The sequence below is a fragment of the Macrosteles quadrilineatus genome, unplaced genomic scaffold (genome assembly GCF_028750875.1).
Source record: "Macrosteles quadrilineatus isolate MER2022 unplaced genomic scaffold, UCM_ALF_1.0 Scaffold_11__1_contigs__length_5352618, whole genome shotgun sequence".
Taxonomy (NCBI): Eukaryota; Metazoa; Arthropoda; class Insecta; order Hemiptera; family Cicadellidae; genus Macrosteles; species Macrosteles quadrilineatus.
Genome location: NW_026542604.1, coordinates 314,938 through 559,248, shown reverse-complemented (window position 1 = coordinate 559,248; position 244,311 = coordinate 314,938). Strand labels below are relative to the sequence as shown.

General features: G+C 35.2%; 3 protein-coding genes across 4 annotated transcripts; 2 read left to right on the top strand and 1 right to left on the bottom strand.

Moving 5' to 3' along the window:
- Window positions 1–815: 815 nt before the first annotated feature.
- LOC129004841 (transcription factor AP-2-epsilon-like) lies at window positions 816–115,180 on the bottom strand. 2 transcript variants are annotated; one of them, XM_054433498.1, is made up of 10 exons: window positions 115,057–115,180; window positions 97,622–97,700; window positions 43,445–43,834; window positions 39,659–39,808; window positions 27,583–27,634; window positions 20,275–20,431; window positions 17,951–18,069; window positions 1,796–1,940; window positions 1,330–1,501; window positions 816–1,121 (listed from the first exon to the last, which is right to left on the bottom strand). In XM_054433498.1, exons 2-10 carry the CDS (start codon window positions 97,679–97,681, stop codon window positions 981–983), a joined length of 1,386 nt encoding a protein of 461 aa, XP_054289473.1. In that variant the 5' UTR covers window positions 97,682–97,700; window positions 115,057–115,180; the 3' UTR covers window positions 816–980. The 2 variants fall into 2 exon arrangements, with proteins under 2 accessions (XP_054289473.1, XP_054289472.1); XM_054433497.1 differs by lacking the exons at window positions 97,622–97,700; window positions 115,057–115,180 and adding an exon at window positions 73,715–74,372.
- Window positions 115,181–155,821: 40,641 nt separating this feature from the next.
- On the top strand, window positions 155,822–164,560 carry LOC129004787 (dynein regulatory complex protein 11-like). Its single transcript, XM_054433424.1, has 14 exons — window positions 155,822–155,975; window positions 156,523–156,675; window positions 158,349–158,488; window positions 158,729–158,964; window positions 159,305–159,377; window positions 159,712–159,876; window positions 160,333–160,614; window positions 161,098–161,342; window positions 161,558–161,858; window positions 162,169–162,419; window positions 162,677–162,907; window positions 163,340–163,546; window positions 163,739–163,969; window positions 164,294–164,560. Exons 1-14 carry the CDS (start codon window positions 155,830–155,832, stop codon window positions 164,480–164,482), a joined length of 2,850 nt encoding a protein of 949 aa, XP_054289399.1. The 5' UTR covers window positions 155,822–155,829; the 3' UTR covers window positions 164,483–164,560.
- Window positions 164,561–220,406: 55,846 nt separating this feature from the next.
- On the top strand, window positions 220,407–222,256 carry LOC129004724 (uncharacterized). Its single transcript, XM_054433306.1, has 2 exons — window positions 220,407–220,544; window positions 221,941–222,256. Exons 1-2 carry the CDS (start codon window positions 220,407–220,409, stop codon window positions 222,214–222,216), a joined length of 414 nt encoding a protein of 137 aa, XP_054289281.1. The 3' UTR covers window positions 222,217–222,256.
- The last annotated feature ends 22,055 nt before the right edge of the window (window positions 222,257–244,311 follow it).

Sequence of the window (244,311 nt, the reverse complement as noted above, 5' to 3'; positions counted from 1 at the left end):
TTAATTTGTACAAACACATAGTTTGTTTTTATAGTTATTTACAAAGTAACAACATTAATCTATGGCACATAGTTTGTCATTTCACCTCATTGTTAAAGGGGAATATAGCTCATAGTACACAGTATAGTAACTTCAGCATCTCAATGCTCCCTTTTTGAATATCTACATATTTGAATAAAATAGAACATTTTTGAAGGAAACATTTTAATAAATACTAAATTAATTGCAAAGTATTTGTCTCTAATTATTTTTTGTACCCCTTTATGAAACCTTCTCAAAACCAACACAGGTATAGCACTCTAGTTGATATGATTTATATAAAGATTTGAGGAAATAATGTCTCATACAACTGGATGCTTTGGGAAAAACTCAAGTTTAAAGAATATTTTGATTAATTTCCTTTGATTTTATCTGCAAGCTTTAAAACTTCAAAATGATTCTGGCTGCTATTTTCAACATTTAAGTTTAAACTGTAAAAAATTTTGGTTGTTGGAGATTTTGAACACTACAATATTTTCCGAACTCCTAATAAACTTTTTTGACATATTGAACTGAATAATCAATTAACTTTTTGGTCATCAACCTATATTGAATCTGCTGCATGTCAAATTTTGAGTACAATACAGTGCATTTAATGTTAAAATAATTATACTATTATGTAAGTTAACTCATAGTTGAACTTAAATAACACTCAAGTAACTTTATATAGGACTTAGATAAAAAACTGATTCGGGAAGGTTGTTAAAGCCAGGTTCATCAAAATTTCTGTCTATTACCCAAATACAACTTGATAGTAAATCATGATTTTGGTTTGATTCCTACTAAGTAACCAGTCATATCCCTGAAGTTTCTTGCTTGATGCAACTCTGTTGGATCCGCAGCTAGCCTTCGACCTGTCAGTTGTAGGGCCAGGAGTGCCGAATGGCCGTGATAGGGGTGGGAGCGGGCGGAGGGGCCTCAGGGGCCCGTCGGAACCAGCCTCACTTTTTCATCTCAGACCCCAAGTCTTTAGGCTTGGTATCTGACAGTACAGGACCTCCTTGTTGAGAAGACGTCACTGAAAGACTGTTGCCAGATGGGTAAACCTTCTCCAAGTGTTTCAGCGACTCTGAGAGAAAGTTCTGAAAAAAAGAATCTTATTAATAAACTTCAAAAAAAGATTAGGTTAGAAAATTTGTGGAATTGTCTTGGTAGTCCTTCTTTTAATCTGCTCAATGTTCCCTTGATTTTATGTTCCAGCTTAAACTCCTTGACTGAAATTTCTGATTGCTGATTGCTGGATATTATTTTCTTTACAATATGAAGATCACACTCTAACATATGGTTTACCTGTATAGCAGTGAGGGCTGCTACGATGGCTGGACTACCGAAGCCGTGCGAGATGAGTGAGAAATGAGTGAGATGTCGTTGTATGCTCGGCTCCAGGATATGCTGTGGCCGAGTGTTACAGAGAGGAGATCTGTCTTGGTTGAGAAGATCCATCAACTCCTTGGTTACTTGTCTGAAAAAATATGACAACTTTATCAATTTTGTATGTAGTTGAGACGAGACATATATATTTTTAAAGTTGGAATTGTGTAGTTGAAAACACCTATAAAATATTTGTGAATGAATAAGCCAGGAATCATATCCATTCCTTTCGCTCTAGGCTAACTGCACTGCTATGAAACTTAAATATTATGGATGCATTTACGCATCCAAGTGGGTAAAGAACTATATGGAAACCATACACACATTTCAGTAAAACTTTTGTAAATATTTAAAACTTAGAGTCAATATTTTTTGTTAGTCTCACTTGGTAGCGTGGATGAGTTCCTTCCGCCTGTATGTCTCTGTTGGATCGTTCGTGTGTTGGCGACAAAGGTATTCAGCTACTTGTCTGGCAGGAAACTCCGTCTCGCAGACATAGCCAAAGTCTCTGGCCAAGTGTATCGCCTCACCTGAAAAAAGGTAGATATTAGAGACAAAGAACATCATTAGATACATTGATACATATGCTTTTATAGCTTTAACAACACGATTCACTGCGAAACATGCATAGGCCTCCCTCAACACAAAATCATTAATGTTGTAGCATAAATATGATTAGTAGTACAAAGTTTCTTCCCTAATTTTCGCTAAGCACAAAGTTGATGACTTTTTGCTATACTCAGAGTTTTATACATTCTTTATGAAAAAAGCTTCATTATATCATTATTATATAATTTTGTCAGTCTGAACAATTACATAGATGTTCGTCAATTTAGAAAGAGTACCATTCTGTGTTAAAACCTCAAACCTCTAAGCCTTCAAGCATAACTTCTTTGATTGGAAAGTGTAGAAAAGATAAGTCTCTTGACGGTTTGAGTACTTTACTGTTACACTAGATACTTCAAGTTCAAAATAGCCTCATAATTTGGTTTGCCTAAAAAGTAGAACCTCTATCAGAGGTATCTTTAAGGAAGAGTAAACATTGTTCCCTAGACAGTTTTTTTTAGAGATTTTACTAAATAGATGTGTTTTCGGCAACCAGCAACTTTTTTGCTTTATTCAAGAACCTAACTGACACGACAACTCCTCTATTTCATCATGAGTTCCCCGTAGACTCCATTGCACTACTGAGGCTAATCTACAACTCTCTTCAGCCTCCACTACAACTACTGATCCCAAATCAAGAAGGCATTGGTCGCGAAATCTCTTCGGTGCCTGCAAGACTGGCCATTCATGCTTGTCGCTTCTTGATTGCAAACACATTGTTGTGTTTTAATCCAGATACAGAATGGCGATAGGTGGCGGATCGGTTGCGTAACACTGTACACAACAGACGCTTTGTTTATCATGTGACAATAGATCCGGTAGCTCTTTGTGCCTTTTGTACCGGCGCCACCTTCTACTGAGGGAGTTATTAAAAATCTAGACAACGGCTGATTAATTTACAACAGCCAATGGAGATAAAAAGATGAGTGGAGAAAATGAATAAATGGTATTTTGATTGCGTTCTCATTGTGGGTCGGCAGCGGTTTTGTTTTTGACGAGCCCCGGGCTCAGTGACCCAGCATCGGACATGACTTGACTTGCGCTTCTGGGGGAGCCACCAGAGGGACGTTTCGTACCAAGGCAAGTGTCAATGGTCTACGAGGCTTTAGAGTTAAGTATTGATATGTCACAAAGATGTCATGGTAATTATTTGTACCATTAACTTTGAACAGTGCAAGTAGTAGTCTATTAACCTATTGTACAATCATAAGCCTGTATTAATATATCGTGTTAGTGAAATTTAAGTGCTCTTATAGGCTAACAAATTTCACACACACACACTAAATGTTACATTTGACGATTTGTGCTTTAGCCTTCGGTTACAATGCCAGAGGAAAAAAAATCCAAACAGCAAAATGCCCTTCGCAATGATCTATACGAGACAGAGACAAATATAACAAAGTTTTAAACTAATACTCGAGTTAACTAGATGTATTACTGTAATAACTACCCAGATTATTTTCATGCCTAGTTTGACACAACCAGTTAGCAGAAGCAATAAATATGTAAAATGTGAGAAATGTCCATTCATGAGACTGAATTGAATTGCCAACGCCGTTATCCAATTCATCAACGTGTCTTTAGAAGCAAAAAAGGCAATCATAAAAACACGCAAGGGCAAAAAATACGCAAGTAGAATTTCATCGCGACCGGTCTCGGCTCGTTAAGGCGAATCAAAACCCGGGAAACTGCTGTAATTGTGGAGGGGCCGTTTTAGAAATTAATTAAATTCTAAATTACAAGGTGATTTAAACCAGTTGGGGCCGAAGTAGCGTCCGTTAGACAAGATCGGGTCGCTGGACATCGTGGTGGCTGTGGACTGACTGTGACGAAATCGTAAAGGCTGGGGTTTTAACATAGGCCTATTGTTGAATAATGTCTAAGGAAATGTGAAATCGGGAAGGCCGTAGACGTATTACGATTTTTACAAACTGATGTTTCTAAGTACAAAACTACTTTGTATTGGCTAACATTTTACCTATGGATTAGATTAAAATTATACGACGCTAATAAACCTAAGTGCGTATTTAAGGTGAAGTACAGTGGAGGAAAATTGTTAAATGAATACAGTTTCTTTAGGCTATTCATGGCCATTTCTTAAGTCAGGGTCTTAAAAAACAAGGGCAAGGGCAGCTGGGGCCGATTTGAACAATCAAATTGATTTATAGTGTGCAGAGGCATATACATCTGAGAAGTGTAACAAGGGCTGAAAGACTCAAGGGTCGTAAGAGAATATTTAATTTTTAAAATTTAAACCCATCCCATAGTACTCGTATATACAGATTTCATTTAGGAATTTCATACAATAAAAACGAGACACTCACACCCCAACAAAAATTCAAACATATCGTCGACTTTTATATTTAAGTATTCATCCCATCTATACGGACCAGCTGGATCAAATTATTTATTCAAATAGAAAAAGCTGATTGTGTGTCTCACAGAGTGTGGTATTGCAGTTGAAATTGTATTTTCTGCCATGTTTAATACTAAGCTAGGTGGGTAATGTGGCATGAAATTCGCTATAGTCTACAACAAGTTGTTGTTTCAGTGTAGTTTTGTTAAAAATATAATCAACTCTCATATCACACCATTGAGAAACGTCCACCGAAAAAAGTGCAGTACCAATTATCGAAACAACTTCGAACCAGAACCGTACACGAGATCAAATCCACAAATCACATCTGCGGACGATCTAACTCACCGAAATTATTTACCGCCGAAATAAAAACGTCATCCAGCGTAGTGGTTAGACCTAAGCCCAATCCTTTTCGAGGTCCAAGGGGCAATTAAAACGGCAGAACAGTTCTAATAATTAGAGTGAGTTCGGTAGCTGGGTCTACGGGTGCAAACGGCTTCCATTTGTCTACCGTCGGGCAGCGGTAGAGGCGGACAGACCGCGGCTGACGAATACGAACCTCCGGTAATGAAGTAGAAAACAAATTAGTCAACAGTAAATTATACATCTTTCATCTTTGTTTGTTGTGTTTGCCTTTGTGTTTTGATTAGAAGTTAGCGTTTTCAATCGTTAGTGTTACAGCGATTGAAAAAAGTGCATTCCAATTGGCTTAATGATATTATGTATTTATCAACAAGTAATTCATATACAGTATTGCTTGCGTAAGGGGTAATTTCTGTATTAATGATTGATACCACCCTAACCTTGAAAGATCGAACAGCAGTTACTAATGTGAGATACATTTCCGGGTCCACAATGTCAAAACGACTATTTAAACATTTGTAGGTTTTGGCGTTGAATTTAGGTATTTGGATTGAACGATGGTAAACTTACGATACAAGAATACCACTTTTTACGCATCACACAAGTTACGAGAAATTTGTTTTAGGATGGCTTTATCCATAAACGCTACGAATAAAAGAGGAGTTTTATATTACAATAAGTGTAACAATGCGACATTTATTGTGTCGTGATCGATAATCATGCAAATCATTACAAGTGTAATGTAAAGGGATTTTTCCTTAATGGGAAATTGTTTTTATAACTGGTAATTTTTGTAGAAAAAGTGAGCTTAAAAATCTAAATATAAAAACACTGTAAAAGAATTAATGAAGTAAAAGATATGACCAAGTTATATATGCTTGATATTTACAATTGAGGTCCACCATTTTAAGTTAAAATGTACGTAAAAGATGTATTATCGGACCTCTACTGAGAAATATTTTTTGAGATTTTTTTCCGTCATAAAATGTGCAGCAACAAATCAGAAACATGAAATTTCGCGGCCCTGAGACCTTGAATGAGGTTTCTCAACCTTCTTGCTTTGCTTGAGACATGACTTGAGACATAAGGTAGTCGGGGCTGTAAGACAGGCTACAATTTCATCCTCTTTCCTCAACTGTCCGCCCCTCGCTTACCGGCTACTGGACTCTTGACTACTGGACATTTGAACTTCATCCCATTCCCCACTTCTGAAGACTGCCCGCTCCGGTCATTACCTCTTCCTAACAAGTTATTTATGTTGAGGAATAACTTAACTTGTGTGGAAGACAATTCGTTAATCAGACTGATCAAAAATTAGTTTGTTTGTCTTTTGGAATTTGGAGTTCAAAGATGTTCTTCGGTGTCAAGAACGGTGAAGAACTACGGTTTACTTTTTGGACTAACAGTTAATTAACGAGAATTACTATAGTAATTTTGAAATATACTGTTTTTGAAAAGAGTTCAGTAAATTCACTATAGATTACGATGAACATTTTCTCAATCAGTATCATCAGAGATGTAGTCGCAATATGGCTGATTTCAACCAAAATATAAATGAAAAACTAGTCGACTAGTGTGTAGATGTATTAGACGCCGAATGTAGTTTTTTTCAATTACTGAAGGCCGTTTGAAATGAAGAGCTGAGTCCAGTTTTGAATTCACCAAAAATAGATCTCAACGGTGGAGTATGTTCATATGAGTTAGAAGATGGTGGAATAGGGGAATCAAAATGTTACCAATCACCTGATAGATCAAAATACAAATCGAAAGACTGGAAATCCGAAGAACTTCTACCAATGTAGCAAAGATATTATCCATCATCCATTTTCAATATCATCTAAGACGCGACCTTCTCACTCGAACTCTCTAGAGGGCTATCATGACCGCTTTCTCGGAAGATGGTCTTCAGGAAATGCTTTTCACAACAAAGACCATGGTTGTACCCCGGAGCCGCGTGCAGTTGAATGGATGCAATCACCCGCTCGTGACTTGAACACGGTAATATACCCGAGACCCGGCTGTCCGCACCGCATCGACGGTCAATGAAGATCGATTTGTACCATTCATCCTGCAGAATCGATTACTGTATCGATTAGTACGATCAATTCGCAATTGTAAATGGGCTTGCCGAGACGTGTGCGCTACTCGGAAAGGGGTTTGAGGGGAACAATTTACCGGGTAATTGCGTTAGATCGCAAAATGGAGAGATTTTGCTAATGAGATTTTACTAATGAGTAATTTGTAAATTCAATCGTTGCATATCTTTTGATAATACCAGAGGTGTCAACTTTGACGTTTAATTAAATTCGTGTGATTTAACTTTAAAATTAATTGCTTAAGCAATATTTAAAGTTTATATTAGCATATATTACTCACACCCAAACTTTTGGCCACCCAAAATATCCTATCTCAGATTCGTAGAAGACAAGACAAAGTTCAGCTACATTGCTGTGGGAACATGAACATTCTTCAAATCCTGAACTTAGAACTAAAAAATCCCTCGAGAATCAATTAGAAGTTTCAAATATTGACAGTTCTGTACGACTGTTACTCTTGTGTAAGCCACAGATTGCATAATAACTTCTTATTCTTTCTGTCAACGCCAAACTCTACCTATTACATTGATAGCACAAGTTTTATATGGTGAAGATATATTGCTTAACATTACCACAGGGAAATCACAAATTTTACAGATAAGAAGAATAGCAAAAATAAAATACTATCTCATGGATCGTTTGGTGTACCATGAGAACCACCCCTCCCCCGAGGAAGATGAAGATAATCTGACCCATAGATACAACTCATTGCCATACTCTATCTTCGACTTAAGACGAAGCTAAACCGAAACCGCATATCACCTGACACCTTTCTACAAATGTGCAAATCGTTTCGTCTAAGCACCTATTCTCACGCCAACGAGAATCACGCTCGACCCGGAAGCCGTGGATGGCCGACTCGCAATCCCGACTAACCACTATACTCGACCAACACGTGTAGGCCAAACAATCTTCTACCGTTAATCATTTGCGTTTTGTTGAAATAAAATAAAGGGGATCAGCGCGGCGTAATGGTAGAGTTGAAACCGCACCGATTTGGAACCAGGTGTGATGAGGAGTGGCTGATCCGGTGGGACCATAACGATATCCAGTCAAGCAGCTCTGGAGCTGTCTGGAGGATGTAAATGTTGCTGGGTCATTGTAAACAATATGTGGAACTTAACACTCCTTAAACGTTGTAAACATTAATCTCTCCGTAACTCCTTGATTGAGTTCAATGCTATCGAATAGAGACGAGTATATCGAGGTTGCTGCCATTCACAAGCAAACGTAGGACGTGACAAAATATAAACACAAATTGTGAGTCAGAAAAGTATTTTGACCGTGCCTTGTTTCTCTTCGGTTGATTTTGTTCGTGTGATTTTAACCTAAATATGAGTAAACAAGTGTAGAATGAAGTGAGATGCGTTACTCGCTATGATCAGTTGCTTCTTTAGCCAATACAAATGATCATAAAAATCCCAATGATCAAGAATAACTCGACACCTGTACAAGGAATGCGAATAAAAAGCATCCATGTAGTTTCAAAGTTTCAAACCAAACGCATAAACTACTTGGAAAACAAGCATTCTAAAACAAATCTTCCAAACGGAAAAGGGGATGAGAGATATATTGAATTGGAAATATTCATAAATCATTGGATCAAGCTTATTTGATCAAGATGAACAACTTTTATCAGTTAAAATTTCTTAGAGAGTGTAGGCCTAATAACCCAAAATGAGTTTTCAAAAGCACTTTTAGCAATTCAAAACACAGAAAGTCTGCAAATCCACGTCCATTAGACCTTCCGGGGGGTCCCTTTGTCATCCGGGTTACGCACAGCAACGTTTTCGCCCGCAATCGCAGTGGAAGTAGCAGAGGGGGGGGGGGCAAAGCGGCAATCTCGGGGACATCTTAATAACGAAAGTTTAACCCGTGTTTAATTTCTTTTCTGATTGGGACCCAGCGTCCATGTCATTTGGCCGCAATGATAGGCTCCCGGATATCAATTGGGATCTGTAATGTATTCATTCACTACCCGGTGTTTAAGACCGCACAATGGTAATGGGCCCACCACGGAGACCAATTAAAAACGACGTGATCTACGGGACGCGAGCGCGCGTGCTTCATTTTGCGAAAATTGAAATAGTTTGGTGGCAATCGCCACGCGCGGACGTGCAGGCTTCCGCAGGGTTGCGTTCTGGGACCGCTTTTCTTCTGGAGTTTTGGAACTATTTTGAATTAGGTCTTTATGAGCGCTCAGTTTCTCCGGTTTGAGTGCGTTGCTGATTGAGTTATTTTGGGCACTCTGAATCAGCTACAGGATTAATTTCCTCTAGGATCTCGTGTTGGATGTTCTTGGGTAGCAATGGCTGCGGTTACTTACGAACGGTTATTTTCTGGCGATTACTTGAGTCATGATAACTTTTAATGACAAAAAACTGCTAGTCAATCACCATTTAGCCATAAATACATATACCTATTTGAATTTAGGTTATTGTAAGCACCTTTTCCATTTTTAAAGTTAAATGTAATTAATTTCCAAACTCTTGTCCAACAACATAGTTTACCCCAGATGCTACCAAAATATCCCCAATTGGGACAAAATCCCAAGAGAATTCAAGACCGCACACATCGTAAACTGTAACACTGCGTTTACTGCTGAGTGCTGAACAGGTCTGGGTGAATGAACTAATCCAGTTTGGCTAAAAGCAGTACGTTGTCGCGGGACACGGGGCTGTTTAATGAATGTCATTAACGGGTATAAACAGCGATGAAGCAACGATCAGGTGTTATTTTACACGTACGTGGACACACACACGCACTAACACACACAAACACGCATAATGTGTCTGAATCTGTACATCGGCCCGTTAACACACATACACACCATACCTATACTATACTTGTGTGGCCGTGGGTTTTAAACCAAACTGTGTGGACATCAAGGCACCGCATTAAAAAATATCATAGGATCTTTCTAACCTCAAATTGAAGATGAATGTAAGAACACTGCTTGTTTATTGGTCTAAATGTAGTAAAAAACAACAATTACGATCAGTGTATTAAACTCTTACTTATGAACATACTTCAGCTAATCTCACTAAACATTTAATTACATTAATTGTATAAATCTTGCTGTCGGATAATAAAGAGAATCGAATTAATTTAACGACACGCTTATTCTGTTCGACGATTCTGCTAAAGTAACATAAATAAAAACGTACTTGAAAACAAGACTAACGTTGAAAACTACAATTACTCTGTAATCCTATCCTATGAATTTAGAAATCCGTGCCCAACTCTGTACGCATTGATTTAATAACAGTGCTTGAGTATGAGTGTAAATAGGGCGAGTAGAGTGAGTAGTAGAAGTGGATTATTGACTAACAGATTATAAATATTCAAACAGCTGGCCTTGCAAGACAAATTACAGGGGATTAGAAATATGCTGCACATTTAAGTTTGATTGCTTATATTCCTAGCATGTATAAGGACTTTATATTAGTTAAATGATCGATGTAACCATTGGAATTATTTGCGTTTGGAATCTAGTCTAAATGAAATGTGGATTGCATAGATCCCTAAACAAACCTAAAGTATAGAGAGTTGCGGAAAAAATTAAATAAGTGTATTAAAACAGGGGAAAACATCAATGTTACGTGATATTTATATTGAAATTGTATACTTTAAAACCATTACTTCAAATCCAAACGCCCTAAAAAGTTTCACGCTATAAAACTTTACTCAAAATCAACGGATTTCCAACTCAACTAACATCACAATCATAATTTCAAATCTTAGCGAATCCACGAAATAAACTATTTCTCTCGTATTGAGGCGGTTTCTTAACTAAGATAAGATTAGAAAGGTGTGAACTTAATTAGGGTGGCAGGTATAATAGAGGAAGAAAGCGCGCTCGATATATCTGAATAACTGTACAGGGGTATTTCTGTCGACAGCGACTGACAATGTATTTGAAACAGCGATGTTAGAGAAATCACAACTGCTACAAGTACGCGAAGTTTAATGAAAGTACACGGTCTATCGTATTCGTGGTTTCTTTTGGCAATAAATGAATTACTAGGCCCAAACGTGTGGTCCTAAAAGAATACAAGGTCCATTCATAATGTTTGGGTGAAATACTGTTTGAACATTTATTAGGTTCTTTAGAACATACTGAAGGAAAGAAATTTGAAGTCAAACCTATCGAATACCCCGGTAAATAAAAAGATTGTTTTTTAACCTTTGATGATAGATTATTGCATTAAGACTTCTAGTCCAGGCGCTAAACGGGTTGAGTATGCACTGAAAGTCTGACAAAATTTGACTTTTGATTATTGTTGGGGACATCTAGTAGATGAACAAAATCGATGATGTCGCATTTCTAAGGTGGTCACAACTCGGTGGGGAGGGGGGGAAGTTGCGCGGGTCATCGGTTTACGTTTCCGCGTCTAACTCACAAACGGTTAATGATAGAAAGGTGAATTAAGCGTCTATCTACGCCTAAATATATTGTATTTTAAAAAGGTTATTACAACCTTTCTTCTATCTCTTATACTTTAGGCGCTAATCAACATTTATTGCAAAAAATAAAATTTAAAAATACTTAAAAATGAAATATCGGAAATATTGCGCTTGTTTAGGGCATGTTAAAACTATTTATGGTTAGAAAAACTAACAAGTAGTACAACAACACCAAGTTTAAAGAAATCCGCGCAAAAACAACAGAGCTACGTTGATTTCAGTAAGAGTAAACGTGGAAAATTCGTAGTAGTACCGAGGCGCGCATGGACGGTACGTAGCCCACAGTCGATATAGGTTTGATGTTGTATGTAACTATGGGAAAGCTGAATTTTTCTATGCTGTTAGACCATGTTGAGATGAGCATTTTCCCAAAAGTCCCCACTCCTACCCCTTTGTGCTTTCCTCTACCCCCCCCCCCTTTAGATAAATTTACAGTCTCTTAGAAATTAAGCTATAACTTTAAAACGGGTAAGGATAATAACGCAATCTTTTATTAATCATTTTGCGTTACGATATTCTACAAAAGGTGTTTACCATGGTATCCTAAATATTCATAGTTAAAAAATATCATAAACATAAAAAAATATTGTTTACGGATTAATTTATGAAACTTTTCTTTGTAGTTTTATACGAGGTCGCACAACAAAATGTTTGATACAAAATTTGGGGTGCATAGTTTACATTTTAAAATGATACATAGTTATTAACAGTTTGTTTGCATATAGTAGTTATAGATAGTACAGTATATTGATTTTACAGGACTCAGGCTTTTTTGTGCACCGCAACAATGAAAAAATTACGTACCTATATTATGGTTTTTGTATTTGAATTTGCCGCTTTATATAGATTATATTAACGTTATGTAGCTCATTCAGTACATATACAGACTGTAGTGGATACATATGAATGAATATCGTGCATTTGCTGCTGTACACCAGAGCCTCATTTTATTATACAGGGTGTCTCACCTAAAGTGAACCAATAGATAACTTTTTTATTATGAGATATAGAGTTAACTTCTTATGGGACACTACCCTTTATTTTAAGATTTTTTTTTAGTAGTTTCGAATTTTAAAAATATGTTCGCCATTTTCCAATATGGCTGACAACTTTGTTAGTCCTATGGAATACCCTGTATTTTATGATTGTTTTAGAATGTAAACGCACAACTTTTAAACATTTTTATTCTTGACATTTTTCTCTAAAGCTACTTGTTTAGGAGTTACATCGAAAAAGAAATGGTTTGTGAGTACATCCTGCATCCTCACAGCTCATAAACGTAAGTTTAAGAGCAGAAATACAAAGAATAAACAAGTTTTCAAATCATATCTACATTTAAAAAAAAACCATAAAATAAATTGTTCCAATATCAAAGTAAGCTAGCATTTTTGAAAATGGTGGCCATTTTTAAAACAACAAAATCAGTATTTTTTAACGTATTTTATATATTTTTTTGAACGAGGACTTATATGTGACTTATTTATTCTTTGCACTTTCTCCCTCAACTTACTCGTTTATGAGCTACAGGATGCCGAATGTACACCACAAGCCTTTCTTTTAGATAGAACACGCTGTAACTCCTAAATGGGGTAGGTTTAGAGAAAAAATGTCACGAATAAGAAAATAGCTTTTAAATTGTAAAAGAATACTCAAATACAGCGTATTCCATAAGAAATAACAAAGTTGTTGGCCATATTGGAAAATTGTGGATATATATTTTTTATTCGTAACCATCCCTAAAAACATTTTTACAATTATTAAAAGGGGTCGTCTAATAAAAAGTTAACACTATATGGAAAATAAAATTTGTGTATGTTCACTATGTAATCTCAACCGGGATGAAACGTGTACCCTTTTATAGCAGAATCTCCAATTTAAAAAAAGATACGTCAATTTTGGTCTAACAAGTTATATTTAAATGAATATGAGTTTTTTTGAATTTTTAAATGGCAAAGATTGGCGGGCACTTGGAAATTATCTTAAAGAGGCGTGGAGTAAAGGGTGGGAATTGATAATGGAGTATAATTATTAAATTAAGGAATTGAGATATCGATACAAAAATTGAAAAAATCTATGTAATTTAAAAAAAATTATAAAGTATTGTTTGTTAAGTATCTATCAAAGTAAATTATAAAAGTAACAGGTTTGTTTTATGAATTATTAACTGTTTGTAGGAAAAATTCAGATTCTCAGTAGGCTACATTTAAATTTTATTATTCATTCAATTGTTATCTGATCTTTATTAGTATGTAGTGCTATTTGTTTATGTTCTGTAGTGGAAATCAGTTTATTTTATGAATAACTGTATGTGATTCATGGTATTTTTTTAAACGGTTTTAAAATATTTTAAAATCAGTGTGTCTTACACAAAACAGACGGTCTTTGACCATTGTTCTTTGCATTTAAATAAAAAACACTGTATTGATTTTTATTACAATGAACACATTTTCTTCTTCTTCATCATCTATCTTCTTCATCATTTATTCATCTAATAATTCTTTTTGTAGATTATCGTAACGCAAAATGATTAATAAAAGATTGCGTTATTATCCTTACCCGTTTTAAGGTTATAGCTTAATTTCTAAGAGACTTTAAATTTATCTAAAAGGGGGGGGGTAGAGGAAAGCACAAAGGGGTAGGAGTGGGGACTTTTGGGAAAATTCTCATCTCAACATGGTCTAACAGCATAGAAAAATTTAGCTTTCCCATAGTTACATACAACATCAAACCTATATCGACTGTGGGCTACGTACCGTCCATGCGCGCCTCGGTACTACGAATTTTCCACGTTTACTCTTACTGAAATCAACGTAGCTCTGTTGTTTTTGCACGGATTTCTTTAAACTTGGTGTTGTTGTACTACTTGTTAGTTTTTCTAACCATAAATAGTTTTAACATGCCCTAAACAAGCGCAATATTTCCGATATTTCATTTTTAAGTATTTTTAAATTTTATTTTTTGCAATAAATGTTGATTAGCGCCTAAAGTATAAGAGATAGAAGAAAGGTTGTAATAACCTTTTTAAAATACAATATATTTAGGCGTAGATAGACGCTTAATTCACCTTTCTATCATTAACCGTTTGTGAGTTAGACGCGGAAACGTAAACCGATGACCCGCGCAACTTCCCCCCCTCCCCCCCGAGTTGTGACCACCTTAGAAATGCGACATCATCGATTTTGTTCATCTACTAGATGTCCCCAACAATAATCAAAAGTCAAATTTTGTCAGACTTTCAGTGCATACTCAACCCGTTTAGCGCCTGGACTATTCAACTCTTTTTGTTACGTAAAGAGTACCACATTCTAACATTATGGATTTTAGGTACGCACTGAAATGCTTCTTATAAAGATTTATTTGAAAATCAAACTACCAGGATTCGTGGTTATGAATTCTTATACTATTAAATGCAGGTTGAGTCTTCTTACTGCTCAGCTAGATATTCGAAGGAAATACCAAGAGTTAATAACGTGTTAGGAAACAATATGTTAAAACATGCGAACATATTAAATAATTTCATCAGAAAAGCTCCCATATTTCGCCAAACTCTCAATGCCCCGCGGAGGTTATCAAAATGAAGTTTAACAAAATAACATTTTGCTGTTTAGAAGGCCAAACTTTGTTAAATCATCTCATATGCACATTTTACATCATAATTTGTATAAGGGATCGTATTTTATAGAGTTTTGGGGATTTTATTTTACCTCCTTCTGAGAAAGTATTTGAATTTACTCTGAATAAATTGTAATATATTTTATCTTCAAATACTTGTAAAAACTGAGACAAAACTTGTGACGGGGTGGAAAGTCTGACCAATAAATAAGGATAAATAGAGAAAACTATATATCTTATTGGATTAAACCTCAAGATGGGGCCGTTGCTCAATAGTTAAAATTCCTTGCGAACCTGTTGTGTGTTAAATAGCGTCGTAAACCATATAACGGTCAAGTTGAGAGTGGAGTGTTCAGATGTCGTTCTAAAGATGTTAAAGCATCGTTGAGAGCAGTCCTTAATTAACAACTAGCTTTAGAATAACCGTAGTCAAAGTTGTTGTATATCTATTATAGATTAATTTATGTCTTAGCTTAAGGATTGATTGAAATTTATTATGATTAGTGTCAAATTAATGGAGGCTCCCAAATGGGCTTGTATAAACTGCACTTCCCTGCAAATGATTGAAGTTAGGTTAGGTTAAAACGTATTTAGCACAATTCTTATTCACATTGAGCCGATGTAAAATAACTGTCTACTAATTAAATTGTGTGGAAAAGCGTGAGGTCTCAAAATTAAGTAGAATTTTTTTTCCTGGAGCTCAATAGGTAAAGAAACTAATAACTAGAGGAAATTAATAAGGCAAGAACTGTAAATAACTAAACTAGCCGTAAAAGAGTTTTAAAGTGGCTTGGATAGCATTATTTTCATGTTGTGTCAGTAAAATTGCGTATGTTGTTTAGGAAAATGATGTACTCATGGATATAACTTAAGGAATCCTCGTAAACTCTATTGTTGAGGAAAATCACATCATAAGTACACTCAGAAAAGTTCAAAATATCGCAGTACAGTAGTAGTTACTGTCTAAATTGGAAATTAGGTAAGAACTGAAGGAGTAATAAGTTAATGACAGGCTGAAGTTGCGAAAAAGCCAAGAGAAGCACCAACGAGGGAATGTTGCGAGATTTGTTTGTCGTCGCTAATGAAGTAAACAACATAACACCATCGACTACTCTTGCACATCAACACAGATATGTCAATATTAGATAAATCAGCACATCTTACACCAACTATGAAAATGTATATTCCTTTGTAAACCTAAGCACTGTACTAACCAATTTGTTGTATTTTAGTTTTTTTTTTTTAGAGCGACATACCATGTTCCTATTTACTTTTCAAGAGATATAAGAAAAAGTGAGGTTATGTTCATTAGGATGGATTTTAATAACTCAAAATGTACTTCGTAAAACCATAGATAAAACAAACTACCTTAGTAGATTTCTCATCCTTATGGAAAAAACTGAAGACACAAGCTGAAGCCAATTTTGTGTTAGTTCTGTCCGGTGCACTGTAGAGGTCGTGTTTCGTTTACAATTTGTTTCTTGTTATATCACCTTTAAAGCCGGTTTAACCAAATAAAACTCTATAATCATAACCATAATTATAATCATAAACAATAACTCGTAGCCTAGTTATATAATCAAACAGTAAAGCACTAATCATTAAATTAATTCTAAAATAATAAAAAAAGTTTTGTCGACACTAAAGCCCAGTGTCACCGGACATGAACTAGACACGAAAAAGAGCTTCAAAATTTGCAATGGGATGAGAAGTCTACTTAGGTTTGGTTAGTCTATGGTAAAACCATAGAGAGTGGGATAATGTATTACTGTTCTTTGGCGGGTTGTGATTGTGTCAATAAAATCATGCTTGATACGAATTTCACATAAATAAAAATGAATGGAAATTGGACAAGTATATACCCCTCAAAGAAATTGGTATACAATCCCAATGTAACCGGGCATGAAACAGACATAACAAAGGCTCTAAATTTTAAAATATGATGAATACTGTATCCAAAGTCAATGTCACCACTTTAAATATTGTTACTACTGCTTGTTTTTGTTTATAAATGCCTATTTTTATTCGTTGAAATGATTCCAAATTTATTTAATTACGGTAACAAAGTCAAGTCCCGTGTATAAACCAGAAAGAGGTAACCTTTAAATTGTCTTAAGCTGATTCACAAGAATGATAAATATCCATAACATTTCTATCCTAAAAAATTATAGTCTCCAAAAGTCAATAGATTGATCCCATACTCTATACCTGTCATCATGATTTCTCACCCATCACGCAACTTTCATAATTATGTAAGTTAATTTTTTACATAGTAAGTTACATGAAATTCACCAACTACAAGTTCCACTTTTACCAACTTACAGTATTTATCTTAATAGTGGATATTATAATTGCGTGTGCTGGCAATGCGACTGTCCGCGCACGCAATACAAGTTGCGCAGTTCGGCGCGGGGAGGCGCAGCCGCAGCCGATCCAAAAATTATCAGTAAATGCAAATTAGTCCTGACGGAATTATACGCTTCGGCACGCTCGAATCTGAGGAATAACGGAGGCTGCAACTGGTCATCTAACTGATAGACATTCCGATTGGAGACAAGATTGTGACAATTTGGATTTTGTTCTGTAGGAATAATTTTGTACTCTCAATTAATAATATCAAACGTTACGCGCCATAATAGGGCTTAAGGCCTTTAAAGGTAAACATTCATTTATGCGAATGTCTTTTAAAATAGAATAAAATTAATACAGTTCAGCTTTTATTCAAAAAGGATAAAAAAATATTATTCATCATTGCATTTTCCTTTGAAATATTCAACTGTAAATTGACGTTCGACGAGATGCAAAGTCGGTAAAGCGGGGTTTTAAGGTTTTACTTTAAACGTTTTTCAAAAATTTACTTGGCCATAGTTGTCAGTGATTAGTATATATATTCAATGTCCATCGTTTAATCCTTCCTCCACCTGTCTTCGCCTTAGAATACACGCAGTATTAAAACCACCCCTTCTTGATTTTAGCTTAGTTCAATCATAAACAACTCCAACACACTATTCACTACAGTTGCAGTACAAATGCCTACCTTCAACTAGTGACGTCAGCAATGTAACATTTGCAGCTTTTCTTCTCCCCGCAGGCAGGTTGAGACCGATCTTCTCTAGCTTTTCCCTCAGCAGCCGTCCGCCATTTTTCGATTTCGCTCTGAAATAAAGGAACAAAATATTGAATATTTGAAGAGATGTGTTTAAGGATCCAATATAATTAGACGTTCTAATGTGTGTATGAATAAATGAATTATGTCAACAACAGTTTTGACAAAAATTGCTCTTGATAAGTTTTGGTAGTGGCAAGTCGTAAAGAAACGGGACCTTCAAATAAATGGGGTTTATCAGCGTGCTAGGTATACAAAAGAGCCTGCCATCAATTAAAAAAGAATGACAAGGGCCCGAAACTAATTTAATCACATAGAGTATTGTTTATTCTCGATCAAGAAACGTTTATCGATCTCATTAGTCAGGTTTAATTATGGGAATATACATGACTTTTGGAGATTACATTGCTTTATCACCGATTATAAAAAGTTCGAAAACTGTTAATAAAGTAGTTTCCACAGTATAAAATCCGAGTGGCTTAGAATAAAATAGGGGCGGTTTCTTATTTACATTGTCTATATCTTTCTTATGGAAACCTAAAGGTAGTCTTGCAGTAAGTCTCCAAGCATACTGCAAGCATATCCGAACTCGGCTGCAGTAAGTCTTGCAGCCTACAGTTTTCATCCGAATAAATACGTCATTTATGCTCACAATAAAACAATTGCATTAAAACCAGTATATCATTAGCGATTCTCAAACTACACGCATAATATTTAAAGAACATTAATCTTTTCCAATTAAAACAAAAGACGGTCGTTTGGAGGGAGTATAAGCTGGAACGCGGGAGTCAAATGACCTGATTATTGTAAGCCGGTGTAATGGTAGCAGAGCGGGAGCGAGAAGGTGAAATCTCGCGGGCAATTATAGAAACAAGGAGTAACCGGCACGTTCCGCGGGTAACTGCCGCGTTTTGGCGCCAAAAGTCACGCGCCTCTCCGACATTGGTGATTATACTCGATCGTCTTACAAATTAAAAACAGCGCGAGCAAATGATTTTGAAACTAGTACAATTTAGTCATGAAGGGTCCCTGCTCAGAAATGAATCTCTAATGACGTGTTTTTGTTCAATTGTTTTGTGTTTTGAGTAAACTGTTCAGAAACACGTATTTGGGCGGATTTTTATTCTACTTTTTTAGTTCGTAAAAAAATATTATAGCATTAAAGTAGACACAAATACTGCAATATTTTTGTACAAGGCTTAATGGCCTTTGGTTCTACCAATTCATCGGGCTTGTTAAGTATAAACCACAGTTTATAAATTCCGAAACATGTCTTATATAGATTTGAATGACATCCACCTTGATCATGTACCTCTCATTGACAGTGTCGAAACTTACTTATTACGTATAGATAATTTTAATATATTGTTATAAAGAGTCAAATATGGCGTAATATGTCATTTATCCTTAACTGTATGATCTGTGAAGTAAGGCCATATTGCTAGAATAGTGTTAAATGTACCGCATTAGTTTTGCGATAAATAAACATGTACGAGTAAATAGGTATTTATAAAGGGGTCTCAATATGCCTAACATGACAAATCTTCCCGAACATAAGTTACAACCGGATCCACATCTTGTTTGGACATTCTTTGATGTACGTCAATAAAATGTAGGCTACATACCCTCTAGTAAAAAACACGACCGGCGGAGAAAAAATGAAATGATATACCAACTTTCAGAAAGACAATAATTCGTATAACTAATCCACGCTAAGGATCAATTAGTAGTGTTATAGTCCAAAAATGTATAACAACCGTTGTACTTACAGTCGTAAATACTTTCAATTTGTCATCACACCCGTAGCTATTCAGATACCTTTTACAATAGCCAAAATGTCAAAACCATAAACCATATACTAAATTTTGAAAAAGGCGAGCAGAACAGCGATCGGTCGGTAGTTAGCGAGTTCATTTTTCTCGCAAGCCGCACCGTGTAGTTTGATAGACCACAAACCCGATGTGTGCTCTGAGGTGAAGTATGATTGGTTCGTGACGGACCAAAGGTTACTCGCAACATATGCAACGGATCAAACGAGACTGGTTGTCTTCACGTCTTTGTCTCGTTGAAAACGAGGGGTGATCGATAAAACTCTCCCCGTACAGTTGCGAAAGTATGTGTGTCCTTAACGTGATATTCCTCTGTGGGAGGACACGTTTGATTGTAATGTCGATTTTTAATGATACTGAAATCACTATAGGTATGGTTTCGAAATCCTAAAAAATTAAAGAATAAACATTTTCCAAATTACAAACCTCCTGAGGACTCCGCCGAGGAGGGAGGCGTTGAGACACTCTGGAGGTGACAACCTCCTCTGGACTTCGCCCACCGTGACCTTGTACTTGGAGGTGGAGGAGAGCAGCGAGAGCCTTCCTGGGACGCTGCAGAACACGTCCGACGGCGAAGACACCCCTGGAACAACAAGAGTTTGTTGGATAAAATGAAGAGGAGATAGTATTACAAAACTACTTAATTTCTACTTTGTGAATCTCCAAAGTCCAAGTGTTCACAGCAGATTGCAGGATCTTCATCTTCGGGAGATGGTCAAGTTTTTAATGAGATTTTACATATTACACCCTTCGTTTTTGGGACATGACCAACTTGATGAACCCGCGATAGTTAGTGTTGTGGACGAAGTAAAAAAATGATGATCATCAATTACATTATTTCTACGAAGAGAATCTCCTACATCAGAATTTCCAGAGTAAACTAAACTATCTTCGTCTTCGGAAATTGTGTGTTGAATTTGAGAGTATTTGTTCTGTATATGAAATAAAAAGATATAGTGATGAGCATTAAAATCATAATTTATATAAAATAGTTAGTTTTCAAGGTAAGATTTTTCGGGGTGAATTATTATCAAACCACTTGTACCTTCGGCTTCTAGGAGACAAATTGTTAAATCTGCTGGCGTTACTGTTGTCGTTAAAAAAGAGGAGGCATTTTGTTTTTAAGTTAATGATATAATTTGGATCTGTATGGGGAGATTCAAACTCGAGATTTTTAGAGTAACTTTACTTTACTACATAGACTGCCAAACATTTTTAGTCCAACTTCCAAACCGGTAAAACGTATTTTCCCTAAATAACAGCTATTTCCAAAACACTAATTTAGCTACAACGGGATGTTCCAAATTTGGCAATTTTGAAAAGCGTTCGCAAATCGGTCGAAGTAGAGCGCGTTGTAATCGCAATCATAATGAGGCGATTAGTAGTAATGTGAACTGACGGAGTACGCATCTTGCTGCACAAGGGCGTCCGTAATGGCGGCCAGTAATTCTAATTACTTAATGATAGGTTGGGAAACTGGAGGTATGTTTCCCTCGATAGTTTCATTAGTCCACAAGTGTCAGAATGTCTTCATAATATCCCGTTACCTGTGCTACACTTGTCTATTTAGTAAAACAGGTATTAAACGCCGTGTCCTTGATTGCACTACACGCAAACCGTTCATGGACGTTTTTAAATTATTGAAAATAATAGCGGTAAATAAATTAATGTGAAGTGATTTTTATGGTGGGTGGAAAAAATTAAGTTCACGCAAACCAAGGAGCTCGTTGTCCTTTTTCGGACCTAAGAATGTAGAGCTGAACCCCCGAAGTCTCTCGTCCCTTCGTCTACCATCTGATCTCTTACGACACTTATGTTGGTATATCCCAGTCTTCGGGTGGCAACCGTGTAGATAGTTTCGGACGCAATGTAGCTGTATATTCTCCAAGGAACAGTCACAGGACCCAACTGTTCCTGAGCATTGTGCTTTCAATAAATGATTTCAAAATGAGTAACAAAGTAACATAGATAATGTCACACTTCATTCTACACTCAAGCTTCACTCATATTTGGGCTAAAATACGCAACTAGGTGGCATCCCCACCTGTTGATGATAATGATACTGTAATAATGAATCTATAATAAAGAATAATGGGTGATACTAATGAATAAAATAAAAAAAACTTTTCGTTACAGAAACATATGAAATATTAATACTAAATTCTTTGTGATATACTATAAACATAAACATCTAGACCTTCTAATTGAATTTTCTGTAATAAAATTATGTCTAGACCAAGATGAGTCTAGACTTGAGCAAGGAAAGTAGATCACTCCACGTCAATCAATAGGTTTGAAAGGATATCAAAATGAAAAATGTTTGGCCCAATCAATATCAAGGGGTGATGGGGGACCTTATCACAAAAGTAGAGCAGGAATTTGAGGGGATTCAGAAGGGGTGGGCGAAGCTATTGTGTTATATCAGAAATACAACTTGGTAGTGAGAATGTTATTTGGTATAAAACTGTCGACATGTTTTAGAGTATCAAAGTTGGCAAATTAAAATAACCGTGTTCTTCCAAATAAACATTTAGCCTGTGATAAGTAATTGTCCCTACCTTTTAATAAGTAAAAAAATATTCTAAAGGTAACAACTAAGCTGTAACGTAAAAAATATAAAATAATTAATCCTTGGGTAAAATAGTTTATGACGGACCGAATTTAGATTAAGGAGATATCGATAGTACCAAATTGTCGGAGTGAAGATTTTTTATCATTCCGAATAATTAAATTCCATATTTTGTTGATCACTATAATTTAATATCACTAAAAATAATTAGTAATCTAACAGTAGCAGTTTCCGTTATTTCTTTGTATTACAGACTCTGAATCAAGATCCTTAAACTACAAAGTGTTCTGTGTCAAAATTATATTTCCTCCTTTAGTTTGAACATGATAGATTATGTAACATGGGATGCAGTGTACCCATACTCAAAGGAATGGAATACTCGTAGTCAATTGCATTCAATTTAAATAACACCTAACTTTTCCTAGAGTTCATCATCAACTTCTAACCCACATTACCTTGCCCTAAATAACGTACAGGTACTGACAACTTCCAAACACCTCGCAAACCGTGGACAATGCCTAGTAAAACCTCCAAGGCGAGGTCCGCCCCTAAACACAGTTCGGCTAATTTTACCCCCCCCCCCCCCCCCGTGGGGTACGTTGTCATGCTAATGCTACGCCGGCTGTACCCCGGGACCAACGATGACTTTATGACGGAATAATACACTACGACCCTCCTCTAGCACTCGTGAGTACTGGGAAAATATAAAAAATTAAATTAGGGTGGATTTGTACATATTCGAACACAATAGGTTACTTTTGTAATATGAAACGGAATACACGTAAATTTGATTGCCATAGATGACCATATGAGTGTGATTCTTTGACAACATACAAGAGTGTTAACTTTGAACGCTTCACATGGTTTTATACAATTTTTTGGCTTCAAGCTTTCAAAATCGAAGGTTGATGCAAAATAGATGAATGGTCTGGTAGGGGATTGATTTGCTTAAGGTAAATTTAAATATTAAAAGGCTCTATTAAACCATATAGGATTACTTCCTCTCTAAATTCATGAACTAATTGTGTGGAGCGAGCGAAGGGAGCGAAACTCTTATATACTACACTCCTGCTTTTTGTTTTACAAAAGGTCCTCCTGAACGGGTCAAGCGATTAGCACGAAATTTAGCGTCCTTATAGTAAGATCTGAAATGATACAAATTGGACTTGGCTTTCTTCTGTGTGCATTTAAACTTTAAAGATATTATAACAAGGTCCTTAAGGGATAATTGATTTCCATGACAGTGAAGCAAGGTAACAAAAAAGGGTAAACAAAGGCGTCGTAACATATGGTAATTATAAGCAATTTATACCAGTACACTACACATACAAAACAAAAGGAAAGCACAATCGGATTAATAACGTTGAGCATAGGTTAATATAATACTTATTAGTTATTAGAGCATAATATGCTCTAAATGTACCATTGACTTTAAATGCCAAAAAGATATCACCTTTTGGATACTGTAAGTAGACACCTAATTCACGTGAACAAGATTGAGCTTTGAATTTGGATACTGCAAGTAGACAATAAACATCCCATTGACGTAAACCAGATGTACCATTGACTTTGGGCATAGATTAAACATGCTTTGGGTACTGCTAATGGTCGTCCCTTTTATGTGATTCCAAGCCTATTCGGAACGATCGGGTCGTAGATAGATTTCTCAAAGTATTGGATGAATAAGCTTGCTCCGCTCAATATTGCAAGCAGTGGACTGCGTTGTAAACCTAGTTACACTCTTGTTGAGTGCATTATTTATTACTCTAGATCGCAGCTAGACCTACATGGATTTTGGAAAAGCCGACCATGTTTTATTGGCGTTAGATAAATCCTAGACTTCTCATCCCATTGTAAAATTTGAAGCTTGTTTTTCAAGTCTAGTTCATGTTGGTGACACTGGGCGTCAATGACGACAAAATTTTGTGAACTATTTCAGGTTATTTTATGATTTGTTCTTTACTGATTGGTTATATAACACGGGGACGAGATATTGTTGAGATTAGATAATTTTATCTGGGTAAAAGAGTTTTTGCATAACTCAAATAACAAGAAACAAATTGTAAACAAAAACACGATCCTAGCGGCACCAGATGGAACTAACATTAAAATTCAGCTAGTCCATAAAGGGTTAAATTTCTAGGTATCACATATGTATGTTTAATCTATGATAGAACAATTATATAACTAAATGAGATATATTTGCTTCACTGTTGGATGGAATATATTTTAAAATTCTACAGTTTCTTAGGACGACCTCTCCAACAATTTCTTACGAATATTATGAAGATAAAGGAGTTTATGAGGCAAGCAAACGGTTGTTCCGTAAATTTCGTAACTTTTCAAAGTTTATGAGTTTTACTTACTTACTGTATTGCTAAAGGTATAAAAAATAGAAGAAAATACTGTAATACTTTAGAATGCGGACTACTCGTTTGCACTATCAAACGGCAGGGGTTCTCTGCGTACAACGTTATATTAATTTGTACAACCCTTAGTATAGGAATATAGAATAAATAAAGTTAACAGCATTGTTTAGTATATGGTAGGAATATTGGTTTAACTGTTATGGGAGGGGATAGTTTTATAACGTAAAGAAGGCAAGCTTTGATATTTAGGATACTATACTGCAAAAATGTATGATTAAGGTTTTTAGATCTATCTAAGAGAGTTAGCTTTTATTTCCATAAATTATTATTCACGACAACAATATTAACTACATGCGTGAATAGATAAATAAAACTAACCATCGATATTGCTAATTATACACACTTATCAACATAAACAAATTATTTTACATTACATACTCTTTGTCGCAGTCATCATAAGTGGATACGTAAACCTAGAAAAATATATGAAACATTTCCTTATTTCACACCCAAAATACAATTGAAAGAAATTAATTTTTGAAACGTTTCGAATCCGAGTGATAAACGGGGGAAACGCCGATTGAACCGGAAACGTCGTGGGGTGAAACGCAAAACACATGCAAGGAGCAACAATCTACGAAAGTTCCGGGGAATAATTGGGGAGGAAATGAGGGGTGGAGGGGGGAAGTGTGGTGAAGATGCAGACACGAAGTTTAAACTTCGAAGTTTGGTGGTTTCATTGAAAGAGAGGTTCGTATGTGACGAGCCAAGATTATTCGATAGTTCAGGAATGTATATGCTTATTTTTCAATATGGGTTTATTGATATTTTACAAAATAATACAAATCTCTTTTGCTTTCTTGATTTTTTTTTATTTCCCGGAGGTAGCGGCTGCGAAGAAGCCGAAACCAGCAAAAGCTGTTTCAACAGATTTTGAGGTTAGGTTTAACTCTGAATTTTCACTATTTCAGAGATCTTGGCATTAAACAGAAGAGAAGTAAAACGTGACAATATGAACTTGTATATTACAAGAATACACAGATTCAAATAAAATCAAGTGACAACGTTGAGGCAGACCAGAACTTTGCTTTAGGACTACTGCAGACTAATTATGCCACTACTGAAGTGACGGCTCACTTAAATAAATAATTATGGCATTACTAAAGTTATTTAGGGGGGTTTTAGGGGCATTTGACATCAATGCCTCAGTTTTCACACTACATGGTTGAAAACATTTTCGCAACTACGCACTAGCTGTTACTTTCAATTAATGATAAAAACAGGCATATTTAATGGAAATGTTATGTGGGTTTTGTCCGAAGTTTCATTGAGTGCTGCAAAGCTCGTGTAAACAGAATAATAAAATTGAAATTAAGTAACAATTTTGAGCACTTTTCTTCAAAGAAATTGTTCTGGAATACAGTATTGCATAATTGACAATAAACATCAACAATGGAAATAGTTTTTGATCTTTATTCAAACGTGGACTAATTTATTGCAAATAATTGAGTTAATACCGACTTTGAGACAAAAGAGTTAAATTTTTAACATTTCTAATGGAATAGAGAATACTTGAATTAAAAAATCTAGAGCTATCGACATTTTTAACCCTCGTGACAATGTGAGCCCTTAGGCGGCCATCAAAGTGGCTCTATCCGCATTAGAGAGCATGCGGGTGTAAGAAGCAGATGGGGCAGTATCCACGGAGGGAGGGGGGTTAAGGGCAATGAGACATAAGTAGCCAATGATTCAGAGGCGACCCGCCGCGTCCGCCATTTCCAGATAAAACGCAAATCACACTTTCAATTTGGTCATGAACCAATGAGGGTTGCCCCGAGGCGGCTCCGATACAAATCAATTTCAACGGCTGATGAAATCCTAATTTGGCCCTTTTAATGGGGGTAAAGAGCGTGTGATTATAGGGCTTGTTAATGGCTTAATGCGCACAAGGGCGGAGGGTAACACCTCCGTGGGTCGTGGATGAACCGCCTGGCTAGTTCCGTAGAGGTTCTCTAGAATCTACAGCATGGCAACAGCTATCTACCACACGGACCTAAGTGCTCTACAGCCTATACAGTCCACTACCTAGCCGCTAGAAATATGCCTGAACTACTATAGCGAAAATTGGGATTTTAATAAGTGAAAAGACTTTCCATGTAATGAACAAATTTTAAGCAAAAAAAGTGGTGCAATCTGTTGAGATGGTCACCAACTAATGACAATATTCTGTGTTAAGTGATAACTCAATAAGCAGTTTGCTACGATACTGCATTGGTTTTAATTAATATTCAACCCAATACAACGGTAAAATCTGGTGAGATGGTCCTGAACTTCGTCTTATTTTCTGGCTTCAAAATTTCATATCACATGGGAGGTCTATTCTGTGTAAAGTCAATGATAAGTGGCACTGGCATAAGTAACAGCTGATCTTAGTAAATATAGTAAACAAAGCTACTCTTGTCGTCTCACTCCATTATTAAACCACCCTGATTGATTGAATGGAGGGTTTTCACTTAAAACTCTAAAGAGTCTAAAGAATGAGCTTGTAATTGGAAAAAGAAGTAGAGTCCATCTGCATGAGCAAGCTGTACAAGTGTTAGCAAAACGGGAGTGCCGATGGAGACCTGTGGGGGTGTGTGCGTTTGAAGGGACTTGACCTGGTCTCCATCGGCACTTCCGTTTTGCTAACACTATATACGATTAGTCAATGGAAAACTGATGTATTGAAATTGAGTCTTGAGAATGTATTTTTACAAACAAACTAAGGCTAGTATTTGGTGGAGTCAAAATACTTACTTTTGAGGAGAGGCAGGTCACTAATAAAGCCCGTGTCGTCGACGTTGGTGTTCTGAAAAAAAAATACATTTTAGTAAATTTGCATTTACTTGTCAGGAATTGCATTGCTATACGTGCAAGACCCCAATTAATTGTAAATTTTAGCCTTGTAATTTGTGTGGTCTTATGGTATGGTCTTGACGGCCATTATGGAATGACATCATCATAGCAACCTTTATCCAAAGATACTATAAAGGCTATAATCCAGGCACGTGATCATGGGTATTTTCATTTGCTACAAACGAAGAACGTCACAGATATTCCCATCCAAATCTTCTATAATACGGATACAGTTTTCATTAGCTAAGCCCGTCAAGACCTTGTAAACGTCCTTACATGTCTCATAGGATTCCCTAAATCGTCATTGCTCAACAATTGAGTTGGTGAAAGTTTAGTGGTTATTAATATAACGCTGGAGAAAATGTGTGCAAACATTTCAGCAGATATTGAAGTGTACCTTCGTGAATCACCATTAGGTCTAGGATTTTTGATCTATTTGAAAGATACTTTGTTGACTCTTAAACTAATTGTTTAGATTGGAGATTACTTTTATATTTTTGACGGTTAAGGATGACTCCAATTTTCAACACAGTCTACAATCATTTTACGCACCGCAAATTAAGGAAATGTATTTAATTTTCATGTATACTGGAAATTATTTATTATAGTAAGTTAAAAAAAAAAAAATTGATGAATATTTGATGTTTTTCTATCCAAGCATTAACTACAGTAGCCAAAATAGCCGTATTCAATAACGAATATCTTCACTTGCGATTATTAAAAAAAATATAAACTTACAATAAATTTATACATATGAAATAAACAAATACACATTTATTAAAGTAACTAAACATAACAAATGTATGACTCAAAGAGAGGCATAGACGTTCTGAGCTTCCGAGCAACTTAATAGTTATGTATAAATTGAGACCACAAAAACCAAATCCGAGGCCACAATCACCTCTGTAATGATCCTTATTTCTAACCTACAAAATCATTTCTTTTACGTTTTGTATTTCAATCTGAGATCGATTGTAATATTGTACTCTATGTATTTTGAAGGAGATAGATCGATTAAGTATAAATCTTCTAGAACCCGGGACTACGACTCTTCTCATCATCAGTATCGATATATCGAATTGCCTAATCGACAGAATTGGTAATCGAATAACGGGAAACACCAAACACGACGGGGACATTTTTTACCTGTATCGATATATCGAATAATCATCCAACCGACAATCATACTTAACATACATGGCGTATCCATAACACCACATAAACGACACATTCGATTGCTTGTATCGAATATCGACTGATCGACATCTTGGCACCCGGGAGTCGCCTAAAACAAAACCGTGGCCCAACTCTTCTGATTGCCAGTAGACCCAATTATTGGGTACAAAAGGGTTTTGTTCGTTCAAATTACCTAATCTAAGACCGGACCTTTCACCGCGCAGCCGCCTCGACGCTTCTGTGTGGCAGAGAACGAGATACGTTTCGAGATGTATAAGATGTGAAATTATTGTGAAGGATGTGTTTTTGAACACCTTCTAATTTTTGGTTGAACTGTCTGTTCAATCGTGTAGAATGTTAGACATACACATTTTTGTAAGTTGTATTTCTCAAAGAAAACAGTTGATTTTGTCGACAAAATTACACTACATTATGTTTAAAAAATATAATATAATGATTTCTCTTATGTCTTTGCCTGAACTTCGCACCTGGTATATTTTTGCCGTCAAAAGCGTCGTCAAATCAAATGCAACGTCATGAGCCTAATCATAGAACGTCTCACTTCAGAGATAGGGCAAACTACCTTGCAGTCAATGGGAATGAATGACGCGAATGACACAAAAACTGTAATAGAGTATTTTGTTTAGGAAATTTCGAAATCTAAAAGTGTAATATATCTGTTATTGTTTGATTAGAATGTGATTAAGGTTATTCATAAAAGTAAACAACCAAAATTTAGTTTTCTTACGAGAAAATTTGACTTTATAATGTAATTAAGAAATGGAGAGTTTATTGAAATATAAACCCACCCTCCTTCAGCATTACTACTAAGTTAGATATTCTTCAATAGTTTTGGGAACGTTAGGTTGGATCAGATATCATAATGGAGTAATAAAAGTACTAGGTGGCGTTCGCAGAGGCATCCACAAAATTGAGCGGAGTCATCAAGGGTTCATATTATATTGTTTTTGTCTTACTGCAGTAAAAACAGTATTTTTTCATGCATGCGCTGCGGGTCTAAAGTAGCATTTTTAATATTTAGGGAGTAAAAATCGTGTTTAGCCTCTATGGAGTAAAAATCAGCTGTTGTCAACTCAGTTGTAAATTTCGATTGTAAACGATTGCATGTATCGAAAATATGTATCGATTTGTGCTTCGTAATCATTTTAACATATTACAGTCTACAGTCTCTTCCCGTAGCATTTTAGCATTGCAGATACATTAATGCATTCCCAAACTCAACACTGCTCACCTTTACTACTTCCTTCACCACACCCTACGTCGTGGACCTGTTTCCCTCTCTTCCCATAGCATTTTAGGATTGCAGATACATTAATGTAATTGCCAAAGACAGTTCCCACACTCTGCGCTGTTAGCCTTACTACTTCCTTCACCATTTACTACGTCATTGGCCTGTTTCCTTCCTTTCTCATAGCATTTAAGTATTACAAATTCATTTATCCATCTGCTCAAACGGTTCCCCCACTCTGCACTGCCAGCCTTTACTACTTCCTTCACCACTTACGTCGTGGACCTGTATTCATCGCTTTCCATAGCATTTTAGTATTTTAGATACGTTAATCTAATTGCAACAAACATCCCCACTGTCCGTAATGCTAGACTTTACTACTTCTTTCACAATTTCCTATGTCTTGGGCATGCTTCCATCCCTTCTCATAGCATTTCAGCATTGCAGATACATTAAAACTGCTACAAACGGTTTCCAGTTCCCACACTCCACACTGCTCACCTTACTACTTCTTTCACCTGTTCCTACGTCGCGGATCTGTTTCCCTCTCTTCCCATAGCATTTTAAGATTGCAGATACCTGAATCTAATCGTCATAAACAGATCCCACACTCCGAACAGCTCGCCTTTACTACTTCCTTCGCCACTTCCCACATCGCGGACCCCTCCCTTTCCGTAGCATTTTAGGAATATAGAGACCTTAATCTAATCGTCATAAACAGTTTCCATACTCCAGACTGTTCACCTTTACTACTTCCTTAACCTCTTCATACATCACGAACCTCAAGCTAGTGTCGTCATTTGATTATAGTACCTGGGGACCGAGCTTTGCTCGGGGAAAATCATTAGTTCACTCTGAAAGCACCGTAGTATTGGAGATACATAAATTCACACATCTACATCCTACACAATTTCCTACGTCATGGATCTGTTTCCCTCCATTCCATTGCATTTAAAGATTGCAGATACCTTAATCTAATCGTCATAAACAGTTCCCACACTCCGGACTACTCGCCTTGACTACTTCCTTCACCACTTCCTACGTCGCGGACCTGTTTCCCTCCCTTCCCATAGCATTTTAGGATTGCAAATACCTTAATCTAATCGTCATAAACAGTTCCCACACTCCGGACAGCTCACCTTGACTACTTCCTTCATCACTTCCTACGTTGCGGACCTGTTTTCCTCCCTTCCCGTAGCATTTTAGGTTTACATTACATTTACATTTACATTTGTTGTCATGAGAGCCGAAGCCCCCTGACTGCTTACCCGGTACCTATCCTTCAGGACATACCCGGGCCCCATGATGTAGGCCGAAGCTTACGCATCAACCTTTAGCACATCATGGGCGGATGACTTAAGGTCATCAGGCTCGCCGGCTGCCGAAGCAGCCCCTCCGGAAAGAGGGATGCCCCTCAATCCTAACCAGGGATTCCGGCTGCTTGTTTAAGCGTCACTCCACCTGGGTTCCACTAGGTCGGAACCTAGAGGTCCATAGTAGAGCACCCGACGCATTTAGTGCAAGCAACACTCGGGACCTATCTAATCCCTGACAGGCAGAACCCGCCATCAATAGCCAGGAGGAAGGGGACCATCAGCACGCTGACGGGGGGAACCCCAACCTCCCATTTACACCGCTGCCCGATCGAGGCCTTACCCATTGCTGGGAAACCAGAGATAACCAGAGCGATAGATCCCCAGATACCCCTGGCGGGCTCGGACCCAGCACCCGATCTACTTCGTTTGCCCGTCAGACCCAACATCACTGCCAGGCCATCAGGGTTTCCCAAAAGGAGGCAGGTATAGAAGTGGGACCCACCCGGATGAACCTATCCACCAGAGGTGGCGACACCCTTGACTCAATTGAGGTTCCGGGAAGAACCCCCCACACTCAAGATAACCATACCGTCCGTGCTCAGAGACAGGGATTGGTTTGCATAAGTACCTACAAACCGTTGCCCTCACACTGCGGAAAGTTACGTTGCCCTTGAGTGTCCCCGTGAGCTGCGGGTACTTGCCCGCATTTTAGGTTTGCTGATACCATAATCTAATTGTCATAAACATTTCAAACAATCCGGACAACTCGCCTAGACTACTTCCTTCACCACTTCCTACGTCGCGGACCTATTTTCCTCCCTTTCCATAGCATTTTAGAATTGCAAATACCTTAATCTAATCGTCATAAACAGTCCCCACACTCCGGACAGCTCACCTTGACTACTTCCTTCATCACTTCCTACGTCGCGGACCTGTTTTCCTCCCTTCCCGTAGCATTTTAGGTTTGCTGATACCTTAATCTAATTGTCATAAACATTTCCAACACTACGGACAACTCGCCTAGACTACTTCCTTCACCACTTCCTACGTCGCGGACCTATTTTCCTCCCTTTCCATAGCATTTTAGGATTGCAAATACCTTAATCTAATCATCATAAACAGTTCCCACGCTCCAGACAGCTCGCCTTGACTACTTCCTTCACCACTTCTTACGTCACGGACCTGTTTCCCTCCCTTCCCATAGCATTTTAGGATTGCCCATACCCTTATCTAATCGCCATAAACAGTTCCCTCACTCCTGTCAGCTCGCCTTGACTACTTCCTTCACCACTTCCTACGTCGCGGACCTCTTTCCGTCCCTTCCCATAGCATTTTAGGATTGCCCATACCCTTATCTTATCGTCATAAACAGTTCCAACACTCCGGACAGCTCGCTTTGACTACTTCCTTCACCACTTCCTACGTCACGGGCCTGTTTCCCTCCCTTTCCCATAGCATTTTTGATTGCCCATACCCTTATCTAATCGTCATAATAGTTCCAACACTCCGGACAGCTCGCCTTGACTACTTCCTTCACCACTTCCTACGTCGCGGACCTGTTTCCCTCCCTTCCTATTGCACATAAAGATTGCAGATACCTTATTCTAATCGTCATAAAAAGTTCCCGCACTCCGGACTACTCGCCTTGACTACTTCCTTCACCACTTCCTACGTTGCGGACCTGTTTTCCTCCCTTCCCATAGCATTTTAGGATTGCAGATACCCTAATCTTATCGTCATAAACAGTCCCCACACTCCGGACTGCTCGCATTTACTACTTCCTTCATCACTTCCTACGTCACGGACCTGTTTCCCTCTATTCCCATAGCATTTTATGATTGCCGATTGCCTATACTACTTCCTACGTCACGGACCTGTTTCCTTCCCTTCCCATAGCATTTTAGGATTGCAGATACCTTAATGTATTCGTCATAAACATATCCTAGACTTCGCACTGCTACCCTTGACTGCAATGTATCGAGTAATCTTAAGTATAATCTTTGCTCAATATTAACAAGTGATGTTTTTCCTTTTGTACTGTATTTGTAATTTCCTAGTATACTGTGGGTAGTTGGCTTATTATGAGCACATGCTAAAACTTCAAATCTTTTGTTTACTTTTTACTTGTTATTTAATTCAGCCAACATGGTTACCTAGCAACCCATAAGACTAATGTTAAAAAAATGTGATTTTCAGTTTCATTTTTCTACGGATTCCTGAGAGACTTTTTTAACGCCATATAGATGTTGGCACTCACCGATATGGTCTTTATCACCATGCAAAATTTGAAAACGATTGATTCAGCCGTCTAGGAGGAGTTTGCGTATTACGAAATGCATAAAAGTCGACGTATAAGAGCTTCGCTCGCTTCGCTCGCTCCGCTCAATAAAAAACCATCTCATAACCACTATCAAGTGTCGAAATGCAGACACCAACCAACACATAATCAATAGGTAAACAGTCCATTAATTTATGCACAGTTATTAAACCGAACGTATTGCACTCTGACTGAATATCTGCTTACAGGAACACAAAATTACGTAATGGCTTGTTAACAAACTGATGACAAATAACATTAGCATAGCTAACAGACCGTGGTGCCCGTGCGGGCACGCGAACCGGGCATAAACTAGGTGTCGAACCTCCGTGGGCAATTAAAGAAACAAACTGCCCGGAAAATGGTGGCTTAGCGCCGAGCCGGGCAGTTTGTAGTTGAAATGTGATCAGGCAGCTGTATCCACATGAGTCCTTACAGTAGAGATTGAGCTATATACCGTGGTTTTGGGTTTATTGTTGTATCGTCGACATTTTAAGGTGTATACATTTTGTTTGTTGTCTTGAGATTTAAGAGGCTTGTGAATGAAGTTGAATCTTAATTGTTTATATAATTATTATAGTGAGAATATGTCTTATATCTTATAGATATTGAAACATAAGGAAATATTTTTTTTTATTTTGGAAAACATATTACTGTAGAGCATTGATTGATGAAAATAAATCGATTTACTGTACTACGAATAAAAAGGCTCAGTAAATTATTGTGAAACCTTGATTAATCTTTTAATTCGACTTGAATAAACATCTTTGATTACAAAGCAAAGCATATGGGCATGTAATAGAGTCTTTAGGCAATCTTACATTTTCCTTATGAATAAAATAAGGACTTTCAAAACACATTGTGCAAGACATCCTACCGACCGGTTCGTCATTGCTGAAGCACCCTTTACATAGGGTGTTCCAGACAAAACTTCTATCCTATCTCTACTTTTTGTGTGTTACCCCTGCGGCTGGATAAAATATTTAACTAAAAATGTAATGCATATGATTTTTTCTAGAAACATCGACGTTTCGTATTTGCCGCTTGCACAGGTCGTACTCAGGGCTGCGGTATCACTTTGAAGAAGTGCGTCCACCGACACCGACCCACCGCAGCGGAAACCATCTCTCTAATTGTGATTACTCTTCTATTCCGGGGATTTGAAAATCCCATCTGTGTGTAGCGTAAATTATTTTCATTCATGGGGACAGAGCTCAATGAACTACGTACGGAGGAAATGAGCGGTTGTTTCTATCTCTTGCGACAGATGATGGTTTGAGAATAAAATTGCTTGATTGCATGGATTATTTTTGTGTTTTTCTGCCGTCGCTGTTAAATAATATGATTTGTTGTAACACTGATTGAAACTTGAAATTTGTTGAATTTTTATGTTTAACTCGACTGAATCCTGATTTACTTTGTGTAATATTACCAATGTGTTTTTGGACAAAGAGAAATCTCCTAAATTACTTCATATAACGCTGTTTTTTTTTTTTTTTGTTCCAGACGAAAACAAAGGTATACTTATAAAACAATCACCTAAAAATTACAACCTTCAAATAGAACCAATACCGAGTTTACTTCAAGGCGAATATCTTACACCACTAACACTACTTGAGACTCATCTAAACTAGATGGCCCTAGTTTAATCCTACAAACATAACTATATCCAGCTCAACGTCAACTCTTAATCCCATATGGTCCTTATATCCCCATATTCTCGAGCACAATACGAGCACACACGCAGCTTCCAACCCAGAATGTTGTTTTTCTCCATTTGTTCCTCTACGAAACTAAATTTTAACTGACAAAGGCTTAAATCCGAGGTGACAAAAGAGTTGCAGCATGACTCTTTATTGAGTTATTGTAATTACAGTGTTGACTCCAGGGGTCTTGTTTGGCGGGGGCCCCTCTTTGTCCCCGTGTTTGGGGCCCGCCCCCGAGCCTTCTGGGGGCTAATCAGGGCCCGATTCAATTTTTGACTCCGTCCCCGGTAAGCCCGTCACACCTCGGCATTATCCGTGTAATTTGATGCAAATACAACGCAACAAGGCTAATAATAGCAAGGTGTGAACGGTAGTTCAAAGTAGCTGTGGGAATGCAAGACAAGAGAACCCCCACTGGTTCAGTAGAATTTTGTAAGGAATAATTTTACCTACATGTTTCTAAGGTCGTGTCAAGATATTATTCGGTAAGCTTTTGTTACAGAGTAATAGAAAAGCCGTGCACCACATTACTGTATTTCACTTAGAAACACAAACATAAACATATTTATTGGAGGAATTGATCTTTTATGAAGAAAAAATATAAAGGTAATTAATTGTCTTAGAGTTTGGGATTCTAAGGGACTTTCTTAGTAAAAATACCCTAGTCGCAAAAGGTTACAAGACAAATGCAAATCATACTTAAAATTTCATCATAATAGATCGCGTTGGTGTTGACGAAGGCTAAAATAAGAACGCAACTACAAATGACACGTCTACCTACTCTTAGTTGAATTAAGTAAGAAAATAAGCTAAGCTCGGTACGTTAACAACATTTTATAAGCTTTGAACACAAAGATGTACATTTTGTTACCGTTAAAGAAATTCAATTCCAACGACCTCTTCACATAATCACCTCAAACCACACCAAGATTAAATAAGTTATAAAAATCACCTAATCAAAAGGATACCACAGACTGTCAATTCCATATTCTCGCATTTGATAAAATAATCAAAGAAATGAAATACGTATAAAAACCGATGCGATTATGGCGAACCGAGGTGTGAATGGGAGTCGTTTGTTACGGAGTTCCCCAAGGCTGTCCTGTCGGGCCGCAACTCTTCACTGCACCGCTAATAGTGACCGCAACAGTGTGAATTGCACCGCAACCATCTGCTGGAAAAATTAAAACTGTCCGAACCAACTCTGTGTACATCGTGAGAAATATCTGACAAGATACGTGCGACTTGCAGTCGTAGAGGACAGGGGAACAAGTCAATTGAATCTAGAAGAACTTATTACGATTTAAAACTTAAGTCCTTATAACCACTGTTTGTTGCAGGCCGAAGTTTTACTCCTGGTATAATTCATTAAATTGCTCTTAAATCTTAAAATTTTGATTTTAAGTTTTCGAAATTTTCGAACACTTTGTGTGACATAAACAAACCCTGATGTTAATGACAATTAGGGTAACTTTCGAATTGGATTTAGCTGAGCTGTCACTACAGTCTGGTAAATACTGTAAATATTTATGGACAATGTCTTAGGTGTAAGTTCAATGGCAAAATCCTTTTGGAAGTCTAATCATTTAAGATCGAATCACTGTGATATATTTTTTACTTGATAAATAATTATAATCGCTACCATATAGGAGCAATAAAGTTACATTGCCTATTCTCAAATTAGCAGTCACTACTTTTATATAAAAAAAATTAATAATACGTGAAATATTAAAAACCAGAGTACCCTGAAATTTATATTTTACTAAGATTTTAGAAAAAAATAATTTCTGCCACGTAGTTGGTACAGTACTTTTTAATGTTTTTACTAAGGCTGAAAAAAACATTACTAAGGGTAAACAAAAATCATTCTTGTTTAAACTTATTGGAATTACGAGCACCACAGAGAACCCTGTTTTGCTTCAATTAACATAACATAATTTTAAATTGAAAAATACAAATTCCTTCCACTTAATCATAAACTAAATTGGCAACCCTAATCAACTTCCCAACCAAAGCGTAAGAGCTTACGAACATATAAAGCATCAACGTTTGCGATCGTATTTCAAAGATTTGTGATCGTCTGAGAAGCGTTCACATTAGGGCTATTTATGGGCTATCTGAGGGTTTAATATCAGAAGGGAGGTATTGAGCCCTTCAGCGAGCCCTGAGGTCCTTCCTGCAGCTAATGTACTGCCTTCATAACCTTCAGCCTTCATTGTGCCACAAACGTGGACGAAATATGGTTTATGGTGTGCGTGTTGCAAACTACGTTGAACGTAGCCATGGAGGCGACCAATGCGGTACACGTAATCGTAGTTTTAGTTGAATTAATCCTACCTAGGAATTTTTGTTTCTTTTAGCTACAGAATGGGCAAGTTCGTAGTCTTCAAATTATCAGTTTATTCCTCACATGGTTTGAGTGGCTTAAGTATTTTGCTAGTCCTCTAGAAAAAGGTGAAATTGTATCCTTTGATAACTGTTATAATTTTAGCAGTGGGTGATTATTACTGCAACGCCTTTAAGTACTAATGTTTAACATCACTGTCCTACAATTTTGAACAATTTTACAACAAAAAGTTGTAAGCACTCAGCAACTACCGTAGATACATAAATTAGCAAACAGTAACATGGACTACCGCATTAATGATGCATTGTTTTGAAATGTCTTTATACTTCGATTGTTTACAGAAATTAAACGAAACTCTAAAAAAAAATATAGCTCGAGGTACAAAGGCCTGTTTGGGGAATCACAGGCGAATCACAATAACTTAAATCAAGAAAGACTAAAGATTTCTTTTAGCCCTGAAAAAATGTATATTTTATTAAATACAAATTGGCATCACGCATTCAGTTAATGTATAAATCAAACTAGAGTTGAATAAGAAAAATAACTAATTCACCATCTAATGATATTTTTTATCGATTTTAACAATTAAAACATTATTAAGACATGATGACATTAAGAATAATGTCGACTAAACAATCGATTTGGCAGAGACTTTAAAATTTGTAAATGAAAACGGCCACCTCGTCTCCAACACAACTACTGACGGTGTCGCAAGCGGTGACAGATTTTTTAATCAGTTTTCTCGGACGATCAAAGACAAAGTGTTCGGATATTAAAAAGTGTCAATAAAAATTCACGATCGCAACGGCAAGCGTACAAACATCGGAACTTATTTAATAAAATAGCCGCAGACGAAACAAAACAGAACAAACTGACCTCAAACACGGGCGAGTTTAATTTGTACGTTTTTGAGCCGACTGTCAAAAGGGCAGTTCGGGGTGGGGCTGCGGCTACTTTGTTAGACTCTCCGTCTTTCATTGCTCGACTATTGTTTATTATTTTTTTAATATCGCCGATCTGCCCTTTGGTGACGACTGACGACCCTTTGGCAGATGTTTTTTTCTACAGACCGATTTGAGCGAAATTACAGCCCTTCCGGTGTGGAGAAAATTTACAAGGGCAATTTTGACGATTGCTGATGCTGGCTGGAAGGTTGTTATGATGTATTGCAGAAGGCAACTAGCGGGGGTATATACTAAAAGAGTTATTGTCATTCCTACCTATATGTAGCACGATTTTTGTTTCATAACTTCTTTTGAACATTTATATACCTCTGGTCATATCAAACAACTTTACTACGACAAGTCTCATACAATATAGTGAAAGTTATATGAACGTGGTGGTCATGTTATTTTATTTTTAATTGCCTTGGGAAAATGTTGGTAAATGTTAGTTCTACGAGAACTATTAATTATAATTCGTAGACCTACCTCTCTGTAGAAAGGTTTTAGTTTGGTTACCTCTTTTGAACTACCTGTCGCAACTTCTAGTTCTACTGCCCTCTAGCAATCACTAACACTAATTTATTCCAATGTAGAATAAACGGAATCCAACTGATTAGACTGAATAGTGATTGACTTGATTTTTTTAATTCAAAAAGGGATTGGCAACATTGCAACCACGCGTCCAAGTCAAGTGCGTAAAAGCTATCAAACGAAGCAAGAGCCGTTTTAAGACAAGGATGAACTAAATGTTAAACTACGGAACCTGAACGGGAACCCAATATATCACTTTTGGATTCACTTCAAGCTGGAGATCCGGAAAGGTTGATACGTGGAATCGGCCTTTAAGAACCTCCATACATTTACTGCCTTTTTATGGACAAGATCAAAGCTTTCTAATATAGATGAGATATAAGAATATTACCTGGCCATCGTCGACGGCTGCGGACAGCGCGTTGTGAAGGACTAGAGGATCGTCTATCCCAGGATGGGATTGGCCCAGGACATCCGACCTGCGGACGCCGTACTCGGTCCGTCTCTGCCCGTCGTACGGAAACGAGGCGTGCATATTCGTCTGTAACATACAACATACTAAGGTCAAACATCTGTTAAAGATAAACCATACACAATCATGTTTGTACAATTTGTGTAAAGTTGAATTTCGAAAAGGTCCCTTTTTCCTGGACACACTGTCTCCGGTTACCTCCCGCTATCTCCGCGTCCCCATATCTCCGTGTACCGCTATCTCCGAATTTCAGAGTGACCCCTATAATCCTTGGTTACTTCCTGCTTTTAGACTTTCCAAACCTAACCTAACCTAACTTAACTTAACTTAACCTAACCTAACCTAACCTAACCTAACCTAACCTAACCTGACCTAACCTAACCTAACCCACGGGTTAAATTGTCATCAAATCTTCCATCCACGGGGCTTCGCAGCCGTGGATGCAATGACAGCTAACAACGCAGTCAGTGACTGGATTATAAGGGTCACTCAAGAATTCGGAGATAGCGGGACAGATTTGGGTTCGGAGATATCGGAACGCGGAGATAGTGGGAGCACACGCTGTCTCCTACCTCTTTCATAGCAATCACTAATTGACAGATTTGGAACTACAGATTCATACATCAATCTCTTAAGGTTCTCTGGAGATTAAAAAATTTAGGATAGATTAAACCTCCATTTTATGTTTTATCCTCGTGAACATTGTGAAATGTATGTATAATGTGTGTAAACTGATACAATAGTCCCAATTCAACATGTGCCCTCACCTAATTTTCTATTTAGAATTCCCCACACAAACCACTAAATGACTGATTTTTAATGTTTGTAGTTTCATAAAATTATACAATTCCATGGGTAAAATGTTAAGGGTGGTTTATTAGCTGGAAAAACTTAGTTCTTAGCCATACAATTACCGATAGTGTGTTTTATTCTACAACACAATTTGTTGTATTTGTTGAATTTGTAGCATTTATTGTATTCTACGACAAATGCTACGTCATTCCTTGAAAATTTAAAACACACGAAACTAAAGTTTTAAAACACTAGTAAGGCTATAATACATCAATTTTTTTTTAATCCTAACAAAAATCAATCTTCATAACTTATACACAGATGCAGACATTTCCGATTCAAAATTATGTACAAAATATGCCAATAACGTAAAATTAAAAGAAGAAAATTTAATTACTCAAATACATCGGCCGCATAAGGGACCGTTATTATCAGAGGGGTCAGGGGGGAGGGGACGGTCAGTAAAGGGGCAGTGACTTACAAGGCAATGAGCTTTTTGAAAATCCTTGCCGATGCGTCTTTAATAGCAAAAGTTGCCTTCATTTAGACTATGTGAGAATTCTCGCTGTTATGTCAGGAATGTTTTCTGCCGAATATTTTGCCTCCCCCTTGTGCGCGAGCAATATTTTGCATTGTTTCTTTGCTACCCCTCCCCCTCCAAAAGCCTGGGGGCTGCGACTGTGACGTAGAACTGCCGAAAATGCGTCAACTACCAGGGTTCTCTGGGTTATTGGGACAGTGATTTTTGGCTGTGAATTGCCAAATATTATACTAATTCTTAAAAGATTGACTTTATTTGATTTTTATATATATATCACTATTTAATTTACGTGATTTACTCAATTGGCGTTTTGGTATATCTTGGGAATCGGTCCAAAGATCAGGTCCTCTTGCTTACTAACATCATTAATTGATAGCACAATAACCAACGATATTAGGCTATGAAATAATATTTAGAAAAACTATGATCATTTCTTAAAATGAATTACAATACTGTAAACCCATAGTAGTTGTAATACCGTAGTTTATTATAAGATTTTATCTGATAAACAATGCTTGTTAAATATTAGCTAATTGGTTGATTTTATTATTATTTGGGTGTGTTGCTATTCTAATGTTTGCGTTTTTGCTTCGTTGCGAAGGAACGAGTTCCATCGCCAACATATCCACATAATTCTGAGGGGAAATAGGAAAGCTAATACCTTTATGATTCTTTTCAAGCAATTCTTAGTCTTAATTATAATGAAGATATTAATATAGATTATAACGAGAGATTATTTAGAGTTTTTAAATTTAAACGTGGTTAAAAAAGGGAATGATATAAGAAGCAACATTTTAATAATAAGTTTGCCGTACTTTGCCACAGTTATTGCATAAACTATCATTACAAAAACACGCGGTTGGACAACGTCTTCAATACAATATGTTTTATTTCCCTGAGTTAGCTATACTTTTTAATGTTTTAAGAAGTTAAATGCCACCATGGCTATATTCAAGATTCTAATATTCTAAGTTTATTCTTATTCCGATAGGGTAAACAAAAACTAAAATAAAAATTAAACAGTTGGACATATCTCAAAATCCTCAAAAAGTAGACGATTTATAAATGGTAAGTTTAGTTGTCATAAAAAACAAAGACCCAAAAATATCTTGCAAAGTTCGCAGAGGTTTAAGAGTATTTTAAAGTACTTGGAACAATTTTCCTCAACATTAAATAAAAGAGTAAGCTCAATTATAACAAAACATATTAACAGAAAATTTCTAAATAAAATCATAGTTTAGTCCGATATAGAATGAATATAAAATGTCTTATAAATTGTTGCATGTATTTTGTAAAACTCGTTCATTTAATTGCGCAAACAAAATTCTGTTAATCAGTGAATCGTGCAACTTCTAACTTGGCAAACTTTGCTGATTTACGTCAGTTATAAAGCCAAATAATTGAAAATTATACATTTTACCTCTATTAAAATAATGTGCAATGCTGTTAAATATGTAAAACACACATTGATATGTCAGCAATTCAGAATCTCTTGAATGTACCGGTACAGTATTAATTAATTTACTACATCCACTCCTGCAGGCGATGACACAACGTGTATATAAATTACCAAACATCAAAGGAATTCAAGACAACTTTGTTAAAACCGTGTGATAGAAATATTCAGAAAGAATGCGCAAACAGTTCACTGTGCTGTGTGTGTTTAATTTATGAAGTGGCTTAAAGAAGGGATATTTATTACAAAATACAAGTCCTCAAATGTTGTTCATGTAAAAATTCTTTATTTTAACTCTAATTAGTTGGATATTAATTGAATGATAAAACCAGATCCTGATCCTAATAAGAAAAACAGTAAATGTTTGTGGTCAGAATCAGTTTTACTGTTTTAAATGTTTAAAATCTTGATTTTTTTTAAATTGTGAAAACCCAACAATATTAAGAACGACACAACATTACAGTAAGTTGTTTCTGCAAAAATTACAAGCATGTCAGCATGTCAAGTGTAAAGAAAGCAAACAAACATCTACTCAAGTGGTTAGAATTTGAATAGGGTCAAGCATGTTATATTTCATATAAGCTTTAAGGTTCTTCTATAAATGTTTAGGAATAATTCATATTCTCTGTATCAATAAAGACGTAGGCACTGTAACCTTCCACAATGCACATCTAACAACCTAACGAAATTGAACACGTTAGGAATCGACAGGTTAAGTTTAGCCTTAATATAAAGAAGTGTCTACTACAAACTCCAGGACTTATTTCAAACATGACTTATTTATTCAGGAGTAGTTTGTATCTTTATGCCTATGTATCTTTCGCTGTCACATCCATGATTCTAAGTAGGACATTACAGACACAAGTACCAGAACTAAAATAATATTTAAATTTGAGTATCTTCTAAGTCCACTCACCACATGCAGGTCAGAGTCCGACCTCCTGAGGACGTCGTGGCGGCCGGCGGCGGCAGTCAGCTGATTGTAGTGGTGGGCAGCCGCCTGGGCCGTCTGATGAAGGGTGTTCAGGGTCTGACTGTAAGGGTCGGCGAGGTAGTCCATGGCGGCGGGCGACCCGGTGGCGGAGGGTTGATGCTGGTGGTGGTGGGATGGCGGGAACGGCGGCGGGAAGTAAGGAGGTTGGAAGTCCGTGTGTTGGTGAGGCCCGGACATGGAGTTGGAGGGTGTGGAGTTGGTGGGAGTGTTGCGGTGGTGGTGGTGATGATGGTGCGAAGGGCTGAAGGGCGAAGACCCTCCACCTCCGCCAGACCCGATGGACGCGATGGTCCCATGGCCCGTCAGCCGATCCTGCAACAGAAGAAGAGGTTGTAGAAGTCGAACGAATCATGTACCTTTACAAGGCATGTCAATGGTTTGATTGTTTGAGGTTTTACCTAAGCAATCTTGACACCTAGAAGCATCAGTCCAAAATTTGATAAAGATAAGGGTATGGCAAACATATAATCAGTAGTAGGTGGTTCTAAAACGTTTTTACACCGCGTTTCAGGGTGCATCCATCCATCATCCAAGGATATATGAACGCTGATTTGAAAATATATCTAACGATTGCTCTGTTGAATTGTAGATTACCTTATACGTAGATAGACTATTGTAACACAACCCAAACGTTGGTAACTGTTTCTGTCATCGCTACGGCACCATCATCAATGAATTTTACAATACATTTTGAACAAAGAATTTGATTTTGATACAGTATTTAGACTTCTGAAAATCCCTGAATATAGACTTTGAGTTGGCTAAGGCATTCTAGAGAAACACATGTCGACGAATAAAGCCTTCGGCATCAAAGTTCCCCTCGCTCTTACCTAAAAAAACACCTTGTCCCTCAAGTTAAACCCTTGGATGGTTACCCGAAATAATAGATAGATAGCAAATACGTTTAGTTTCATTATTGTAACAAACAGATTTCATAATTAGGACGTGCCATGTGCCAAAAGATGCATTTGCACTATCAATTGTTCTTCTAGAAAATCAAATGTTGACCTTAAACAAGTTGTTTAGGTTTTGAGTTGCAATAATATAATTCAAAGAATTATCCCCTTTATGTGTTGTGTTGTAAGTGAATTTAGGACTTCCTAAAACTACTTCCTTGATTGGAAAATAATACTTTCTGTGGATGCAACGTGTCTAGAAGATTGTCGGAACCTCGACTTTCACGTGAACGATCTTAATTAATCCTCCTACACAAGAAAACTTACTCAAACAATATTTCTGCTAAGTTGATCGAAACACCTAATTAAAGACTCAGTCCAATCAATCATACAATCTTACAAATCAGGTTGTAATCTATTCGGTACTTCAGTATTAAACGGAGGCCACATTTTGTCAGCGCGCTGCGGCGGTTATGTTAGGTTGGGTTATCGTAAATATTATGTGTGTAGGACTTTCCTCGCTTCGTTATGAATCGAACGATACTTTCTATTATGATAACCCAACCTAACATAACCGCCGCAGCGCGCTGACAAAATGTGGCCTCCGTTTAATACTGAAGTACCATCTATTCTGCTAAACGAATGCGCTGCAAGTTGTCAAACGTCCAAGTTAGGAAAAACATAACGTAAACCCCATCCCAGTATATACCTATTGTTAAAAATCTAATGGGGATTTTATGTGATTCAAAACGGGAAAGGTTGTTATCAAAACAATCAACATTGTGGAGAGCAAGTCGAAGATGTTTACTGGGAAGATGCAGGTGAAACAACACCGGCCCGAGAACCGACCCTTGAGGTATCCCGTGTTGATGTGCCACTGTACAGCCAACCAGATCAATTACCTTAAGCGTTTCGAAACCAATCAGGGCTATTAACGTGGGCTGTGATTGTTGCATCTTACTCCGTAAATATCATCAGGGTTTTAACTAAACGTTGGACAGTCATAATCGAACAAACCTTTGGTTAAAAGCCCAACTTGACCCTTGACCAACAATGATTTTAGCGATCATTGCGGGTTTCGGGCATGAACGGAAAGTGGTAGAATTTAATTTAGCTAAGCAAATTTTGCTCGGTAATGTAATGGATGATTTTCATCCGGATACATGAAAATGCAAGGATATGTTATACCATAACGGTGTGTACAATTGTACCAATAGGTGTGAGTGCGTGTTCTTAGTTAAATTCAAACTCATAAATTAGCTCTCGGGCTAAAAAGAGAGTACAATGCTTAAAACAAATATAGAACGCATACCTACTGAAAATTTAGTACAGTATCATTGTTTTATCACAGGGAATAATGAAAAGCCTTATACCGATTTTGAAACATTAAATATATTTATAATTATGCTAACGTTTATTTTTTTTACTAAAATAAATATGGTAGGGCAGTTAATTTCGTTGAAAGTTTTTTTAGTTATTGTTTTTACCACGACACCACTACCTACAAAAATAAGGAAAACTTGCAATATCAACTTTCACTGTCAGTGCCTGTTTTAATTTGCATTACAAGATAGCAGTCAATATTGAGGTATACCAATATGTGTTTTCTAACAAAAAAACACATTTAGCTCAACACAAATACTTAGTCACAACCGAAAACTAATAATCCAAAAAATAAGACGCTGAAGAAACTGAGGAATTTAAAGCGACGGCAAAATTGAAGGTTTCAGATTCCCGGCTGGGATCGATAAGTTACTTTAAGGGCGGTTTTTACAAGACACTCGACGACCCAGTTATGATATGGGGAAATACGAGCACGGACATAGCAGAGGCCTTATTATAGTAGAAAAATTACGTTCATGAATATAATATGAGATATTCCAAACAGATCGCCCGGATTCCTACCTGATGAGAAGATTGGCTCCAGTGGCTGCAATTAACATAGATGATTACACAGCCGCACGCGGTCCATCCTCTCCATTTGTCCTAGACTGATTTTATCATTCTCTTTTTTCATGTTTTTTACACTATTGTCTAGGATTTGTAGTGGATAATGGCGTTAAGGGTTAAATAGTGTAGTTTTGCTATGGACCTCAGGTTAGGTATGTAATGGAATGGTGAATAAATTGATTTTTATGTACGGGGTATATTCTTATTGTTGATTATCAGGTGTGTTCTCGTCCATATCGCGGTTGTGATTAAATTAATAAAGGGTGGCGACCCTTTAAACAAGCTAAGCCGAAAAAAGTCGCATGAGTGTTGAAGTTTTCGAAATCTAAATTAGCGGTTGAAAATCATATTTCCATTTCGTCTTATTTGAAAATTAAATTTTAACGGAAAGATGACATCCTCTACAAATCAATACTCTTACTTTTTGCTGAGGCTACAAAAAATAATAGAAAATTTATGTGTTATGATTTGCTCTGATGTTTTGACAGATTGAAGACTTTTCTCTCAATACCACTAGCCCAGAGTTTTAAGTGCTCTCTTCCCACTGAATATGGCAGGGGCGTATATCTTAGACAATACAATTAGCTATTTAAAGTAGGTACTAAACACCAACTAAAATATTATAATTGACTAAACTGTGATGTATCTATGTTCCTGAAAACGGAGGAACGTACTAATGTGTCTACTAAACGCCTTCCAAACTTAGGAATTACTTTGGCGAAAAAAGAAAAAAACACTGATGAACTCAAAATCATCCAAACCCAAAATCAGAAGGTATTACCACAGTACTCGTACTTTGAAACAAATTGATCACTGTAAAATCGATGTTATGCCATAAAATTACACTGGAAGCAGAGGAACAGCGATTTAAGTGGGTTGAAATTATTACGAACCGAGATGAAAGAAATAAATACAGCTGTGAGGTGGCGATAGACAGACAGACAGAGAAACTATCCATTAGGTATAATAAGCCGCCTGGCTCGAGGCTAAAGTGAGGCCAATCTAGCCTCGCTCGGGGCCCGCACACGCCGCGCCGTAACGTCTCCGCATGTAAAATTTGTTTAATATCTCTGAGAGGTTTTTGAATCTTTGTTGCGCGATAAAATGATACGGTAGTTGACATGAAATGTGCTTTAGTGATAATTAGTTGATTTAGATAACTATCATGTAATACTTATCGTAATTTCGAAAGAAAATTTGATAAATTTTACTCCTAAATAGATTTATGCTTTAAAATTTAAAATTGGGGCTTTCGAGGGCTGCAATCGTTTTCAAAAATAAATATTTTATTTTTAGTACAATGATTATTCATAAAATGCTCTCTTTGCACTATTGTCCTAATGAATCACCTGAAGACCATTCTGAGGTATAGTTTTAGAAGATATAGAGAGTATTTTAATTTTTTACCATTAAAACATTTAAACCAAATGAAAAAACAAAACATGCTCATACTCTTCAATTGGAGATCCTCGCACTATCCGTGTGTCCAAATAGTTAAGTTGACACTGTTGCATTTACTCTAAGAAGAGAAAATAATTTAGTCAACATCAGTGCAATTAAACGTAACCCAGTATAAACACTAAACAGGCACATACAAAACTGATTTTACAATAGGACGAAGGTTAAGGTATCCAAAGGTAAGATTTTGACATTGGGATTACTTTTGAATCATTCGCTGTTTTAACTTCACATTAGATCGTCTTTAAATACTATAATTTGCAAATGCTTTGCAAAACATCACATGCAATAGCGAACACTGTCAAAATACAACTCCACACTTCTGCAATATTAAGCAAATGAATGTTGTATTAAACTTTTACATTTTCAAATTTCAATTGTAAAACAGCTCCAAACAGCAAACAGCCCTCTCTCGGGGCGTAGCATGTCTCGGAAATGATTGAGGGGAGCGCCCCAACGTCCGGTTTAGATTTTGAGCAAGTTTGGGGCGTTAAATCGCCTAAACTGACGCGTCTGCACTAGTCAATCACCTGTAGTCAATGTCACGTGGAAAATATGTTCTTTAAAGAATTGGTTACATAAAGTTATAGTAGCTATTGTATTAGGCTATTACACGAGCTATTCTTACTGTATCATACCGGATAAGACGTCTTCCGATTCCGGCTCACACAAATGTATAATTAATTGTATAAATAACATTTCAAATACGTGTTGATGCTTTTATTTGAATATGATCAAATAAGTCCTCCAACACTACTTGAAACAGTTAAACTAATTCTGTAAAGATTTACAAGAAGTTGCAGTACACAATGAATGCATAAGATGATCCAATGATTATCGATGTATTGTATGTACGATCACTGGTCAGACCCATTCGACGAGAGAATCAAAGTGGCGTACCTGATTGATATGCTTTATGATTTTGCGTTATTTTTCAAATTCAATAGAAATTAAAATGCTGACTTATCGGTTTCATCATTCCTTGTTAAAATACAGCAAGTATCGCGGTTTAAATGTCTAGAAGAAAAAAAACATTCAATTATTTCTTTGACACACAATATTTACGCAAAAATAAATACAAAGTTATCAAGAAAAAGGTGACTTTAAAAATGTGTGTTGAACGTTCCATTTTAACAATTTTCCAGTCCACTTGTTATAATAATTCAGTGTAATCCGATTTACGTTATACAATCTTTTCAAGTGTGAAATTGGTGCACTAAGTGAAAAACTAACACAAACTCAACTATAATCTAAATTTAACTCTGTTAAATTGATATTTAATAAAAAAGGAACATACATTTTAGTAAAGAAACTTTAAAAACAACTGGATAGTCTAATACTGTATATTTTAACAACGTGGCCACCTAATAGAACTTAACTGGTGACGTTCTTGGTTTAATTATACAATTCGCAACATACTGTAAGAACAACATTTTACATTCTAGCGTTGACCATTGATACAACTAGACATTCCATCCACATGTTAACGTTGTCCCCAGTTCAAAAAAATCTAAATCGTCGTAGTTAATGTGAGCAGATTGAGATTGGTAGATAGATTGCGCTGATCTAATCTACTATTTCCTGTTGAGTTCACACACTTTTTACAATGTCAAACTATGACTTATTGTGCGCTATGTTATGACCAATCAACTTGGTAAAATAAATACGGTAGAAAATATCATTTTAAGTTGTTATAAAAAGAATGTCAGAAGACGGAATTTGCTTACATACAATTGCACCAACTTTAAATTGAAAAAATTCAAGAATTCTTTAGTCAATGCCTGTATACTATTCACATTTTCCAAATAATTCTCAGACAAAACATCTTTTCGAACCTCCCTCCTCTATAATAATATGCCACTACTGCTCATCAAACGCACTAAATGCCTCCTACGTCTCTCCGCCACAGCATTTAAAATTCTCTAAAAGGGGTCCACCACCTTAAAACATATTTGAGCTGAAAACTATATTTTTGATTTCATGTTTTAATATCATAACTTCACAAACATAAAAATACATGCCACACATGCCAAAATTAACAAACCAAAATTACACCTAATATCCAACCCGTACAGTATGCGGTATATTAAGTATTGTAATTCAAATTCGCCATTATGACACTAAATACCGATCACTTCCGCCCCATAACCTCCAAAACTCCTATTACCTACTATTAATCCCAATCTAGTAGGAATGTCCGCGGTATCTGGGGCACCATAAACGTCTGGGCAACAGTCGTAAATTAAAAAATCCTCGTTCAAAGTGTAACACTAAACTAGAATAGGTATTAAATTGAGAAGCTGTTGACATTGAATGGAGAGAAGATTTGTGTTTTCTGTATCAAAGAATGTATCATCGTGTTAGGTTCTTCTATCAATGTGCTCATTTGAATCCTAGAACAGATGTTGAAATTTTGTAGTTGCCGACATTGCATTTGTGGTTGTTTCGTCAAAACTAATTTCTGTAAGTGTGCGTTTGTAAATTTGCATATTTGAAACGACTTGTTCAAAATTCTAAACTCGAATTTGTATTAAAACTGATTCGAGTTTAGAATTTAATGTTGAAAAAATTTGCGACTGTTTAAACTGGCCTTTTATTAATGTAATAATGTTCGATCTTGGTAATCGAGACAAACTAGTAACACGTATAGGGGAATAAAGTTAGATGTGTTTTTTTTTTCAATATACATATTTATAAAATTAATGAGATACTATGATGTGATACAATATTTTAAGTAACTTATATCAGCCACTGAAAAATAAAGTGGTTAAACATTAAAATTTACAATGAAAACATCTATTATTTTACATTAGTAGCCTTATTGTTCAATTATAAATTGGTAACCAAGTATTTCTATAAAGTTTTGCCACGGTTCTGCTAAAAAAAGTGTAAAAACGCATATACAGTACATTTACCCCAGCTTGGCATTACTATATATAATAATATGCTTTTCTTTGCATATTATGGCATAGTTTTAATAGGTTTGTCATTTTTTTTGTGTGAGATATAATTTGGTTTAGTGAAAAACATGTTGGTTAATCACTTAATACTATTTTTTTAAAGAATTTAATAATATTTGCAATAATGTAAATATTTTCTAATACTCAGCAAAATCTACAATATTTGATAGTTAATACCAACATTTATTTAATTTTGCATACCAAAGTTAAATGACGACTTTCCGTTCGTTTAACAGACGTACGATTAGTAACCAATAATATTTTCCATTAAACCCTTCAATGATGGATATTTACGGATAACTATTTACCAACACTAATTATTGTTTGCAACAAAACAAACAAACAAACAATGTTATGAGTTCTTGGAAGTTGATGCAACAATACGAGTATCATTCCTATATCTTTGATTAAGATAGATGGATCCTTTCGGCCATTGTAACGTAAATTAAACTAGTGCCATGCAAAACGTTTCATATACAAATATGCAAAAGCGTACGAGGCCAATATTTTAGTTTTGAATCAAAACTGTATTTGGAAACTTCTAATGGTTTTTCTTACAACACCTGTGACTCTTTAGTTAGAGAAAATATCATTATGGATTTACCAAACCATGCTGAACAGTGCCGAAACCAAAACAGTTTTAAATAATAATTGTAGACGCTTAAAGCTCAAATTTTGTCCAAGTTTATTATAAACTGATTATTGAAAATCATATCTCATAACGAATTACAAAAAGCTAGCCTATATGCATATTTAATTAAAAGTGGTGTTTAATACATAGTTTAAAGACAAAAACCCATGTAAGGGAATTTACATATCAAATCAAAATCACGTTAAATTATGTATTATTCAGGAAAATTACCTGTTGACTTGAAGTAGGTAGGTTACATTTAACTGACTAAGGTACGGATTATACTGACTTCTCCCAAACTATCATGCCTTGCAAATACTGTAAGACAGCTGTATTTTATAGTTTTCTTTAATTAAATAGTCTATGTTTATGCACTTTGCAGAAATATCATGTTTTTGAGCTGTTTGCTCTATAGGTATTAGTCGAATAAATCGCATGCAATAGAAATTCAGCTCTACAAGTGCTTGGCGTTTGGTCGTTCGTGAATCATTTAAAAAATACTTTATAATGAGTTTTAATGGTTGACTCCCATAGTAAGCATAGTTCTTCGTGCATTTACACGGCATTTCATACAACGGTTCATCAAATGTGGCCTATACAAGGGTATAGTGCTAACCTTCAAATCTAAAGGTTGCCGATTCAATCCCCAGTAAGATTAATTCTGGATCCAGATGCTATTTGTCATTGGGCGATCATTTAATTGACGATTCCAACAAAAATATCAACAGATGGTACAAACACCAGGGTTTTGGCCATTTCCTAAATAAAACTTTTTAAAAGCTAATGGCGTGAAACATATAACAAAAATCTATGATATTTAGTTACCTCGACCTCCGCAACTCGGTTCAACTCCCGTACCTCCATGTACGTGGACATGTCATACTGACAAAGCGCCAGCTTGGCGGTCTATGACGTCACAGGAATCACTGACACTACACTTGCACTTCCGGTAAGTCCGGGTACATCTTCCGGTCCGCGACGACCAAGTCTTTCGGCACAACAAACACTTGCTAAATGAAACTCAGTTGCTTTGAATCGTATAACAATAAACTTAGATAATTATGGTTAGTTGTAAATATGTTTGTTAATGTAAAACAGCTGTTTTTACTAGATTTGAAGGAATTTTCTGACAATGAAATATTGATTGTAAACTACACAATTGGATGTAAACTAATCAATTATTGATCAAATTGAAGAAAATAAATTGTATAAATAACAATATTTTACAACATAAAATATCTTCGTAAGTCGTCAGCCCTATCAACCCTAGACACACGACGCGCCGCGGAAGAAGGTTGACGCGCGGTAGTCAACAATGTACTGGTCTCCTAGCAACAGGCGGGCAGACAGACGGACGCTAAGCCCCGCCCACCGCCGCGCATGCGCACCAGCTGTCGCTCCACGTGCGCGCCAACAATGATCAGCTGACCGCAACAATCAGTGACGTCATTGGTAGCCGACGATAGCGAGGAAGCAGCATCGATGTTCCTAATTTTTTAACTGTTAGGTTAGGATGTATGCTTTCATCAAATTTGAAATCAATGGTAACTACGTGTACAATGCAGTTGTCTGCTTGCAATATTGAGCGGAGCTAGCATATTAATCCTGCAATAACCATAATTGTCTACTTGTAGTATCCTAAGTCAATGGTTAATTTGATTCACATAAATGGAGTGCCTATTTGCAAAAGATTCACAATAATGAAATTCCTGTTGCAGTAGGGCCTACCTATTCAAATTCTGCGTTAGTACGTCTAGTTCACGTAAATGGAAAGTCTACTTGTAGTATCCAAACTAAATGGTAGGCCTATATTTGGTTCACATAAATGGAATGCCTATTTAGAGTTTTTAAAGCCAATGGTGCATCAGCCTAATTCCAGCGACCCTAATTATTGGTTATATTCATTTTGTTGTAAATAATTATGCTCAACGATATTAATCCGATTCTGCTTCCCTTTTTCTCTGTACGGTATTTTTAATGTGCTATTTTAGATGATTCGTTGACTAACATTTCGCGACTCTTGTTTACCTTTTTTTGTTATCTCACAAATAATGTCATGGCATCATGGTTAATTATGGATTAACCCATAAGGCCCGTGTTAAATTTCTAAAAATTTAATTCTCGTAGGGAACAGCCCTGTGGTCTGATTTGTACCATTTCGGATTTATACCTTTCCATGGTTGATTACTATCAATGTGCTGAATTTCGTGCACATCGCTTCAACCGTTCAGGAGGAGTATTTGTAAAACAAAAGCAGGAGTGTAGTATAAGAGCTTCGTTCGATTAATAAGCTCGTTGTGTTCTTGTGTAGAATATTAAGCCTAAGTAATTTTGATCAATTTAAGGCTCTATCCTTGTGATTTTAGAGTTATAATTATAATTTTATGAGAATTATTTTCTTAGTTGGTTTCCATGAAAACCGGTACAATGTAATAATTGGTTCCCATGGAAACGATATGGTATTATTTGGTTTCCATGAGAGGATAACTTTCAATTAGTTTTTACTTTACAAAGTCATACAGCTGATTTAAAAAATACCCCCGCCGCAGCAAACCTGCAGACTAAGAGAATTTCAACTTGTCTGATTAAATTTTTACTAAAATATTTCCACAGATATGACATATTTATTCTAAATTTAAATAACATTAGATTTAAGGCCCCTATTAGCCGTGAGCAACATGTGGCGCAGCTAGTGGAGCCGCCGGTGTAGGACGTGTAGAGGGCATGGAGTCAAATGGTGCCTATTAGCCGCGGGGAGACCGGTGGCGCCGCCGAAAAAGCTGCCCGAGGTGTTGCCGGGAGTGATTTTGCCCGGCAACATGTGTCGCGACCGTTTTAGCACAGACAATATAATACTTTACAATATACAATATACAATATTTTACAATATAATACAAAATAATACTACTAAAGTATTATATTGTCTGTGGTTTTAGTGTCCAGGCAGTCGGGGGGCATTGCAGTATATGGAGCCTATTAGCCGTGGGCAACATGCGACGCCACTGACTGCGCTCGCATGCACTATTAACGTGAAAACGAAGCCTGTCACACAGTCTATAAATCGTGGTTTGAGTCGATTGAGACCTGCCTCGCCATATTGCTGTTATATTCATTAGTGACTTCGGTTCACTTTGTTTACCAGTGACCTTTTTAACAGTGTATTCTTTCCTTTTTGTGTCATTAGCGTTTTTAGTTGTCTTTAGTTTAGATAAACAATGTCCAGTGAGTGCTAATAGTGACGTGCAAATTGTGGATGCAGTCACTCAACGTTATGTTTGACACTAGAGTGTTGTGGTGAATTCCGCGGTTTGAGCGAGCTACGAATGTGTCGCGCGACTAAGTGTCCAGGTTCCAAAACGCTGTGGGCCACCGGCGGCTCCACTAGCTGCGCCACATGTTGCTCACGGCTAATAGGGGCCTAACGAGTGCTTAGGTTTGCTGCTACGGGAAAGTTTTACACTGGCATGAATTTGATTGACACAAAATATCACATGAACATAACATATTTGAAGAATATTGTATTACGCGGGTTTTGGTATTGATTTTATAAAGTATGTAAATTCTACAATCTTTGGTCGTAATAGCCGAATTTAAGTGGCTTTAAAAGCCATCATTTTGTCATCTTGTAATTCATTTGGATTTTTAAAATTGTAATTTGTACTCATTTTTACTACAATTTTTTTACTTTACTCTCTCAAACAAGTGATCAATACAAATCACATAAGTTTAATGAATCCTAGAAGTACGACGATTTCATTACTTAACCGATTATAAGAAATAAATGATTGTAAAATAATCATTGGTATATACTGATGTTTTTACCGCGGGTGAAGCCACGAGTACATAAACAGTATTATAACCTCGACAGTCTGTTTTCCACCGAGCACACGTCGCTGCAGGGTTGTTACATTTTTTGACAGATTGTGAAGATGTTTACCGCTAATTGTAGCTGGCGCCAGCGCGGCGACGGCGACGATATCACTTTCACTTCGTACAAACAATCTGGGCAATTTCAAAATTATGGCTAATTCCGGCCTCACTCAATTAGTACTTGTTTTCCTCTTGCTTCACTTGTGATATTGAAACCACCCGAGGTTACGGGGATGGCGGGGGTGTATGGTTGGTATAGAAATACTTGTTTTTACATACAAATGATGAAATTAATTTGTCGAATATTCTTATTTGTTGATATGAGGGAAAATAATCATGACTTCGTAGGTACAAGATAGGTTTGGGACCACTGTATTTGTATTCGTAAGATCAAGCAATCAAATAAATCAATAAATTTTCAAGTTTTTTATTAAATTTTGACCACCCATGTTAAGCAACTTGTTATTTAATGAGCTCACGAATTTAGGTCGATCACACAATGCGTGGAATTGGAGGGTATACAAAAAGTAGTTGTGGTAAAGTTTTCAATTTCTTTGAAATTTAGGGGATTTTTTTCATTTGGTAGGTTTTAACAAACAAACAATCTAGAATTTTTCATCATCACCCAAACTCCAGTGTGCAAAACGTGGCATGTTATCCCTTAAAGGTAATAAACTGTTATATGTAGACGTCTTGTTTATAACTATATCTTAATAGTACGTTGCAGCTTACATTCTTTCGTAGTCTTTTATAGTACGAAGGGTTAGAACAACCCTTACGTATTTTCCTCGCCGGATCTTAAATTTTTATGATAGTCATTATTCAAACTTAAGTGAGACAACGAAACATACGGATTTAGGGAAATACGTAGTCGATAATAATCCATTCGATTTTCAATAACTTTAATATAACGATTTTACTATTAACATCCCAACTGGCAAATGGAATTAGGCCTAACCCCGCTTCAGCTTTAAATAAACCCTACAATGCTCGACATTACATCAGCTGATCAGATAAGCCGTATCAGCTGATCTTTGCGGGGGTTGGCGCTGTTTTCTCCGTGGCCTCGAGGAATGTTTGCTTGACCGATCTGTTGTTCGACTTTTCTGTGTGGGTGATCCCGCTATGGTAAATTATCTGTTTACACCTTCCCGGTCAAAAATTCCTCCTTAACGTAAACAGATTTCTAATTCCAAACATAATTAGTTCAGTCTTAAACCGTAGAATCAAATTGGTTCTAATTAAAATGTTATTTGGTCCAAACTTTGAAATGTTGTGTTGTTGACCTTGTGTCACCGGCAAAATTCGAAGTGATTTAAAAGTACATTAGACTTTTGTGAAGGCGTAATTACAGCTCTAGTAAACTAGTAATATAGTTGTTGTTTTACAGTAAAACTAGCTTGATAATTAATAAACCAAAATCATAAAAGTGGGATAGATTTTCTCTATAAAACTTTCCTGTATTGATACTAGATATTTCTGATATTTTTTATTTGTTGCTTTTGCGAAATAAATGTTTAAATTTATAATACTTTAAATATATTTTCTTGAGAACTGTTATTGTATTTTTGTGGAATAGTTATAAATGATATGATCTTTCCTAGTTAATATAAACTTTATTCTGGTTTGCATTTAAAACACGGTGCGAGAGTATACTTATTTAAAAAATAATATGAAACCGTAGTATATTTCAAACATCTATCAATAATCTAAGGTTTGTAAAAATTTTTTCTTAGCTTACCGAATCTAACTATAACAGAGTGTATTTGTAAATAAAGCACTTTTTTCATTTCATTTCAATCCAACTATATGGTGGCTGGTACAAGAGTATTTTACATTACTTAAAAAAATCACTATTGTTTCCTAGTATAATCAAAAATGTAGTAGATTGTGACAACGATTTTGGTTAAAATTATTAAATATTATTATAAAAAGGCATTAATAATAAAATAACCTGTGTTGATTAAATTTGTATATCATGTTTAACTATGTTCAATTAAAACATTTTCTGCACAGTTAAAACGACAACCAGTTGTTAGATATGTTAATTTAGTGAGTTGTTACATTAGCCATTTCTACCAAAATATCATAAAAGTAGTTAGCTTATACACATCAGAGATAAACTACTAAAAGGAATGCGTTAAGGAAAATAAACAATGATAACGTTAAGATTAATTTTGAAGGTTTAAGATCAAATCAAATCAAATCAAATCAAATCTTTTTATTGTCTTTCAGCTCTACAAAAGCAATTGACATTGTCAAATAGCATCTTATCATTAAAGCATTAAACATAGTCATAATAAATAACAGGAAGCTTGATCTTAAATAAATTATTTAAAAACTTATATCTAAAACCTCCAAGGACAAGAACTTATCTACAGAGTAAAAACATTTTAATTTTAACCATGAATCAAGGACTGTTTTGAATTTTTTTATTGGAATCGTTACTGCAGAAGGGGGCAATTTATTAAAAAATTGTATACTAAGATATTTGTAGCTATTGTGTGTAAGTGTAAGTCTTGTAATTGGTAAGTTGAGATGATGGCTATTTCTTGTGTAATGTTTATGTATGTCAGATCGGATGCTATACTGGTCTATATTCTCTTTTACGTATAATAAGCAATTTAAAATGTATAAAGATGGAAGGGTTAGGATATTTAGGGCCTTAAAATCTGCTTTGCAATCTTCCCTGGGCATTGTTCCTCTAATGCACCTGACTGCTTTCCTTTGCCATTTGAAAACGGTTTTGGCTCCTACAGAGTTACCCCATAAGAGAACACCATATTGTAGGTGAGAATGGAAAAATGCGTAGTAACAATTTAGAATAATTTGTTCACTTACATTGTTCTTTAATTTGTTAAATAAAAATACAGTTCTAGCCAATTTACTACATAAAAAGTTTGTATGCTCAATCCAATTCAGCTTCTGATCAATATGGATTCCTAGCAATTTTACTGATTTATTGTCATTAGAATTTATTCTAAGGTTAAAATGAATTTCTTCTGTTTTTGAGTTGTTAATCCTTAATTCATTTCCCCGAAACCACTCTTCAGCCAACTTTAACACCCCATCCCGTTCTTCAAGTGCTTTGTTCAGATTTTGACCACTTGTGAGGAATGTAGTATCATCAGCATAAAGAGTGGTTTTACAGGGAACAAAACAAGGCAAATCATTAATAAAAACAATAAAAAGTAGAGGCCCAAGGACTGATCCTTGAGGTATGCCAATTTTGATTTTTAACATATTAGATCTTGAATTATTTACCTGCACCAGCTGGAAACGGTTCACTAAATATGAGCTTAACAGATTTAATGATTTTTCAACTACTCCGTAAAAAGCCAATTTTTTAATTAGAATTTCATGAGAGACTGAGTCAAAAGCTTTAGCCAAATCAATTAATGTTGCAGACATATTAATTTTACCATCACAACCGTTAAAAATATCTGTGATTATATTTTCCAAGGCCTTGATTGTGGACAAATTTGATCTAAAACCAAACTGACTATCACAGAACAAGTTATTTTTTTCAAAATATGAATAAATTTGTTGGTGTAGACAGTGTTCTAATATTTTAGAAAGAATTGGGATTAGAGATATCGGTCTGTAATTATTTGGATCAGTTTTTTCCCCTTTTTTGAAGATTGGTATTGTAACTGATATTTTAAGACATTCTGGAAAAATTTCTTGTTCAATCATCATATTATATAGAATGGTAAGTGGATATATCAAAAGAGGGCCTATCTTTTTGATTACATAATTGGAGAAGCCATAATAGTCTTCAGCCTTAGAACTACTTAGTCTATTAATGGACTCTATAATATTTAATTGGGAGATTGGTGACCATTGGAATTTAGTATCAACCTTTCTTGAAGCTGAGAGTAGAGCAATAGGGTCCCTTGCACTTTGTCTGTTAAGTGAACTGTTATTATTCAGTGGTAAACAAGCAGAATTTGCAAAACTATAATTTAAAACATTTATATCAACTGGAACAGAATTTTCCATCTTAGAATCATTGATTTCATTCTTTATTACATTCCAAGCAGCCCTAACTTTATTTTTTGAATTTGCAATGTACTCATCATTAACCTTGCGCTTAGACAATTTTATTTCATGTCTATAAATTTTTCTCAGTCTTAAATAATTTAATCTATTTTGTTCACTCAAGTGAGACTTGTCCTTATATATTAAAAGCATTATTCTTATCCTTTGGAGGCGATCAGTGTACCACTTTGAGCTATGTTGAGATGCTTGCTTGATATTGTCTTTATTGTTTATTTTAGTAACAATGGGACAGTTTGATTCAAAAATTAATTTTAAATTGTTAATAAAATAATCAAAACATGCATTTATATTATTATTAAAGGGATACAATTCATATGACCAGTCAACCATATTTAAATCATTTTGAAATGAATTAATAGCTTTGTCACTTAATATACGAAATTTAACCTCTTTCCTGCTCTTATTGAAAAAACTACTCATCTTTAACCATAATCCATCATGATCAGATAGACCTAAGTTAATACAATCAAAAGTAAAGTCTGTGTTTGTTAAGTTACTAATTATATTGTCTAGACATGCTTCATATCTAGTCGGTTTTGAGTTGTGACAACAACAATTAAATGACTTTAACATATTTAAAAACTCATTTACATTTTTTTTATTTTCTCTAATGTCAAAATTTATGTCTCCTGTGATAATTATTTTACAGTGTTTGTATTTTGATAGTTCCAATAACATACATTCAAACTTATCAATAAACATTTCTTCACTAGTAGCTGGAATCCTATATACAGAAATAATTATAGTTCTATACTGTTTTAAGATTATTCCACATGCTTCAAAAACTGTTTCAATACAAATTTTACTTAAATCAATTGTTTCATATTCCAAATCTAAGCTTTTTTTTAAATATATGGCAGTGCCTCCTCTAATTATGTTAACTGTACAGTAAGCAACTGCTAACCTAAAATTAAAGGGAACAGACAAGTCAACATTAAAATCTTTCAACCAGTGCTCATTAACACATAATATGGAGCAGTTTAACATATCCAAACAATATTGCAGCTCATTTAATTTGTTTTGAATTGATCTTATATTAATGTGTAACAACATGAGATCATTTCCATCACAACTTGGGATGTCATTTATTTTAGGATGGTTATTAAGAATTTTGTTTATCGAGCTATCAGTTGAGGCTTTATATTCTGTAAAAAATTGTTGTTGTGACCAGCTATTCTACCACTTAGTATACTATTTACAAAATCTTCACTTTTTTCATCACCACTAGAGGCCTTAAGACCTGTCTTCAGATAGAATTGAATAGAAATAAATTTAATAAAAGATGTGTGTAAGTATTGATAAACTTCTAGGTATTGTGTGTTTCTTCTCAATAATTTAGATGCAAGATAAATGCCGGATAATAATGTTTTTTAATTCTTAGTATTCAGTTTTGTTTCATCATCGTTGAGGATTATGAGTCTGTTTTAGCCTTTTGATAGGCCTTTTGATTGTACAAACCATATTTAATTTTGTTGTTTAGCGGCAAAGTGTATACGAACACATGGCCCCATTATGTTCAAACTAGTTCTTTAAGATTTAATGTAGCAAAGGCCCAAGAATAAATTAGTCCTCTAACCAAAAACAGACGCATCTAAGGAATGAGAACTTTTATTAACATAAAAAGATTCATAAGTAATTACAATAAAGGGACGTAAAGCTATTCATGAAAATCGATTATTTCTTTTTCAGAGTTATAAATAATAAATTTCTAAGGCAAGTCCCATATAGGAAATTCTAATGTGAAACTTGATAACCGAAAAAAGCGGCTGGCCTTACTCTTGGATACGCATCAGTAGTAACTCCCGGTGTACTCACAAACACCTTTGTCCGTGCTGGTTTACGCACTAAGGTATGGAGAGAAAATTTTGAAAAAAATAAATTTATGATCGAGAGAAATAGTACAGAGTATTGTCTGTAATATATAAAAAAATGCATGCGTAGCTAAGTTGTTCTGGTCATTTCCTGAAAATCAAAAAGTCGCCTGTTCGATCCTCAGAAAAATGAGTATTTTTCTGCAGTTCGACTGTGCTTAGCTGATTTTGGTCAGTATGTCACAAATTGTGGATATTTATAGTCATGATCTGTGGATGCGATACTCATTGGTGTGTATTAAAGTCCGCACTAGTCAGTAATACGACTATCCACAGTACTATCCTTATAATTAGACGCATTCGTAAATTACAAGGCAAAAATGTGGTTCGGATTCCACTATAAACTGTAGGTCCCTTAGTTGTCATTGAGTCGTGTCTAAGGAAATGTCAGGACTACAAGATCGCGCAACTCAGTCTACACTCATCTCCATTCATATATAGCTTAAAATACCAACCATCGTATGGTAACCATTTCAATTAAAAGCATCAATAGTAAAGTAAAGTATTAACGAAGTAACATAGATCTTACTTAATTATAAATTCATTTTCCATTATATACAGCAAGTGATTATGATAATAGTGATAACTAGCTGTGTACCCGTTCTACGCACGGGGATCTTATAATATTCAGTTGAAACCTTCTTATATAAAGAACAGCAGTTGGTTTGCATATTTTAAGATATGCTGGCCAAACTATTATACATAGCTTCATTTTATGTTGTTTTTTGTTGTTCCGGATCGGTATGACAATCAATAAAAGGTTAAATTACCTCTGTGTCTGCCGGTCGATCCTATAACGGTAGGCTTACTTTTATTTTTACTATCTGATCTCGTTTGCATGGCTCAATCACGTCCTGGTTGAAGTTCGTTCGCTACGCTCACTCACCTGTATGTTGGAGCTCGTTCGCTGCGCTCACTTTCCTTCAGGTTAGCTCGTTCGCTACGCTCACTTGCCTTCAGGTTAGCTCGTTCGCTACGCTCACTCGCCTCCAGGTTGCAAATTAGCTGTTGTCATAAATGTAAAAGAAATAATAGTGCTAGTGCTGCACCCTGTTGGTAATCCTTGTAACTTTAATGCTATTGAACATCACAGAACAGAACCAACTTGTTTAATTGAAACAGCTGTTAAGATTCAATAATTTCATTTCTCATAAGGTTAACATGGGCTTCCAGAAATTCCACGTCAAAAATCGACAAAAACTTGATTTTCAAGGGTTTACTGTTAAATATCTAACTGTCTCATATTCGATGAAATACGTCTAAAACCATCTCATATATGTATAGTATTTGGAAAATAAGTTTCAGGCGGGACAGTGCTATAGTTATTGAGGAGTAGTTGTAATAAAGTGCGTATTTTAGCGTTACCAAGAGAATGACAGATAGACAGACAGACAGACAGACAGACAGACAGACAGAAATTGAGATAAGGTTTGATTCGGTTTCTCTGACCTATGAAATGTAAAAATAACCAAAAAGTTCATTATTCTAAGCAATGTACAGACAAAACTCTAATTTTATTTATATAGATTACAGTGGATGGAACACAGTATTTAACAAATATTTCAAAACTTCTACGTGCTAAAACAGAAAATGGTTAATTTGAAACCTATTGCACATATACTTTACCTCAACGGTAAACGGGTCCGCATAGAGAAATTCTGATTCCTCCTTTTTACAAAATGTATATTGCTGAATTCGATCAGTCTAAATAGAGCCTAAATCCCCACAATATTTTCACTAACTATTAACAGCTATTATATAATTACAACGAAACTTTCCTAGTGAAAAGTCAACCCGGAAACCCCGGCATTGAACTGCACTAATTGTAATTTAGTGATTTATTTTTGTTTTCTTCTCCAAAGTCCTGTTGACACCTCTGGTTGTTTTTACACATTAAACGGTTTCTCGTTTACGTGTAGCTATGCGAGCTTCTTCAGGCTATAAACATTAGCTCAACATTGACACAGGCCTGTAAAGAATTTATCTTCTCGTTTGTAGCGATCATCAATATACGATAAATACGTTGTTTGGTAAATATTTGTAGTTTATGTGATTCCATGAAAAATATAATACTTGTTGAATGGTTAGTTGTTACGTCAGAAAAACACTTGTATGAATTTAAAATTACACAGGTAAGTAAATAATCGGTGCAAAGTTTATGGTTAAGAGGTAATATTGTTAAACATAATGGATACTCTTAAGGTGATAATGAAAAAGAATAAAGTCTAAAACAATTTATACTATAGGTACGCAATTTCACAGCTATAAGTGTTACATCACTGATTTTTATACTATAAGAAAACATCCATGCTAGAGTGAATGTGAAAGAATGTTTAAATACATGTTTTATGTATTGCAACGCTTGATTGGGTTGATTTAGATGAAAGTTTTTATCTTATTTTAGGATACAATACTCAACGTGTGCTTTACTTTTGGCCATAAAGCCAACGTGTTATTAATAATTCACAAATACATTTTGGTTAAAATACCTTAGTATATGTTTGATTCATAAGATATTTAAAGCAGTTTTTAATGAATAGAATTTTTTATTTTATATCAACTCTGTTAATATTGTTATCGATAGTTGTTGACCGAATGGAATTTTATCATAAAAGTTGTACTGAAAAAAAATAGTGTTAATGGAAATTAATGTAGCCTACTCGTATATTTTATACACAACAAGTTTTATTTACGGACAATATTACAAGGAAGAATTCTGAATAATTAATTAGAAGATCGACCTGGCCCAGTGATAAGGAACGGGACTTGTTAATACTTGCTAATACTTGTTGTACCTTGTTACCTAAGGTCCCGGGTTCAAATCCAGCCAAATACCGATGACTTTTGGCCATGTAATGATGCGACTCCCTGCCGCATTTCACTGTAGCAGCTAACCTAGGTACTCATTTAAACCTAATGTTATGAAAATAGATTAAATTGAAAATCAATTCAGGCAAATGGAAATTCGCTTACACGGCAGGTTTGCTGCGGCGGGGATATTTCGTTTTAGAACCATTTCGATTATTAACTTTGTTTTATTTTAGCGAGAGAACCGGCTACACGTGGTGTCTATATGGATAGAATCTTTTATTCAGTATCTAAAGTCAATGATTTAATACTCTACATAAATCTGTGTCTCATTGCCTCTACTAACTGTATGAGGTTAGTGCTATTACAGGTGTTGAACGAAGTGGACAAACTGCGGGAAATGAGAGCATGATCATCTCACCTCACCGAGTGGGCCGGTCAAGTGAAAGCTCGGAAGAGAGAGATGGAGAATGTAGTGGGGGAGCACAAGTCGCAGAGGAGGGGAGGGAATCAGCTGATGTCAATCTGAAACTATCAGCTGTTAAAGTCCACATGAATAACTTATACTGTGTAAAATCACACTAGGATATTTTGACTGGCAGATCCTGATGTTAGCTATGAAAGGCTTGTTCATACCGTGCTTCATGCTTTCCTCACGTGGCTTCTTTTACGTTTTCGTAAAGAACAGTACAATTTAAAAATAGTTCTTTTGTAATTACATGTAAATAATTGTACGGATTTAAATTGGCTGCAATAGAAATTCTTTGAATTAAAGCGGAATTTAACTGTAAAGAATCATATAATAAACTAATCGGATTTTTAAACAATGAAAAGCGTTTAACTATATGTTACAAAGTGCTATGGGTTACTGATTACTCGGCCTGGTAGCACAATTTTTTTTATTTGGGTAAGTGCTCAAAACACTAAATAAAAATATTAACTAGGGTTTACAATCACAATTAACTACGCAATACAGAACAACATAATATATGAAACTAAAATAAGGGCAATGCATAATTAAAAATTACGAGCTAGATTATGATTGTACAGCAAAAAAGATATGCGATGAAAAAATCTTATTTTAAACACAGTTTAATCATAATTTTCCCTACATAATGCATTTACTTATTAACGTTACGTAATGGGTTAGCGTATTATAATTAGAAGTTAGGCGGAGAAGCAGAAATCCATGAGAGGGGCAACCCGCCAGGCTCCGGTGCCTCTGAATTGCCTACCTTGGCGCCGTGATTAGGCTAAATCGACGAATTAAGCTTATTATTAGCTACAAAAATAGTTATATGTTAAATATTTGCATATTTTATATTCTTGAGATTACGTTATTGTGCATTTGGCTAGGATATTGTTTACTCATAGAATGTGTTGAACTTTAAGAAACCAAACTCTACATTTTGACCTTGAACAGTTAGTTTCATAATAGCTAATCAATTGAACAGTACACATCACAAATCCAGTAGCAGTAGTAGAATTAATTTTACTCGTTGTCTGAAAGTGGATTTAATGTTAGCTATGTTATTAATTTAACTTGTATAGTACTCCTCCTAGTTACTGTTTTAGTAAATAAAACATACTGCGTTTCCACAAGAAAATTGTATGATTGTGGCATTTAGAAACTGAATCAAGAGTAAGAAAAAAACTTATCAACTTTTAATACTGATAGCAATTTTGTATGAGCTCATTCATTTTACCATGACTTGGTAATAAGGTTATTTGACCGAATTATGAATATCTTCATTTCCAAGACGATTAATGCAGAACCAAGGTTTATAATTTTTAGTGCAACTATACTTGTGGGATGTATGTACGACTTTCTTATTAAAGGCACTAAACGGTGTGTTTTCTCGAACTTAGCTTCGAGAGGGAAATTTGCGATGTCCACAAACTTGTGGTGCTGTTTGGGCAGCTTTCTCACAGACATTGTAATTCCTCCATTCAAAATCCTACTGGTGTAGACTCTAAAATATATCGTCCAAGTAGAAAACCATTGTAGATACAGAGTAATCATTGTAAAAGTGTTTGTGTGTAGAGAAATGCACACGGAAATGTATAACCACTGTTATAGACTCCAGACTACCTCATCAGCACTGTACATCCGGCGATTGCCACAGGAGCACTTCTCCGCCCTCTCATAATCGACCTAGTGACCAAGCAGAGGTCGCAACAAGGCTGCATGGAACAAACCTGCAGCACTTGCGTCCTACACGTTATCACTGAGGTTCATTCATGTGGTTTGTTTCATGTATGATGATGTATTCTTCTAAAAGCAATCAAATTAGCTTCTTAATGTGCCCATAGTGTGGATGCAACAATAAGTAGTGTCTGGGGGAGGACAAATTTTCTATATACAATACTGTTGGTGATCGCAGTGAGACAAGAAACATAGATATATATTTTTTAACTTGTTATTCCAAACATTTTCCAACTCAGCCAAGGAGTAAATAATCACGAACCAATTTTTATGGTGTAAAGTAGAGTGCCCTAGGCCTACTAGTAGAGCAGCTGATTCCAGGATCTAAAAGATTTTTCAAGGATGGTAAAGAACAAAAGGAGTTGGGATACGAATCACATAATTGAAATTTTTCAACTGGTACTATCACTATCCATAAACTATGTTTCTGCTAGACAATACTAGACAGATAGCTGAGTAATTATCATGGTGGTTACTTATTGAGATTGTGTTAAAATCTGACTACAAGGTAAATACCACCCTTGTAGTATTATAGTCAATGTCAAGATAAGGAATACATGTATCTACTGGGATCCACAACCCAGTTCCTCGGACTCCTAGGAGGTTTCGAGGTATTGGACTCAGTTCAATCTATATTCAAAACCGAAGGGCAATTTACCGGACGGTGCGCGGCGGCGAGTGGGCTGGTCTAACGGTAACGATGTAAATGGCACACACGCACACTGTAAACATTATACTTCACGCGGACGCGACTATAACACCATCAGGGATATGCTGGCAATGTGGGTAGTGTGTACTTGGGCATTACATTATCACTATGAGGTCCAACTCCTGTCCCTCGATACTATGAAATGGTTCAAACCTACTAAGCACGACTTTTTCAAGTAACAGAATTTATCGTGAGTTTTTGGAAAGAGTTGAGTACAAATTAGCAACACATTCCAAAATAAGTAAGACTGAGGTTCATATTAACAAATTGTATTAGACAATGTTTGTATAAGTTAGCTGATGAAAATGTTCTGTAGCCTAATTTAAAACTGTTAAAGACGATATTTTTACTGTTAAAGTACAACAGAATACCAATGTAGAGTAAAAACTATAACTCAATACGGCAACCTATAAGGAGCATATTTTGTACCGACAACTTCAATTTCATAAATATGCTAATTAGGTTGAATCCTAATTTTTAAAGGTGTATAAAATCTTTTAAATTTAAAGGAAATTGTTGGATGTCACCTATTTTTAATTGTAAAGAAATAAAAAAAAACTGAGCTTTAAAATGCAAAATACCCTAAGTTGTTGTAATGGTCAAAAGTAGTGGCATACCAAAAACTCGAATAGTACATTTGACATGCTTAGGTTTTGGAAATTTCAATTAATTCTGTGCCAAGCAAACATTTGGACAAATTAATTTTAGAATGCCCCCTGGGCTGTTGCCTGACTAATATAACTAGTTTTGTGTACAGGAAAACACAGCCATTCTCAGCGAGGAAATTTAACAAAAGCTTAACTCGCTTTCCATTAAAATATACCTATAGCACCACTACAACTACAGGTTAAAGGTGTTTTGAGCATACAAACTGCTTAATCCACAAGCTGTTACTTATCAATCTTTGTTCTTTCCCGCCTAAATCCCACTCGCTGTTGGAATGCGCGCGTTTTAAGGATATTTACCTGAACCTTGTAAAGTGCGTATAGTCGAGAGGTTTATGATATTAAAAAGCACTTTGTCAAATTAGCCCGGGGGAGCTGAGTCATCCTTTGAAAGAAACCGGACAAAAAACTCCGCTGACCGCTCACAATTGATCCTTGGATGCACCCCTCTCTTCTCTCCTACACACTCTCCTTCTATCTCTCATATTTTCTTTTTGTCTGGAGGTTAGAAATTAATAAACTTTGTATATGTTTAGATATTATTCAATGGGTAGAAATTATTTTATTTGTGCTTCTTTTCAACCGAAATTTATTCAACCGAAAGATCCTATGAAGTTAGAGTACAGCTGTTCCGTACTAACGAGTGCATTATCAGGTTTTAACGTCAAAAGTTCTTCGTAGGCAAAGCTGTCGTCGTTAGGGTTGGATGAAACACATAGATGATTGCAAACACAAGCTTATAAACACGATCGGAAATCCATATATTCGGCGTACTTTTATGAAAGTGTTTATCCAAACCCTTTAACCACGTAAACTTTGAGGGACTGAACAACTTGGTATATTATGATATACTTGATTAGCTGATGAGTACGAAATATTCACTGTAAATAACTACACAGGTTGTTTGACTAAAGTTTCGGTGAAATAAACTTTAAATGTGCTTATTTTAACGATCCAGAGACTACTCCAACATGATGTTATTCAACATTCATGACGATGCATCATTATTTTGGACTACCTACACAATATTGGTTTAAAAGTACATTACCGTGAACCCCCTTAGGAAAAACTTATTTAGTAAATGGCAAACTTTCAATGATTAAATGTGTATCACACCATGATATGATAGCATGAAATAAGAAAATGGTTTTGATGACAAGTTAAAATATTTTTAAATTGACTTTTTACGGGCACTTAATTGAATAATTTTTACTTCGTTGTGGTAACAAATCTAAATTCAAATCATAAAAGGTACAATTTGAAAGCAGAACATTGGAATTAATAAAACAGCATACATTTTTAAATATATGGTAAGAATAGACTGTATGAACATTTTCAGATATAGCATAACATATACGTCGATCGTATTCCAGATTTCAACTTCCAAAACAAAACATATCACAGAAGTAATTATATAGCATTTCACTATGGTTGAAAGTACGCAATTTAGTTTTACTTCATATTAAATAGCGCTTAATAACATCTCAGATTTTTGCCCTGAACCAAAAGAAGGTGGAACTACCTCGAATTACCAGGAACGAAAAATTGGCCCAACTTGGACCGACAATGATATAAAATCGGCTCCAAGTATGTGAGCACGTAGGTTTGCGTGTGTAGGTGAGCTGTATGTGTGTGTGTTGTCTGTGTGTGTGTGTCGGAGGCTGCTCAGGGGCTTGCCTAAGGACAGCATTCCTGGCTCCACTACTATCTGAGTCACAAACATCATGTCTGAGGTGAAAACATCGGTCTGGTTAGTTAACCGGACACCTGGACCAGTGTAGAGTTGGATCTGCTCCCGCCCACCTGAAGGATTTCAGTTGAAAACATTCGGCATTAAAATGTAAATGAAAATTGATATTTTAGGAAGACGATTTAATCTTAGAAATATGATACGATATCTATTTGTCTCTATTAATCAGTTTAGAATACAGTAAATTGAATTTATTTTGTTTTATGGAATTGTAACGAGCCCATAATTGGACATTTGAATGAATTCACATAGTGTTGGTTTTTATTTTGCATGTATGTTCGTTTTGACATCATAAGATATGATTTTTCCGAAATAATAATGTAATTAGAGACTAATTCACTCCTGGGTCAGTGACCGTATCAGATGTAAGGTAAAATATATTTTTTAATAAAGCTGGAAGAATTTTGGTGCAAACAACTGAAATTTTGCAGGATTTCCTACATTACGAAAATATTAAAGGAATAAAATTCGTTTTTACATTGAATGAAAGCACTCATTTTACAGGTTAATTAATCAAATAGAATAGTAAACTTTTTAACAAACCAATATACACAATTGCTACAAATTGTTGTATTAAGACTATTGGAAATCATATCATAACGGATTCTAAAAAGTTGCAAATTAAAAAAGAAATTAAACAGAATATTGACGATAAAATTATGATTAAAGATGCATTGAGTCGAATCAAATAAGGTTAAACAAGCGAGTTTTGACACTGAACGTATAATTTGAATTGGACTGTCATAAATTATTAGCAAATAAAAGAATTCTACTACATAGTCGATTTCTTTTGAACACTTATATCGATACCCGAAGAAGGAAATTCTGCATATATCACAAGAAATGAATACAAACAACAATATTTGCATTAGTCCCCCCAAAAAAAAATCACGGACGCCAAATACAACTGAAGAAAAATTGAATAAACACCATACACGAGGTATAAAAAAATGGAACTACTGTTCTTACGTACCAAGTACAACAAATAATTCGATTGCCTACAATTAAATTTATGTTACAGTATTACGTTGTTAATCCGAGGCTCAAATAATAAATTATCAATTGACGCGCTGTCTATTTCCTTGGAGAGACTAGTGAATTTATTGATCTATAAAGCCCAATACGTTGCCAAGTCTCACATTGCGCATTGCAATAAAATGTGCCCGAGCAAGTAGAAAGGCCATACGGTCTACAGGAGAATTGTTGCTATAAGGCAAAGTGACCTTTATGGAAACCACAAGGACGAGAGGTGGTCATTTTATTATCATGAAGGTTTTCTTCACGCTCGGGTGGAGAGGTGGATTGTGTAAAAATTCACGTTTTAAAATATGTGGGAGCGACTTTTAGCGTAGGCTTAGAGGACGTATTCCTAACAGATGAAAGTGACTGACTAAAATAGTTATGTTTATACATATTGAGAATTTGCTATGTAAACAAATACATTTAGCATTATATAAAATTTGATTGATTATTAACATCCTTATGGATCTGCTGAAGAGAAGGTGTCAAAGTGTTATTGAGTCCGATGCATGTGGAGAGTATTTTAATGTCCCTGTCTGTTTCTAATTATTAAAAACAATTGATTTCTAAACTATGGCTGTCACTATGATATTATAACCAAAAAAGGAAAGTGCAGTTTGAACAGATTTTCCTTAAACAAGAAAAAAATGTGTTTAGTATACAAAGCAGAGTAAAAGGTAACCAACAAGAAACACATAACAAAACAGGCCTCTGATTTGACTATTAGATGAAAAGTCTACTCTATTTATATTAAAAGTAAATAAAAAAAACTCGAAAAAACTATGAACAAATTTGATATATAAGATCATATACTGTTTTAAGCCTTGATGGCAGTGTTGCGCTTTTCAAAGTTAATGAAAAACTGTCGAATATCCTGAAAAAGTTGCAATAATATCATATCCAATAATAAGTATTCAATAATAAAAACTGTTTGTAAAACAAAAGATAAACGCTGGAATCAACAACAAAACGTTAAGGTCAAAGTGCATGACATATGCAAAATACCACTCTTGTTACATATGAAATTTGTGAACAAAAATTTCACGCTTCACTGTTGGTAGTGCTGAATGAAGCTAGTCAGCTGATAGCTCCGGGCTGTGGGTCACGCGTGTACGCAGTCTCGTGCACGGCGCGTGCGCACTAGACACCCCGTGGTCACGTGGTCAACGTAACGACCTAAGGCGGCTTCCGTGGATCACGACTTGCGCGGGAATCTGCCCGTTTGGCGGCAACAGCTGAGTGTTTAACGCATCAGCGATGCCAGTATGCACACATGTTGCGCTATTTATTTGAATGTACAACTGGAAATATGGTGAAATTTAAAATTCATTTTAGGTAGTTTGGGAGCAAGTTTTGGATTTCATTCAAATGAATAGGTGCGTCTGTAAACTTATGGTGAGGTGATTTATCATCGATCGTGCTATTATGGGTTATTGTAATCGTTAAAGTAGTAAATAATTCTAAAACGTCATAACAAAATAAATTTACTTATTTTTTTAACTTGTGCGTTTTAGCAATGGCACGATCATTGGAGTTTAATAAATTATCGTAGTTAATGAATTAGTTTATCACTGGCAGAGGTGTCATCTCTTCTATCCAAGACTCAACCTTCGCTCATATTCGCCTGATATGCACTCTGGTGCTTGCAGCGTCGTATAGATCTTATAATTTAATCCATCCACACTAGGAACAGCCACAAGAAACAAATATAAAGAAACTTTATTACTTTGATACTAACTCAACTTTTGCGATTGTACGAAAGACAATATTTGTTTTCAAATGATGAACCTTAAATCAAAATTAACTCTTTTTTTGATACACTTTCGATAAACATTTTTCACCAATAAATATTTCAATTTCAAATCACTTCTTTATTCCCATTGCAACTGTGTACAAGTGGCCTTCTCCAGATGATTATATGCCAATAATGAGCCCGTGCCATGACCTTTCCCAATTCAGCCGGACAGACGTCGTGGCTCGTCTGACCTCCCAAGACAGCTTTTGTGTTGAATTTATCCCCCCCCCCCCAACCCAACAAGGAAATGTGTGACTCAGCTATTCGATTATTTCGTTTCGAAAATATAAATATACGTTCAACAATGCTAATTTTACTCAACACAGTTCAGCCAAATCCGACGCACTGCAAACTCGTTCGCCGTGCTCATATAACCGATTTCTAAAGCCAACTGGTCCTATCGACTCGCACGGGGATTTAATGCCACGTCTTTGGCCTTAATTTGTATCTGTTCCGTAAAGAATATCTGCCCAGATCGATCTAAAGATTGTGGTAAAGCTAAACAGGTTAATGTTTCAATCTCTGATTCGATTGTCCGAGTTACGAGCCAGAGTCATTAGCGAAATGTTAACGGCTAAACAGATTGGATTCGTATGTTTGGATCGTGAATTGTGATCATTAAAATGAGCTGCAATATGTTTATTCTTTTTATAACGATGCATTTAGATTGCAATGTCGTGGTGTAAAACTGTTTATAGGTCCGGTTCAACTGAAACAACTTTTAACGCAGAACAACATTTAAAAAACCTCATAATCTAAAACAGAAATGATTCATCAAAATAAACAGCTTGTTCATGTCACTCCACTAGACACGTTCTTTTCCCAACCTGATAAGTTAACTAATGTGAATGCCCATGCCAAATTCATGTAATATGAAATATGTTTAATTTTATGTGTCCATTTCAATTGTAAAATTTGAAGAACACAGTATATTTTTCAAATAAACTGTATTCTAATTCTTAAATATTCATGCAGTACGATATAAACACTTGATTAGTTAATGTGTTCATGATGCAAGCCAAGTTTGACCTCGTTCAACACTACGTTTTAGCATTGACTTTATCTCACAATGTGTAGATATAAGGTCAATGGTTTTAGTAACGTACGGTTCGTGTGATTCTGATTGCTTAAAAGTATCTAATGCAAAATTATAATAATTACATTAAAGAAAAATATAATATTTCAAACCGAATTAAGACACTGTAAATAAGTATTGTACTACTGCAGTATCAAAAGGCTGAATGTTACCAGTTCGTGACCTATTAGAGAAGCATGTTCAATATAAAAACTTAGTATCACAGCATAGAATGGCGGAAACTAAACGATTTGTGGAAATGATAATGACGATGTCCTAAAAAAATATATGCTAATGATTCCGACGTCTTCGCTATCTCTTAAGATTAACAGGTTCAATAGGGAAACTTAGTAAAATAGCAAGGATAGAGATTTGTGTGTTCATATAAAATCACAAGGAGGGTTTAGAAGCTGTTAATACACCGCAGACCTACTCTAGACCCTACAGAGAGACTGATAAATCTGACCTCTTCGTCTCCAGAAGCCAAGTCGTCAGGCCCGGTGCCGCCCCCTCCGTCCTCTTCTATCAGCACGAAAGACACGTCGTTGTTGTTGTGATGCTGCAGCTGCAACTGTTTCCGGGGAGATTCTGGCATATCCGGATCCTCTGGAGAATCCAACTTCCGTTTACCCTCGGGGGTGAGTTGAACACCATTGTTGGCCATGACGTCATTGAGTTCTTGCTCCAGCTGGTCGCTGGACGCGCTGACGTCACCGTCCAGGGAGCTTATGTCGTCCTTGGAGAACATGAGGTCGTCCTTGTCCATCGTGACCATGCGGGGTTGAGAGAGGGTGAAGAAGAATGCTCAGAGTGTCATCTGGAGAATGCAGAACGATCTAGGGACTCCGAAGGCGACATTTCCGAAAATCTTTAATAGAAACTATAAAAACTTCGATAAAACTATGTGGTCAGAGAGAAAATTATATAAAAGCGTCAAATCGAAGAAAACGTGAAACATTCCCGGCATTATAGTGTCATGCGCACCCGCGTATCACCACATGGTAACTAAACGATTACGTCACTCTTCTGCACCGAGTAAAAATCGACTTTCCTACGGACTGGGTAAAAAATCGGTTAAACACTTCGTGGGCGTGAAACCGTGGTCAAAACAGCGACCGAATCGAATCTAGCTTAAGGCGTTTCTGGAGTGACCCGAGGATAAAGTGGAGGGAGAAAAAAGATCTCTCTGTCCTTCTCATACAAGTGCTGCGCCAACGGTCCGGACGAGAATCACAGAACCTGTTCCACTCTCTCTCTATCTCTCTCGCACGTATGCAACAGATTGGCATGGTTTCTCTCCTCCCACCTGTGGATTGATACTTAACGGGATCCTTTTGGAATATAGGCGCGTAATTTTCTGGAATTATCAGAAAATTAAATCTGCGTCTCCTAACTATTAGTGTTAATCGCAACGCTTCCGTCAGTTCGGTCGTTTGAGGCGGTTATTGTTATGGATGCGTTGACCGGTATACGGTAAAACATGGGGTTAGGTGGTAGGTTAGGTATGTGAAAAGTACGAGTATATGACCACTGGAGATGTGAAACTCACATCCAAACGCAATGTACAAATTTACGGTGCCTGATTTTTTACACAAAACAGGTCCTGAGGAAAGGAAATCTCCGTTTATACCCACACTATATAAATCAATGTTGTACAATCAATTTACTATAGCGTGCATATGGACTACATAACGACCAATGAATTGTTGGATGCTGCTGCGGGGAACACCCAAATTCAGCTTTGTTGAATTGAAAGACTAATTAGTTTTGCCAAATCCTTCAAAACCTATATATCCAGCAATGAAACAATAGTCTACAAAATCCTCACAAGTAATGAGTGCTGAAAGAGTTGAGGTTTCCCGCTAGAAGAAAAACACACATTAGTTTTTGTTGAACTCTAAAGCATATAAGAGAAAGGATTGAGCATAATTGTATAAATTTATATTAATCAGTATCAGTCAACTAACTAGTAGACAATATACTTCAGTTTATTCACTATGATGATTACAAGAAACAACCTATTGAGTTTAGGCATTGCGTTTTTTTCTCAGTACAAGAAGACTTCTCATCCTATTGTCGTTATAAAGGATGTGTAGTATCATTATTTACGTTTGACTGCGCTGATGTCGACTAAATGTTTTTCTGTTCTGAGCACTTGTTAGCAACACTAGAGGACGAAGATTCATTGTTGGTGATATATGTATACCAATTTACTCAGTTAAATGTATTATTTATTGTTGAACATGTGGCAGCCCTGTTTTAGAATATATGCACACCATCAAGATGTCTATTGATTGCAGAGCGTAAACACCTCTAGCATAATCTATCATGATCTCGATTATCTTAAGGTGTCAGAGTAAAAAATTATAGTAAAATTGAATAATACATAGATACAAGTTTAAAGAAGAAAATTGTCCCGTTGTAACCGTGAAGTGCCTTGTTTGACTGTGAAATTCGGACTAGGTTTATGTCTCACGTATCAACATGGTTTGTATCGGTGAAATGTGGTCGTGATTACTAGGCCTACATGGATTTGTCAAGTAAATACAGTTTGAAATATAAATATGGCTAATTTAGTACCACCGGGAGAACTTTCCACTGTTGAGAATATACTAGAGAACTGGGTGAGGTGGAAAAAGAGATTTCAGTTGTATATTAAGACAGTAGGCCTAGACCGTAGCCGTCTCTAGTCTCTACTTAAACACAGGGCTACAGATATACAATTAAACATGACAGATTAGTGCCTTTGTTAACGTGCCTGGGGAGAGCCTGGAATTGACATTTACAATAGTTTTACCTTAGTATATTAATATATAAAGGAAATTGATTATTAATGAATAATGAAATCTGATAAATATTTTAATTGATAGCATACCAAACGTAGTAACAACAAAACACACTATAAATAAGCAGAACCTTTTAATTATATTATCTTGACCCATAAAGGTGGTATATCTTTATGGGAGTTACTACAAACATTGTATACTATTGGAAGTGGACCAAGTACATGCATTTACAGTAACAAACTGTAATTTCAATATTGTTATGAGCTGTGGCGCATTTGAATTGATAGTTTGTATCTCATGAATTGCATATGCTGCATTGCTGTATTTGTTATCAGTAATTGGATTGAAACAGATTGAATTGAGCGCGCAATCGCCACTTTTGTAACGATGTATTTGATTATTCTTCAAGTTGACAAGAGTGATTTACACAGTGTTACGTTGTCTACACTTTCCCATAGTCTTAATGATCGTTGGATAACAAACGTAAAAAATAAAGAAAACTAGAATATATTTACCACCTTAAAACATAATCCAAAAGTTTATTATTGCTCTTTATTTAGACGATTTCACCACCTCAAAAAATGAAAATTAATAAACCAATAATCAATATAAAACAACTAACAACTCTACCGAGCCTCTGTCTAACAAGTTCTGTAGCCATTCCACAAAATATTCTCTAAAGGTATTATCTAGGCATTGGGATTGGAACTGTGTTATTACGATCGAAATTAACTATAGATAAAATGTTACTATCTAACTGGTATTAGTATTCTATTGAACTTGGTTTATTACCTAAAAGTTTACAAAATATTTCAACCGTAACACGGTTTTTACTGAGGAAGAGGTTATCTCATCTTATTATTACCATAAATGGAAGATTTGTAACCTAATATGAGCGACGGATGATTATAAAATGGAGTGAAAATCACATTGCCAAAATAAAATATTATAATGCAACTGGATCTTTTAGAAACCTAATTGAGTGAATTATCAGTGTAAAATTGAGTCAAAATCACGTATTATTATTATTACCAATGGAGGTACTGACGAAACCGGGTGCATTTTAACGCAAAAATTACTGGACAGGACAGTGTGAGATACCTTGTGTAGCGGATTAAGATCAGCTGTTTCTTAAGCCAATGGATTTAACCTAAGATTCAACGCTCAATGGGTGCTGGACTCAGTTTAGAATAATAACAACTTTGTAAGCTTACATAGTGATTGATTTCAAAGTTAATAACAAAACAGCATCTTGTCCAAAGCTCGCAGATTTTACCCGAATATTTTCAGGCCACCCGGATAATACTTATCATTCATTCACCCTTTAACCTTTCAAACAGAAAGTTAGTAGAATTCTGAAACGAATGCCACTAAGCTAATCCTCATGTTAGTGTCAAACTATACGTGACGTGAGTGCACCCCTATTCTCTATGGAAGGCTTATTTTCATCCCCATAATAGACTACTTTCTCCAGTGCTAATTGCCTGTAAGCCACCCGGATGCCCAGGGCTTGCAACACCTTGGGGCAACAACCTTGGTAGGGGTAGGACATGGGGTGTGGTGGAGAGTAGAATAAGATTAGCTTATCTTTAAATACTTTGATCTACTGAATTCAAGTCTATACTTATACCTTTTAACGATATGCAAGTGCTGGTATTTGCGATAAGTATGTTAATGGTGTTCAGGGACACTCTTATATTTCTAAGTTTAAAATTGTGAATGTTAACAAAGTTTTTGATAGGAAGATATTTGGGGTCTTTAATGTTAGAAAAGAAGGTTAGAGGTATAATAAGGAATTAAGGAATTGCAATTCAAGTTTTATCATTAGGAAAGCTACAAACCACTTATGCAAGATCTTTGTTTGTATGATGTCCTGAAACAAATTTTAGTTTTCGTACATTTGAATCAAGGTTAGTGTTTTTATTTTGAAAACTACGAAAATACAAATAAAAATTATCACAATTAATTTGCTCTGAAGGAATCATTGCCAATGATGTATAAAATTACCAAAACATCATAAGGCACAGTGAATAATACCAGGAGGCTGTGATAATAATGAACAATTAGCTGATTAAACAAGGTTATACTATAAAACTGTAGGTCCCTTAGTTGCCATTAGCTGCATGAGCTATTAATTAACAGCTGTGTCTAAGGAATATGTCGGCCTCAGTCACTAACAAGACTACAAGATCGCACCACTCATCCTACACTCATCTCCATTCATACTTTACTTAAAATACCTACTTTGTATGGTCACCATATCAATGAAAAGTATTAAAATAAAAGTAAAAAGTAAAGTATTTCTTTAAAAAGTTCTTAGCAAGTTTTCTTGTGTCGTGACAGGCAATCTAGATATTGAATGTCATAACAACAAATTATGTAATATTTCAGACAGTTTTAGTAATTCTATAATTATGAGTGATTTTGCTTACATGATACCGGTTTCCTTTAATTTACTCCATTTATCAACTTGTAACCATTCTTATTAGTTGTCATGAACAATTTGTATATTATTGTATTACTATTATGTTCACATTTAGTATTTTTTTACTTCATTTAGTAACTTTTTAAAACAGTTAAGGTTCTTCTTTATACAGTAGGCCTAACTAGTTGTTTGTGCTATATCTGTATGCACGTGAGTACATTACATAGTGTGTTATTTTCACGATCGTTTTAGTTGGCTATTGGCTATTGTACATTCCTTAATAAATTAATGACAACAATTTAACAAGTTTATTTTGTATATAACCCGTACAACGTATCTTTTTGTCTACAAAACCACAAAGTTTCTCGTCGCGGCAACATGGGAAGAAGTGATGTTTCCTCAAGATGCAGTCATAATCGATATCTCTAGTCACAAATCCCCAGGCTTACAAAAACTCTGGTTTATGACGTCACCTCATTGTTGTGCGCCATTTTGGATGAGTGATGTTACCCATAAAGCCATATCAGCTGGCGCCCTAACACCTCGTACCTATAAAAACTGATCGGCTTATTCGTATACTCATTTTGTGGAATCATTTCAAATTACGGAAATTGGTGACGATATAATATATTTTGTACCTGCTGTTAAACTGTACTAAAATAGATTTTATTTAAATCTGATTTAATTGAAGGGACCAATTATTACTAAAAACGGTCTGTTTTAATCGATCGCTCATTTTGTGGAATCGAACGGAAATTGTCGAAGAAATAATTGAGCGGAGCGAAGAGAAGGGAGAAGATCGACTTCGACTTTGTTAGATGATCACGCAATGATGGCTGAACATATTTTACCCAAACTTAAGAAGATTATTTCGACAAACAGTGGGAAGGTTTTTGAAGAAACAAAATTTCAGTATATAATATCTATACCCCCAATTAACTGACTTAACATTTTCTATTTTTAACATTAGACTTTTACTATATTTCCTTTATGTTATTATTAATTGGGACTAAAACATATAATTTAAATAAGATGTTTTAAATAATTAGCAAACTATCAAGACAATATGGCCATTCAAACTTATGAATGGGTGGCTAGAAACAAATTGTCATTGACTGAAAACAGGCCTTATTGGTTTCGAAGAATTATTATTATGTAAAAAATGATTAAGTGCCCAGGTGACGATTAAATCTTTCTATCCATAACAAATAATAGTATGAACTAACTTACATAAACGGAAATAAAAACAAACGATTTGAATAAGCTATTTAATCTTAACTAGGGATTTTTAAATGATTACCGTTCTTGATGCTTGATTCATGTGAAAACAGGATAGTGCGGCTTTGTTAACTAAATCGTCTGAATGTTTTTCGAAAATAATATTGATATTATGTCAACATGAGGTAAAACAAACAACTTAAATTAACTGTTTTAACGGACTAATTGCAAAATCAATGTTTATCTACATATACAAATAAAACCCCGCGGTGAACCATTGATTTTAAACAGTTTAAACAGGGAAAGTACACTTTTCATTAACGATAAAATCATTATTTCAATAAAAATTTATTTCATTTATATACTTTAATATGTTAGCGAATTTCCCATATAGGGAATAAGCTTTTACCGTAGCACTCACGGTAAGACCTGGACCCGGGACCGATTTTTTTTTCGTTTTGAGGTCCCTAGGTCACAGTGTTTGTCTGCAAACTCCTCTGGAACGACTTCACCGATCGTTATGAAATTTGGCGTGTAAATTCTGTAGGTATGTGAATCGGACGTAAACTATTTCCCGTTTCGAAATTCTTAAAAGGGCTCCGCCCCAGTGGCTCTGGAGTTTCCCATGTTAACCTTATGAGAAATGGAATTAATGAATCTGAACAGCTGTTTCAATTAAACAAGTTGGTTCTGTTCTATGATGTTCAATAGCATTAAAGTTACAAGGATTACCAACAGGGTGCAGCACTATTATTTCTTTTACATTTATGACAACAGCTAATTTGCAACCAAAAGGTGAGTGAGCGTAGCGAACGAACTTGAACCTAAAGGTGAGTGAGCGTAGCGAACGAGCTCCAACCCAAAGGTGAGTGAGCGTAGCGAAGGAACTTCAACCAGGACGTGATTGAGCGATGCGAACGAGATCATCTTGAAAATTAAACGTAACGGTACTTTCTTTCCATCGGTCTGTCTTAGGGGAAACCTATATCTTAGGCGATACGAAGTTCGCCGGGTCAGCTAGTATATATATATATGTCCGTTAGCGCGATAACTCGAGCAAAAATGATCCGATTTTGATGAAATTTGTTACAAACGTGTAAACCTACGTTTATTCGAACGAGTTCGCGAACCAGCATGATCGGACCATGGGAACGGAGGCTTATGGGGGCTTTTATGGGGTAAAAATGGGTTTTCCCCATTTTTGACCCAAAAAACATAAAATTTTGCAATTTCTTTCTAAACTATTTTGTAGAGCTTAAAAAAACAAATTATTTAGTATATTGAAGCGTTATAATGTGCCTAATGGTTACGGAGAAAATTCCAAAAAATTGTAAATTTAAAATTCCCATGTTATTCTTATGGAGAATAAGTAAACTGTTGTAGTTTGCTTGTTTATAAACATATTTTGCCCAAATTTGGAAAATGTTTTTATTTCTTACTAACTATTAACATTTTACATAAAAAAATCTTTCACCCTCCCTGTTGCAGCAAACCTAAGTATGTGTATAACTGATTCTATTTAAATAGGGAATAAATGTGATATTTTTAAGGAGACATTTTAGTGCAAATCCATTCAGGGAAATGGAAATTCGCTTAGTCTGCAGGTTTGCTGCGGCGGGGGTATTTTTATATGTTACTAGCTGGCCCGACAGACGTCGTCCTGTCCTAATGGGGTTTTATGTTCAATGCTCGTTTATTTTCAAGATAAGCTCGTTCGTATGGCTCAATCAAGTCCTGGTTGAAGTTCGTTTGCTACGCTCACTCACCTTTAAGTTGGCTCTAAGATATCTTACATAGTAAAAGTAAACTCTTTAATAGATTTCCTATTTCCATCTTGTGAAAACGGTTAAAACTACACATGTTGGTGAACTTAAAACATCCAGTAGTTATTGCTATGTATCTAATTTTTGCAAACTTTAGTGAAATTGGTTTGTTTTCAAATCCATTTAATGTAATACAAAGACAGCCTTAAATATTATCCATAAATCGTTATACACACTTGAGCTAAAAGCTGGAATGTACGCAATGTTATAATATTTATAGGTCCTATTGGTTCTAACCTTCCATGTCTCAACAATGTAGGCCTACTTCTATCCCTGTTATCATAATTCATTATTGATATGTATTGCTGCTAAAGATTATTATTAGTGTATGAATTGTAAAAAAAGAGTTTTCTTTAATATAGCGATTGGTCATGCAGTATTTAAAATGCTCAGTCAGTATATCCATGCAAAAATGTTGATATATTCATGGAAATATCGTAATAATAAGGAGATATGTATCAAGTTTAGATCGTAGGCTAGATATTATTGTTGCCAATTTTAGCTATTGGATAGAATTTTGCTGGAGAAAGTTTAATTTCACATTCAAACGAGATTAAAATCCGTCACCGCCGCTAGCGCTGAGCTAACGTTGCGGAAGATATTGGAACTACTATCAGCGATGTTCTGATAGCGGTATCCTAAAAAAACTTAATATCTCCTTAACATTTTGTATAGAGAATTGTAAAGTGTAAAGAACTACAGCAGTTAGTTTTCGTTAGTATTTATGTCGTGTTTTATTTTTATTTTGTGTTAACATGATTGACATTTTTGAAGGTTTTTTTTGCGGGTCCAAACACTAGTCTTAATTTCCCTTATGTATAAAGGCGTGAATGGTACGTTTGAATAGTCTATTTTACTTACTTATATGTTACTTACTTTATAAGTCACGGTTTTATAAAACAACTACATTCTGTACTTTTCAATGTGGGTGAATTAGATTGTTAAGTTAACAGTATTTTTATGATTTATCTAAAATTAAAACTTCTAAGGACTGGTAGTTAAAATACAATTTTTACTTCTTACATAACGCTTACCTATTAAGTATAATGACCCAATCATTAACAAAATACTGTACCTACAAACAAATTCTTTCGCAATCAATAATAATTTAATTATTGACGAACTTAACGAATTAACGAACATAGATTCGTTCAGCAAATTCAAATAATTAGTTGTTTAAAACTCTATATATTATATTCCTTAAATTACAGTAATTAAAAAATATAAAACATTTTATTCATGAAATTAGTAATTTTTACGCTAAAAATTGTCTAGAATCCACAGTAATAATTAGTATGATGCCAATTATCAATTTAATGATTTTAATAGATAATAAAATATTAGGTACTGATAAAGGTAGTCTGTGGCAAAACTCATAAGTTAATTATTTATCAGAACATTATTTTAATATCACGGATCAGATAGTACAGCTAACGCCATCTATCGCCTACTGGAAGAACTCAGAAGCTTTAGTTGATTGCTTCTCCGCCAGACTGCAGCGCTGCTAGCGCCAGCTGTGTGCTGCTACCTAGTGGGTAGTCGTGGAACTATCACGCATTGTTGTTCATAACCTGACTTTATTTTCCCAATAATCCCAATCCCAAACCATTATTGCCTATACCACAGACAATAGACTATTATTGGCATTTCTTTTGTCTATGCCTATACATACACAATGCCCAAACTAATCCCTTGCTCTTCAACAATAATTTTACATCGAATACGCGTTAGTAAAATGTGTAAAATATGTGTACAAAATAGCCGATTGTTTAATTATGTGTTGCGGATAAGGAAAAATTAACATAGACGTTGAAACCGGTCCGCAGGTAAAACGCATACGTGTTATTTTTTATCTGTAACTATTAAACTTAGTCGTAAAGTATAGAAGTTTGGAATTTGCTACCTTGTTTGTTTTCACTTTCACATATATATTTATTGCAATGTTAAAATTTTTCACTCATGATACATACACTTAATAGCATTTTTCACTCTAACCGTACTGAACTATGTGTGTGTATTTATATTATTGTCATTGTTTTTTTTTCGTCTTGTCTGTAAAATATATTTATATTTTGCTTGTTATTGTTATTATATTAAAATATTTATCAATTGTTACCTAGATTTGGTTATCGTTATTTTGCTAAAAATGTTTATGCATGTTAACTAGGATTTGTAATACGTATGGATCCAATCTTTGTCAACGCATTTTTGGTACAGTCCTGTTTATGTCATTTTTCATGTCACCAATCTTTTTATCTAGCAAGATGAATCTGAATTTGGCTTATATATATTTATAAATATTTATCTTGTAACTTGCCACTCATGTATTATTGATTGTAAAAATGGTGTTTACCGTATGAATAAATAAATAAAGTTAGTTGAGGGTTAGAATGTAATGTAAGTTTATAATCATGCATAGGTTTGACAAAAATAAGATTACATGCCAATTACTCAAAACGCCAGAGTGTGTAGGCTATGATAATGATGCAAAAGAGTCAGTAGGGCATAACTTATGTAGTCATGATAGATAACTCATAAACAAGAGAGGTTATGTAAACGCTGGAATTTTACTTGATATTAAACTCCCACCTCACTATAAACCAATACCAACCAAATATCAATAAACAAAATGCATGAAAACCTCGGTTGGCTAATTTACAAGCATGGCTTAGCTTGTTATTGTAATTTAAAACTTAATCCAATCGAAATCAATCACCTCATGTTGATAATATGGCTATTTATTGTACTTTTTGTACACATGATTCTAAGTAAATTCAGCAAAAATGTAAACACAGAGTTTGGTTGAGTTCATGTTTGACGTTTTGTCACACGACTTTGACTGACACAGTGACGAGTGACACAAGTATTTTCACGATTCAATAAACGTAAATTCATTTTCACAATTTACAAAAAATTTACAAAAAACCCCTGACAATTCCTACAGGCTTAAAATTAATTATTGACAATGACAAACAAACTGTTTTACTAACATAAAATACTTTCTGAAGACCAAGACCCCGCACGTGCTGCTACCTGGCGGAGCGGAAGATAACTATTACAAAATGGTGTCTCACAGGAATCCCACAAAATCAGTCTTTGATTTTCACTAGAAACAGATTTATGGCGTTTTTGGTTCTTGCTCGTAGACACTATTTATTGTTAATTTATAGATTTAAAAAAAATTTTTAATAAAACTGCAAACACTTTGATTACGTAACCTGCGTAATATTATGTTATTAATTGAAATTGATATCAGAATTAATTAGTTTTTATGAAACAATAGTTATTTGTGCAACTAGTGAGAAAAGTGAGCAATTGACTCACTCGAGAGAAATCCTTACTCACGAGCCGTAGGCGAGTGAGGAATGGTTTCTCGAGTGAGGCAATTGTACTTTGAACACGAGTTGCACATTATACTTTTCCTACAGTTACCACAAAACAAATAAATTGGTCTTATGTTTCTTCAAACATAACCTATTTTTACACAGAAGTGAACTTTTAATATAACATTTAATGTGAAGTGACAAATACAACGGTAAAACAGCTGACCAGCTGATTTACAGCCAGTACTGCCAACGTGCTTCGCGCGCATACGACGTTGCCTGCATGTTACGCGCTCACTATTTCGTGCCTTCACGTTGCAAATCTGGTGTGAGACAAAGTAATTAGAGTGAGACAATGTTAACATTGTCTCACTGATGAGCGAATTGGCCACTTTGCTTTCTCAAATCAGTGAGAGAACATGTACATTGTTAGGTAACTGTAGGAAAAAATTTGAGTTGCACAACCATTGCACCTTACATTCTAGAAGCTTACCAACCAGGAAACAGATGATTTTTTTTCTTCGGTAACGTGTATACGGTATTCATTAACATCCGTATACACATTGTTCAATACACTACAATTATTGGTAAATTCCCAAGGATAACAATTAATTCAGCCTATTTAGTTTAACCTTATTTATATAACTTAAACTGTGGTTGTTAAATAGTAATGTAATCTTCACAAATAATTGTTTTCTCTTTTAAAGGTTTCAGTTGCATAAAAATACAACAATTAATTGCGATAGTTTTAAACAATTCTGGAGAAAAGTTCACATTCTTATTTGAAAGTGCAAAATCCCCCAATCTTGATTGGTGAAATCGTACTCACTTACACATTCAAGAGTATAACCTTTTTTTAGACTTGTTAGCTAAATAAAAAAAAATTTCATTTGTTCGCGATCTACCTGTAATCGATCATAGTGTAATAATACAGTACTTCCGTGTACACTTGTTATACATGTGGAGAGTAGTGTATTGATGTTTACTATTTTTTTTACATTTAACACAAACTTTACAAATATTTTATAACCATTTAGGCTAAATGATGGAGTCGTTGCTTGTAAGTACAGTATAACCAACCAAAAAGTTGAGTTATTAAAACTTTTATATTAAAACTAATAAAGTTTTTACAGTAAACTTTTATCATTAAATTAGAGGAACACGTAGTTACGAAATAAAAACACACAAAACATGATTTTACAATATGGGATGAGAAATCTGACAATGGACCTTTCTAACAATAGAGAATGTCTTCCGAAGTTGACTTTCAATTCATGTGTATCGGCTGACGGCTGTTGCCAATTGTCTAATCAAAGTGAACATAAGTTTAGTGTAGTTAAATTAAAAATTTGAGGATTTATAAAAAAAATTACAGCATCACACTCCGTCAATGACACAATTAACCACGTTTTTATCCTATAACTGACACCATCTCATGAACTCATGAACCAACTCTTGAAAGTGGAACATTTTAGGCAGTGTTCTTTAGTCACAGATATTATGAAATGAGGTTCCTTTTCATTTCACATATCTGACAGCTGGCAATAGACATCTAATAAAGATTATTAACTAAATCTATATATTAATTTGAAACTGTTTTTCTTTGTCACAGCTATTTTGAGAGAACGGCTGGGCGTAGAAACTCGGTAGGGGTGTCTAAAGAAAGGTCTTGGTCTGTAGATGAGCCATCAAAAGAGAAACGTGGTAAATTCCCTCGGGGCTCTGCCCCAGTGGCCTTTAAAGTCCCATCCCATGTTATTCTTATGGAGGAAAACGGGGTTTTTGTCACAGCTAATTTGAGAGAACGGCTGGGTGTAGAAACTTGGTAGGGGTGTCTAAAGAAAGGTATTGGTCTGTAGGTGAGCCCTCAAAAGAGAAACGAGGTGAATTTCCTTGGGGCTCTGCCCCAGAGGCCTTTAAAGTTCACTCAGCAATTTTGTTTACATTATGACCATATGGATAATTTTACACTACTTTTAATGAACCAGCTGTTAATATTAAAATTGTATTCAAAGGTCTACTGAAACTGTCAAAATTAAATGTTTACATTATTATTTATGATTTTAAATTGATTCTCCACTGCATGACAAGTTTTTTATAGTTTCAACAAAATGATGAATTTATGATACGTTTTAAATGTTTTGTTCAAAAATCAATGCTTTATTGCTTTTAGAAAATTTTGGGTTGAAAATTGTGTCATAGATGAGTACGTTGAGGATGAGAGCTGTGTTCAAGTTTTGGAATAGACTAACTACGGAGTCTATGGTTTTGGTAAAGTTGGTGAACTAATATGTCAATTCAAGGTATTTAAAAAAATGTTTACACAGTTTTTACTTTGATGTACACATGTAGCTAGGTCGAACAACGCATCTAAACCTCACTACATACAAACCATTCGGATACACAACAGTATCATCACATCTCATCGCATTTGCATAATTTGTTACCAAGGCTGGACTAGGTTATGGATTTGGTTAAGCAAATGTTCAAGATTTGTGATAAAATTTCCTTCAATTACGGTTCATTCCAATCCACGAAATACACGCACAGCTTTATGTGATCTATATGGCCAAGGCAAAACTACCCCATAAGTTAATGAATTATCAAGTAAGAACAGGATGATTAAATAAACACATGGGATGTGGCAAGAGAAGGAATTAAAATTGCTGAGATCGAAGTAAGAATGTTACTGCTTTCTGGAGAATCAGATATTTTTATCAAACAAAAAAAACCTGATTTAATATGCTGATAGAATTCTGTATTTTTATGACCAAAGATGAAGATAACTTATAAATCCGGATACAATCTGAATGATTTTCCTAAAGCAGATGGAATTAGTGGTTAGTAATAAATATTGACTCTTTCCGTAACATGATAGACTAATTATATGAACTCATTGTCCCATATAGTGAAAGTGGCGTTGGTATTAAACAAACAATTATAAGACTCCTAAAAACCTTTAGGGCAACCTAAAGCGATAAAAAGGTAGGAAATATTGTGTTAAACGAATTCATCAATCACGTTTTTTAGGGAACGCAATCGTCATACTTATTATTGCTTATCCTCCCTCCATTTAACTAAGATTCTAATGACTTCACTCTATCCATCGCAGTTAGCTGAATTTACATAAAACCTCAAGATTAACCGTCGATTTCGACGGGGTTCCACTAGTACATTCCAATTATAATATTGTTTACTAAAACTGGCAAGTAAAGGGGTAATGCACAAGTATTCTGAGAATCGGTTGGTTAACAAGGTAGATTGGTAGTTTGAAGATAAAAGAGCAAATTGAGCTTAGAACACGGAGATGATTAGGTATGAGCCGATTAATCGAACAGTTCTCGTGACAGATCGCCATGTTGTGTAAATCAGCTGATCGTGTCCAGGTTGGCAACCCTGAGATCAGCTGATGTTTCACGGTCTGCGCGCGCACGGAGTGGCCGCCATCTTGCATTCTAGAATCAAATTTAATAATTAGGATGATCCGAGAGCAGAGGTAGTTGGGTAGTTCTCGTCAAGACAAATTGTTGGCGACATCGTGAAATTGCCGGGAAAATGGATTAATTATGCAAGCCACAGGATATGTGTAATTAAAAACCGAACGTAATATCATTGACTATAGTAAATGGCAATATACATGTTTTAGTCTAGCTGTAAGTCCATTTGATTGCCAACACTGATTGGTTAGTTTTTGTAAGGTAAGGATAGCGAAAGATGAGTTTAGATTACTGCACACTAGTACACTTAGACCACCTACTGTAAAAATAAATGTTTTTGTGGTACAATTTCAATCTGCAAACAGTAGTCGTATTTTCAGTTTGGCTTGGTTAAAATTCAAGACAATCATCTCTAATTAAGTTCGCATTTAAGTGTAAAATGAAGTGATGTGATCTGACCAACTATAACCAGATGTTCCTTAGCAGTTTATTAAAAGCCCAATGATCAGCTGTTTCCAGTTTCGGACCATCAAAACCATATAATCACATGATAAATCCGCAGACCTAAATTGAAACGACACTCGCTACGTTCCTACTGGAGTACATGTCCAGGACTCGCAGTCGGGAGGATTGGTTTAATCCGGATGATTGCAGAGGTCGGATGATGCAGTGTAATGGTAGGCTGGGCACGGGCCGAGCGTGTGCCCCACGGGGCATGACCAGGCGCGGGCTGCCCCGGGCAGTCGTGGGGCACTGGTATGCCCATGGCTTCACTTGCATTCTTTCAACGTTTTGCTGGTGTCAATAATTGTGAATATGTATTTAAAAACAATAGGTAATAAGTGTGATTGTTCGACGAATGTTTTGCCGCTTTTCGTCCTCTAGTTAGTTATGGTACGCTTAAACTTAACGTATTATGATTGTTTGCTAATATTACTGTATAACGCCGACTGAAGATGGGTGAATGGGTGTTAAATGACTTTGAATATAGCTTTGTTACTGACTAAGATCAGATGTTTATTTGGCAAGGACCATTAGTGATGAAGGGCAGCTGGGTCCAGTTTTGAACAATAAGAAATAGTCTGATCCTTTTATTATCCATTTGAAACCTTCAGATCACCCGGAAAACATTGTAACCATTTAGTTAAGCCACATTAAAGTACTACATGTACAGTAATTTTTGTATTTAATTAAAATGTATATAATTTTATGAAAGTACGAAATGTCTCACTTATTGGATCCCCCTTTGGGGAATGTTCCATATACGGAGATAAGAAACGAAGGCTTCATTATTTACACTCTCCGTGACATCCGTGTTATAAATTATAACACAATTGCCGATAATAACATTTATTATAAAATGGTTATAATTTATTTGAGTAAATAACTGGCTAAATCTTATACAGAGTTTTAAATTTATCATAAGAAATTAATGGTTGAATGGCAAGACTATATTTTCTAAGTTTACTCTAGATTTGTACTTTTTTTACTTTTATACTTCCCATATATTTATGAAATTAAACTTGATATGACTTTTCTTCCTCATACAATGAACTAATTATACTGTCGGCAACCCCAAAATGTTCTGTAAGCTATTAGTCGCAAAAAGGAACAAAAAATTACATCCTACAAAGGACCTATAATTAACAATGTAATACAAAATAATACGACCAACGCGTACTCGCAGCCCTATAAAGTGACTGAAGGCAAAAACAACAGGGAAATAATTGGTTGGGACGAACTGTTTACTCGGCTTCGCTATCCGCAACATAAACAAGAGAGAGAAAGAGAACAAACATAGAAACAACAAAGCAAAACGGGACAAATAATTGGAGGTCATATCAAGTGGTAACGAACTAACAGTAAAATACAGTATAACCTGACTAGATAGTGGCAAATCTGCTAGCGGAGGAAACTACGAAAATTGCTATGTCCATAGGCTTAATCAGGGCGGGTTCTAAAATCCCCATTGTAAATAATAAGAACTAAATACTTTTGGAAGTATGCTTAAGCATGTATATTTTCGCAATCTAAATGCGATTTCAAACAAACTGCGTTATATTAAATTTTATTATAGCACAACTCTTACTTAAAAATCAGATATTTAATTTTGAAATACTAGTTGACATTTATACTATTTTGAAATGAAACTATGATCTTATATCCTACATTATTCTCCTTGTTAACGTTTAGAGTGTTCATGTAGACTAAATTTATCTATTTTAGCGTGCATTTTTAGAATTTTACTTTTCTCTTTGGTCATAAACCAAAACAAGAGAACATTTTACTATTTACAATTAGAACGCTTTATGGGTTCCATTCAAAACGAATAAATCTTTCGCCTTTTATTTAATTAAAATTAGTTAAGAATGAAAAATAAAAAATAGTAAACAAAAACATTTTCTTCACAAACCGGAAGATTGAGATGGCAAATTTATAAGATAGTACGTTTATGTTTAATCTATGGTTTATAACACCTTAAGCACAAATCATAGTCTTGCACTTATCCCAGACGGTGCATATAACACAATTTACAGCTGACTAGACTATAGTATTGCAACGATTGTCTATTTTATTTTAATCCGTATCCACCCCTACCAGCAATTATTCTTCACACATACCGCAAGTCAATAACTCCCAGAAACACAGATTATGTTTCTATATGGATATTCTATAAGTTTAACAGCTCGCTGGCGTTTTTGATGGTTTGTATTGTAATTCAATGTGTCTTGACCGAATAAACATAAGTTAGCCTAATCACGTAAGAATAATCTTATCACATCCCTTCAAAAATCCAACATGTGCTTTACTAATAAACACTTACTTCATACACAAGTAATTAAACACTGATACAGTGTATTGTACAAGACTTAGCCAACTAATTACAGTAAATCCTAGTGTTCTCTATGTCTATATAAATCATCTTTCAATCGTACCACCATATGGCGCAGGTTTATCAAAACGCCAAGTGATCAGTGATCTGGATGCGACGGTATCGAAACAAACGTGATCACGTGGTCCCTTCGTGTCCCAGGCAATTACACCGCTTGGCGCCAACCCGCACGCGAATGGGCCACATGCTACAGTAACATGCTACGTCGAGCACGAAACTGCCCAATAGGCCACTTGTTGATGCCGATTTCAACTGGAGATACACACTAATGTGAATCTCAGAGCCGAATTTTTCGAGTTCCGGTGTGTGTTTCTGTGTTTGAGGAGTGATTTTGTTTGTGATCCAAAAAGTTATATGAAAATTAAATGGGTAGGCACACAATAAAATGAAATGGAAATTTGGGGCGATGATAGCTCACATTTCCGATTAACATATAGACTCAACTCCTTATCTCAAAACTCCTTTCAAGTGGCTCTGGAGTTTTCCATGTTAACCTTATGGGTATTCACATTTAAAAGGAATTAAATAATTTTTCGACCAATAAAAGGTTGACTTGCACTCAGTGTTGTAGACTGAGGTTTAAACGCTACATAACTAAAAGCATTGAACTAACAATTCACTCTAAAAGCCTACCAGTATGCATGTATGTCCCAGGTAACTTTATAAATTAGCTAAAAAGTATGCCTATCACGTTAATACACGAACAGCTATTTTAAAACAGCAGGTATTATTTCAATGCAATCTTAAATTAAAAATAATAAAATACTACTACATCATATCGACAAATAGTAGGTCAAAGTCATTGGTGTGAAATATACAATGTGACACACTGTTATACAAAGGACAAATACTGTATTTTTATTGATCGGGATTACTTCGACCCCGGTGGACGAGTCTTAGTCAGAACAATTAAAATTTCATGTAGTTTATTTTAGCTAATTATTCCTAGCCAGGATTACTATAATCTCGCTACGTATGTTAGCAACCTAGCGTTGGAGAACGACAACTTGTATTTGGACCAACTCCGTCAAACACTAAAGAAAACAAAGAGCAAACTCGTCGCTTTTTCACAGTTTCAATAACAGTGATTAGCTCGGAATACAAGTGTTTAACAGCCTATCCAGCGAGACGTTGATTTTCAACAAAGATCAGAATAATAACATGTTTCGCGTATCCTTGGTTTTATCATTATCGAGCTCGCGATGGCCCGTTGCTGCATATGATTATGAACGCCAGATTATAGATTGTCATTGGCCATTATGGTGTCATGTACTGTGGGTGGGGTGGTTTAATTATATCTTCTACTTTATATGTCAGCGGTAGGCCCGCTGCCCGATGCCCGCAGCCGCGTACTGTTCAGTTTCCAATTTAAATTCGAAATCAGCGTGGGCTGATTAAATTAATGAGACATCAGCTCGTGATTGCCTTGGCGGCGCGTGCTCCACTAGCAGTACAGACCTACCTGTCAGTCGCTCTAGGAATGTTTTGCTTTAGGTAATTGCTTAGTTAGTTCGCGGAGTCCACACATAAAACGTACGGTAAGAGAAGTGGTCATAGAAATCGGAAATTTAAATTTTATCCCAAGCCAAAGCCTGTAGGATTCTCAGTTCAGTTTGGATGGTAGATTGATTAACTTGAACTATTTTAGTTTACAGAGAAAACGCTAGCAGAGAATAAAGTGTTCCCAATTCCAACCTAACCATAAAACAACCCTTGGAACCTCAGATTGTCCAATTAAAGTGTCACAAATTGACAAAAGCATAATAGTTTAACCTAACAAAGTTCGGAGACTATACTGTAACTTAACATTCTCAACTCTTTTTTAAGAACGTGAAACTTTCATATTTCAACAGGAAAGATATCAAAACAGCAAAACACTGCACAGAGAAACCTCCAGCACAACATATCGCGTTCATAAATTTCAATAATCCCAAAACAAACCGTAGAACCTCGCAAACCACCAATTAAAGCATCACGGAGCGATAAGCGGGTATTGTACGAAACACAAGCGGTCCTAGACCTGAGCCTTGCGGTACGCCGTGTTTTATCGCCAGCAACGCCCTAATGACAGAGGCCCGCGCACGCGCCGCCAGAAATCAAAAACGTTTCAAACTTTTCCGAAAAGCCAGACCGCCCCGTCGTTGATGGGCTAATTATTTAATTGCTGGTTCCTTCACCGCCCAAACCCCCGCCTTAGGCGCCTTTCACACGTAGAGTTTCCCACATCGAGGGAAAATCAACATCATTATTGGAGGGATGATTGACTCGGTCCATCCACCCCCGAGTTGAGGTAAGTGCCCTTATTAGGTACTGAAATCGTCTTTCAATCAAGTGTAGGGATTGATTTATATCGGAGTCAAATGTTGATCGAAATCTTTTAAGAAATTACTAAACGTTTATCGTAGATTTATCGATAGCGCTCTATGATGTTCTATTAGATCTCTAAGAAAGTACTGTTTTTATAGACGTTAAGACATACGATTATTTTGGACATATTTATAGCCTTAGACTCTTTTTCTAATAAAACTATAATACGACCAATTATCCTACATGGAATCGAAACAGGGGCTCTAGACAAAGGCGCTGAGTAAAAGCTAGTAAAATTTAAAGATAACTACTCAGGAAAATGTTTCGTCCAAAAATTAACATTATGACTAAAAACGCAAACATAATGGGGAACTAAGAGATCTGTGTCAAGCATTAGATGTGGTTGCTGAGACAAATAGCTGATGTCCATGATGGACTAGGTATGTTGATCAAGTGTTTTCAAATATGAAAGTAAACCCCGGATGGGATAAATTCAGACATTCAAATAGGAAAATGGGAAGTAACTAAATGAATGAGAACGTCGAGATCTGGTAGAGTATCGAAAGAGGTGTATGCAGCCGTTGGCGTGGCTAAATGAAAATCGCCATGGGAGTCAGAGAAAGACCGTGTTGTTTTCGTGCTGAGTGTAGAAAAAAAGAAGAAAAAACTAGGCCTACCGGTACGTAAACAATATCAATTGCAGATTTACAAGTTCATAACTATTTTTGTATTTTTTGAATTGTCAACTATTTATTTCAAAATAATTTACAATTAACGTATTTATACTATTTATAGTGATATTAAACTATTAATCTTTCCAATGTGGTAAATTTTCATTATTTATAACCTTGCCATAATATCAAACTAAATTATTATTTTGGCTAAACTAGAAAATATTCAGGTTCTTTCACAATTTAAAAATCACTAATTTAGGTTAAGGGTTCACAATGCTTCATACTGGAGGAGTGTTACAGTGTTAGCTATTTAAAATTATGAGAATGTATCATCTAAATTAAGTCAAAAACTGTAGGCTGCAATACAGTAGGGGAGCGACCCTTAACACATCCTGTCTCTACTAAACTAGGGTTGCTTTCAGAGAGGTGAAAGCCAGTTGAGCGGAACAAACGTGATTTGATATTTGTATAAGTAATTAAATGTAAAAAGGTCAATAGATGTACTAATGCTGGTTTTATTGATTAAAATTATAATAATTCAAATTTTTTTACTACATCTTGTTATTCAGATACCTCTTCCAGAAGTGCATTATGGTAGTTTTGACCATGAAAATATTACAGTAGTTGGAATCTGATATTAACATCCAAAAAGTAAAGTATAAAAAAGAGAAAGGTAATTTAACATTCAAATGCAACTGTAGCCTACAACAAAAAAACATTGGGCTACATTTTTCACTCTTACAATCGGTTAAAGTATTTAAGTAAAAAAAAACAAAAAACAGTAACTATAAAAAAACGAGTATTAAAGTATAACAACAGGAGGGGAAATTTGACATTTATTTTAAATTCAACCGTGCAACATAAAATGGCTGAAATGTAGGCCTAAACATAAGTAATGTGGTAATAAGTAAACATCGCATATTCAGCTGATTTAAGTGAAAACAGAATAATAATAAGGAGGGAAGAAATGCCTTAAATATACAATGTAGATAATATAATTAGAAATTAGTAGCCTACTTCTGGACAAGCCTTGACAATTATCCATAACGTGGTTAAAAGTGGACTTCTATAAGCCTAGGTAATTAATTTATTTACTTATTATTATGGTTGTAACTGGACATATGTATAGCCCGTGGCTTGGCAATCAAATAACAGTATTTATACAGGATAGGCTACTGTTATCAACATTTGAAATTACTGAATTATTACCAAATTACTGTTTCACAAAATGCAGATTCAATTTTCAGCCGAACCATTAAAATGAGGATTTGCCGAACAATTATTAATATTACATTAGATTATTATATTAGAATTATTTATATTAGAATGGTATTTAATGATATACAACTTTTCACATTTCATAAATTACATGTTAGTTTTGCTATGGTCAAAGGTCCAAATCCAAACGTTCTTTTTATTTGGTTTTTATGTAGTAATTTTCTAGAATCATTGACTTTATATAAAGACAATGCTAGAATACCGTAGATGGCTTGTTAATACCATAATGCAAGCATTTTTGTAATCGTTTCCCCGTTTAACCAACTATTCCAAAAGATAAAAATTATATGGTGCAACACAAATAAACAACCCGATCACCTACCTATAACCTACACTTTACCTTCCTAATCTAACCTTACTTTAAAACACTAATACTCATAAACCACGAATACTCATAAACCCCTACCTTCCCCACATGCCGAAATTAGATCAGTGTTCAATCTGCGTTTTATTAATAAGTGTAATAACTTACTGCACCGTCAATGTAATTCAACATAATATAACCTGTGAGGTATTATCGGATTAAATATCGATTTCGATGCGGTTCGATATATCGCTTATTAGATTCTGATTTCTAACATTGACTGTTTCTAAATTCTAATCAGCTGGCAACACAAATAGGTTCCCAAGAAAGTAGTCAGCGCGGTCCGTATCCCTCCGCTCCTTGTTTATGCTCCGCGCATTGAGAAAGTAGTTCCGTATATTTTCTCAATTTTCAGTGAATTCCGCGCCTTGAAAAAATGTTTTAACGGCATTTTCTTGTTTATTAAAATCATAGGAATGGTTTAAAAACGTTTAAAAGAAATGTATAGAAAGTTAAGAAATACCTTATGATTCTCTTGTTTACATTTTTCTTGTAAACAAAAAACTGTCATATGGCTACTTTAGTCCCATAAGCCTAATGTTAAAAATTAGAAATTTTAAGTTCGTTTTAAATTGCATTAGTATTATCTAATTGAAATTTGCTTGTTTAAAAACCATCTCACTATTAGTCTAAGTAATTTTGTTAAGTTTGGCTGAAATGCGTTCAGCCGTTATTGAGTGATGTTTCTCTATTTGTTGCATTGAAGTTGATCCCAAAGAGCTACGCTCGCTTCGCTCGCTCCGCTCAACAATTGTAAGACATTAAAAGCAAATAGTATTATCATAATAGGTATGCGAGTGCAACACATAAAATTTAAATTTCAAATTTCTCTGTCAGTGCCCCTCGTACCTTGTACTAAACGGGTAAGTAGCCGAGGTGGTGTAGGTTTCAAGGCTATTTGGAGAGTTTGTGCTTGTAAATTAGTAAATTAGAGAGTCAGTGAGAATAATGTTTGAACATATAATATACTAAAAGTATAAAATACTCGTTCTATGTGACTTTTTTCAACTCTTATAGTCCTATGAAGCAATTTTTCTACTCTTATAGTAAGTTAAAGAATTGACTTTATGATAGGTAAAATGTATGGGATCTCAATGTTTGATATGTTAAACAATGAGATTAGTAAATAATACTCAATAGAACAATTAGGCTAATTTGAGTATCTGTTCTACTCCATTGTTGAAGTTCTTATAGATTTTCGGTTTCTTAATTTTATAACCGATTTCCTTTCCAAAGACAACGAATAAGTAAGCATATTATTTCATTTATTTCATTTGGCCGGTTATACAATGCCTAACTATCACACTTTAGTTTCAATATTAGTGTATTTTTTAATGTAACACTGTATAGGTAAATATTAAATAGAGTGTATCAAACGCACCTTTCTTACTCGGATTTACCATTGTAAAACTTTCGTTATGATACTAGAGGACAAGCAAAAGTAACCTTCAGAACTAAATCGTATTGATTGGTCCAAATACGTCAAATAACTATAAAACATACTCTATCCACTTAAACTGGACCTGACTAAGCGTTAAAAACATCTTTAGCCGATACGTAAAGTCGGTTATCCAACTGTTGAGATTGTAGTTTTCCATGCCTCTTTCTAGTTCAAGTGCATATAACTTTAACAGAAAAATGCAGCATTAAACTACTTTATTTTTTATTTGTTTGACATTACAAGGGAAAAACACATATACCACTATTACACTGAAGATGTTCGTAACAGAACGCGTTGCTCGAAGGACTCTAATTATTCAGACACCTATACACCGGGTAGTAGATTATATTACTTTATATTAACTTAAAATTCAAATAAACAATTTGATTTATAAATTCACTTACCCAGGGGGCGCTGCAGTCACTACTGAGGGGCTGAAATGCCGGGACACAGCGGAACGTCATGTCGCTGGCTCCCTGTTACCTGCAAACGTCAAATTATTTAATTTTCATGTTACCTGGATATATAAATTATGTCAAAAATGCTAATGTTATATTTTAGCTTGTTATAAACCTGGAAACAAAGGGTCAACATCTGCCAGCGTCACCAATTTTTAGGTTGAATAATTATTCGTTACAGGATAAACATGCTAACGTCATCATGTTTAAGTCTTCATGATACACGAGAAAACAACACTGAGCATCAATGAACGCGATTTACTTATGTGTGGTGTCACGGATGACGCCAGTAATAATAAAATTCAGAAATGACAAAATGTTACATTTATAACAGAGGAAATGAGCTTGTGTTCATGATACACTAAAACAACAAACTAACTTGTTTACATTATTAAAACAATTAAAACACATGAATAATAAATGCAAATAACTTATGCATACAAAACAGTAATTTTGAAATTAATAAAAATCAGTCTCTCAGCAGTTCTTTTACATAGATATTGAGGTTGTACAGCTAACTGGTCAACACAACGACAAACGACAAATGTTAGTTGTTGAACATCTTGATTGTGGTACAAGACAATAAACATAAAGATCATATAAAAAATATATTTGCTAACGTCGTCACCTTTTTAAGCTTCCTGATAACCTTCACAAAGCCGATTAAACTCCGTTTTACAATTTAGTTCTCCAGAATCTAGAAGAATGGAATATGGTTAAAGAATGAAGCAAGCTACGCCATGTGTTTGACCACTTATTGTAGATGATAATGTACATGAGAAGTGAGAAAATAATAATTAATCGTTTAAACATGTTCTAGCTTCTTATTTCCTTCTAACACAACGTCCTCCCAATATATGGAATGATAAAAACCACAGGAAAATATCTAGTAGTTATTTTTTTCAGTCTATTGTTGTCTTGGAACAGACCATTTCTTAGGTCAAACTATAACTATTAACTATTATATTATAATTATTATAATACTGGCATTACAAGTTTTCTAAGACATAGGAATATTGATTAATATAGGCTAAATAACATAATTTAGTCCCTAAATACTTGGAAAGTTTGTATTGTTGCCTCAATATGAATTTCCGAATATCTATTTAACATTCTATTGTCAAATATTTTAGTAGCTTCCTTAAAAAGGTCTAAGTAGGCTACCCAGAGTCATATCGGGTTTCGAAAAACCTCGGTGGCCATCAAAATCCATCGATATTTCATTCATAATGAACCCGATAAATCAAAGATTTCAACAAACATTCTTGCGCACGACGTTTGTGCCTTGGGCGGATCGTACCCAGGTATTATCCGCCATCTGCATTGATTACGCCCTGTAAGGGTGGCGCCCTGGGCGCAAAGGACACCTGCGCCCTTAAATATGCATTAAACCTTGCACCTGATGTCACACTCACCCTTTTGTAAGAATTTGTAATTCTTACCAAATTATAACCTGATGAAGGTGCGGCGGGTAAGAATTCGGGTGGCGCGTTTTAATTTGAGAGCCATTGAAGGGCAATTTGAAAGCTGCATAGGGACGCCTGACGTTGGGTAGTTTTGTAATTGACAGGTAAAATGTGTAATTAGGAAAGATGGATGTTAGAGTTTATTGTAATATGTTGATTAACTTAAACGTTTAATGGTTAGGATCAGTTTAAATACGTGACGACACGTGGTGTTGGTGAAAAGAATGAATAATAACTCTCACAACAAATATACAACACTTGTTTAGCTAAAAAACAATATTAAGGTTTTAACGAAAAAATATACTTTTAGCCCTTGAGGAATTTCCAGATAGTATACGCAAGAGATACAAGTGCGAAAGCTAGGTTGCTATTAGAAGACGTTGATTTACTTGGGATTTACAGAGTAGTTCTAACTAATTGAACTAAAACTTAGAAAAATTGTAGTGGCAATAAATCAATTACAGTTTTTTTTTTAATTTGAACGATTAATTAATGTAAACCAATAGCATTATCTTATAACAGGGTGTTACAATATTGATTTTATTTTTATTTTTCATAGGTTTACGACCACTTTATCCTTACATGTGTCCGTCATGTGCCTCAAAGGCTTGTTCGTGGAACGTATCAAGCGAAGAAAGTCGTGAGTTTTTAAAATTAAATTATTTAACATTCTTTTAACTAATTAGTGTGGCTTATACTTTCAATTTATTGGTGTATTAATTGAATTTCCATGTTTATGTAACTGCCGTTGAACCTGTTATCCTTTAGTTTTTAGAAAAATCTGTTTTACCCTAATTTGATCTATTGTATATTTATATAAGATTACATATATTTTTGAATATTCTTTAGTTGGAATCTATTTAATAGTTTTAATTCTTGAAACAAGCATCTTGTCTCAGTAATTAGTCTCATATTTCAACACACAAAAAATAATAATCGAAACCAAACTTAAACGGAATCACAATACAAACTTTTATTCGCCATAGTACAAACACTATTAACGATTTGTAAAAAACCAGTCAGTAAAATCGGTTAAAAACTTGACAAGAGATGAACGAGAGCCACAACAAAACAAATTACGCAGCAAGATGCTAGATGCGATGAGCAGATAGGTGGACCGGCTTAGTAACATACTGGATATAATTATACGTAGCGACCAGCAACGCCTAATCTCACTTTAATGGCGGTCCCAACTTGGGCGCATAAACTTTAATTATATAAAATAAAAGAGCATTAAAAATATCGCACGGCGATGAGCGCCCGATTGGGACGGTCTTCGGTCCCGCTCCCGCCAAAATTGAATAGTTTGCCTCCAAATTACCAGATGTCAGGATGCTCGTAATTACTGGCATTAGGTACATACTTATGTCCGAGGTAGGCATTCCAAAGATGCTATGATGCCCTGAAGTACTGATTTGTCGAAATGTTACGTAATTGTGGTGTCGGTAAATCGCGTTGAATTGGGAGTTGTTAAAACTGGTTTAAATATGTTGCAAAATGTGTTTGCCGAGGTTTATTGTAATAATGAATTAGCTGAGAATTGTTTCAAACTAGTTCGCAATGTGTAGAAATGTATAAGTATAGAAGTTTTAGTTTTGAGTGATTTTTTACGACAACTGAATGTACGCGTTAAATCTTCACAAGGAATAGAAGTTATGTAGTTTATATATCTAATAATTTAATAAGGAATTATCAGATTCGAAATAACTAAATACAATTTCAATGTTGTAAAACACACCTTTTTACAACTAGCATTAAATCATCTACCCATAAGAGAATTATAAGTGCTAGACTCTAGCTAGACTCTAGAGTATAAACATCCGATTTGACTGGAGATAATACGTTTTACATGAAAGTATTACGATCGTGAAATACAACTTACTGTTTACCTATATGTGCCGAAAATACTTCAATCTATTTAATACAGTTGTTAAAAGTTCGAATACATAATATTTCTTTAATATTTAGAGGTAAAAGCATTCTTAAATAAAGAAACACACACAGACGGACTGTCTAGGGTGGTGGACCGAGGAAACGCACTTTTCCGCGAGGAAAGCAGGAAACAATCGTTTTCCAAATCGAGTTTTCTCCCTCAAACCGCTGAGTTTAATTTAGTTTATTATCTCCCCTCTTATAAACACCCTTATAATTCCGCTTTCCTTCTCTTGTTGCCGAAAGACAATTTTTCTCTTAGAATCAGCGAGCTCCCCTGAGTAGAATTACTGGTTTTCTTTTTTAAAATAAAGAACCAAATTAGAAAGCATCTCGGTTATTTCTGTCCTCACCCCTCCTCGGAGACTCGTTTATCGGTGTTTTATCTTCTTTGTGGGATAATTAATTTAACTGATGAGTTTTCTTTCAGAGCTTTTTGCGTTTAGCAGTTTTTCCTTTTTAATGTAAATTTTGGTCCGTGTGATAATTGTATGCATTTTTGTAATGAGTTAGTGAATTTCTTGAAATAATAATGAAAATGGCCTTTGAAATGGATTAAATGTAAAAAAAAAACTTAAAGTTAATTGAGTCAGGCCCAATAAATTTCCTAAATTGATCATAAATGATTACATGACATGGTGAGTGTAGATGACATGTGTTGCCTTGTTGTGATCTAGGGTCAACGGTTTGTTATTCAGGAAATTTTTTTGAAAGCCCAATGAATAACGACAGAGATGCAGTTGAACCATCAAAAAGCTACAAAATCATCTCATGTTGGAACCAGCAACTTTCTGATTGGTACTCTAGCACCATCTTACTCAGAAACCTAGCTCTCAAAGTAACCCTATATAAATGTGTGTTTTGTTATTTTATTGCCATATTAGTAAAGTACAACAGCTATTTTAGAGGGATGTGATATTGATGACAATTTGCATTCTGAACATTACTGGGAAATACAGGTCCAGAACATAAAATCGTACATGTTATGCTCACAGTAATTTGCGAGAACCTAATTGCAACAATAACTTACAATGGACTTGACACAATTCTTTCCGAGTCGTTTTATCCGTATATACTTATGAATCATAAGGGAAACAAGAGTGCGTTGAAAATTCCAAACTAATTTCAAAATATGTAAAAATAATTAAAACCGTCGACCCGTATAATGGGGATCAGTAGTGTGGAGGTATTATGTAAAGCGCGCCGGGCTTGGATTAGTTATGGACAAGACAATAACCTAGAGACCGCGCGCCCAATTTGGCCGAGATGTTCAGTTAATGGGGTGAAAAAATGGGGCCGGTAAGACAAAGAAAAAACTGGAACGTCATGAAAATATGCCGCAGAATAAACGAGTGGACGCATGCATTATGTATTAGAATGTGGCGTAGTAATTATAGGAGGCATGGGTGCCCGGCACGGGAGGTATGGGCTGTTGGTGAAGTACGGAGCGAGATAGAGATTGAGATCAGAGAGTTGCAATACTTGATTTGGTAATATGAAATCGCGTGGATTGCGTTCACGGATGGATTTGGGTCCAAGAAGACTTCTCATGATGTTGTAAAATGTGTCTCATTGGTTTTGTCAGATTACGACAAGTGTGCTGATGATGACTGCAAGTTCCTATCTTATTTCGGAAATACTTTACAGTGGTTATAATAAATACCTCTGATTGATTATTATACTCGGGGCAAGCAGTAGCTTAAACATACATTTGCCTGTAATGATTTTAAAGATGCAAGATAGTAAAGAGAATGTATCAAGACATCTGAGCTTCGCCGAATTGTAATTGTCATTTGTTAGTCAAAGAGGACATTAGCTCATCAATACTAAGGAAGGGTTTAACAATGCTTCACGTAAACTGCAGTCTAAATTGAATACAATTTTAGGGAATGTTGTTTTGTCTTACTTCTAACATTAAAAGTTTTGTTTTTAGTTAAGAAAGATTTAGAACGGTGTTATTTTTGTGGATTTTTAGCATTAAATCACAAAGTAATCTACCAATAGGGAAGGATTGACCCCAGCTCCTGGTTCTTTCTATATATTAATTCTTATCAAGCACTCTCTTAATATATGTCCAGCTTACCAAACGAAAGTCTTCCCACACTGATTTTCAGACAGACATATTCATTACTAGTTAACGCTTTGGAACGACCCTAAGACATATTTTAATATCCGCTACATTCATTACGAGTTACGACAACCAGAAAACCCAATAGAACTAAACTACAACTACACCTGATCATTCAATTATATTCTTGCAGACTCAACCGTCAACCTTTCAATTATCATGTGATCACTCTAACCACATTGCGAACCCAGAAAAACACACATGATCAAAACAATGCCAAATACACACTTCACACCTCAGACAGCCGATTTACTGAATGGAAACATCCAAGACCTCCGACCCAACTCCCGCTGTGGACTCCCCGCTGTACTGACATGTAAATCATTGGCGCCAACAAATTGATTAGAGGATAATGAAACAAGCACGACCAGGGTACGAGCCGGTGGTTAAAGTGTAACTCGGTGGAGGAGAATACCGCGTGAAGGAATGCAGGGGTGGGCTAATTACCAACGGTAGCAGGGGCAGCGTGCTTAGACAATTACTGGGACGTGAGGTGACTACTGAGGCCTCCTGTGGAGTAGCGCAAGGAAGTGTGCTAGGGCCACTCTTCGGCAAGTTGTAGGTTGGGCCTTGTTTTGGGAATGCAATGTCCTAAAAGCGACAAGTTGATTTCGCTAAGCAAAGTAGTTAAACATTGTGTGAGGAGTAGTGCAAGGAAGTTAACTAGAGGGCGAATCTCTTTAGCAGGGTAGGTATGTCTAGCTTTGAAAGGAGAATGTTTATTTGAATGACATGATTGATATTTGCATGAATTTGTTGATAAGTAGTGGAGGAAGGTTTGGAGTAGCGCAAGGAAGTGTGCTAGGGCCAGCTCTCTATGGCAAGTTTTAGGACGTGACGTGTTTTGAAAATGTCGAATTGATTAAAGGGCTGTGATTTTTAATTAAATATTAGCAAAGCTATGATTGAATGAAAAGTAGTAAGGGTGCGGAATAGCTGAAGAACATTCATGATCCACTTCCTTTCAGTATCCATATACATTCATGGAACCGTTACTTGACTTGACTAAAATAAATTGTAATAATAAAAGGGACAGGTTCTCAATAAGATATTTTCATCATCCTTTGTCTAAATGTTGTATTCATTTTTCTTTGGTTTGAAACAATAATATTTCCAAATAAACTGATCACAGAGTTGTCTGTTTTTAAAACATTAAAACCCAACTCTAAGAGACTAGTAACCCTTTCACAAACACCACGTCCATAATTACCTAGACAACTAAAAAACTAACTCTCCGTTCACTATTTAACTCTGACAGAAAATCCATCCGAAATTATACGCACCTCAGTTACTTTTAATAAATCTCAAAATTCTAATTACCGCCCAAACAAACGAATGCCCATTAACGGTCTACCCTTTTCCGACTGAAAAACAGAGATTAAAAACCAAAACCACTTTTACAAAGAGGTTGCCGATATAAACGAAAGCCGCTCGTTATTTTGAAATAGAACCAAAAGTGCGGCGCTATAAATATTTTAATATTTCAACCCCTGGTGATGTATCGCACCCATTAGTAGGATCCCTGCTGAGTCTTCATCACCCTTGGGTCAGTCCCTGTCTCTCCAGGGTCAGAGAACACTTTGTATCCGGGAGTCATTCATACTTCTCTCTCAATGATCTCCACACGGCTGCACTTAGGCAGTCGAATGTAATCAGATTGCAACCGTTTGTCAACCGGTTAAAATGGAGACTCTTAATATTTGTTTATACCAAAGGATAGAGAATAGTTTAGGGGAAAGATCAAGTGACTAAGAGATACAACAACCTCTTCAAGTGAAACTGTTTGTAGAGGGGTTAAAAATAAAGAATCAGAATGTTTTTCTGTCAACACATGGGGGCGAGATTAATTGCTAAGCCCGAGTCCTCGTACCTTGGCTGACTTTTATCAATAATCTTTCTTTGAACTGCAGTCGTCAAACTCTGCAATGCTCAGATTAAACCATGCTCTCTTATAGATGATTTGCCTTCATGCAACAGTTTTCAATTTTAAATTTTTTATTTACTTCTTACGAGATGCTATGCCCGTGCTTTGCAACGGGAATAACATGTGACCTAGGCAGCAATTACGGTGTATAAGTGGTGCTGATGTGTGTTTAAAAATACAGTAACTCTATGATTTAATTTGAAAAGATAAACTTATTTGAGAGTGTAAACCTACTTACTTTCAAACCCATACTTTTGTTGTCAATGGTCCAAAAGAATATGCCAACATACCTGAGTAGTAAAAACGTCAATTACTTGATATTGATGCTTCGTAAATGAGATGTTCTACCACAATTTTTCAATTTTAGTCTAGCCTCTTCACATGAAACTTATTATAAATTATAAAAGAAACTGTGACCAATACTCTAGAAAACGAACACAACCTTTCTTTAGCCAAACATAACCTCTAACTAAATCAAATGCACATAATTTCATCAGTCTAAATAATCATCACAGACATATTTTTCGAGTAAAATAAATAAACACCAGTTAGTTGCATTGGTCAGCTGTTTCATTAAACAAATAAAAATTAAATCATTTAAACTTTGGAAGTAAGTCAGACGTAGCCATTTGGAAATCGGCCGTTGGGCAAAGTCCCTAAAAGATTAGTCCATACCAATAATTTTCGGTAAATCTACACACTCTAAGTTTCGTTTCATTTTGATGTGCCTTGTGCATATATTTTTATTTGGTTATCAAATTACCTTAACCGTTTACATAATAAAGCTTCTTAAAATAAATGTAAAAAAAAAAACTGCGGATTTAAGTATCATATTGTCTTCTGGTACCTTTGGTATTACAGCCCACCTTGTATAATATAGCCTAAAATAAACTAAACCCATTTAGGCATGAGCAAAGTTATGCGAAACTGGCGATAAAACTCAGAAGAGGTATGAACATTTACAATAACAAGTCAAAAGTTAAATTGTTATTCATTGTGACCCTTGGTTGGAATATATTATTGATCAAATAAAAGGATTGCCTTATGCAACCACAGTAGCTGGTATGACAACTAGTTTCATTACTTAGAACTTCGTCAGGTCATTGTATGCAGCCACATCATCAATGTACCAAAAAGTTAAACTTAAGGATCGGGATATCAATAGTGCCCGTCCTTGGATGCATTGTAGGTGAGCTTGCACACTTTTGGGGCAAGCTCAAATTAAACTCAAGAGACCAACTTGTCTTCTAAACCCACTCGACTCTAATCCTCAACAGCTGACTTAAAATTCTTCATTCTCTTATTGACCACTTGCTCTTCACTGGAACACTCATGAATCACGGGACAAAGTAGCCCAGATGATCCAGTGTATAACCTCTGATTACCAGCTGTCAGCAGCCTGATGATTAGCTGGCCTCGCTGATGGTGCCATTTGTAACCCTAATGTACCTAAACATTGCGATTAATTAGAAAAGATTAATATTCAGTCGTGGTTGCTGACCCAAACTAGATGTTATCAGACATTAGATCGTCATTAGCTGATATGGACCGTGTGAAGGGCAGAGAGAAATATTGGGAAGGAGCTATGCAAATGGAAATTCTTCGTTGAAAATTGAACTCAACAAAAAAAATTGAATCTAAACTACAAGGTATAAAACATAATTTTCTTTGACACTGTGGTGTGACAAAAGCTTAAACAAAAAATTAAGGTACACGATCCAAGGGTGGTGCTAAATTCTGATGGGTTTTCGATTAGATCATTAAATTTGCGACTTCAGATCATGGATATATTCTCTGTGTATGTAGATCTAGACCCTTATCTATAGTTCCTATGGTGGAATCTGTCTTCTGCCCATTTCGAAAAGATATTGAGTATCCCATTACGAATAAACTACAAAATGAGTAGGACTTAACTTGTATCTCGGAGGACTGAGATTTATATCTTTTAGAGTTTTCTAGAGAGCTGTCCGATTAGCAAGGAAATCGCTGAATATCAGACAGCCAAGAGAACGAGAGAAGTATTTGAGGATGGTACGGGCGGAAAAGGTCAAGATATAAATGATAGATAGAGGGAAGTAACTTTAGACTCTATGAAATCTTGAGTGGGAGTTACTTGTCTATCATACCCAGGAACTGTAATGGACTAGGATGATTACGAAGATGATCCTAGTTATGACGATCCTGTTTATATAAAATTGCATCCGTTGTCTTAATCCATTTTAACACATTCGTGTAGCATCTGGCTGCATCGTACAAGTTTATATGTTTCGTGCATATCGATCCAAAAATTGTTATAGGTACCTACTATGAAACTCCTAAAAACTGAAAATAATGGTTCCACTGTCCACAATAACTCGCCCTTCACAAAAAAGGAGCAGAGGACAAATTAGGCATAAAACAAACACGCCTATTAGCGTGGATTAGGCATTTCAGAAAGTTAAAGATTGGTTGTTAGAGGTCGGAGTCAAGGAGATATGACCTAACCGTCAAATTACAGTCCTCAGAAACATTCTTGGTAGTCGGCAGTACCAGGATACGAGCGTTACTACAAAGTTCGGGGAATCCATATGAGTAACAGGGCAGACGGGAATGCACGACAACGTCTTTATCATAGTGGTTAAAGTGACCCTTCGGTCAACAGGTCACCGGATCGATTCCCCGGATGACCGAGGAAATATTTCCGTGCTAGACATTCTTGATAGTAAAAACCTAACACCGATGTGAAGGGCCATAGAATTGTCTGACAGTATAGAGAGAAATCGGTGAAATTTATACTGTTTAGGCAAGGAATCGTCGGCTAACCAAGTTTCTGTGGCGAATGCTTACGAAAATGGAATGTCTTTTTGATTTTTCAGACTTGACCCATTTCTCTATTCTCTCATGAGTTGTTTAATTTTGCAAGTTCAACAGCATTCTAGATCATACAGGGCTTCTAAAATACAGGCTTCAACTCCATTTATTTTAAATTCCAGACTTTACTTCTTTCGACTACTTTTTAATCAGCCCTTCTTCACTCAATGATGATTTGACTAATCCACTAACAGTCAAGGAAATGAAGATTAAGGTGAAGATATCGGTATGAATATAGGCAAATTTTATGGACTTACCGTAGCAATGACCAACTATCAGCAACGATCAGTTGGTAGGCCTAAAATTTAAATTGTTATTCTCGTTTTATTTTTGCCACAGCACCATTCACTCAATCACAGGCCAAGATACCCAATTGATAATTCACGTTTATTTTTTTACCACAAACACATAAATTTGATAAACGCAAAATTAGATAAGTTACAGTCTAGCTTCTAAAATCCAAACAGTAGAAGTATGCAGAGAATGGTAATGATAATGTAGGGTTGTGTCGTAAAAAAACCTGGAATCCTAACCCGGCCTGTAGGGTGGATCGTCTAAACGTAAATAACCGGGTAGGGCCTAACTCCTATATAATTTTACAATGACACCGTTACTACGCAGACGCAGGTATGTCTGGACCGAAAGGTCGCGTAATTACACGTGTGTCTTGATTTATAAAATCGCCTATCTAAAACTTACCCGTGATTTTATCTCGGTTACTGTTTATACGCAGCGCCACTATTATTTTACACAATCTATCATTATGAGGGGTTGATTGTCAATGGAGTTATTGAGCAGTCGAACTACTGGTTTATCCTGCTAATCCAATCCAGCTACTAGGAGGTCACGAATTGTGGATATTTAGAGGATACACTGTGGATGCGATACTCCCTGGTGTGGATTAACGTCCGCACTAGTGAGTACTACGACTATCCGCAGTACTATCCTGATAATTAGACCAATTCGTTAATACCAAGGCAAGAATGTGGTTCCGATTCTACAATAAACTGTAGGTCCCTTAGTTGCCATTAGCTGTTTGGGCTATTAATTAACAGCTGTGTCTAAGCAATATGTCGGCCTTAGTCACGAACAAGACTACAAGATCGCTTCACTCATCCTACACTCATATTTGGGTTAAAATACGCACATAGTGGCGTCCCCATCTTAAATAATTGATAATTGATTGATAAAAAATAGTAGGGACAATTTTCGGCGTCGTACGAAGATTGTGGCAATGAGTTTTTTGAAAAATAAATCTGGGTGATAATAGGTAGTTGGGTAAAATCTAAGTGCGATTGAATTCATTCGTATGATCACACACTCTGGATGCAAGAATCCCCTAAAGATCAGGCTGAGCTAGAGATTCTTTCAACGAATAAAATAGGCCAACTTTACAGACGAGTCACCAAAATGAAATACTTCATTACTTAATTACACTTTGACGCCCAATGTTAAAGGACAGCTAAAGCCAAGTTTCAAACCATAAAAAGTCACCGTAATAAAAAGTTTTTTGTTTTATTATTTTTAGAGAGCCATGTTTAATAACACTTCATTTGTAATGACAGCCAGATCAGGTGCACCTTATCTGGAAACGAAAAGAAATCACGGAAACTTTAACAGTTACTGTTCTGAACCAAAATAGCACCGGGGAATATGTTTAGTTTTGTTTAATTGTTTGGAGTGGTCAAGGCAATATACAACAAACATATGCATAATTTACAACAAATTAAAATATTCAACGTAATTTATCAGTGTTATTTTCCCCAAGGCTCAATAATATCCTTATGAGTAGTCTGTGCTTAATGGTATTGATCAGAATTGTCTTATCTTTTGTACTGTTAGTTTTTCTATAAGCATGCATATGCTATTGTTAGTGACATTTTCGTTGAAATTCCGTAACCAAAATGCAACCTATAAGTCCAATGTTGAAATGTTCAAGCGAGTGCCTAAACGGAATAATGAGAGTTTTCCTGAGGTAGTGGCTTCTGTTAATCGAGTCTTTAGTCCCAAACGCCTCTAATCCCAATTATTAACAAAAACAGTTTCTCTGGATTTCAAAGTAAGTTTGGCACACCGAACAGCAAATATTGCTCGTGTTTAAGTGTAAAATATGATTATTTTCATAAATTGAGACAGCGTTTGATCATAAAAAATCTTGCTAGTTGTAATACATCTGTTAAATATACATGTTTTTGAAACGAGTGTGAAAATATCAAAATTAATCATGGAAGCAGTACATTATTGATAACTACAAAAATTGTGTTTAGTAAATAGATTGATGGTAAATATACACATTTTATGCTGTTTAATACGAATTTATAACAACAATAATATATTTCTAATAATCATCAAGAACTGGTAATATTGAGTTTAATCATTTAAAAAAAGCTTTACCAATAATTTTGAACTTTTATTTTCACAAGGTCTTTCGCCAGCAATGGCGAGCAACATTTATCATTAGACACATCACAAAAACAAAATCTCAAGCACACCTTCAGTTTTTGTGATTTATCTGATGATGCCAGGCATAGCTGGCGAAAGGCCTCATGAAAATAACAATTCAAAAATATTGCTTGTTTTTATTTTAAATTCAATCAAAATATGTCTAGTTCAACATTCCGAAGACGTTAAAAGTTATATTGTCAAAAGATATAAAAAAACTACAATAAATTTAACCATAGCTATTTAAAAGTTATCTCCATACGATGAACACTCGCCTGCGAAATATTTTTGTTACGAATATCTTATATGAAGTCAAAGTTAGTCAAAGTAGTCAAGTTAGTGAAGTCAAAGTATACATGAACTATATACAACTACAATAAATACAACTTTATATGTTTTATTTAAAGCCCTAATTTGAAACCAAGAAAATCTGTACCTTCATAGGAAACAGTTGTTCACTTTACCAACTAACTATATTACACTATAAAACCGTTACACTTATGAACTTCAAAGTTACGAAATTGTTAGAATTTTCTATAGATAGGTGCATTCACGAGATACAACATATAACAACAAATGTTTCACACTGTTTTGTACGGTCTCGACTCTCCAAGGCCCGAGTTTGCCGGTTTATCGCACGTCTGCTAGGTATAAATCACCAACCTCACTCATTACCAAGATTGTAGACTGCAGTCAACGCCGAAGTTTTTTGCCCGACATGCCCAAGTTTCGAGTCCCTCACCGGGGTAATAGCCCCTAAGTATTTTTCGGCGTGGGAGTTTACGTGGTTCCAAAATTTGGGGTTCGCTATGTTTTTACAACGTGAGCTATTAGCGTCGAAGACTGCAGGGACTGTTTGATTATTGGAGTAGAAGTTTAAGGAGCAATTTTATTAGTTTGGATATAAACGTGAGTGGTTGTTTCAAAATGAAAGAAAAGATTGTAATGTATATGTTTATTACTTAAAACACAATATTAAGATTTATATGTCATTTGATTGCCGTTTCAGCTGTTCGGATGATAATTTCTATTACATTTTGATATTTTTTATCAAAGTGTTATATTTGAAAATAGGACATCACAAGCAAAATAATCTTGTTTGAAATTGCGTAATGTGAATCAATTAATTTTTCAAGCACACAGCAAGTTTTGACAAATATTTAATAAGCATCCACAATTGACAAAAACAAATTTATGAACAACCTTGGAAGTTCATGCTATGTACAGATCTAGGGTATTCTAGTTTTAAGTTTGTCAAAGTCAACAAGATGTGTGTGTGTTTTTAAATTTGTTATTAATGTTTTATTTATTTTAATGACTCTCGAAAGAAATATATATCCAAACTCGGCATCATCCATCAAAATGCCTTATGGATTTCTGTGGATTTCAAAAATTAAATAAGTGTAGGCCTATTGGAATATTTATAAGTATGCGAATAAAATACAAAATTCCTCTATTCGTGAGCTTCAGTTTTGTACTGAATTTTATTGTATTACACATTTATTAACAAACCTCGTAGAATATGTATCTTATATATACACACACACTGGAGAATAAACTCAGTGGGTTCAAAAATAAATTGTCACTACATAACTCATTAAAAAGTCTTTGACTCCATTCTTCAAAGATTGAAACAAATCTACGGCAAGGCCTACTATTTAGTGTTGTTGTACAAACTTAATATTTAAAAGCAAATTTCAATCTTAGATCAATAAGTATGCTAACTCTTACACTACTATTCTTGAGCATCTTAACAAACATTTATCCTCACATTATCTTAAAAGATTTTTCATAATTGGATATAATTAGCGAAATTAATTTTTAGTTCAAGTTTATTACCTTTGAAAGAAAGAAAAGCTAGGTAAGCATTCACTTAGTTTCAAATCATAAATTAAATTTTAAGCTCATGTTTCCATTATTAATGATCAAAACCGACCAATAAAATATCTAAGTAGACTTATAAGAAAACCATCGTAACAAATTCTTACTGACTTAAAATTGTCGACCTCTTTGCAATAAGTATTTAATATTCGAATGTTATTTCAAATACTAATTAAACATCAATACGTTTTAAAAGTGTTTAGTCATAAACATATTCATAAATATATTTACTATGTATTCTAAATATAAATTAAACTATAAAGTTGTTACTGCATTTTTGTAAAATATGTTAAGTGGCCTAACATTCTCGTAATAATTTATCTATTATTTTCTTTTTAATAATACAGTAGTGTTTATGTTTTAAAACATATGCGAATATTTCACGTACTAATCTTATATACGTTACGTATACGGTTTAAAATATAACAAAATAAATATAAATTCCTCAATACTGCATTTCACTGTTCAAATTATTTGGAAGATGGTATATATTTGCTAATGTATTGAGTTTAAGAATTATGGGTTATTAGTTTTATCAACTGCAAGTTGATTACAATTTTACATTATTTTAAATTATGTATAACCGAAAATTATATTGTTTTCGTTTATCCTAGAAGTAAATTATAAAATGCTATTTATTTATTCCTTGATAAATCCATATAAATGATAAAACTGTTATTTTTTACACATTTTTGTTGAATTGAAAATTGTTAAGAATAATTTAACCCTGTTATGGTTAACATTTAAGTTAGAAATTAAATAGTTAGAGATAGATATTTCATTTTACATGGTATCTTAAGTGGGTTGGATGTGATAAAATCACTAGTAACTTCAGTATCTAAAACTCAATGCAAGTACTGGTAAAGCAGCCAGTTTTTTATAGAGTGAAATTTTAATATTTTTTTAAAAGTTCTGCCAACAATATTTAGGATTACACATACTTGCTTTCCTAATTCACAATACTTTTACACCGTCGCCTAAACCATAACCAATAAACACATTATATAAAGTCAAGTCGGGTTCACTATTTGTCCTCTATAGTCAAATACATCCCTTAACTAAAATGTTTTTCTGCATATTAGTTTTCAAAATAAAAATTATAAATACAATTTCCGTTGTAATAATTTAGATAAAAAATAAATGTACAGTAGTTTAAATATTACAAAGTTGCCGTGAATTAAATCATCTTGAAATCTACACACCTAATTTTTCAAACAACGGAATCAATTACAATAAATTATTTAAAGTACGAATAAATAATGAATTATATGGATTCAGAAGTTCAACCATAACTGACTGTAAACTATTGTACGATATTGTCAAATTTGTGTTAAAAATATTGTATAAAAATGATAACGTACTAGAGGTCGTCCAGTGGTCGAAAACTCCAACAAAAATAATGTAATGTACCGACTTCCCCACACTGTAAATTAAACATGTGATGATTGTGTAGCAGTCTTCCATTTCTTTTGATTTACTGTTTATTTATCGTTGTTATTTCGTCACCAGCTTAGCAACCCATAAGGACAATGTAAATTTTTTCAATATTTTGAATTCATTTGTTGTGCTTATTTGTTTAGCCTATTTTAATTTATGAAGGGATTCTGCACATATACAGGAAAATATATTTCCGACAGTATGCGTAGATTTTCCCTGTGATACACACGAGCTGAGAAAAAAGGGTTTTAAAAACATGCTTGTCTATTATAGATTGCCAGATGAATAAACACAAGATTCAGTTGGTTCTCGCACACAAGTCGAGTTCCCTCATGCATGTGCATGGCTATACGTTACTTCATGCATATTTCACCGCGCAAGCTCTGTGTGCACGCGACCGGCTAGCTGCACTATACACTTGTTTTGTCGGATTGTTTGTTTGTTTACAAACACGAAGCTTAGCAAATATTCATTGAGGCTCAATTATAGTTAATAAAATTATGAGTATGTTCGTTTTTTTATTTGGTGTGATGGGACTTGAGCTTTTTTTGTTTTGTATATTATTTATAATCATTTTTTTGCAGTCAATTGATATATTGGTAAAATGGTATTTATAATTTGTTTTATTTGCAGTGATTTGATTTGTTTACCTATTTTATGGTTGTGTAAGTGGTTTCATTTAAGTGATTTTTTTTTATAGAAGTTTTACCATCAAATATTTAAAAATAACGTATTCAATTGAAATTGAATATATTTTTTAATATTTCGAATTGAATACCTATATTTTTTTACATTAAGTTTAGGTTAAATTTAAAACATGTTATTTACATTTAGCCTGATTGGAATTTCTTGACTTAAGCTTTATAATATAAATATATTTTAGGGAACAATATGTTAATTTTTTTATGTCACTACAGTAAACCTTGGACAACCTTGCTGTTGATTTTATTTTCTTATAGTAGGCCTGATTAAAATTGTTTGATAGCCTTTTATAAATAAATAGTTTGAATTTTTGCAAAACCACCTTTGATCAGGAATCTTCCCACTTAAAATTACAAATAATTTAATACTTTTCGTATTTTCTTTCTCATTAATTTCCCATTACTTTAATTATTTTTATCTGATATTTTGTCAAACAAAAGTGGTAACTTAGATAAGTTTATATTGTTACTGTAGCTGGGTGTGAAAGTAACACGAAAGAGTACTATGTTCAGTTACGATATAAACCAACAAAAATACCTAACTAACACACATTAAAACTACACAAATAAACAATAATTCTAAATCTAACACTTATTAACGTATAAAACACTGTACATACCACAAACAGGCCATACAGGAAAGTCCAACACACACAAAAACCGGCAGAAAAAAACACTTGAGATGACACAGATTAGGGCTTACGCGGCGACAAAGACAAAAACGGTAAGTAATAAATAAGGCCCAACTCGTTCCATATTCCCAAAGGACATAAGTCTATAGCGACTTGTTGGAGAATGCCTTGGAACAAGGCCTGTAGCGATATGAGCGGACGGCGGCACCGGCGGGCGAGCGAAGCATAATTGCTGCTCTCTCATTGGTCCAGCCAGCCGCGACGCCATTGGTCCAGGCGGCAGGTGGACTTAAAATAAAAATACTCTGGCATTCCTTAAATGCCAATTGTTTCATAGCACTTGAATACTTTCCAAATTGGATCAACGTCTCCACGACACCGGCTCTGCTAATTGATGTGATTTAGTGTGTGTTGTGTTTACATGTGTTAAGTGTTTGTGTTAGTTGTGTAAATAGTATGGTGGGAGTAATGGTTTTGATTAGTCAACTTGATATTTGGTAATAGTTATGTCAGGAGTTCCAATGGTTCATTAAATAGTAAAATACCAAATATTTTAAATTTTACAATTCAACAATTAATTTACTAAATTTTATATTTGAATATCTAGAATATTTTAAACGATCTACAGATTAAATTGAAAGTTCCTAATTACTTTATTATAAAGAAGTTAAATTGGAGAATAATTCATTCATGTAGTGCTATCTTTAATGTGCCATCCAAGTTTAATGTTTAATTATCTAACACCAGTAATGTGTATTACGTTATTTTCAATACATTTTTTACGGTCATCATACATGTATGCTTCTAATTATATGTATTATTAAATAATAACTAATTGGTCCTTCGGGCCGGATAAATAGTTATTCGTACAAATAATAAAAATAGAAAACAATCATTGGTTGAAAAAAGGCATGTAACTTCGTAAGTGCTTAGTCATTAATTCGATAAATGTATACAATTTGAGTAGCCCCCTAAACATTGCCTTGTTTCAAAGTCAGAATTACTCCCAAATAAAAAAAAATATGTTGATAAAATAAATTCAGATTAAGTATTATAGTAGCCTATAGTGATTTTTATTTATTTTGGTTTTAAAACTTCGTCATGCAGTGGTTGTTGGTCTTCTGTGATGGATAGTTTACAATTACAGTCGTACAAATAGTAGTCAAAAAAGTCAAAAAATAAATATAAAAACAAACATCACTACACACATTAATCACTATATACTGAATTATTGCATGCACGTATTAATCAAATTTAAACTTATTGATCATACGAAAGTGTATATTTATAAATAACATTCCTTGTTGCATGTGTATATAACAATACACAGTTTACGAGTCGTGACTGTTTAAAGCGTAACAGAACTGACTGGATAAAGCAATTAAGTCATTACCAAAAGAAAAACTAACACTTTAAAATTCAAACTGTAAATTGAATTAATTGTATTTTCGGTTAAACTAAATAAGGATGAATAAGGAACTCATATTTACGACTTTAGCCAACTCGACCGTTAAAGTCTTTGTAATTTTAACTCTTTCATATCGTTTATCCATTTTAAACTGCTATAATGAAGATTTACTTCAGAAGGTTGTAATTATTGATAGTTTATTTAACTTAATAATAAATGAATTTCACTAACTAAAAAGTATATAAAGTAAGTTGTAGTTAGAAACCTCAAATCTTATAACAGGAAAAATATAGATAAGATCTAAATAAACAGCTTATCATATTCTTTAAAATCTTACACATATTGTAGTTTCATTTCATTTTCTATAATATGTGATTTCCCTTTTTTAAAATTCAATTAATACAAATAGATAACGCTTATCGTAAGAAACCCCGCCATTTATACCACACAATTTTGCAAAAGGTTTAATGGCGGAACCTTTAACGAGTAGGCCTAACTATAATCCATTTTGATTTTGAAACCATGACTTACAAAGTTACATACAATCAATTCACTTTAGTTATTTCGGTCTAACAACCTTTAAAATAACACTTAAACTTAAATTTAAAACTTTTAGCAACAAAAACTGGTTTAAATGCTTTTACTAGTTTTTCGTTTAGATTTAGGCCTAAACTGTATTTAGAGTAAGTATTTTAGTGTAATTTGGTATAAAATAATACAATCATTCATTACAAAATATTCAAATAAAGTTATAAATAATTACAATAATTGAGCTTTTAAATAGCTTAAGGTAATTGTTATCCCAATCAATAGTTACTTTTAAATGACCTAAACTAACAATATTAAAATTAAATAACAAAGATATACTTTTGACTGAGCTTCGCCTATTTCAAAGAGTCCCTAAAAGCTCAGCCTATAATGAGAAAAACTCAAATAATAATATTTTTAACTATAAACTTACCACCTGCACTTGTTACGAATATAATGCTAAAAGCTTAGTTATGTTAGCAAATATCAAACTCAGAAATGGTTTGTGGCTGGAAGTTTCAACTATATACAAGGTAAAAAACATTCAAAATAGGTTTGAAATAAAAAAAAATCAAAATACTGTGTAGAATAATTCATTTCCAATGCTACAAAGTCTTTCAGTTCAAGTTTAAAAATTGTAACTTTATTTTAATATTAAAATTTAATATTAAAAACCTTTAATCACGTTATATAATATATTTTAAAACATATAATTTTATATTTCATAAATTATGTCGTGTTTATAGAACCATTAATTACAGTTGTCTAGCTAATAAATGTTATTATATTCTTTTGAAACGCATTTTAACAATACCCATATTATATTACAATATAATTATTACAATACATATACGTGTTGTCACGTAATTATTTCAGTAGTATAAATGACAATCCTGTACAATACTATTAAATTAAAAATACATACATAAATGTGGCATTAATAGTAAAATGAATTGAATTAATCTTAAACACAATTTCTATGTTTTATCAGAATTAATACACAGAATTAATGTAATAAGCCGATTTGGGAAGTAAGCCTGTGCGTCGACTGAGGTTGTGTCCAAAAGTTTAATGTTTAGTAAATTAAAAAAATATATATATATATATACATTAAGGAGAAAAGTTAATAGTTAAATATAAGTAAAATGGAACTACGAGAATAAATGGTGGGCAAATGAAAAACTGTAAACAAAATTATTACTTTTTTGAAATATATCCCAAGAAAAATGTTAAAAGTAGATTAATCCTAACTCTAATACGACCTATGTTGTCTGTTAAAAGTTATCTGGAAATCCAGCAGAAGGATTTTCATGTCTAAACACTTGATTGGAGAAAGCCACTACGTCAGGAAAACTCTTATTCGCTACAAAACTCATTTGAAAATTAAATTTGAAAAATTAACAGCCTTATGGGTTGCTAATTAGCAACGTTGTTTTTACAAAATAACAAGGTAAAAGTAAATAAAAGACTTAAGATTATAAGAAGCCATCCTCAGAATACTACCAAATTACAGAATACAGTACAAAGGGTAAAACAACAGTTGTAACTATTGAGCAAAGATTAAACTGAAGATTACTAGATATTGGGGGAAATAGTTCCATTGTCTCTCTCCCTTCAAAACACTCACCCCGAAGTACTGAGGAATGTGTTAGCAAACTTTGATTGAACAGTTAAATAAATATTTTAAAATATTAATATTTATTTCATGTACTGTAAATTAGAATTTAAAACTATTTCAATTAGTTGTTTTAATGAGCCAACTGTCAAATCAGTGTTTGCACGAAGATAGGTACAGAAACGAGTGATTAACCATTGAATTTAAGTAGTGTAAATATACATATTATATTGTTATAAAATATGGAGTTGATGCGTGTTTCGTGTTGGTGACGTTTGAGGGCACTGGCACAGACTAAATATTTCTCTCTTATTTATGGGTAGATATTCGTATATAAAGTTTGTCTGTTTATGATGCTGCTATAACTAAACCCAATTAACCACAACCAAGCAAGGATCGGTTCCCTGGCAGTTAAAGTATAACATAAAAAGTGTAATGTTTTTCAAAAACTGAAAAATCATTAGTTAACGAAATCATCTTTAATAGTGTTGTCTGTTGTTTCTTACAGCTTTTTGGTAATATTACATATTATACTCTCTAGTAAAATTTTGTTCGACCGATATAGTTGACTTATACACAGTTTGCATTGTCTTGCTTCAGGAGAATTCATTTTACACCTGGATTGAAAAAAAAACTCTTTAACTTTAACTATTCAAAAGACAAATTCAAGGACAACGCTTCGAGATTCAGACTCAACGGATTAGTTAAGGTTATTAGATAAGAACCACCACGAAATTCACATATTTCCATATTGTCATTTATATAAAAATATTACTAATTATATGACTAATTGTAATTTTATTTTATCTCAAGGTTGGTTTAAAAAACTTAGACTACAATGGCGTACCGACTTAGACTCATATTTTTAAATCACATGTATTCAGTATTGTAACATCCTATCGCTGACTATGAAATTCAAACGAAAACAACGTATAGCTCCTGTAGTTCATCATGAGCGTATGGATTTCTGAAAACAATACTGTATTTTATAAGCCTTTATCAACAAAATAATATATCAATTATGGTAAAAAAAATACTGCGATCACATAGAAACATCCTGCACTTACAAGTCATCAATGAGTTTTTAGTGTATAATAAAACTGCACGTATTCCAATAAGTCAAACAAAAAAGAATTATCTCTATGAAGTCCTTATAGACTTACTAATTTCATTGCGTTCAAGTTCCACTAAAGTCAATGGTTTCACTTTTCCCGCTTCCCTCACTCCTGTTTCCCTCTATGTGAAGGTTACCAATGCTATCACAACTCACCTACAAATAAAAGTACTCCAAAAATCCTTATTCCGTTTTAAACGTCTTACCGCAAATTTCCACTTTCCTCATTGTATTTCCCGCCATGCGAAGGTTACCAGAGTTGCCACACTAACACCTCCTCATAATGCCAACATAACGCCGTCATATTACCATAATACACGAGATATGTCGGCTAATGGCTAATAGACGAGATAATAGTTTTATACGAGCTGAGACCGAGTAATGGCGGGAAACTGATAGTACTTATCACAGAGTAATCTAGGTGCACTGGCATATGCTGACATAGAGCAAGATTGTTGTCAGGTGCGCTAGACTTGGCTTGGTCTTTGGCTATCTCGAGCAAATGAGTGGTTTATAATCATGGCTGAAGTATTACATGAGCTGTGGCAATGGCATGTGGTTGGAAGTATGCTTTAGATAGTTCAAAATAAGTTCTGTATTAGTGAATGGTGTTTCACAATGTTCGATATAATAGTATACAACGCAAATGTGAGACATTAAAATGTATGTTAAAGCATTGGCTAGGTTACTTAGGCTAAAAAAGTAAGCCCTGCACAGTATTTGCAATAAAACAACTAAATACTTTCGAAAACACAATGGGTAGCGTAGCATTTAAGAAGGGTTAGAAGTGAATCTAAAATATAATAATGATATAACAATGAATAAATTATCAGGTGGTTGTGATTGAATTCTATATCGTCAAAGTAATATAATTTATTTAATAAGTAAGAGAATGGAGATATCATAGTTTAATATCTTACCATTTGGCTCAAGCTATCAGGATCTTTGAGCTACTCCTCTGCGGGAGTCAAATTATTTCATCGACTCACTTAGATGAAGAACTATTATACGAACTAATACTTCTTTGACACTTGTTTTGAACTGTTTTGACGATCTATGTTTTAGGTCCAGAACATGGGTTTATAGTACGACGAAGATTTGTTAAAGAAGTATATAATTTCATAATAAGTCAGTACGTTGTGCTGTGAAAACTGTTTTCTACTAATCGTGATGAAAAATACCCACAACAAGTCCATCAAATAAGTTTTAGGTTTAATTTCTTTTTTTCATTTGCTACTCATATAAAGTGCATATAAACCAAGGACAAAAGCCACAGAGACTATTGATGAAACATCTATACAATTGTCTTATAAAAAGAAAACCTACTTGGGAACTATGTTACATTGGAACGTTTCTTATAGCAATTATTGTATTGCCTAAGGTCAATGGGTGCACAAACTTTCAAAACCAACCATAGTCAAACCGCAAAAGATATAAACGCCTTTCCAACAAACTTGTTGCTTAACTTAAAAACATTAACTAACCACAATAGCCTCTTACTGTTTGGCATTATGTGCTTACGCGAACAAATAGAAAGCAATATCGGGATGTTCGGAGCCTGTTTGGGGGGGGGGGGAGGGGGCACAATTTGGGCAGTAAATACTTGAGCTCGTAAAGCACGAGATAGGATCGCCCGTAACTTCACGAGGTACGATCTACGCGCAGAGAGAGAAAGAGAGAACGATGGGAGGATGGGGGAGGAAATCTTGTGCTATAGCTAGCTCTCTGGGTCCATCTCCATGTAACAAAGGTATAAAGTATGCCATATGGTTGGTACCTTTGACTATGGATGGACCTAGACACTGCATTTCCAATTGTTAAAGTTGCAACCAGGCTTAGAATTAAATTAGACGTAATTGAATCAATCCATCGATGGTTTGTTGGAGTAAATTGATCATTTTTGTTGAATACTCCACACGCTTTTTGGACCTTATCTAACAGAACTTATTGTGACTATAGCATAATTATGTCATGCCCCATCAAATATCAAAGTAACAAAAACTAAGAAGAAAACGTAGGTATTCAACTATTTTATTTTTCATTAAAGAATTAATTGGCTACAGCTTGCCTATATAGAAAATAGGTGGGATGTCTACTAGAGTAGGTACAGTATATGCATTTTTAATAGTATTGCGATATATTGACTTTAGGAGAACATTTTTTCCCTTATTCATAAGAAAGGTGGTTGGCTAGTAAGTAAACAGAAGGTCATCTGCTCAATCCTGACAGATGTCAGAAGCTTTTTGACGAGTTGGAACTGAAGCCTGAAAACAGCTGGTGTTGGTTCTGGCTGAAGAATCAGCTGATCTTAAGGGCCAACAAAACATCACAGGTTATCACTCCATTATACACTCTGATAGTAAGTAATTGAGGGACGGCTCATAATAATAGTGTATAACTTATAGTGTATGTTATCGTACGTGAACCCCTTTACTTTTTGATCCTGAAGTAGACATCCTATCAATGTGGACCAACTAAAGCCGATTTCTGATAAGTTGCAATAGCTATTATTACAATAAGTCGCCTTATAGATTTTACTCCTCTAAAAAGTTGGGGGGTTTTACAGAGATACAGAGTTTTTTTACAGTAATTAACATCATCGCATTCTGTTGGTGGCTAAATTAAAATATACTTACGTTTAAAAAAATAACTCTAGCAACAACTTTGACATAGGGTTGGATGACTGGTTCTATCAGCAGTCAAATACATACTCCCTTGTATTGTGTATTTATCACTCTTATGGATCAGCTGAAGATATATTTTGTGTGGTTTATGAAGAGAGGCCTTTGTTGTTGTTTACTATCCATTTGTTTTTATGTGCCCAATATCTAAATCATTTATACTAAACACAACGTTTTAGTTCTACACTATTGACCAGCTCTCTTTTATTATAAAAAAAATAATAAAAAGGAAAAAAAATTAAAGCAACAGCTGTAACATCCACCCACGAATACTAGAAAAACCCGGTATGAATCATAGGCCCGAAAGTAAACAAAATCATATGTTAATTAATGCTTTTAGTATAGGGGGTTTGTTTACTTTCGGGCCAAAAACGTCATTTGTATATGTTTCCACCTAAAAAATCTCAAAATAAGAGAGAAGTATTTATTTTACATAAATGTATGTAACAAAGCCTATTGTAATTATTGTACTGAAAGGCAAATAAATTCTTTTGAACTTCTTATAAAATCACTTAAATTTTGCCAACATGAAAACCAGTTTCTGATAGTACAATTTGGGTATTGTAAAAAATCCATTGATATAAGTTAAAGTCGTGACAGTCGCCAGTAGTTAGTTTGATCTGGTGTGAAGCTAGGTCAACATTATACACGATACAAAAATCTACATCAATATTTGTATTAATATACTGTAGAATCTCATTTGAGATGAATTTAACACATACCGTTGATTGTATGTGAATCAACCTTTCTGTAAGTTATTAGATTTATAAATATTGTAATTACTTCTTTCCAAAAACATACAATATTATGATAAAACACCTCTGATTTTATAGCAGGTTGACGAGGCTACTACAATTCAAAGTTAATTAAACTACTCACTTTTGTTGTTCAATTTAATTGATCCTTCGTATTCCTGTGTATTACAAGTTGGAAGAGTGTTAAACGAAGTGAATGAAGTCTGCAATGTCAATAACGAGATGGCTGTCCTCATAAATCTTGACCAGGACCTGTGACCTTGAGCAGATCCTGGACCCAGGGCCAAGGACCTTCAGGACGATCCTCGTGTAGCCAAAGACTAGCAGGATCACAGGACCAGAGATGTACTGGAGACTTTATTGAAACTAGATATTAAGCAGATTAATCCTGTGTAACTTTATTTAAAACTAGTAGTGTTACGTCATTGAAACCTCGTAGGTCTACAACGGGGTGTGATAGAAACAACAGTTAGTCCATTACTACTTCATAAATAGTTGTAACATTTATTAAGGAGTGATGATAAAATACTATGATCTACTTGTTTTGTAAAACTATTATTTATCATTATAAATATGGAGGAAATGGAATCTGACTCCATCGTTAGAGGAGAAACCAAGAACATGATAAGCTTCTAGTACAAGGAACAGACAGTACTGAGACACTCAAGAGTTATAAAATGCAATTGCTTAAAATGGTCAAATAAAATATGAAACAATAAATGGAAATTAAAAGGTAAAATCATTTCAATAACAATGTCTGCTCAAAGTGATCGCAACTGCACAAAAGCTAAGTTCCTCTCTCCCAATAAGACGGGGTCAGATACCAAATCTTAAAACGTCGTGGAACTTCTTAATCACTAATCAGACATGAAAAATGTATTAAATAATGTACTATTTATATGTTGCAATCGTTCCAAATAAAAAAAAACAATCCATCTCAAAAGTCTATTCCCATTTCAAGTCTTACAACTCGTTAAAATTACTGCAGTTCCCAAATTATGAGGATCAATTTGTGGAAAACCCCTCATTCCAGCACTTCATACGCCTATAAAGAAACACTGTTGACTATTCCACTTTCCCTCTAGTTTCGCCAACCGCAGAATTTCCGGAGTTCCAGGAGCGAAGATTTGCAATGCCGTTCAAGCAACATCGGAAGTTCGCACGAGTGTCAACACGCGAGCAAGAGGTGCGAGCAGTCTTCTGGGAAGAGCTTCTCTAAACTTAGCCACTAGTTGTCACGCAGTAAGTTACGAGGGATTAAGCATTTGCTTGTCCAGAGACCTCTGGTATGTACGTGAAACATGACATGAAAAGCAAGAAGTTAGACGGTTTTACTGAATTGGCTGGTAAAATAATATTAGTATACTGAACTGACTTGTGAAATAATTGGTGGCACCCGGAAGGTGAACTCAAGGGTCTCTCCTTGGATTCGGACAGTAGTAGTATTAGGGTCTCATATCTCCCGAAATTTGTGTTTTTGCTCACTGTCTGAAAAACTGTCACTACTGAATAATTCAATAATGGAGGCGAAGCCATCATAAAGCGGGTGTAATTCAAAATATTAGCAAATAAAGCGCCTGAGAAATCATGAAGCGTGCTCATAAATTTAATCTGAACACCGTTGCGTTTTATTGCAAAGTAAACGAGAATACAGATATGAAAATTGCATTACTGGATGCGCAAATCTCAATTACTTGGATGATTTAAAAACATGAGCGGGTATAAGCTCGGCCCCCCATCGTGCCCCCAAGAGAGCGGCCCCCTGTAGGGACTTGTGGGGCACGGGGCTACCGTGCGGCCCAAAATACGGCCGCCCCCTGGTGGTAAGGTCGTCACCTACTGAAGATCATTTGTCATGTATCATTAAATGGAGTTTAAACATCTACATAAATGTAGGCTTCCGATTTTCGGAGTGAGCTTCTACATTACGAGTTCTAGTTCAGTCAATATTTTATACCACCTGTTGGTACCTTTATATTTCGTCCTTTTTGGCCCTCAATTAAGGGCTATTAAGTTTTATAGATGATTTTGTCAGTAATAACTAAAACAGTTCAAAAGTCTACGTATACGAGAGCTACCGACTTTGGATGAATCTCCTTGAGTTGTAATTATTAGTCAAAGGTTGTACGTATAGCGAAGTTTATACTTTAGACATTTTGTCTCAGATCACATTTTTACTAGTACTTAAATATTTGTTATTGTGCGTGTGTTTATTAATTTAGTATGAGAATGATGATAATGATTTCATAATATGAAGTGTGACGAGAAGTTGATGAACTGAAAGTGAATTTGATTTATTTTCGGTTTATTTCAACCATGGCAATCATGGTGGTGAAGGAATGAAATGTCACGTTGGTTTGGCTGCTTAAATATTCTTAAAATATATTCCCGCGATACTAGAAGCTTAAAAATACTCTACTGTAAAATTTAGAAAGGGATGTGTAAGGGCGTAAACTTTAGTAGGGTTATTTACAAGTCAATGATTTTAGTTATGATATTTTAAAACAATAACAACAGACTTTGCAAGGATTATGAGAAGTTAGTGCCCGAAGGCAATGCTAATTACAGAACATAATGTAATTTTTATTTTTCATAATTTTTTTATTTTTTAATGTTTTAAGTACATGCAACTCATTGATAAATCAAACAAATTTTGAATGTTATAATTGAACATGATGTAACAGTCTAGTTACTATGGTCGAAAATTACATTTAAACTTCTACAATATTTAAACCTTGTTTCAATTATTAACTATTTCCGTGTTCCGCAATCGTCATTAATACTATCTTATTCGAAGCAATTTATCAAGATTATTTTTGGCTGGTTCGTTTTCTGATGCGTGTGAAAGTTTCCATCCAAAGAGACACGTTTAAGAATTGGTGGCATTAGTTCCCACTCGTGACTGAAAAATTACCCAAACAATCTGCAAAACAATTTACATACATAAGTCATAATGACTGTCAAATCGGTTTCGTGGAAGAGAATCTGTGCTAAAATAAGCCCCAAAGTCCTCTGCCCCAGTTATGAATGGAACATACATTGCAAGAGTGGAAAAGCAAAAACTTGTTGCAAAAGTTAGAGCGTGTCTGAAATAATTATTGGAGATACTTGTTTTACTATGTTGTGTTTTTACAGCTGCACTTTTTGCACTAGTTTTCGTGGAACATTTCAATCGTCTTTCAATTTCCCAGGCTGGGTTTGTAAAGGCTTGCTACTTTGACATTTTACACGTAAATACTGGGTGATCAAGATTGAATATTTATCTTGTTAATAATTATTAGGTATTTTAGTTGGTGATTCAAAGGTCGCATGCTGTAGCTTTGTCTAGTGTGGGTCTCATACGATAGATCAAACCATGCATTAAACTACATTACATACATTTCTTTATGGATCACCCGTCAATATTGGTACTGTATGTCCCTGTCGGTTATCTATTGTTTTCGTTATTTATTTGTTTCTTATTAAACGCACGTTATTGGACCAATACGTTAGCAATGTGTCAGAATAATGATACAAATTATAAACAAATAAATAAACACAAACTTTCAATTTCTACCAAAAGTTATTGCTTTTGGTTGCTTGATGTACTCGACAAAATGTTTACACAAAATGAGTACAGCGCACCCAAACGTTCCTTGAATTAAACATACAAAAAAACAGGCAACAAAACAGATTTAATAGAATGATGATAGCGAACGAAATGGCCTATTTGCCATTTTCGAAGTAAATTATTCTCTTACAGATACATAAACCTGTAGTAAAAATTTTAGTCAGTTGTAAAGTACTTTTCTATACAGCAAATATAGAGTTCATGATGCTATATTTATTTCTTGTAATTTTTAACTAAAATACTATTTTCAAACAATGAAGCAATTTATTGACTGGCATTTGATAGCTTGCGAAAGAATATAGATCAACAATCTTCTAAAGTTCTTACTATTGTTGGGTTGTTATGTTATTTAGTCCACATTGCACTGTACTCAATTCTCAAATTCAGAAGTAAGTGGGCACACTCTATACTATTATAAAATTGAGGTGGTGTCTGTGCGGCTGCCACTACTAAAATACTAAACCGATAAAGCCAAAATTAAACAAATTAAACACACCGATAGTCCACATGTCTATGAATGTCATAGGCCTATTCACTTCCCTGAGTTCCTCTCAGGCTACGCCCCTTGGATGTCCAAAGTATTGAGGTGAGGTTTTCAAAAGTAAATATTAATTATAAATCCTTGGATTAGGCGGTATAGTACATCTTCCCGTTGCTAGGCACGGGTACAGAAGCTAGTAAGAAATAAAACAGCCTTTATAGTACTGTACGATGAGAAATCTACGTGCAGTATCCAAAGTCGAGATGGAGGAGTTTTAAAAACAGACAATTCTTAACTAGAGAAATATTGAGGTTTAATTTATCTTGTAAACTCGGACATACCACTTCGGCTTGTATTTCTACAACATACCACTAAACCGACCACAGATTCCAATGCACCAAGTTATGCCGGTAATTTATCGCAAGACCAACAAACATTAAAGAGATTTATTGTTGAACTGCGAACATAAAATAAACCTTAAGAAGACGAAAAGCCGCGGTAAATCTGCAAATAATAGTCGCTAATGCCCAAGTTTCTGCAGTTACGTAAATTTTTAAACGCCTCCTGGGTGCTGGGGGAGGGGGAAACAAAAAGAGCGGCGGCGATTATTCAAATTAGTTGGACACGGTAGAGTTGACCTTTGTTATAATGATCGGTTCATAGTGTAGTGTGGCTTATTGCGAAAATCGCTAAACATTGAAACCGACCCAAGCGTTACCTTCGACTACGGTGTTCATGAAGGGCACGAATTGGACACGAATTGGACAAGATTTGCCCAAAGATGATGCCAAGCACGTAATGAAAAACATTTTTGAAGCTCGGGAAAGGACTTTTAGTGTGTAGTGTACAACTTGTCGAGTATTAAGAAAACAGCAGTGCATATTTTAGCTTTAGGTTTCTCTAGAAGCTACAAACCCACTTGGCCGGCCGGGTTTGTCACCTCTATCTACCTAGCTGAAGAAATAGTCCTGTGCTTTAAGGATTAGCTAGCCCTTTTCTGATCTTTACTTCAAATTACGAATGTTTCCACATTCATACTCGGTATTTTTATGATTTGCACATACTAGAACTAGCTTGTCATCGGTTTCTACTGGTTCCAGAGACAATTAAAAATAATGCTCGGTTTCAAACTATAGGCTTCTCATAGCAAATTAAATACTGTATTTGGATTTTTATGGGTGTATACAGAATTGTGCATTCAAGACGTTGAAATCTCCAACGTTGCATCGAACGTCATCCACGCTAGTATATTGAAGCATTTATATACGTTTTGTGTTCCGAGTACATGTACAGTACAGTAGGAAGAGACATGCACTTTTTCACAAACTACGTGTTTTGCTTTCATCTAAAAACTAGTCTTTCTAAGTTTTCTTTTCGTATGTTAACAATTTTTTTTTACTGGTACATGATAATTCTAAGCAAAGCTGTAAAATTTTGAAAACTAGTTTGTAACAGACTACACCTTAAAATAAGTCGCTGCATTTTCAAAAATATTACTTTAAATAATTAATATAACATCATAACCACCAAAATACTTAACAATGCTCAAAGTTTTATCTCCGAGCATTTTCTTATTCAATATTTGACTCCGTAAAAACAGAACCAATTCAAAACGCACGTCAGACGCTTTAGCTAGAAATAAACAAATCAAAGATAAGGGCCATGGTGATGTTGCCTGGTGCAAAGAAACAAAAACTCTTTAGACTCTTAAATCTACGTCGTCTAAGAATAATTTAAAAATGCGTTTTTTCAAGTGAACCGTAATGGGAGCCTCGGAATTAATAAAGGGGCAGCGGGTAATGAGGCCCCTTGATTTATGGAGGCAGTGTTATATAGAGGGGCCCTGGGGCCACTCGCCGGTGTACGGTATGGGCCCGCGCCCGCGCCACGTCGCTTCGGTGAGGCGCTTGAATAAATACATAAATAAACGGGATCCAAATATTTTTATTTTCACTCTGTCTAAATCTAACGAATCTATTCTCCTTTTTAAGTTGACGAGGAGTTTTGGTTGCTAATAGAGAGTAATTACTAAAACAAAATAATAAGAGTACAGAACATCTAATAATAACACTACAGTAGTACAAAAATAAGTAATACCACCACCACAGTAGCAGGATAAACAAAGTTTTCATTTACCTAGCCGGATTTTCACTAAAATATTCCTTAAAATTTTCATAATTATTTCTTTTTAAATATAAATAATTTTAATTAGTTCTTAGGTTTGATGTTACAGGGAAGGCGATGAAGTGTGTTTATTATTTAAATGACGTTAGCTTAGTACGAAATAACCAACTTTGACAAATTTTACTAACATGTATTCCTAAACAGGCAAACTACAATATCTATATATTTAAGGTGATTCTTTGCGTCAAAATTATGGGCGTCTAAAAAGTCGCAGAAAGACGGGAGAGGGCTCAAATCACACCCCAGAATCGACTATGATTTATTTTTTTAACCTTATGTTCGATTATTGCTAGATTTAAAATGGCAATCAACATATAACATACGCCTTTTATTTAAATAGGTAGTGTCTCATATGTATTTTGTTATGACATTAAAAGGCTATTTGGACACATGTTTTGCATTCACTGTAGCTACAATTTTCGAATACGTAATTAAGTAATTCGTAAGTATTATCCTTCGTGTAGGGTTTAATTTATTTGATGGATATAAATAAATAACAAATTCATGGGTGAATACAACTAACATTTTATAAGACACTAACTTGAAGAGTTTTTTTTCAATAGTTTGGCCTTTTATAGTAAAACTATTTTGGCTTATGATTATATCCATATACATATCCCAAAATACCCATGAACTTTTGAGAAAACTACAAGTCACACCCCCATAAACCATATACTTAAAAGTTCGTCATGACGAGAAACCTTGCGCAAAACTATCCATTATTTCATAAGTTGCCCTTTAAGGTCGTAATTCCTTTCTAAAGGAAACTCTCCATATACCTACAAAAATACCTCAGCTGTACTTGTTTGTTATTCTTTCAGTGTATTTACCTTATTAAAATCAAATGTGATTATTTGTATGTATTACTGTATTCTGTTTTGTTTATTTCAGCTTAACTTAACCAATCAATAGTTTTAACTTATGAAGTCAAACGGGGTGAAGCCCGTGGGTTACAGCTAGTATTATTACATTAGCAAAAGTATGCACTCATGGCAGGAATTCATAGATACTGAGTTAAAACTTTAAATTGTTTATGAGATACACACTACTCAAATATCAGAAAAATCTAAAGAATGCAATAATAAATAATTAAAGGGCGACTATAACTATAACCCATCCTAACGAGAACAATGCATGGTAATCTGGCTAATTAATAACTATTATTAAACAATCAAGAGGCAGGGCGGTGAAGTGCCTTGGGGCGACTGTCTGGAAACAAGCGGAGGAACACATTCCTGCGGCGGATTCCTACAGACCACAACAGAACAGTACAGACAGACCGACGCCTGCTACCTAGCAGATTGGTAATAGAAACATCACCGGCAAGGAAGAGGTAGTAAGGTTATGGGACCTATAGTGTTGCCTTGGGACTATCCTGACTAATACACTGCAGAAATCTTGGACAAGTAGGCCGAATACATTACCTGGTTATGGGACATGGTATGTAATCACTGCCTAGGAGGAGATAGAAAGATAAAAATACCTACGATGCTTTGGTAGCATCCACATGGTTGTGTTTGTATTTGCTCCATTAATCTGTGGTATTTATTTAGCAGAAACATGATTAATCTCAACATTACAGACAGAGCGACATCCAGTGGATAGTTAATAGAAACAGCACTGTCCGGAAGGAGTTAAGAAGGTTACAGGACGTATTTATGATGCCGCTTAGGATACAATCTCAATCAGTACAGAATTCTTTCTCTAGAGACATCAGCATTAGATGCAGATCGACACCAATCCCTATCAGAAGAGCAATAGAAACATCAATGGTCATGAGGAGGTAGAAACGTCATGGGGCCTACAATGCTTCTTTGGGACTCTTGCTTCGATAGGATTCTCACACCAACATCCTACTTTGCAAAGAAATAGAAGCTCACTGGAAAAGGTAAGAATCGTTACAGGACATTACATGTGTTACATTTGAATTTCCCAAACTGGTGGTTCAAAACTTTTAACGATCTAAATTGGAGTACCCTACAATTCACATTACTTACAGAAAGACCTTCGTGCAGGAACGAACTACCTAGGAGAATGGTTGTAAGAGACCATTAGCTATACAGTTGAACAATAACAGCCAGGATGCTACCTTTTGACTTGAGTTACTAAAATCAATTCAAGTACATGCTTGGTTATCAAAGCAGTATACAAGGAATTACAGTTTTACTGCACTAGGCAAGACAAGGATTATTCTTCTGGTTGGTGTTAGTGTTTTGTGTCATCGACGAAGAAAAACTCCTGCCTTGTCACAGCCATCGATCTCAATAGAGATCGATGGTCACAGCAATACAGCCCTGTGGTGTGACAGCTTCATCAGCTGATTGGCCAATGGTAACTAGACTACTAGACATTGTAGGACAGCTGATAGTTACAACCACCTTCGCTAGGCAGAGCTATCTCGTCCCAGTGTCACAGCCCTGTGGTGTGACAGATTCATCAGCTGATTGACCAATGGTCGGTCACTTGACATTGCAGGACAGCTGATAGTTACAACCACCTTCGCTAGACAGAGCTATCTCGTCCCAGTGTCACAGCCCTGTGGTGTGACAGCTTCATCAGCTGATTGGCCAATGGTCACTTGACATTACAGGACAGCTGATAGCTACAACCACCTCCACTAGACAGAGTTGTCTCGTCACAGCCCTGCGGTGTTTCAGATTCATCAGCTGATTGGCCAATGGTCACTTGACATTTCAGGACAGCTGATTACAACCACCTCCACTAGACAGAGTTGTCTCGTCACAGCCCTGCGGTGTGACGGATTCATCAGCTGATTGGCCAATGGTCACTTGACATTGCAGGACAGCTGATAGTTACAACCACCTTCGCTAGACAGAGCTATCTCGTCACAGCCCTGTGGTGTGACAGCTTCATCAGCTGATTGGCCAATGGTCACTTGACATTACAGGGCAGCTGATAGCTACAACCACCTCCACTAGACAGAGTTGTCTCGTCACAGCCCTGCGGTGTGACGGATTCATCAGCTGATTGGCCAATGGTCACTTGACATTGCAGGACAGCTGATAGTTACAACCACCTTCGCTAGACAGAGCTATCTCGTCACAGCCCTGTGGTGTGACAGCTTCATCAGCTGATTGGCCAATGGTCACTTGACATTACAGGACAGCTGATAGCTACAACCACCTCCACTAGACAGAGTTGTCTCGTCACAGCCCTGCGGTGTTTCAGATTCATCAGCTGATTGGCCAATGGTCACTTGACATTTCAGGACAGCTGATTACAACCACCTCCACTAGACAGAGTTGTCTCGTCACAGCCCTGTGGTGTGACAGCTTCATCAGCTGATTGGCCAATGGTCACTTGACATTACAGGACAGCTGATAGCTACAACCACCTCCACTAGACAGAGTTGTCTCGTCACAGCCCTGCGGTGTTTCAGATTCATCAGCTGATTGGCCAATGGTCACTTGACATTTCAGGACAGCTGATTACAACCACCTCCACTAGACAGAGTTGTCTCGTCACAGCCCTGCGGTGTGACGGATTCATCAGCTGATTGGCCAATGGTCACTTGACATTTCAGGACAGCTGATAGTTACAACCACCTTCGCTAGACAGAGCTATCTCGTCCCAGTGTCACAGCCCTGTGGTGTGACAGCTTCATCGGCTGATTGGCCAATGGTCACTTGACATTACAGGACAGCTGATAGCTACAACCACCTCCACTATAAACAGAGATGTCTCGTCACAGTATCACAGCCCTGCGGTGTGACAGATTCATCAGCTGATTGGCCAATGGGCACTTGACATTGCAAGACATCTGATAGTTACAATGACCTCCGCTAGACAGATATGTCTCGTCACAGTATCACAGCCCTGCGGTGTGACAGATTCATCAGCTGATTGGCCAATGGACACTTGACATTGCAGGACAGCTGATAGTTACAACCACCTCCACTATAAACAGAGATGTCTCGTCACAGTATTACAGCCCTGCGGTGTGACAGATTCATCAGCTGATTGGCCAATGGACACTTGACATTGCAGGACAGCTGATAGTTACAACCACCTCCACTATAAACAGAGATGTCTCGTCACAGTATCACAGCCCTGTGGTGTGACAGATTCATCAGCTGATTGGCCAATGGTCACTTGACATTGCAGGACAGCTGATAGTTACAACCACCTCCGCTAGGCAGAGCTGTCTCGTTAATTGATCGGCCACTTGCCGAGCTTCATGAATATTCAGAGAGTAGCGCTCCAATAAGTGATTTATTTGACGTTACCGATGTATCTCCAGGTTGATTTTATTTGTAAACGTCATTTCGTCGAAGTTGTTTTTCAATTTCAGTATGCAACAGTTTGAGAGGTCCATATATATCTATGCCAAGGATTTTTATTACTAAATGAGACTAATAGTGGTTGAACCACAGTCCTTCTTTTCTTCTTGTAAAAATGCATATATTATCATACCCTTAAACTTGTAACACTGACGATGTACGAAGTTTTCTTAGTTAGATTTATCAATTTAATGCTGTCTAATTATGTTGTTTATGGTGTATGAATTTTAACTACGTAAATTCATCCTTTACATCATTACATCAGTAAAGTGATCGACATTAGTAATAGAATTTGTTATACTACTGCTCAATGCAATATTTATATTATATGTTAACGTTAAAGTTTAAAATAGTATAATAACTCCCAACAAAGATAAGACAATCGACATAAATATAAGCTACATTTTCATAAACATTAAGTGTTTTTCCCCTAAACAGAAAAATCTGTTCAACTATTGAGAAACTTTAACTAAAAATACATAGAGGTTGTCCATTCCCACATGTTAAATATCCTACACGAAAATCATCAGATGACAACCTGTCATAGAACTCATTTTTTATAGCTAAACACTTTGAAATTAACATATTCCAATTCCTACACCAAGATGTTCGATTCCACGAATTTCTGTTTTATACATTTTTAGGCCTTCTCAAGACCTGACCCAGAAGACCTAGAAACTCCACAGTCGCCCATTACTCGGACACTCGACCATTTTAAGCAACAAGAACTAAACAACACCCTTGTCCCATTCAACCCACCCAACATCCGGAAAGTTACCAGCTGTTTCACTCAGGAGCCAGACAAAAGGAAATGCCAACACCAAGAATTACACCCGCCTACATTCGCCTCTGAATAACAATTTTCAATTTGTTACTTTTATCTGGAGAAGCAATTAAAATACCGCAAACGGCTCGGCTCCTTACTGACCTGCCCCAAATCTATTATGGCCTCTGTTTGAGTGGAGTTATGATTTAACGACCGTCCTATCCCCGATCCTCCGAAACTATATTTGTTTTTAATAATTGCGCCCGCCACGTGACAATATTACGAGCCTACCTGTAAATTAATGTTTTTATTATCGACTTCCGCGTGCCGTACCGAACCCGGTTGGAAATCGAAATGGAAATGGGCTTTGGAAGTAGCCAAATTTAATTTGTTTATGATTAAAACAGCTTTCGTTTTTGTTTCTCGTTTTCTCGCTGGACTAATCGTGTTTTTAATAGTCTCAGACCCGGATGGACTTTGTCAATCTGATAGATTAGAATTCTGGGTTTCTAATAGAATGCCTTCCACTCCAACGTCCGCTTTGGTAATTAAAATATGAATTTTGACTAGGTCGTATTTTTAAAAGGTAAAACTAAACGGCTCTATTAAAACATGCTGTGTAAAGTAGGTACATTATTTTAACAAGTACAAATACATTAGTTAAGATTAAGGGTAAAGGATCTGTATGAACTTTAAGTAATTTTTGAAACTACTTAAGTCGATTTTGGCTTTGATATTTTGTATATTTAAATCGTTTATAAAAATATATTTAATGTGTAATAAGTGTTTTAAAGACTTAAATGTTGAAAATATACATAAGGAGGTTGTATTAACAGGTTTATTGGAACAATGTAATAGGTTGTGTTGTGGTGGTGCAGAAATAGCATTTCCAAATTACTACGAAACTTTATTTTAATACTAGCAGAGTACCGGTTCTTCGTACGGGGTCGGCTTATAAATATAAAATACTTATTGCAGTTATACTCTAGCTTTGCGTTTGCAATGGGGGAGGATAAGACTTGAGAGAATTTGGTTCTTTATATTTACGGTATGCTATATTATTACACATCTCTACCATAGCCATTCTGTTCTACCCCTGCACCTGAACAATATAGTAAATTATCAAACATTCACACAATATCAAATAAACATTAGTGAAAAAATCCTACTTTGACAGTTGTCATAGTGTATCACAGCTTTTTGGCTGCTTACTTCAAATTAGCTGTTATCACAATGGAAAAATATATAATAGTGGCGCACCCTGTTTGTAAACCTTATAACTTTTAATGCTATTGAATATCATAGAATAACTTTATTGGTCAAATCAGCTGACAAAATTATTTAAATCCTTTTAAATGTGAATACCCATAAGGGGATGTGAGCTATCATCACCCCAAATTTCAGCCCAATCCGACCAGTATTTTTCGTGTCTACTTGTAACAAACATACATACATACATCCAAACTTTCTAATTTATAATATTAGTAGGATATTAAGACTAATAATTCTGAAAGGTTGCAGTATATTAGTGATTTCTGAACAGATATTATATAATGAGATTTATTTTCCTGCTCTCTTTTTACTAAAGCAGCATTACAGTACTCGACTAGACATACGATTGAATTACAGCATATTAGGCCAGTCAAATTGGACAATAAAATCGCAAAGCGTGATGTATTGCTGCATTTTTAATATGTTGTTGGGACCAGTTAGGGTAACTGAAAACCAAGTTTGCAGCTTAGAGATCCCTGTGCTCCCTGCGTAATAAGTAAAATATTACAATATTAATGTATTATTTTTAGTTTTTGGTCTATAACTTATTAACAGTGCATTTTTCTTAATACTACTCAAATGTAATAATTAAAGTACATAAAATTTTCAACAATTTAAGCACAGTTTCATTTTTGTGTGTCAAATAGTTTTAGAGCAATGATTTTTCAAATATTACAAAGTTGTTTAAGTAATTACCATAAATTACATTTTTCCTGAGTTCGACCCACCAAAATTGTGTAATACCCATATTATGGCAGAATTCTTAAAAACTGCTTTTGTAGTAAATTTTATTGGCTTTCGTTTTATCACAAAGCCAAGTCTGTACCTTCAACACTTTTCTGAAAACTATACAAATAATAATTTATGAATATCATGTTTTTTTTTATTTAATGAGTTGAAATAATGTCCCCAACCATTAAGTGATAAAAACGAAATAAGGAAAAAAACATATTTAGGGTTAAAAGCTATATTTAAAGATAAATTATGAAAAAACATTCTTAAAATTAGTATTTTGGCTTTTTGGACACTGAAGGCAAGGTATTAGAAATGTTTCCTGATTCAAACTCATCGGGTAAAAAATATATATATCGCCAGGGCCATCTTCATCCTCTTCAATAAATGGAAATGTGACATTTTGGCAATTCTTAGCAGAGCAAGGAGTACACTTTAGACCGGCCTTCCGACATATGCAAGCACCCGTGCATCCCTTTTTGCACCTACATGAAATTAGTTTCTGAAGGTTGGATGGAGCTGGACTGTCACTGGAACCAATCCTGCTGTGCTATTTGACCAACCCCACTCTGTGGGATCCTTTTCAATCCCTAACCATTTTTGCACTTGGTGGTACTGTATGCTCAAAATGAGTGGAAGGAAGCTGCATCTTGGGTGGTGTGCAAGCGTGATAAGTTTACCTTAGCGCTGGCTGCTGCCTTTACAAACAGGCGGAACCAAAGGTTTTCTAATTCATCGTGAAATGTGTTGCCACCATACAAAAGCTTTTAGGCACTTTTCTCCAGCTTCCTAGAAGAAATTTTTAGGGTGAGAATAGGGAAACCTATTTTAATCCAATAAAACCCTGTTCCCTTTAGTACGATCATACTAGTTCGCAAACTCGTTCGGGCGTAAGAATAACATTTGCTTCTAATTCAATCAAAATTGGATGAATTTTACTCTAGTCAACGTGCTGATGGACATACACACACATTTAGATAAACTTGAACGAAGGCGTTTTTGACCTCTGGGAATTTTAAGTCGAAAAAGTAAATCAGTCCCGGCTGTGTACAAATAATGATATTTTTTCAACATCTAAATAAACGATATAAATAGCAGATAAAAACACAGCTTATCTTTTCAAAGTCATTTTTCCATAAAATCCTGCCAGTGACGTCCTTGTCCTTTTAACCAGTGAACAAGGTTGACCCAACAACAGGGGGTCGTCTTTCAGGCTCTCGGAAAAAATGCTATTGTAGTTAAAATGCATCATATAAATATTTGAAACAGCTAAAAATGATATACCGTAGTAGTTTACGCAACGATTGTGTTCAAATCAAATCAAATCGTCTTTATTTCATATTGTACATGAAATGGCGTCAAAAACTATATCTATAACTTAACATAAAGAAAACAGGTCTAATAGAAATAAAACACTAATTTAACATATATTCTTCTGTTTTACTTTCTGATAGGAAGTAGCTATTACCATAGGGGGTACGGTAAGGCTTAGTGCTGAGACCGATATATTTGATAATTTTCTGCGGTGGGAATATTTACCGGTACTATAAGTTTTTCTTATACAAATTAATATTATATTTTTAAAAATGTTGCTAAAGCATAGTAATTTTTTTATCTAACTCTTAATAACTTACACATGTTGTAAAAACAGGTTAAACTCGTTAAATGAAAAAAAACCTTGATATTCATAAATTATTATTTTTATAGTTTTCAGAAAAGTGTTGGAGGTAGAGACTTAGTTTTGTGATAAAACGAAAGCCAATGAAATTTACTACAAAAGCAGTTTTTAAGAATTCTGCCATAATATGGGTATTACACAATTTTGGTGGGTCGAACCCAGGAAAAATGTAATTTATGGCAATTACTTAAACAAATTTGTAATATTTGAAAAATCATTGCTCAAAAACTATTTGACCCACAAAAATGAAACTGTGCTTAAATTGTTGGAAATTTTATGTACTTTAATTATTACATTTGAGTAGTATTAAAAAAAATGCACTGTTAATAAGTTATAGACCAAAAACTAAAAATAATACATTAATTTTGTAAAATTTTACTTATTACACAGGGAGCACAGGGATCTCGAAGCTGCAAACTTGGTTTTGAGTTACCCTAACTGGTCCCAACAACATATTAAAAATGCAGCAATACATCACACTTTGCGATTTTAGCCTCTTTTTATGTACGATTTGACTGGCCTATATGATTTACAACAAATAATAAGAAACAGTAGAACATTCTCGGATGCGTAATCACAGAATAATGAGTAGACACAAATCGTTTTTTAAGTTGTGAGTGACACATTTAAAAAATCCTTTGATCTGTCCTTCCTTGTCTACTCTGTATTATGTAATATGATTAGCTCTGATTGCTTAACACACAAACTGTGATTGCACTAAAAAAACTTCAACATTCTACAATCGTATTATACTAATAATATTTTAGAACACATTACAAAGTTTATACATGTTTAATAGGTAGATGTTAAATTCAACTTAAATAGGAGTTTTTTTTATTTATTATCCATGGATAAGCTGAAGGCAAATTTATGAGGCATGTCACTATGCGGAGTATTTAGAATACATATTTGTTAAGTATACAGTAGCCTACATTATTACTAGATAACAACTAGAAAACTACTTTTTTATGAAAATAAAAATCTTGCTGAAGATTACTAATTTTCTGGTTTTAATTGGTGTTGTAATGAAAGAAAGAGTAAAATATAAATTGTAAAATCACCCGAAAATAAGATAGAGAAATTTCGAAAGTTTAAAGCACTGAAGTAAAATAAAAAATCACCAACACACACAAGTTTCAGAGTTTAAATAATATGAGAAATCTGCCTTTACTTTTTTTAAATCAATGTTATATCATACTTTGAACATATTCACTTATTTTTACAGTGACCATCCTTCGCACCCTTAATTATCAATTAAGGAATATCTACTTACGTAGTTGCCATATCAAATGTAAAATGTAGTTATTTCATTACTGGACATGTTTCGAACTTATCTTCAGTAGGATCGACTAATTTAACTATAAATATCATTGCCGATGTAATCCACTTATTTTTAGTTAGATCACTGAATTCTGCTGAAGATAAACTGTCATACATTTGACACCTTAATTGTCAACTAGGTAAATCTTAATCTTATAGTATTCCATATAAAATTATTTTAATTGTTTTTTTTTATGGAAAAGGTGAAGAGTCATATTTATGTCCAGCATTTATATTTACTTCGAGTATCCACACTCAATACTAACATTTTCCAAGGTTTACATGAGTTTGGCGCACGCTGAGGTAAGATTCTCTCCACAATTTGGAAGTATAATGAGAAACCAACAATTCATTTCATTTTTCTTCTAATCATCTCATTTCATCACCGACTCCTTTTCGCTCTGTGTTTTCCGAGGTAATTTATACAACTAATTTATACTCCCTGTGGGCAATTTACAACAGGGACCGGGTATTTTTCACTTTTCGACAACATGTCGGAAACGCGCTTGTAAATCGACTCGGTTTGTAGCCTGAATGTTACTGTTAATCCATCATAAATTCACACCTTAGAACGCTGGATTTATAAGTAGTGGCGAACTACCGGTTTAAAGTCACTTGGGGCACGTTTTCCCATAAGAAATAACATGGGATCATTTTTTGGCCACTAAAACCAAAAATCCTGATCTTTGTTTAAATATCCCTATATAATTGTCAAACCTTATTTCTTACTTATTCCCCATAAATATATTTGATATTAAGCTAAAAAAGCTATTTCTTACATTTATTGACCCTTACAAGTGTAAATGTAGAGTAGTGGCGAACCCACAATATGACCTCACTTCCGGCATTTTTTGGCCCAGAACTTTTAAAATTTTCGGCGAAAAAAATGTCCGAAGCCCCAGGAGCTTTTTTTGGCCACTTTTCTTAAGGACCCAGCTCTCGACCTATACACCCATATATAAATTTTTTACTTTTTTAATACTGAAAAACACGTCTGGAAATGGTGAGCTTTTTTTGACCACTTTTTTAAAAATCCAGCTCTCGACCAATACAAGCCTATATAAATGATCAATACCATTGTATAACTTCATTACTATTTCAAATCCACATCCATTCACATGTATATTCTCAAAATCATCAACTTGACAGTGCGAGGTTTGTACGCGAACTCGTGCGCGCTCCTGGCTCATGGCGTGCTCCCTTGGACATCCTTAGTGGAAATCCATGAGTTCTGGCTACTTGGGAACCCAAGCCATTTGACATACAATAAATCACCCTTCCTCCTAATTACTTTTTCTATCAAATACATGTCTTTATACTTGGTCTTTAACAACTCCTCTGTATAGAAGCCTCCCCTGATTATATTACCATTTTCATCTTTCAAGATATAAGTCACAGGCTTTGTATTCTTTACTTCTGCTATTGTAAATAGTTCCCCTGTCCAATTCGGAGTATAACCTTTACTAAAAACATGTTTATACTTGGAAATCCTCACACTATCACCCACCTTATATCTTGGCTTTTTAACTTGCACTACTTTAGAAGTCAACCTCTCATGCACATATTTACTGTTCTTAATATTCACTTGTTTAGGCTTCATTCCTATGGATCTATGCACCTTATTATTATATTTTCGAATTAACTTTGGAAGTAAATCCAACCATTTATAACTTCCCTGAGCACTAAATTCCCTATATAACCAATTCTTTAAAGTTCTCTGAAACCTCTCCACAATTGCAGCCTTAGTTGTAGAAAACGTGTGATAGTGATTAATATTTAATTTTTTCATTAGTTTGTTAAAATATTGATTAAAAAATTCTTTTCCATTGTCAGATTGAATGTTTTTAACCCCCTTTGGTAGAATGGTTTTAATGGCTTCTGTAACCACCAACCCTGTCTTATTCTTTAGTGGAGCAGCATAAGCTTTTTTAGAAAATGTATCTATTAAAGTTAAAATATATTTATTGCCAGAATTCTCTCTAGCATAGTTTTGCATATCAATTAAATCTATTTGTACAGTTTCGTTTATACCTAATACTTTAAAAGACCTTCTAATGAAATTCTTTCTTGCAGGCTTATGAAGTTCGTATGCAATTTCATTCATTTTTTATAACATCACTCTTTCCTTGTACTGTAAATATATTACCATTAGCCCCAATCAATAGATTATCTTCCATTCTTTTAAATACATAGTTTTCTGGTATATATGGTCTATTATCTATATACTTAAATCCGCTCAAAGATGTAGGGTCGGCAACTAATAAATCAGGATTGTATTCCATCAAATTAAATTTTCTTCCTGCATATACAAATTTTGATCCATCATAATACATAGCTTGTGACATCAAACAAATATCATCTAAATATTCCCCCATCGGTAGATTTCTTATATATTGTTTTTTGGCATCCCAACATTTTTCTTTTTTATCAAAAGTTATAGTCTGTTCTTTTGTAACACAGTCAGTGTCATCAATGGCAGGTTTAACACATACTAACCTTTTATTATTAAAATCCCAATAGCCTGCTTCCATTTTTGGAACTTGTGAAACATTCACAGCATCCTTACTATCTGTACCTTCTATCAAATTGCTAAGTTTCTGTTTCTTAGCATTCCAAACACCATTCTCTGATTCTAAAAATTCATAATTATTATCATCTTGAACAAATTTACCATCTGTTCGTATTAAAGTCTGTTGTAAAGTGGGCACATCATCTAAACTTTTACCCTTTTCCACATTAGTAATTTTCTGTTTTTTAGCATTCCAATTTTTATTCTTAGATTCTAAAAACTCATATTTAGTTTTACCTTGTAAAAATACATCACCTTTTCTAGTTAATGTCTGACCCAAAGTTGATACATCATCTACAAACTCCCCATCTTTAACATTACCAATTTTACGGTTTAAACAATTCCAACTATCGTCTTGTAAATTTAAAGTAGGTTCATTACTAGCCCTGGGTTCTGTAGGTTTATTATATGGATTATATAAACGATAAAATTTATCTATAAACATATTTTTATTTAATAAATAATTCCACTTTCTCTTAATTCCTCAATAATGGAATCTATTTCATTATCCACTCCTGAGTTACCGGCTTGGCGACTTAGCCAAAGAAGTCTTAACCTATCTACAAGCTCATTAGGATCATCCCAATAAATATAGTCTATTTTATTACCAGTCACTTGTCTCAAACCTTCACCAACAGATTTAAAAAGAGGTTTAATTATATTAAGATATTTAGTATGTCTATTACTTGAAATTGGTGCACCATCTTTGTAACTCTTTAAATGTCCATTTGTGGCTTCCAAAATCTCTTTATAATTTTGCAAATCAACCTGAGTATAATCCTCAGGTTCTTTTAAAGTTAACAACTGCCACAAGCCTTTTGTCCCCTTGTAGGTTTTATTTGCAACTGTGACATCATCATTGGCAATATCAACTTCCTTATTTCCAATAAAAAATTTATTTGCTTCTCGTCTAATACCATATGTAGTGTCTGTCATACTACTTTTACTGAGGTAATTTCCTAAATAGTCTGATGCTAAAAGACCAAAATCTAATTTCTGTGGAGTGGATTGCTGTAATGGTTGTAATGGTTGTAATCTTGGTATCATTGATATTCTAGATGGAGTCATTGGGAGTATCTCCATTTGAGGCCTCTCTGTTTTGCCAATAGCTGTGATTTTTTTTAATTCTTGTAATGGCTCTATTAAAGGTTGGAATGTTTGGAACCTCTCTTCAGCCTCTAGAAACTTGCCACGTTTTAAAGCTCTATATTTCTCTCATATTTGATTTGCAGAGTCAACCAATTCTTGTTGAATTTTTTTCATCTTTTATTTACATTTTATTTATCTCATTTGACAAAGGATTGTACTCAAACACTTTATCATGTATTATCAAACAATATGCAGATGTATTTGCTGGCACATTGTCTGCAGTTTCAATCTCTAATTTAATATCAACAATTCCTTCCTTCACTGTTTCATTCTGTCTAGAACAGTCTATTATAATTAGTGGATATTTCTTCATAAACTCAGCCCTACTAATCATAGGATCTGGGATAGTATTATAGTAAGTCTCTCTAAACCTCATAAACATCTCATAAGCTTTAGAGACATCTCCATTTTCAAAGTCAAGATTTAAATCACTATACGGATAATATTCAGAGTTTAGAAATACTTTGAGATTTTTTAATTTACAGTGATCAAATTCGTCAGTTCTTTTTCGTGCACTATTATCCCTAGCTGTTTGGAAACCAAATATAATATACCTAGGCTTCTCCAAACTGGAAGACGTCTTTACTGACCATGTATGTCTTGTAGTATTGGGATATGATGGAAGTTCATGCAACTCTAAACTTCTAAATGCAATTTGCAAATTTTTATTTTGCAATAACATCTTTTGTAATTGTAACTTCTCCCCATCTGATGGTATCACATGTGGCATGACCCATTGAATAGAGTTAAGTGTAATTTTGGGAATTGTATCAGCAGTGCCACTGGCTGGAGCACTCGTGGTTGTTAATATACAATTCAAATCATTTTTGGATCTTTTCAACACCAATTCTTGTTTGACATTTACTAAAACCTTATTAAAGTCCTCGAATACACCCATTAACAGTTCTAATGGCAAACAAGTACTGAACTTGCCACCTTTATGGAACTCTTTTAAATTCGTGTCAGAATCAAATGCTACATTTGACAATTTAGTAGTTTTATTGTAAGAGCTCAATATTTTCATAAGACTAGAAATTCCTGGGTTTCTTACAATGTCTATTTCTTTACCTGCAACTTCGTATCTAATTTCATCAAATAAGAACGCAAATGCATTATTTATAAAATGACCTTTATCATGATTTTCAATTTCTCCCTTAATATACAGATAGCTCCTACATGGGAGAGTTAGCAAATCTTGATTATTAATACATATTCGAATTTCATCAGAATTATTTATTGCCAAAGTGTTGTGGGGAACATAGGAGTGATTTGTAATTTTAACCACACTATCGTCGAATTGGGATTTCCCTGTAACGTCTAGAAAATCTTCCATTTTTATTAATAGAAAATTTTAACTTTAGTCCTATTGACTTTAGGAACCTAGCATTTTGTACACTTATAGATAAATTGTTATAAATTCTCATATCTTTTTTATATGACAAGTAATTGTAGTTTCTTCTCCGTTAAAGTCAATTGCCTTGTCGTGTTGATCGGCAAATGTAATACTGACAACATCTAAACTTCTCTTATTTACAGGAAAATATATAATATTTCTTGGAACTTCAATAATTTTGTAGCCAGGAGGAGCTTCTGGATAAAAGCTATGTATGGTGTGTGATTTGTTTCCATTTAAATAGGACCCGTTTGCAATGTTACATTTTACTCTAATCACATTTACATTATTGATGTTTATTTTATTTGTAGATTCAAACTGAACACCAGGAGTAGAAACACCTTTAAATCCTAATAAAATAGACCCTAAACATGGTTTTGTAAAATCAAACACGTGGCTAGAAAGTAATGTCGCTTTCATAGATTTATTATTAGCTGTAAGGAAAAAGTCTGGGATTTGCTTTTGAATTTCCTTTGCAAGCTCAACCACCTCATATGTTCCTTCAGAAATTTCTATTGTAACTGGAGCATTGTGGTCATAATAGAAAACATCATCACCTTCTCCAATGGTTAATTTGTTGCCTTTAAGTTGATTTAATTTTGGAATAAGCCCTTTGAATAAAAGTTTGGATTTAGTATTAATTAATGCTTCTGAATTTTTATCTATTATAACTTTAAGTTTACCATCTAATAACTGGTTTAAATCATCAACTGAGATCTCTCCTTTTGGTAATGTAATTTTCTCTACTTTGTAATATGTTAAAGTATTTAGGGGTTTTTTAACATTAAATATGGAATTATAACTTTGAAAATCTACTAATCCAATTACATAATCATCATTTAATTCTATGGGAGGAAAGAATACTGACTTTAGCTCTGGCTCTGTACCCGAAAATGTTATAGTAAATGAATCCATTTTTATAAAGAAATATTTTTTATGAATGATAAACATAAAATTCCACAAATAGAACTATTTAAATCTTGTATTTGATCAGTTGTATAGTAGATTTTATATCCCTCAAAATATTTAATTACTTCTTTTGGAGGTTGGATTCCAAATGGGTCAAAATAAATTACAATATCTTTATTTTTACGATAAGCTGTCCAATGTGTGCCAGATGAACTGTCTAAATTAACTATTCCGCATTCTTTTACTCTTGGTGTTAGATTTTTTAGCTCGTTTTTTAGGTACACCCCCCTGAAGTGAGGCACGTCTTTTGCGGCCTCTAACAGCTGGTAGTTGTCCATCTTTTTTATTAAATTTTAATCCCATTCCCATCTTTGCTTTTGCCTTCATCAAATTTGTCACGGCATAAGCAGCTGCTCTTTCAGCAAGATTTGCATCCTTGGCCGTTACTCTAGTCCAAGCTAAGTCTGCTAATCTCATGTCTGCTTTGTTCCGAGCAGCGGTATCGGGATTATTCATGTAGAATATGTCATGCTCTTTACAATAAGAGTCTAGTTTATTTTTTGGAGGTACATTTTTGGCTAGATTCCCACGTATATTTGTTCCAGGTCCACAGTACCGATATGATGGTATGTGAAGTGGGAATGGAAGGTTATTTATAAGAGTATTCAATAACCCTCGACCCCTATAAGGCTTTAGGAATAAACCTTTGCCCTTTTTACATGTTTTCTTATTAACATTTTTTACCATTTTTATTATATAAAAAATGTCTTTTATTCAACAAAAACACAAATTTAAAATAGTACATACTAAGGAAAATATACCAAAGAAAATGGGTCTATTTCCCACCAATATTCGATGTGTTATTTGCGGTCCAAGTGGAAGTGGGAAGACGGTTGTAATTTATAACTTAATTGTAAGAAAGGAAGGATTAAAATTTACAAACTTATATTTAATATCTAAATCATTAGAACAAGAGAAATATAAAAAAATAATTGAAATATTTAGTTTGTGTGATGAAGTGAAATTACACACGTTTACTGACTGTGAAATCACACCAAATGATGTAAAATCACAGTCAGTTGTTGTATTTGATGACATAAATAGTCCAAATATTACACAATTTTTCTCAATGGGGCGACATAAAAATATTAACTGTTTTTACTTGTGTCAATCTTACAGCAAAGTACACAAACATTTACGTGATAATGTAAATTTCCTAATATTATTCAAACAAGATGATTTAAATTTAAAACATGTATATCACAATCATGTTGGTAATGACTTTTCATTTGACCAATTTAAAAATCTCTGTCATCAATGTTGGGATAAAACTAAATATGGCTTTTTTGTAATAGACAAAGAAAGGTCAAAGAATAATGGCAAATATAGATTTATGTTTGACCAATTCTATCAAGAGGATGGTAAGGGTAAATAAATAAAAGACTGGAGTTTTTTAACATTTGTATTTATTTTGCAACATTAAATATATCTACATACATTTGAACATAACTATGTTTGATCAATTTTATAATGACCAAGCGCAAGAGTATTGATACCATCTTCCAGAATAAACCTCTTGTCATCGTCAAAGGATAGTACTTTCTTATTCATGGTCAAGGTTTGAAGATGATGATTTGTAGATTTAATTCTTGTCACATTCTCATAGTAATCTTGCCCAGTTGCAAGGCAGTTCAAATAATGTTGATGTCTAAGGAGATGTTTAACAGTGGCACCATCAGCTCCTTTAGCTTTCTTCACCTCTAAAGCTTGCTTGTCTTCTTCATATAACCATTTTAGAGGAATGTAAGAATATAACTTTGGTCTTAAACCACAATATTCATACATAATATGACCATCTAATTCGTCTTTAAACTTGCCAGTGACTTTTTTATTTTTATCAGAGTATAAGAATCTCTCATATTTCATTATTGAAGATCTCTCACCCTATCAAAATATAGGGGCTTTTCACAAATATGACAATGCGTTGAGTTTTTAAAAGATACCTCTTGCTCAGGAGTCATTACTAGGGGAATGTATATTGACATTTGACGTTTAATGAAGTCATAAGTCTCAAACAACCTTTTGAAAAACACATCCATAACATTTGCACCACTATATAACTCTTCAGAAATAATCTTAGAATCTCTCACAACAACAAATGCAAATCCAGATGGAGTATGCTTGTTAGAGTTTATAAAGCATTCAAAATCTGCATAAATCACAAATGGAGCTTTAAGTTGATATTTATAATTTTTAAATTGTAATGTATCTTGTTTAGACATTTCCACTCGTTGAGCATCAAAATTTTTACAATATGTTATGTGACGTTCTAATATATCATTAGTGTAAAAATGTTGTAAACACAACTTACAAAAATGCTTCTTATGGTCATCTTTTGTAGAGTGGAACATTAACTTATCAAAATCACGAATTAAACAGTAATGTGATTTACGACCTTCTTGTAATAACAATAGATCTACATGAGTATCACTATTTAGTTTGGTTGTTCTTAATGGATATATGAATTTCTGGTCTTCAACCCCAAATACATTAACACTTATATTATTTTGTCTTTCAAATTGATCTATATCAGATATTTTTACGGGATACTTTATGTTTGTCATATTTAACTGACTTTCATGTTGTAGATAATTAGAGACCCTTTCAGCATTTTCATTGGAGTTCCTTGGATGTAAAGCTGCTAAAATTGACCAAAGGAAGCATTTATTATCAGCATTTTTTATATTTAAAACTGCATGTTTCGATTGAATAGTTTTTGGTGTGGGAATATATGACTTTGGAGTTAAGGGCTTGTACTTGTAAACGTGCAACTGCCAATACTTAGTATAGTCATATATCCATCCACTACCTTGGGCTTGGTATTTGTGTATAGAAGCATCAATCTTTAAAAGTGCATTTTCAATTTGAGACTTTAAATCTCTCTTCTCAATAGTTAAGGTAGTAAGGCTTCTAAAATCTGCAATACATTCTTTTTCATTAACTAATTTTCCATTTTGATCCATTGAATATTTTATAAATTTGATTCTCCTAACTAAAGTCCATTTTATTGGCAGAGGACAAGATTTCAGAGTACTTTCAAGGTCAGCTCTAATCGATTCACCAACAAATTTTATCATTGTGTATGGACATTTTATGCAAGAATTGGCGTGTCTTTTAAAATGTCCAACAACATTTCTTTTACAAAAATTACAACTCTTGTGTCTTTGTAATATATGCGACTTTAGAGCCACATTATTATCACAGATTAAATTGCAAACCTTGCACAGTTTCACCTTCATTTGATGAATTACCTTGTAGTGGCGAATCAGGTTACTTTTGGTGGAGAGCGACACGGAGCAGTGTTGACAGGTGGGCCTCATGGTCCAGAATGAAATATCACCCGAATGTCACTTCTATTTATAGACTTTTCGAAAATTTCAAAAAATTTTAACCAGAAATTGTGAAATTTTCAAAATTTTTAGCTAGAAATTAAAAACTTTTAAACAATTTAACTAGAAATTATTTTAACGGGAGGTCACCCACCCAAGGCTTAATCAAGAGCTACCACTAGAGACGAGAAAACCGACCATGAGTCGGGAGCGAGAAGCCTGACCATAAGTCGGGAGCACGCATACATCATGAGCCGGAGCGCGCACGAGTTCGCGTACAAACCTCGATCGATTTTGAGAATATACCTGTGAATGGATGTGGATTTGAAATAGTAATGAAGTTTGATCATTTATATAGGCTTGTATTGGTCGAGAGCTGGATTTTTAAAAAAGTGGTCAAAAAAAGCTCACCATTTCCAGACGTGTTTTTCAGTATTAAAAAAGTAAAAAATTTATATATGGGTGTATAGGTCGAGAGCTGGGTCCTTAAGAAAAGTGGCCAAAAAAAGCTCCTGGGGCTTCGGACATTTTTTTCGCCGAAAATTTTAAAAGTTCTGGGCCAAAAAATGCCGGAAGTGAGGTCATATTGTGGGTTCACCACTACTCTACATTTACACTTGTAAGGGTCAATAAATGTAAGAAATAGCTTTTTTAGCTTAATATCAAATATATTTATGGGGAATAAGTAAGAAATAAGGTTTGACAATTATATAGGGATATTTAAACAAAGATCAGGATTTTTGGTTTTAGTGGCCAAAAAATGATCCCATGTTATTTCTTATGGGAAAACGTGCCCCAAGTGACTTTAAACCGGTAGTTCGCCACTACTTTTATATTTGCCTTTGAACACGAGGATTGTGTGATTACACTAAACTGATCTGAGCTGAAGTTGAACTTTTATTTATAATTTACTTTTTTGTACAGCATAAATTAAGATAATATCTGCCCAAGTTGAAGGGATTTGTAATTAGTTTTACATAACCATAAACTATAGACACTAAAGTGAGAATTAAATTTTTATTATTCGCTAAAAGTCCATTAGATCTAGACCTAAAAAATTTCTAAGGGTCATCTTAGCTTAGCAAGATAGAAGATAGGTACATGATGGGTGAAGAGGAAAACATAAATGTAATCCAAAATCATTGGAGAAAGGATCATTGTATCCTAACCTGCTCCTAGCATGTCTGACCATCTTAACCTTTTACTTTTGGAAATCGCACCTATATCTACGTGTTTAAAGACTTTCTCTAGCCTTAGCTCTCTGCAATTCAACCTCTGTTATCTTGACTGGGAAAACAATAGTAAGGTTTTCAGATTCTTTGGTCAGTGCCCAAGTTTCAGAACATCACAGTGCTACTGAGATAGTTATGGTATGGCATAAATTGATGTTAGCTTCTACTGGCAGCCTTTTGGACTTCAGTACGACAGTTTTATAGAGTCCAATATTGTAGGTCTACTTTCTATACCGGTTGACATTTTCAAAACTAACCAAGATTTTGGTATGCCGACAAACAGATGTTCAACCGTGAACAAAAATAACTATTAACTGCTTATAACTTGAACAATTAAGCGATACAGTAGTTTGCTGAAAAACATTTTCTCCTAACATAAGTACAAATTTAAATTGCATAAGACCATATTCACACATTTGGCTGTAAGCAAGTATTTAGGATATAATAGTTCAAAATTAAATAATCATATAATTTGTTCTTACCGTCTAAGCAATCAGGGGTGATAGATACTTCACTACGGTGGTTTCGGAGATAGCTCCATCTTCAGGTGCGTAGTGGTAGTAGTACACAATTAATAGTGGTCTTGTTACACCACGAAAAGTCATCATTTGCATTGCGTCAGGGGTTAAATAAATACTAGGGGCCCATAGCAGCAAACTGCTGCCATTCACCTCCGTTGTAATACATGTCCTAAACCATTCCCTATGCTCTGCACCATTCCTAAATACTCTCCTTCGTAGTCGTGGTCTTCTCCTAACACGATACATTTCAACACTGCATTACCATTCTAAAAATAAAACACTAAAATAAATAAACAAACAAATACGCAATGTCTACATCAGCTGGTATATTTAAAGCAACTGATAGAAACCAATGAATAGTGTAGAAACTCTTCGTTCTTCATGGACTTCTAAATAATAACAACACAAAGTATATTTAAAAGATGTATTTAGATATAATAAATTCAACACTTAGCACAAAGCTACATCTTTGGAGCAGACAAGACATGGAAGAAGTGAACAAGAAGAAGTCACATGAGCTTTGCTTAGAGTAGTTTTACATGGGCCTACAGAGTAGTCGTACATATGCCTACAATTGTAAAATATAATATATATGTATATAACATCACCCCCTAAAAACAATGATGAAAACAAAATTGAACACACAATATTTACAAAACAAAATTAATCTTCAAACCTTCTTGGTAAGCCCATCCCCATGAGTCCTAAGTAGCTGGTATATTACTAACTATTGATGAAATTTCGATGTAAAACATTCCCTCTGAAACGAGTTTTGAACCTCTTTAAAATACTCAAATTGCAGCCCCTATTTTTTGCATATTTTAAATATCTTAAACATTATTTCTCTATATCTTGCTCACTACAGATGCAATCTCTACTCCATACAATATCTAATATCAACTATTCACATTATTTACAACCAAACATCCAGCTTCACCAACCTCTCCTAGACCGGTGCCCCGCTCATCGTGCCCCCCCCCCTCTGCTGACCTCACGACCTCAGCGCGTGACCCGTCCCTGATTAAAACTGACCAATAAGACTTGAAATAATTGCAAAATTGGAACACACTCGGATTTGAATAGAAGGCGGACGGGTACGGGATTGGTTCGTCGTGACGGCCGCCGGCCAATCGGGCTGAAGTAGTCACTTCTTCAGCAGAAGAGCTGGCGGACTCACGATCGGCCGCATATCTTAGCGGGGCTTCTAACTTTCAAATTAAAATACTGTTGTAGCCGGTGCGGTCACAAATCAGCATTGAACCAGTTTACTGGTAAATAACGTATAGATTTTAGTAGGTAGAGTTATTTAAAGCAGAAAATGGTTTCTTCGTTTGAGAAACCTCTTCTTTTTTGTTTGGTTACATCATTTCATAAAATTAAAAGTCTTTGGTGGTTTTACCCCAAGGACAGATGCTCCTCACTACCATTGGACCAGCCGAGCATCTAATTTCCCAAAACTCACCGTGGCAAACATTAAATAAGTTGTCGTCAGCCATATTTAGTATTGGTAGCCTATCTGTTGGTAGATCTCAGGAACACTCCTTTGCAAGGGATTGGCTTTAGCCCTGCTCAACTTCTCGTGAACTGAAGAACACAAAGCAAACTGCTAATAAATAAGAACTTTCTGAAGTCACAGGTTCCACAAAATGTTCAGAATCTATGGGAACGAAAAAGGAGTCAGTACAAAAGTCAGCATGGCCATGGAACCACAGAGCTGCCTCCATTATCGATTGGCCAAAGAGTTTAGTTAAAGAAACAATCCCAACTGAAGAATGCGACATGGATTGAGGGTAAAGCATGGGGTAAAGTTGTCCGTAAGGAAGTGAGGAGAAAGTAAATTGTGTGCGTAGGAAAAGATAACATTAGAAATAGACATTTTTTAACTTTTAACTTGATTTAAAAACATTTTGGAAAAATGAAGATGTTGTAATTTTTACGTGTTATTAACGTTAATAAAAAAATGTTCTTTATTTTTATTTTTTGCAATATAATTTGTTTGAACAAACAGCTGGATGGATATAAATATTCTAGAGAACTATGAGGTTATTTTATTTAGTCTATGATTTTGTCATTGATTATAGGAAACAAGTAAGATTGGTAGGATATGAGTAGACCACAGAGATAAGTAAGACCATTGCTGTATATACGAATCGAATGCTATGCTCCCAAGAACCGTTTCAGGGATTTAAAATTATCGGATTTAAAATGCATAACTAGCTGTTCTGAATTAAACACAATTTTAACTGACTACTCGATTCCCGTACGTTGTACGGGCCAACAGCTTGTTACCATATTAAATTAAGTCCCATTAACCTTTGGATGATAAAATATACATCCCATCTATGTGCACAACCTATTGCCAATTTTTTAAAACAAAATTAATAAAGCTTAGCCAGTCAGTCATAGAATGCACCAATGTCTAAAATGTTTCATATCAGTTTGACTTGGTTAAAATGTCAGTTTAATAAATATTCTATCAGTAGGTTAAATTCATATCGGTGCAATCTGTCGGTGGCTCACTTGAAGTATGTTAATAAAAAAAAAAAAACTGTTGGCAACTATAACTTAACATGGCGATGGTATGTCTAGTTCTGTCAATAGTCAAAGGTATTAGTCAAGGGTGGTTTATAGCGGATTAACGTTAGATTGGTTAGATTCAGTTAAGACCAGCTTTTGACTGTTATCGAACGAAACGAAGAAAAGTTTATAAACATATAAAGTCAAATGCCACGCAGACAGTGAAATAAAATTTATACATATTAAAAACTACTGTGGAAGGACTCGATTCTGTATGTTAACTCGTTCATTATTATTAGTTCTTAAACACCTTTTGAGTCAAGTTTTCAAGTTTAGCCTCTAATGCATCATACTGTTTAAGTAAATGAAACCAATTACACTAGTTTTTCACTAAACAGGTCCGTAGTTCACATATAGATTAGTTGGACCCAAGTAGGTTAGACTAATTTGTCACAGGCTAAATAATGTGGTAAATAAACAGTATTTGACTGAACAATGATAAACAATTCGATCTTATAGAAACTAATTAAAGTAGGAACCTCCGAATTTAATTGCCATTTAAATATAAAAACTAAAGTGCGAGAGTGGCAGTTCGATCCCAAGCATATCAATAGAAAAATTAAATAGTTTGGACAATTTTCTCTTAGATGTGGCTGTGATTCGTTAACTAAAAATACCAAGTGCAAACAACAAAGAATAAAAAATAATAAAAAACGTTGGCTCATTAAAACTATTTTTAATTCCACCTTTAACAAAGATCAAGGATTATATTACAAATATTTTACAAGACTTATGAATAAATGCCGAGATTTGTTAAGCTATCCTCATTTACATTTGGTCCGAAAACCTTTGCAAACGTGCTTGACATGCTGTGAAACATCGCAAATACGTTTCACAAGCGGTGCAGCTGAAAGTATCGAGGTTATATGAAACAATAACCCGGGGGCTGTTTGCTTACCTGGCTTAAATGATAGTTAACACACATTTCCCGACCAACTAAACCACCAAAGTGCCCGGAGCGCGTGTTTATATGATTTATAGCAACAGATGTTTTGATAAACCCCGATAGAATTATTCTAGCAAATTATGTAAACAAATCCAAAATAGTGTAAACAAATTTGGTTGTAGATTCATCTCAAATTTAACGTTGAAACGTAATGTTTATGTAAAATTATCAAGTAATAATTATTGGATGTGATGGTTTTAACGTATTAATGATTAGTTGAATATTCGCGTTTTTGACCGAAAATAATAGATTTGCACAAAAGTGTTTGTAAAATAATTCCAAAATTTCTCGACTAAAGAAACCCGAACACCGTCATCGGCGGCATGTGGAGGCTGTATCTCCTCACTTCTTGGTAGACCCTGAAGGGAGACCGAGGAGAACGAGGCAAGTGGTGATCCACAAGCGACGTCCTAACGAACAGGAACTCCAGGAGTACAGGTTGTACAAACATTCACTGTATGACGATGATCTACAGGAACACGCTTCCCCAAGGATCAGAGTGAAGCACAGGAACTCAAGGTACGTGAGGGAGGATAGTGAAGAGAGTAGTCAAGAAGAGGTAGCAGCCCACCCGAGGATTGTAGAAGAATCCCTGGATCATAGAGAACGAGGAAGACACCATCGACACCCCAGGATCTGCAAACAGCTTTACTCGTCCACCGACGTAAGGGAAGGCTCAAGAGTACCTCACGGGCGCGGAGAAAGACATAATACTCTTGCGTTCAATCCTCACCATCGAGAGATCAACCATCGCCAACACTTTGACACTAGGTCGCAGTCAGAACACGACAACGTATTGGAACACAGAAAACACTACAGAGAATTTTGTCAGGGCTTTAGAAGAGTTGGTGATTTGGACGCCAGGCACGACGTTCAATACCATAAAGGAGATTTCGTAGACAGCCAAGAGAAATATCAGAGTAAGTACCTTCAACACACACAGTCGGAAAATAAAGATTTCAACACCTGCTGTAACAGAGCAGAAGGCTGTAATCGTGGTCACAACTTGTTCAACCCGTTGAAGGACGAAGACTCGTTGAATGAAGTTATAGATAAACTGAAATCTGAATTCTTTATTACTCCGAAACAAAAGGAAATTCTTTTGAAAAACGCCGTTGGGAAAGACGACAAAGGCGTTTATGTCTACGTACCCCTCCCAGAAGAAAAGGACCCGAGGAAAGTAGCAAAGAAGTTGGATAGAATCTACAGAAACATTCTATCAGGTGACGAAAGCGAATCTGAAACTTCCAGAAGAAAGAAAGGCCTGAGAAGGATAATTGAGAAATATTCTTACCCGGAACGGATCAAAGAACCCACCCCGAGGGCAACTGAGGAAAAGATTCTTTGTGAAACCTTCTTCAAGAAGTGTGAAGAAGAGGGTATCCGTCCAAGAACTACTTTTGATTCGGCTCCTACACGATCACTGACTAATTTACTAGAAGAGATATCCCGTCTCTCACCTAGGGCGACCAGTAGTGAGTTTCTTGCAAGGTTTGAGAGTAGACTGAGGAGAGCCATCAGGACCCAAGACCACTGCACCTGTCCTGGAGACTACTGGACCAAGACTACTGGAGATCACCAGCTGGACCCTTACATCCACGACCTAGTGGGTGTTCTGCGGAGACGTTAAAATGTCACACAGAATGTACGAGACACAGTGGAGGGAGGTGGAGGGGGAGTTGGCTGATATCCTGAGAGATGACAAGGAGTACGTGGCTCAAGATGTGATAGAGGACAGACCAAAGGCATTCAAACAGGCTGCGACAAATTATATCAGGTAGGTCTATGCATACGGTAATGTTGTTGTGAATGGTTTTGTCCTAGGACGCTACTACGTACGAGCCCGGATTTTTTTCACATTAATTCAGGCTGCTAGACCTAGGGGTTGCAGCATTACCAATTAGTTAAAATCATTGGTGACTTGGCGAGATTTGAACCCGGTTCCAATGTGGAATCAAGCGCTGTAACCACTAGACCAGCTCGCTCCCTAATGTCGTTGTGAATATTCCTAAATATTTTTTTAATCAAATTTAGTCATACTAACTACCTACCTTTTTATGGGGACATAAATAATGTATAGAGAACCTAGTAACATGTTTTTGCAATGTTATAGTACCTATAAGAGTTGACCTTCATGTAACTTAGGTTAAAATTAAAGATAAACCATTCCTTGCCCAGCTTCGTGAAGGATAGTGTCCCAAAAAGTGTTGGAAATCTTTAAGGAGCTGATGTAGAATTAGAAATCAACAAAAAATATGTGTTTTTTAAGTGTCGCAAGTGTCCTCTTCCAAGTGTAATGTTGCAATTGAATGTGAATTTTCCAGGTATACTCGGTGTGCAAACAAACTAAACAGTTGCCTTGATCAGATGGTTCACGCCAATAAAAGGATAACTGTTCGGACGCTTTTGGAAGCGACTATATCAAGAATGCTTCAAGTCAAGCAAGAACTGGTCAATCAAGAACTTTCTGACTTCAAGTGAGAGTGTTTTCTGTCTCTTAAAGCACCGTAGTTTAATCTATGTTTGTTTTATGACAAGCTTTAACGTAACAAAAAATTGCGTTTGGCCATTATTTGTAGCAACAGCTTATAATTAGATTAGCTCAGTGCAGTAATCGCAATAGGTGTTATGAAACAAGTATTGTAGGTTCTGAATCTTAGTAGTTCCACCATTCTTCACTTATCATTTTCTTGAGTTTCTTAAGTAACGAATCAACAGTTTTTGGGCTTAATATGTTTTTATATACAGACCAAAGACCTTTTTGTACGGGGATTCAGACAGCGTCAATTCATGCACTTGATGCTGACCTCCACCATTCTTGAATATCGCTATATTTGTTCATCCTTGAAGTGCTTACTGCTTAATACGGGTTTACGTTCTGGTAAAAGATTTTATTTACGGGAAATACAACCTTTCGGGGTTAAGAGGGTGAATGCTTATTGCTCTTCCAACGATCAGAGGTTTGCAGATTAGATCCTGAGAGGAATAAGTAGCATTTTAGTAGTTTAAAACTCGTTCGAGCTGTCCCGGATTCTGGCTAAAAGCAGAATATTTTAGTTGGTAAGTAAAAAATCATGCACTTCAATCGACACGGACTCTGCATTCATATCAAGTGCATTGCCGTCTTGTAGGGAAAAAAATCAACCGATTTAAAAGTTTACAGGATTATAAATGTTTTTCAACGTATAATGTCGGTAAAACACAAGGGAAATTTGAGCTTTAAACTCAAATAAAATATCATAATTGGTTGTTATTGCGAGGTGTAAATTATGGTTTCCTACCAAGAAATGGTTGGCAGATGTGTTGCCTTTGCATACATAAATTTACGTTTTTGATTTACAACAGTTGCACTTCCCTTGACCAGCGCATCGTAATTTCATGTTCGACATGCTTTAAAGTAGCCCAATTTTGAGTAAGATAAAAGGTGGGATTTACGGTGCAAGTAATTGGCAGCCATATCTCACGTAGTAGAAAAAGAAGAAGTTGCAGCGACAGGTTCATGTAAAGGTGTTTGGTGGGTGTAAGTAGTAGGTAGATTGTGCAGTAAGTTTGAAAGTAAAAATAAACCAACAGATTACAGCACAAGTGGTTGAATTTTAATTTGTGTTCAGGAAATTAAGGAACTTGGATTTTCTTTGTATTAAAACATAAAAAAGTATATCCGAAATTTTAGTGGTATAGATGAGTACGAAATTTCTTTATTTTAGCCACTCACATGGTAAACTGATGGTATATTTGATCACGATGGCCAAAGTTGATCTTTTTCATACGATTTGTTGTTAGTCGGGTGAAGCCACGACCTAAAATTGAGCTAGTACTAAAAATAAACAACATATGTGGCCTTACTGCATTTTTAACCCCCTTGCTACTTAAACACTAAAATGTTGAACTTATGATATTTTAAGAGTACAATCTTTGAACACTTAAGTACATCACCATCGATTACATTTTTTCGAGGATAGGATGAAAACCGTTAATGTCCACTCACGGATGCAGTCATTTTTTGAACTAATTAGAATTTAAAAGTTGTTTTACGCTGATAAAATTGGCTTAACTAAATTAGTAGCTAATTTGTTTAACTATAGGGGTAGCTGTTTATTTTGAATTTTGAAGTCATACAGCCAAGTCCCTAAAAACTCCTATATTGCAGCTACCTTGACGGGGTGTTAGCTGACATGAGATTGACTCCCTACGACGTGGAATGCCAAGTACCGAGGTACTACAGACGTGAGAGAGCCGAGAAGATATCGAAGATCAACAACGACATAGATGCCATTCTGGAGGAACTTGGTAGTAACAATATATGTATTTCTTTATAAACACCTCTTAATATTTCCTAATTATACAGATTAGTACGGTCCAAAATATATTCCAGGGTTAGATCGTCTATCTCTAGCCTATACAAGGTTACATAACAAATCTAAATCACACACTGTACCTAGAATCTATTTAAAAAACAAAATCCGGTTAAAAAGTAACAGTATTACTATATTACCTTGTCTCATATACATATAAATTTTTCTCTTTTAGAAAAATCTGTGACAGTTGAAGTTGATGAGGATAATCTTGATATGGCTTCGGAGGAAGAAAAGAGCCAAAAGGGAGAAGAGGTCCCAGATGAAGAAGTGGATACAATTAGTCAAGGAAGTGCTTTGAAAATAAAACAAGCGGCTGCAAGGGAAGCCGAGAAAGAGGAAGAGCGGATGAAAAAAATACGTAACAGACCCCCTTCATTCAAAACGGTTGAACTTACGGAATCACAAAAGGTAACTGTTAACAAAATGACATTAATAAATGCATGCATTTAACCTTTGACTATTAATTATATTATATTGTTAAATCTGACCCACGTTGACTAGTTTGTATTGTTTTCATGATTCCGAAAAGTTGAGTATGTAATACTGTATCAAAGCGTACTTATTAAACAACAATAGCTTTTTGGTAACATTTGAAATTTCCTATAGGCCTACCTGGATTTTAATCATGTAAAACGTAAAAACACAAATCGTAAATTTTTTGCTGAAATGTTATCGAGTTTTGCATTTCCAAATCAAATAGGTACATACATTATTATTTCATTCGTACTTAGTCGTTGAATTTTTTCAGCTTTTCAAAAGTATGATTGGGTTGATCCAAAGACACGAACGGGCAAGAGTAGCACGTCTTCAAACTCAGGAATGTAAGTATTTTAATTAGGAAATTCAAGTGAAAAGTATGTTGCATTTCTTTTTAATGTTTACGCAAGTTCCGTATTGGATTAAATAATTTAAAATGCTTTTAAGGAAAATCGGCCCTTCGACCTTCCGCACCTTATTATGAGGCGCTAACTACTAGCAATAGATAAAACATACTAGCAGTGCCCCTTTCATTCAAAAAGTATTTAGGTAAATACCTAGAGTTTACTTAGGTATGTAGTAGGAACAAAGGGACAGAATTTGATGAGACAATAGGAGCAGTTATAAACCTACCACCAATGACCATGTACACTGGGTTAATTCAATTTTGGGTTGCAGTGAAAGAGAAGCAGCGTATCCAGAGAGACATTGCTTGGCACGTGTATCAACCTATCCCTCAGGATGTACAGGAGCGATCTGTAGATAAGATACAGAGATTCTGGAGAGGATACGTGGCCAAACATCGCGCGTGGAGTCACATGACGGGGAACAGGCTGCTAATGGGTGAGCAGTTAGCATACAGATATTTTTGTAACTGAAGGAATCTTGGCAAAAATATGGGTCGACGTTTTGGGTGTTTCGCATCAAGTTGAGTCCAGGAGCTTGATCTGAAACAAAAGTCAGTAGCTCTAGTTACTTTACCCTATAGTCTAGTACTCTAGTAACTCAGTAACGACGCGGTGATTTGATAGTTCACTTTGCCCGTTGAAGCCTACCTTATAATGTAAAAGGATCCAGCAGGTCCGTAGGGTTTTGTACAACTCCTATTCCTTTACCACTTTCATATTCAAGAACTATAAAAGATGAGAAGGTATCCATTATACGCGATTTCGTACAGTTAAACTTATTGCAGTCAAATATTTCTGTCCATCCAAAAGTAGCTCCAGGTAGCTGATCGCTACCTAGATTTAGACTAATATATTAACAAGCCTATGCTTAAACACATATTTCAATTGATAGGAGAATTGACTCCTAGCTGGCGCCCGCACGCCGAGAAGGACAAGATGCTCGCCGTGAATAACCATCGCCACGAGCTGCAGAAGGTCGCCGATGAAGAGTACGAAGCGGCACTGCAGCAACTGAAGGTCGAGGTTTGTCGCGATGCTGACGACGTCAAGGACGACATCGCAGACCACCTCCGTTGGTACATCCAGGACTGGTACCGCAGAATCGGCGAGCTCCCTGACTTCCCAGCGGCGGCTAAGATAGATGAACCAGAAGGCATGCTTGGATGGCCTAAAGGTGAATCGAAATTTTACTTTAAAGACAAAGTATAACTATTTGGCCTTGTAAACGGTTGATCCTTAACTTAAAATGATTGTATTACGCATTTTGCGTATATTTTGTGGCCCTATTATCATAGCATTTGAGATTCAAACAGGTTAGAAACTGCTGAATATTGTACGCTGTACTGTCTAGTAAGTTATCGCATTTTTTGTTAAAAATGTAAATTATTCCTAGCCAAATAACAAATGGCATCTGGGTCTAGGATCGAACTTGCTTGAAATCGAAGCTACAATATTTAGATTTGATGGTGAGCACTATAAACTATTTGGATACCCAGACCATTTTGGAATGCTGATAGTGAAGCAAAGTGATGTGCAAGAAGCATATAGTACACGCAAAAAGTATATTGGTTTAGATGGAATTATCATTTACCTATTTATCCATATTCTTGGCAGTACTTCTTTTTCTTAAACATCATTCTTTACTGTTCCCTTACAGACACCCCGGAGGATTTTATCAAGAGAATGACCAAGGTGACGCCGGGACACCGAGAAGTGTATCCCGGTCTTCCTCCACACTTGCTCGGGGGCTCCGCCCTTCTTGTGGCCGGATTTTGGGTTGACCCGGACCTCTGGGACCTAGCACACACGGCCGCCAGACTGGCTAAGGGAAAGGCTGGGGGGAAGGAGTCACAGAAGAAAGAGAAACTTACCAAGCAGCAACTCAAAGAGAAGAAAGCTGAGGTAAATTGAATGAAAAAGATGTAATGTGTAACGCTAAGAAATGTAGAAGTAGACCCTAGATCCAACATATTATGTATCATAGGTGTAATATTCTAATATTCTGCCATAGCTGCACCAGAAATTACAAAACCTTAAGAACCTCAAAGAAGATTAAAATTTGTTTATTTGTGGGTATTCTTCGCCTATTGTCTTTAATTTAATTACGGTCGTTACAGGAGAAGGAAAAGAAACGTTTAGAGAACGAAGCGAAAAAGAAGGTGCTGGAAGAAAAACTAAAAAGAGGAGTTGTACCGAATCCTACAGATGTGCTGGATCCTTTTACTAGGCATTTAGACAAATCCAACACTCAGTGGAATGGGTTTGACGATCTTGAATCGAACCCAAATCAGACACACAGGGATGATCAGCCTAGAACGCAGATTGTTTATGATCAACACAACGAGTTAAGAGAAGTAGTCGACGAGCTTATGAGAATGGAAATAGAACGCCTTCAATCAGCTCTTAACAAAGATAGAGGTAATTTTATAATTGTTCGATTTTAAAATGCTTTTCGCGTCTTAAACAGACAAACCTCTACAACCAACGCTAGACACACAAGGTATTTAGAATTACGTTAACCCTATTTTCTTGAAACATAGATATAACTTTCTTCAACTTTTGAGTCAAATTATTTAAGCAAAAACAGATTGAGGTTGAAATTAAGTTATTGTTAATCTTACAGCTTTGGCAATGACATCAGTTGAATGTAAACAATAAGTTTTCATTTTAAGAATATGCGATTTTATATTATGAAAGTTTAAATTGTTCATTCTAGTAAGTGTTTTAGGAAAGAAAAAGAAGGGAGGTGCAAAAAAGAAGAAAAAGAAGAAGCCTAAGAAAAAGAAGGAGAAAAAAGATCTAACACATGACAGGACAGAAGAGTCTCTCTTTCGCGAACTGGTCGAAAACGGAATAGTAAAGAAGAGCCAGGACATACAGATTGACTCGTTTTTCTGTGATCCGTCTTGGAAAAATTATGATCTCAGGCGGGAGCCTTGGTGGCAAAACTCGCAACCAAACCTTTGGGATGTAAAGCAGGTAATAGCATTTATATGAAATTGCTTACTTTCATATTAATATCAATCTCGTCCATTAGTTTGATTGTACGATAAGTACCATCAAAATTAAACGTGAGTTTCAAATCAGGTTGGCCATTAGCGAATGAGTATCTTGAACCATTGACTACTGGATACAGAATTATCAATAGTCAAAGCTTGAACTTAATTTTTTATTGAAATCTCCTCCGATGGTACCTTTAACACTTTTCCCTTGTTTATCATGTATATCTTGGCCAGGTGGTGAAGGAGTACGCCATCCTACCCCTGGGGTCTGTAACTGTGCATAGGTCAGCCCCTCTGGTACGCTCTCTCCTGCTAGCTGGGTATCCGGACTGCGGCAAGAGAACGCTGGTCGATGCTATTGTAGCGGAGACTGGAAGTGTCTTGTTCGACCTCAGTCCGGCAAATACCGCGGGAAAATATTCCGGAAAAAAGGGACTCAATATGCTGGTTCACTTGGTCTCTAAGGTAAGGAGTGTTTTGTATAATTAGTTCAGTAACTATTGAAGATATCTTTCGTGATTAATTCAATGAATGTTATTTCTACGATGTTAAGGTTCATAGTAGTAGAGTTTAGAGTTCTCGAAACAAATATTAAACCAACTTAATATTGCTTTGAACGATTGGAGACCAGCTTTATCTATTCGACCAATCACTAAGTGGATGATTAAGTGACTAACTTTAAGATTTTATATTGATCTATTTAAATTTAAATAGTGTATTGCATATTATTACACTACCATAAAAAACCATCACGTATCGAAAGTGGGAACTCACAAATACTTTAAAAGATGTATTTATTTTTAATTTGAAAACAACTCTCTATCTTTTTAAGAGGATGGAAATCTCTTTAGACCTTCCACGACTTGCATTTAAAAATTGGCTCTCAAACGATTTCAGATGTCAAAAATTCTACAGCCATCCGTGATTTTCATAGAAGGTGGCGAGAAGGTGTTTTACAAGAAAGTACCCAAGGCCGAGAAGCAAGACAATCCAAAGGCTCTGCAAAAGCAACTTCCCAAGATGGTTAAGTCTATCGGTCCTCAGGACCAGGTGCTTCTCGTAGCCACATCGGAGGCTCCGTGGATGGGGAAAGTGAAGTCGATGGTGGGTATAATGTTGCTTGGAGATTGATGATGCTTGGAGATGTTCCTTGATTTGTTATTATCACTATTAAAAACCATTTACTTCGGATTTTATTTTTTTATTACTTTCTCAACGTTTAATAGGTAATGTGTTCTTAAACACATTATCTTCGAACAGGATTTAATGCTCATCGATATTTTGTTTCGTCTTTAGAGAAAGACTTTTGACAAGATCGTCCCAGTTCTCGCGCCAGATCAGTCTACTAGCGCGCACTATTGGCATCTCCAGCTGATGAGGTACCACGGAGTCGACCGCGATTTCCTCCACTCTCCGTTGGCATGGTGCACCCAAGGGTACCCATTGGCGACCATAGACAAAGTCATCCGTAACCTCATGACTGCAGAGAGGGTCGTAGCTCTCAAGTACCGCCCTTTGGATCCTCAGGTTAGGTTAGGTGTAGATATTGATAGGGTGATCAAGGAATGGGTATTGTCATATTTTTATCCCTCGCACAGCTCTGAAATGTAAATACCTCAATGTCAATAAAAAGGCTTTTATGGTGGCCTTACCTAATTTAAAAAGTATCCATTTGTGTGACGATCGACTTTGAATAGTGCAAATTCATTTCTCATTCAATTTAAAAATCTGAAGCCTGTTTCTATGTGTGTTTTTCGCTGAGATGTGTTATAAGAGATATTTTCACGGTAGCTTCAGAGCTCAGTAACTGTATGTTTAATTTCTTAATCTAATTTTGCCACGTCTGAATAGGAGTTGCTGGATCTTCTCCTCGGTGAAGCAGCTATCTCTGAAGAACAGAAAGATAAGCTATGGGGATGGTACGAGGCGACCTACCCACTGGCCAAGAAGAGAGGAGAGAAAGCGAAAATAGATAAGGAGTTGAGGGATAAGCAGGCAGCTGCGGAGGCAAAGAAAAAGGATCAAAAGAAAAAGAAATGATAAGCTTAAGTGGAAGCAGGATGTGTTGTTTACTTGTTGTTGTATGACTAATAAATTATTCAAGTCTCTAATCTTCACGAACGGATCTATAGATGATTATTAATTGTGCACAGTATTACAAATTTAAGAATTGCGTTTTCTTAATGTTTCAAATTCCCTACTAGACATAAGTAAGGCCTTACTTAAGATGAACATGGTATAATGAAGATAACGTCATATAAGCCTGTGAGTGGCATAAATTTTGAAGTGTTCGTATTATAGTAAGACTTAAAAGTTGTAGTAAAATATGATGGTTGGGAATTTCAGAGTGGTTTCGGTTTAATTCCGGAAAATTCAAAATAATAATTCTTATCAAAGATACGACTTTTATAGTCAGTAAAAAATCTACCGTTTCGTTAATTCAATAATCAACTTTCGACAAATTCGCTTAAAAATAAGGTAGGTATCCAGGGTGTCGGAATTGTATAAATAAAACAAAAACTAATCAAATCGTGTTAAAATCGAGTTCTTAACATTAGATTGTCATCGGTTGTAAGTAAAAATAAGTTAGCTAAACGAAAGCTATTATAATTTAACCTACATGGTCATTATTCGATCAAGGGGCTGATATGATTTATTCATTTTATTGAATTAATAATTATTGCATAAATAATTACAAAAGATTTGCTGTATAAAATCTCAACTAAACCCATCGGATCCAATACATTACGATCTAAATACAGAGGTAGTAAGTTACTAAAACAACAGTGGAGCTGTAACTGGAGTGTATGGGACAATGAATACATCCGTAGGCATGATGCAACCAACTACCGCAATTGGTTCAACCATGTGATTGTGGTTGATGGACACGGTTCAGTCAACCAGGTGGCTGTTCCCACCCCTGATTGTCTCCCCGGGCTGTTCCCTTCTCACTTAAACCTCCCCCTGTGACAGGACTATAAGATGCAATCCGTGTATGTTAAGTGGCTGCCTATGTACACTTAGGTCGTCATTGTGTAGGGATCCGTCCTGTTGCAGTTCGGTATGGGCAATGATGGTAAACCTTTATAGTTTGAGGAGTGCTCACACTCCTGAAGATCTTTAAATTTAGTTTTATGGCATTTACCACCATGGAAGATTTATTGAGAAAAGGTTAGGTGGTTTTGACACTGACTTGTGTAAAGTCCATCACATTTGACTAAGTTTGTACATTTTTTAATTCTTCTCAAATAATATCCTTGATCAAGCTCATGTATGCATCTGAGATATGGACAGTATTCGTAAAAAGCACGCCGTGACAACGTAATATTATTTTACAAATACATTTTGATAGGGATAACATTGGGACAACGTGAGAGTGAGAAATAAATCTCAGGAATACGTGCAGAATGCCATATATTTTAGCAATGATAAGGCGTAGGAGAACCAAATCGCTTGGACACGCAAGAAGAATATGGGAGGAATATTGGAGCTTGGAAAATCCTACTCTGATTAAAAATATAAAACAACTATTCCAAGGTATTCGGTGGCGTAGAAACTTAAATTTAATTTGCCTTGAGTGATTTCTAATTGACTTTCTTTTCTTATGTTGATCGACTTAATACGTTCAACCATACTTACAACTTAAATTTTCTGCTAAGAGGAATGATTATTTCTTGACACTTAAAGAGTATGGCCCACTTTTGTTACGTTAATGACATCATTAAATAATTAATTGAAAATATGTTATATTATTGCGGAAATGAGTAATTGCATTATAAAATATTCTTTTAACTTCATAAATCAATTACGCAGATAAAATATGTTTGTTTTTAAATCGCGATATTAAAAAAAAAACTTTTATTAGGCCTAAGTACCAGAGTATGAAACTGTAAGGAAGACCTTCAAGGTTTTCTATGTCAAACACTTATGACGTTGAGCATTCATTAATTGATTTATTTATACAGTAGTAAATTAATAATAAGTTTTAGTAATTGTATTCATGTTCCCATAAAATCATCATTTTACAATAAAACTCTGGTGTATTTTACCCCACTTGACTAAAATATTGGAAAATTGTCTCTAAACCCACAACTTCTACAGTGAGTCATATCAACCGTGTGATTTCATGTAAAACATTCCTGAAAACTTTTTAAATTCCTTATAGAAATTAAATCTCCGTCGCGGGGGAGAAGAAATCAAGAACTTCAAAGGAAAGAGACGTCGGGTTTGAATCAATGCGGAATACATTTGCAGCGTCTCACATATGCTGGGAGAATCGATAACCCAAGTCGGCGACGCTAACGCCCATTGGCTGGCCCGCGGGCTCAGCGTCGCGATGCTTTGGGCCGCCCATCGATCTCAAAATGGCCGCCGGCGACGCTCACCCAACCGCCCCACAGCACAGCCGCGTCGTGTGGTCTGTACACAACAATGTGCCTCTAAACACTGTAGTGGCCTTTGCACTATGCACATATCGACTTACAATGTCTTCTATGAAATTTACACACTAGGCCTACACTCGATCTACGTTGAATTGAACATTTGACTATTAATACAACTAACTAGACATTCCATCCCCATATTTAATTCGTAGCCAGGGTTTTTATCGAAATTGTAGTAGTTGATGTGAGCCACCTACAGATTGCACTGATCTAAATTGTGTCGAGTACATGATTGAACACACACGCCTTTAGACACTGTATTTTATTGTAAACTGCATTATTTGTTTTGCATTCTTTGTGTTTGCCAATCTGTACTGATGAACTTTACACGATCCAATATTCCTTTGAGCATTTTACTGCTCTATGATAATTTCTACTTGCTAAAATGTTTCTATGAAATTTACACTCTTACATAAGACTGCACTGCACTACATAAGACAGTACACACTATGCCTTTCCATACTGTACTAGTTCAACTTACACTTTGTTGTATATACTTTACATACAGCACCATATTTGAGCGGAGCGAGCGAAGCTCTTATACTACACTCCTGCTTTTGTTTTACAAATACTCCTCCTGAACGGCTGAAGCGATCTTCACGAAATTTAACACAGTCATAGTACCCAACCATGGGAAGGTATAAATCTGAAATGGTACAAATCGGACCATAGGAATTTTCCCTACATGAATGCAAACTTTTAGAAATTTAATATGGGCCTTATGGGTTAATTGGTTGCCATGACATTATTTGCAAGTCAACACTAAAAAGTAAACAAGAGCCTCGACATATGTTAGTCAACAAATCTACCATGATTATAAATACAGTACAAAAGAAAAATATGTGATGAATACTAAAGAATATATTAGTTAATTGCATGTATTACGAATTGATTAACAATCAGTTCTATATTGAGTGATTAAAATCATGACGTTTATATTTAATTGCATAATCGTTATGTTCTTTTTAACAAGTTAAGTTGGAAAAGTATATAGGTTCCAGCTACTAGGAAAAATAAGATTTCAAGTTAAGCAAACTGCTTATTTTGATGTTATTATAAATGTAATGAAACGTACCAGTAAACCAATTCCTAAAGTTTTCACTTATTCTTTTTAGTCTACATTATAGTCGTATTGATAAATTTTACTGCACCAAAGGGAAAACTTGAAAGTGGTTGACAATATATTTCTTACTTTTAACTGCTAAAATAAAACTAGACCTAAGTTATATGTCTATACTTAAAAACGAATCGATAATTTTAAAAATCGATTAGCCTATCTCAATTATTCGCTGTTAGGAAATGATTACCACAAAAAGTTAATGTATTTATAAAAAATGCATTCTTATCACAAAATTAAGTTATAAATGTCTAAAAAAAACTGATCAGTGAAGTTAAGAGAAAATCATATTATAACAAAATCAGAAGCAAAATTTTAAGGCCGCCGAGGAGATTCGAACCTGCGATCTCAAATAATAATCGTTATTGCCTTTTAATAATGCAGGTATCGCATAGGTTTACCATGATTCATTTGCAGGATATAGAAATTATTGAGCAGAGCGTAGCAAAGCTCTTATATCATTGACTTTAACTTTTCTTATCCTACACTCCTGCTTTTGATTAATAGCATTGAGCATAATTTACTACAAAATGGATAACCATAAGGGTTGCCAGAATTAGGCGAATGCACCATATTGCGTTTGGATTCTGTAAATAACTTTTTCAGTATTTTATGTGATCAAGACGTGCCATTAATGTAGACTTTGAATATGCACTGCAATTCCTATTTGCAGTCTACAAATAGGTATTCCATTAAGGTGAACCAAATATAACACTCATAGCAAAGATTACATATGCTAACGCAAATTTTTGCGTTAGCATATGTAATCTTTGCTCATAGTTTCGATACTGCAATTAGACAATTCTTTGACATGAACCCGACGTATCATTTCACGTACTTTGAATACTGCACATAGACATCCCATATAAGTGAAGCAGAAGTATGCCTAAGCCAACCATTGACTTCGGATACTGCAATTCGGCATTTTATCTAAATGAACGAAATAAATGGACAATTAGGATACTGCAAGTAGATTATTCATTTACATGCACCATTGAGTTTGGATACTACAAGTAAACAATCCGTCTACGTGAACTGGACGTACCATTGACTTTAGAATCTGTAAATAGGCATTACATTTATGCGAACCAAATATATCATTGACATTGAATTAATATGCTGGCTCCGCTCAATATTGCAAGCAGACAACTGCATTGTACACCTAGTTTTAAGTAATTTTTGCAATGGATTTGTATGTTCTCCATATTTTGACTGACAAGATGTTCTATATACTTTTCACACTGTTTTGAGGCTGCACTTTCACTAATAATTTTCTACCTATTTAATTTGTATTGATTGTTTTGTGCACTACATGTAATTTTCAAATTGTACTGTATTTCACACAACGTTACGATTGACATAATCTGTTATGTAATTCACAATCTTCACTGCACTACGCTACCCATAACACGATTAATAATATAAGTACTCTTTCTATTTATTATATTTTGCTTAACAGTTGTTCTGTTTAATTCATTGTACTGTTCTGTACAAAAATGTTGGCACAGAAGATGTTCCATATAGTTTACAAACTGAAGTTGAAACCCAATATGCTTTCACACTATGAACTTGTCTGTACTCCACATAACAACTTGCAACGTCTTCTATGTGATTTAAAAATTGTATTATTCTATTCTTCAATATACTACAAATCTGTCTGTGTAATTGTCTATGTAATTTACACGCTCTAATGTCCTGTGCATCACAAAACAACGTACGATATTTTACTATTATACTTTGATCTACATTTCCACTTGCCATGTCATCACATAATGTTGTACAACTTACATTGTACTGTTATGCCAGCATTTAGACGTGATATAGTTTTATGTAATTTGCACACTTTATTATTCCTAGCTCTACATTTCGCGTTATAAGATTTGATGGATTTATGATATATAGATAGTTTTACAAGAAATAAATTTAACCATAGGACAAACGATATAGAGGAATAACTAGCTGGTAATTTAGGGGAAAACAAAATGGATAAGAGTTAAAAAATATTCTTTACAGTATAATATCTATCTTTTTGGGTGTTTGTGTTCTTATACTGGTTTTGTTTGCCTTTTTTTAAAATTACGGTCGAAGCAAAAATGGTCATGTTGTCAACAAAATGCACTTTCGATTTGTTCTCATAAGTCAAAACTGTGAATAAACACCAACCATAATTACGACCACTCATAAGTAATATTGAAATTATATCCCCTAATGACATATCTTCAACGCACAAAGTATCCTCACAATTGCATACTATCTACAACATTCTATCGCCAGTAGCATGGGTGACATCCCAGACCCTCCGCTAGCCTCTACAGCCTCGATCTATCAATAACAATCAACAATCAAGGCACCATTAGCCTCCCTAATAACAATTAATTACCAGTTCCATTCCCTAATTTCGCAATTTCGCTAATGACTCATCAATATTAACGTACCCTTTCGGTCAACGCTAACGTGATAATTCCGTAATGGTAATGGGGTAGCCGCGTTACCGCGAATCGTCGCGCGGCTCTTTTTGGCGCGGTGGTTCTGTTTAGCGGGAACCGTGAGCCGTCTGCCCCAAAACACCACAACGCCCAGTGCAGACCCTGTAATCACAATGATACCAAATGAAGCGCTGCTTGAGTGACCCCTAACCCTAAAGGCGCCACGGGTGAGACTGGCGGCGTGGGATTTTTGAGTTCGGGGCCGCCCTCGCCGCCCAAGGGCCAAAATAAACGGGTCTTATTTAAATCACGGGTAACCAACGATTAGGCAAAGTTGTAGGGCTAAGCGGTCTTTACCCTGGAGATATCATCTGTTATGGTAGGTTAGGGTAAAAAACGCCACGATCGGGGAGGATAAACTATCCATAAGTGATAAGTATGTAACTAATTTGTGCTGTACAACTCAACACATTTTTTTATTGTTTGTGTAAGATTTTTTAAAGTATTCCTTGACTATTACCATTCCTTCAGATCTCTAATGAATTTAGATTATGGATCAGACAGTCATTAAATGTTATCGTAACAATGAAAACGTATTAAACCTAAAACGTTTAACCAATTTACAATATTTTCGAAAACTTAGAAATCTTAAGGGTGGTAAGCTTCCACTACCTTTCTTTTCACTTAGGCCAACTAACGATTGATGTAAAGCAAAGCTCTAATTGCAAAGCATAAATATTTCTGCCCAATCAATGTAGGACAGCTGGGTCCAAAATAAGTGGGCCGTAAAAACACTACATACTTTTCACAGGATCGAACTAGTGAACTCCTAGTGATCAGACTATAATCACAGTCACTCAGCTATAACATTTACATATCGATGGTTAGAAGCACACATGTAGTATGTCCATTTTTTTTGTAAAATGAGATACCGCTACCACTGAATTGGTGGAGTCTTCATCTTTACAACTGCACACTCGTTATATGTCCAATATAACCCAAAAATTTTAAATAAATAACAAAAGAAAATACAGAGTCTTGGGTAGTGACTCATTATAAAGTGCACACCTGTGTTATGTCCTTAAGTTTTGCAGAGTAATAGTAGCTTTATTACTGGGTATCTTGGTTTGTGTGCACACACATCTTATGTCCGGACGTAAAACTCTTGTGCAGAAGAATATGTTGTTGTGTTGCTCACAGGGTATTACACAACTGGACATGGAACTGTTGTGCAGTAAGATTTTATTCCTCTGTGGTCAAGCAGCTGATTTTAAGTACATGCCAGATTTATTTTTATGCACACATGCCACATGTCCGGGACATAAAACTGTTGTGCAGAAGATGCTTGTACTTTAATTCCAACAGTTCGTTAAACATCTGGACATGGAACTGTTGTGCAGTAAGATTTTATTCTTCTATGTTGGCTTTATCAGTTTTTAAAGAAAGGATTGTTTAAAAATGGATCCTAAAAGTCGAGGATTGAAAATGTTGGAGATTTTAAAGCAGAAAACAGATGGAAATGCTCATCACAAACTATTTACAAAGGTGGAAAATATTTCAGCTTTGCTATGCTCCCCTACAGGTAAGCCAGAAGTGCTAAAAAGAAACACAGAAATGTATGTCAAAAGTTCCTTTGTGCCTTATTTCAGATAAGGACTCAAATAATTTAACTGGCTTTGGAAAAAACATCTTCAAGTAGAGTATTTTTATGAGAAGATGGTAGGAAAGGCAGGCCCGTTCCAAATGCTTCAAAGCCTGAGGAAATAGAACATGTTAAAAAACACATAGACAGTTTCCAAGGATGGAGTCGCACTATTGTAGGAAGGACTAAAAAAACTCTGTCTCTCTCCAGAGTTAAATGTTTCTGAACTTTACAGATAGTATGTGACGAGTTTGCACAAAGGAAAACGTAAATCCTGTAAAAAACTGGTGTGTTTCATTCAGTTTTCAAATCCTATGATCCTCCCCTGACAACATTTGTCCCTAAAAAAGATCAATGTTCCAAATGTAACCAGTATTGTGCTTCAGTATCGGGCTGCTGAAGATAAAACTAAATTTGGTGAGAACTACGAAACACATGCAAGGCGAAAAACAGAAGCAATGGACATGAAGAAGAAAGACATGAACTCTAAAGAAAAAGATCAAGTAACAGCTACTTTTGATTTACAAGCTGTGTTGGTGGTACCATTTGCTGGGGACTGTAAAATTTACTATAAACGGAAACTTTCTGTTTACAATTTCACAATTTTAGATTCTAATTCAGATGGATTCTGTCATGTATGGGACAAGAGGAATGGAATGAATGGTTCAAGTGAAATCCGTACAGGCCTTATAATATACATGAAAAACCTACCTACTCATGTCAAACATGTTACAACCTATTCTGACACATGTGGAGGGCAAAACAGAAATCAGTTCATAGGCTCTGCAATGTTGTATATTGTAAATAAGACAAACATTGAAAGAAAATGTGGATATGAAGTACATGGAACCTGGCCACACGTACTTTGAAGCAGATTCCATGCACTCTACAATTGAGAGAGCACGTAAACACAAAAAGATTTACACGACTGAGGAATGGGGTGTACTTCTTGAGATGTCTAGGAAAAAACCCAAACCTTACAATGTTAAAATTCGAAAATATACTGTAATGACATTTATGATCTAACAAGCCTAGGCAAACTTGCCATCCAAAATAGGACAATCAATATCAAAAGAAAAACAGTTAATTGGTTGAAATTGAAATGGCTGAAGTTTGACAATTAATTGATTAAAATAAATTAAATTGATTGTAAATTAATCAGTAAATTAATTGATTACTGATTGATTGGTTATAAAATATAAATTCAAAATTATTTTTTAACTTTCATACTAAAATAAATGTCATAATTATTCTGCAATGAATTGTGTAAAACTGGCAAACCAGCCCTTTAATCTCTGTTATAGATTTAATATTAGGTTTTTTTTCTACTGTTTTTAGTCACATGTTTTATTTTTACTAACAGGGTACTTGCTATTAATGATTAGTAATTGAAAGTGTCATATGGTAAAATAGAAGTCTTGTTTACGTTCAAAAAAGAACAGGAGTTATCCTAACTATTAATTTTAAACAATCTCTTTTTAGACACTTTGTGTTATGCACAGATGTTTTATGTCCGTGGTTCCAGGTTTTGCTTAGTGCACAAGAGTTACATGTCCGACTTCTTCCAAAATATAATTTAATTTCTCTCAAAGTAGACTAAATAACGGTAAACAACTACTTAAAACATAAAATATATTAAATAGGCATTCATATTTTACCCTAGTATATTAAGTACAATTAAGGATTTTAAAATAATGTTAGAAACAAAACTTCTTTTTGCGTTTCCCGAAAGTTTGGTAAAATGGACATATCATACGTGTGTTTCTAACCATCGATATCTACACTTCACGCCTTACTGACGTTAATACGCTAATTTCGTAGTCTAGGCAAAACTAGAAGTTTACACACTATCTTACACGGAAACCAATGAATGTGAAGTCGATGAGGAAAAAATACCAAATTGTATTCACTTGCTGACCAGTTGACTGGACATTATCAGTTTCACAGGTGTGCGCTTCTCACAGCGCCCGGGGTGTATATCCCTCCCCCCCTCCACATAGGCGCCCTGCAGGCATGATAATTAATTTGTTCAAATGCAGAATAAATGTTTGCCATCGACGCTCATGTTTAATGTCCGGTCATATGTCTAATGTATGATTTAGATGATTAATTTATTTGTTTCTTCATCGTGATTACATTAAAGTGATGCTTTTGGTAAGCCTATTTTTTTATGTTAATATCATCAAGTATAATTTAATTTTAAAATTTATTATTATTGAAAATTTATCGAAAGCTTCACTGTACATTAGTATAAAAAAATTATTATATTCTACATTTACGATGAAGGATAAAACTACTGAAGTAAATTTAGATGATTTATTTGTTTCTTCATTGTGAAAGTGATGCTTTGAGAAGCCCATTTTTAATTTTTTAGTATCATCAGGTATTTTTTAAATTTTAAAATTGAATCACTATACTATACTCTTTGCGTTATTAGTTTATTATTTGTTATAAAGAAACAGCCGTTTGGTAATACTATGAAAAAAACTATACCATACTCTGAAATCAAAAACTTTATTGTACAGTAGGCTACTATAGTTTAGTAAAAAATATATACAAATATATATATACGTCTATATTTACGTTGAAATATAAAAATACTAAAGTAAATAATGACTGTATTTGTGGTACTGTAGTGCCTTTATGGAAACTTGTTGAGTAGATGTTAGTTACCAATTTACCATATTTTTGTAATATTTTGTTTATAGCTCGCCTGTAGTGCCTTAATATACTTTTTTTTATTTACTGTACTCTCGTCGTCGTCTTCATGTTATTACTCCCCATCAAACAGGTTACTAGCACAAATATAAGGTCGAAGCTTGTCTTTCGACGTACACCACAAGGTAGTATGTCAAGGTGCATGAACCGTATAATTTTACATATGTCGTAAATAAACGTTTTTTCAACAAGTTTCTTCAAATTTACACGTGTAGCGCTGTCTCTTTAGAAGCTCTATAAACCATCGAAAATTGACAATGTAAACTCAGACTGGCAACTTGAGGCCGTAAAACACCTGTAACAAGGTCGTAAACAGCGCGGATTTAATAAACCCATCACGCGTGTCATTTACGACACGCACGTCGTACGTAGGCTACAGTCGTACGCACGTTTAACACGCACACACTGTTGCTGCTCTGACGATCTGAAATGGGGTCAACTATACGTTACTTATCAACATGTGATCGATTTTCGGTAATTCACATTACCGTCTATGATGTCAATGAAGGGTATTGACAATGAAATTGCTCTCCGATGGTCTTTCGCCATCATAATAGTCTCTGGTCGTGCCACAAGAAGAAGAGGGTACACATTGAATTATATGAGAAAAACATTGCAAATACTTAATTTTGACAAATTCTCTGCATCCCTATAACACTTGTTACGTTGAAATACAATTTAAATACTAACAGTTGTTTCATTAAAAATTAGTGTAAAATTATCCAATTGGTCATAATGTAAACAAATCTGGGGAGGAAACATTAAAGGCCTCTGGAAAAGAGTCCCAAGGAAATTTACCTCGTTTGTTTTGATGACTCATCTACAGACCAAGGCCTTTATTTCGGCAACTCTACTGAGTATCTACGCCTAGCAGTTCTCTCAAATTAGTGGAGACAAAGAAAAACAGTTTTAAATTAATACGTAGATTAAAAACAGGTTAGGCCGGTATTACACTATCATAGTTCTATGACATATATTATCAGTATGTCTTTGATGTACAAGTACCAGTCTTTGATGGCAAAGTATTACATTGTAATGAACCAAATTTTATAGTTAATTTATAGTTGAACTATGATCATATGTCTATGCAATATTTTCTCATAGCGAGGATATATTTTCACATATTTGATAATAGATACAATGTCGTAGAACTATAATAGTGTAATACCGGCCTAACGTGTAGAAGGGGTGAGATTGCATGTGTAGCTTCGTTACTGGCTAATATCATATGGTACTTCTGCTAGGCCCATCTGTTCAAAGCCCAATGATCAAAGACAGCTAGTATCAGTCACGAATCATAAGAATCTACTGACTTTTCCAGGGTCGAACTAACACGGGCGTAGAACCACAAACTAATATGTTATCACAAATAAACAATAAGCCACTACGCCAAAGACTATTAAAACACAAACATCCCACCAGCGAAAGGGCAAGCGCTGGTCGGTATATCAGTGAGGACTGTTACCGGTTAGAAAGCGGGGAGGATGGGGTCATCGCATTACTCTACCGAGACCATTACATCTTGACCGAAACATGAAGGGGCCCCGGGCAATGGGTACGACAAGGAGAGAAGATAGCGTCTCTAGTGTGTCTGAGAGAGAGGGAGATATGGGTGCCATGGGAGGGACCGAGAGCGCTTATGCGGGTGGCTTCTACGGGGTCTGCTTTGTTCCAGACGAGAAATGTGCCTTGCGTGTCCCCCGCCGGCGGTTTTGGTTTAGGCGCTCGGCGCGGGCGCGGGACCTGCTTGTTTCGAATTTTAAATTTGTTTGGGAATCGCTTCATCGGTTCACACTGGATGCTGGACGTTTTTGAGTTGAGAAACATTAAGTTTGGTGAGGATTGGCGGGGCCATCAAGGGGTATAGGAGTACTCCATAGAGGGTTAAAATTATTGTCTATACAGTTTTTGAAGAGCATGGCAAATAGATCAATGTTCGTAATAAATACTGGAAATTGATGTTATTGAGTGGCTTTGAGAATAACATTGAGGTTTTGGGTTGTAAGGGACAGCAGGGGCCATATGAAGGTCGGAAAAGATTAAAAGCGATCATCCATACCTAACAATAATTTTGAATAGCATAGAAAATTGAGATTAGTGCTGTCGCTGTTTGCTGAACAGTGATCGTATGAGAGACTTGGTGAACACTGAGGTTGTGGAGATTAGAAGGAGTTACCCTGGATGCTTTTTTCGAATTTAATTTCTTAACATTGTTTCATCAGGGTCCACACTGAATAGTGGACCCGCGTCGGACGTGTTTGAATGACTCGAGGACCATCAAGTTAGTAGGTTGAAGAGGGTAGTAAGGGTGGTTTTTTAGATGTATTTGGAAACCGCTTCACCAATATACATTGATGGTGGACTTTGACTCTTTTGGTGATTTTGAGTGGCACATTAAGGTTTTGGTGTGCGGAGGTCATTAGGCCTACGGGTCATAAGACGAACTGCATAGAATGTTAAAGCAATTATCAATGCATAATGAAGAATATGGAAAATATCATCATGGAAAACTTTCATTTTGTGTGTAGATTAGTGCATAGACTCGATTGCTCTAGAGTGGGTTTCATCAGTGGTTTCTAAGCGCGTCATGAAAGAATACTTCTGGGATTGAATTTTTCTTTAGTATAAAGGCAGTTAAAGTGAATTTTGGATTTAGATCAGATGGCACCTTCTTTGGCAATAGAATTATCGCTACATGATCGCTAGAATTATAGCTATTGATGCTAGTTGGGGTACTTTATCAAGAGTATCAAGCTCTTGAAGGTAACAATAAAAAGCTCTTTATTGGGTAGTGGCTAATTGAACAAGATTGAGACAGGCTTTACCTTGTCTGAAAATCGAACTGGCAGTAAAGCAGACTATACTGCTGCTCTTCGAAAGACACCTTATCTATCTAGAATGCATAAATCTTGTACATGCAAAATATTGTACTTGTAAAATAGAATTGGAGTTTCAATGCTAAGATAGCATTAATTGATTGGGGAGAAACGTGAATATTGCCAGCGAACATAGAATTTTTATTCTGTGTTCGCTGGAATATTGCACGTGCAAATGTTAATTAATGTTAATTAATATGTAAAATGTTAACTAATACCGCAAAGTTATGTAAGTAAACTCAAAATCAGTAATGACACTACACTATGTGGTTCAGTCGTATAGAGACATTAGTGGTACAGGTATAATTGTTTAGCCCACGACTATTGTAATGCGCACACCTGTCCAAGCCCTGATGTTTCTGTAATTATTCTTTAATTATACGCTACAGTGCATCAGTTAGACAGCTATTCTGTTAGCAGAGTTACTGGCTGGTAAAGATTTGTGCTAATTTGTATATTTAACCAATCATTTTATTTCTCATGATTTTTAGTAAAGTGAGTTCTTAAAAAGATAGAAAGTTCTCCTCATTTTAGGGACGTAAATGGTTTGTGTTCAAAGATGGACTTGAAGCTTGAGGTGGGATCTGAGCTCAATGGGACACGGAGCTGTCATATAGCTAATATCCGTGAGTGTTTGGCGGGATTTGAACCCAGCCTCGAAGACATGAGTTTTGCGCTATACTCAGAAAGATCAGACATTTCCTTTTTCTACTAGTTTCTGTCTGAATGATGAGGGGTTGAACACAATACAACAATACGGTTGGTTTAATAAAATGCTTTTACTTGTTTAAAACTGTAGCTTTTCATTTTACAATACTGTATACAGAAACACCAATATTGTTGGCACAGTAAAGTTTTTGTCTGTATTTAGACAAGCCACCGTGTGTAATTTATCAAAACATATTTGTATTTTTTTTTATGGTTAAGTTCAATAGTTAATTTTAGATTGAGAATATAAATTGCTTCAACTACTATACTTAAATCGAAAAAAAACTTATTTAGTAATGTATTGATTTGTTAGTTAACAAATCATTGCATATCATCATTATATCATCAACTCTATGAGGATCTTCCGTCAGATTTGTTACTGATTTCAATAACATTAGTTTTAACAAGTACTTAGGTCTGTTGTTTCAAGAACAGTAATACCGTTTTTGAATTGTAATTTTATTAGCTTAGTATAAGATAAATTTGTAAAATTTAATCTAAGTACTGTATAGTCATAAAGCTAACTACATATGTATTCATGAATAAGTTCACTTAGCAGGGGTAATAAAAGGGGTTTTAAAAAATAACCTTTTACAACTTGTATGACCTTGGGTACAATTTGGAATCTCCTTTATAACCATTAATTGTACCAAACCCTTCATATACTAAACTAAATTATTGTTTAAGCTCTACAGAATGGATTAGAATGAAAACTTGGAAATTTTATGTTTTGAGCGTTAAAATGGGAAAACCCAATTTTACCCCATAAACTCCCGTTCCCATAGTCTGATCATGCTGGTTCGTGAACTCGTTCTATCAATGTAGGTTTACGAGTATTCACCTAATTTCATTAGAATCTGTTCATTTTTATCCGAGTAATTGTGCTAACGCACACACACACACGCACACACAAATATATATATGAATGACTGGCGGTTTTTTATCCTCTAGGGAAATCAAAATAAAAAAATCTGTTCTGGGTCTTACCAAGACCTATGGTAGTAGCTTATTCCCTATATGGGAAATCCGCTAAACCCATACCAAAGTACAACTTTTTACCCATACACTCATTAGACCTCACGCACGATCATAAACGAACCTTTCTGACGAACTTGCAACAAAAGTGAAAAGTCCTGATGAGGCCTGAGTGTCTATATTTAGCAAAGCACGTCATTATAGTAGGCGGGGACAAAAACAGGCCCGGGCCCACAATTACATACTGCATAACGCACATTTAATATCAACTGGCCGTAATAGGAGGTTGCTTACCGGCGCGCTCGTTTGTTCCCTTCTATCATGGTCATTGGAGGCCATTTAATTGAACAAGTGCTCTATCTTGATAGAGCCGCAACGTTTATGTGGGTGTTAAAGGGTTGGGTACAAAAAATGGGTGATTGAGGGTGTACTCTGGGTAAGGATCAAAAACTGAAAGTTTTTAAGGGAGGTTTGGACTTTCATGTCCAAACCATGATTATATGGTAATGTTTACGTTTGTACAGTGTTCTTTTTCAAATGCAACACAAATAATTACAACTACCCTGATCCACCTTTTAACAACAAAAACCGCTCATATGTTAGTAGTATGCGTTGTAAGTCTATTTTTTATTTCCTACAGATCGGGTTTCCTTAAATTGTGACAATATTCTATGAATAGTTGATTTTTCAGGTACTGGAATCGCACCTAGAAACTTAATCAAATCTTTCATAGTATTGAACCAATGATTGTAATGTGCAATAATACTCGTTGAGCTTACGAACACGCTATGTTAATAGTCTTTTTCACAATAAATTCCCAATAACACTAAAACTGATAACTATGCAACAATGCATATCAGCTGATTAACAATGAAGTAAAGAAATCAGGGATGCCAAAATGTGGGCTTGTCTTGTCGAAGTGTCCTAAAGGCTACTTGTAATTTTGGTTGCGCTAAAAACGCTGTACTGTATTAGATTTTGACTACAACACATCAGGGTTCGTATTTTAAGGTGAATATGAGTAAAAATGATGAGTCCAGAATAAAAATTAAGTAAGAGTTTTGTTATTAAGATATTACATACAGTGCTTTCAGGTCACAAGGAGTGTGTTACTTAGGTTGACAATACAGTTTACTGAAAGATACAGTAGGTTATCATCAGTCGGCACATGTTCGATGGGCAATTCTTTTTAACGTGACTTTATTTATCTCGGTGTAGGCTACTTGTTTGAATTTTATAAAATGACGATAGGGATGTTCAAAAATACCTTCTGAAATGAGACGAGCAGAAGAGAGGAATTGCTAAATATAATTTTCCTTTATTTCTTATATTTTTGATATGGTTGGAACTAATTTAATCGGAGGCAACATATCTACGAAAGAGTGGTTTAATTTTAGTCTGTAAACCCTCTTTTCTAGATTGAATTACTTAATTTAAAGTAAACTCCTTTTAACATAAGATATGGGTAATTTTGAACAACGCCGTTGTTGATTGTTAATGTCTCTTTAGTCATAAAGTTTTTAAAAACTTATTACATGCTCTGTTTCTATTAAGTAAATATTACCATTGTGAATCTGAAATTATTTTTAAATGTGGCCAAACTCAATTTAATTTCAAAAACTAAGCATTACTAGCGATTTTCTATGAGTGTTCTACTTTTTTCTTCGGTTCGTAGGAGAGAACAATAAGGATGGTTAAAGTTTAATTTAAAATACTGTACAGTTAAATTTAACAAAGATCACCTAATAAAACTAAGTGATCCCGTGCAGCCTTTTTGCTTCTATAATCAATGGTGTGTAATTGTTTGAAAGTTCTTATTAAAGAGTGGCCAAGGTCTACTTCTTTAATCTATGTTTTAACTTTAACCCTTTCCACTCGGATTAGTTGACCCCTTGTTGTCCCATACGCTTGCATTTATTGCCATGCAAAAAAACATGTTTTAAGTTTTGTGTACATATACTGACTAAAATAAATTATTTGTTGTACTTGAGGGCTTGATTTTTATTCAGCATAAAATTGTACACAAGTAAAACAAAATATCAAAATAAATATACCCATAAAATATTTTTTGTGTGGTCATAATATAAAAAAAAGCAAAATAAAATGTACAAAATATTTTTTAGGAGGCTTTTTAAAAAACGTTAACACATTTTCAGGATTTGTAAAACACTTTATCAACATTAGATATTAGTCCAAGCATATGAGGAAAAAAATTATGTTTTCAGGAAAAAATTCCCGAAGATTTTTTCTCAGTGGTTTCTTATGTATTTTTTGGTGCTGAATCCGATTTTAAACTTTGCCACCTCGCCAGAGGTGAGCTAACTTCAGAAATCGCAAAAAATAAATAAAATACTGTACTTGTTTTACGTTTTTGCGTATAACTCACAAACGGAGTATTTTTTGCAATAACTGTCATTTACTAAATTAAAGTACACTAAATTCCCTACATTATACGTACAATAAATTTATTTCTACGATGTTCCAAACTGACGCTAGAGCGCGCTCAAAATTCATCATTTTCTTTCATCTATTGGAAAACGTAGGAAACACCATTATAAATCCTTGGATTAGACACCCAACGAACTCTATTTGATGAATATTGATTATTTTATAATTATATGGCATTATTAGGTCACATTTTAGTGGTAAAAAAATGTAAGTGAAGTTTATAGCCGGTAACCATAGCATAAACAAATAACATAACAATTTTCAATTTAAATTTTAATACATTTGAAAATTATTATTATAAATCACAGTCAATTAAAAATATAGTTTAATATGCTGGGGCTGTAGTATAGATATCATTTTCCCCATATATGTACATTATATAGATAGTATCATTATAAATGGACACACTATATACAGAAAATAGACAGGGATGTTGACTGAAATGCTGTAGACGAGCTTCTATTTATTAAATTAACATGTACAACTATAGCTTTTATTTTCCTATTTTCACCTCACTTGCAGTCTTTATTTTCTTTACTGTCTTTAGTGTCATTACTTTACCTTGTTGGAATAGAGCGGACGTCGAGTCAAAAGACAGTTATAAGACATAACGACCTCTATACCTATCTTTGCCGGTTTTCTAATCCCAATTCAACAACAAACGAAATAACCGAGGCAGGGGAGAGACTCTTGGTGGCCTTGTATGGTGGTAACCATATCACTAACAAGCTGAATAAGCTGCAATCCAAGAGTTGTATCACATCAGCTTATAATATAAATGGTAATATATTATCTCTTCTACCAACTGATGCTGCAGCTGAACAACACTCCCAGAGGGTGTTTTACCAAGTTCAAGAAAGAAGTTGTCACCCGAGGATTGGGGCTGGAGAAAGACTGCAAACTCATTTGTTCCTATTACTACCTTACGGAGCCCAGACCCGATGCTCTCTTGAAACTGGTAGCATACTCATGCAAGAAGGTAACTGCGGCTGCCGACGAGTAGGGCTCTTTTGCTAAAAAATATGTGGAAAATGTGAGGGGAACTGCTCCAACGCCGAACCAACCATCGTAGGTGATGAAGTAGAAGATGTTCCCTTGGATGAGGACAACATCTCAGGTCCTTCTACAGAACATCCATCTCAAAGCTCAGCCCACATCCGAGGACCCCTAGCCAGTCAAGAAAATAAAGACGACGAGTGAGGAGAAAATAGGAAAATAAAAGTTATAGTTGTACATGTTAATTTTATAAATAGAAGCTCGTCTATAGCATTTCAGTCAACATCTCTGTCTATTTTCTGTATATAGTGTGTACATTTTATAAAGATACTATCTATATAATGTACATATATGGGGAAAATGTTATCTATACTGCAGCCCCAGCATATTAAACTATATTTATAATTGACACATTGATTTATAGTAATCATTTTCAAAGGTATCTTATATATTTAAAAAATGGTTTTTCTTTTCCGACTACGTTTGGCTCTTCTACCCGACCAATTAACATGATTGAGGTCCCAAATTGAAGGTATGCACGCACAGATTAGCCATTAAGCAACGGCATTTATTTATCTATAATCCCACTCGGTTTATGTGTAAACGAAATTTGCTCTCCATGTATTTCTTATGGGAGTTAAATTTGGTTTCTCTTTGTCAAGTTCGTTTTGGCTCTCCTACCCAACCGATTTTCATGATTGAGGTCTCAAACTGAAGGTATGCAGACACAGGTTTACACCAAGCATCGGCATATAATTTACCTACTGAATTACTTGACTAAAAAACATAATTTGATTATTTTCAAATTCTTACATCAATTTAAGATGTATTTCACCAGTTATAATTATATAATCCTATATATTTTGGTCTAAGAACATTCAGTGAAATATCGGCTTTTATTTTAGCGATTAAGATACTGTATTGTTCAATCAAAAATCATAAATTTGATTATTCCTCGAATATTATATTTATTTTAACACTGCAGAGCAGCATGGGTCCTCTAGTTTTGAAAATTGTTTTGTTATTTATTTTTTGGTATGGTTACCGACTATAAACATCACTTAAAATTTTTTACCACTAAATGTGACCTAATGGTACCATATAATTATAAAATAATCAATATTCATCAAATAGAGTTCGTTGGGTGTCTAATCCAAGGATTTATAATGGTGTTTCCTACGTTTTCCAATAGATGAAAGAAAATGATGAATTTTGAGCGCGCTCTAGCGTCAGTTTGGAACATCGTAGAAATAAAGTTATTATACGTATATTGTAGAGAATTTAGTGTACTTTAATTTAGTAAATGACAGTTATTGCAAAAAACACTCCGTTTGTGAGTTATACGCAAAAAAGTAAAACAAGTACAGGATTTTATTAGTTTTTTGCGATTTCTGAAGTTAGCTCACCTCTGGCGAGGTGGCAAAGTTTAAAATCGGATTCAGCGTCAAAAAATACATAAAAAACCACTGAGAAAAAAACTTCGGGAATTTTTTCCCGAGAAATTCCTTATATGATTGGACTATATCTAGTTGCCAATTCAAATCAGCCATTACAAGAAGGATTAGGTGTATTTTTAATGAAAAAATGCATTTTCAAACTTAGATTTTTTGGTGATTTTGGTCGTCATGGTTACTGCACACTTGGTGGACACATGGTGTCATGGGTACACTTCTCTATTCTTTAATCCACAGCTGACTAAATAAACTTACAATTATTTTTCAAGCTACCAAAGACATGTAAAATGAATAAGGAAATCATTAAGTTTGTATTCAACACAAATTCAAAACATGCAAACACTATATAAAAGGGATTTATTAATAAAAAGCCGATGCTGAAAATGTCGCGGCGGCCGCGACATACGACTGGAACGGTCAGACGTGAATGTCGCGGTAGCGGCGATATACGAGTGGAAAGGGTTAAATATAATAAATAATTTACACCATGGCTTTCAATGGAAACCAACAAGTTTTTCGAATTATTTAGAGATTTACAGAAGAAATAAAACTACATATTATTACAGAATAACACTGTTTTTACCTATACGTGACATGATGACATATGCCAATGCGTCGTACCCTCGTCAACTTAGTGCAATTAGACTTCTTACACGGCGTTTTAGACCAAAATGTGTTTACGTGTTGGAAACACGTTTTAGACATCACATTATTTAACAATTTTTTTTATAGTTATGTGATATTGAAGGCGAATAAAAGTATAAGAGCACATCCTTGTATATAATACGTGAAAGCGATTTCTACGCAATTGTTAATAATGGACGGATTTTTACAAACTATGTGTCAAAATTATGTATTTTTTTGTGTAGACACCAATGCCTGTAGTAAAAGGTTTTCGGGCTTTGCCCCACAGACTATCAAAATCCCAATGTAGTCCAGGCGCTAAACGGGTTGAGTATGCACTGAAAGTCTGACAAAATTTGACTTTTGATTATTGTTGGGGACATCTAGTAGATGAAAAAAATCGATGATGTCGCATTTCTAGGGTGGTCACAACTCGGGGGGGAGGGGGGGAAGTTGCGCGGGTCATCGGTTTACGTTTCCGAGTCTAACTCACAAACGGTTAATGATAGAAAGGTGAATTAAGCGTCTATCTTAGCCTAAAGATATTGTCTTTTAAAAAGATTATTACAACCTTTCTTCTATCTCTTATACTTTAGGCGCTAATCAACATTTATTGCAAAAAATAAAATTTAAAAATACTTTAAAATGAAATATCGGAAATATTGCGCTTGTTTAGGGCATGTTACAAACTATTTATGGTTAGAAAAACTAACAAGTAGTACAACAACACCAAGTTTAAAGAAATCCGTGCAAAAACAAAAGAGCTACGTTGATTTCAGTAAGAGTAAACGTGGTAAATTCGTAGTAGTATCGAGGCGCGCATGGATGGTACACGTAGCCCACAGTCAATATAGGTTTGATGTTGTAAGTAACTATGGGAAAGCTGAATTTGTCTATGCGTTAGACCATGTTGAGATTATCATTTTCCCAAAAGTCCCCACTCCTACCCCTTTGTTCTTTCCTCTACCCCCCCCCCCCCCCTTTAGATAAATTTACAGTCTCTTAGAAATTAAGCTATAACTTAAAAACGGGTAAGGATAATAACGCAATATTTTATTAATCATTTTGCGTTACGATATTCTACAAAAAGTATATTTACCATGGTATCCTAAATATTCATAGTTAAAAAATATCATAAACATGAAAAAATATTTTTTACGGATTAATTTATGAAACTTTTCTTTGTAGATTTTTTATACGAGGTCGCACAACGAAATGTTTGATACAAAATTTGGGGTGCATAGTTTACATTTTAAAATGATACATAGTTATTAACAGTTTGTTTGCATATAGTGGTTATAGATACAGTATACATAGATGTTATAGATGGGTACAGTAGGTACAGTATATTGATTTTACAGACTCTGGCTTTTTTGTGCACCGCAACAATGAAAAAAATTACGTATATTATGGTTTTTGTATTTGAATTTGCCGCTTTATTAACGTTATGTAGCTCATTCAGTACATATACAGACTGTAGTGGATACATATGAATGAATATCGTGCATTTGCTGCTGTACGCCAGAGCCTCATTTTATTATACAGGGTGTCTCACCTAAAGTGAACCAATAGATAACTTTTTTTATTATGAGATATAGAGTTAACTTCTTATGGCACACTACCCTTTATTTTAAGTTGTTTTTTTAGTGGTTTCGAATTTTAAAAATATGTTCGCCATTTTCCAATATGGCTGACAACTTTGTTAGTCCTATGGAATACCCTGTATTTTATGATTGTTTTAGAATGTAAACGCACAATTTTTAAACCTTTTTATTCTTGACATTTTTTTCTAAAGCTACTTGTTTAGGAGTTACATCGAAAAAGAAATGGTTTGTGAGTACATCCTGCATCCTCTAGCTCATAAACGAGTAAGTTTAAGAGCGGAAATACAAAGAATAAACAAGTTTTCAAATCACATCTACATTAACAAAAACCATAAAATAAATTGTTCCAATATCAAAGTAAGCTAGCATTTTTGAAAATGGTGGCCATTTTTAAAACAACAAAATCAGTATTTTTTAACGTATTTTATATATTTTTTTGAACGAGGACTTATATGTGACTTATTTATTCTTTGCACTTTCTCTCTCAACTTACTCGTTTATGAGCTACAGAATGCCGAATGTACACCACAAGCCTTTCTTTTAGATATAACACGCTGTAACTCCTAAATGGGGTAGGTTTAGAGAAAAAATGTCACGAATAAAAAAATAGCTTTTAAATTCTAAAAGAATACTAAAATACAGCGTATTCCATAAGAAATAACAAAGTTGTTGGCCATATTGGAAAATGGTGGACATATATTTTTTATTCGTAACCATCCCTAAAAACATTTTTTACAAATAAAAGGGGTCGTCTAATAAAAAGTTAACTCTATATGGAAAATACAATTTATGTATGTTCACTATGTAATCTCAACCGGGATGAAACGTGTACCCTTTTATAGCAGAATGTCCAATTTAAAAAAAGATACGTCAATTTTGGTCTAACAAATTATATTTAAATGAATATGAGTTTTTTTGAATTTTTAAATGGCAAAGATTGGCGGGCACTTGGAAATTATCTTAAAGAGGCGTGGAGTAAAGGGTGGGAATTGATAATGGAGTATAATTATTAAATTTAAGAATTGAGATATCAATACAAAAATTTTAAAGATCTATGTAATTTAAAAAGTTTATAAAATATTGTTTGTTAAGTATCTATCAAAGTAAATTATAAAAGTAACAGGTTTGTTTTATGAATTATTAACTGTTTGAAGAAAAATTCAGATTCTCAGTAGGCTACATTTAAATTTTATTATTCATTCAATTGATATCTGATCTATTAGTATGTAGTGCTATTTGTGTATGTTCTGTAGTGGAAATCAGTTTATTTTATGAATAATTGTATGTGATTCATGGAATTTTTTTAAACTGTTTTAAAATATTTTAAAATCAGTGTGTCTAACACAAAACAGACGGTTTTGACCATTGTTCTTTGCATTTAAATAAAAAACACTGTATTGATATTTTATTACAATGAACACATTTTCTTCTTCTTCTTCTTCAGAAGTCTATAATAATTCCTTTTTAATATATATTCATCTAATAATTCTTTTTGTAGATTATCGTAACGCAAAATTATTAATAAAATATTGCATTATTATCCTTACCCGTTTTAAAGTTATAGCTTAATTGCTGAGAGGCTTTAAATTTATCTAAAAAGGGGGGTTAGAGGAAAGCACAAGGGGGGAGGAGTGTTGACTTTCGGGAAAATGATAATCTCAACATGGTCTAACAGCATAGACAAATTCAGCTTTCCCATAGTTACTTACAACATCAAACCTATATTGACTGTGGGCTACGTGTACCATCCATGCGCGCCTCGATACTACTACGAATTTCCCACGTTTACTCTTACGGAAATCAACGTAGCTCTGTTGTTTTTGCACGGATTTCTTTAAACTTGGTGTTGTTGTACTACTTGTTAGTTTGTCTAACCATAAATAGTTTGTAACATGCCCTAAACAAGCGCAATATTTCCGATATTTCATTTTAAAGTATTTTTAAATTTTATTTTTTGCAATAAATGTTGATTAGCGCCTAAAGTATAAGAGATAGAAGAAAGGTTGTAATAATCTTTTTAAAAGACAATATATTTAGGCGTAGATAGACGCTTAATTCACCTTTCTATCATTAACCGTTTGTGTGTTAGACGCGGAAACGTAAACCGATGACCCACGCAACTTCCCCCCCTCCCCCCCGAGTTGTGACCACCCTAGAAATGCGACATCATCGATTTTTTTCATCTACTAGATGTCCCCAACAATAATCAAAAGTCAAATTTTGTCAGACTTTCAGTGCATACTCAACCCGTTTAGCGCCTGGACTAATGTATTTCTTATGAAGAAAAGATTTTATTTACTTAAACAGACGAATAGTTTGTATTAATTACAGCTGTTCATAGTAAACACATGATGCATTCAAGAGCGTTTGTTAGTTTACAACATCATTTCAACAACATTATTGTGAAACCTTTACAAGCATCTTTTCAGAAACGGTGGACGTGAAGGACTTGAACTTCTTGCTGAAGGTGGTTGCGATGATTGTGAACATCGTCATCTTTATCATCTGAGTCTCCTCAGATCGTGGCGGAGTCCTAGGTTCATCAGGAGGTGTCAGAATTGTAGGTATTGGTGGTATTGACAGTATAGGGTTCTATTCGGGCTATGGGACAAGCACAGCAACATTTGTTATTTTCCTCCTCGCTGTGGGTACCTCATCGTTCTCTGTATCTTCGTAGCGCTTTACTTCCAGGACGAAGTTCCTGGGCAGTGGGCTCAGAGGCTGTTCCTCCTCTTAGGTGCATCCTGTTCTTCATCGTCGGAATCGTCGGCGTCATCGACAGTTCTGGTGGACACTCGGCGTTAAACGCAGTATTATGTATCGTGATGGGAGTTCTTCTCCTGGTAGATTTCATCAAGCTGGAACACTGTTTATAGAGATTTTGTTGGTTTGTGAGTTCAGATTTTGTATTTTGTAAATGCTAATGTGCTATATCTGGGTAGGTTGAAGAAGTACAGTGAAAAAAATAATTATATAAAATGTGTATCACCGAATTTCAAATGTAGATCTGTGTTGAAGAACTTTTGAAGGAAATTCATTTTACAAAATTTAAACCGGTAAGTAAAAGTTTTTAAAAAAGTTTGAAGTTATTTTAGTAACATATGTTATTTGTCAGTAGGTAATTGAAGGATGGCGTGATATATAGTAACAACTTAAAACCTTCCGTAGTTTTAGAATAGTAAACTTGGCACCAAAGCGTGAACTTAGCTATTATGTATGGATTTCATAAAAGGATGATCCTTAATAAATAGCCACTTCTTTTCCCTGAACTACCACTAGGTACTTTAGGTAGGTTTACTATGGGAAGTTTATATAATACCTATTAATTTTCGTCTTCCCTTAAATGTAAAATGATGAATTTTAATTGCAGCTTACCCAAACGTGGACCGCTGCAACCCATTAGACACTTTGTAACGCGGTCTTTTTCGAAAACCAAGATTCTTCAAAAACTAACATATATATATAAACCGGACAGAGATGAACCTTATAGTTATGTGATATTGAAGGTGAATAAAAGTATAAGCACATTCGTTCTAATATACGTAATACACATTATGTGTGATACAATTTAACACTTCAAAGTTTGATGCATTATAGTAAAACTTCGCAATGAACAGAAGACATTTTCATTTATTGTTGAAGTCCACTGATTTCACTATGTAATACCTATTTGACACCTTCGTAACTTAATCGTAATAACAAGTTTTTAAATTTAAAAAATAAGTGAATACTATTGTTTTCAAAAGTGTATTTTATACATACAGAGTTTATACAAAGACTTTTGTATAGACGCGATCAATGAATTGATATTCAATAATTATAAAATAAAACATCGAAATGGATGAAAATAATTGTAAAATAATTAAAAATTACATATTACATTAAATCTCCATGAAATAGCACAGTAATTAGGATTTTGTTTTCCTTGGCGTGAAGTAAAAGCCTAATTCTTTGGTATCCTACGTCAGCTACGTAGACTAATAGTGTATTTCTGACAAGTATGTGTTAGGCAAATTTATACAATTAATTAGTTGTAATTCAAAGACACTCTGTAGGTTCTGGTTAATGGTTTATTATATCTGCCTAAAACGGTTCAAATCGTGCATTACAATACAAAAGTTAGTATAAACTTATATTACTATCAAGCATCAACGTTAAATATTAGGTTCAAAATTAACTGTTCAGCCAATGTGATTTCGGCTAGGTAAATATGTATTTATCTACGGTGGTCTAGTTATTTATCCTGTATATAGTATTTATCTATTAGGGCTGGATACTTGTTATGTCGGTATATGTTTCAACATTTTAATCTCATAATTTTAAAATGCAAGCATTCTGTAATAAAGATAGACTGTACTTCTACTAATGCTAAGCTTAAGAAACTGTAAACTGTAAATTGAGTTAAAAGATGAAATGTGGATTAATACTAGTTATACAGGGCCACATTAACAACGTAGAGTATAATTTTCGGCATTGGCTAAACCGCACGTAAAACTCCAAGTGTATAATAACTATCCACTGAGCGGCGGGACTCTATAACAACAATTAGCGATCCACAAGATAAGATCTGCGATGACATCACGATACAGCTGTTCTAATGGTATTAAGTGATTAAAGGCCCGTCAGTCCGCGATGTGATACAATAGAATAAATCTCGCACAGCGGCGGCGTTATTACCGCCAGAACGGTATTTAACAAACATTTACCGCGGGTAAAATCGTAATCAGCCGACCATAACCGGGGAGAATCCTAATGAAATACCGGCGCGGTGGTGGCGGAGGCCGAAATTGCCGCGAAAAAAGAATGATACGAACCGCGATTATCGTGCCGGATAAAAATAGCGAAAAAGAAGAAGAAGAAGTGGGAGATAGGATCGCTTGACAGTCAGGTGAGGTTGGCAGCCATTGCGGCTCTGGCTGCGGTGATTGGCCGCCGCGACAGTAGTAATTATAGGTTATGTACGATCAGCGGTGGGAGGGAGTTGCCACTGCCATCTTGACCGGTCCCGTCGCCGTCGCTGTGTCACTGCCTTCTGCATATGTAAACATATGTATAAAAGGCACGCGCGCCTCGGGGCTTGGCTGGTTTGTATTGGATTTGCTGGACAGTGGAAGGTGGTACAAGTGCTATATGAAATGTGAGACGCGTTTCTTAAATCATAAAATTCATCTAACATATTAGAACATTGTTTTTTTTAGAAAGTATAGATAAAGTGGTAAATGAAGTTGATTAAGCTACAGTTGAATTGAATCAAAATCACTTGATCCATGATAAAACGTTGTTCTGGCACAACTGTATCAATAAAGTCGCATACACCCCTTATAGGGTGTAAAGATATTACCATTGACTATACACCTCTACTCTGTTCCTGTAACTTTATTACAATCCAAAGCTGGTTGCACTGATCCGATACACAGAGGAACATCAAAGCCTAAAGCCCCTCGTGAGATAATACTGGTATAATAATGGTGAATTGGTAACCTTTGTGACCGAAACTTTATTTTTAATGTATTGATTTGGCCGATTTTGAAGTCAATACAGTATAGCGGCAATGCGCTGAAATTCATATTTTATAAGCTATTACTAAGGTGTTAATGTTAAGGTTATACAGTAATTGGAATAAACCTTGATTAAAATAGTGATCAAAAGGGGTTAGTTATCAACACTATAACATTTTTAATATTCAAAATGTAAGCTAAACTATTGACTTTACTTATATAAAAGCACGACTGACTCTCTCATTTCCCATAAAAAAGAGTGTGAGTCTTTTTTTATCATGTGCTACTCATATCGATGGTGCTACTATGTATTAAGTATACGATGGTTGATAATATCACATTTTTGTGACACAGCAAATACATAGTACATAAACCAAAAAGAGAAATAAGTCACTAGCAGGCAGCAGCCCACTCCATTAGTTGTTTATTCCAAGTACGCCATCTTCCAATCACATCTACAGCGAGTACAAAGAGACCTCTGGAAAATCGGAACTACCAAAATGTATAACAATTTTGAGATTGGAAGTCATTCATAAGTGACGTCTTCAGTGTTCCCGCAGCTCAAAACCAAAACTTTCTCACTATCTCTAGATATCTTTTACTTCAAGTACTTAATGGTTGAACCTCCTCGTTGGTATTTGGAACGCTTTTAATCAGCAAACTATTCAGCTAAATCTGAGCCTCCGGGCGAATGATCCATGGAGTGATCGCAACTGCAGTCCTGCAACATTCACCGTGACGCAAGCCTTGTCGGGATTTGAACCCGAGACCTCCGACTCCTGACTGCCCCAGGGCAGGCTGCACTAAATACCGTGTAAGAGAGGTGTTGGACGTGGAAGGTCGTGGTTGCAAGAGTTGGTCTCCGCCCCCGCCCATGGGAGATATAGTCACTGGAATCGTCGTAGCATTTGGATACAGTCTGAAGACAAGATTTTAAGATTGTTTATTACAGTTCCCCATAAAATAGTTGTGCTAAAAATATCCCGGTGTCCTGAAAGGGCTCTCCCAGAAATATGTGTCCAGGATGTCGAAAAATTAGTATAGTCGAATCGTAATAACATTTGGATGTAGGCTTTGAAATTCATAGATTAGATTCTGAGACTGTTTACAGGTATGGTTGATTACCATATGTTTAGGTTTCCTTCAACTGTAACTGGGTTTGCAACAAATGCCGCGGACTCCGATATAGTCACTCCTGTTGACACTCTGTTCGTCATACTATACCATTCGGAAATAGGCTTTTAGAATCATCGATTCATCGTTGAAAAAATTAATATTGGGTTTGTTTATTGCATTTCCTTACGTCATGGTTTTCCGGGACGGTTACTTGTTTCACTACTAATGTCCCGGTGTCCTGGAAAGCTCTCTTGGAGCAGTAAGGTGCAGTATATAAATAATTTTAACAAGTATCTCTAAACATGTAATACTAAATGTGATATATGAATTTTAAATTAAAATATGACAAAATATGATTTCCTCAGTCCCAACCAGAGTGGTCCCAACGAATAACAATGTGTTGAAAACAACTGTTGCAATGTGGTTTGGTTATTTTGGCATTTGCTAACCTTGAGCAAGACTAATTAACCTCATCGGTGAGAGAGAATAAATATTGACATGCGTATTGAAAACATTTATAACTACGCAATATATTGACTCGCACATAATGGTACAAACTACCTGATATACTCGATGAGTGTAGAGCAAGTGATGGTAAGTTTGCAGGTTGGCACAAGAGACGTTTATTGTTTTGCCTTAATCTACATTTCTACAAAACGGTTTTTGGACAATCAATTGACATGTTGAAGACGTAGTCATTTTCAGAATAAAAAAGCTTTGCTAAACTGATCAACTGACATTGTGTTCTGATTTAAAGATCCATTTGAAAACTATTATGAAAAACTGAAAAAGGAATAGAACCTCAACAATGACAAACTGTATGAAAGGTTCATTTAATATGTTCCCATTGAGTAAAGACTAGCTACAGTTGGCACCTTTTAGATGGTACGTCTCCTTTAGTATCAGACAATGAATTGACCAAGCAACGACGGACAAATTGTGTAATACTTACCAATTAAGTAGGTTTGCCTGTTAGTAAAATCACCGAACCATTTTGAAATCTTCAACCTGGAAAACACAAACTGGGTTAGTAATCAATTTTACGAATAAACCAAAATGAAAATACATTTACTACCTTAAACGTCAAATATTTAATAAACAAGTATACGAGTACTCAAGAAAAACCAAAGATAGATTATGCAATTATTTTAAAAGCTGATAATTTAACTAAAATATTATTAAGTGTAAAGCCCCTTAAATGCTGTCGATTGACACCTTATGGCAGCATGTTCACGTTAAAAAATAAACGACAAAGTTTCTTTTAATTATAGTTAAGTTAATTATAATTAAGTATCAGTAGGTATCTTATATGATACATATGCATATATAAACTGAATAACTTTCAATTTTTTGTGTAATCTGTTCTCTTGTAAAGTTCTGTATTTTGATATTTTAAAATTAATTTTTTATGTTTTAATTTGTTCATAAATAGGATCATTGATAACAAATTTCTGAAAAAACAATATTTTAAATAAATTATAGCCATAGTTATTCAGGAAGTATATATAAGGTAGGTATGCTGAAAAATAACAGTATTTATAAGTTTGATTCATATACGTAACAGCGATCCACCCTTCAGGCATAGCATGAATTACCAATGCTGTTAATAATAATGTAGGTAGAAATGTTAATATTACATATATTTTTGTATAACATTATATAAATTTAACAAATAACAAGTAAATTCTTAAAGTTCCAAATAAATCAAACAGAATGGGTTCAACAGAAGAGTACATAATATATAAAGAAAAACCAGATAAATCCTAATAACATTTTAAATAATCAAATTTCTTCAATAAACCTAATTTTTTACAAAACTTTACATAATGAAAGTCAACAAATTTACAAATCCTGTCTTTGTAAAACATCATTTGTAAAATCAATTATACTTACACAAAACTAATAGGCTAGTACGAAACAACAAAAGTTAACTATTTTATGATATGCTCAATGGTATTCATCCGAGTGCACTTTTCTTTACTGTATTTATTAATTTCCTAATGTACTGTGGATGGTTTGCTATAATCATAATATGTTACGATTGCGTAAAACTACCATGGCTACTTGGTAATTTTTAACAAAAGATCAAATTTTTCCCATAAAAAAGTCCTACTGTATCATAATTATTGTTTTTATCCTAAAGCCAAAATACTTCTAAACTATTTAGAGGAAATCGATGGAGCCGTTTTTGAAATCATTGCACGCGCAAACGTTACTCATATTGTGGTATGGTATACAAAGCGATGTCGTCAAGCGATACACATAACAAAACAGGAACACACAACATTAACGAAATCTAGGTCTAAAATGAATACTATGGAGAGACAGAATTCTGTGATGGCCGGTGTCAGTGCCTTGGTAACTAATTCTCCACAAGAATGAGTCGCAATACTTGGTATGCACATTAAGCTACCAGTAACTCGAAACATAAAAATCTGAACCCATCCCATACAATATACAGCACAGGACAGTGACGGGTGGGGGCAGGTTCGAAGCCGAGGTATAAATCTAGCGATGTAAATACAGTGATAAGGTGGGTGCGTTTGTGCCGCTGCCGCGGAGCTCGTGATAGCCGGGGGGCCGGACCCCCCTCGCCCCCCTCGTACCCCAGCACTTCACACTGCTTTTGATAATGCTCCTCGATGATTTAGAACGCTGGGCAACATAGTTTACCCGTGTGCCGGCGGCGCCATTTTAAAGCCGAAAAAATCTTTTTATTTTGGAAACGTCATAAACCCTTGATTGACAGCGGCTATTACCCTAAGACTGTCCGGGCGGCTAAGTGAATGGTCAAGGGAGGCTATTATTGTCCTCTGTGGTTGTTTATGACCGGTGGAATATCATAATCATTGTAGGATTCGCAGTCGTTAGTGCACATGAGTTAAATGCAGTAAAGAGACGGTTTATTGGATAGGCGTGGTAGGCTGTAGTGCGTAGGCCTTGAAGCTAGATGCAACTTTAGCTTGCAAGGGTACAGCTTCATTCCCATGTACAGGTTTCCGTAATTTATTTTGTCCTGTGATTTGATGGTATTCTTGTTACAAGTTGCTTTTAAGTTTACCGGTAGGCTCTTGCGTTTGTGGATGTGTGGTAGACTGCATAGTACAGTGGGTTTAAGCGGTTAAATGCAACTTAGCACCTATGAGTATAGAGTTTTTTCATATGGCTTTATTTCGATCCACTGGTTTCGTAGTTTTATTTTTGTTTCAGAAATTGATAAAACAAGCTTTTTTACCTCCAGCACATTGCTGTTCATGTTGTTTAACGGTGGGTAGGTTTTGTGAATCTGCGTAAGAGAAACGGTTATTGTGCAGTATCCTCTCTGAAAATTAAAAATCCGCCTCTACTATAAGTTTATAAGTACTATAAGTTACAACTTCGTCATTGTAATATATGACGAAATACTTTCAAATTTACAATTTCATCGCTATCATGAAGAGTCCTGACTTCTTCATCATGGATGCCCGGTTTTGACACTTACTTTCTTAAAATTTTTGCACGAAAATGTCTTAGGGTTTCCTGTATTTGCTAGGGATGACTAAATTACTGATAAATCCATACACAGGCCCCAAGGTTCAAAATTAAAACATAGAGCAATGCAATAGTACAAGAACGACTTGGATTAACCTCAACACCCAAGTTTCCCCCTAAATGCAAATTGTTTAATATAGTATTCAGAATGTCTGGTAAAACGTTATAGTTTTTAATCGCTCATGAAGAGGACCATTCTTGTTATATATTATTTTTTATGTTGATTTTTTCGATAATCTTACATACGTAGATTTTCTTTGTGCAATAGCTCATTCGGTGCTGCATTTCTTGCTTGATGGAAAGAAAATGTTGACAACTTAGTTAAAGTTTTTCCTAACCGAACTACTTGGCACGTTTACCGACAGTTAAGCACAAGTTTGACAACTCGTCTGGGATATGACGAAGAGGGTTGGGGAGTGAAGAGAGAGGAGATAGAGCGAGAGAGCCAACCTGAATAATTAAAGCTCATCAACCCCCAGCTACGAGTCGTTAAGGCTCTTTCAACCCCTGTAAGTGTCTTCAAACCCTTTCCAAACCCGAAACGTCTAATTAAAGTCGCATCAACTTCTTAAATGGCTCAGGTAAATGTAACTGTTTGAGGGTTTGTTTCTCTTTATGCTTTTCACTGGGTTTATGTGATTTTTTTTTTAAATTACTTTTTGATGTGAAATGATTTTTCCACTCAACATCCCTTTAGACCCCTCTGTAGTTTTTGTCAAAGTTTCTTTTAAAGAGCTTGTGAAGTTAACTACTATAAAATAAAAAACATACTCTATTAAAAAAAAGCAAAAGGCATTTGTTTGATAAATATGAACACGGAGGTATAGTATTTGTATTAGTATACATCCGAATTATTAATATAGGCTACCCTCTCAATTTCATAACTTAACTAGGCTATATGTTAACATTTCCATGGTTTCTTGTCATCAAAAGCTAGTTTATAAAGATTCTTCACCTTCACATATTTTTCTTCACCACAACATTGTTTACCACAACCGCATATTTCTGCAACATGGGTGTTTGGTTACCATAACCATATATTTCTGCGTTTGCTTACAATCAACACAGATTTGTTTATTACAACCGTTTTTTTACTATCACCAAATATTCGATCACTGCTACATAATTACCACGTTTTCTTCAGAATTTTTGTTCACCATCAACAACATAACTTCAATTGCTGCTATTTGACTATTTAGCATCACCATGTTTTCTTTAGCAGGTTTGTTTACCAACACAACATTTTTATTCGGCAAGTTTGTTCACATTCATCACGTTTTTCTTCTGCATATTTGTTACCATGATAGTGGTTACCAACACCACGTACATATTTCTTCCCCACCACAGGTCTGTTATCACCATAGGTTTGTTTTCTATCATCACGTTTCCTTCCTATGTTTGTTCACCAACACCACGTTTTTCTTCAGAATCTTTGTTTACCATGATAGTTGTTAACAACACCACATATTTCTTCCCCACCACATGTTGACGTATCACCACAGGTCTGTTATCACCATAGGTTTGTTTTCTATCATCACGTTTCCTTCCTATGTTTGTTCACCAACACCACGTTTTTCTTCAGAATCTTTGTTTACCATGATAGTTGTTAACAACACCACATATTTCTTCCCCACCACAGGTTGACGTATCACCACAGGTTTGTTTACCATCACCTGCCCCATTGCCTCAGTGTTGACCTCTGCCCCGTTATCCGCCCGCCGCAATTTCACCACCATAATTCAATTAAACACATGAACGCAGCTCGCGGCTAGGCCGTTGATGATTAATTTCCTTCATTAATCAGCGGGCGATAATATTCGCGGGAAGTGGACTGTGAAATCTGCGTTTCTGGCGGGAACGGAGTGGTTTACAGACATTGTTGGTGATTGTTTACCGGATTGAGAAACAGGGAAAAGTTGTTTAGATCGTCAAAGATTGTTACGGCTCGGGAAACAAGGGTTGATAAGGGAATTGTGGAACGCAGAAGGCGAGGTTTTTGGTGATTGTGGTATTAATGTGGTTTAGTGATTGCACCAACTATTGATTTCGGGTTTGTTTTCTAAGATAAGTTGGTTTTTGGTCTAAGAATTTTCCCAACTATTGTTCTATCTAATTATATGATATGGAAACAGAGACTCGAGTGAGGTAAACTGCTTATTCGTATTGTCATTAGTGCTCGTTGATGCCAATAAAATTACAGTATAGCTTATGTAGTGTACACACATCTTGTTATTTAAGCAACTTCAATACTTATTTAGCTAAATACAAATCGATATAATTCTAACTATCACTTTTCCTCCATTCCTCCAATTATCAGTATTGTTACCTACGAACTACCAAAGAGCCAAGCGTAAAAGCCAATACTCTCCGATAGAGAATCAATCGTCTTCAGCGCATTTAAGCACTTATAATAGGTAACTAGTATTCCACACTTTATAACATTAAATTTTAATATATGACGAGGAGATTCTTTTACAATTCAAAGTTTATAGATATATCATACGACACACACCATACTCCCTAATAACTTAAAAATCTTTATGAATGAGCAGAACAAAATTCGAGGTTAGTTAACCGTGAACCGTTTACCATTTAAAATTCAAGGATTCAATTTAATGTCAAAGGTTCAATTTAAAGTCAAAGATTCAATTTATAGTCAAAGATTTAATTTAAAGTCAAAGATTCAGTAGAGTTTTTCGAAAGGGTTAAAGTTATCATGTACACCTTTTAGTTTTAATATTGACTTTGTATACTACAGGAAGATGACTTACTTTACTTTATACGTTTTAATGAAATGGCGACCATACAAAGTAGGTATGAATGGAGATGAGTGTAGGATGAGTGGCGCGATCTTGTAGTCTTGTTAGTGACTAAGGCCGACTTATTCCTTAGATATAGCTGTTAATTAAAAGCCCATACAGATAATGGCAACTAAGGGACCTACAGTTTATACTGGAATCCAAATCACATTTTTGCCTTGGTATATACGAATTCGTCTAATTATCAGGATAGTACTGCGGATAGTCGTAGTACTCACTCGTGCGGACGTTAATCCACACATCCACAATGCATGCCTATAAATATCCACTTCTCACCCTAATTTGAAGGATTTTTATGTGTTTCACATCTACGACTCTTGGCATGTCACCGTTGACACAAAATACCTTACTCTATGAAGACAAAACCAAAACTTGAGAAAATATTCCATTTTAGGGCATTTTATCAAAACCCCGTGAGGGGGTGTGGACGTGATGTTACGATGTTGGTCAACAAAGCAGCACCAGCGTCGCGGGCCAAATTGGAGGGGGTTTTGTTTGAAAGAAAAACAAAAGGCGAGGAACAAAAGGGATGATTGTTAGTCTACACGAGTTCACTGTTACGGCGACAGTGGCGCGGCGAGCGGCTGCTCGAGGACCTATTATCTCTGGAGCACCCCCGTCTCCACCCACCCTTAATATGTATATGTGTTTAATAGGACCTCGCCATGCAATTATACTCAAGGAGATAAAGCCTGGAAACGTGATGTTGCCTCTTTTGCGGGAAGGGTTGTAATTGGAGAAAAAGCTTGTTTGACTTTGTAGGTACAGTACAGTACCTCTAGATATTGAATAATGCAATCAATACCTAAGTGCAATAGAAATAGTGCTAAGACTAGCACTGTATTTTGGACTCGTAGTAACACTCTTCACAGAGAAATATCGCAGAAATTATTGGAATTATAGATATAGACTAAGGTTTTGAATAGTTTTAGTGTAAACGATTTTTATATCAAACCAAATATAATAAATATTTATAATGAAAAAAATCAAAAGCCTATTATTTTTCCGATAGTTAGTCTTAATTCATGTAGTAATTAATTTGTATTTTATTAAGCCAAGTGGACGTAGTTGAAATACGCTTCTGCATACCAACTACTGTAAGGGGGATTTTCAAGAAGAGCGCCACCACTGTTGAAATTTGCCCTATGCTAATGAAGGTGATTTTGAATGATAATCTAACCTAACCTAACATACCATTTACATCGCCGTTGTTGTATAGGGCAAACTTCAAAAGTGGGTCATTTTTCGAAAATAGCCCAACTGATGGCCATAACGATATTCCCTAAAAATCTATTAACGAGTTTTATTCCCAAGATAATTTACTTGCACCACCCCTCGACTACCGAAGTAGGCGTCCAATAACTGTCGACACGACCCACCTCAACTGGTAATAAAGCGCTCAAGCGGCCAAATTAATAACTACCTGCCACAAAAATCGACATAACCTCACACTTGCAAAACAAACATTATGGGACTGTTAGCGGGTAATAACAAAAACTAATTGAAAAATAACAGTGATAGCGGCGGCCTTCAGGCGATTGGAATCAATTAAAGAACCACGGCGGCCGATTACGCTGCCTGACCTAACCTAATTGAGAAGCAATAAAAGAGTAACCAGGCAATTAACACTAGCAGCGCGCCTGGCGGCGTGAGGTGGAACTAGTAATCTGGGGACACTAGCGCTCCGTGGTGGTAGCTGGGGGTGTTAAATAATTGTAGTCTTGACTAACTTAGTAATGTCTTCTTTGTTCTTTCAATTTCTTTCAGTCACATTCAGGTTGTCCCGATCCATATTTTACATTCTCCTTTAAATATTCAGTAATGGAAAATGACTTAAACTTCATTCAGTCTTGTAGAATACAGTATAGCCTATCCTTTGACTTTTGATAAAACTAGAAGTTGTAGCCCGTTTTAGAATAAACATGAACTGATTGAATTGAGTCGCCGACAGAGTGCTCTGAAGCAAATTATTGATTTCAAACGAATTGAAAACGACCTATTATAAGCGAGAGTATATTTTATGCTACATCAACTATCTCAGAAAGTAAACCAAGGGAGTAGACAGAATTTAAGACTGGAGCACGCTTTGCAAGTGGTTAATTTAACTACATGTTCTTTTTTAGCGAATTTCCCATATAGGGAATAAGCTATTACCGTAGTACTCATGGTAAGACCTGGACCCGGGACCGATTTTTTTTTCGTTTTGAGGTCCCTAGAGGCCAAAAACACCATCCGTTCAAATTCATATATATATATATATTTATATATATATATTTATATATATATTTATATATATATATATTTATATATATATATTTATATATATATATTTATATATGTGTCCGTTAGCGCGATAACTCGAGCAAAAACGATCCGATTTTGATGAAATTTGGTACAAACTTGTAAACCTACGTTTATTCGAACGAGTTCGCGAACCAGCATGATCGGACCATGGGAACGGGGGTTTATGGGGGGTTTTATGGGGTAAAAATGGGGTTTTCCCACTTTTGACTCAAAAAACATAAAATTTTGCAATTTCTTTCCGAACTATTTTGTAGAGCTTAAAAAAACAAATAATTTAGTATATTGAAGCGTCATAATGCACCTAATGGTTACAGAGAAAATTTCAAAAAATTGTAAATTTAAAATTCCCATGTTATTCTTATGGAGAATAAGTAAACTGTTGTAGTTTGCTTGTTTATTAACATTTTTTGTCCAAATTTGGAAAATGTTTTTATTTCTTACTAACTATTAAAATTTTACATAAAAAAGCACTTTTACCCCCCCTGTTGCAGCAAACCTAAGTATGTGTTAAACTGATTCTATTTAAATAGGGAATAAATGTGATATTTTTAAGGAGACATTTTAGTGTAAATCCAATCAGGAAAATGGAAATTCGCTTAGTCTGCAGGTTTGCTGCGGCGGGGGCTATTTTGTCAAACATTGGCTACAACTCGTCTATGTAATTGTGATGTTTATAAGCCCACACATGCCAATTGTATAACATATGACCATAGATACACTTCTGTGGAGTAAACATTTGACTACATTTTACATTTATTGTCTTAGTATAAACAAAACTGGCTACAGCTATTCCATATACAGTATATGTGATGTTTACATCAGTATAATAAGTCAATGGTATAACAAAGCCACATTATTATCAATTATTGACAGAGTATTAGGAAACTGTTTTAATTTTCCAATGAAGTTTTTAACCTGTAATATTTTTAATTATTTATTCTTGGTTATTGCATTTTAAACTCTCTTCGACATATTTAACTAGCCAGTTGCTTGAAATTGTAAACCTTCGTCACCATTTTCACTAACGTATGCCAGTTATTTATGTTCTGGTCTTCTTCTCTAATCTTCAAATGTTGTACATTATTGTCTCCCCAGTTGTAGTTATTATTTAAAAGATAAACATTAGTCTCAAACAAACACTGTTAGGCATAACAGGCATTTAACTCGATACTTTAATCTTACTGTTGAATCATTGAATTGTAATCCAATTTAAATCCAAAGAATGGCATAAGTTTCTGTAATCGTGTAATTTTCGAATGTGACGTGTTCAGTACATTTTGTAGATTAGTAGTAAATTATATACCAACTCTATGTGCATGTGGGTGTTTTGGAAAAAATATTATACAATCTGATGAAATCCTTAAAGGTGAAATATATCAAGAAGCGTCCTTTTATATAAACCCGATTAGCACAAATGTCAATTGTTATACGCAACTAGATTTTCTAAAAACTCACTGTAATAAAAGATTAAACTCAGTAAGATCTTTTACCAATATGTTTCGCAGAGAATGACACTTGACAGCTGGGCCATTCAATTAGCTGTCTAGGATTAACCGTCAATCAGAATATGAGCAAACTGAAACACAAATGGGTCGGATGATTTGAGCTGCCCCGGAGCTCAACCCCAAAACCCCGACCCCGGGGCCCGTAAGCCCACTGACAAACACCCGGGGGGAGGGGGGGGAGGTAATGGTGTTTGAAATTAGTCCTGTCATCCACTTCAAAAGGAAAAAGTATGTAACGAAATACAAGGAGAGCCACGCGCCGAGAAGAGCGCTTTTCCATTACACAAATTAAGAGGGTAACTAATAGGCTCGTGTCGACTAGAGGGTGTTTTTTGTTTTGGCACCTGATATGATACGGGCAGATCTTGGCTGGGATGGACGTGACAGTTTTTTTGGAGGAGCTTGTTTTTGTTGAGGTGGGAGTGTTGGCACAATACAAATTAATTTTTAGTAATTTTTCATAATTTCTGTAGGAAATAAAACGATCTAACTAGCTTTCATAAGCGGTTTACCTATTTGTAATAAATATTCATTTGTTACCTAATAGAAGTTTTAGGATTAGAGAAAATTACTACGCTGGGACAGTTTGCAAATAATGGAAAATAATAAATCCATGTCTGTTTCAATATCTGTACATTTACATATATATTCATACTTTCAGGAATGTATCTTACAGTTCTGTATTGGTTTCATTTTTGATGGTCTAATCACGAAATATACAAGAAACTTACGGTTAAAACAGACCATTAACAGCAAGTGGAATTAAAAAAAAATTATCCACACGTTCCAAATCAAAATTAAGATCTTTAATATTTCGATAAAACACCTTAGATCCATGGTAGGCCTATGTTACCAGTTTTAATTGAGTTCCCCAATTTAATTACTGTAGTTCATTGGGCCTTTCACGAAACACGAAAGTGAAGTATATAAGTTTATACCTGATCATGCTGAAACCATATCGCGTGTTTAATAGGGAACGCCTTCAAATCCGAATGGTGCTGGGTCAATGGTTCGATCCCGGACCTAGACGTAATATGTCATTGGACTACCAGTTAATGATGCTTTCAAACAAAAAGTTGATAATCATGGTTCAGATAATGGTTAACGTGGCTAGATAATACCAAGATCATGGGTTGGACAACTTCCGTATAAGGCGTTAAACAAATAAAATACTTATAAGAAACTAATTAAACGTGTTTCTTCCATTTACAACCGTTATCACTTCTAGATTCTCACCGATCTTCACCTTTACCGCAGCGATCATACCGCACAAGACGGACAAAAACCGGGTAATGCTGCGTAATTAATTAATAAACAGGAAACTGGCAAGATTGAATGGCGGAATTATTGTAATGATCGTAATGAGACCGGTCGCCTAGAGCTAGTGTTAATTAACATAGACACCAGATTGGCTGGGGACGCTCCGTAGTCAGGGGCTGGATTACCTGGGGTCTAGGAGCTTACATAGGTGATTGAATTGGCTAAGTGATTGGGGAAAGTTTTGGTTCAGTGTGTGTAAGTTGATGAAAGTCGTGGAATTCAGATCACATGTTTTATTTTTGTGTCCGTGACGACAATGGTATTGTTTTTGTCTGGGAACGATCTAAACTTTAGTCTTCCACCACTTGTATTACACAATTATCACCGTTAATTAATTGCTAGCTCAATGGAAACTGAAAACTCTGGAACCTTTGAAACCGAACCAGCAACCTTCAGTTTTGAAGGCGAGCTCTGAAAGCTCTCAGATACCCAGAAAATTACAGTTTTTCAAACAGTCGTTTACCCTAAAACTATTCACAACCTGAACTAGTCTATATCTAACGCCGTATGTTGTCGGATGGCAATATTAGGCCTAATTGATACAGGAATGACTCGTAGTACATTGGTCCAGGATAGATCTTGATCAGGATAAACTAGTTTAGAAGATAGCGGATTTGTAAGTTGACAAATAATTTGAAAGTTGGAAAATCGCATGTAAGGAATATAAAAAAATGTACGTTCTAAGTAGGTACTTGTATTCGATGAATTACTTGTACAGTAACTATGTACTAATTATTATTTTGATGAATACCTAATAATTTCAAAATCAGGTATTCAATTAGTAGGCATTGACTGAATGTTCATATTTTCAAACTGACATAAAATAGTTAGCAACATTAACACAACTAAGTTGTTATTCTGGTGGCTGTAAACCATGTCAAACTATCTTACCCTCCAATTTTTCGTCGATAAGGGAATAGCACAATTTTGACTACGGACTTCATATTACTATCCTCCCAAATCTTTACCTGCATTTTAAACAAGATGTGTTGGATAATTTACTGTCCATAGACTAAACTCTAACTAAAAAATATAATTATTACAAAAACATTTCAATTTCAAAATGTTCACGCCGATTCAGCGAAACACAAAGAGATCTTGCGACATCAGAAGTTGTGACGTTGTTGCAGCGAGATGAAATGTAAAATACTAAGTTAAATTTTAATTAATTACATTTTCAGTATTCACAATCGGCAGTCCCCCCGCGTATTATTCTTCCACTGGGGCTGCATTTTCACCTTAATTGCCTCAGTTTTTGAGGGGGAGAAGCGCAAAACAAGGTGCCCTAGGCGTTCGCTAAATGTAATGGTTTTACCCCCCCCCCCCCCCTCCAATCAGCAACTCAAGAACTCCAAACAACGAAACTTTTATAAATGTTAATTCCTCCTGTGTCTTACAATTGCTAATTATGAGGGATGTTGTATTTCTTGCAAGGCTTGTTTTTAGAGATATCGTTGAGTTGTCTTGCTAATTTTCAGTAAACAGCTCGTGAGTATTAAACATTGTGATTGTCAAGCTTTTAATTAAAATGTTCAATGTGCATGATTTATGTTGAACTCAAAACCTCTTTTTAGTTTTTTTTTAGTCCGCTGAACTAATCTACTCGTCAACTGTAAAAAGCTAGTCAGTAGACTTATTTGGTAAACTGACTCATGGGCAGGCGAAACCTCAGAAAGCTTGAATCAAGGGAAAATCAGGTTTACCAGGTTTGCAGTTATTGGGAAGTTTCTAAAGGCCTTAAGGGGAGTCAACAAGCTTACTTGACTTGACACACGTATGAATTTTAAGCTCATCTCTAATAAATGATTATCTATTTGGTGACAAATTTTCCTCAACCAATAGTTATAGTTAATAGCTAGCAACTAATCAATTACACAAAGCTTTTTACCTATGTATGACTTTTCATATCCTCTTTTTCCAATTTCCTCCAATTCCCTTCATTACACAATTTACCCAAACCATATAATTCCCTATCGAATCCCGAGACCGATTTAGTTCAACCAATCAACATGAATGATGACTTCTTCAGCAGCAAGAGTATTCGATTTCTAAGATAAACCACCGACTATAGACCAATAATTGGTCTATAGTCGGTGGTTTATCTTAATTATTACTTTATCTAATTATTACTCAACTGTAATTATTTTTACGCCATACTACACTGTTTTAACAAACTTCCCACGCAAGTATTTAGTCCAGAAAACAGCTGTTTGCCGCCAGCTTAATCAAATGGGGTTTCATTGCGTACTACTGTTATGCAATGAGTTTTACCGGACACCAATCAGCTGATTATACTATATTTGGGTGGCAATTAGTGGTTATAAACAAAAATATAACCTCTCTCAGAGGTTATGACTAGTGATTTTTAGTCCTTTAGTTGGTGGAAATATATAAGGATTTGTACGGATTAAGTAGTATGGCGTAAACTATCGTACGTAACTCGTCCAAAATGTGTGTACCGGACTCGTATGGTAATCCCGTACTCGACTTCGTCTCGCACGGGAACGACCACACTCGTCCGGTAAACACTTATTTTCAGGACTAGTAACGTAATATACTATTACACATCGTTATTAGTCATGTGTATTAAATCTGATTTCTTAACCAAAGCTATGTTTTTTACAAAAGTTCTTCAATTTAGGCCTCACTTTTTATAGGCACAAGTTTCATCTCCCTGTGCTACAAATACAAACCACTCAACCCATAATCATTCCCTATCAAAACCTAAAACCGATTTCGTTGAACATCAATGCGGTCCTTTTAACTGCAGCAATGATATTCAGATTCCGACATAAACGGAAGCATTTATCGTAAGCGGCCAGCGCCCGGTAAATACACGAATTTTGGACTCAATCCACAATAAAAACTACTCTTCGGGGCGAAAACCCATGAATACCGAGGGTGGGTGGTAATTTGGGAGCAGGTGGCTGCGTTCGAGGAAGGCCCAGATTCCAGAGGAAACAATACAGAACTTGTAATTATTCAAATGCTGAAGAGGCTCTGATATCACTCTAATAGCCACTCGGTACGATTTGAATATCGCTATAGATTGACTGCTGTAGGATGGACGTTGAAACACATTTACAAGAGGTGATGGAGTGATTCAGATATGAAATGTTTACAGCTCTTGTGTGTAATGCTTTGTCAATTTGTGTACGATTGTGGAAAGTGAGGTTGGGCAGTTTCAGTATTGTAGCTTTAAACCTGTTTACAGTTTTCATAATAATGGTTGAATATTTTATGGAATTATGAAACGGAACAAACCAACAAACCATCAAAAGTCAATAGTTGAATTTTGGGAAAATGATTTTCACAGATTCAATTCTTGGATTAACCCCCATCTTTTAGCCTCAGCAACTGTTAAGTTTCATGAAGGCATCAAAATTGCATTAGTTCTAAGATGAAAATGTATTATTTATATACCAAGAATTGTTGAAATCTATATAATTAATTTGATCAAATATTGCTAGATTGTATGGAGAAATGTAGGCTATTGTTCTGTTTAAAAAAAGGAAAGTTTACTTGTATTTTAATTATTATTCTTTTAAATTTATGCAAATATATATCCGTTTTAGAAATATGTCTATTGTCAAAAAATGAATTGTTTTATTATTACATCACTTTTCTCAACTTGTATTGAGACTTTCTAATCAATTTCAAGCTGTTTTAGCGAATAACTACCTAGTTAAATACTTATTTTATTCATTTAAAAAATCCTTGTATTTTTTTCTGTACAGTTTTGTGAGTTCATAGAAATGTATGCATTAAATTATCCAGCGTGAGGAGGCCATGTTTAATTATAGATATGTTTAATGTTGTAGTTTTCCAAGGAGGTTGACATTGTATGAAGACGTGATTTATTTAATCTTCAGCGGCTGACAGTCAGCCACAGGATATACGCCACAGCCATCGAGATTTAAGTCCTATAGACAGAATATAGGAATTTTCGGATGAATTACAACCACTGTCTGTAGAATGTTTGTACAAAACTCGTTATTCTCAGGATATATTATCGCGACTGTCACCAGGAAATGCTGTATACAGTAAGTTTCAAGGATGTATGGACAACAACCTCTGAGTTCATGAAGTTATTTATTAAAACCACAAATTCAAGGAAAAGGCAAATCTACAGCCCACAGCCACCTGGATAAAATAAAAAGTCACATCTAGAAATAGGCACAACCCTCACAACCCAATAAAACACAGCTACACCTTATGGATGAAAGACATATCCACAGCCTCTATGATAAAATGCATAGCCATAGCCTTTAGGATAAAAGGCACTGCCAAGCCTCAAGTTAACGTCAGCCACTGCTTGCATGATTCATGTACTTCGAGCGTGTCAGTGTGTAGTCCAAGCACGTGAGAAAAGTTATGGCATCGAAGGAGATTTACAACTAATACTCACTGCACGGGATCGCATTTCTCTGATATTTTATTTCACTTTGTGTAGCTACGTAGACCATCACCGTTGCTGAAGACTTTGCAGCCGAAAATATCATAAATTGAAAATCGTGACTGCATAATTGAAACTCATTAATTTTTTTAGATGTAGCAAAGTGTGACACTTAAAGTTTTCAGGAGAATATTACCTCACAATGTTCTATACGACATATTTTTGCAATTTCTTTTGACACAGAACGAACTACTACTCAAGGTTTTTGAAATCACAGTTACTTTTTTCGTAGATTTTGATCAAATGAAATTAATTTACTATTAATTAACTGTAATTTACAATAAATCACTTTATAAATCGTATTTTTTTCAAAAACTCTCTAGAAACACCTTATCTAGAAGTCCTCGAAAGAATACTCCACCACCAATCCCCTCCAGAGTGCAACTGCATTTCAAAGATCCCGATGATCACCAGAGTGAAACTCCAAATAACAGGATGCACGAAACCTAGTGGAATAACCGAACGCCCATCGAATTAAAGAAGAAATAAAGCTCGGATGATCTGGCAGATAAGGCGCACAAGCCGCGTATTACGACCACGAACGCCACTGGTGTTACCCACGGCTGCACGCCGGGGCTAATAACACACTAGTAGCTCAAAACCCTCATTACACGGCTACTGTTGGCCGCAACGCCTCATTACAAGAAAACAAACAGACTGCTCTAGGCGACCGTCTCCATGGGAAACCGATCGCTCTGTGGGAATATCGTTTTCCACCCGGAATGTCCTTGGAATTGGTTTTTTTTATTTCGACTTCGTGACTTCCGAAGAATTTCGGGGGATTCCCACGAGGATTTGACCCCAGGGGTGAGTGTGATTGGAAATTAGATGAAGCTACGGTTTTTGACATGTGGAGTAGTTGTAGGGGAGAGGTGTTGCCTTTTAGGCACTTTTTGAACCTGGATTGCCGTTTTCCCTTACTTTTTTATTGAGATTAAGTGGCTTTCCTATTACAATTTCTCGGGGTGCTTCAACGGTGCTGCTGCCAACTGCCGATTACTGTTTCATACACCGACCCATCAGCCAAGCCGAACTAAAAGACCAACTTATTGTAAACGATACCATCTTCTATGTGATAATCAATTGTCATAGTATAGACAACTAACAGGGGAACCATAATTTTCAAAAGAACCCTCGACGAGGTAAACAAATTCACAGAAAAGTATTTTTTTCTAATTGCATTCAGCTTCACTGGTACCGTTGATTATCAACTTGGAATAATATATGATACTTGCACTAGTTTAACATGTAAGCAACGACCCTTTTTTGCAGGAACATTTTAAACCATTAAATATGCTTACAAATGCCCTATTTTCGTTAGAAATCCCTCTCGCTTTGAAGTGCCCGCGACTCCTGCTCCCCCCAAAATCATGCATGAAACACAAACTACTTGGGCGAGTTTATTTTGATCACAACCACGTATCCTGACCCTAAATCGAGTTTCAATTGTAATTTCAATCTTGCTCCCCTCGCCACGCCGGTTTCAAAAATCGGGCTTGCAATTGGCGCAAATGATTGCGAGGTAACCGTGTTAGAGCGGACTCTTTGGCGCTCGGTCGAGCGTTCAGCTACGGTCTTGGTAGTGTAGGGGTTTGAATGTTGAATAGTGAACTGTGTAAATGATAAACACCCAAGATTCGATACCACGATACGCGTACATCTATTAAACAAGTTGACTGCGGTTTAGCTAGAGAGTTGTGAGAGAAAAGTTATGAAACGTATCAGTATTTTTTCAGAGACACCAGAAAAGTAATGCACGTACCTTATAATCATCATACTTTACATACATTAATCTACCCAAGGCATCTAAGTTTAGTACATAGATAAGTAAAAAATGAGAAACCAATTAATTTATAGGCCTTTAAGATGACCGTGTGGATTTTAGCTCCTTAGTTTACGATTGAACAAGTATGAACTGATATAAAACCTAAATAATGTGTTGCGGAGAACAATATTACATGCGTTACAATGTGTTAACCCGAAAGTTGAACTTCGGTCAAGAGATCTTCGTTCAAATACTGCAAATCACCAAAATTACTTAATTTGTAATTAATTGAGTAATCAAACAGCCTATGTTTGCTGAAGTAACAGGTATGGATTCATTATTAACAACAGTATAAGTAGGATAAAAATTTACAAAAAAATTTTAATTTTTTTAATTTGTTATTATAATTTTTCACGTTTTGCTTGACCCTATTCCACAAATTGATTACTTATTTCAACTTCAAGGCTTACCAAAGACGGGATTTTTTTAACCTAACTCTACATTCGAATGGCTTTATTGTGTTTTACCAATCCTCGGTACTGTACATTGTGTTGGTACCGGTTCAATGGACGATAGCCAGTTATTAGGCCCAATTAATCAGGTACAACACCTGATCAAGATAGCTGCGAGCGGGCGAGTGAAGAAACAGACACATTTGAATTCACCTCTCGTTCTTCCGACTGTATATCCCGGGCGGGAGGTGTTAACTTTCCGGTCTATAGAACGAGCTGTAAGTCCAAGAATAATACGTATTTGAAGTGATTTAATATCCTGGTTGGAGGATTTTAAACCCTGGACGAGCAGCGAAATGTTTGGTCAAGAGTAAACGAAAACTCATAGGGGTAAAACCTCTGGTTAAAAAAGATTTCTTGGCAAAAATTGTTAATGTACAGGAGAAACGTTAACTAGTTGATGACTAAACTTTTCGTTAAAAATAGCTAGGTAACCGAGTGGTTATAGTGATTGCCTGACGATCAGAAGGTCACTGGTCCGATCCTGAGAAAATTCAGCTCTTTATTATTTGAAACGCGACCAAACTATTTTCGATCAGGCTTTTCATTCATGTCAGGGTAAGAAACAAACTGCGTTATGGTCAGTGTCAGAGCCACAGAGATTATACCTAACTCCATTCATCCTCAAACTTACCACGTTCAGTAGTACGCAAGCACAAAGTACAATGTATAAAACTGTCTCAGGATGATGAAAAGACAATTAAGTCCCCTGGTTGGTGAGTTAAAAGCACTGGTTTACATCGTTACTAGTTTATGAATAATCGGTACTTGTTGAAAAGCAAAGGACTTGATTGAATAACAAACCAATACTAATACAATAAAGAGTGAATACCGTAACATTGTAAGAGTAAACGTTGTCGAAAAAGTATTGGAAGAAAAATATTTCTAGTTCAAAAGTAAATCTCTTTGTAAAAGTAAATCCTACTTTTCCAGAAGAAAACTCGTGTTCTTTATTTTATTTTGGTTAATGGGTTGTCCTTGGTTGAAAAATGAACTAGTTTGTAAGGGGAGAACTCCCTTCTAATTGGTAATAAAATCCCTCCAATAACTACATTTGCTGAAAAAGTACCCTTTCTTTGTTTCAAGAGTGAATCCCTTTGTTAAAGAGTAAACTGCATTTTAAAAAAAGGACCTGCTGTTGGTTTGTAGGTCAAATCTCATATCTCAAAAGAAACCTCCAATGAAAATGAGTAAACATACTTAAAAACGTAAAGATAGTTTTGCAACACTCAACCACAAACTCAATACTGTTTATCACTAACTAACTGTTTCATCTACTCACGGACAAATTGATAAAACACACGTTCGGCAATAATCTATTAAAGTTTCTACTTTGACATGCGTTTGTCGACCAAAGGAGATAATAGATCGAAAATTATTGATTCCATTAACCCATAACAACTGATCGCGCGAATGATTTAGTACTAAAATAATACTACACGCCCAGCTGGGTGATCGTGGACTATCAGACGGTTATAGCTCAGCCGTGACAAGTTGATTGCGGTATTGCGGACCTGTAGTGAGGCTAGGGAGGGATACGGGACCTGCAAGAGGCTAGAGCAATGTTCAAAACTACAAAATATATCTACTTTGAATTGTGCTTTTGATCAATAGGTTAAATCAAACATTTTGACGGAAAGTTAAAGTGCCTACTTCTTTTAATCTATGGTTAAAGTAAATATGCGTCATTTGAGATGAAAAGGGTTTTACATCTGATTTACTAAATTATTATTTAAGATAGGTATGTACAGTTCCAAAAGTATTTTTCCCGAAATTGGAAGAAAGATGAATGTGGTACGGTGTATTTGCTGGAGCTTTTACACAATTTATTACAAGTTAAGTGATCAGCAGCTGGACTAGCAGAAAAAATATATTGTAGGCTCTTCATGATCGTCATCAAGAACCCTGGTCGAAATTGTTTCTGTTTGCTTTACATGATCGTACTTTTTTAATCAGGGTTTACACTAGCATGTAGCACCTGTGTAAGTTTTATTTGCATCCAACTTGCAAAAAATTGCAAATGTTAACACTTAAATGCACGAAAGTTTAACTTGCATCTGTCGCTTTCGCAAATATACTAAGTTAACATGTCATAAGCAGCTATTTTTTGTCTCAAAGAAAACATATTTAAATGTGCATCTAATGGGGTGTAACGTACATTCTATTTACGTTTTCATATTCAGTATAATTAATTTATAAGCACACAACAGATTATACGGTTAACGATGGGTTGCCCTTAAGATCACCGCTATATAACCTGCAACCCCAAACCTTATAAAATAATTTAGGGACTTTCTTTTAGGTCCGGTTAAGTTCGGGTTAGGGTCTACTTGTCATATTTACGGTAGAGTCTAGGCTATGTATATATTAAAACAATATATACATATACATTGAATTAAGGGCTTAAACATTAGGGTTTCACTAACACATTTTTCCTTGTCCTTGTTAATTTAATAAATAAACGAGCTACTAAAAACATTATTTTCTGACACTGTACTTTGTTTACTTTTTATAAGGCACCACACAATACTTGACATGCTCCTAGTGCGCGAAGAGTTGTGTTAGAAACAACAACGCGTGCATATTTACTATGTCTTTTACATATTTACCTTATTACACGCATTTTTCGCCAGCCCGTGGCGTTCGTACGCGGTTCGCTCGTGTTTTACATGGTTTGTTGCAGATTTCGCTTCGAGGTGTACAACTTACAACTTGGACCGTGGGTTTGTAGGCAATTCTAAGTGATGTTTGTTTAAAACAAGATCTCAAACATTCGTGATCATGCGTCTTTTAACAAAACAAATTTGGAGTGGTCTCTTTTTGGACGTTTACAAGTTATGGGATTACTAACTTGTTGTAAACAAACGCTGGTCAAAAACTAGCGAAACAATTTATTAATTTTATCGTAAATCCAAAAAATCTATACACACATCCAATTCGGCTTGTTCACGTCAAATTGACAAGCTGAATTTTACGTGCGTATAGATCTTTAGATAGAACAGGAGCAGGGTGTGAACTGTTTCCTAAAAACTTAACGAATTTTAACTGTGTAGATATTTACCTAATAAACCATGTATCCACAACAAAGATTACACATTTTAAATAATACTTGGCAAAAGTATGACACATTTCTATCCATGATAATTCCATTCTACTTCCCCAAGCCTACAGCCCACATGACGTTGAACTCGAAAGGGTTGAAATCTCAATTTAAACAAACTTAAAAATATTCGCATTCGTCATCGGCTAATAAGGGATCAAAGACAACCCCTGTTCATCCCCTAAACCAAAATTGTCCGGTGATAGACCCTCGCGAGTACAAAGGGTGGTAAATGATTAGTTTGCATTTGAAGGACGGTATAAAATAGTTCTTTGTGCAGAGTAGGGCGTGTTGCTGGATGAAAGTGGCGAGTCAATGACATGGGCGATTAACGTCTCCCATCTGTGTGGTACAGGAGGGGGGGGGGGTAAACAGATGTGGGGGGGGGGGGGTGTCAAGAGACTACGACAACATCATCTAGCAGACCTATTGTGTGGGTCATTTGAAAATCGTTTGGTGATTTGAAGACGATGACACTTAACATCACTTGCCACCTTCATAGTTTTAGAGGAACAATGTTGTTTAAGAATAATTAAGGTTGAATTTGGATCGACATTTTATATGGTTGTGAAATATGAAGTCTGTTATACAGGGTGAATAAAAAGTCAAGACCCCCTCCTCTAATACTTTTTCAAGTAAATATACAGAGATATCCTTTTGGTGGTCGAGCAATCTTAGCAGGAAGTTTCATTTTATCATCCCCAAAAGGGGGGATTTGTGGGGCAAGTCAAATATTTTAAATGTAAAGCCCCTTCAAGTGACACCTCATTTTGAAGTGTTTACTAAAACTTAAAGAATGGTGGAAACTAGAGGTCGCTATCTCTTCTCTATCCAAAATGGCAGCCAATATTAACAATTTTACCATTGATTTTTCACAACATTTGACGGGCTACCAAAAGGGCGCACATGAAAAGAGCCCAAAAACTCAGGCAGACGCTTGAAAAGCGCCCGGACCTCCAAGGTCCCTCCCAGGACGGTGCGAAAAGAGCCCAGACTCTTCCTAGAACTTTCACAACGGGTATTCAAAGAAGGAAGAACCATTAACACAGTTTAAATACATTAATTTATTTACAATATTAAAAGATATACTGTTAAAAGATACATTATTAAAATATAGATTATTAAAAGATATTTACATTACTAAAAGAAATAGTCTGTTTACCTAACCTAACCTAACCCAACCTAACCTAACCCAACCTAACCTAACCTAACCTAACCTAACCTAACCTAACCTAACCCAACCAAACAAAACACTATTTCAGAACACGAGTCAGCGTCCTCTTCCTCAGGTACCTGTGAAGACCCGGGCTCTTTCCATGCTTAAGATTAGTGAACCTTTTTTGGGGATTAAAATTTCGGGCTCTTTTCATGTGCTCCGTACCAAAAGGATATAAAAGGATTACTTGGGAAAATATTAGAGGGGGGGTCTTGTCTTTTTATTCACCCTGTATAATGGATTACGAAACTTGCGCTCAATACATTTACCGGGCTTGAAGATACTAAAAATACATCTTGTCTTCAGCTTCAGTTAAAATAATCTACACTTAATAATACAGCATTAAACACACTCAATCAAGTATCGTAATAAAAAAACATGTAAAACTAAACGAAAACTATCAAAATTTGCAATGCAAAAAGTATGCAGGAAATTGAATTTCAAACGTTATCGAGTTTGCAATCGCAAGTTGATCTGCTCCAGCCATTGCATCCTCCCTCTAGTTAACTCGGTTACCCAAGAAGTGATGCGTGTAATGGAGTGCGGGGTCACAGAAAAGTCTAGGGCCAACAGAGAAAGTTGGTAGGTCAAGAGACCAACTGATGATCGCTTGCTTCTTCTGGAGACGTTTATCTTGTTAACCGCTTACAACCATGATCTTTTGGATGGGGTGAAATACTTAGTTAAGAGAGATTTTATGGTTGAAGCAAAACCAATCTACATTAATTTTTTAGTCCTGTTGGGTTCCTTTTTAAGTATTTAGAAGAATATGACTATTCAAATGCATTATTGGACTGTGTTAATTGAGCACAACAAATTAAATCGAAGACGAGCTCACCATTTAATTTGGACAATAAAGTTATGTTTCACAATGTATTTTTTAAGATAATATAATTACCATTATATTTATTGAAACAGGAACATAATTCTAAAGAAGAGTGTTGACTGTTGAATGCAGTGAAACGACCTGGGTGGTTTTGTTACTGACTAGGATCCCCTGCATTTTTAGCCCGAGTTATTGAATCATCAACTACAGGTGGGCTATCAGGCTCGGCAAGTAGGATTGATACTATTGACCTTGGATACTGAAGAATACATATAATAGAGGACATAGTAGAATATGTCAGTGGCCCCTCAGTTTGAAAATTTGACTCAAGTCCTTGCCAGATTTAACGTGAGAATGATTTAATTGATTACTTTACTGTAGATGAACATTTTGCTAACAAATTGGTGGGAGCTGATTCACGTATTTAGTTACGAACGTAATGAATATCATGCCAAAAAATCAAGTTGTGCAATTAAAAGTTTCTTTCTTTTCTCAGAACGAAACCGTCAACAATTCTGATAAGTGAGTAAGTCTCTCGTTAAGTTTGCTCCTGTTAGAATTACATTTCCTTTTAGCGAATTTCCCATATAGGGAATAAGCTATTACCGTAGTACTCATGGTAAGACCTGGACGCGGGACCGATTTTTTTTTTCGTTTTGAGGTCCCTAGAGGCCAAAAACACCATCCGTTCAAATTCATATATATATATATATATATATATATATTTATATATTTATATATTTATATATTTATATATTTATACAGGGTGGAGACCCCCTGTTATTTTTTTAACGGCCCATACTAGAAAAACTAAACTCGGTACACCATTATGGCATGTTATGAAGTACTTTTTGGGCATAACCGTCACTTGGTGTTCATCCCCAAAATGGGGGATTTTTGGGGAAACTAAAAGATTTCAAATACAAAGAGTGACCCCTCATTTTGAAGGTCCTGGTAAAAGAAAACCAACAACGCATACTAGAGGTCTCTATCTCGGTTCAGTACAAAATGGCAGCCAATTGAAATTCTCATAAGTTCCCAAACCCAAAATGGGGGATTTTGGGGGAAACTCAAAAATTTTAAATGATAAGCCCCATCGAGTGACTCCTCATTTTGAAGGTCATAATAAAAGAAAACTAACAACGCAAACTATAGGTCTCTATCTTAACACAGTAAAATATGGCAGCCAATTGAATATAAAATTGCAAGTTATTTCAGATTTCTAAAGATTTCAATCAGCTTCCATTTTTTACTGGATTGAGATAGAAACCTCTAATTTGCGTTGTTAGTTTTCTTTTACCAGGACCTTCAAAATGAGGGGTCACTTGATGGGGCTTATCATTTAAAACTTTTGAGTTTTCCCCAAAATCACCCATTTTGGGTTTAGTAAACTAGTGGCTATTAGGCTTAAAAAGTACTTCATAACAGGCCAAAAAGGTGTGTAGAGTTTAGTTTTCCTAGTGTGAGCCGCTACAAAATTTACAGGGGGTCTCCAGACTTGGAAAGCTGCAAGTTAAATTCAACTTCTGAGAATTTCAATTGGCTGCCATTTTTTACTGGATTGAGATAAAGACCTCTAGTTTGCGTTGTTGGTTTTCTTTTATCAGGACCTTCAAAATGAGGGGTCACTCGATAGGTCTTTGTATTTGAAATGTTTGAGTTTCCCCCAAAATCCCCCATTTTGGGGATGTACACCAAGTGCCGGTTATGCCCAAAAAGTACTTCATAACATGCCATAAAGGTGTGCCGAGTTTAGTTTTTCTAGTATGGGCCGTTAAAAAAATTAAAGGGGGTCTCCACACTTTTTACTAACCCTGTATATATATATATATATGTGTCCGTCAGCACGATAACTCAAGCAAAAATGATCCGATTTTGATGAAATTTGGTACAAACGTGTAGGCCCCTAAACATACGTTTATTCGAACGAGTTCGCGATCCAGCATGATCGGACCATGGGAACGGGGTTTACGGGGGGTTTTATGGGGTAAAAATCGGTTTTCCCCATTTTTGACCCAAAAAACATAAAATTTAGCAATTTCTTTCCAAACCATTTTGTAGAGCTTAAAAAAACAAATAATTTAGTATATTGAAGCGTTATTATGCGCCTAATGGTTACGGAGAAAATTCCAAAAAATTTTAAATTTAAAATTCCCATGGTACTAAAATTACCCATAGTATTCTTATGGAGAATAAGTAAACTGTTGTAGTTTGCTTGTTTGTGAACATATTTTGATCAAATTTGGAAAATGTTTTTATTTCCTACTAACTATTTACATTTTACAAAAAAAAACTGTTTTACCCTCCCTGATGCAGCAAACCTAAGTACTTGTTAAACTAATTCTATTTAAATCAAGAATAAATGTTATATTTTTAAGTAGACATTTTAGTGTAAATCCAATCAGTCAAATGGAAATTCGCTTAGTCTGCAGGTTTGCTGTGGCGGGGGTATTTAAATTTATCACACAATTTCAGAGTAATTTTTAATCAACAACACGATTTCCACAAGGTCCTTGCTAAACCATCCTAGACTGCGGGGTGTCTAGCCCATATGCCTGTAGAGGGTTGATGAAGCTGGGGGAGGAAGGGGGCGATTGGCGCAAATGATCGCACAATAATCGGTTTAAATCGCTCTTAGATAGTAACTGAGGGTTTGTCATGCGGACCACCGGTGTGGAGTATGTAAGAACAGAAAATGTATAATATTGTAAAATCGAGTACTACTGATTTTAAGTGTAACCGATTTAAGAGTTTTTATTTTAATATTTCATGTTGTTGAAGGGACTATAGGAGTCTTATTTGCTGAGAGAGGTTTTCTTTGAACTTATCAACTATATACGAAAAGGCCAACGATAAATTAAATTAATTTATTTCGAATAATTGGGGATTAAAGTTGGGAGGAATCAGTTAAGTTCGGAGTAAATAAAAAAAAACTTGATTTGTAGAAAGGCAGCTATAATTATTTTCTTTACCATCAAGTGAGCACCACGAAAATCTAATGTTTACTTTACGAATTCTGTTCTTACCTCAGCGAACACTTCACGTCGTCAAAAAGAGGACATCGCACTCAACTCGCTGAAACACAACAAAGGGTCAGTTAGTCATAACACATTTAACAACGACTTAAACTAACTAACCCTTGAGTAGTGTTAATCAATACTAAATTGGATGGTTCATAATCTAGTAACGAAGAGCGATGCCCTCAAAGGTTTATCAAGCACAATGTTAAAATCAGCTTATCAAAAACATACTGAGACATAAAGAATCAATAAGAAATTATCTTGAATAAAAACGTTGTATTTGTAGGCCTAGTTATTTTGTACATTGATCTAGCAGAGGTGAGCTATTTTTTCTGGTTGAGACAATTTTCAAACCATTTATGGTACTCTCTAAATTTCCCTTAAACGTTTTTTTTTTATTTTACTAACATGCATGGGTAATATGTAGTTCTGTATCAAAGTAAAATCTTAGTGACTTTTGACTCCAGTGTACTGTCTCTTTTCGATCCAAGTAATTTCCATGCACAGCTTTGAAATTGTACAAGACACACAGGGTGTTTACGCTCAGTGTCAGATAGCATGGACAATTATCACAATGGACATCTTTCCATTTTGTGACTTTAAATATTATATTTAATCTCTAGCCTAATGTGACTCTTCAACAATAGCACATGTTTACCGACCTTGGCAAAAGCTGTGTGAAATGAGCTAGATATAAGACATGTTGGTCTTGTAATAAACTATATTTTTCGTCATGTGCATAATTCTTAACCTAAATCCCCAGAATTTGATGACGGAAAGTTAAATTTCTAAATGTATGTACCAGTTTGAAATAACGTCATGTACATAATCTACTATGTAAATTACTAAATCTACAACAACCCATTAGCGCGGATGCAGTCACAAACTTGGTCGATAGTTGATCAGGTGTTCACCAGCTGTGTTACCGCAGAGCTACACGGGTAAAATGAGAATTGCCCATCAACGTGTGACAGTAGAGCGAAGTGACAACAATGTGAAATGTGACAAGATTGTGACAACAGCTGTCTCATGGATGAGGCATTGTCTCAAGACGGCGTGCAGGAGGATGAGACGACTGCTTATTGTAAGTAGTGAGATTTTTAAAATTGATTGCTGGGAATATTTATTGGTTGCAAATATAATTATTGACGTCAAGGGTGGGTTTTATAAATGAGGAAGGAGTTTCAGCATGTGAGTCCTATACTTGTTGTTACAAATCCTCATGAAGACAATATTAAAATAATTTTATCATAGGTAACGCCTTAGTGTGTTCTTAATAATTATTGTTTCCCCACTTTTAAATCAAGAACATACTGTATGGAAAGATATATCTGTAAACTATTTCTTCTGCTATGGTATTATAAAGGCGCATCTGGAATTCCATTCTAAAATGTGTGAAAAATAATAAAGTTTTCAAACACTGAAGGTCAAAACAATCTTCATGTTTCATAACACTGTTGCATAAGTACTTCAATTATTAATTTTAGTATCTTAGCATCCGAAGTCAATTATTTTGATAACTGTATTTTGATCGTTGGGCTGAGAATCAGCTACTACGAGACTTCCGGTTTAAAAACCAACTGGTCGTAGTAATTAATAAAGATATCATCTCACTAATTAATTATTCTAATTAACCTTAGACAAAACTCCCGTGTATAATTGTCCAATTAAATGATTATGTCTTTCGTCATCGATTACACAAACTGTCTATTTATTTAGTTGGTTTTAGAAAAAATATTTGTGCTTCATTTGCAATTAAACAATACCGATTTAGACCTAAAGTTATCTTCATCTTTTTACAAGGTACAATAGTGAACTTGTCATTGGTGCTATGATTATACTTTCAACCTAGAATTACATAAACAGTTATTACCTATACATCTGAACACAGCCAGAATGATTTGATAGCACATACTTGACTTAAGAAGAAACTTCAATTATTTACAAGGTTACGCGTAATCCTTTACTATTGGATTACATTGCATGTTTTTTTTCAAAGGACGTCTTGGCATAACATGTTTTATCTATGGCATAACCTAAACACTTTAAATAACCAGGAAAAATTTACTTCGCTATGCATTACTTTTCACGCAGACACATTATACAGGGTGACAAAACTGTCTGGAAACGGCTTAATATCTTTTTAACTAAATCCGTTAGAACATTGAACCTTTCACATCAAGTTATATGTATGAAAACTACTTTTTGCTAGCATAATCATTTTTTGACCTCCACCAGGGGACAGTCCATGAGGAGTAGGTACATAATCTTTAATGCAAGCATTATGATATGCACATTATTTTAAAGCGCTGGTCAAGTGAAGTTCATTGCCGGAAACCGCGTCTCAAAAGGTTCATCCGTTACAAAATGGCGGCTGTTTTCTCTCCTAAAAACAGGAGCAGAGTCCAGATTTGAAATTTTTACTAATCGTGATAAAAACATAAAAATTAATTTATTCAAACTAAGACATCTCTTTCCAGGTGCTTTTCTTCATTCTGTCCGCAACCGTGACTCTCGGCTTCTTCATAGAGGCTTACGACCCCCCACCCCCTCCCCCTGAGCCGGACCAGGAGGCCACGATGCTCTCAGTCGACGTACTCCCTGAGGATGACACAGTCAATGCCATCGAGCGGTCTCTGGAGGCTGCTCTAGGAGTGCCCCGTGGTCGTCAGATTCCGCCCGAGTCCAGCTTCGACCGTCGCGTCGACGAGGTCGCCAAAGTAGTGGCGGTGCATATCAAGAACTTTAAGGATTAAAGTTTGACATTGCAGTCTTTTAGAGCTTTCAGTGATTAAATGAGTTTTTTAAGTGGTCGTTGGTCTATTTTGACCTTACATTTGTTCGTTTATGAACCTCAGGCATGTGTTTTAAACGTATTAAGTGTATTGGTAAGCGGATTACAAGAATGGAATGGGTAGTGTTGATTTTTTAGTAGTCACAAGGATGTGAAACCGATATAATGAATCCATTCGGTGGTGTTACACTCCGTCCTGCTGACAACGGGGCTTCTCACATACATATATTCAATAATGTATATCGTGCGTAAAAACACGATGCATATCTTACTTACTTATGAGAACAAGAATCATGATCAATAATTGCAATAAAATACGGCCGAGAATGTTAAGTTCCTTATATAAAGAAATGTTCATTCCAATTAATGAATGTGTTAACGAGACCCAACATTAGTTACACGATATCGTATGATATCGTTGAGCTATCAAATACACAAATGCATTCCTATATATTGAATTTCCATTTTTATTACCTATTCTACTGCAATTTTTCTCCTGACAAAACTGAAAGTTGAATACTGTATACCACACGATTTGAGAATAAAATTAAAAAAAAAAACTGTTGAAATACCTTATTTTTTAATTGCTTACAATTCCCATTTGAGTAGATTATTACCACACTCTTTGTCTGTACGAAATGTAACTCACACAACTTTTAAATGTGTATGCGAATAGAGACGAATTTCGATAACATTTTACGGTCACTTATTTATAAAACAAGCTGTTTAACTCTCAAAGCATTCAACTCCAAACATGAACTAGGTTTACAAACACACAATCTTTTACTGACACCTTTTATTCTTCCACATTTGTCAGCCTCTCATCATACGTTTCCTAGGTTAAAATTCGTTTTCAACCCACTCTTGCTAGCGCCTATGTTGGCATTCACCAGCTTCGTGTCCCCGACTTTAGCGTCCACCCCCACATTGGCTCCGCCTGGACCCACCCCTGTGTTGACATCGGCTTCCACCCCTAGAGGCCCCTTCAGCTTGGTGTTCAGCTTCACACCGTCTGCTCCTATGGACAAGCCGTTACCGAGGCCCAAAGGTGAAGCGTGTGCAACCACCACTACGACCAACACCACCTGAAAAGTGTTAAGATGTAAGATATTTAAACTAAAAGGTTCCTTTATACTTTGGTAGAGGATATAAAATGATGGCCTAGTTTAAAAGTTTTTAAAACTAATATTTGATATAAGCTTGAAAAGTGTCACATTAAGGTAGATATTATATTGTCATGATCAAGTTGTACCCAGTTTTGGGATAAAAATGAACATGATTGATTTAAAGCACCTACAATTTTCTACAGTAATTAACCCTTTTCTATTTCAACTTTGTGTCAAGGCAAGTCCAATAACTGTAAGCAGCTTATTATAGACCGTTGGATCTATACTGTATGCCACTTATACGCATTTTTATGCCACGTATTTGTACAATAATTTTGAACAAAGAGGGAAACACAATTTAGTAGTAGAACACACTCCACCAAGGTTCGTTCAGCCACCTTTATTTATTTATTTATTTATTATTATTTATTATTTATTATTTACCAACGGATGACACCAATACATAGGAGACTTAAGTTCAACTTAAGTTTAAGAATAAATCGTAGTACTATTACATGTAACATTGTTGATAGGATAGCTTTTCTGTGGCCATTAAGACTCGATCCATAGCCGTCTCTAGTATCGAACTCGTTATCTTTTATCACCACAAAAAATGTAAACCTAAAAAAATGTATTAGAATTAAGTAAAATTATAGAACTTGATTTATGAATGCCAACCGAATCTAAACAATAGCTCAAGTAACGAGAAGTAAACATTATTTGCCAAATAAATCGTGTTCAGTGTAATAAGAACGATTTATTTCTATGGTATGTGTATTTACGACTAATCTCAAAATATTATATGAATATATTAGTACAATGATACAAATAATTCTGCTCTAGGGCTGTATTAAAAACCAACTCACCAGTAAGATAGTCCGCTTCATTTTGAATTACTCCATAGCATGTTCCTCCTGCTATATATACTTCTTGAGTTTATTGTTAACAATGAACGTTTCAACAAGACCATCTCCGACGTATTAATTTGCGACCAAAGATTGCTTGATTGAGTGCATTGTTGCTTCAAATAGGTTTGTGAGAGTTTTACTCGTTATTCATATTGATTGCGTGAAGGACGTAGAACTTACGCATGATATTATGTAACATACCACTTGAATAGCACTTCATTTGCCTCAATTAACGCTATGGTTGTAGAAAGCGAAAGTACAAATCAAAGTTAATTGTCGTAAGATAAAAGGTCTTAACGGTTTTAATAATTGTTTACAGTTTATGTGCATAACCAGTTAGCCTTTTAGTAACATTTCAATAGATGATAAAACTTATTCTAAACAAATTCGAGTCCCAATCATAATCCTAAATTGGAAGTTTCTATATGTTGTATTATAAACATACCCTAACTCTGAGCAAACCTTGTTCTTGAATCCTGACTAGCCCTGATTAGCCTAACTATAATATCCTAGTCATAGACAAACCATGATTAACAACTTCCTGCTTTAACTCCAAAATCGTCTGTTTTAGACAAACCATTGATATAGTCCTATAATTTCATACGAGCCCTGATTCTAGATAAGCATTGTAATATATAAAAATTCAGAATTTCGGATGAGCTCAGACTCTATACAATACAATCCTTAACTTCTGATAGACGATCCTGAATTCCAGTCAAGCTGTGATCTTAGAACACCCTTTATATTATCCCTTATGACAATCCTTATATCCAGGTAATCTAGATTCTAGATGATTCCGGATTTCCAAACAGGCTTCCGTCCAAGAAAACTCTTTATTCTGTGATTTCCGGCGTAGACTCTTGGCAAACGGTAATTGACAATCCTGGATACCAATGAAGGTCAACCCTGACTGAATTAATAAAAGCTGTGTGGTCATATCACTTTAAATTCCTGATAAACTCCAATGATAGCATTGATTCCTGTGATCCTAAACGATCCTCAATCCCAGACAACCTCTGATCCTAGACTACTTGAAATTCTAGTCAAGCTGTGATATTATATAACGAAACTTAACAACCCTCAATTACGGACAAGCACTAGTTTTAGACATCCCTTGATTCCTGAAGAAAAAGTTATCTTTAACAATATTCGAATTCATACAAGCTGTGGTAATCAACAATCCTTAATTCTAGACAAGCGTTGATCCAAGACAATCCTTATTCTGCACGCCCTTTGACCCTCAACAGTTCTTCGTTCTAGAGCTTTGATCCTGGACAATCCTTGGTTCTGGAGAAGTTTTAAGATCATCCCTTATTCCAGACAGTCTTTATCCTATAAGACGCTGAATTACATCTCCGGTTATAGGATATCCTTAATTTTACAAAGTGATTATTACAAAGAAGCTCTGATTCTTCACAGACTAGACCACTTCTGATCCAAGGCAATCTGAAGTTTTACAAACCCTGATTCTAGGCTCAGTGACACCGGCAGACTCGTTAGTGACACCACCCTCTCCATGTGGAGTGTTATCCTTGTCCTGAGGGCTGTTGACTGAAGGGGTGGGGGTGGGGGTGTACCACGTGACCACGACACGCGTGTAGACGCACGCCCTGACCAAACACGGCTGTTTGTCGCCGCCGCCGCGATATTGCTTTCTACGGGTTGACAATATAATGAAGAGGGCGAAGTGTTTTAATGAAGTTTCGGTAGGGTTTTCGAACTATTGTTGTCACACAAGAGAGTTTGTTAGATTATTTTAAATAACAATAAATATAAATAAAACCATTGTTTACGTGTGGGTATTATAGAGGACTATGTAATGAACACTGACTTGCCGGGGAGAAGTTTCATAATCATTTATAATTACTAACTGAAAATATCTTTAAAGTTAAAGCTTATATATTTTACAATTTCTGAAAGTGTCAATCGATTCGACGATAAGTATTATGTAAAATATGGGTAGGTACAATTTATTCATAGAAAATTTACAAATCACAAAAGGTAGGAGTAAGTAATCAAAAATAGTATTTGATAGAACGTTGTTGTATTAATAGTCAAAGATAGAACTCTATACATCAAACGGGGATTATAATTAATTGTTTCATTAGAAAAAAGTATAAATAAAAACCAACAACTGTAAAAACGAAAAGGATATGACAACGATCGCATAAGATCTCGATCGTTGGGTTAAACAATGTCTTACAAACTCAAACGTTCTAATCTCATAAAACTTATCGTTCTTTCTCGAACATCACAACGATCACCTCAGGTAAGACTGTCCTGATACTTAATATCATCCAAGATTGAATTCATAAGTAATATTTCTTGCGTAACCAGACCACACGGACACTAGGGGTGGCTCGGGTGACATCGGGGTGTAAGCCTCATTTTCCAGCCCATTGCGGCCCACACAAACAAGGACCAAATTGAAAACACCCCTCCAGACCTCTCCCCAAACATGCTTCTTTCTCTATCCTGGCCCGATCAAGAGCAAAGCGACTGCTCAGATCAGTAGGAAATCCAGTTAAACTGATTCTGTTACGAAAGTTTACATTCATTAAAGAATTTAAAAAACTTTTATTCCGTAGAAAGGTTTTTGAGGTTTAAATAATTTTAAGTTAATAATTTTCTGTTGTGATGACATCTGGTACCTAATGTACCTTCATTGGTGTGTAATTTCCATTTAGGATACATGTTTTATCTTCTATATATATAAAATCCAATGTATGTTTGTATGTTTGTATATTTGTATATTTGTATGTTTGTCCTTTATGGACTCCAAAACCGCTCGACAGATTGTAATGAAACTTTCAGGCATTATTAAGCATTATTCAAGGATGGTTTGTGTGAAGTTTGGTGCAGATCCGTCAATAGGGCTCCGCCCCAGTGGCTCTGGAGTTTCCCATGTTAACCTTATGAGTACTCATATTTAAATGGAATTAAAGAATCTTAACAGCTGGTGCAACTAAACAATTTGATTCTGTGATGGTCAATAGCATTAAAAAGTTAATAGGTTTACCAACAGGGTGCAGCACTATATTTATTTTTAATTTATGAGAACAGCTAATTTGCTACCAAAAGGTGAGTGAGTGTAGCGAACGAACTTCAACCTGGAGGCGAGTTAGCGTAGCGAACGAGCTAACCTGAAGGCAAGTGAGCGCAGCGAACAAGCTCCAACCTAAAGGTGAGTGAGCATAGCGAACGAACTTCAACCAGGACGTGATTGAGCCATGCGAACGAGCTCATCTTGAAAATGAATGAGCATGTGACATAAAACCACAATAGGACAGGACGACGTCTGTCGGGCCAGCTAGTACTTAAATAAAATCTGTACTGAATATTTAATCGTCGATGTTTTTCTGATGTAAAATAAGGTTCCGGTTAGCTGCGTGTGTGTTGGTTTTATAACTATTTACATTACATTTATAGACAGTTTATTCAACTCCATGTAACTAGTTTAAAGTTTTCATGTCACTATCTTTTTGCATTAATACGTAGCTATTAGGTACTATTGTTTAGAAAAACTTGATTGAGCAGAATACAAGGATCCCGAAAAGCAGAAAACTTTGAGAACTTTTATCCTTTGAAAACTGAATAAGATAGACTTCCGGTTTGGAAACTGAAGATAAAGTGAAGAGCAAGTTATATAACAGGCAAAAACAGAAAGTCGTGGTTGAGATGATCAAGTGGTACGGCAAAAAAACATTGAAACCACAAAGAAACTTAATAAAAAACGTAGGAAAGTTACAAAAAAGATAAAGAACATGATCAGATACAGGCAATCAGCAATTACTACAAGGTAAAGAAGTAAAATAAAATAAAAACATAGTGTGGAAGGTAAGATATAAAGGAACCAGGACAAGAGTAAGTAGAAAACTACTTCGGGAAAAGATAAGAACAGATTACTAAAGATGCTAGAAGCCAGAGTAAAGGGAAGCAAGAAAAAAAGAAGCATAGGAAAGAAGGAAGGGACAATAAAGTATAAACAGAGGAACAGAGAATAAACCTGGGTTTTCCTAGGCGCGGAATCGGCGAGCGGAGAGAGGAACGCGGAGAGCGGAATTGAAATTAACATGGCATTCAGCTCCGCTTCTAGGAAAACAGTAACATTAAATTGCCTAAGACAAGTGGAGTCCGCTCTCCGCGTTCCTCTCTCCGCTCGCCGATTCCGCGCCTATGAAAACCCGGCTTAAGCAGCGCTCTACAAGATAAAGAAACTGATAATAATTATTATGAGGCCACAGGAAAATAGGTAAGGAAAGACGGAGATCAGGAAGGCAGGCAAGAAAAGCAACTACGAAAAATAAACTAATAGTTTATTAAAGAAGCCAGAGTACAAGAAAACAAGAAGATAAAAGATTAGGTGAAAAGAGTCGAAGAAGCAGAAGTACAGAGAATCGAACAGGGATGCAAGAAGCAACAGGAAAGAAACTAAATGTGGAAGCAAAGAAGTAGAGAAGAGTTGAGATCGATACATTGGCCCCAGTGCGGTTTGTTGTGCTATCGATCTTATGTCGACCCTCTTCATCAACTCTGCAACTTTCCGTGAACAATTCAGTTAAAGCTGGGTTTTCCTAGACGCGGAGTCGGCCAGCGGAGAGCGGACAACGGAGAGCGGAATTGAAATTAACATGGCATTCCGCTCCGCTGCTAGGAAAACAGTAACATTAAATTACCTAAGACCAGCTGAGTCCGCTCTCCGTGTTCCTCTCTCCGCTGGCCGACTACGCGCCTAGGAAAACCCGGCTTAAGGAAGGGTAGTATACCTCTGTCGCGTTGTCAAAATGCAAAGGGCTTTGGAAGACTTCTCATTGGAGGGCAGTCTCAAAAGTCCACATTAGGCAATATTTTGACGTATTGTTGTAGAGGAATGAAATATGTACCTTTCAATCAATTTTTTTTTTATTTTGTAAAATTATCAATTTGATTGTGCTGATTAAAAACTCATAAAATTGGTGATTTTTTTATAAATAAATGTTTATATTTATAACTCGAAAATTATTTCAAAATTGCAATCCTTATGAATAGCCAAATTCTGACGACTTTCCACATGTTTTTCACAATTGCAGACAGCTGATAAAAAAAAATAAATATATTTTACACAACAATGTGGTAGGATTATTTAATCTAAAACTTTATTATCGAATATTTTTTCTAGATCTATTTTAATGATTATAAAACAGATTTTTCTTCCTGTTACGAATCAAATCAAATCAAAATATCTTTATTCGTACAAGACAAGTACATGTTAGTACATCTGAATAGTGTCAACTTAGCTATTTAAATTAACATTTGCTTAATTATTCATATACTCTTCTATGGAATATAATACTTTGCAAACCAAGTAAGTTTTTAGTTTTAGTTTAAATTTAGAACTGTTTATTTGACACTTTATTTCTTTCGGCAATTTTCTGAAATAACTTGCTCCTTTGAAAGACGGCTTCTTTGTGTAAAATTCAAGTCTATGGTGAGTGGGTATGATTTCATTCTTTTTTCACGTGTTGTAATGGTGTGTTTCTTGTTCTAAAATCGTATCCTTCTTATTGTTTAAAAATATCATAATAATGTCTAAAATAAACTGACCATAAACTGTTAATATGTTTAGCATTTTAAAATGTTCTCTGCATGATGTACCTGGATGTAGGTTTTTTTATTATTCTAATCGCTTTCTTTTGTTCTTTAAGTATTTTATCTAGATTTTCTAATTTAGATGAGCCATACGGACAAATTCCAAATGAAATGTGTGAATAAATGTATGAATGGTAAATAATTTTAAGAGTGGATTCACTGCACATCCCTGCCATTCTTCTTAGTGCGTACATACCAGAATTGATTTTAGCTAAAATGTTATCTACATGCTTATTCCAATCCAAGTTATTATCTATTGTTAGACCAAGAAATTTTGTACTTGTGACAAGCTCAATAGGCTCAGTATTCACAAAAATCAAGGGTTCTTTTTTGATCCTTGATTGGGCTGTTTTAAATGAAATGTAGTTAGTTTTCTCAATATTTAAGTGTAGGTTTAAGTGGAGGAAGCACGGGTAGAACTACATTACTAGTACTTAATAACTTGTTTGGTGTAGTTACATACTGTCTCAGTAGCCCGTGCGCAGCAGTAACACTGTGGTTATATAGGCCTACATCTTACAACAAATTGAATTAAACTAATAATATCAACGTAAACAGTAAAATTGTTTCACCTGCACCTATGGTATGTCTAGTTAGTGGTAGTAGAGGATGGTGTCCAAAGGAGTCTTATACAGGATTCTAAAAGATTATTTCTTGGTCCGTTTACTTTTTTATATTTCATGCTAATCTGGAGGGGTTCATACAATTAATAGTTTACGTACCATACCAGGGGTTTAAAAATTATTATTACCGGTAACTATTTATACATAAAAAACAACACAGCCGAAAAACATACGACAACATCCCTCATTGTCAAGACTAATCAATTTTTTAGCTAACCAGGGGATGTACAAACGCATCCAACACTATCCGGCCAGTGAGTAACCACCCTGGAGCGCTGCAGCTAGCCAAGTTTACACCCAAGGGACCGCAGACTGGGCGTTGCGTGGGGACAAGCCGCCAATTTGGAAAGAATCCCACAAATTGTGGCCGGTGCGCGGCTCACGCAGCCCCAATTAATCCAATCGCGTGCCATTTGCATTCCACCCCCCCCCCCCTCAAACTAGTGTCCCACGGAATTATCTCTTATTGCGACGCGACCAGACGACAAAAGCCTCCCACATTCTCATTTGTTCCACAAATTACACCTTCCGATTAATTGGAAGCCGCGCAGGTATGTTTTCGGGAGTTTTTTCCCAAGGGATAACTGCGATCGGTCGGTAGTTGTGTTTTTTGCTGTCATTGACACGAATATCTGCGTTATGACGGGTATTAGTGGGTTCGGCCTTGGGTGAGATTTTCACACGATTGTTTCTCATTAGGAATGTTTTATTGGTTTCATCTTACTACGATGTGGGTGTTCGATAGGTTGTGAAAATCATGTAGCTTTGTCGTTTTGTAATTTAAACTCTTTTTACATTTGAATATAGTTGGTATTCGATAATTCGTCAATTGATAGTCACGCTCGGCAATCCAACACTGTGCCTAATAAGTTATTAGCCAACGCATGGAGAGATCCGGTATTTGATTTTGAACATAATTTGGGAACATAACGCCTTAATTGATAAATTAGAACCTATGCTATTATAGTTTACAAAAAATACGCATAATACAGTAGTCGAATTGTCTTAGGCTTAGGTCAATTTTTGTATTGTGTTCGATAATCCGGCGTTTCTAGATATGGTCCTGTAAGTGTCAGATTATTGAAAAAGGTTACATACTTATTTTCCTAAATACTGTATTTGTGGTACCAGTTTCAAGAGCAACATTAATAATTGTATTTGTAAGATGCCGCACCAAGCGGCGAAACACACGCTTGGGTCTGCGACTACATATCAATAACTCAGACAACGAATAAGGTACGGTAAGTATCGAATAATACACTTCATAATTAGAGTTAAGTTAGCTGTACAGTGATATACTAAAATTCCACATAACTTATCCACACATGATAAAACGGTTTCCACAAACAACCCCAGCAATTCATTTTAGAACTTCTCTGCAGATTTCACGCCGATGATCCAATCTATGCGTGGGATCGTCCTAAACACACTGAAGTTTTCTGATCCGGATGATTTCTGAAGGGTGGATTATATTTTAGCCTCTACTCTTCGAGGTTGTTTAGTTTTAACCCTTAAGATTCAAGAAGGGTCCCTTTCACTGAACACAGGCTGAAGGTTTTTTTTAATACCACAAAAACTGCAGTATCTTAATCGTTGTGGTAGGGTTATTGAACATTGTGAAGGTTTTTCGTATTCTGATATGGATAACAATCATAGTTGAGCAATTTTTTTACAGCAATAACTAATGTCAAGTAAGGTATCAAGTTGAATATAGAAGATTTTGAATAATTATGGAGACTAAATTAATATAATTTAATATGACAAATAACGAGCATTTCAGTACAAAATGTCATAGCTTAAGGTTTTCTACATAGATTGTAGTTTGTACGTTTAAACAGATTTTTTTTATTGTTTAAACTAAAATTTTTCTGAAGTTAAATAGTTACTAAGTTAATTTATGTGGTTTAAATTGAACAATCAATAGTGATAGGCAAAAATCATCACGTAGGCACTCATAGTTAATCGTAAGCCTTTGTATGAGTATGGAAGGTTTCCATACTTACTCTTACCACACATTGCAAAGTGTATGTTATTGTACACGTGCATATATGGGACTTTATTACTTTATATTACGTTAGTCTGCTTGGTTTTTATGTCCCATATTCATATCCTAGGACGCTAGGTTATAGCTAGCCCGGAACATGTTTACACATAACTTCAGGCTAGTCCTAGGGGGTCGTGGCATTATCACATAGATAAAATCCTTTGGTGATTTGCGGGATTTTAACCCGAAACCTCGGGCTCCGAAGCCCCGTGCTCCTAAGGGTCTGATTGGGTTGCAAAAAAGATTGTCGTTGATATTTACTACACATTCAATTAATATCACTGCCCTAAAGATAGTTAATTTTAAAACACATTCAAACTCACGTGTTCAAACATTCGTATGGGTATGTGATAAAAATAATGTAACACTTCTGTGCGTAAACCACCAACTGTAGAGGTGAGTATAGAGACCGAGGAAAATCGAATAAGGCGCGGAAATGTTAAATTTCCGTCCTTCATTCTCGGACATTGATATTTCCGCTGCGGAAAGATGGAAAGATGGGCGTTGCTTCAACCCTGAATATATGCCCTTAGAAGAAGAATTTAGGTAAAATATAGGTTTATATACTGCAGATTTTTCTACTCTTCCTTAAAAGCTGCACAGATCCTTAAAACATCAGATTTATTTTTAAGGCTCGTAAAACACATAACTCTAAGATTCAAAACAAGTAGATTTATCAATTGTCATCATATGTTTAAATATAAAACCAATACATGTATCAAGCACGCTTGAGTGCACCAATATTGACTACATGTCTTTCACTTATTTTTATTTAAATCCTACACTGGGTGCTTACACACTTTTGGTAATACCATCATACTGTAGGGTGGGTAACAGTTACAAAAATATAGTTTCATATACACACTGTCAAATAAGAAGGAATCGAAATTAGGAATCAAAAAGCCCTTATACATATTTTGGCCATTATTATACCTTATAATTATTCTTTTCCTACAGTTACCTAACAATGTACATGTTCTCTCACTGATTTGAGAAAGCAAAGTGGACAATTCGCTCATCAGACATGTTAACATTGTCTCACTCTAATTACTTTGTCTCACTCCAGATTTGGAAAGTGAAAGCACGAAATAGTGAGCGCGTAACATGCAGGCAACGTCGTATACGCGCGAAATACGTTGGCAGCACTGGCTGTAAATCAGCTGGTCAGCTGTTGTACTGTTGTATTTGTCACTTCACATTAAATGTTATATTAAAAGTTCACTTCTGTGTAAAAATAGGTTATGTTTCTTCACCAATTTATTTGTTTTATGGTAACTGTAGGAAAAGTATAATGTGCAACTCGAGTTCAAAGTACAATTGCCTCACTCGAGAAACCATTCCTCACTCGCCTACGGCTCGTGAGTAAGGATTTCTCTCGAGTGAGTCAATTGCTCACTTTTCTCACTAGTTGCACAAATAACTATTTCATGTGCTTTATAACCATAAGGAAGGCAATTCTAAAAAGGAGTATGTTTAATGAATGGAGTCCGTAGGTTCAACTTTAACAGGTAAAAGTTATTGTCACAAATCAAAATATAAAATATATAAATATTAGCTTCTATAAAGGCAGCAGTGATTATAGGGCCATTTAACCTTTAATTACTTACTTTGTATGTACTAGAATATTTTGCGTTCGATCATTTCCGGAGTTAATATTAATATATGTTTAATATTTAATGTTAATATTTAATAAAATATTTCTTAAATTTATCAATTTTATTCAACGTGGATATTAATGGCAAAAATATTTATTAGTTTCTAGCAAGGTCAAGGTTTTCACAGTGTCCACACAAAAAACGTCTAAATGTCTTATGCTGTAAGACACAAATTGATTATTATACTAAACAATTAAAATCTGAATTAAAATTCAAAATGCAGCCTAGCTCAGTTCACACAACAAAGCAGTTAAAAACTACATTAACGTCAAAGAACAAAATTTTAATAAATATTTTAAATGACGGCACAAAAACTTGTTTCAACATAAATTATATTGAAAATGACAACATAAGTTGTTAGCGTACCAAAGTTGTTCAAGAGGCTTCGATCTTTGAAGCACAAAAATAAAACAAACATTTTAAACGATCACAAATAAATTCCCTAATCCCTAATGCAACATAATGTCTAGCTCTGCTCTCATACCTGAGTGGTTAAAAGTGTCACAACGGGAAGATAATTTTTAAAATGTTAACATTTATACACCAAATGTAAATCAACTCCAGTAAACTCAACATAACGCCTGGTCATACACCAATGTGTTTTAAAAATCCAGTAACGTTTAAGTACACAAATCCAAAAACACATTACGTGATTACACAAAGAAATCGTCCCATAAAACCAGAGGTACGCTTAGCTTAACGTTGCTCACGCTCGTGGTTTTATTTTGATTCCTCCAATTCCCATAGAACCGATCGTGTTCGATCTTATTATAACGGATCCGCTTTAAATTATTGATGGGAATATTCACGTGCGTGTTACAGAATGCCAGATTTTTCGGATTCCCAGCCCCATCCCCCGCCCGGGGTAGTGGTCTACGCCCCCGCGGCTAGCGTGCCCCGGTGTGGGAGATCCTCCCGGGTACGGACCCGTGAGAACTACCGGAGCTTCTGGAGTCGAGAAGTCTTGTGGAAAAGTAAAAGTGTACAGTAGTGTGTTTAGATATAATCGTATGACTGTAAGTGGTTGAAGAGTCCATTACAGAACAGATCTCCTCACAAATGGCCTATCTTGGTATTACAGGTGCTTCTAAAGCGTAAGGTAGGTTCCTAACCATTTAGGCTACCATTAGATATTAACGGGATTTGAATTAGGGTTTCAAGGACAGAATTTCTGCGCACTTTACTAAATCAATCACACTCATAGGTTTTTAGTTTGAACGAGATTGTATGTACAGTACAGTGGTAGTGGATTTGATTTCTGCACAAAAGACATTAAGTTTTTGTTACAATCACTAAAAAATAGCTTTTTACCCATTATGTATGGTATATTTGAAGGGCAACTGAGTCCAGAATCAAGCATTAGTTTAAGATTACATTTTGTCTTTTAACACCAAAACTTGAATTATATCCATAGGTTTTTTGTAATTGTGGGTGCAATTTTCTTCATTAAGAAAACACTTCATTTGTACTGCGATATCAGAGTTTGGTTATAAATTTGAGTTACATTGTATTTTGAACATTACTCATCAAGATCAGTTGTGAATGATTTGTTATTTGCCTTGCCAATTACAACACAACATAGTAGTAGTTATTAGTAGTTATTTTATTGTAACTACTAAAATTATATCTAATTTACTGTCGTGATTTTTGCCTGTGTTAAAATATTATTTTGTCAACAAGAATGTTTAAATGTTAAAAAATATAGGCCTTTTACGATGAACGTTAAAAAAATTTTAATATACGGTGAGTATCGTACCAGGTCAGTCATGCCCTATAATACCTAAGTAGTAGAATATTGCATAGGTACTTTCAAGTATAAAAATAATATCGTAACGAACAGATCAAATTGTTAATTATCCGGAAAATTCAAACAATACTCACAAAAACTAGCAATACCCACTCGACTAAATTGGTAGTAAAATGTGATTTCTATACAGATAGTTGAATCACAACATTTCAAACATGCCTTACACCTTATAATGTACAGTACTTATTAAACCTACTATCTTATATATTTTCGTCGTTATGGTTCTTTTGAACACATTTTTATAGCTTTAACTTAGCTCTGTACAGGTTCATGCAAAGGGCATTTTGTTGTTTACTAACGTTTTAATGTAATTAAACTAGTTACCTGTAAATGAACAAAAAGCGTCACTCTTTAAAATTCCAAGGATAGTAAGGTATTTTAACTGGTTTAAATTTAAGAATGATTATTATCTTAAAATGTAGCAATTTATCCTTAGTGTATATTTCAAAAACCTTAACAACGATGCGTGATGCCTTTTAATAAACAGTCTGTTATTATTTTTTTACATTTCAATTTAAGCTGTAACTTAAGATTAATTTGATGACTCAGTTAAATTTTCAGCAATAGAATAGGCAAAATGGCAAAGTAATGTTAAAAGTTAATCATGTAAAGCTGTTGGTAAAAATAATGCAGTTCGAAATGTCAAAAAGGTTGAAGTTTTTGAAAGTAGCATAGAAATAACTTGTTTTCAGTAAGCATTACAAATAACTTTTTTCATCCCGGCTGGATAATCCGACCTTGCAATTTAAACTCTTAAAAAGCTTATATTGATATTTATTTTAAAGTTCTTCATTATTTGTTAGCAAAACATAAAACACTACAAAAAGCAAAGTCGAACTTAATTTTGAACGACATGTGTTGACGAATAGATTAAACTTTAATTATTATATTTTTTCATAATTTATTAGGTGAAGAATGTTTTTAGTTCACATGATCATGATTGTGATGTAATAAGCCTACCTATGACGTTTTCCAAATGACTAATGTAAACTGTTTCTCAAAAGAAATGAATGATTTTATGACTCATATTTTTGCTAGTTAGATAATAAACAACTTGTCTATTAAATAACTTTTCTATTAAAACAACACCCCTTTGAAAAACAATGAATTTTAACATTTTATATCGACCAATAAACGACACATATTTTGGATACACAGTACAAGTATTAAACGTTTTATTCCTTAGTGCAATCGTAAAAAGTATATTCACAAAAAATAAAACCCTAAACAGTTAAATGCACTCGTAGCGCAATTTGGATGTATATTTAAAAAAAAGTGTTCTCAATAATTAGTATTAAGCGTGGTATTCGTAGTCTACTGTATATATTTATTTATTATAGATAAACCTTAATTTATGTTTTGATGGATACGTCATATTTTTATAAGACACGGTTCCATACCATAAATATAAAATGATTAAAAAAAAAAAATTAAAAATTTGTATTTTACTTATGAATTTACATACAAAAGCCGTTCAAGAAACGAAAATTTATATAGCTTTAACATATTTAATTCACATTTCCGAGATATTTGTTAAGGGAGATATAATTATATATTTCAAATTGAAATCGTCATACTGATCAACTTATAACAAACGCTATGTGTGGACACCCTTAAGAGTCTATAAATATTTAAAATTATTTCAGAAATTTCAGTACAGTAATGACATTTTTTAGAATAAGTTTCAAACATTTTCATAGTGGGTCGATAATTCACATTTTTTTTTTAATTTAACCAACCCTAGACAAACATGCATTTAAGATATTGATCGGATAAACAGTAATCTGTTTTATATTATATCATTCAAGATAAATGTAAGTTCTCTTAAATTGCGAAAAATGTATCTTTAGCCCTAGACATAAACACATAGCATAGGTCATTTTGTCGAATCAAAATTAATTGTTTGTTTTATCTCTGTCACTCTATTTAGTGTTTTCATTAAATTATCTTGCATGGATTGTAACATGTTGTATTGATAAATATTTATATACTGCCATGTTCGCCATGGGTAACGTTTTCCCTCAGGAAAGTACAAGGAAATCTATTAAACACGAGCTTAACATAATATGTTCCACTATTTGGGTGTTGTCAACATGTAAAAGACAAACCTACAACTTAAAGTTGTTACACTATGTAAAATCTGTTTGATGTATAATGGTTGTGTGGTATTTTGAAATAGCTTTGGAAACTTCTATTTTAACATCCGAAAATTTACTTTTGTACAGGAACCAATATCAATATCGCAAAATTAGTAAAATATTTATATTTTTGCATTCTGCGATGAATGAGCACTATATTCCATTTTTAATTTTCAGCTACCACTCCTTCCTCACCTGAACTGTCACAGTACACCCGATACATTCACTGTGTTTCACAATTTCGCGTTTTCACTTCACAAAACATCTTTGAACCCTCTCGCGTAAACCAACTAACCAACCCGGGTACATGCAACAAACTGAAGTACTTACCGAAACCGGGAATCTCTCAGCAGGCACAATCACTACAGACCGATGTGATACGGATGACAATTACACTAGGCCTGGGGTGGTGCCGGGGTGAGGGGGTGCGCGCCCCAAGGCGGGGGGAGATTTTGCGCACTACGCCCAGGGGGAGGCTCCCGGCTACCCCCTCCCCCCTAGCAGATACACTCGCATTTATTTAATGGACTAGTCAAAAACACCAGTGACACGTACAGAGCCACCTCCGGCTATGGAAATCGTTTTATTTTTCATTGGATCGTTCCGCGGTAATAATTTGTTTGCGGTTTTTCATAAGGGAGATGTAATGAAGGGGAAAATTGTAGGTAAAATGTGTTTGGTACTTTGTGTTAAGGTTGTGAACTGCTGTCTTGAATTTCGATCGAAATATATTATGCTTTATCAAAGTGGCAAAGCCGAAAGAAGAAAACTATGATAGTTTTTACCATACATTGGTTTAAAAAATAATAAATGTATTTTTTTATTCGCGATTAAATAGTTTACTGACTTAACTGAGCTAGACTAGACTACTTGAGTATTAATAGTAAGTAGGAAAGGAAAGGTAAAGTAATGAAAGGTTACCTATTCTAAGCTTATAATATTGGTAAAATACAGGGCGTTTATAAAATAATCATCAGGTTTTAATTGTGTGTACCTCACCCAATTCTTGTCCCACATCAATATTTGAAACATGTGCTTAAAAAGCATGTTTCCAAGTTTTCTAATCAACTGTTCAATAATCAGTCTTGTTTTTTTATTGGACGTGTTTGGATCATTTTAAAAATGATTACAATTCAAGAAAAACATTTTGTGTTTTTCATTATGACTCAAGTTTATCTTTAATAACCGTCCAGCGTGAGTTTAGGGGACATTTTAGACGGACTCCTCCTACACACCAAAGCATTTTAAGGTGGTATCGCCAGTTTAAGAACTCTGGAATTGTATAAAAACATAGCAGTGGTCGCGCAAGAGTTCTCTTAAAAGCTGAGGTGGATTGGCAAATGTAACGATAATGACTTTTTACCCTTCTCAAATGTTCCCTAGATAATGTACCCTGATCTTTCGGAGTGTGATTTTTTTTCAAGGGGCTATGTAAAAGATAAAGCTTATATACCGCCAATGCCTTAAACACTTCAAGAGTAGACGAATTCGCACTTGTAGGGGTATCTATGAAAATTTTAAGGGTCCTCTTTAATGTTGATAAATTTTATATCCGTATTTGTTTAACATTAACGTCAATAAAATGTTTTAAATCCTGATGATTCTTTTATAAACGGCCTGTATTTTGAATTTGCCTATAATGGGGCCTATTGTTGGTGTTTTGGATACTAGGGTAAGTTGTCCAACCAATTTTTTTATCAAAATATCAAACATTAGAGTATTATGTTCATAGAGAGTTGCGCTGTGTGTAATGTAATACTTATATATATTTATCTCTTTGTTTTCTTTACTTTGATAATTATTAAGCTATCAAAGGGTAATACATATGGTTTATAGTTATTCTCTGAGTTTAGTTTGAAACAAGCTGCTATACCCGTGCTTTGCAACGGGAAGAAAAAGTGACCAAGAGAGCTATTAAAGTGGTGCTGATGCGTGTTTTAAAATACAGCAACTTTATGATTTAGTTTGAAAATATAAACTGATTTAAAAAGTGTAACCCTACTTACTTTCAAACCCCTACTTTTGATGTTAAGAATATGACAACATACCTTAGTGTAGCAATAACATCAATTATTGCTTTATATTGATGCTTTATGAATGACATGTTTTACCATTTTCTTCAATTTTATTCAAGCCTCTTCACATGTAGCTAACTATATAAATTAAAAAATGAAACTTTGAGCAATACTTAACAAAACATATACAACCTCACTTTAAAACCAAACATAACCTTCCTCAATCTACATAAAAAGTCACAAACATCTTATTCGAGTTAATAAACAAACACCAGTTCATTGTACTGACCAGCTGTTTCATTAACTAAATTAAATTAAATCATTTAAACATTAGAAGCGTGCCAGGCGTAGCCCTTTGGAAATCAGCCTGTGGGGCAGAGCCCTTAGGACATTCGTCTATATCAATACTTTTCGGCAAATCTACACACTCTAAGCTTCATTTTGATGTGCCATATGCCTATATTTTTATTAAGAAATGACCTTAACCGTTTACATAAAATTTGATTGTATCACTTTAATAATATAATAGATTGCTGTATAGCTGGGGGAAATTATTACAACATATAGGGTAAACGTTTACTCATAACGACAGAATATATTAATATCTTTATCTTCGGGATTTTTCAATTGTATTATACAGTGCATAATAAGCCCTTTTCAATGTGTGTTAGTTTCAGGCCGGTCTACACGCAAGGATTTACCGTACGTTTTACCTGCGCAAGTAAATCGTTGCGTGTGGACCGCAAAACTGTGCATTTTTGAGAACTGCGCGGAGACGGAAGACGGAGCGATAAAACTATTGCTGAGAGCATAGTTTTGACAACGTTTTCAGGCAAGTCGTTGCGTGTGAACACTGTCATCCGTTTCAACTCCGTCTTCACGCTCAAAACCCCAGTATGGAGTGTTGTTTTCACGTGCTGTCAGAGGTATAAGTGTGTTTTTTAATTACGATCGCAGATCTTCGCCAATGTTCCCGTGATTTTATTGTTGAATTCATCGAACTGTCCAGAAGTGTCCTTAATTTATGGAGGGTCAAGAGTAAGGAATATAGTGACTGTGATAAGAAAAAAGACTTATATACTTTTGAAAAATACAAAGCAGTAGATTCAAACGTGAACAGAGAAACTATTATGAAGTTTGTTGTCTTTTTAGTAACCAACGTCTTGACCATACGAGCCCCGTCGTCTCTCAGACTTCTTTCTTTGCTTACTTGTAACACTGGCTGCAGAAATTGCCAGCAGAAACACATCTTCCATGATATTACATGCACATACACTGAAAGTTATCACAAAACTGCACTAAAAGTTGGTGCTGAAACCTGTACCGTGTGGACGCATTTCTTTGCAACGACTTGGCTGCAACGTTTTACCTGCGCAGATAAAACGTTCACGAAATCCTTGCGTGTAGACCGGCCTTTAGACTGAGAAGAAATCTGTAACTAAAATGTCTGCACAGGTACTGGCGCACACGTACACTATGCGACTGTACTAAACGTAACCACAATTCATTTGCACTAAGTTTGCTGCAGACAAGTTTTACTACTGGGATAAACCATTGTCTTTGAAGAAGTATGTCTGATGTCTATACATTGGACATTACAATTATACAACTACGTAATTGCCTTATGATTTACTTGAGTAATTTCTTAATAAATATACCAGCCATAATTTAAAACCTATTTGTTTCTATTAACATATGTTTGATATTCTTATTATTCCTAAGTGGAAACTCTTAAATACACAGAGTGCGTTTCCTGTGAATGTCCTTTAACTACGGAAACATATATTCAGTAAATAATGGACAAATTAGTGCAAAATGGCGCAAACAAAATATAACATATCGTGATGATGACATTTTTTACCAAATTAACCTTCTGTATTTTAAAAGGTAAGTAAATTATCAAGCTCTAACCTCCTCAACCCAATAAAATATCGTACAATTCAATCTAAAATTTATAGCCAACCAAGGAAATTTCGAAAACAATATTGTCACAAACGACACTCCTAATTCATGACCTCAACAAAATGGCCGTTGAGGACTCAATGGATCGCGAACATGTTAATCCGCGGACCGGAAATCAATAAGGGATGTTTATGCGACCGGAAGTTACAGTATCGACTACGGTGTTTAACCAGTTGCGTTGCTAGGGGCGCCGCCAGTGGCCGGGGGGGTTACTCCGCTCTCATTGGTCGGCTCCCCCTCGCCCCGAGCACTGATTCAATACCCTCGCTTGCAACCTTTTTATATACTTTGGAAATAATATGATAGGGGAGTCCGCCATGTTGGTCGATGCAAATGCGCCGGTAATTTGTACAGAGGTCTGCGGTTATTAATTCTACGAGATGTTTCTTCCAAACCAATCGCGTCTTTCATTTTCCGCGATTAAATCCGCCCTGGGAATAATTTTAAAGTTTTCCCCCTTCTTTGCTTTTTGTCCCAGGGTGGTGTCGTCGAGTTTGTGATTGAAAATTGTCTTAGGGTTTTTTTTTGCTGGACGTTTAGTTTGTGGGTTTTATTTCTTCGGGCATTTAAGTTTATGTGTGTAAGAAGTAAGAACTGTGGTTGAATTCCGAAAAGTTGCGAATTTAATTTGTTGCTATCAAAGTTTGTCTAAACTTCGGACTGACATATTTGTTGTGATTAAAAATCGTTGATTTTCTATTATTTCGATGCTTACTTTTTATAGGTATGTTAATTGGATCGCTTATACGTAATATTATCGATGATTTTCGTTGAAATTTCATATCTTACCGTGTACTTCAAGAGTAAAATTGAAACATACAAACGTTATTGCTACATGTGTAACTACGTTGCCAAATTACCACTCTTGCTCATGTTCAACTACTGTAGCACTTTCAGTCTAACCTCGAGCTATCGTCTGGTAATGTTATGCATTGCTTGACTCCGTCTACCTTGATTTTCTTCATTTCACAATTTTTTTGCGAGTTGGCTTTTCAGTGTAACCGCAGCTATCAACGCAGAAGCGAATATTAGTGATTATTCGTCTCTAAAAGCCAGGAGAATTGTATTTTTTCATTAATTACAAAGTAAGCTGCCGGGATGTTTTCCCATTCGATCTTATGTTGCTATAATAATATTATAGCATGGCACATACTGTAGCATGTCCTATACTGTAGTTACTGCAATATTCACAATGTGTACAGTTTATAACAGTCCTATACTCTTGCAAATTACAATATTTTATAATTTGGATAATCTTTTGGATTAGTTGTTGAGTAAAAGAAATTTAACGGTTACGTAACCGAATAGGAGTTTGAAGTCAATAAATACAAGTATTCTTTGCATGTAGGAGTCGTCATCGGTGCCCAGATCAAACTTACACAACATAATTGTTACCAACACAATTTATACATCCAGCAATACAAAAAATATAAAGAATTAATTGTATAACAAAACCATGTTTACAGTTTTACATTTTAATCTTAAATTGAGAACAATTTGTAACATTACCCTTGCATCCCTTTGTACTCAAAACATTAAACATAAATTCTCCGACAAGCAAGAACTTTGAAGTCTCAGTACATAATTACCCGATGACAATGTCACTGCCCGCCAGCCGATCTTTGGTCGTCTGCTTGTTTGTCCGTTTGTCTGGTTGTCCGATTGGCCGTTTGTTTCTAAAGTGCAGATGTTTGTGCGTTGAGCGCTAAACGCTGAACGCAGAAGGTACATAAAGCTGGGCCGCAGGCTTAAGTGTCATTACTCTATGTCTAGTGTGCTGCTTCTGTTCTCTTTGGTGCAGAGTGAATCAATTGATAGGATGGTATTTAAAAGATGCTTATAGGCCTACTGGTTTGAACTGTCAGTTTATAGTTTTTTTTATACAACATATCATTTTGAATAATTTTTTAGTAATTCCAACTTGTAATCATTAGGTTTTGGATTTTTTTTAATGCACAATAAACATTTAGTTTTTATATGTTCTTGTGATTTTAAATCAATCCCAGCTTAATGTTAAGATACTTTGGTTGAGACTTATATTATAATTAATTATATTATGTCCATGAAGTGGTTTAAAAAACAAAATATTTTGTCCCTATTGTCTCCTTTTAACAATGTTACATAACAATAATTCAGTGTAAGATTAAAACAGGGACACCTTATGCATATTG

Coding starts and splice junctions, on each gene's coding strand:
- LOC129004724 (XM_054433306.1), top strand. CDS start 220,407: ATGAGAATTGCCCATCAACGTGTGACAGTAGAGCGAAGTGACAACAAT. Junction 220,545..221,940: donor GGATGAGACGACTGCTTATT/GTAAGTAGTGAG, acceptor ATCTCTTTCCAG/GTGCTTTTCTTCATTCTGTC.
- LOC129004841 (XM_054433497.1), bottom strand. CDS start 74,023: ATGGTCACGATGGACAAGGACGACCTCATGTTCTCCAAGGACGACATA. Junction 27,635..39,658: donor CAGCCGTCGACGATGGCCAG/GTAATATTCTTA, acceptor TTTTTTTTTCAG/AACACCAACGTCGACGACAC. Junction 1,122..1,329: donor CAGCCCTCACTGCTATACAG/GTAAACCATATG, acceptor TCTTTTTTTCAG/AACTTTCTCTCAGAGTCGCT.
- LOC129004787 (XM_054433424.1), top strand. CDS start 155,830: ATGTCACACAGAATGTACGAGACACAGTGGAGGGAGGTGGAGGGGGAG. Junction 158,965..159,304: donor AACTTACGGAATCACAAAAG/GTAACTGTTAAC, acceptor GAATTTTTTCAG/CTTTTCAAAAGTATGATTGG. Junction 161,343..161,557: donor TCAAAGAGAAGAAAGCTGAG/GTAAATTGAATG, acceptor CGGTCGTTACAG/GAGAAGGAAAAGAAACGTTT.